Raw genomic sequence first — 267,174 nt, forward strand, 5'->3', positions numbered from 1 at the left:
AATTGTTTTAAAAGCTTATTTTATTCAATATTTATGTTGTTTTTTATTTGTCAGTTGTGGTTAATAATTTTAGGTGTTAAAACTAGTTTGAATACTTACACCAAATTATGACTTGTCAAAAAAAAAAAAAGGTTACATCACAGATTTAATAGTAAAGTATCCTATTCCTTCATTCAGCAATATGTGGATTTTATTACATTCACTAGAGTCCATTATAATGATAATTGTAAATATAACATGTATATAATTATATATGAATATGGACTTAATTGTTTAGTTACTTAATATTGATTCTATTATACTTATCTCATATCTTGATTATATATAACCTGTTTTGAAAAGAGGACCTAATGATAAGTAATTCATATAAGAAAGCATAACATTTGATTAAAGATGAAACATACATCAGTTTTTAGCTATTCAGTCTTCTTTTAATGAAAAAAGTACTTTAACCTGTCTGTTGTTTACTCAGTTTTTTTTCTTCTTATAATTATATATAAGGTCAGAAAGAGTTTGTGATTTTACCATATTATTAAGTGTTACTTAAAGGTTATTTAACTTAAGGGTATTATTTATGAGGGAAATCCTAAAGTTGAAATTATTCAACGTTGTTTTGTTTTCAAAAAATAAATCTCTTGGGTCCTCTCCTATAATTGTCAGATAGAATGGATAACAAAATGTAGAAGATGGGTGTTTATAATTTTTCTGGATTCTTTATCTGAATGCAGTTTCTATTAAAGAAAACCAGAAAATACATATGTAAATGTATATCAGTAGTTTACAAAGTTTTTTAAGTTAATAACATTCTCTGCATTTTATAAACTTCATTTATGAATTATGTACATTCTTGTTATAATAATGATCATCTGAGTTGCATAACTTATTTATGAAAAAAATAATTTTTTTAATTAAAAAAACAATTTTTAAATTAATGTATTTGTAATTGATAATATTATTAAATATAGGGTAAAGATTATTATTAAATATTAAACAAAATCATTTCATCATTTTATAGATAATTTTTATTATTAAGATTGTATTCTTTTTATATTTTCCCTAGTAAATGTATTTTTAGATAATCTGAGTTAAGAAATTAGAAATAAAAGAATTGTTAAAGATAAAGAGGCAAGAAAAATGTAATGTTTTTAGGATACTGACCATTCTGAGACCCAATTTATAGCTAATTTTCATGTTTTAATAGTATGCTCCCTCTTCCCTGAATTATAAAAACAGCTCAGGGCAATAATTCAGACTAACACTGTCCACATAATTTTCTGGAAGTGTGTAATTGTTTATCGCAGACTTCACTGTTTTCTCTGTTATATAGGACACTGTCAGTTTTTCCATTAAGAGAATCAATGGGTAATCTGGAAATTTTATTATCTGTTGAATGTATATGTAGAAGGTCTAAATAAACTCTTAGACTATAAACTCTATCTTAAACATAATTGTTTGACAAATTGTATTGTTTCACAATACATGCAGCATATTAATAAACGGCATCTTGGAAAATTAAATGATTCAAAATAAGGATGAAACACCTCTGATGTAAACTGGAGTTAGTAAATCTGTTCTCACTGATCGCTGAAGGTAAATTATGTTCTATGGATTTTATTTATAGATTAATTTTTCTCAATGACCAATGCCGCTTCAGTAAAATTGTTGTTTTAATTATAAAATGTTAATCCTTTTATCAGCACTTGGTTATTGTAAAGACTATAAGTTAGATTTGTTAAAGATTTTATAAGCAGACATTTTTTCTTTTTTTTAATTGTTTGGTTATTAAACAGATTACAATCATCCTGCTATGCGACATCAACATAACAAAGCCCACATTTTCTTTTTTTTTGCATTCTTATTATTATTATTATTTGGAGCTCAAATTCTTTGATTTAAACATTTCTGAATTAATGTGATTATCACATAAAAAACCCAAAGAACCACAAAAATTATTCACATCAATCGCTATGTTACAAATATAATGTTCCATTATATTTGATAATGTTCCATTATCTGGTGAGTTATATTTGAACGTTACAAACTATAGAACATACACTACTATAATTGTATATTTCCTTATATTTCATTTTTAAAGTTAATAAAAGTAGTAAAAATTGTGTAGGATAATATGATAATATGGTTTTTTTAATGTAATATTAATTTATTATTTTGACCAAAAATGGTTAGATGATTTTGTGTATAGAGTTCTTTTTTTCAACGTTGGGTAGTATGTAGCAGTAAGTTGATTTAGATCAGTAATATGTAGTCGAGGCTTAAGGACTGGAGAAATTCTTTGAATTCGGGAAAATTCTCCGAATGATTCACTAGCAGACGTTGAAAGTTGTAGCCTCTAATGTGGGAATGATATCATAAGGTTTTCGTTTGTCAGATATATTCAGTGAAGCTTTTTCAACACAAGCTTTAATAGAATCAAGCAGTGTCCTTTTTCTGATCTGGAACAGCTTACATAAAATTTCTTGTTTCTCTGCACATACCACTGAAAATCCACTGATTCGGTAAAATTCTTCTATTATATTTTTATTTGGAAAAACAGCATTCATCAATTTCTACAATCATGTTGGCATCTATTTTCTTCAGATTCTTCAAACAAATCATCAGCATAAACTTTACGCAAATAGTTTTTCCAGTCGTTATACTTTCGGTTTGCATGTTCTTTTAGACAGAATTTGCTTGTCGTATATTCATTAACCAACAATAAATGAACAGTGTTACTTTTTCAAGAGTCAAATTACTATTCTCTAACCATGTATTTTTTTCAAAGAGATTGCTGTGCAACAACTTTGCTTATGACACATCCAATAAATTTGCTTTGAATGGAAATTTAATATTATATATATATATATATATATATATATATATATATATATATACATTTTTTCTTTTACAAACACTTGTTGGATGAAGCATTTCTTTTTTTGTTAAAAAACTCAACAGCCTTTTCAGTACTGTTGTTAATATTGTGAACGAGCAAAGCAAAAGTGTATCGTTCCATAATTATTACAACTGTAAAATTATTTTTAAAAAATTATCTTAATTAATTATGCAGTAAACCTGGAAAAGTAAAATTAATTTCTTATGTACATCATTATTGCTGTCTGAATTGCAAATATACTGATTTCTGGAAAAAATTATCTACATTTCTACTTTCCCTATCCACTCATTTTTTCAGGGAGGAGGTAAAAATACATTTTTCCAACTGAATTTCACTTGATAACCAAATTAATATGTTAAGTATAATGATTTGTGTTAAAAAGGTGAAAGGTTTTGTCTGAAATTCCGAAGATGTACCTTAAAACCTATATTTTAAAGCATTGCCTGTATTTTTAATAAGAATTATGGTCAGACTGCTCAATCTAGACTTCTAGAATTTGGTATGCTAATACAACATCCCGTTGGTTATTTACCCATATCTCATTTGTGTTGTGATTTTAACATTTTTTGTGGTTCAAAAAATATATAACAGTATGATTTTGAATAAAAAACTATTGTCAATTAACACCATGCATCTGCTTATCATTAATTTTTAGATACATTACAGTTTCTTGCGGCCAGATCCAAAATTATATTTTACAAAGTCATTCATTATTTTCTACATCTACAAATTATAAACATAAAAGTTTCATGATAAAATTCCTTTTAATTACCAAAACCAGTTGTACTGCAGGAACTTTTCATTCCAGTGGTAAATTATTGAATTTTTTTATTTACCACCACAAGTCTAGACTGTGTGATTTTTTTGGAATTTCATTTTAGGATTGCATATTATTTGTTAATCTACATATGAAATTTTTTTTACGAATTGTACTGATACCAGAGATAATTTTTTTCATCTAGTTTTAGTTATGGGTCAAATTAACATCATGTTTTATCTATTTAACTGTGTTCAGTTAATAGTAAAGATGCAAAATAATATCTACTTTTGGTTATTGATGTTAGTTACACAACATCTGGGATCACCTCAAAGTATAGCACAGTAGAAAATTAAAGGATCTGAAAGTAAAGTTACCTTCATTTTTATAAAATGGTTCCCATGGATTATCAAAGTTAAACAGTGTTAGTGGATGCATTTTTCTTTGAAACAGTCATCTAAAAAGAAAACTGTACCCGACTACTTACATTTAATATGTAATTAGCAATTACTGTAGTATTTAATTTCCCTTGAAATGAATAAAAATTTCATTTAACTAATAAATAATTTTTTAATCAAATTGTTGTAACCGTTTATAAATTTGTTTATATCTGTAGCATATCAGCTAATATCGATCATTTTGTAAATATTTACTTGTATTTTGCATAAATCTGTGTTCTTTTATTTATTTTTAATGTATTTCTAAATTATTTCAATCCTAATTGGATTGTAAGAAATAATGCTTGAATTCTATTCATAAATCTTATCAAACAAAGAAACCTTAATGTTTCAATTTCATATTTATTTTTAAAGTATACTTTTCAAAATGTTGTGTAAACTTTGAAAAATTGTATGCTCTGTTTGAGATTCTGTTATCCAGCAGAATTATTCCTTTACAGAAATGTTTTTGGATGTATATATATTTTTAAATATATAAAAATGAGAACGATCACAAAACATGACTTTTTTTCCTATTAGGTTGTTTTAGTATGCCGTAGTAGCACAATTGTTTTAAACCTATTAAATTATTGAATAAAAAAAAAAAAAAATATTAAAGTAAAATTATTAATTATTGTAATATAATCCAGTATTTATATTAAAATGGTCAAAAAAAAAATTGTGAATAAAAATAGCGATCGTAAGTTCCAAATTTAAGCTATTAATTTAAGCTGTGTAAACTATTTCTGTTTCAAAGTGGGCAATTTGGTCCACAGTGTGCTATTATTCAGACAGTTATCAAATGAGGCAAAGAGGTGTTCTTCAGATACAAACCTGTATCAGGATGCTTCAACAGGAATTTTGGAAGTGCACATGTTCTCCACAACCGATTAAACTGTTTTGGATTCGAGTGGAAGTCAGTGTTTATGATGTCTTTTCTATCAGTCATTTTCATAATAAAAAAGTGTCTTTTAAAAAGATATAATAATAATTTAAGATTTAAGAAAATTTTGGCAGATCTAAAAGTATTATGTTTTTGTTTTTAATGTCTTTATTAGAGAGAAGACTATTTATAAAGATATTAACTTTTAATTAATGGAATTTTTATGCCAAATATTATGTGCACCTTCTTTTAAACAGAATATTACTGAATTGTTTTAAATATAGATTAAAAAAAAAAACAATGTTTGTGCTTTTAATAACGTCTGTTTATCTTATCATACAGAATGAGGCCTGCAAAAAGAGATAGTTCTTGTTAACTTCCAACTAAAATTTTACTCACGGTTGTACTTGAATTTATAAATTCTTTTATGGGGTTTATTTTAATTTTATTATTGTTAATTTGGGGGGGATCAGCAGTCATCGCATAAAATGTGATATTAATTATACCACGTTTTATTATTACCAGTTCTTTTCCTACACCGTTCATTTATTTTGCTTTTGTAATTTCAAATGTCATTGCTGCCATGTTATGTTCCTTTTATTTAAATATATATTTATTGAGTGTATCACGTTTAAGCAATTCACAATTTAAATTTGTGCATTAAGCTCATAATAATAAAAAAATATTAATTATTTTATTTATTCTGTAATAGTTTTAAGTACTGTATTGTATTTTGTGATCATGTAAACTCAAATGTACTTCAGCGACTTATTCTGGTTATGTTCAGATAATTTCTTTATTATTCTTATTGTTTATTATGTTTTTTTAATTTTATATTGAATATGTGTAATGTTTATCAAATGTATTGGTTAAAATTTTATTATATGCAGTTATGCAATTGCCATGATTTGTCTAATGGGATGTATGTTTATATGTATGTATGTATGTAAGTGTGAATGTGCATATAAATATATGTGTGATTATGTACACTTGTATGTGTATATACGTACACAATTACATATTATTTTGCACATATTTGTAATTATATATAAAGAGAAAAAATTAAAAAAATTAGGTCTGGGGAGATAATCGGGGAGTTTGCACAGCGATTAAAATTACTGCATTCTGGGAATGGTGTGCAAAGTTGTGATAGGTGTTTATTTGTTCAGTTCCCAATATTTTTATTTAATGTCGGTGCAGTTGTTTTTAATTTCTGTTTTATATACATAAACATATATTGTGTAAGTAGTTAATATAAAGTATTATTATTGATTATGTAAGAATTATATGTAGCAAATTTTCAGTAAATCAAGGCTGGTGCAAAAAAATAGTTCCATTAGTATTTATGTTTTATAATACCTTGTTTATCTTTCGTTTGATTTTTAAAAAATTCCTTTTCCTGCACACTGATCGATATGAATACGGTTCTTTGCTTTAATTCTAGGTTTACAGAAATCTTTTGAACAGAATTATGGTTTTAGTCTTGGTTCATTAATTTTATTATTTAAATCTTGGCAGTACAGCTATTTCAGTCGTGGAAACAAAACTTAACGTACTTGAATATATTCAGTGCTAGTTAATTTTGTGTGTTTGAAATAAGATTCTTTTTTTTATAAGGCATCTTGTTTGCTCTCTATTATAACTTCAGTTAAAAAGTAAAAAATAATATTGATAATAATCCATAAAAGTACTGGATGTGTTCAAATTATTAAAATAACATTCTCGTTGGTCGACATATTCCATCTTAACCTTGGGGAAAGATATATTAAAAAAGATTGCTTATAACCAATTCTGACTTAGAATAGTGCAATTTCTTAGCTCACTACAAAAAATAGCAGTCAGTCAGCTTAAGAAGATAACAACCCATAGAGTGTTATGTATGACTTAGGTTACAGACTTTTGCACCTCAGTAATTTGATACTGCAAACTTTTAGGACCAGGCAACAAACTAGTGTTCCGTGTTTTACAGGACAATTTATTTTTCTGTAGCTGATTGTGGAGTTATGTTATTCTGTGGCTATGGACCTCATGGTAGTTTGTTATCCACAGTTACATGTAATTAATAAATGATTTGTAGAATGCAATTCTCAAGTTCTCACAAACAGGTGAATAACTTAAGCTTAATATTTTAAAATACTACTGATAGATTAAGGTGATTTTATTGCCCTGACTTTTCAACCAGACTATGATTTTAGTCATGAAAAAGAAGATTGAACTTAGATATACGAATGGAGGAAAAGTAAGTGAAATATACTTTTATATTGTAACTGTTGATCAGTCATCACCTTGTGAGATATAAAAGACAGAAGAGAATCGTCTGCAAGATCTCTCTTTAAGATTGATCTGGTCTGAAAATAAGTTGTGTTCATTTGTAAAGTTTGGAATCAAGTTGGGCTGTTTACTCGAGTGGAGTAATACTATTTAAAATGGGAAGAGACAGTACAGATTTTTGTTATTGGTTATCCAGTTGTTCAGTTTCGCTTTTCTTAATGTTGTGAAGACAAAAGTACATTATTGTGATGTAAAACTATATAGTACAAAAGTATTTTACAGACTTTTTTTTTTACTGTTCGAAAGCAATCGGAGGTTAACTTTTTTTATGCAGCTTCTCTGAAATAAATTTGTTATTCTACATCTCATTATTCCTGATAATGATACAAAGCCTAAATTTGTTTTTATAAACTGAAAAATTCATTATGTAGCAAAAACCATTTTTAAATAAGGGAAGTTTGTAGAATACTATTAACTAGTAGGCGGTAGATTAAAGGGATTTGAGTGGCGGTAAAGTAACTTTCTTTACCGCTTGCTTTTTCCCAGCACCATATTTTTCACTTGGTGGTGTGCTCTACTGTCTTCTTGGTTTTTATAAACTTCTGATTCAGCAAAGTAGGAATGTGTTAAAAAGTTTTCTTGATGTGTAAACAGATGAATTATGGAACTTGTCATGTGAAGAGTTAGTTAATTTTTAAGCCAGATATGTATTATTAATTAATAACTTAAAATTAAAAACATCCATTAAAATAGTTGGCATAAAAACTATTTATTCTTATATTATCAAACCAAAAAAATATATTGTTAATATTAAAATATTTAAAACAAGTAAAGAATGAACAGTAAAAATTTGTAAAATAAAATACTATATGATTTTTATAAATTGCAAAACCTTTTCGGCATAGTATTTCCAAACTGGACACTGGTTCAAGACCATTAATCTGTGTTTAATTTCAGTTCTATCAACTACTTTCACTGGTGTTTTAAGGGTCTTTTTAATACAGTTGAACTGAACCCTTGTTAACCAAATTAGTTGATGCTAGTAGTAATTCGGGTTACATGAATTTCATTGAAATCACATATTTTTACTTTTACTGCAGTAAAAGTAACTTGGTATCTATGTAATTTAACAATTTATTATAGACAAAATAAAATTTCTGTCTAGGTATTTGTTGAAGTAATTGCTTTATGAAATTTAATTATTATGTAATACATAATTGAAAATTCCTGTTTGCAAGCATTATGAGCGTTTCTTTTTTTACAAAGAGGTTGACACTAAAATACTGTACTTTTTAAAGTACTTAAATGATTATCTAGTTAATTTGAACTCTTGCCATTCTCATTTCTTTTTAAATTTTGTGTTTCTTCAACAACGGGCTAGAAATTGGAGTACCCTTTTTTTCCTTTTCTGTACAAGACTTTCATAAACCTCTATTTTCATGTTTTCTCATTTGCATTTCACTCACAAGCAGTATTTGTTCTACCCCTAATTTTGTAGTGATTTACCTGATTCATGTTTTACTGGTATAATAAAAACAACGTTTCTTAGTACCTGATGTTTAGTCAATAATAATCTAGTAGATGTCAACTAAAATTTATCATGTAAATGTTACAAAACTTAAACATTGTAGAATAAGAAACTTAATAAATAAAACGATGGTTATTGCTCACTTTTCGCAAACAAATTTATTTATAACACTGTAAGCCTATATATAGTTTACTTTTGTAGATGTGATTTTATTCTACTGCACAGAATAATTTGGATTTGGAAAACAGGGGGCCTTACTATAAAGAGATTATAAAGTTTAATAGATGTTGATTTCGCTTAAGACTGTGCGGGTTAGTGAAGACATTATTCATGAAACATGCCTACCTACCTAGTTTAACTTCTTAAATTAGAATCTAAATTAAGAATCACTTGAGTACAGTTGGTACATTCTCCAAACCTAAAAAAAATATATATTTAAAACTGGGATGCATACTGTTTAAGAGACCTCTCGACAAGGTAATTGTTATAAACCGATATCATTTAAAAATAGGAATTTTACAATTCGTTTTTAACCAGTTGTAATATAAACTGGCAAAGTAAATCAACTACAAAGAAAGTAATGCTTTCTTTATATCTAAAGGTTCTAGTAATTAAGGTGCTTTACATATGTGCTACTTTTCATAAAGAGCCCAGTAGACATTTTGAAGCAATTATTTGATATGTAGTTTTCTGTTAATACTCTGCCTCGTCACTGTAGAGAAGTTATTATCATCGATCTTTGACATTATAATTTATTTCTGGTGTCTTGGCTTGCCTTTTACTTGGCTATATTCATGTTCACATGATTACTGCAGTGAATTATAAAATTTTATTTTATAGTTATTGGATTAAGTATGTGTACTCACTGAGACTGTCCAAGACTGCTTTATTTAATTGTGAGGTGATCTGGATGTTCTAATGTGAAAATGAAAAGTTATTAAAAGACCTTTACGTAAGAACTATTCCTCAAAAATATTACATCAATTCTTAAATAAGCCATTAATAACAATTATTAGTTATTAAATCGAATGATGCTACAAAAAGACTCCTACTGATTTACTTTCTTACCCGTATCTTTGCTCTCTTCTAAACTTCACCCAACAATTTCATGGTTGGTTAATAAACAAATATAAAAATATATTATGTAAACCAAGTGACCTTGGTGTACTGAAATGGGCAATTGACACTGTGACAAAATTTGTTGATTTTTTTAGGTTTCCTCTTAAAATTAATTGAAATAACATGAATGTAAAATGTTCTTTGGTCCATTGCCTGTTTTGATAGACCTAACACTGAGTAGAAGACATGAGGTTATTAAATGAAATTTACTGCTATTGTTTAAAACCTATTGTTTACCGTTAGTGAATTTACAAAAACTAAGTATATAGAGGGCTTTCTTATTTAGGTCTTAGGTTTTCTTTTAACTGCATACCTACTGGATTGTATAAATGGAACAATAAAAATTGTTAACTTATGAAGTGCTTGATCAGCTAAAATTATTGATAGAGCAAAGTGAGGTTGCTCTATTTTTCTTTGATTTAGTATTTTTTTCTTGTAATTTGTTACGCCCAAATGTATTGTCTAATTTTTATAAAGTTTTGGAATAAGGTTCCTTGCTGCTAGATGGAATGGTGTATTTGTAGATTTTTCTTAAGTTTCTTTTGCTACTGTCTGTTCTTAAAGTAGTGGCAACTGTCATTCTTAGACAAGGATGATGAAAAAAGTGCACTGGAAGGGAAGTTTCAGTTACCAACCTGCTACTGTCAAAGACTGAACACATGGTCACCATATGTAGCATACTAGTCTCCACGTGGTTGCATACTGTTTTCGATGCATCTTAGCAGCTGTGGATTAAATATACTCTAAAGCTGCTTTACAGTAGAATATAAAATAAGTAATTTTTTGCCCTGTTACCCACAGATTTGGAAAAAAATGTGAATGAAAATCATATACCATAAAAAAACCTATTTCATTTTTTTCCTATATTTTATTACATTTTAATAAAATAAAAGATGAATTAACATTTGTAAGGTTTTATAAAAAAAATATGCATAATTTTTTAATTTTCTGGACTGTATAAGTCCAATTGTCACAATTTTTTTTTGTTGTGTTGGTACACTTGTTCCTAGTGTGTATTTACATTGCTAGTCATATTGGATGCTTAGTTTATTGTTGGCTGTCAAAAAGGTTACACTGTTTTGGTATGGTGGGCAATTTTTAACTTGTGAAAAATGGAACAAAGAATTTGCATTAAATTTCACTTTAAGAATGGAATAAAAGTGCAGGATTACATTGGAAATGTTGAATGTTGCTTTTGGCGATTCTTTTATGAATAAAACAAGAATTTACGAGTAGTACAAATGTTTCCAAAAGGGCTGTGAAGACATTGAAGATGACAAGCGCCCTGGATGTCCCAGCACATCTACAATCGACGGCAATGTCGAAAGAGTGAAGAAAATGATTATGGACAATCACTGAATCACTATTAGAGAGATTAATGATGATGACATAATATCTGGCTCGTGCCAAGCAATTTTTTTGGATGTTTTGTACATGAAACGTGTGGCAACAAAATTGTTGAATTTTTACCAAAAGCAGTGCCAAATGAACATTATTCAGGGTTTTTCTGAATGAAGTGAAGTGAACGACGATCCAGAACTCAAACGAGTCATAATTGTTGATGAAATGTAGGTGTATGGGTATAATGCCAAAACTGAAGCCCAATCATCCTGAATATTCAAGACCGAGAAAAGCTCGTCAGGATCGATTGAATGTAAATGTTCTGATCACTATGTTCTTCAATTTCAACGGCCTAGTGTATCATGAGGTCTTGCCATCAGGTCGTACGGTCAATAAGGAGTATTATGTGGAAGTTCTATGCTGTTTGTGTGAAACAGTTAGAAGAAAACGCCTAGATTTGTGGCAAAACAATTCATGGCATATGCACCTGCTCACAGTTCACTGCATGTTTGTGAATTTTTGGCCGATAACAAACACCATTATGATACCTCAGCCTCCATATTTGCCAGACATGTCCCCCTGTGACTTCTTCTTATTCCCCAAGTTGAAAAGAACCATGAAAGGACAAGTTTTGCAAACATTGAAGAGGTAAAGCAGAATCGCTGAAAGAGCTAAACGCTATACCAAAAGTTACGTTTCAGTGGTGCTTCAAAAATTGGAAAAAGCGCTGGCATAAATTAATTATTTCTGAAGGGGAGTACTTTGAAGGTGACAAAATCAATATTGATGTATAAATAAACATTTTTTTGAGAAAAACTAAAATTCTGCGTACTTTTTTTTATTAATCATTGTGTATATGTGTTTAAATAAAATGTAATTTCAGAAAAAAATTTGATATTGTTCTGATGTACTTATTGTTCACAACAATTTCAATTTTACTGTTAACAAAAGTATTAAAAATGTTATATATAAAGAAATTGAACTGCTTCAGAATTTGCTTGACACGTGAAACAGTGGAAAAACCCTGATCAGAGTAGAATCTCAAAATTAATACATAATAATCGCATGTAATAATAGTTTTTGAAAATAATATTTGAGTAAATATTTACACTTAATTTACTAAGCATTTGGCACTGTTATTATTAATACAATTGTGTAAAATAAAGTTCCACTTGTCAACAATTTTAAAAGTATATATCCGAGCACTTTCAGAGCCGTTACTCCATCAGGGATTTCCCAAAAGATGCAAATTCAAATGTATAATTGTATTTAAATTAAAATTGTTACGTTCGTAATAGTCGGTCGTCAAGAAATAATAAATTCTTGGAGTCAAAAAATGGCAATCTTTAATTCATTAATTTACAGAGCGTTAAAATACTTAAGTATGATAATATAAAATTGAGTAATGAAATGAATAATATTAAATACATAGCTTTAAGTAACGGATATGATACTAAATTAATAAATAAGTTATACACCGGAATAAAAAATAAAATGCCCGTAAAGGACAAAATAAAGCTAATGAACAATAATATGATAAATGAATACGCTAAAATTGAATACAATATGAATTAAATAAAATACATAAATAATGAAAAAACCCTTCTATTACAGTAAATCGAGATAATATAATTTAGAGAAACAAGGAATATATAGTCTTAATTGCAAAAATTGTGACTTAAAATATATTGAAATGACAAATCATTCATTCGCCATTAGAATTATAGAACATTTGTTTTATTAAAAATAATAAAGAAAAATGTAATTTCGCTAAACACATTTTACAAACTGGGTCATAATTATTACCCTAATTATTGTATTAAAATACAATAATTATAAAACCAGTATTTTAGAAAAATTTTATATATGACTAATAATAAATAGATGGATGAACAGTTAGATTCAATAATAATATCCTTTATAAACAAATTATATAATTATTAATAGGTTGGTAATGTTTTATTTAATATTAACTCAGTTTCATAATAGTCGCAAACATGAACATGACGTTACGGTCTTATTGATAAACAATTTAATTTTATTTCTTGACGACCGACTATTATGAATGTAACAATTTTAATTTAAATACAATTATAAATTTGAATTAACATCTTTTGGGAAATCCCTGATGATGGAGTAACAGCTCTGAAAGTACTCCGATATATACTTTTAAAATTGTCGGTAAATGGAACTTTATTTTATACAAATATTTACACATCAAACAAGATGCAGAAAATTCAAACATATATAAATATTTAAAACTGTAATAACGTCAAATGAAAATTGATGAACCAGTTTAAAATAAAAACAAACATTAACAAACCAGTTAGAAACAAAGCTTAATCAAAAATAGAACACACCAACATCTGTAAACTAAGACTGAGAAAATAAAAATAGTTAATAAAATAAAAAACTATAAATGTGACTTTCAGAACAGCAATAAAAATAAACCATTACACACAGAACATAAATAAAAAACAAAAAACGCTGTGATTTATGTTTCTGTGACAGCTTTTAATGTTTTTAAATTAGTGATGTTTTTTCACATGTAATATATTCGTTAATCCAATTGATTAAAAAAAATATATAAAAAGAGTTATATGACCATGTAATTTGATCTTTAAAACTTTAAGAGCAACTGTATTATTAGAAGTATTATTTTATGACTGGTAAGAATCAAATTGATGAAAAATATGATTAACAGGTAATAAATAGTTATGTTGTGCCTGTTTTTCATTATTTTTAATTTGTATTTGACATGGAAGTGAACAATTTATTACATATATACATAAATTTGTTTAACCTAAATTATTATCTTGACCTAATAAATTCTGTTACGACAACGTTATCTGTAATGTTTTGTGAATTTTTAATATAGCCAATCTTAACATTGTTTCGCGATACCTTGTCAAGAAGAAAAAAGTTACAATTAACAAATGCTAACTCTTAGGTACATATTTCAAAGAAATACTTATCACAGTTGTTAAGTTATAAATTGATAAATGTTTTTAAAAAATGACATGGGATTTATTTTATTGTAGTTACATTTCGGTAATTAATTGTGAAATGCAACCTTTGAAGTATAATAGTTATTCTGGCTATTTCATTGAAACTTGACCGTTGGTTTTACGCACAGTTTAATCTTAAACAATATTGTGAGTTTTGATTTGTTGTATTTATGGAAGTTTTAATTGTTGATCGAATGTGTGTACATGCTCATGGGTGCAGTGCATATATACTGTCTTTGGTGTAGTAATGAATTTTGGTGAAAAAAAAATTAAAATCTGCCCGCCCCTTCGCTCGGTAGGTGCGAAAAACCATTTTGGGTAGTACTTTTTTTTTATTTCAGTCAAACAAAAATAACTATAAAATTACGTGAAATAATCGTAATATGTGCATTAAAACTGTGAAAATTATTTTTAAAAATTTATTAACAAAATTTCACCATTAAATATTTTCTAAATTTTCAAGGGTTGAAAATTTATTTTTTAAAATAAGACGATGTAGCTTGTGACACTTCATTGGAAGGCTCTTTGAATGACAGGTAATTTGGTACAAGTAAAATAAAAATTGGTGTGCTGGTATTGAAATTATGATTAAAAATTTGTTTTTTTTTAGGTTATGTTTGTATACAGTCTTACTGACCCATTAGGTCTTAAATCGTCCGTTCTTCTTAAAAAATATGGGTTTTTCGTTTCTCCAGCATTGAAATAACGTACCTATAAATACAGCATTATAACATATGAAAAACCAATAATAAGGTACCTTCTTTGCTGGTAACATGTTGAAAAATAATTACCAGATAAACAATAATTAAATAAAAATTAATTCATAAATGAATAATTTTTAATCAAAAAATAATTAATGCTTAAATTCGAATGACTGTTTATTATACTATCATTAATGAAGTAAAATTTCCATTATTACAAAACAAACAATTAAATTTAATTCAATTAACAATTGGATATTTTGAGTTCAAAAGTTGGCAACTGCATTCTACAATTTAAAAAAGCTAAAGATCCCATTATTGGTGTTTGCTTGTTATAACAGGTTATAATTTTCTGCCAATTATTGAAATCTTAGTTTCTATGGTAAATCTTTGCAAATTGTTTTCTTTCATATTGTATGTAATTAGTGGCAATAAGTATTTGTTGTATTTAATTCAACGTATTTTATTTAAATTGTGCTCTAGTTAAAATTGGTATTTGGTTTGTGTTATTGTTCTACTGTTTGGCCTTTCATTTTTTTTTGTTTCGCTAAAATGACTTACTATCTGGAAGAAAGGACTGAACTAATTTTTACATACGGAGAACAAAATAAATGTGTTAGAACTGCCCAAGCGTTTAATGAACGGCATCTAAATGAAAATTGTTTCACACTTATATTGTAAAACTTGTAAAAAAATTCCAAGAAACGGGATGTCATGAATTAAAAACCTGCGGGGCCAAAGGATTTAGACGAATTAACTATGGTTGAAATTTTAGCAAATCCTCAGAGCTCAGTTTGTAAAATATCTCGTACAACTGGGGTTTCTTATGTGTCACTACATTAAAATACAGTAACACTGTATGCAATATAAGCTAAAAAACATATTAATATAATCTAAAAAAGCACATTTTTAATCATAACTTCAATACCAGCAAACCAATCTTTATTTTATTTGTACCAAATTATTTGTCATTCAAAGGGCCTTCCAATGAGTCACAAGGTATATAGTCTTATTTTTAAAAAAATAGTTTTCAACCCTTGAAAATTTAGAAAACATTGAAGGCGGAATATTCTGTTAGTAATTTCAAAAATAATTTGTACTGTTTTAATTCACAGATTATGATTATTATAAACGGTTTAAGAAGTTATATCATGTAATTCTACAGTTATTTTTGTTTCATTGAAATTAAAAAAAGTACTACCCCAAATGATTTTTCGCACCTACCGAATGAAGGGATGGGCGGATTTTAATTTTCTTTTCACCAAAATTCATTAATTTTTTCGGATTGCTATGTAATGTAATCAAATGTTACCATTGCCATTTAAGATTTTTTTTAGTTGGGGTAGGTTTAGCGGAGTAGGTGGGGGTTCTACTCCTTTGAAAATCATTTTAAAAAAGTTCCCTTCAAGAATGGTATACATGCCTGCAAACAGAAATACGATGAGACTGATAGCTGTTGAATAATAAATGTGGTAATTTTTCAAACGATCACCCGGTGTAGACAAATACAACACAAACAAATATGCCACTGTACAACTGGCTGTGAATTTTTATTGCCATATTATGCAGTATCGGCTTACGCATTGGTCACGATGAGAAAATTATGAAATGGGTAGTAAGTACCATTTATCATTTATTTCTTAATTTAGAGAAGTGTTCTTTTTTACAGTTTGACTGCTTTCACTGCTATAAGATCGTTCCTGCTGTGTTTTTATTCTGTATTAATGAACTGGAAAAAAATAATTTAGTACATATTCTACAGTTGAGTGTATGTAAAATTTCGATTTGTTGATTTAAAATTGCAATCGATTTACATTTGTTAGCCTATTTATAATATAATATATTTTGAGTTACATAAATAATAAAGACAAGCTTTATTGATTTTTATATTTGATATTTAATAAATTGTAGCTCATCTAAATATGATACGAGTGTATACATACAATTTATTGTTTAATGGTTGTAATGATTCTAGTTCGAATCTGTTAGATGCCGCAAACGATTATAAATGATTCGACACGAAATATAAGTTAATTCTGAAAATGGCAGAACCGTACTCGAAAATAATGAACATCCCACGCTAGGCTTACTAAGTAAAACAAGAACCGGACTGGTTTTCTATTAACGTTTTTGCCGATTCGAGTATTCATTTACACTATTTCATTTAGCAGATGAAATAAGAACTCTGAAATGGAGGTATATTCAGCCATATAAATAGTACCTTCACTCTGTTTACTGTACGGAGCTGTGAAGTGAACATTGTTGTTCTGGGAAGTGACTTTTGTATTTCATTGGGTGCTTGACTTCCAGGCTTAAAAAAGAATGCGGTGGAGAATTTAAAACGGTGAATTAATTTATCACTTTCTGTTATGAATTACCGCATCATATACGTGACTTCAACTCTGTACGAATTCAGTAAAAAGTAGTCTTTTTCCTCACCATTTGGAGTTCTATGATCATAGATTTAATTTTACGTAGATGAGCGTGACATTTTAAAAATTTTACATGTATTTTTCTGTGGAGAATCTGGATTCTATGTTTATTGTTTTGAATGTACAATATGTTTAAAACCTTCAACTATACAGAAACTTGACAAATTAACTCTTGTAAAGTGAATGAATAGTCCTGCATATTAGTATCCAATAATAGTGTCTTTTTATCTATTTAACAACAAGGATGCTGACCCACCGGGTTGGTCTAGTGATGAACGTGTCATCGCAAATCAGCTGATTTGCGATGACATTTGCTGATTTGGGTTCAAGTCCAAGTAAAGGCAGTTACTTTTATACGGATTTGTATATTAGATCTTGGATACCGGTGTTATTTGACGGTTGGGTTTCAATTAACCACACATCTCAGAAATGGTCGACCTGAGACTGTACAAGACTATACTTCACTTACACTCGTACATATCATCCTCTGAAGTAATACCTGACTGTGATTTCCGGAGGCTAAACAGGAAAATAAAAACAAGGATGCTATTACAGGTAATCAAAAGAAAGCTTCCCAGGGCTAATGTAAAAAAAACTTGAAAAAATATTAAACATAACATAATAAATAAAACTGAAACTTACGAGTTTCTGTTTTACTGTGCTTAACAGCTATTGAAGAAATAATTCTGTATTGAAGAAATAATTCTGTTTAACTAAGTTTAATCATTATTTTCGCGGTCACCACTGCTACTACTTTACTCATCGGAATTTAAATTTATGATAAAATTTTCAGTTTGAGCAGCATTTTAACTGATTTCAGGTCCTTGCATTTTAACTGATCTTCAGTTATTTTTTGTATAAAAAAACAAACTACAGCTTGTTCGATTCAAATTGACGAATGGCATTTAGCAAGTTGTACACTCTCATTTAGAACACAATATACTGTATAATCTACGCTTAAGCATAGATATCTTATCGCCGCATTACAGTACGCCTACGAACAAAATTCTCTCCTACTAATAATGCGTATTCCTGGTTAAAAAATGATAATTTTGAAAATAATGTTTCGTAAAATCAAAAATAATAATTCGCTTAAAATAACAAAGAGAATGTTCAGTTTTAGAACAGTGAAATACGGTATTACCTGTTACTTTTGTAGAAGCTCTAACTTTGTAGATCCTCTCGCTGAATATTTATTTCATACAAACGTGATTTATAAAAGTTAGTCAGCCATTAAAATAAAATTAATTGCAATTAAATATTCATGTATTTAACTAAGTTTTAATCATTATTTTCGCGGTCACCACTGCTACTACTATACTCATCTGAATTTAAATTTATGATAAAATTTTCAGTTTGAGCAGCAGGTCCTTGCATTTTAACTGATCTTCAGTTATTTTTTGTATAAAAAAACAATTTCTTCAGTCATCTACAGTAATTCTTTCATAGCGTCAACTGTCTGAAATGTAACATAATAACGTGCGACCAACGCTTTCTGATTTAATCCCATATTAGTTCTACGGATTTAAGTCCAGATGGTAAGGTTACAGAGCATAACACAGCATGTTGTCCTCCGATTATTTGAATTTTTTATCTTTCTAATTAAGTTTTATTAATTTGTGAAGTTTCACTTTTAATCTATCTTCCCTAAAATTGATTTTATTTTGGCGAGTATACCGTAAATGTTTTGTTTGATGAGAAGCTTCGCCTAATCTTGGGTACTGTACGGTGCATTGTCTACTTTTACATTCATATTTTTGGGCATATTAAAAATAACCTTTCTGTCTCCCGCCAAGAAAACATAGTACGATTCATCTATGAACGATAATCACCTGAGGATGAAGATGATTTGCATAAATCAAGACGATTAGGAATGAAGCCGGTATCACCTCCAGCATGGATAATTATTAGTACCTTCCGAAGTGGAATCTATACATACCTTCTTAGTTACGAAATTGCCGTGCTTTTTGTCAGCAATGTGAACTCGAAACCTACATCTCGTAAATAAATATAAGGTATTTTCTTTTAGCGCGATTTCTTTTTTTTAATGGAAATTGTTTTGTATTGTATGAAAAATCTTTTAAAAGAATTTATGTATTCTCTTCCACCTAAAACCAATCGGTGCCGACAGAATAGCTAAGGTAGGTTTGCCACTACTAACCCACCGGGTTGGTCTAGTGGTGAACGCGTCTTCCCAAATCAGCTGATTTGGAAGCCGAGAGTTCCAGCGTTCAAGTCCTTGTAAAGCCAGTTATTTTTACACGGATTTGAATACTAGATCATGGATACCGGTGTTCTTTGGTGGTTGGGTTTCAATTAACCACACATCTCAGGAATGGTTGAACTGAGAATGTACAAGACTACACTTCATTTACACTCATACATATCATCCTCATTCATCCTCTGAAGTATTATCTAAACGGTAGTTACCGGAGGCTAAACAGAAAAAAAAAAAAGAGAGAGAGGTTTGCCACTACTAAAAATTTTCTATGTTAAGTAGATTTCATAAGAAAGCTACCTATTGTAATGGGTATCATGACTTCCGGAAAATTTCGACATATCTTCGTGTTTCACATCCCCCAGACCCCAAAACCACCATCAGCTCAAAAGTTTATATATGTATATAAACATATCATTTATCATTTTCTTGTGGACACTATAACTGCCATAATTTTGTGCTAATCACTTTCAAATTGTTCCTTAAAAATAACTTATCCTAAAATCTCGGTCGAGTTCGTTAACGGCCAAAATCGCACCATGGGGGTGGAAATGGGAGGCTTTTAAAAAAAAAAAATATCGCTAAAACTTTCTTATTAAGTAAAATATCGAATTCGTTTAAAGTTCCTACTATTCTTTGGATAAGGGTCTAAAACTAAGTAAATTTTTTTGATCTCACCAACCGTTGGCCCAGGGGGTGGAAAAAATGGGGTTTTGAAGACAAAAAAATCATACCTCCCTTAATAGGCACAGTATCGAATTTGTTTAAAGTGGTCGTTAGTGTTCTAAACATTACCTAAAACCTTTGTCGGAAATAATTTTTGATATGGCCAACCCTCATGGCAAGGGATGACCAAAACGTTGCTGGAATTGTAAGAAGATGGGACTTGTCGAATGCTAAAAATTTGAAATTTTTTCACGTGTAGCCATTGTCGTATCGAGTAAATTTGAAGTTTTTTTTAACTTTAAGACGGAAATATTTTTTATCTCCTATTTAGCACCGGTGAAATCTACTTTCGCCTTCGGGTGTGCCGAAAGGGATTTTTTTTAATTTGAGATTAATCAAAATTAATTACTGCCAGACAAATGAGATTATCAAAACTGTCTTCTGTAAATAGCTTTTAATGGAATGTTTTTCTGTTTGCGAGGTGACGCTAGCGGTTACGAAACCAGCGATTCTCCTTTAATTCGCTCGACATTTCTTTCATAACCTAGTAGCACTTGCCGGCGTTTTAAATCTTTTTTTAGTGATCTATTATAAAAGTACCGTCTTTGGCTTTACCAGTCGTCAATCTCCTAACATTAAAATAATTTATTTCGTTTACGATGAACGTCTTTATCATCTAATCTTAACTTTATATCGACTTATAAAGTAAAAATTAAAAAGTTAAACGAGATGAGAAAAATGAATAAGTACTTAAACGCTAATAGAAGCATCCGTAAAAGTAACAGAACTGATATTTAGTGTGAATTCACGCGATTACCACAGATAAAATTAGAACACAGTATTATTTCTGTACGTAAAAAAAATGAAGTAAAACTTCTTTATGATATTTTAAGACAGATAATTAGTCATTTCGATTTTGGAATATTGTGCTGGTAACTAAGGTGAACAACGGCGATTGATCGTGAAATTTATTATTATTATTACATTAGAGTTTTGTTTTTATAGTTGAATGGTATAAACTGTTGAGCGGAGCAGACTGATGTGACGTTTACACAAATGTATTCAACCATCCGCCAGTTTGAATTAAATGGACAGACTATTTACATTTTAAACTCGTATGTTTCCCCCTAATTATAAGGGCTATATAGGCGTCGCCATGGAATTCGATGGTTGTTCCTCGATAGTGTTACGCTATATATAAGTCGCTAAAAACATTTCTTCCTATCATTTTGCACAATTTAAAAATAATAAACGCTGCAAATCTAAACGCAAGACAAAATCTATTATTTAAAGAAATTTATTTATAAACCGACACACGGACAATTAATGACCCGTAATCTATGAACGTGTCCTGTCGAGCGATGCAATTAATCGTAACAAACTAATCACCTCCTTTTTAAACGATCTGACAAATAGTAGGCGTATATCGATAGAAAGCATCGTATACAAAATAAATAATTTTCTTAAACTAAGTGTAAGTTGACAGCTACAACACTAAAATAACTTTGTCGCTGTTTGTGTGTAGATTGCGTTTCAGCCGGTGTTGTTTTTTTACTTTTCTCGATTTGTAACCGTGTTTTGCGTGTATGGTAAATTATAAAAGGTGTCTCAACAAGAACCGGTACCTTAAATAACGCACCATTTTCGTACTACAAAATTCTATGCCACCATATTTGATACCTATCTTAGTGAGACTGAGAGGTTATAAGAAATGCCACGTTACGCGTTAGAGCAACTGCTATTTGTTGTAAAAACCATTACAAAAATGACGATTGTTTGGCGAAAGCGATGAGAAAATTACGTATTCATTTCACTAGACATAATGCTTCATGTCGGTCTACTGCTGAAGAATTGATTAAAAACTTTGAGGATACGTATTCCCTCAAAGATGGTACACAGCGTGTGCATCAAAGTTCTGGTCGGTCTGGACAAAATAATCGCTGCAGTGAGTGAGATTGTAACTAACAATTAATCCTAAAACATCTAGCACAACAATTAAACATTTCACGGGCTACATTATAATGAATTTTGACAAAAGACCTTCTTCACGCATACAAAATTCAACCGGCGCAATATCTGCTTCCTAGAAACCATCAACAAAGAAGAAATTTCGTCAATTGCGTGTTGGAACATAAGAAATGAAGAATTTCAACGAAACATAATCTTTAGTGACGAAATTCATTATGAATTTATTAACGGTTTCGTGAATAAATTGTCGAATTTGGAGCAGTGAGAACCCAAGCGTAGTTCACACACATTCCATCCATTCATTTACAAAAAGTGACGGTAATGTGCCCAATTTGAGCTGGGGAAGTGATCGGGCCCTATTTCTTTGAGAATGAAGCTAGTATTATTGTTACGGTGCAATTGTTTAACGTGCGACGCTCGAAGTTTTTTCGTCAGAATTAGAAGATGTGAACGTGAAAGTTATACGGTTCTAGCAGGACGGTGCGACTTCCACATAGTATATGAAAACATTCAGTTATTGCGTAAAAAATTTCCAGGTCGTGCGATCTAACACTTTGCGATTACGTTTTGTATCTGAGCAATAATTACTTGATCGACTTCAGTTTTTTTTCATATTTAAGATATCAGTTCATACTTAAGATTCAGTTTTTTCATCGCCGTAGATATGCTTAGGATCGGGAAAACACAAAATCTAAATGTTTGAAAGAAGGTTTGACACCGGGGGACCGTGCAAAGTCAAAGTCAGCATCGCGTTTTCAGTACTTTAGTAAATTAGCAATCAGAGTTCTGTGAGTTATGGCGACCTCGTAAACATTATCTCATTGGACGCTTGGCCGAATTTATATTTAAACGAAGTACGAGTATAGTTAAAAAGAGAGACTGCGTTACATACATGTTCTATCCTATTCGTCTCCTTTACGACGGAGAATTGCCTTACAAAGAGCGCCGTCAGTTATCTTCAACGGCTGACGACTACTATTAAGATTAGTTTATAGTTTATTTTGTATTTCCGATACTTAATTTACGTTGATCATCCCTTTTTCTCTCGTTAACATAATATATATCAGTATGCAAAAATTTGGCGTTTCTCGAATTATTATTCAATATTACCGCCGTTAAAAATTAAAACCATATTAATTCAGCTTAATGTTTCTGTAATTTTGACACGAATAAATAAAATAACTCGTATTTTGCTAGGAAAATTATCTATTGATAGAACGTTTTGCATTATCCTAAGCTGTTTGAGGGATGGAATTCTATCAATTTTGATTGAAATTGTTACAATAGATTAGAAAATATTAATGAAATTCGATTTATTTGAGTCTGACTTTCTTTTTCTTTTTTTTTAAGTGGACTGGATTTTTTCCATTTTATGATTAAATATGATGTTATTTATACAATTAATAGGCTAGTTTAAATCAACAAACAATAACGTATCGAAATAATTTTGGAAACTTACCGATAGGCATAAGCCCCAATAAATAAATGGCTCCCCTGCCAGTTTCTGATAGGTACTACCGCAGAAGAACTGTAGGTGATAGAGATAATTGACAAAATTTCCACGGTTCATCCGAAGGAGAATGGATAAAAACAAAAGGAGGGTAGAGTGAGGGGACGATCGATTTACCAAGGGACTGCCTCTGATTGAGGTATTTTACCAACTTATCCAGTATCATAGTTAATATTAAGAAATAGTTTTATGAATAGAATATCTTGCTCATTTTGAACTAAATTTAACGGATTGAGCTCTGCAACCTAATTTAATTAATGTAGTGAAAACTAAAATAAAGTAAAAAACAGAATTGTCTATCGTACTTGACTATGAGAGCTGTAGCTAGCAGATAGATAATCTCAACTAAAAATATAATAATGGCGGAAATAACTGACAGATAACAATTGAGGAGGTACTTCATTGAATCTTCTTGTTTAAATGGTTTTTTGTATTTCCTTTTTATTTATTTTTATGAAATGTCAGAGGAGACAACGATAAAAAAATAAATTTATCAAAAACCGAGATCATTGGGAAAGGTATAATGCTTTAAAGTAATAGGAAAACGGTCTCGAAAACAAAGTTTTTCTTAAGAATAAAGTAAAATGTGAAAGAGTGGACATCCAACGTGCAATCACAGAGAAACAGAATAGAAATGGTAGGTGATGTCAAGAGTGGAGAGGAGATTGGTGACTTGGCGATGGAAACTTCCCATAAAATGTAAAGAGTGTCCCATATAAAACGCAACCCAACCTTATATTGGTAGGTATTGAAATAATAAAAAGGCATGTGTAAATGTAAATTTAATTTTTATTATTACCATCCATTACCTTACATTTAGAGTAAATGTTGGAAGTGGCCGCCATCTTCTTGAATACAAGCTTCAATTCTTTTTACAGCGTTTCTTGCAACTTTTTTCAAAGTTTGTGGCTGGATATTTAATACAGCTTGTTCAATATTGACTTTCAATTGTTCACGTATTCGAGGTTTGTTGCTGTAGGCTTTTTCTTTGAGGTAACCCCGTAGAAAAAAATCCGCCGCAGTCAAATCTGGAGATCTTGGTGGCCACAAGCCTCGACCGATAACACGATTACCAAAGAATTCCTCGACGAAATCAGAAGTTGAACCTGCGTAGTGCGATGTCGCACCGTCATGTTGTAGCCAGCAGTGTCTGTCTTCCTCTTCCAAGAGTGCGATGAACTGAAATAAAATATCCTGATATCGTTCTGCATTAATGGTGTACTCGAAAAAAATAGGACCGATTATTTTCTTCCGCGATATCGCGCACCACACGCCCTACTTCTGCGAGTGTAATTGTTTTTCGTGATAAACGTGGGGATCTTCAGCACTCCAAATTCTACTGTTTTGGCTGTTTACGTAGCCATCCAAATGAAACCGTGCTTCATCTGTGAAAAATAACGAATCCATAACATTAATTCCCTCACGCAGAAATCGACGGAACCATCGGCAATATTGTAGCCGTTTTTCTTTGTCGGGTTCAAGAAGTCGATGAACCGTTTGAATACGATAAGGTCGTAATTGTAATTGTTTGGTCGCCCAATGAACAGTCGATTTAGACAAATTAATTTCAGCAGACAAACGTCTGATCGATTTATTTGGCGAGGCGAGTAATCGGTCTTTGATTTCAGTGACTGTATCTGTATTCAACACTGACGCTGATCTTTTGTGTTCCTTGTTATTAACAGAACCGGTCTCTCTAAATTTTGCAACTAACCTTAATACTGATGTTTTGTTAGGGGCTGGTTTATCTGGGTACTTATGGCGAAACAAATCTTGCACTGCAACCGCTGATTTCGAACTGATGTACGACTCGACAATGAAAACACGTTCATCTAGCGAAAACACCACCTTGTCTCTAGCAATACACTGAACGTTATGATTGAATTGTTGTTACTATCGGTAGTGTTCTACTGTGTCGCCAAGATGCTCAGATGTTGGACGAGTCCATTTCAGTAACGAGTAGGGGAGTAAGCTTGACTTTTGAAATTTCATGGATGAGTGATTGATGGGTTGCGTTTTATATGGGACACTCTGTATATTCCACCCACACTGCATAAGAAAAAAAGAGGCTGCAATTTCTAAATGGAAAATCATTGCACTACGTCGTTCCGCTCAGTTATAAGAACCCTTGTGAAAAATTTTGTAAAAATCATAAAACCTGATTTGTAACCACATCAAAATCAGACAAAAAGAAACAAAATGCCCTAAAGAATCGAGTTAAAATAGAAAATTTCGTTTGATGGTGGTTTAATATTTAATTTTTTATTCTATTTTATAACTAAACCGCGATTCAATCCACACAAACTAAAGTTGACGGGACACTGACGTTTTACAGTATTTTATTTAATTGCTAATTCAACAACCGATAGAAATACGTAACTAACATTTGGTATAGCTGTAAACAACCATTAATTACATAAAAGCTAATTTAATTATCTAGATGTGCTTAAACGAATAACAAAAATTCTTTCTCCAATTCATATTTGTAATAAAAAATCTCTGTTTTAGTGTATCTTTAAAAAACATAAATATCCTAAAAAAACGATTAGAAATAAAAGAATATAAAACTCTTTTTTATTACCTAAGGGAAAATTAAACCTGGACTTATCTTATTATAATATCTTTAAAAATAAATATTTTTAGCATTTATAAAATAATTTCCCTAATTCGCGGTATTTTTTGGGAAAAATATTGCAGTTATGTTGTAAGTTGTTAGACGATGTTTAATCATACTGTCGCGTGTTCGCGGCTCGACCAGGATATTGAGAGACTAACAGATACAAATGTTTTTATAAATACAATTTATTAACTTTAAGAAAATAGTAAATGAAATAAATAAATAATAATGACAATAATAATAGTAATAATTATAAACAGAAATAATAAACTACAAAAACAATAATAATAGTGAATAAATTACATAAAAAATAATATTTCAAATAAGGGCGATATTCGTTTAAAGGTAGTTAAATCATAAAAACCAGAACACAGTTCAATTGACTTAAGAGATAATGACCGCTAATCTTAACACCTAATATTGCATTAACAACAAGATGAGTCTAGACAATTGTAAAGTTTATTCCATTCGCTTTTCTGCATTTGTATTCCATTTTATTCTCTTACCTTTGTTATTTACAATTAAACTACCCTAAACTTATGAATGAATTTAATACTGTCACTTTCACTATTTTTTTCCTGTTTAGCCTCCGGGAATCACCGTCAAGTATTACATCAGAGATGAGTGTATGAGTGTAAGTGTAGTCTTGTTTAGTCTCAGTTCGACCATTCCTGAGATGTGTGGTTAATTGAAACCCAACCACCAAAGAACACCGGTATCCAAGATCTAGTATTCAAATCCGTATAAAAGTAACTTCCTTTACTAGGATTTGGACGTTGGAACTCTCGACTTCTAAATCAGCTGATTTGGGAAGACGCGTTCACCACCAGACCAACCCGGTTGGTTCACTTTCACTATCGTCTAGCAATAACTCACCACCCACCAGGTTGGTCTACTGGTGAACGCGTCTTCCCAAATCAGCTGATTTAGAAGTCGAAAGTTTCAGTGTTCGAGTCCTAGTAAAGACAGTTACTTTTATAGGGATTTAAATAGTAGTTCGTGGATACCGATGTTCTTTGGTGGTTGGGTTTCAATTAACCACACATCTCAGGAATGGTCGAAGTGAGACTGTACAAGACTACACTACATTTACACTCACACATATCATCCTCTGAAGTAATACCTGAACGGTAATTCCCGAAGGCTAAACAGGAAAAAGAAAGAAAGAAAAAGCAATAACTCACCATAAAACTTCCCGCATTCACCCACTGTTTAAGATGTGCAAGAAAATGATTCATATAAAATACAAGAGGTTTAATTTTTTCTTAGATAACAAAAAAGAGTTTTATATTGTTTTTATTTCTACTTAGATAATTTTGAAATAGATTAACTTTTCCTCGCTTCATTTACGAGTCCAATAAGTTTTCTGTTTTCACGGTAGACGGTGCAATATTCATACTTTCGTTAACTTTATTTGGGTCTTATTTTGAAAGCGGATACTCTTAAACTATAATAGCAAAAAAAGTTATAGTAAGTAGTATTGAAATGTCTATAATAGTAAAAAGTAAGTCTCACTCATATTCACTGTTCTGAAGGGAAGGCCAAAAATAAGCCGATATCCTGCAGAATTTGATCGAACGGGTCTCTGTCGATGTTACATTGGAGCCACATGTACTCGCATAAATAGGAGCCTATAGATCTCGATGAACCACGCTCCTTGCGATTGCGTCTTTTCTCTGTTTTCCGAAAAACTCTTCACTGTGCTGTTTGTATGCGTTCCTAAGACTAGGACAGTTATCTTTTTTTGGGAATTCCGTGTACCGGACAGCTGACGGTTTAATTTTTTTTATATCGCCCACTGTGATATTGATGTATTAAATTTGTTTTATTTATATTTTCTTGTATCTTTATTCTAAATGTCCCTTAACGTATTTAATCGTTATTTGGTGTACTGTAAAATGATGTTAAATCTAGTATCAGTTTTTTTCTCATACATCCTCATAAAATTATTTTTCATTCCACAGTATTTTAAAATGAAGATGAATTCTGTCTTTTTATCTGTTTTAAGAAGGACACTTACTTTTCACTACGTATTGTATACTTCGGTGCTGTTTTTTTGAATAGTGATTTTGAAAAGTGAGAAAAGAAAAATCTGCACATCGTTTCTGCATTCTGCTTTTTGAAGGTAAGTTATTTGAAAATGTTTCATGTTTACTCTTCACTGTGCTCATTATTTGGAAAGTATTTTGTATTTGCAAGAGTCAAGTGATCCTCTTATATAAAATTTTTCTTAAAGCGCTTAAAATGATTTTAGAGTGGTTGGTTGTTTTATAATACATTTTTTAAATGATTTATCATCAGAAGCAAGTCGACTTAAATTTGTGCTAACTAATTATTATTATTATTACTATTATTATTATTATTATTATTATGATCTACACATAAAGTAATAGAATTTAATAGATTTATTATTTGTAGGATTTAGTTCCACAGAATTCCAGTTGCTGAAACAATTCATATAATTTTGTTAATTTGAAAAAAAATGATATTACGTTAGAATCTGTTATAGACAAGTCTACCGAAATTTTTAAATAACTTATTAAAAAAACATAATTGTTTTCCACGGAAAATACAGAAACATAATTGTTTTCCACGGAAAATACAGAAACATAATTGTTTTCCACGGAAAATACAGAAACATAATTGTTTTCCACGGAAAATACAGAAACATAATTGTTTTCCACGGAAAATACAGAAACATAATTGTTTTCCACGGAAAATACAGTGTCCCACGAAGAAACAGAGAAATTTTCAGGATTCAGGATATGTTCTACTGGTGGAAATAATGCATATAAACATAGATCTAGAAACGCTTTGTTTTCGAGTTACGGCTAGCGAAAGATTTCGCCCGGATTTCAGCTCTTTTAATAAAAAGCAGCCCTACTGCAATTTTACAACCTTTGCAACCTTTACAAAATAGATTTTACAAACCTAAAAAAAAACTTGTTTTCAGACACCGAATTTTGTGTTTTACGTCGGATATCTTAAATATTACTGGAGTTACAGTTTTTGGACCTATTTTATCCTATTTCCCAGCTCAAATTGCATAAGAAACCACCAAATTTATTCCTTAATTTGGGTCCAATAAATTACAGTAGGGCTTCTCGTTATTGTAAGAGTTGATCCAGGGTAAATCTTTCGCTAGCCGTAACTTAAAAAGAAGCGTTTTCAGACCTATGTTTATATGAACTTTCTTCATTATTTTCACCAGTGAAACATGTCCTGAAAGTTTCTTTGTTTCTTCGTGGGGGATTCTTTATATAATTCAGTAGTGATATTTTTAACCAGCCGAATCCTCATGCGGCATCAGCCCGGATTTATATTTTATGGATTTATATTCTTTAGAATGACTGTTTTCTAATTGATTATACTTTTGCATTGTACTATTGCATTCATTGAATTTTGGTAGCCCATTTCTGGATCAGTTATATTTTATTAAGTTGAAATAACTCAAGAAATACTTTTTACATTATCAGATTATCGAAAAATCGAGATTTGATGTAGTTTTTGGCTCAATATTTTTCTTTGATCGGGTCATCGATTAAAAACAATCAAATTTGTCGGTTCAGCAACACTAACCGATCACTTTATACATTGAACGTATAAATAATCATACACGTGACGTATATGATACTTGTATAAATAAAATTAAAGGAAATTAAAATGAATCGGATGTATCATAAGTTAAAGATTTTAGTGCAAAATCGAAAGAATTGATTAAGAAATGCATGTAACCAGTAAAATGATTAATAAGAAAATATAAACACGAAATCATGTACTCTTTTTTTTGTTGCGATTAAAGATCAACAAGACCGTAAATGGAAATTAGGTCTCTACATAAAAGCCATTTTCCCTATTTGGAATCAGACCTTTTGTTTCAAACAACTTTTCTACCGATTGAATCATCAAGGTAATTCCATTAAACCGATACAGTACATAAAGAATGAATTGGTTGAATTATCATGGCCTTTTTGTAAATTTAACTGTGATAAAATTATGATTTTTTAAGGAATCTTAATAGCTTACGCGTCATTTAAAGCATTCTTAGGTAGATAGTTGAACAAAGGATACTATTTTAATACCGATTTAATGCGCTTAATCACTACAGAATTATTCTCGTATATACAATGAGAAAAGAGTTATCAATTTCTATAATTTTTTTTTGTTTGTTTTTATGTATATATTTTTTACGATATGAGCTAAACAATATCTTAAATTAACTGAACCGTGAATCAGTACATGAATTAATGGATTTAATAATACTGTTTTGCTGAACTATTAGGTTGTTTAAAATATATTGAGCCTTCGGACGCCAAAATTGAGAATATATTTATTGTTATTGGACAAAAATATTAAAAGACTACATACGCACCATTTTTTTATGACCTGCATTTTGCCGGCAACAACATAATCCTGTCGCTGTAGAACTTCTGTAGCCCGTCAAAGAGTTGTGACACGTGGTTTTTACGGGCCTCTTTTGAAACTAACTTAACACCATTCAGGGAATTCTGCAGAGACCAAAATAAATGATAGTCTGATGGTGCCAGGTGCGGGCTATACGTTGGGTACATTAAAACCTCCCGGTCAAGTTCTCTCGATTGATGACTGGTCGTTATATATGTATGCGGTCTGGCGTTGTCAGCACAGTATACGACACCCTTTGTGTTGATCATTTCAGGTCGTTTCTTTTGAATCGCTAGGTGCAATCGCGGGCTAATTGTTGACAGTACATGTCTGAGTCTATCGTTCGCGTGGCAGCAGCAGCTCTTGATGAGCGATGCCCTTCCGATTCCACAACAGCATAACTTCCTGGGCGTCAGTATGGGCTTTGATGTAGACTATGGGGCTTCTACACGTTTCGGCCACGATCTTTTTCGCACATTGTTGTCGTAGGTTATCCGCTTTTCATCACTTGTGATCAACCGCTTCAGAAACGGCTCGATTTCTTTACGTTTCAGAAGAGACAGTTAGAAATTCGATCGAGTAAAGTTTTCTGAGTAGTCGGATCATCTGGCACCCAATCAAGCTTATTTCTGTAGCCGGCTTTCTCCAAACGGTTTAACGCTGTTTGGTAATGGATGTTTAGGTCATCGGCGATGTCATGCTGCTTACATGTCGGTTTTCCTCGACTTTTGCCAGAGTACGCTAACGCTATCTCGTGCTCAAAAGTCTCAATAACTTTTACACTACCTATAATTAAGTACAGAAATCTGCTACAACATACCGTTAGAATATTTTAACGCGGTAAAATTCTTCGTCGTTTCTGTTGTAACGTAACGGATAATTTGTGTTCTAATTTATCTCTGTACTGGCTTTCCGTCACAGCTTCACCCGCGCTATATGGTTATTTGCGTTTCCCGTAGCAATCAATCTTTTCATGTTTTTTGGTCAAGTAACCGGAGGAAAATGCAGCCAGTCACATATACAGCAACTGTGGCAGCGGTTGTGTTGGTTGAGCCACAGCGCACTCTTTAAAAAAAACAGAATTCAAAAAAATTCCAAAAATGGTTTTTAAATATTTATCTGAAGAGTATTTGCAAGCCTAAATCTACTGAATATCTCGTTTAGTATTGTCGGGATTGGGAAAATTTACAATCATTGTTCAAAATTTCTTTTACCTTTCTTCACCCCCTTTCAAAGTCGAATTTCAAAAATTTAGAAATTAGTTTATTCACATGAAGATTACACTCATCAAAAATCAAGCTGATATCTTCATTTGTTACCGAGGAATTAGAAAAAAATAGTAAATTTTATTGTTACTCAATTTTACCCCTTTAAACTCGAAATCTAAAATCCTTCCTTAGTGTGCAGTTACACCGTAAGAAGAACATGTATACAAATTTTCATCACTTTATTTTCAGTAGTTTTTGCTTGGCGTTCAAGCATTATGAATCACTCACGATATGTTGTCTTCAGTTTCAGTAAGACTTCTATTGAAAATAATGCTAATGAAAAATATATTGGAAGCGGCTCGCTGTAAGAAAGAAGCATGAGAATTTAGCAGGTCGTTTATTCACACGTTTTAATAAATAATTTTTCAATTAAAAGATTTTTGATTTTTGAAAACATTTCCGAATAACCGTGATCTGTTAGATCAAGAAAGTAGCTGACGCATACAAAAGTTAGCCTTTAACTTACTAACAAATACCCCCTTTGAGTTTTGAAAATCGGACGATTGTTTGCAGAGGCATTATAAGAGGGCCCCATTGCATCTCCCAAAACAGCTCCCCAGGGGTTTCTGTTTGTTACCAGTTGATGGTGATGAGCCTCGCACTAGGTACTCGCATAACCTCATCAGTCTAGCCTCAAACGCAGTCTCCACAGGAAGCCATTATTGTTAGAGATTTTTGAAATTTATTTAATGTAAATTTAGTTCTATTATTTTTGTAATATTATTCATCGATTGATTCGAATCATTCAGTTCAAACCCATACAGTGATAGAACTCACAGTTCACAGGTCATTAATTCAGTTCATTAAACTTTGCGCTTCAACCGGAAAATCTCCACTAGTACATATATTTTTTTCGAGATGAAATATACAGAAAACCTTCTCAGATATGCCAAGAAACTGGGTTAAAAGTTTGGTTGCGATTGATGGAGTAGTATATTTTGTTTATCCCGAACAAACAAAAACTCTCTTCCTCTTTGTATAATAGTATCGATATTCTGTTGTTAAGTGTTTTGTAGTTTCCCAAAAATATTTTTTGTAACAATTAGGAGACTTTAAAAACGGGACTTGACAAACAGAGCTTTGTAGATTTTACAGACTCAAAGATATTCTGTGGTTTCGCTTGTCAATGGATTAATAAAAGAGGATTTTCAACAGCTGTCAAAGGAAAGAAAAGATGAAACAGTTCTGTCTGAAAGGACTGTTACATTAAGTATGATTATAGCTTTTTGCCTCATCGGTGATACAACGTATGTTTTGACCTAAGAAGATCCTAGTCGATGAAGCAGTAAATAAAGCTCAAGCTGCTGGTATGAGCTTAATAAAGTAAAACACCTTCCTAGTCGATGAAGCAGTAAATAAAGCTCAAGCTGCTGGTATGAGCTTAATAAAGTAAAACATAATAAATAAAGTAAAACTCTTTCGCTGTGTACTGAATTTTATAAATTGAACTTTCCGATGAAACTGAGTTAATCCCAAAAAATCCTAGTATATTACTTAAATTAATATCCAACACAGTTTCCACAAACTAAGGACATCATTACTAGTGACATTCAAGAAGGCGTTTCCACTGTATCTCATAGCTTTTTTCAGTTTTGTATAGTTGACGGTAACGAATCTTGACTTGATACGATTTGATTCTACGAATTACAGTTGTCTTTTTTTATGACTGCTTAGCTGCCCGCTAAGAGTGATATTAAATATTTAATTACATCTGTGTAAGTAATTTTTGTATATCGCACAACTGTAAAATTGTTTAAGGTTATTTAAAGGTCATTATTATTATTATCCTATTCTGATAAGAGATAATAATATTGATCTATTGAGTAAATCTAATAAAACACAGGAATATTTTTTCTGTTGAGTTCGAATGGATTTGAATCTTATTTAAATAATGTCACGCATCTTCCTCCGAAGCTTGTTTGGATCATATATTTTGTATACCTAAAAGTAATGAAAGTGTAAGTTCAAAAATATTAGTAATATCAGTAACCGATCGTTTTTCATTAGCGCTTAATGCGCCACTAAATTTGATAATCCTAATTACCCAGAAAGCATCTGTGAGAAGAGTATGATAAATAATGTTTCTAGCGGAATATTAAGTACGCCATATGATAGCTATTTAACGTTATGCCCGGTGTCTGGTTGAAGGAGAAATCATTTACTGTAAATCTGCTGTTCAGTTTTGGGTGAGGGAACACTTCTATGATTCAATCGACCTAGTCGTTTCAAGTAACTTTTTGTTTTCAGTATTTTCTTTTGAACACAGTATTTTTTTTTAAATTAAATTTGCATTGTTATGTGTTTTAAAAATGTATTTCATACATTTCGTAATGATTTGATTGTACGGATTATCAAACCGTACAAGAGCATTAACTTAGCGTTTATTTTGTTATGAATTTATAATTAGAATATCAGCTTAGAGGGACCAAGGGTTAATCTTACTCAAGATAACAGCTGAGGGAACTACAGCTGAGGGCACAATCTTATCTTTTGCCGGCCCATACCAAAGAAAAGTTTATTTGATTTGTGTAGGTTTACTAATATCTTATTGAAAGCAGATATAAACAGATTAGTCCTCGTAATGATTGTTTTATCGAAAAATTATTTATTTATTAATTATTTATTTACTTTTTTATTTTATTTATGTATATAATTTTTTTCTTTAGGTAGAAATATGATTTTACGTTCTTTTATGAAAGAAAAACAAAAAATGTTTGGAAGTTTTCTTTTTTATTTCGAATGGATAACGTATGTTCCACCCTTTGCCTTTTGATAAAACCATAATTATTATTTGATAGCTGAGGAAGAAATGTATGAGAATTTCAAGGAATAAAAATTGAAGCGACCTGAACAACTTTTTTATTAGCTGTTTTGAAATTCAAATTGAGGTGGTGATATATTTTAGTAAACGATTTTGGCGGATAATAATTAAAGCCAATAAAATTTGAAACTATTCTCATGCGAAATATCGTTTGGAATTTTGACAGGTTTTTTTATAGGTAATAAATAAAACTGTTACCCGGTATTTTACCGGAATATTCAGAGAGTATAGGTATATCCGTACATTTTTGAGCTATATCACTTTTATTGGCTGTGGATAAAACCTTAATTCTATTAAAATTTAAATAAACCCGCAAAAAATTAAAATGATCATTTTAAATCGTAAAAAACTTATATGAAAATTATTTTAAGGCAAAAACAATTTGCCTTGTATTGTGTAATTCTTGCTTGATTTAGACCCTGGATACTTTAGTCAGAGCAAGTTTTATGTTGCCAGTCGCTGACGGCCAGCAACTGACCGCGTAACACGTCAGTCGAGCCGACTAGATACTTGAAATACCATTGTCTCTACTAACCACTGGCCGTCCTCCGCCAGCTCTTGACATCAGAGGATGAGTTTTATAACCGTCTTTTTGTTATTTTGATGCATATTTTACGCAATATTTCTTTAAAATTTAAATATAAATCAATTATAAAATATTTTTTTATTACTTCCAAAATAAAAAAAAAGAAGATTTTTCTAACGTTCTTTAAACAGTAATTAATATTTATTTTCTAGTTATATATTACATCAATCTCTAGTAAACTGCACGATAAATTTCAGGGCAAATTTTTTGAGATGAATAATCAAGAAATTCAAAGCGTTATTGACATTCTGAAATTAGTAAAAAGCAAATATAATTACAAAGAGAATGCTCAATAAACGTTTTACAATTAGTAAAAATCTATAACTAGATGCACATTTCGATTGTTAAACAATCATCATCAGTAGACAATGAGAAAATATTGTATAATAAAATTAATTGTTAGATAAACAGTACAATAAAATTGATTTTTTTTAACGGCGTTTTTAGATTTAAGAGTAAAAAATATACTAGTACTAACAACTATTATCGTTTTAGGTAATTTCAATTGAAACAGTAAATTTAATTTAAAAACATCAAAACTAGCGAAACCTTCAATTCAGATTATTGAATCGCGGTTGGTAATTTATTTAATGTTGTACACACACACGCGCGCGCGCGCGCGCGCACACACACACACACACAAATATATAAATATATATATGTAATTTCAGTCATTAGAATTCAAAATAAACATTTCAGGAAAAAATACATATATATTAGATTTTTTAAAGTTGATAATTATGAAAAAAAATATTGAAATAATTTTAAGAGTTAATGTTTAGTGTTGATAATATTAATACTTAATAGATAATTTTAACACTTGAATTATTATTATCTACTAGAATATATTTACTAAAAATTAACGTTTTCAAAATTATTTAGAAAAACTAATTTAAAAGTAAACTTTTCTTTTTTAATATTTATTAAAAATATGAAATTATTAATATCTTAGCGTAGAAATATTGCTACAGTAATCGTTTATATAACTTTTTATTATGTCTGTAAATAATTTAAGAAATTATTTACATAAGAAATTATTACACGTATATGTTTATATTTAATTATTTATTTTTTACTAGAAGGAAAAAATTAGATGTTCAGGGTCAGAGATATTAACCATTTAATTATTTAAATTTCCAGGTTCAGATATATCAACTATTTAATTATTTAAATCTTTAAAGTGGTGTCTTTAAACATTAAAATGATGTAGAAAAAATTAGAGTAATATATTTTACAATATAAGTAGAAGATAATAAAGATGTTAAGAAGATTTCATGTGAAAACCAAAATGTTGCATTTATTTTCATGTTCTTTTTGTTCTCCTTTTAAAAATATTCTCTCGACAATGAAATCTCTTTTTCAGAATCGGATGCAATATTTTCTTCAACAACTTAAACCGATTCAAATGTTTCAACTTTTTTGTACTAAATATTAAAACAGTGCTTTTATGTTTCTAAATATGTTCATGTTTTCTGCATAAAAAGTGCTTCTAGGTCGATCTTGCAGTTTTGAAGAACTTAAAACAGCAATTTCCGGCGTTAATGAAAATAGCTGTTCAGTAAACAAATATGAATGCATCATATTAATATATTCTCGTTACTGGATCCCAGAAACTGATTAGAAAAGGGAAATTTTCTTGAAATCATAAGAAACGTTGGTCGATACTGATTACAGTATGAAACGTTAGTAAAAATTATTTAACAGATTTCTTGTTTGCTTATATTATCCATGTAATTTAAAATTTCTAATCAAATATAAAGTAATTGTTATTTACTTATTTATAATCACATTATACATCGTACCAGTACTTTGCTTGTACAATAGTTAAATAGAGAGTGGTTTATGCTGTATTGTATTTTTAAATGAAGTGACCTCACTCTTTTCTAATATACAGCCGAGTTTCTCAGCAATTTTAATCGATTTATCACTTCTGGCATCATAGCCCTAGAACTCTGCTGCAACAAGAGAAGTATGGTAATCAGTCAAAAATGAGGTAAGGTTTTTTTGCACATCTTAACGTTTCATGACCCAGGGACCCCACCAAAAAAGTGGGGTAATTGTTCGTATGTACGTATGCTGGTGTGCTTGAAGGTTAATAACTTTTGAATGGATAAACCGATTTCGATGAAATTTTGTACAGCGATTTGTATATATGGGGCAATTTATTGGTAAAATTTTGGGATCAATAATCCCAAAATGGGATCAATTTTTTCAAAATTTTTCAATCATAATCCCACTTTATATTGAGCTCAGTACATGCGTAAATGCTTGTTTTCTTATCATTTTTAAAAAAAACATTTATCCAAAAATTCCCTCTTCCTCAAAAATCGAAAAAGCTATCTTTTTATTTATTGCGTATTTTTGAAATGATATTTTTAAAACATCTTCCTAGGCATGTTGGTAGTGCAACCGACCCCCTAAAATACTTCGGGGGGAATATTGTGAGTGGGGGAGGCAAAGTTTAAAAATATAGAATTTTTTAATTTTTCAAAACGTTTTTAGGTATTCAAAATTTTAATAGTATTAAAAGTCTAAAAATAATACATTTTTTACTTTTTATCATAATTCACCCCTCCACTCCCAAAAAAAGAAAACGTTTTACTGGCTGTACATTTTTCAGTGGAATTTTTTTTTTTATTTCTTTCGTTTAATGAAGTAGACGTAAAAAATATAAAAAAAAATCTTGTAAGATTATTTTGGAGGTGGGGGAGCAAAAAAATACCGATTTTTTTAATTAAAATTTTTTTTTGGTTTATTTAAACATATAATGATAATTTTACAATAAAATTAAAACGCCCCAAAAAAAAAACTTAGGTAACATTTTCTATGCATCATTATTTTTCCACTATATAAGAACAAATAGCCAATACCAGGAAAGTATTACAACTTTGTTATCAGATTTTTTTAATATACAATAGCACACTCGATGGATTCAAAGCACTTAATAGAAAATGGATTTTTTATCGGTTTGTTATTGTGTTGATGTAATTTCTTTAAATCAACAAATACAAGGATGCTAAATTCAGTTGTTTCAAAACATGATGTCATACATAAAATTATTGAAACAAAACTATATCACGATGAAAAAAAATCCCTTTCGGCACGCCCGAAGGCGGAGATAGATTTCACCTGTGCTAAGTAGGGATAAAAAATATTTCCACCCTAAAGTTAAGAAAAACTTTTAATTTACTCGTACGACAATGGTTGCATGCGAATAAAGTTTCACATGTTTAGCATACGACAAGCCCCATCTTACAATTCCAGCAACATTTTGAGCATCCCTTGCCGTAAGGGTCGGTCATATCAAAAATTGTTTCAGACAAAAGTTTTAGGTAATGTTTAGATGACTAATGACCTCTTTAAAAAGATTCGATACGGTGCCTGTTAAGGGAGGTATGATTTTTTTTATCTTCGAAACCCTATTTTTTCCACCCCCTGGGCAATGGTTGGTGATATAAAAAAAACTTTACTTAGATAAGTTTTATACCCTTATCCAAAGATTAGTAGGAACTTTAAACGATTCGATATTTTACTTAATAAGAAAGTTATAACGATATTTTTTATTTTTATTTTTTTAAAAAGCCCCCCATTTCCACCCCCATGGTCCGATTTTCCCCATTAACGAACTCGACCGAGATTTTGAATCGTTATATTTTGTGTATCAATTTGAAAGTGATTGGCGTAAAATTACGGCAGTTATCGTGTCCACAATTAAGTGAATTATATATATAAACTTTTGAACTGATGGTGGTTTTGAAGTCTGGGGGATGTGAAACTCGAAGATATGTCAAAAATTTCCGGAAGTGGAATCGTGGTACCCATTACAATAGGTAGCTTTCTTATGAAATCTACCAATATTGAAGATTTAAAAAAAAATCGTTTTATTAAATTCTTTTACGGTGGGTTTTTCTGATTAATGCCGGTGTTATAGAAGAAAAATTAGGTTTGTTAATTTCTGGCTTTTATTTCCCAATATAGAATCGACGAATATTTTTCACGATTCAGATTTACGCGTTTATTGATAATAAAAATATTTGATCGTACTTTATCATTCAAATAACTTCGTGAATTTATCATGTAAAAATAAACTTACTCGTGTGTAAAAATAATTAAATTTAAAAAAAAAATTATAAAATGGAAATTAAAATGTAAACCCTGTAAATAAATTTTAATCCTGATAATTAACGCTGACTAAATCTACTAGAAAATTAAGTTGTATGAAATTGTCGCTGTGAACACACTACTCACGATACGGATGACAAAGACCTGTCTTATCGATGAGAATTTTTATGTAAGATCTGAGTTTTGACAGGTTAAGTCAGCATGCTTCCTCAGTAGTAATTCGCCCTCTGTGTAATTCTAGTTTTAATCTTGGTAATTTGAATTAATTCAGTAGCAATGTTTTAATAGGGCATTTAATATTTCTTTTTATCCCCTTGTACTAACAATCTGGAATATGAGTTCTTGTAGTATGTTCCTCTAAACAGTTAGATGTGACTAATCTAATAAAATAGTAATAATGGATTTACAGAGTACGGTATGAGGGTAAGTCTCATGACCGTAACAATCGAGGTGATTTGATGTGAATCTCAAGTCACTCTTGAAAACGACAGGATCAAGCTTAAGAAGCATTCTGTGTCAAGATTAAGTGGAAAGAATGAGGAGTGAAGTGGTTTTCTTGCTATCTTTGTCGAATAGTATGCCGCCTTGGTTCAATACCTTGGTTAGGTTTAATTATTATAAATATTTTATTATTCTCTGGTTCAATCAAATAAATAAAATTCATTATTTCATTTATAATATAAATTATTTTTATTGTACTTTGAACTTGTAATTCATATATATATGTATATAAATATATCATTATTGTATCAATTAATTATACATTCGATACAAACATAAGTTGAATCTTTGAAGGATGGCACTAGACTGACTAAAAATAGGGCATTAGACCAATTTAGTTAACAAGAGTAACAAAAAAAAGTGAGAATTTATAAAGAGTAAGAAAAAAAGTGAAAATTTTTATTTTAAAATTTAAAAGTCTTCCGTTAATAAAATTTAAGTTCCTCCTTTTAATAAAAGGAGCAAATGAAACCTGTCTTAACAATCTTCTTCTAGTGTACTGTTGCGTACGAGCACGCCACGGTCGCTAAAATGTAAATGATCTTCAGCTCTACAAGTTATCACTGACTTCAATAAAATAAACTGAAGTCGGTGTCTCGTACATTTTATTGCGTCATCGTCATAAGAAAAACTGTGATAGTGTAAAGAACAGATTAATATACCGCTTTCTCCTATAACACTATATATTACGCTGCTTCAAATCATTAAGGGAAGAACTTTCGAATGTATTAGTATTTCAAACCTTCAAAAATCTTAACGGTTTATCTATCGTCTAAGTATTAAAAACGTATTTCTGGTTTTCGTAAAAAAAATAACCCAAACCTTTCTTTAAGAAAGACATGACAAAAGTGAAATTATGTTTACATTTTAATATATCAACGCATTATATTTTACAACGCTTAATTTACATAGTTGCAAAATAAAAGCTGTAGTATTTTGAATAAGGAAACACAAACTTATTAGATGAAGCATAGTCTTAACACAAACTTATTAGATATTACTGAAGCATAGTTTTAAATTAAATGACTTTTTCGTTCGACTCCTGGGTGTAAGGTGTGGTGAGGAAATGAGGAAAATTCTGAAGAATGGCTAGAAAATGACGTTCCCGGGGCCGAAACGTAAATGAAAGTATAACGCTGTTAAAGATTTCGGTATCTAGGTACGAGGGTCATTAAACCGTTCCCTACGCAACTGTTTTTGATAAAAAAAAAACAATGAGAAATTTTGTAGCACTGAGGTGTTATATATAAAATTCAATATAGTTCCATAATCAGAAAACAAAAATATAATTTTTAGACCTTTGTTTTAGACCATGTTTTTGGGCCTAATACTGCATAAAATTTGTAAAACTTTCTTTTACGAATTATCGTGTTATACTGATGCTAGTTCTATTATAATTTAAATTGTGACATATTCTTTTATTTTATTAACTTCATATTCTTGTCAAAAAAAACTGTTCGAAAAATTAGGTCATTTGAGTTTGAACTATTCTTGTTCGACTGTATTATAAAAATATTCAGACTAAAAAGTTTTCTAAAGAAACCGCAAACTTTCGGAAAAGTTGTGTTGGACCTTCCCTGTAGAGAAATTAAAACCAAAATTTCTTATATGTTAGCCTATAACTCGCAAATGAAAAGAAATAGATATTCAATTGAAACAAATATGGCACGAAAGTAATTTTATTTTCTACAACCTAAATTTATTTTTCCACGTTGTCACTATTTACCGCTACACATTTTTTCGAACGGTTAACCGGTTTTCTCAATCCATCGATTAAGAATCCTGGAGATCTTTCCTTGATCCATGACCTTATTGCATCTCCCAGTTCATCATCAGGGGTGAAATGAATACCTTTAACACCCCTCTTTAATTGAGGAAAGTAATGAAACTTACACCGTATGTGGTGAGTGGTGTGGTCAAATTTCAACTTCATAAGAGCCACGGCGGTTGAACGTGATGTGTGGGGAGGCCATCGTTACCGTTTTGAAAAATTATCGGTTCCGTGGATTGTTGAACACGGCACAAACGTTTCCTGAGATGTTCTATAGGCACCAAAATAAGCTGCTTCCACCTCCTTGGGTGCTTCTTATCAGACACAGAAACCGGCCGACCGCTGAGAGGTTCATCCTCGCAGCGGTCGGATATTTACTTTAAAAGCTTAAGATACTTTAACATTTACTTTAACAGCGGTAAAGATATTTACTTTAGCAACTTATAATGCACGAAGTTTTATCGCTCGCCTACTCATAGTACTTCGATCGACAGTTTTCATCACCGTAGATGGATTTTAGACGACGATGAATGTCACTAGCGTTCAGTTTTTCTTCGCTGGTAAAAATTCAATCGCAGCCCGTTGTTTTAGACGCGTTGGCATAGCGCGGATGTACTCGACTACATAACATCGGGGACCGATTAAGAGGCGTAGGTCAACGAGTTTTGGAATATTAATCGTAGGGGATGAAAGTAAAAGATTGCAGCGCCTGACGCTTCGTGCGATATTTTTTCTCCTGATACGTTCCAGTGCGCATTACATTTCAGTCGCCCTTCGTGTTCGTGATACTGACTGCGGGAAGGAAAATAGATTCTTTTTGTTAACAATTTATACATATTTCTGAGTTAGTTTTCCTCCTCTAGATTCTAAACGGTTAAATCAAATTTTGATATATTTGGTGCCAAAATGTTTATAAAAGCATCAAGAATTATAAACAGAAACATACTCTGTTATTTATATGTACGGTATTTTAATTTAAAAGTAAAAGTTTCCAGCAAGAGACTGACCGGCACTCTGCCAGGAAACACTTTTTTTTAATAGGTTTTCGTTACTTTTTTCTGTAGGTTTGTTGACCTAGTAATTCAATAAAACTCAGCTAGCGTGCCGGCTGTTTTAAGCAACTGTTTTTTGTTTTTTTTACCGATAGATGAAAATGCTACCATCCTATTAGATGGTAACAGTAGAAAAACGTTTTTAATACAACTTTTCTTTACCTCGAGAAAGTCCTGTAAGATCCGGAAACTTTATATCAATTACGACATCAAAATGAATGTTTTTATAAATTTGCAATACTTTCCGGAGCTTTAGTAAATAAATATCAAATATTGTTTTAGAAAAAGTTCTGAAGAAATTTATAACTGTTTCGATATTTTTAGCGAACGTTTTTTTTCTACATCTGATTTTTTACTTATCATTTCAGATAAGTTAAATTTGTCGATTAACTGAAGTCGTACAATCGGCTTTTTGTAATTATTTTTTATTTAGATGGTTTAAACAATCATTTTTAAGTTCATGAATCTATTACTTATAAATTCCGAACGATTTAATTAGTCATTGAATTAATGTACATTTTACAAAATTGTTAATAATATATACTTTTCTAAAGAAAAGGTTCTTTTATTCAGACTATCATCGGATTATTATTATAATTATTATTGCTATTATTATTACATTGCACGGTATTATATCTTATCTCAGTTTTAACGAATGTATTGTATGAATGAGGTGAGTCAAGTGTAATGCATGATTTTTAAAGGTGTAACCAAGTGCCGGTATTTTACACTTAAAGAGTTGTAATTAGACGGTAAGGTGTTTCTAGACTGTGTACGAGCGTGTGGGGTTTTACTGTTTGTGTGAAAAAAGTTAATAATAGTTAAAATAATGGGTAAGTTTTATTTTAATAATATATTTTATTTATATAGTTTTTTTTTTTTTAGTTTTACATTTATGATTACGTAGTAGATAGGACTTAAGTAACTAATTAAATATCTTATGTTCATAAGTAGTCTTTATTTTTAACAACTGGTATAGTAATAGTTAATTATGCTACACGTAAAATTAATGAAATTAAGAAAAACTGTGTGTTCTAATATGTCGCTTTCTTTTTTTTCGAATTATAAATAATTATAAAGAAATTGTTTTGTTATGTTTGTACTTTACCTTAGATAATCGGTTACAACATCTTACTTGTGAAGCTTTACGATGCTATTTTTTATAAAACGTTAAATAATTTACTAAATATCTTAATTATTTTATTAAATTGGAATTATTGTTATACGTATAAATGTATATTATTAAAAATAAAAAATATGAATAATATTTAGCGACACAGTTTTTTTCTACCGTTGGTATTACTATCTATTAGTAAAAAATAATTTGTTTATTAATGCTTTACTGTACGTGTTCGGTAATCCTCCAGGACTATCTTCGGCGCGGCACAGAGAATTTTGAAAGAGATATTTTTTATTGTCTACACTTTTCAGCCGATCGTTAACAGGTTCTGAACTTGTAACGTGTATTTAATGACTCTTGTATTCGCTAATTTTATAGCTTTAATTTTAAACGATCGTTTATCGCACGTTTTACAATACTTTTAGTCAATGAGATTTGATGCACCGTATGAAAAAATATATTAAACTTATGAATAAATAGAATTAAAATAAACAGCAGCTTCGATCTACAAAGTCGGACTTTAAAGGCTGGTCCCGCGTAAGAAAGCATACGAATGTGACGTGTACAACCTTGAAACCGCCCTTGAAAGTGAACTTGGAACATCCCCCGATGTAAATTAGCCGGTTCACGTCATTCGAGTTCGTTTGTCCAATATAAATCGATATTAAAGATAAATTTATGTAAGTTCTCAAAAATATATACCGCGGGTCGGTCGTATGAAATGACTTTTTTGCTAAATGTTGTTACATTTCTTAAGTAATTAATGAGTATATTTATCGACAGAACTTTTTCTGTGTAATGGAAATTTATTTGTTTAAAATGGTAGATCTTTTTAATTCTTTTAAATGTTTTCAAAGTTAAGATCGACTTATATGCCTCAATTTACGGTATATTGTCAGCTTAACGGTAAAAATCTAGTTTGTATAAAGTTAATATCATCAAAAAAGTAATTATATCGACACTGGATGAGTTCCTATATGTTAGTAATTTTTTTTATTAATTAGAAATAAATTAAAAATACTTATGTAGAAAATTACAATTTCTTTTTGGTATACCAGTATTTTTTATAGCAGACGTTACGCAAAAGCGATAGGAAGCAGTCTGTTAATAAATTCAACGTGTCGTTTTATTTTTATCAAACAAGATTATTCTTTAACTTTAACAATATATTCATAATTTATTTTTTACTACGATCTAAATAAAAAAGCACATCTAAATAAAAAGCACCTTAACTTCGGAAAGATGTGTGAATTCATAAATCTGTCGCTTGGAGAAGATAAAGCAGACCAAGTAGACGTTGTTATTTTAAAAAAAAATAGTATGTTTTACAATATTTTTCGTAGTTTATTACACGACTGCCAAAAAGGAGTGCAAAGTATTTAGGGTGTATGCAAGTATGTTCCACCGTAGCAGCTCAACGGTTGAACCGATTTAGATGTATGACCCCGCCCGCGTTGGAATCCTTACTTTACCGGGAATGTCATGCCTGTATAAATATATTAGTGGAGATTTGCAGGTTGAAGCGCAAACTTTAATGAATTGAATTAATGAACTGTGAGCTACTATCACTGTGTGAGCTGGGTTTGAATTGAATGATTCGAATCAATCGAATGAATAATATTAAAAATTATAGAATTAAATTTACGTTAAAATAAAATAATATTAAATAAATTTAAAAAAATTATGTTTAATAATAATTAATTTCAATGGGGACTGCGTGTGAGGCTAGAGTGGTGAAGTGATACGAGCACCTCGTACGAGGCCAGACCGATCATCACCATCAACCGATAACAAACGGGGTTTCCCGGATCGCTGTTTTGGGTGGTACAGTGGGTGCTTTTATAATATCTCTCCAAACAATCGTTCGATTCTCAAAATTCAAACGGGGTATTTGTTAGCAGGTTGAAGGCTAATTTTTGCACACATCAGGTACACTCTCGATCTAACAAATCACGGTAATTCGGAAGTGTTGTTATATCTTCGCAACTGATCTTCCGATTTTCAAAATTCAAACGGGGTATTTGCTGATATAATACAAAATCTAGTTGGAACCAAACCGCAACAAAAAGAGCAATGTCTTTTTTGGAAGTCGTGTTTATATTATGCTTTTGATTTTAATATCTGTTGTCCATGCTGAAAGTAACTGGATGTCGCAAAATATTGAAATGAGTATGAATTTAGATTTATTAAATCCCGGCATTAAATCGATTCAGTGTCGAGCTTCATCTTAATGAAAATTTTGGAAGATTAGCGAGTAATTTCCCGTTTAAGGCTAATTTAAATTATTATTGTTTTACAGTAAGAATATAATTACTGCTTACTTCAGGACTGCGGTAGCAATTTCTTCACGTTAAACTAACAAAGAATAATATCAATGTTTGAATATCACCTCAAAAAATTGGTATAGATAAGAATATATAAACCGTAACGTGAAGATTTGGTATTAGAATGCTTGTTTATTATCTTTTTAACAATTGATGTTATAAGTGTACGAAATTCAATTCTTCAATCGAGTTACAACAAAGTAGTAGTGAAAAAGAACTTAAATATATGTTACTTGAAAAAAGCTCATCATCGTTAAAAATGCACGTCATCAAGCAAAGCGTTCTAGTTCAATTAAAGAATTGTATGACAAACAGTGAGGAACAAAAATACAAATGCGAGAAGGACGCTTCGACTCGATGCAGATAAAACGATTTTCAGATAAAGAAACGTGTGACGAATTTTTTTAAAATACTATTATTTTAAATGAAAAAAAAACATCGATTGAGAACTAATAAAAATGGAAATGTTTTTCCGTATTATCAATGAATCAATGAAAGTAAAGTTGTATTGTTTAAGTAGCTTAACATTTTTATGTAACAATTACAAAATAACTTTGGTTTTATATATATATATATATATATATATATATATATCTTTTTTTTAATTTGAAACACAAACTAAAACATATATTAAAATTAATGGTGAAAGTAAATCTTGGTCCCAAAAGAAAATCCGTAACAACAGAACCTTAATCAACACCGATGTAATTACAAAGGATTTCACGCCTGCATTACATCATAGTAATCTGTAACCACTAGTATATAATGAACGCTTCTACTCCATTTATACGTCATTGCATAGATGTAATATTGCAGTTTTCGACTGGAGATGTGTAATTTATACTTTTGTTGTAGTTCCTTTTTAATATTTATTTGTGTTTTCGTCCTCCGTTGTTACTGGTTTTAGCGCTTTTTCCCCCACCTGTACAAAATGGATAAATGAAAACTGACCGTACAGCTAAATTTTATCATAAAGTATTGTTTTATCTATTTATCTATTTTCAACGTGTGTGAAGTAAACTATAATACTAACCATCATCTGATAAACTATCACATTCAACTCGATTCTCAATTGACTTTTTGTAAACAAAATACAAAACCAAGGTTTTTTTCTAGATCTTCTAGACAGATAATTAGTTTTTTACCAGTAGATATTCTGCTCATCTTAACATTTTATTTTCGTTTTCTGAAAGGAATAGATATGATTTGATGCCGTGAAACCTTTTACTTTATCAGTTCATATCTAAAATATAGCTGTTAAAAATTAAAGACGTTACTTTAACTTTATATTGACGTAATTTCGTCATCTATTATTTTAAATTTTCCGTATTTCGTTAAGAGCATTACTTGTTGATAGTACGTTTTTATTTTCTTAAACTGTTTGAGGAATTGAATCCATTTAATTTTGTTTTAAATTATTTCACCAGATTTGAGAGTATTAGTGAAATTTAACTTGATTAAATCAGAGTTTTCCAATTATTTTTCTTAATAAATAGACTGGAATCTTCTCCATTTTATTCTTTTTCCGAAATTTACTTTTCTAAAATTGCTACAATTATTGGGAAGAAAATTCTTCTCTTCTCAAAAGAAAATATTTTTTTTATATATCTTTTTTTTTGTTTTGGTAAGGAGGGGGAATACCAGTCGTACGCCCCATAAAGGGCAGTGTCGGACTCGCCACAGGTTCCGCAAGGTAATTAAAGTGCATATGTGCTCCTGCGCCCTACCGACTAAACCTAAACCCCCCACCACCAACTCGAAAGGAGTGAAGGACAGCTCAGCAGGGAGCTGTCCTTCGTCCTCCGGTCGTGCTGTTCTGCCTCTCTCAGAGGACTTTTCCCAGGAACTCTCATTCCGCTGGCGGCACTGTAGAAATCCTACCGAGTACCCAGCTCAGTCAGCCAGTATTCCAGTTCTCTCTTCTATTTCCTTTGTACTGAGAATATTTGCTACCGTACTTGATACCAGTTCCCATTATCTAGTTTCTTTCAACATAAATTCTATCGCATTTTCCGGTGTCAAGCTGGCTAGTTCAGGCGAGACCCTAAAAGCATTCCATCTGTCACAAACAAAGAACACATATTCCGGAGTATCTTCCACTCCACAATATATACAATCAGATGAGGATCTTCTTTTGAATCTGTTTAGGTATGCTCCAAATCCCCCGTGGCCCGAGAGGAACTGCGTGAGAAAGTATGACACCCCCCCCCCACCCACTTCGGACACAGGCTCAAGTCGGGGAATCAAACGCCTGGTCCACGCTTCTTTAGTTGAGACTTCCCAGGACGCCTGACATTCTTTCATCATTATTTGGTTACCTGTTTCCTGGGAACCCCATCGTGAATTCGTCAAATCAAATTAATTCTGAGACTGATCGGTGGGACACCGGCTATTACTCCGACCGCTGCCCCGGATACTGTTCGGTATGCCATAGTTGACGCGATCGCCAGTCTACGCTAGAATGACTGTAAAAGCCCACAGCTTCTCTTAATTTCTCCAGGCTGGGACCGCTTATAACAGTACAGATGTTGCTACTGATAAAATAAGCTTCCTTATACCGTAAAATATTAGTTTATTTAAAAGAAAAGACAATTAATTCGGTAATATTTTTATAATCTTGTTTGTTCATTTCACACAGGTGAAAATTTGAGTTCATTAAAAAAGAATATTTTTCTTCCGTTTTTTTACATTCTTTTTTCGTTTCTATTTAGCGTACAATTTTCCTCCAATAGGGATCTGACTGAACAATTTATGTACTCCAGTCGAATACAATTCTAGGGAATGTTTTCTATAAGGAAGTTTGAACGACTCCTTAGGTGGCTCTTTAACATTTGGAGGAAATGACATTCGATAAATACACGCGTATATTCAAGCCGGCCTATTTCTAGATTTCCTCGATAAACACTTTTTTTTAATTCACTTTAAAATTCATAAACGTTAGATGTTTTGGCAATCGTTAAGACTAATTGTTCTTTATATTTTGTGAAGAGTCTAGATCTTCTTAGTTAAACAAATTATTGTTATTACCGATAACTGCTCAAGGTGAAGATAATAAAATATGTTGTTAATCGTCAAAGTCTAGAAAGCTCAGTCGACGTACAAGAAGGGGATTGATTGTTGGATCGGCAACCTGTTTCTTGCTGTCAACGACGTCTTGTACTCTGTCCCCTCTGCTGTAATATTCGCAGTGCCATTACTACTTAAGATGCCCCAGACAGAGCTACTGAGCATCTTTGAGTTTATGTTTTTGCTAAACTTTGACGAGTAATAAATAAATAAATAAATAATTATATAGATAATCAATAAAGATCTGTGGATAAAAACACACAGATTATTCCCGGGATGTACACTAGCCGATGAGTTTGAGATTTAATAACTCGCTTCATAATAAAAGGTAGAAAATCTGAGGTTATCCCAGTAATTTTTGTTAACGAAAGGAATTTCATTTCATCGCTGAACGTTGTCTTTAAAAACATGTAGAAAACATTCGAGAAGTATCCTTTTTTTACTAACTTTCATCTTGACTAGAATTTCTTTACTCGTATGAAAAGACCCAAACAAAATTCTAAAAATATACCCGTATTAACTTCATAATAAGTAATCTTTTCCCTAAATCGGGCGTTTTTAGATGTACTGTTTTTCAGCTATTGGAAATTATTCAAAGAATAGTTATTTCATCAAGAACTTTTGTTTGTAAAAATTAAAAAAATAAAGCTTGTTTGTTCGGTTTGCTTGTTTCTCTTCACGAAAATGAACGTAACACTCATCTAAAAAGAAGTTTCTTGTAAAAAATCTTACCGTTTAAAAAAAAAAATTAAATCGTTTTAAAAAGGTTTAAATTCGGAAAAAGAACAAAAAGCAGTGAATCTTGGTAAATACAATATAAAGTACGATATAATCTTGAATCGCTTTTTAAAATATAAAATAATGCCCGAAATGAGAGAACGAATTGAAGAAAATTCTTATTCATTTATGAAAAAAAATTGATTTAAATAGATCACACACCAGTTATTAACACGCGAGTGTAACAATTTCACCAAAAATTCGGTAGGATTCTATCATATATCTTAGAAAATTTCTAAATGTTCTATCAACAAAAATACTCAGCGGAAAACGGGAATTTTAAATGATCTATACGAAAACATTATTATCTAAGACATAAGGCTAAATCGATACGTCCGATTTTTCATGGTTAAATTCTAGAAGTGAACTTACGTTATTTTAACTGAAACGTGATTATATAGCTCGATAATACACGGTTGACAAGGTATCATCTGAAAGTGTATTTGACGATGTACCTCATTTCATCGACAATAATGGGCCCGCGTATATAAATCTTACTTAGCGTACTTCATTACCGTGGATCGTTGAGCGTCTAGCAAAAATCTAGTGAATCTACTCGCTGAAGAATTGAGAATACGAGACAAATAACCCGACCGAAAGGAGTTTCTCTGGCTTTCTATAAGTATTTATAACTTTCGTTAGTCTGAATGAAAATTCAGTTAATTTGAAATGTTTTTGAACATTTTAACAAAAATTTTATAAATTTTAGGCCGTCTGTAACTAAAGTGCTGTTACTAATGTGCTTTAAATATTGTGCCTTATGAATTCTGTCGTGTACATTTTGTATCTAAAGTAGACCAAAAAATTATTTTTAAATCGGCTAAATATTATAACTAAGTCATTCAAATAAGCTCGTTTATAAATGAACTTAGGGGGCAAGAACCTCTTCTTTAAAGATACAAATAAATAAGTACGCGCTAAAGTAAATATCCTAGAAAAATATTATTTAAACAAAATAAAAAAATAATATTTTTACAGGCTTCAGTTTTCATATTTAAGACAAATCAGTTAATATAAAATCTTAACCTGAATAAGTAATTTTTCAACTATTCATTTTTTTAAACTTACAATATTAATGATATATTGTAATTATATCTATATCTATTAATTTGCTATAGTTTTTGTGTTAGACGTTTAGTATTTGCCAAAATAAAACACCGATAAACAAATTGCGAATAAATAAAAATTAGATACCTGTCAAATAAATAATTTCAATAGTTTATAAAATAAAATAGATATTTTATTTGTAATAATTAAATTTATATTAGGGCTAAATTACGGATAAAAAACGAACATCGACTAGTAAAGGAAATAAAAATGAAACAAATTTTTTTTAGGAGATCTTTAAGATCTTTTTTGTTCAGTTAATAGAGTTCGTTGGTGTTTTTTATTATTTTCTTGTGATAATCAGTAAAGTTAAACGATTGAATTCACAGTAAATCATAGTCACAGCACGGGAAATTATGCGACAATCAAAATATTAATAATTATAATTAATATAATATTTCGTATATTGATATAATAATATTAATAATTACTTAAGAAATAAAAACAATGTTTTTAAATTCATTTGCTAAGTGAATTTTCTTGTCCCAGTTTCTTTCATGATAAAACATAAAAAAATATTATTCCCAAACAAATGTATATTTGAAATTTAATGCTTCCTTACTTTTTGATATAAATTTGTTAAAAATATATAGAATAGGTCCTACAGTGTTCCCTTGAAGCACTCAATTTGTCCATTGTTTAGTCGTGGACTGTTACACTAATAAAAAGTTTAATTTTTTATACTTTAAATTTCATAATCACGAATATAATTTCACGGTATTTGATGCAAATAATATTATCAATAAGTAAATAAAGAATTAAAATAACCAGCTATTGTTTTTTTTTTAAATCACAATCTTATCAATTATTTTACAGGCTACTAAGTGGGCTTGTATTTTACATCGATTTAAAATTAATTTATAAGAAATTATTTTAAAATAAGCTTTTTTTTGTATTACGTAGTATTAATGTTATATTTGTTGGTACTACTCAATTTTATGCATTAACAAGCAAAACTGCTTTAATTAAGATTACTGCTTTAAAACGGCTTATTAGATTTAATACAGCTGTGCATTTCAGTAAGTAGTGTTTGTGTATTGAGCAATAAATTATTTTTTTAATATTTAAATTAATTTATTCGTCATTATCTATTAAATTACATATTTCATCAGAGTTTGAGAAATATATATTTATTACTTGCTTTTCTTTAACTCGCAATGTTTTTTTTCTTCATGTTTGTCCTCAAATCTTCCATCCTTAATTTAACACACTTCTTGACATTGCCGATTGATGAAATTTTGCACAGTTACTAAGGTCGGGTGACAATACAATATTCCACCATTACTTTTGCAAACATCCCCCTGTACGGGAGTAAATTAAGGGAGCGGGTGTAAAAAATTGCAAAATCTGCAAAACGGCTATGCGGGCTTTTTGGGGTCGCAGATGACAAATCCGATAGCCGTTTGACATAAAAAAATGACAAAAACTTGGTACGGAAATGATTAAAATATGACTAAAAAGTATAAAGTAAGTTTTTAAAAATTTTGAAAAATGTTTGTAATATTATTTGAGTTCCGTACAGATATTTTATAGAATTTCTTTGTAATTCGTTAATCTGTGTTTTATAACAGCATTTTTTTTTAAAGAAGTTTTCTGGGTTTTACAAATCCGCTTTTAATATTTTGTTTGTAATTTTACTACCCAGGTAACAAAATCTTTTTCAAATTTTTGTATATCTTTTCCAATATTTTAATATATTATCTTCTTATTCTCCGTTTTCTCCTTTACCATCACGTTTGATTTACTTTCAAATTGATTGCCTTTCCTGGTAATGGATCTATACCTTCCGTTATTTTTTGTGTTTAATTACTTTTTTCTTTTTCCTGTTTAGCCTCCGGAAATTACCCTTCAGGTATTACTTCAGAGGATGATATGTATAAATGTAAATGAAGTGTAGTCTTGTACATTCTCAGTTCGACCCTTCCTGAGATGTGTGGTTAATTGAAAGCCGACCACCAAAGAACACCGGTATCCATGATCTAGTATTCAAGTCCGTGTAAAAATAGCTGGCTTTACTAGGATTTGAACGCTGGAACTCTCGACTTCCAAATCAGCTGATTTGGGAAGACGCGTTCATCACTAGATCAACCCGGTGGGTTTGTATTTAATTACTAGCTTTAGCCAAAATAACATTATCATCAGCCATTTTTTTCTTATAGTTTCAGTCTTACCGCTCTTTTTTTTTTCGGAATTGCTGTGATGCTCTCAATTTTTTATTTTTTTAAATTAGTTCTTTTATTGATCTTTCACGTGCAAATTAAAAAATATAACGGACAAGCTACAGCCTTGTCTCGGTCTTTTTTGTATTGTAGCTTACTTTCTTGATTTTTTTTTAATTTCATCTTGCATTATTAAATGCTTTTTCGGTTTCTATATAGCCTACAGAATCGAATGATTTTTTAATTTATCCGTATAGGAATTTTATTAAAACGTTTTCATCGATATATATATTAGTCGGAGAAGAAAACTTTTAAAGAGATTTATTTCATTAGTCGATGAGGATACCGATTATAAAGTTTAAGCCGTGACTATTACAAAGGTTTTTACGTGTTCGTGATTTTATCCTCTTGTTAACGTTATCGTTTAGTCTTTCGTTTCAGCCTTATTGTTAATAATCGTTTTGAAATATAAAACTATATCGATTTTTGTTTATCGCAAAGAAAAGAGAAATAGCCTTTAAGGAGCTGACCGTCACAAAGTCACGTATGCAGACGGACACACACGTCGATATAGTGATGCAGTGCTTTAATTTTTCTTTAATGCCAAACAAAGAAGCGTGCTACTAGTTTAATGTAGCTTATGCGTTTGATATTTTACCCGCATAAAAATGATTGATGTGCTGTTGTACGTAAAATTTCTTAATAACGGATATCGATGGCGGTTACTACATAGTAAATCGACCGTTAATGACAGGTTTTCATAAATTAACGATAACGGAACACAGCGATCGTTTTAATAGTAAATACGGCAAGTATTCCGTCGTGCTATATCAGGTATTTTTGATCTACCTTTAAGTTAAATCTTTTATTAATTAAAATTATACTTACTATCGTGACCGCTTCTATTTATCGAATCGACGTAAAAAGAGGTTAAGAGCGACGTAAACGGTATTCCGAGGACGCTACGACTGACTGATTATTAATTATCGATTGGTACTTATTGGAGGTAGACCTATACAAATTTGGAATTTAGTCTTGTAATCGCGTCAAATATTAATTGGCGGTGTATGTTTCTGTTTAGAGGAAAGTAATCTGTATTCTCGTGCTTTAACTCGGTTGTTTAAAATCTTATTTGTTTAAACGAAGAGTTATTTTGCTCAAAATGAAATGCTTCATATTTTTCCTCAATAGTACATTATTTGATCGGTCTAATAGTTACCTAAATGTAAACGATTGAAATGACCTTCATTTTGGAAATATAAAAACAAGAAATTTATTTTTTATTTTTTTTATAAAATTTTGGATTAATTATAAATTTCAAATTTTAGTAGAATATTTTATTCCGTTCTGAGATGTGAATTCCTGTTATTATAAAAACCCAGACACAAAGCTTTTTCGGATGTATGTTTATAGAAAATATTTTGTTTATATTTTTACACAAAGTACTCGAATAGACCGTAAATTGCGGACTGTAAGCTGTAAACTACTGACTTCGCTTAACTTCCAAATTTTTGTAACCGCGCCGTAGGCTTTGTATAAGAGTTCACGATAGTATTAATATATATCGAGCCAGACAGGTGATTACTTATATGTTTAAAAAAAAAATTGGCAATGGTGATGCTGACTTTACCGTAATTTTCAAAGAGATTCATTTTCCCAGAGATAAACTTATTATTATTTTTATGACCGACCTTATTTATTTTATCATAAGAAAAAAGATCTATATTAAGTTGAACCGGTGAAATGTTTTATAAATAGGCATATAAGTGGTGTTTTTTTTTTTTTTTTAGTGATAGAACTTTGAATTGAAATAAAACACATAAAAAGGTAAGTTTGAAGCCAGATTTGTTTTTATTTGAAAGGTAACTTTCTGGCATTTAATTTTTGAAAATAATTTCCGGCATATGTTCACCACGACTAGCTTTGATGAAACGGATTCGATCATTCCAATTTTGAACTACGTTTTCAAGTAATTGGGAACGTATTTCGTTCGTAACATATGTTGACTTCCAAAGCGTCAATTGTTGCTGGTTTATCAGCATAAACCAGAGATTTTACATATCTCCAAAGAAAATAATCCAGTGGAGTCAGGTCTCATGATCTTGGAGGCCAATTCACTTGACTATTTCGTGAAATAGTTTTTTCGCTAAATTGTACTTTCAATAAATCGATTGTTTCGGTACCAGAATGAGGTGTTACACTATGTTGTTGAAACCAAAACTGTTACAGGTCGGTGTCATGTAAATTTGGAAACAAATAATCACTGATCATTGATCTGTAACGATCACCATTGACAGTAACATGCGCTCCGGTCTCATTTTAAAAACATAAGGACCGACGATGCCTCCGCATGTAAACCTTACCGTACAGTGCATTTTTCAGGATGAAATGGAGCCTCGTAAATTTCCTGAGGATTGGTCTCATTCCATATACGGCAACTGTTCTTGAAATAACTATTTAACCAGAAATGTGCTTCGTCACTAAACACAATTTTTCGATAAAAAAATGGATCAGCTTCCAATTGATTTAGGCACCATTCACCGAACAAACGACGCTTATTATGGTCGTTCGGCTTCAGCTCTTGTACAAATTGCATTTTGTATGGGTGTAGACCAAGATCTTTACGTAAAGTTTTCCATGTAGTTGATGGACAAAGTACAAGTTGTTAAGAACGGCGGCGAATAGACACATTCAGATCTTTTTCAACACTATCACTGACAGCACCGATATTTTCTTTTGTACATACAGTTCTTTGTCTTGTTGGATTTTCATCGAGTAGAATAAATGTTTGAAATTTATCAATAGTTCGACGAATAAGTTGCTCTGATGGACAATTATGTGCACCATAAAAATAACGAAGCGCTCTATACGTTTGGCGAACTGAACATTAATTTTGGAAATATATTTCCACAATTTGTAAAGACTGTTGCGGCGTCAATCTTTCCATGATCATTTGCCAGTGCTCGCTGATCTGAAATGACAAAACAAAATGTCATAAAAACAAACAAATGACAGCTACACCTATTGAAAGTTTTATCACTCCAAAATAAAAAAAAACACCTAAATATTTTATTCTGTGCTTAATGACTTTGTCTAAAAGTATAATGTAACGTAAATCAAAACAATATCCTGGGTGTTTGTTCAAAAAACCGATTTAAAAAAAGGAAATAATAATTAAATGAGTTCGCATAGATTAACAGTAAAGTCAACCCGTCAGGTCGGTTAGCGGTTAGACTCATCGTAAATCAGCTGATTTCGAAATCGAGAGTTGTAAGGTTCAAATCCTAGTAAAGACAGTCGCTTTTATACAGATTTGGATACTAGATCGTGAATACCGATGTTTTTTCGTGGTTGGGTTCCAATTAACCACAGGAACGGTCAGCCTGAGTTTGTACTAGACTGGACATTTATTGGTACATTTAGATAACAGACTGCATACAGATGTCTCAGCATCTCTGCAGATTATTGTTGACATCATGTCATTGTGCTGTGTTACTCTGTAACCTGGTATTTCGTAAGTAAATAAATAAGCAAACAAAAAAGTAGTGATTAGGGAACAAACAAGAGGAGCCTAATTATCGTTATTATGAATCGAATTATTAAAGCATTTAGTCGGCAATGGTGTAGCGCAACTAGTACAGGCGTTACGCTTGTTATCGATAATTATTACTATTATTTTTATTATACTACAAAATAAGTATTAAAAAATATTTATTTTCTTATTCATTAATTTATAAAAGGATAAACAATTTGTCAGAGTTTAAAAAAAAAATGGTGGAAATGTTTAAGAGAAAAAATATACAAACAAAAACAGGAAAGATAAAAACATCTACATGTCGTTTTAAGAATAACTCTTAAGGTAAGCTTTAAACAGAATTCCAAAGAGAGATGACTGGGATAAGAGGTCGGTACCGGTGCCGTGCTGCTCTCTTCTCGGGGTAAGCCGCAAAGTAAACATTCGTCGCTGATAAAACAATCAAGTATAATCGTATATTCAGTAGCTATAAAATACAAGAAGAAAAACATACTTCCTCTATTTTCTTGTTTCTTGTTGGTCTATTAAATTCGTTTCTTTTTTAAAATTTCAACCGTAAACGTCATGCTGTTTAACGTGATTTAGTTTTACGACACCGATCCAGTAGTTTATGACTGCAGAATTTTTCATAACGTTTGTAGTATTTATAATTTTTTTTATTGTAGCGTTTGGTAGACAAGTACGCGCTTACTTCAATTTAATATCGCAAATAAAAGTAAATAAATATTAACCTCCTTTCGAATGCAAGAAATTTACCGATGAATTTTTTATTTTATAGATTTTTACTCTCTTAAACATTTCTATAATGTAAATAAGCGTTTGACTTTTTCGACAATTTATCCCGTTTCCTGTTGATATGAAGTCAACTATCGAAGATAGTTAACTGAAAAATTGGATCAGGAGAACCCGTAACTGAATTAAGATTCTGGGTTAACTCAGTTTTCTCGTTAGAGTTAATATCCTACCGATTAGGTTTGAGTACGATTTCCATGTTTCATTGTTGATAATGCTTTTTATTTCTATTACCATTGAAGCTTTTGTTTACTCTTTTGTTTCCAGCATTTACAACGGTTGTTAACACTTGAAGATTGCATATTTTTGGTTAAAAATGTGGGTTGTGGTAGTAAGTACATAGAATACGTGAAAGAAATGTTTCATCAAAGGCTTCCAGACATCGATGTTTGACATCGCAAAGCTGTGCGATAATTAATCGAGAAGCTGAGTTTGTCAAAGACACGTCCGAATCCAGAAGACCATCTGTCATGAGAGAGGAAAATTTGAATGATATTTCTGAACACATATTGCAAAGTCTAACAAAAAAATCTATCAGAAAATTGATATAAAAAGAAGATCTTAAGGAGTAACAGAGGACTGAGTATATGTTTAAAATTATTCATTCAAATACCCGCGTGTTTTTATGTACCTACTACTTATATATCTAAAATGTCACGCCTGTGACAAGTAAAAACAAACTTTTTTTGAAAAACAGCGCTATCTGTTGGACGTAAAGGCAACACACGCTATACTAAATATTTTACGATTCCATTTCAATGTCTCCGATATGTTAGTCCGCTACAGAATAAAAAACTCTTGGACTGATTTACGCGCTGGTAAAAGGGAAAAATTGGAAAAGGGAGAAATCGAAAAAGGTAAAAGGGAAGAAGATAAAAAGGGTAGAAGGGGGAAATGGAAAAGGGGAAAAGGGGGAAAAGGAAATGGAAAGGGAAAAAGAAAAAGTACCTTACCTTTTTCTTTTCCCCCTTCCCGTAAATTCATCGTAAAGGGGGAAAGACGAAGGGGAAAGAGAAAGGGAGAAAGGGAAATAAGGGAAAGCTAAATGGGGGAAAGAAAGGGAAAGGGTGAGGAGAAGGGGAAGTGGGGAAAAGAAAAGGTAAAAATGAAAATAGGGAAAGGAAATATGAAAGGGAAATGTGGAAAGTGGGGAAAAGGAAAGAGGAAAGGAAAGGGGGAAGAGGAAAGGGAGAAGGGAAAGGGTAAAAGGGAAATGTGAAAAAGGATAGGTTAAATTTTGTTAAGTTCCGTAATGTTCATTTTGTTAATGTTTTATCAAACTTTCAATTGTGTTCATTTAATTTATATATATGTATATATTCTCAAATCTAGCAATAGCGAAGCATTGTCGGTTCTGCTAGTAATAAATAATCAAGAAAATCTAATACAATTAGCTAAATATTTTGAAAACCTGCTGACCTGCTCCGACCCTAAAGAAACTTTTAATTTCAGAAACATAATCGAAGCTCCTAAATTTCCCAACCACCAAACGCGGGGGAAATAAAATAAATAATAAAATCACTTAAAAAAAATAAAACAAGGGAAGACAGTATAGTTGCAGAAATGCTGAAATGTGCTAACGATTAACTGAGCGAAAAACTGTAAAGAATCTTTAAAGGAATCTGGGAAACAGAAAGAATTCCAGAAGATTGGGAAAAAGCTTTAATACATGTCTTCCACAAAAAGGGAAATAAAACAAATATCAGCAACTACAGAGAAATTTCTCTGTTGTCAGTCCCGTACAATGCTTTGTCCAAAATATTAAGTACAAGCGACAACAAAAAGAAAAATCGGAGAATATGAAGGCGGATTTAGACTTGGAAAAAGTTGTGCAGAGAAAATCTTTGATCTAAAACAAATTTTACTATTCAAAGAGATTAAAAACTCAAAATTAGTTACAATTTTTACAGATTTTAAGAAAGCCTACGAATCCATTCACAGGAGATCTCTACTTAAAATCTTTGAAGAATTTAAAAAAGATCCCAAGACAATAAACATTATTAAAGAGGCAAGAAATAAAACTCAAAACCTAAGCGAATGTTCCTAAACCTAAGCAAAATCGGTTTCAAATTTCTTACGATAAAACTTGGTTTTCCAATGACAAAGAGAACAGAACTCAAACCCTTGAAATTTTCGACAAAGAAATAAGTAGAGTTCAAAAATTTTAATATTTGGGAGAAATCATGACACCGAATATAATTGAAAAAAAAAATGGGATGAAGAATAGAGTACGAAAATGGAAACCGCCTATCATCTCACAAAAAAAATTTAAAATAAAAAATCCGTCATATAACTCCACATTGAGGCTCTTTAAAACTATACTCCTACTAAAAGCACTGTATGAGGCAGAAAGTCTACAGTTTTTTTTTAGAACAAGAAGTAGCAGGAGTAGAAAAAAAGGATTCTAAGAAATATTTGTGGACCAAAATATGAAGATGGAATTTAGAAATTGAAAAGTGAAAAAGAAATTTACAAATAAACATAAAAAAATAGGGGACCTTATCCGGAAAAGATGATAACAGTTTTATAGACATTTATTTGCAATGAACAGTCAAAGATTGACAAAACAAATATTTCATTTCTACAGAATCAGAGCCACAAAGACCGACCGAGGTTGAAAGAAATAGAAACAGTTCTAAAATAATTAAACTTTTCTAAGGATCTGTATAAAGACAGAGGTAAATTTAGAAAAGCGATTCCAGGATTTAAGTTTCCAGAGAGAAAGAAAAAGAAGGGTATAAACCTGAATAGATAGGGACGGAAGAAAGGCGACAACAACAGAGCAAAAGAATGAAAACCTTTTGAGAAAAGAAAAAGAAATCAGAACTACGCAATCGTGATCCGTATCGGTCGGAACGAAAAGAAAAAATTATAACTTTGTTACCTTTAGTCAATTTTAATATTTTTCTCGGTTTCCTAGTTAAAAATAAAAGTTTACGCGCGTTGTGTGAGTAAATGTGGTACGTTTGGCGCTGTCAAAGAACGATGAACACAATTTATTTGTCGGTTGGAATATCAGTCAAAGTTCTAACGTCTGTAAGACCAGTTGTCATAACAGCCGACCGATCGACGAATCACTTATTCATTCGGTGAGTTATTTTCTTGATCGAGGGTGGACATTTTGTTAAGAAAATTACGGTAATAAAAAAATATAAATTTGTATCAGGCCGTAAATAATTTCTTTAACGTAGTTCATTTAATCTTTCGTATGGAAAAATTATGAAATTCAAAGGAAAACGGAGATTTAAAAAAAATTTCTTTATGATATATTTTTTCCGATTTAACTCATTTTTAGGGAGGAGGTTAAAATAAATTATTTTCTTATCATGATGTACGTTGATGTTTTTCGAATATATCACCTACTGCGAATTACAGGGTAAAATTTGTTTTGATGAGCGCTGAAAATTAAAGGAAATATCTTGAAGCCGTTATCTTTATGAAGGTATCGTTTACGGTTTTGTGTAAGTTTCAAAACGTCAATGGTATATAATCACTCGGTTAAAGCTACCTATAATAGAATGGTTTAATTATACGTACCTTAATAGAATGCAGTTCGATAAACCGTGAGATTTTTAGGAAAAAAATATCGAATTTTAATAAAATGCTACAAAGATTCCTCTCGTTCGCAGTTTAATAATTACTTCCCGATTAACTTTTCAAATTATATTTTTAGAGAAAAATAAAAAAATGTATATATAAAATTGAAACGATAATAACTTATTATAAAAAATTATTGTAAAAATTTTAATCTTTTAAATGTTTCGAGAAAATGATCGTGGGTTGAATATAAAAAAAAATTTATCTTATAAGGGTTCGTGCTAATACAATGAAATCACCATTACTATCAGCTATTCTCCCGGAAAGAGAAATTTATAATTAAATAAAAAAATGAGAACGTCTAAAAAACTAAGATCTTCAAAATTGTGAACACTTAATTTAAAAATTATATTACTAAAATAAATAATAAATTTGAAAAATCAATTTTTTTTTATACGATCTCGATGAAAACATTTTTATTTTTAAAACGCGATATGATAAAAAAATGCAATAGTTAACAAAATATTATCACCGATAATAAATTAACATAAAAACTACAATCTTTTATTTACGATAACATTTCCACGTTGCAAATTGAAAACCTTTTCCTTTTTACAAAACCTAGATGAATTTTATCGTTTAATATTTTATTTATTTTCTATAAATTACGAAATTGCTTTAATTTTAAAGCCGTTTATATGTGTTGATTCATATTAAGTAATCTATAAACAAGTGATCAAATTAAAAATTTTTCAAAAGCCACGAAGCCGTTTTATAGAAACATATTTACTGAAGCTCTCCATGGCGATCTATAACCGTAAAACTAATCTAAGAACCTGCTCTGAGGTGATACCTATGTAATGCAAAAAACCGCATCAAAATCGGTCCAGTAGTTTTTGAGGAAAATGGTAACACACACACCCTCTTACCCCAAACACATATACCGTCTCCGTTCCGCCGTGGATAAAGAATTATCGTATAGTGTGTCACCGAATTTTAAACTTTTTCAAAAATATGAAGTTTAGTTCGCTAATACGAGTACTTAGATCCTTTAGGAAATTTCAACCATTAAAAATTAGTTTGATACCTTCCCTTTTTGGAATCGTTTTTAGAAATTAATTAATAACATTTTTATTAACCGGTAACAAAAATAGTTCTTAAAATGAAAACAAAAAAAGATTAAGAAATTTTAAGAACTTTAAGTGAAGGATTTTAGATTAAAAAAAGGGAGAAGAGAGTGGACTATTGACGCAGCGTTGTTTGTGTTTAAATGTGAGCGGACGTGCGCGGGTATTAACATGTGCTTAAAAACACGGACGGACATTTGATCTTATTGAATAACTACTGCGCTCCGTTCCGTTTGACTGAATAAAATACTGTATGTAAAAATGTTAACATTGGTACATAGATAAATACGGCCTTGACCTGAATTCTAACAGTTAATTTATTATTTAGCGATACATATTGCAGTATTTCTTTTCTATTTTACCGTAAAACAAATAAAGAAATTCTTGTTACGTAATAAAATGGACACGAATTATTATTAATAAATCATTAACTTTGTCCTAAATATAAACGTCAACCGAATAAATTATCGTTACTTAACGATATAAAAGAATAAAAAGGTTTTGTTTTCGTATAATTAATTATTAAAAAGAAGATTTGTTGTAAGATTAAAATTTACGTTATACTTTATTTATCAGGATCTAGCAGCAGAAATAAAGAAATAAAAATTTCTTTGTTAGGTCGAATTAGCAAAAACAAACCCGCCGTTAACTCGGCTCTTAGTGAAATTTTTTCTTTTTATATCGTTCAAAGGTCCAAATTCTGGGAAAAAGCAGCTTATTTGAAAAAAATCTTTATCGTTAATCTTTTTTTTTCCTTTTAAGCTTTCGGGAATCACCGTCAGGTGTTACGTCAGAGGATGAATGAGGATGATATGTATAAGTGTAAATGAAGTGTAGTCTTGTACAGTCTCAGGTCGACCATTTCTGAGATGCGTGGTTAATTGAAAGCCAGCCCCAAAGAACACCGGTATCCAAGATCTAGTATTCAAATCCGTATAAAAGTAACTGCCTTTATTAGGATTTCAATGTCGGAACTCTCGACTTCGAAATCAGCTGATTTGCGAAGACGCGTTCACCACTAGACCAACCCGGTGGGTATATTTATCGTTATTCTCTCTCGAGTTCTTGTCCAACGGACAAGATGTGACAAGGAATGGATATTTCAGAGGTGCAACTGTTACCTTTTACCATTGAAGATATCAGCAGAGATAGAAAGGCTACAAAATCGATTCGGTATTAACACGAATTGTAATAAATGTTATTAGATGCGTACCCACCGAGTTGGTCTGGTGGTGAACTTGTCATCGCAAATCAGTTGTTTTCGAAGTCGAGCGTTCTGAGGTTCAAATCCTAGTAAAGGTAGTTAATTTTATACGGATTTGAGTACTAGATTGTGGATACCGGTGTTCTTTGGTGATTGGGTTTCAATTAACCACACATCTCAGGAACGGTCGACCTGAGACTGTACAAGACTAAACTTCATTTACATTCATACATATCATCCTCTGAAGTAATTCCGGTGGTTCTGGAAGGTAAACAGAAAAAGAAAGAAAGATGAGCACCGAGTACGGGCAGACAAATGAATCGATTCACGCGCTTTCGCCGTCGAAAAAATGCAAGCGTTTCAAAAATTCATAACTTCAGAATTATTGGTTAATTTCAATCGGTTAGAGTGCTGGAATGTAAAAAAATAATATAACAATTTTTTTTCTATGATTACTGGCGATAGTAATAATCTAAAAGTCAAAATTTTTTCTATGATAAAACGAACAAAATTTTATTATAAAACGTTTCGAGTCTTTTTGCGACCATCCTTAGCGAGTGATAATGGTGTTTTTACACGGCGTCAGCTGATGTTAGTGCTGGCGGTTTTTTTTTGCATATACTGCTTTTAGGTCTGTAATAAATTCATTAACTACTCAACAAGCCAGTCACTTAAAGATGGCAAAGAAAAATTCAAAGCTATAAATTACCTCACACATCACATAAATACACATAGAAGAGAAGAGAAGAGTCACTGACAAACTTCTACAAAAATAAATAAAAACAAAGATAAGAAATAAGTTCATCTCATTAACAATAATAAACAAAGACTTGGAGAAAATAGTTATCAGTTTAAAAAAAAACTGTTTAAAGTTTAGTCTTCTGAACAACAAACAAAACAAAATAAATTATTACATACAGAACACAATCGTCAAATAAATACCGTGCCCCTGAAATAGTACCATCAGTTTCAAAATGAATATCGGGGTCTTAAAGCTGTATCATATTTCTCAGGTTTCACGTACATTGATTAATTATACGTGAAATAAAAGAGCAATTCAAACAGTTTTAGCTGTGCGCAAGCTAATAAACTGTTTCCTGTAACTTTTGCTTGAAAACACTAGCAGCCAAAGATGGCGACCCCTCTAACAGAAAGCGTTATGTTACGCAGTTTATAAAATATGAGTGTGTAATTACCGTTCCACATGCGTTCCGTTTGAAGTTCCGTTGTGATCCCCGGAATGACAATAACATTCGTAGATGGTATAAACAATTTGAAACCGCTGGCTGTATTTGTAAAGGGAAGAGTACAGCACAACTGAGTGTGACCGAAAACAATTTTGAACGTGTAAAGAGTCTTTTGTGCGTAGTCCTAGGAAATCTTTCCTCAACTGCAATACGAACCGCAGAACTTTATTTGGCAGCAAGATGGTGCGCCCCCTCGCTGGCATAACGCTGTACGTGATCGGTCGAATGAAATTCTCCCCGACCGCTGGATCGGTCGCCAGGGACCAAATGACGGCTTGTTTGCTTTGGCCTCCACGTTCGCCCGGTCTGACCCCGTGTGAATTTTTTCTTTGGGAGTTTATAAAGGATCAAGTGTATGTGCCACCGTTACCGGCTGACCTACTCGATTTGAGACACAGGATTGAAGCAGCTGTCGTATCAATTACTCCAAACTTTCTGATCAAAGTATGGGATGAACTGCCCTATCGGCTGGATATTTGCGGTGTTCACACATCGTGTGTGGTGCTCACATTGAATACTTATTGGAAAACCTGCTTGATTTACTCTATCGTTTCACGTTTAATTTATCAATGTAAGTAAAGGTTAATAAATATTACATAAATCTAAAACCCCAGATATTCATTTTGAAACACACGGTATAGTAACCGAACTATCCTGACTACAAAATTGTCAACATAGGTCAAACGGCACGTTGTTTCAAACAAAGAACACCTTATACTGGTACGGACATCAACACAAATTTTCCTAGATCCAGATTTTCCTACCTCACCACAGATACAAATCCACAAACATTGACGTCAACCTGGTATACTAAATATACTCGAAGAAGGACCGCACTTGAACATTATGAATTATATGTACATATAAAAAGATACGACGAAATAAAAAATGAACAGACACATTTTAAATCGCAAACACTTTCCGACCACATTTTAAATACGTTTCTGCTTAATTAAAAGAAAACCGCTGGTAATACCATCAGAATACATACAATATCAGCAGAATACAATACAACAACAATATACATACAACATCAGAATACAATATCAGCAGCACCAGTCGTTTTGGGTGATTATAAAGACGACTGAAAAGTTCTGAAGTCATTTTTTACGAACTTTTTATAAGAAAATTTGGTTTGTTTTGTGTTCGCAATAGTTTATATATTTAAATTAATCTTTTTTCACGTACCCGGGAAATGGACGCACCATGAAATTGCAATCCGCAGCGAATGCGGTTCGATAGTTCACTGGTCGTTGACTCACCAAGCGTCAGTAAGATGTGGACCGTGAAACACAAAACACACTACGTTTCACGATTTACAGAATTAAAAACATTTCTATTTGTTTAACGTAAGTCATCGCAAATCAGCCGATTTCGAATTCGAGAGTTTTAAGGTTCAAATGTTAGTAAAGGCAGTTACTTTTAGACGGATTTGAATTCTAGATCGCGGATACCGTTGTTCTTTGGTGGTTGGGTTTCAATTAAACACATCTCTGGAATGGTGGACCTGAGACTGTACAAGACTACACTTCATTTACACTCATACATATCATCCTCTGAAGTAATACCTTACGGTGGTTCCGGAGGCAAAACAGGAAAAAGAAAAAAAAGAAAGGTACACATGACGGACAAGGCTGTTCATTCGTAGGTTTAAAAAGTTTCGTGAAACGAAAATGTAAACCAGAAGGAATCTCCATGCCAAATATCTGATGATAATACCGAGTACAATAGAGTGTCCGATGTTATTAATCAAAAATAAATATGTAAATAAAATATCCTTTTCGAAGTACGGATTTGTATAATTAAAAATCTACAATTCATAACATTCACTGGTATAGTTGGCTCAAATATGCATGTCAGTTCACTTTAGGCAAAAGAATAAATCGGTTCGATCAGTCGAGTTCGGCCTAAATCTTGGCCTCTTAAACGATCCGACCTAACCGTAATTTATTTTTCTGTGAATATATAAAGAACATTGTAAAAGATTCTTATGACAACTGTTAAAAGTGGAGGCTTCAACTTCGATCCATGTACAGGCACACATCACTATAAGGAATTTTGAATCCATATACGAAGATCCCTCCTTGCAGAAGCTTAAGTGTTTGTACATCTCTTTTGAATTCTATAATGCTACTCTCATATGTCTGGCACTTTATCTCGTTTACGATTCCCGTAAGTTATCGTTGAATCATTCCTGTCACTTTCACTAGACTGTATTTTTATACTTAATTCTATAATTAAATTCCTTATTTACAACAATAGTAAATGTTTTTGGTTAATTTATTTATAAGCATTTTTTTTCATAGAGTATAAATAAAACTAGCTAAAATTCTCTTTCTTTCCGTTTCATAATTGAAACTTCGAGGTATTAAAATTAATTTCTATTATTCTATAACTATATTCTGTATTCTCGTGCTCTAACTCGGTTGTTTAAAAAATCTTATTTGATTAAATGAAGAGTTATTTTGCTCAAAATGAAATGCTTCATATTTTTACTTAATAGAACATTATTTGATCTGTCTAATAGTTACCTAAATGTAAACGATTAAACAATTGAACTGGTCTTAGTTTTGAAAACATAAAAACAAGAAATTTATTATTTTATTTTTAGAAAATTTCGGATTAATTGTGAATTCCAAATTTTAGTAGAATATTTTATTCCGTTCTGAGATATGAATTTCTGTTATTATAAAAACCCAGATACAAAGCGTTTTCGAATTTATATTTTTACACAAAGTACTCGAATAGTCCGTAAATTGCGGACTATCTCAACTACTGACTTCACTAAACTTCCAAATTTTTTAACCGCAAAATGTCGTACGACCTTGTTAATAACTATGACGCAATAGGGAATTAATCTCTCCAGTTCCTTGACATTAATTTTGATCTCAATAATTTAAAAAAAAAATGAATTTCGTGCTGTGCCCTTTTTTATTTTGTTACATCAGTTCAGAATACAATTTATGCATATTTACTGATAAGGCGTTTATAGAATTACAAGATATACAAGCAAATTATCTATATTAATACACACTTATTTCTGTTTACACCATTTATTAATTCAGTTATATTCTCTTGTTTTTATTATTATTTTTTTTTTTTACTATTAAAGCCTATTTCAATGTTAACATGATTAGGAGTAGGTTAGAACGAGTAAGTAAGAGACTTAATATTGAATTATTTAGGGAACATTTAAAATATATGAAACGGAATCTAAATTCTTGTAATGCCAGTACAACTATGAACATTTTTTGAAAACTTTTTTATCTTTCAATCAATCCACAATTAAAAGTATGCCAACTATCCCGACCCAAAACAAACTCGGTTAATTGGGTACATATGGTATTTCTAAGTCAAACGAAAAGGAAAGTGCATAACAGTGTAACATTTATCTGGGACCCGTCTATCGTAATTATTGTATTAGTTTTAAAAGAATATATTAAACAGAATAAGAAAATTGTATAAAAAAATACATTGATAATTCATAAAATAAAACCAAAAGGTATTATTAAAAGTGAGTTAAAAGCTCAAAGTAAATGTGAAAGATAAGACTAAAAATAAAAAAATTATTAACGGCGAATAAATCTATGATAAAAATGAAATAGCCGTAAAGGTTTTCCGTCATAACTGTGATGAGTTAAACCCACCGGGTTGGTCTAGCGGTGAACGCGTCTTCCCAAATCAGCTGATTTGGAAGTCGAGAGTTCTAGCGTTCAACTCCTAGTAAAGTCAGTTATTTTTACACGGATTTAAATAATAGATCGTGGATACCAGTGTTCTTTGGTAGTTGGGTTTCAATTAACCACACATCTCAGGAACGGTCGACTTTAGACTGTACATGACTACACTTCATTTACACTCATACATATCATCCTAATTCATCCTCTGAAGTATTACCTGAAAGGTAGTTACCGGAGGCTAAACAGGAAAAAGAAAGAACTGTGATGAGTTAAATGAGAACTATTTTTTTGACTGTTTAAACAAGTCAAATAATTGTAATTTAAGACTGTGTTTAAGTTTTTTTATGTTTGCTTCAGAATTGGGAAAAAATTAATAAAATCAATAATGAAGGATCTTCGGACGGAATGATATACCTCCATTTTTAATCAAAGAAGTTAAGCCGCTTTATAAAACTTATAAAACCAGTCTTTTGAAAGCGATGGTTTTCGGGACAGGTTAAAATATGGTGTCATTAGGTCGGCCTATAAAAGTGCTAGAACTGAATAGCTGTATTGGAAATCCTTTATCGCCAACTTTTTCAAAAGTTTTTGAAAAGATTTATGAATCGTCACCTTAACATGAATTTGGAGGGATCAGATTTAATAACTTATTCTCAAGATGACTTCAGGAAAACCCGCTCTTTAAATATAGCTGTCATTAATTTCAGTGCATTAATAATGTATCTGAGGATACATTATTAATGTATTTATCAATAGGGTTTGATTTGATGTGATCTATCTTAAGCCTTTTTTCGATTGCGTGCCTAATATTTTAATTAAATAATTAGAACTTTATTATATTAAAAATATAAGCTTAATACGATTTAAATCCAGTTTTTGCAATCGTAAACAAAAAAATATTTTTCAGTGTAAAAATCCTAAGGTAGAGTGTAATTGAGGTGACATTATCACAGGTGCTACCTCAGAGGTCCATTTTAGGACTTCGTTTATTTTATAAATGACTTGCCTAGTAAAATAAAATCTGCGATGTTGCTTTATGATGATGATGATGATGATAATAAAGCAATTTTGAGGTGTAAAAGTATAGAATACAAAGAAGAGCATAAAACTCTTTTGGATTATGTTAATACGTAGAACACTATGCATATTTCCAGTTAATTTTGGCTTATGAGAATAATTGTAATAATAATTAGAATAATTGTGCGAGCTGGAAAATAATATTTAAAATTCAGGAAAAGAATGTTACGAATTATTACGCATTCTAATTTTAGAGATTGTAGTAAGCCAATCTTTATAAAATATAACATTATAACTGTTCCATTTCTTTGCTCGTATGAGTTGCTTCGCGATACTGTAACTTGTACCTTTCAAGCCGATCAAATAAACTAGATTTACAACACTAGAGGAAAGAATACATTAGAAAATATGCTGAAATTATACAAAGACAGCCCCTGTTATGCGGGAATAAATGTATTTAATATGCTTTACAGCTACGGATTATATCGCAGAATAATCCGGGAGTCTTTCAGTCGTCTTGAAAAATGTTTTTAGTAGGAAATGCTTTTTATTTCGTCGAGAAGGTTTTGCGTTAACCATCTGATTCCGTAGTTTTTCTCCCCCCCCCCACAGTAAAAATACTGGGCGATTTATGTGATGCGGAATACAGTGTTACTATGTATTTATCATTTAGGTGTGTATATTTAAACGCATAAATTTGTGTAAAACATTTGACATAATTACTTATATTGTAAATGTAAATATAATGTTTGTTATTTGAATACAATTATAAAAACACTCCCGTTTACAATCTAAATATTTGAATAAATAAAATGATAATGGTATTACTTATATATGTGTGGTTTTTTGATCCGTTTTCCGCCCATCTTCCCACAAGAAATTGTAATATAAAATAAACGTAGTTTTAACACAGTATTTCTACCTCGTGGCATTTACATTAAAATAAAATATAACAAAACTTAAAATAAATTAACTGAATATTCCGGTAACCCAGACCAACGTAGTTTTATCTTGGGTGATCTGTTTTATGGCAGAGTTAAACTAAAAATCCCCAGATTTGTTCAGAGCGAAGGGAAACTGAGCAAATATTTGGGATGAAATTTTAAAATATTTAGTTAAAAAGATTTATAAAAAGTGTTACGTTAAAAATGCTTTAGATGTTAATAAATATGTTTTGTGACGAAAAAAAATAATAATGGCATTATATCTTTGACTGTAATTTTGAAGATTAATAACTCGTTTCACAATGACTGTAAAAAAGGAGATTGGACTTATTCTATTCTTAAACCATTTTTCTGTTAACCTATAAGTTTCATTCCTTTATTAAAATATTTTTTTCAAAAAAACAAATAAAGATTAAAATAATTTTTTTTTTTTTTTTCAACTAACTTGATTTAACGCCCATGTGAAACGCCTAAATAATTCAGAAAACCCTTTTTTATTCTTCGTACGCAACTGACATTATTATAGAGATAAAGCAATGTAGAATATCCGGGCTAAATGTACCCAAAAGTAATGACCTGTTTTTAGAAAACCAGTCGTCGTAATCTCTTAAACGTAGATTCAATCGACAGGAAATATATCCAAGATTTGTTTTCTATACTCTCAAGGTCAACGGAATTCGCATGCGCAGGCAGCTGATTCGCAATTCAATTGTAGTCAGTAATAGTCAGTCGAGATGTGGATCCTACAGCAGAAGGTTCAGTGCGTGCTTTGGTTAGCAGAGTTTCAATCAGTTAAGTGTCTTCAGCGGCGTGTACGAACCGAATGGAATATCGATCCTCATACATAAAAGTCTATTCATCAGTGAAATACGACTTTAAGAGAGACTGGAAGCTTGGTTTCACAAACTGCATATCGTCCAAAAGTTCCAGTTAGTTATGAGACTGTGGATCGTGTACGCGATCGATCACTGCCAGTCCTGGAAAATCAATTAGGCGGGCTAGTTACGAACTGCAAATTCCTCGTTCCACTGTTCACGACGTTTGCGAGCGTACAATTTACAACTCTTTCATTACATTAAACCAAATGATCGCCGCCTACGATTTCAGTTTGCTACAAAGGTATTGCACCGAGTCGAAATCAATTCTAATTATTTTGATACGTTACTATTTACTGACCTTTCATGTGTGTGGGAAAGTTAACAGACACAGTTGTCGAATTTGGGGTTCTGTAAATCCTCATAGTAATCGAGAATGAAAGTGCACACCGAAGTCAATATCTGGTTAGGAAGACAAAAATGGCGTCATCGGTCCGTTTTTTTTTCATGGGGCCCATTGTTACAGGACACACGAATCTTGATACGCTTGAGAACTTTCCACTGCACTTTTTTCGAGATGTTACCATGTTCTTGAACAACACTTTCCCCGAATGTTGTATCAGAGGTGATCTTCAATTGCACGGCAACTTAGATCTCCAGATATCACTCCTTTGGACTCTTTTGCTTACGAATTTATTAAACGTTGTGTGTAATAAAGAAAAGTTCGAGATTTGGACGATTTAAAACAGAATCGTTGAAGCTGTTGGTTTAATAACGTCGCAAATGCTCCTAAACACCTGACAAAGTTAGATTATCATCTAGATGTCCGCCGATTTACAAAAGGTGCACACATTGAACTTGTCTAACCTACATTAAAATTTGGTGAATGGCTGTGTTTGTTAAGAAAAAATTATTACATTATATTAACTGGTTCTTTTAATATGAGCTGTTACTTTTTAATAACTTTAGCCCAGACACTCTGTATATGGAAAAAAACGTTTTTCTATAACTACTACGTAGAGGTATAAGTGTACAATAAACTTCATGAAATAACGTTCATAGCTAGTATTTTGAAAAGTTATTCACAGAAGGAAACGCCAAATAGTTATGTTCTCACTAAAATTAGTACACATTCTCCGATACTGGTTTGAAATAAATATTTTTATTTAAAAATTTTAAATAAATTAATTATCCTTTTCAGTGTAACAATAGTCTTTAATTTTTCATTCAAAAGGTTTTAGTCACTTTATATACACGAACATAGTCATAATGAAGGCTGGCTAATAGGAAAATATAATATATTTTTATACTTTTTACACGGTTTTTTTTTTTAGAAAAAATATTTTCTTTAGTTGAAAAGGTGTTATTTAAATATAAATTTCAGTCACGTAATGGAATTGCGTTGCTTGACAGAAAAATGCGAATAAAATAAATTCCCATCAATTTTTTTTTAAAACTAAAAAAAAAAATTAAGTTTGTTATTTAGCTTTAAATTCATTGGAGAAGATTTAGCCTATGTAATATAGTGCAGATAAGATTTGTGAGATTTAGCTCTTTAGTATAACAAACAATACTATACGTAGGTATTCTAATTTCATGTTTGAATAACACTAAGTAAAATAGAATGTTTCTAAAATGGTGGACTAACTATACTTTTTTGGAATCTACTTGTAAAACTAAACAAAAAATATCCTTAGGAAAAATGGCAATCTCTCCCTCGTTCACCACCTGTCCGCCATTTTCTTATTTTTATCTGAAAATTTATATCTAAAGTTCGGATAGAGGAGAATCACATTAATATTTGGTAACCGCCTTTGTAATAAAGCTTTAAAATTAGCAAAAATCAGGACTGTAATTTGCGAATGTATTTAACCTTCGCAAATTACAAAATGGCGGTCATGTTTATTTTTCAAACCGATATATCTGTAGAAATATAAGTTATATTTAAACTGTTATTGTCTAAATTATTAAGGCTTTTATTTTGAACAAAATGATATTTTGTTTTTTAAAATTGGTTAACAAATAGCCCAGTTATGGCAGAAAATTGATGATGTAATTTTGTGTCTGTTTTCATGTCCTCCACTTTTCGTTCAATTCGATTAAATATTAATTTTTTTATTTATTTTTAATTCTAGTATTGTAAATTAGTATCAAATTAAATAATAATTTTCACACAATAATAGACCTAGTAATTAAAAAAATAAATCAACTACCGTTGGTAATCTTACGTTAATTGTTGTAAAACATTAGATATACTTGTTTTAAATAAACAGTTAACAATTGTTAAAAGTCGTAAGAGATATTCAGAGTATCCACCATTTGAAATTACACAAGTCTCCAGTCTTTTTCTAAGAGATTGTCTTAACCGTTCAAAAATTCTGGGAGTATTCCTAATTTCTTGAAATCCATTTTGCATCCTTTGTTGAATATTCTCAGTGTTGAGTATTGGAGTTGAATAAACAATATGTTTCAAATGGTCCCACAGGTAGAAGGCAAAAGAGTTAAGTCAGGTGATCGGGTAGGCCAGAGAACTGGCTGTCCGCGGCCTATCCATTTTTCATGAAAATTTCATGCAGGAAATCTGATAACAACTGACTGAAATGTGCTGGAACTCCATCGTGGTGAAACCACATATTTCCGTTAATTGTAGAGAGAACCACATATTTCCGTTAATCTTCCAAAAAAATGTGGAAGATTTTCGGTCAAATGAGGAAGATAATTTTCTCCATTTAAATGATTTGGTAGAATGACAGGACCCAAAAGACAGTAGTTAAAAATAACTGCCCATATGTTGAGGGAAAATCTTTGTTGATGGCTAGTTTGGAAGGAACCATGAAGATTCTCGTCGTTCCGGATACGCTAGTTGATAGTTTTGAACACTATTCTGTTGAAAGAAGTTTCATTTTTACATTGTTAACATGATCAGCAATAATAGTCGCCGAGTAAAATTATTCAAAACTGAAAAATTAATATCAATTGTTTTATTACGTAATATTAAATTCTATTATGAGAAAATTATTTCTTAATTGAATACTAGTTTCTAGAACTAGAATTAACAATAAATAAAAACAACTAATATTTAATTGATTTGAACGAAAAGAGGAGGAAATGAAAACAGACATAAAGTTATAACATCAATTTTCTGCCATAGGTCGGCTATTTGTTAAACCATTTTAAAAAATAAATTGTCATTTTGTTCAAAATAAAAGGCTTGATATTTTAGACATAACATACATTTGAATATAACTTATATTTATGGAGATATAATGGATTGAAAGATAAACATGATCGCCATTTTGTAATTTGCGAAGGTATTTAAGTCCTGATTTTTTAGTAATTTTAAAACTTTCTTACAAAGACGTTTACCAAATATTAATATGATTCCTCTATTCGAACTTGAGATAAATTTTTATATAAAAATAACAAAATGGCGGACAGTGGGAGAACGAAGGAGAAATTGCCATTTTTCCTAAGGATATTTTTTATTTAGTTTTACAAGTAGAATCCAAAAAAATATAGCCAGCTCACTATTATAGAGACATTTTGTATCTACACAGTGATTCCAAATTTGAAGGAAATCTCTTGGGAGATGATTATATAGTTAAAAATAAGAAAAAAATTTCATACAAACATAGGTTAGAAAACTGTTCGTTAGCGAGTTTCGGCTCGCGAAACATTTAGCCTTTATGCTCCCTTTGTGAAATTAAACCGCACTAAAATTCTTTGGGTACAAATCGAGGGGTAAATTTGGAACTTTCTTATGGTTTTTAATCTAAGAAATTGAATAAAAGTGGTCCCAGAACTCTATCTCACTTAGGCTTGTAAGAAAAACGGGGTAAAATACGAAAACGTTTTGTCGGAAAATACACTTTTTTAGATTTGGAATAAAATAAGTTTGTTAATTTACTGATAAACAAAAAAAGTTCTAGATAACATTGTAAAGAATTTAATTCTGAGAAAATTGATGTAAATGAGGCCTATTAAAATTAAACACAAATTTGAGTAGTTCAACTTTAATTTAAAAAAAAACACACAAATTGGATAGAAAAAGTTATACGATTTTAAACAAACGAATTTTCAGCAGCGTTTGAACTATAAAATGTTAATGAAAAAAAAAAAAAAAAAAAAAAATAGAACAGTATCAATAACAAAAAAAAAAAATGAATAAAAATAAATTTAACAAATTTAATTTACTTTTTGGGTCTTTTTTAAAAATTATTAAACATCAAAATGGTTACTTGATAAAGTTGCAGACATTTCTTCAAAGTAGTTGCTCAATGTAGCCGCCATTGTGTTCAATGCGTAGTTCAGCTTAGCGAATTCAAGCTAGCCACATCTAAGAGCACCATTATTAATCCTAATAGTAGCTTCAGCTTCTATTATACCATGTCTCAATTCTTCTTGTGTGCCAATACGAGCAGAATAGACAAGCGACTTCATCCAACCCCAAAGGAAAAAGTCCTTTGGCGTGAGATCGGGAGATCCTGGTGGTCATTTTACTGGTTTCGAGCAATCCATCGTTTTCTAAATGTGTTATTTAAATGATTCATCACACCATGACAGTAATGAGCAGGTGCGCCATCATTGAAAAACCGTATCTGCGCCCTATCTGCAAGTGGAATTCAGTTTGTTTGCAAAAAAATGCAAGTACCGCTCTTCATTGACCCTTGGCGGTAAAAAAAGGGCCTATGAGATTATCACCAAGAAAACCAAACCACACATTAAACGAAAAAGTATAAATTCTTTCTTTTCTTTTTTCTTTTAGAAAAAGTGTATATTTCTTATAAAAGAGGATTCATCAGTAATTAGTATATTACTTAGAATATCGTGATGATGTTCACATTTTCTAATTAACCATCGACAGAATTTCATCCGTTCATCAAAATCATGTGGTAATAACTCTTGTTTACGTGTTGTATGGAATGGGTTTAATTGTTGCTCCCGTAACCATACACTTGATTACGAAACATGAAAGCGATGTGATAACCTTCTGGTGGTTGAGGTGGGAGATAATTGTACCGTATTCAATATTGCTTCTTCAGCGTTGGCATTTGTCACAAAACGTTCATGGCTAGCATCGAATCGTTGCGGTGTAAGCATACCTGTTTCTCGAACTTGCCTCTCCAAAGACTCAAATGTTTTAAGTACTCTTTGATTTGGATGATATTCACGCACAGCAGCCGGTCCATTTTTATTTACTTTACCGTAAATTAACATGTCCGTTAACTTTTCAAATAAAAAAAAAGTTATCACCCGCTGTGAATGACTGACCAAACAATAAAAGTACAAACACCGCTCAAATGAATTGTAGAAATGCTAGACACTAAACCTAATTGTTGATCAGCTGTTATTGCCAACCTATGAAAAAAAAAATTAATATGTTTTAGAAGGATGTCTTCCAATTATATTTTTTTAATTTTTAACATTTGTATGTAAATTGTTCTGTTTAAAATCACGTCACTGTTCCGATCCATTTGGTTTGTTTTGTTTCTAATTAAAGTTGAAATTATTTTATTCCAAACCTAAAAAAGTATATTTTCCGACAAAACGTTTTCGTATTTTACCCTGCTTTTCTAAAAACTTAAGTGAGATAGTGGTGTAGGACGACTTTTATTCAATTTCTTAGATTAAAACCCATAAAAAAGCACCAAATTTATCCCTCGATTTGTATCCCGAGAATTTTAGTACGGTTTAATTTTACAGAGGGGGCAGAAAACAAGGCTAAATGTTTCCCGAGCCAAAACTCGTTACGAACCGTTTTCTGAATGTTTATTGAAATTTGTTTACTTATTTTTGCTATAGAATCATCTCCCGAGAGATTGCCGTGCAATTTGGAATTACCTATATATATATATATGTATATATATATATATATATATATATATATATTTAACAATACTATTTTCGGTTGTAATTATTAACATATAGCCTATCTATTAAAACGTTATTCTCAAGTGATTATAAAACAATTTAAAATTGTTTCCCTGTTTCTAGTCTTAAAAGCAGATTGTGCGCATAACTCAAGGAACCGCTTCAGTGTATTATTTAAATTCGTCTATGTCTGTTCTGAAATATCTTACTAGATTCATACTATTTATGTTAACTAGTACTTGTAACAAAAACTATTTTGGAAAATTTTTTCGGTTCTTCCCACCTAATGTAATACAAATAAATAAAACTGTACTGTAATACGAACTACTATAATTATTGTGTATTCATTTAATTAATCGTAATCTGTCTACTAGATGTTTTACATTTTTATTTTATTGTATATATCAGCGCGTACGCACAATAGTTTTGTTTTCCAGTATTTAAAAAAAAAATTTAAAGCAAGGATTTTGTAACGTAAAGTTACCGATCATTTGGTGCAAAGGAGAGATATTTGTTTCCCTACCGACGAACCTCTCTTAGCCTACTTTGTTTCTTTTTTTCTTGCATCTTCGCGTAAAGATTACTGTTCAAACAAAGCACAACCGAATTATATGCAAATTTTATTTACGCGTAAAAATATGTATAAGATAATTTTAAATTCTGTAATTAAAAATTATTTCGTTTTATAAAAGAAAGGATTTTCAAAAATGTTTGCGGAAAGAAATCGAATAAGCAAAAGAAAAAAACGATAAACTTGTTTATTTAGTCGACGTGGAATTTTTTAGTATTCAATCGGATCGCGTTTTAGACAAGTGCGAAGTAGTAAATTTCTGTTCTTAACGGTTTTCTTCCCGAATCAGAATTTATAACGCGGGTGCTGTACGCAGTAGACGCTAAAGATTTACCGCAAAAGTTATTTTAATAGATGTTAATCGTGCGCGGTGAGAAATAACTGTTACGATCGCTAAAAACAAGGGACATTTTGCTTTACAGGTGAGTGAATTCTGTAGTGGCAAGACTGGTACAGGTCAGTCATACCTTGTTTCTCCAGTCGTAGTCGTCGAGTCGTTTTGTTTTATATAAGTCAGGATGTAAAAACGCACTGGTGAATAGGTAAATCGGTAAATTATACGGTCGAGTGTACGATCGCTTAAATTAATTAAATTTTCTTTGCGCCGTTAACATATAATTTTAATTAATTAAAAATTAAATAAAGAAACATAAACAAATATATATGTATTATAAAGTTTACAAACAGGTGCGTCAAATATTAGTCGGTGTTTTAAGATGATTAATGATTCGATTTCTGTCCTCGGATCAACGGTATCGTTTTTCATCTCGGTAGATTTCGTTTCATAGGTTACAATTTCTGCTGCTTCATTTAAGTGATTGTTATAAGTGACGTCTTCACGGCATACATCAAAAAATGAAGCTAGGTAACCGTTTATACTATTTATATATGTATATTATAATAAGTACAGGTTAATCACCCTTATATTTACGTGTATTTTTGATATACCGTTTCGCCTTATAATAAAGTTTATTAACACGTCGGCCTTAATTAATTAAATTTTATTATTGTAAAATATTATTTCAGAAAGGTTATTCTATAGGGCCGGTTATTAGATAATAACATTTATTAGAAGACGAATTGACAAAAGTTTTTAAGATGACAGACGACAATAGAAGTGGCAACAATGTATCATACCGGTCAAAGCGACAGGTGGTAGGTGTGTGGATACCACACCAGTGTATATATAATACAACGGAAAGAAGAGGGTAGAAGTCAAAAAAAGAAAAAAATGAAGTCGTTCACTGTAACACTAAGAATAGGTATGGTTTCTTGTTTGTTCCTGTGATATTATAAAATATTGTATTATGATTTTACGTTCGATCCTAATAGAGGCCTGTATTGTATCAAACGGACAAGATAAAGGGCTTTATAAAACCGGTAAGATGTGTTATTTTGATTAACATATAAGAATAATTGAAATTGCTATAAACCTAACTTATCACTCGGTTATTTGCTTAAACAAAAGACGCACGTACTTTACAACTTACGATCTCGAAACTTAACTATTTTTAATTTAATTTAAAAAAAACTATCCAACGGAATTTTGTTTATATCCATTAATTATTTTTATGAGATCGTAGAATATTCAAAAACAAATTATCTAAGAAAAAGACGAGCGATCGGAAATAATATTCTGCATTTCAGATTATTCAAAATAACAACATGAAAGTGTAGATTAGAGTATTTCTCCTTTTTTTTTATTTAAGTTGCAAAAATAAAATAATATATATTGTATTTTAATACTATAATTTAATACAATAATTTGAAACTAATTCGATTTTTATCTGCTGTTACTTCTATATCCATTAGAAATTTCTTTAACGTGGTTTGACGTGCCGAATTAAAACTGATTTTACGTTTTTGTACTTTTCAAATAAGTAGAGATTCGGTAATTCGACGAAAAAGAAATGCGTATAAGTAAGTAATTGTATTTTTAGTTTTTCAATAGTAGTATTGTGTTGTAAGTGTTATCGAGTACGTTATATCGAATTTTAACATTTTTTGAGTCGCTAATATTTAAACAATATTATCTGTTTTATATACTTGTCTTCGTTTCTTCGACGGCTTTTAACCGTGGAATATCCCTTTATTTCGAGAGTAACAAAAAGTAGGTGCTATAATTTATATCCGACCGACCGGTTCATCTTTTATACAAAATTCTGTAATAGATTTCTCGTCTCATGTTTATTCACTTAAAGACCTCTTCATTTCAGACTCTATTAACCCGCCTGTAAAAATTTTTCTACGTTCTCATGTAACGCTACGTTTTCAAAGGCCTTTGTTCTTTTCATTTTTGTTTTTCTCATCGTCCATGTTTCACCGCAATAATTCTCTACACTCCAAACAAATATTTTTAAGAATATCTTTTCAATTATAAAATCCATATTCCATTTTTTGCAGCAAAAAATTCTCCTTGTTTGTGTCTGCCTACTTTTGATCCCGAAGTTACTTCGGTCGACTTTTCTATTAACTTTACTTAATCGATACCTTATTGATTAAATAATCTTTTGCGACTTCTTATTTATTTTCTACTCCTATTTCAATGTTTTAACTCATCATCGTCAATCTTTCTGTTACCTCTTATTTTTATTTATTTTTTAACAATAAGTTCATCCCGATTTTGCGCATTATACTATGTATATGACCTATTATACTCTGTATAACTCATTACAGTGTACGAGTTATACTCTGTATAATTTTGTATAATCCATTAACAGTGTAATATACCCGTTATAGCACGGTATAACCCATTAAACTCTGTATGCATTGCTTTATTTTTTTGTGTTGTTCTGGATTTGGGGTTTATTTTATTATGTCACCCGAAGTAAAGTAAATCAGTATTTTTATCGTACCGTAATCATAAAGACTGTCGACAACCTGACGTAAACACAAGCCGCTTGTAAAATTAGTACAGTCGTTCTCAACAATTATTATATATTATTATTATATTATTATCCTATTTCAGACTTATTCGGAAAAGTGAGAAGTGAAATGGTTTTTTTAACAGAGTTATATACCGGCATGAAAAGTTCTACGGTGCTGGAGATATCAGCCAAACAAATGAAACCTTCTCTATATAATTAGCATCGTTACTCTCAGTAAAAGCAACTATTCCTGGTGCCTATGGTATTTCTGATGTTTGAATATATCAGTCATCAGAAAAATTGGGAGATAAAATTAAAAAAAATCGGGTCTCATGGGTTATACAACCACCACTATAAATATCTGTCCATGCTCGGTTATGAGATAACCAAATAAATAAATGAATATATATATATATATATATGTATATTACAAGACCCACCAAACTTAACCTACGCTTGCTTCTAGCGAGCGAAGGTTAAGTTTGATTAGATTATTATAAATATAATCTTTTAGATTTATTTATTATATAAATTTATATATATATTTGGTTATCTCATTACCGAACATGCGTAGATATTTATAGTGGTGGTCGTATAACCCTAGACCCAAAAAATCCATTATTGCGCCCATTTGTATAGAGAAACATTACGTTTAGTACGCCGCCTTTACTCAGATTAGAAATTATATTTTTAATAATCTAACCAATCATTAGAAATTTCCGTTCTTTAGTTATTTCACAGTTTCAGAATTCTACTCCATATAAGTGCATGTAGCTTTAACTTAAACAAGAATGGTCAATTTTAATTTTTTTTCGAAAAAATTTTGAAAATTTGCTATAATAATTTCACAGTTAGATGTTATCAGTATTTATTTATTAAAATATACACTTTCCTGTATTTAAAATTTTTTGTGCATGTGTAAATTGAATGAGATATACAAGCGTTAAGATTTCAAGAGCTCTGTATTCATAAAATTAATACAAAATTCTAGGCAGGATTTTATTTAATTATTATTAATTCCTTTTTACTTTTGAGATAAGACTGCGTGGGTTCACTCCCTCCAAATTTTACTGTTTTGCAGAATACATTGCAAGATTAAAGGCATTTAACGTAGTATATAGAGTTATGCAAACTTATAAATAATAATAAGGTTAAACACCATTAAAAGATATTCATTTATTTAATAAAATGGTTTCTCTTTTAAAACTGATTTTTGTTTTTACGATCTTTTTAGAGTTTGTTTTTTGTAAGTTGTTATTCTAAATTTACGAAGGTATGCTTGAAATACATCATTTTTTCAATATATATATATTAAGTCTACTTTATGATTAAGAATATATATATATATATATATATATATATATATATATATATATAGAGAGAGAGAGAGAGAGAGTGAGAGAGTGACTAAGTTTGTCAACAAAACAGTACTAGCTGTTGTACAAAACCTTACCAGCACTAGTGAGATGCAGTTTATATAAAGTTATGGGAAAGAACGATCATTCTTTCTCCTTAACTCAGAAACGAATTCTATCAAATAGTTATTGATACAGTATATACTTTTACCTAGGATTTTTTAAGCGGGAAAGCACTTTTTTTTTGTCATAATCTTTGTAATTTTTTCTATTTTCTTTATAAGTCTAGGACTTAAAAACCGAAATCTCCCCTCGATATCCGCGACTTAAATTCTACCTCGAGTCGCTAATCGGTATGTATATGGTACATAAATTATAATTTAAATATACCTTTGAGAAGAAAAGGAACTGACCGTTACCTCCATAGCTCTATTAATCGATAAATATTTTATTTAGATCAGTATATTTATTAATATAGATGATATAAACACCGTCACGAACGGTAGGGCACCAATGTACAAATAATAAAAAGGAATTTCCCAGAAATTATTCTTAAAAAGATGAAGGAAAAATGCGGAGAAGCGTTGATAAGAGCAGTATCAAGAAATAAAAAAAATTACGTATTTATAGTTAATCTAAATAATATTTATATGAAATAATAGCAGTGGTACTACGTAAAGAAATTAAATAAGTTTTGCACAGAATAAAATAGTAATCTTCGCAAGGCGTTTATTGATAAATATTTTTACATATATAATTAAGTACACTTTAAATGAGTACATGAAAAAAATCAGATTTATCTAATTACTATGTAATAATTATAAAAAATTCGTTTTTAGAATTACAGAAGATTCATTTTTTGTAAAAATCTTTCGAACTGATGAAATAAGTCGGTCGGAAAATTTTTTATAAATATAGATATGTATATATCTATATTATTTATAAATTTGACAACTTGTATGCTGAAACTGGAAGTATACTCGAATTTTCTAAATAGATACAACTCGTCGGTAAAGACATCACGTAATAGTGATAACCGGAGAGGTTCAAAGCAGAAATCGTTGATAAGATAGTTTATAATTTATAGTGTATGTGTGGTTATTTATTTTTAATAAAAAAAAAATTTGGAATTATAATTTTATACATGTTTTTACACGACTTATTTATAAAATTCCTAGTCCGTATCAAATAATACTCTTTTAGAATTTTTAAACGGTTTGTAAATTATTCGTAACTCGAGTAGATGTTTAGGATATTAGGTTTTTTATTTTTATTTAATTAATTACGGAGTGGATTCTGTATCTCATACGCGATATAATGAACCGCATATATCTTATATGTCGTGTATGATTGAAAGAGACGTTATATTTAATTCTAGATAAACCTGAATTTTAATTTGATATATACACGTACCTCAATTAAATATAGATATTTATATCCAGATATATTCAATAAACATAGCATCTGATTATTATTACGTAGACGTGATTATCGTTTATAAAGAATAGAGGTTATTTAGTTTTGTACTCTGATAATAAAAACGTTTTTGTTATTTACTGATCGAAAGAAGGTATTTTCAGAATTTTTCTGTTCTTTCCAAACATGTTAGTGCCTTTATCCGTTGATGATCTCTACAGCTGAAAACGTTGACTACTTCTTTGTAGCGATACGCTTTTGAACGTATGGAACCACCAAGAACGGTCGACCGTGGTGATTTCAAGTTCTTTAGTAGGAGTCAGTAACACCGGCTGCTAACAGCGCTACCGATAGTCTGATATAATTTGTCCATAATATAAATTTTTATGTAAATTTTCAGTCGTTAATCCATTACGTAAACGTCTAAGATTATAAAATACTGTAACAATTTTTTATCTATTAAAAAACGAAATTATCTGTCGGCTGTTCGATCAATAGTTTTTGAAGCGAATAGATTACGATAACGAATCTAAATATTAGAACGGTAGGATTTAGTCCGTCGTATTATTCTTTCAAACGATATAAAACCTTTTTTACGTTTCAAATATATAAAGTTGGTTACGATGATGCTGAGTTTTTCTAATATTTCAAAATAATAATAATGAAGTTTATAATTATGTTTAAATTTTTGTTCTTACTAGTATTTTTTGTCCGATATAAATGTCAAAAAAATTTTAGAATGATCTTTTTAAAAGTTATACAAATTATAAATAATTCAGTCTTACGATAAGGTAGTTCTATTGTCGAAAATGTGTTATTAAAAGCATCTCAAATAATTATATTTTTCGAGTATGTGGACAAAACGTTGTTAAAAGAAAAAAGTTAAAAATGAATATTTTTCTTTGGCGTTGAAGGTTGAAAACTAATCGCCACCTTGATAAAGCTTCATATAAAAAGTATAACAAAAATGTATTCGGTTCGATAAATTCGAATAAACATAATGAATTCTCTTCGATAAACGGTAAACTTGTTTACAAATATAATTATTTTTAATTTTTGGAGTGCAGTACCTCTCCAAAGATTATTTTATGGTAATACGAATATTTCTAGCAGTCTTCCTTTTAGCATTATTATTATATTATTAAAAACTATATACGAATATAATTTTTATAAATTCTCTTCTCTTTTGAGTTATAGCTCCCCGATCCTTTATTTGATTTTTTCAAAAATTTAATTAACGATCCCCCTGATACAAAATTTTATACGAAACCGTTTCTCAAATGCAAAGCCAAATGGAGATGCTGTTACACGTACATTTTGTAATCAAAATTTTAGTATTTTAGGTCTTAAAACTTTGAAAAATTCAAATCACAGACGGCTAATTTTTTTACCTATAGTAGTACTTTCTATAAATTTCTCTCATATTATGACAGCTGGAAAGTAAAAATAAAAATTTTGTCGGCTAATTAATAAAAATTATCATGAGATGTTTTTTTTATGAAAAAAATGTATTTTCTGCAAATAAATATATAACTGTATAGTGATTTTAAATATTTCATGGGACAAGTTTATGTATTTATTTCGATCCAACTTGTAAGGTAACATTTTAACTCTAAATAACTTAAAACAACATGAACCTGTTTAAAATGTATACAATATACATACTTTTTTTTTGTCGTATAAGCGGCATTTATTTATCCAAAAAAGGAAAAAAATGAAGTGCGTAAATTTGTTAAATGACCCATTTTCATTCATTATTTTGGTAAATTGTCCGATAATACTCGTAAAAATATTTTAGTATATAATTATAAATTAGTTTTAAATGAGTAACATAAAGTTAGATGAAACAAGGTTTAAATATTTCTCAATAATAAATTCTTTATTAGGATTTAAGTAGTTCACTGGAAAATAATTTATTATTTTTTTTTTTAAAGAAGGTTATACAGAAACTTATGATAGATCATTGTGTTAATTTTTATTTTTTATGGAATATTTCGTTAATACATATATGCCGTAATTTTTCTTTAAAAAAAGTTAATTTCCAACAGCGACAGTGCCTGTAAAATTACCTAAGCATACTACCTACAGTATTTTACTGGGTAATTCGAAAAACAAATGTCGAAGGTGTAATAAAAGTCCAAGGAGTAGTCTTCGAGAAAAATTTGTCTTTAGATTTTTACCGGGATAGTAGATTCAGAGAAATTTTATCGGTCTACGAGTACGTTAATTATTTTTGAGAGATAGGAATAGCGGCTCAAGTTCTTAAATACTTAAATTCAGACTACTGACACTTACTTATAGCGATCCGATATTCTGAACTTACGGACTCCTAAAACTTTAAGATTGCCGTAATCTGGAAATCGAGTTTTCTTAGATTGTTTACTTTCTTTTTTATTTACTTTTTACATAAATTAAAGAAAAGCGTTATAAAATTTACTCTGCATAAAATACTGGAATCGATGTTTATCCGTTTCATTGAAATTGTCAGCACGATTTATCCGATATTTTCGAGACAACATTACTTTGCTTTCATCGTCTATTTTTTTAAAAATAACATTGGTTACGATCATTTTCAACTACACCAGAAAGTGTGGATTGTTACTTGTTTTTTAGATAGCAACTAAAGAAGACTGGAAGAGTAAAGTAGATCTTGGTGGTCAACATTAGAAATTGTTTATATACATATGTGTACACCTTTTTTTGTAATATTTTCATAATATAGCCGCCAGTAAGACAGTTTGCGTTGTCTTACTGGAAAGGGGCATCACGTATATCTGTTGAAGTAAGGTTTTGTTGGATAAATCTCTAGATAGGCTTCAATATTAAGATTAAGAATCAACCTGTTTAACCACCTTCTTCTCCATTGCCCTCGATATTAAAATGTTTTAGTAAATTTTCATCTATAATAAACGTATAAATTTGTCTCGGCATAATTTTACACGATACATGTGCGTTCTTCAGATGTTGAAACGGTATTGTAATCTAACAGTACCATGTCCGACAACCAGTCCTCTGTATCGCTTATAAATGTTACTCGTGTAAGTGAGATCCTGTGCTCCGATTCCAGTTTCAGTCTTTTCAATCCTTTACACCGACAGAACCATCGTAAAGAAAGTCTGGAATCAAGTATTCATCGTTAAAAAGTTGATTCATTTTAAGTTAACGCTATGACAATGTAACTTTAAAAAAAACGTAGAAAAAAAATGGGTGGTGCTAAGTCAGAGATATTTGTCTGTAAAATACAAATTGTTTTTTATCATGTAGTTATTTATAATTTCAAAGTCAAAAATATAAAAAAATTTTTGTTTCTTTTGTATCGATATCTCAAAAATTTTGAAAAAAGTCCATGATGTCTATTCTTATTACTAAACAAAATAATAAAACATCAAATTTTAATTAGAAAAATATAACGGTCAAATTATTTATTAATTTTTACAACTGATTTTGCAAAACTAGTTGTTTTTTAATTACTAATAAGTTTTAATTTTGAAATTATTTTACATTTTACTTTGTTTTTTCATGAAATAATCGTTCTGATTATTTCAAAAGAAATATATTTTTTTAATAATAAAATTTTTGTCAAAAATTATGATTTATATAAAGGTGTAATAATATATTTCTACTTAAATAACGAATATTATTTTAATATTCAATTAACACAAATAGTTCTCGCTTTGTTGATCGATACAGAGGGATAAATTTAAAACATGAAAAATATATTCCGAAATTTAAAAAAAATGCCCAAAAAATAAAAAACTGTTCATTGAAATTATAAATCTATTTGTTGTTTACAATTTCTGGGTACAGAATTCAAGTACTATTTTAAATTTTAATCATTTTCCTTCCATTTGACAAAAAAAACGAATTTATTTTTTAGTACCGTATTTTTAAATAATACATAATAATTGTTTTGCTAATTTTTTATAATTGATTTTCTATTTTGTTTTAATACAATAAAAATTATTGTTTTTGAAGCAAACAGTCACTGAAGGCCTAAAAAGGGGTTAAATGCATATATTTTACGGTTTTTACTGTTATATAATTTACAGCGTAATTAAGAGATCATTCGATATTTATAGAAAATACTGTACTTTAGTTGTTACAATCTTGAAACCCTGTAATTATTGTTTAATTTTATTAGTAAATTAAATATTTATTACAGTAATTTGTAATTAATACTGGTCTTTATAGTTACCACTGATAATTAATCAATTATTTTTATCTCATCGCTACATAGACATCCTTATCGTTTAATAATAATACAGATATTTACGTATATTGTAGAGATTTTCTTTTTTTGTTACGATATTTTATCGCTCAAACATTTATTACTTAAAAACGCCAAACACATTATTCAGTTCCTGAATAGGTCTAATTGTATATGTAATTTTATACCAATAAACGTCCGGATAACAACATTTAAAAAACCTAAGAAATTTTTGTATTTTAGAAACTCTTAAACCATTTATTTACTACTGGTAATGTCAAAGCGAAATGGATCTGTAAGTCAAACAAAATTATGTCGTAATTTCCAGAGAATAATTACAATAAGCTATTATAGAGTAATAAACATAACTTTTTTTAATCTGTTCAGTTTATTTATCTATTACAAGGTCATGAGATTATGGAAAAGAAATGGTTACAATAAAATTTAATGAAATATTTAATATAACTGTTCATCAATTACAAAAAAATATATATATAAATAAATAATTTACAACTTGACAATAAATAAAGGTTGAGCGCTTTCAAGTATACGATGTAGCTTTAATTTATAAGCTTTTAAATACACGAACGCGTTTTTAGGACATTAAATTTTCTTTGGAAATAATTTTCAAAGTCCCAGTATTTAATTAAGGGCTCGGTAAGAACTTAACATTCAAAATGCAGTAATTTGTTGTCTTCCGTACTACTGCAAATAGATGTAAAATCGAAAACTTAATATTATTCTCGACTAGATTACTCGAGAGACTTTCCCCATTGTAACTTGAGACAGAAGATAAACTAATTGAACACATAAGCATTTCCTTCATCTTTAAGAAATCCCTCTTTTGGAGAAAATGTGAAATTTTGTTCTATGATACCAGGCGATTGATTCTTTTTATTCTGTTTATCTTAAGTTTATTGATCGCTTTCTTGTGAGTATTTCCGGTTGTTTATGCTACCAGAGATTATTTGATAACTTCCACGACTACCTTACATCAAATTGTTCTCATCAGTTCCCTAGTTGACTTTTTTTTCTCGATGAGTCGGAGAAATACCATTTACGTACCCCGCACAAGTGGTGGAGTGTCGGACTCGCACGAATTCGATTGGATGTTGTTAAATGCCTATGTGTACCCGCACCTACCGATACAATAATTTTTTATCTAAAACGTTTCACCATTTGAAAGTACAAGTCTTGAAGAATAGATAGCACTTAAAATGGACACGAAAAAGTTCTTAAACGCCAAAATAATTACAATGCCTGAAGAGTCTTTTTATAAACTAATTACAATATCTCAGCAATAGAACCAATTTTCTTGTGTAACTACCCTTGTGGAATTTCAAGAGCTAACCTTTAAAATAATAAAAATAGTAAAGTTATTTTTTGCAATAAATATTGGCTTTGCAAAAAACGGCCACTTTTAACGGTTTTTTGGGATTTTTCAGTTACTTAACAAAATTTAACGTTTAAGGGCTTAAATTGTAGATAATGCAAATGCCCACAACCTTCATTCAGACCTTTTTCGCCTAGGAAGTTTACCTTGGCCAACAAAATTAAAAAACCGATTTTCACAATCTTTGAACGGCCGCCATTTTGTCTAGCCGCATAGAAAGAAGTTATACTTACCGTAATCTACGACCACACGTACTTCCCTAAACTCTACTAATTTTTTAGCAAAAAAAAAATCCCTATTGACTGGACTATAAAGTAGTCGCCCCACCAGCTACGTTTATTGCTTCTTCTGGTTTTTTAGATGGTACCATTGAAGCAGCTAACGTTTACTTTTTATATTTTTCTAAAAGCATGTTATATACAATTTTCTATTGTGTCTTTATTATAATCTTCGTAAGAACCATTAATTATAAATAAATGTATACACATTTAATTTTATGAAGGTATTTTCACAGTTGTACAATTTGGTAAATAATTCTTCACATTTTTAAAATTTCATCCTAATGTTGCAGTATGCATTTGTCATTCTTACTTACTATTTAGTAGTTCTGTCTTTCAATATAAGACTTTTCGTGATAAACTTAATGAAATTCAGCTTAGTGTTTTTATTTTAGTAAAATTTAACCCTCATAATTTCAGGGTACCGCTTTATCGGTGACTTGTTTAATGCTGAAATTGTAAGGGCGCTGATCTTTCAGATGTCTATTTATTAATAGATTTGTTTCTAGTACGCCGGTAGATAGTCCTGTAATGTATTACTCTAATCGTCTATATGCGTGTATGTATGCCAAATTATATGCCGATTCCACGATGCACCGAGTATACGTTAAGTAGTGGACTTAACGAAAGAAATTTTATCCAGAAATAACAAAAATGTTTATCCTGATACATCATCAACCGGTTTAAAATTTATAAACTCTTTTTTCAAAATACGGATAATTTAATTATACATTTAGAGTTAGTATTTTACAAACGTAACTCAAGAAATTTATATCATGTTGTGTTCGTAGAAATTTAAGAACTACATAGATAGCGATATCCCTACGCGATCTGTTCGTGACCGTGATCACGTTTATGATCGTTATGCGTTTGCGAGTAGTTGATATAAAGACATGCATGTACGCTTAGCTTATTCGAACTATAATGTAATCGAAGGAAGTTCTTATAACTGCTAGTATAATTAATTTTTTTTTAGTCTTCAATCATCATTATTACTTCCTTGTATTTTTATAAGACTTATAATAATAATCACTTTAGCTTTGCGGATGAGTTATGAATGTGCAGTTGCGCATAGACATGTCTGTATTTATATATACCTACGTGCCTGTAGATAATATATTCATAAGTTATTAGGTGTGTTTACGCGTATGTCTGTTTATTTGTGCGACTGAGTTTGTGTGTGTGTGTGTGTGTGTGTGTGTGTGTGTGTGTGTGTGTGTGTGTGTAAAGCCGCTTCATTCATACTTATTAATTTTATCAAGCGTTAAATACCAACAGACTGTGTTTAACATACTAAACTTATGCTGTTTTCTTGATGTAATGTCGATTAGAAATTAGTCACGGTCAAGGATGCGTGAATCATAATGGGACCTGTACTTGCTGCATCAGTTTATGAGCTTTAATAAAACCGTTAAAAATTTATACGTGAATCTATTTTACGTTGTTAATTTTCAGTCTCTGTGTATGGAAGCGCGCGGATAGATTAATCTTTCGAGACAAAAATTAGTAAGAAGTAATCTAGAGTCAGCGGATTTAAATTCAGAATTAAATTTAAAAAATTTGATGAGCTTTTCCTGTAATGTTTTTCTCTGATGATATTACACATTAATCCGTAATGAGAAATAATTAAATATCTCCAGTAATCACTCTTTGCAACGAGTGCTGGAAATTATAAATTAAAAAAAAAAAACAAATTATTCGACTCTACACTATCGCCGTTATTTTTTCTTTTCTTTCCAACCACTACGATCACGTTTACATAGTTCTGACTTCTTTTTCTTTTCCCAAAAGGATTTCATTCTTTTCCTCTGTTGTTTTCGGAATTCTTCCGATCTATTCAGCTTTATACCCTTCGTTTTCTTTCTCTTTGGAAACTTAAATCCTGGAATCGCTTTTCTAAATTTATCTTAGATCCTTAGAAAGGTTTAATGTTTTTAGATGTGTTTTGTATTTCTTTAAACCGGTCGGTCTTTGTGTCTTTTTATTTTAAATGTTTTTCATGAGATGATAGGCGGTTTCCATTTTTCGTACTCTATTCTTCATCCCATTTTTTTTTTAAGTTCGGTGTCATGATTTCTTCCAAATATTTAAATTTTCGAGCTCTACTTATTTCTTTGTTGTCGGAAATTTTAAGGGTTTGGTTCTGTTCTCTTTGTCATAGGAAAACCATTTAGTTTTTCTTAAGAAATTTGAAGACCGATCTTGCTTCCACATTCGCTTAGGTTTTGAGTTTTAGTTTTAGCCTCTTTCATAATGTTTGTTGTCTTGGGATCTATTTTAAATTCTTCAAAGATTTTAAGTAGAAATCACCTGTGAATGGAGTCGTAGGTTTTCTTAAAATTTATAAAAATTGTAACTAATTTTGGGTTTTTAATTTGTTGATGTAGTAAAATTTCTTTTAGATCAAAGATTTGCTCTGCACAGGTCTAAATCCCACCTTGATATTCTCGGATTTCTTTTTTTTTGTCGGTTGTACTTTACTTAATATTTTGAACAAAGCATTGTATGGAACTGGCAACAGAGAAATTCCACTGTAGATGCTGATATTTGTTTTATTTCCCCTTTTCTGGAGGAGATGTATTAAAGCGATTTTTCCAATCTTCTGGGAATTCTTTCTGTTTCCCAGATTCCTTTAACAATTCTTTCCAGTTTTCCACTCAGTTCATCGCTGGCATATTTCAGCATTTCTTCACTTATACTGTCTTCTCCAAATATTTTATTATATTTAAGTGATTTTATTATTTCTTTATTATTTCTCTGCGTTTGGTGGTTGAGAAATTTGGAAGTTTCGTTTTGTAGAAGTTAACGGTTTCTTTACGGTCAGAGAAATATTGGCGTTATATTTTTACTGATTACTTTAATCTTAATTACTCGCTTCGTATTAATGGTAAAAAACATCGAACGTAATTTTATCTTATTATCTCACTCATTTTTTTTAGCTAATCAATGGAATATCATTAAATTATTGAAGTTTTTTGAGTTTATAATACAGTATATCGGTGTGAAACGCGCCAGAGATTTCTAAATCTATGCCTGATTAATATTTTTTTTAAGACTGCTGATAACTAATATTTTCTAATCGTCCTAGCATGGTATGGGTATTTTAAAACCGAGTCTTTTTTTTTTACCTCGTAAAAATTATTATGATGGGTACGAAATAGTATTAAAAAAAATCTTATAAAATACTTGTAATTGTTACATTAACGCCTGCCGGGAGTAAATTGTGTAGCCTACATGATTCCGTTACTGTTGTGCTAGTTTTTTTTTTCCTTTTGCGAAGGTTATACTATACATTTCCAGTATTACACAGTATTTTTAATCGGATTCTTATTTATATGTATAATTTCATCCGCGATGAAATGATTATTGTTTTTAATTACTGTATACGTTTCAGCTTATCTGTGATTTCTTACTATGCTTATATGATTGAATACCGGTTTTTTAGCCGACTTAAAAAGAAGGTTGAGATTGCTGATTCGATTCGATCCTACATATTTTTTTAATGTATAATCAAGACTTATTTTTAATCAAAAAACTACTTTTCGGTGATTCATTTTATTCCTAGAGGAGTTCTTGTTGTATTTTTCTCTTTACTCAAGCGGAAAATTTTGAAATGAAAAATTATATCGTTTAAATGGACGATTTAAAAATATAATCAATTTTTTTTTTAATTGCTTAGCGTTCGACCGGTTGTACCATAATAATATACGAATATAACCTACTGTCATTCTGATATTAAAAGTATGTCCTTGTAAAAATAAAAGAAAATTAATTGGAAAATTTTAGATAAAAATGTATTACATGTTACTTCATCCTTGGATTATCTTTGGCAGCAGTCTTTTAACATCGTTTCTCTATTCATTTTTTCTTATTTTTATCAAACCGAAGGTATTCTTGCAAACGTTTCCTTTTACACGAGCTCTTTTTCTTGTACGGTTTCTAAATGGGCTCTTTTTAAATAGACTTCAATGTGTTCAATAAAAATAAGACGTAAAAATGTGAAAGTAAAAAAAGCTTAAAAGAAAAAAACAATATTTCATCAGTTGATTGTAACGGTTTTTGGGGAATGGTTTTTTTGTATTTCTCGACGTTTCATGAGCTGGTTACCCCAAAAATAAAAAAGTGGACTATAATGTCTGTACGTAAGTATGTACGAGCATACATGCTTACAGAGAGATAACAAGAACAATAATGTTCTCGTATGTACTTGCGTTGATGTGTTTGTCGCTTAATAACGTTTGACTGAATAAACCGATTTTGATGAAGATTTGTAGAGACTCGTATACATGAGGCAACTTGGAAAATTTCGGGGTCAGTATCTCCATAAGATGGTGGGATTTACGGGGTTTAATTTTCTCAAAATTTTGCAAACATAACTTCACTTTATACTAAGGACAGCACATATGTGCATGCTTATCTTACGATTAAAAAAGGTTTTCCCCAAAATTCCTCCTCCCACAAAAATTGAAAAGAAATATCATTTTATTTAAGCATACTTTTTAAGCGAATTTTAATGGCTTCCTAGGCATAGCAGTAGTGCAAGCGACCAAAAAAAAGTACTGTGGGGGCAATGTTGGTGATGGGGGAGCCGATCAAAGTTTAGTAATATCGATTTTTTTGAATTTTTCAAAAGTTTTTGGGTTTATTTAAACTTTTAATACTATTAAAAGTTTACATAATAATCTTTAGTAATAATATTACAATAAAATTTCATCTTAATTGAACCCCCACCCCTAAAGAAAAATCTTAGGTAACTTTTTTTTAGTTGTCCATTTTTTATTGAATTTTTTTTAGGTTCTTCCATTTAACATAGCAAACGTAGAAAAATCAAAAAAAATTTCTTGAGAGGTGATTTTGGAGGTGGGGACAGATAAGAAAAAAAAATAGCGATTTATTTTAATCTTTAAACTTTTTTTTTTGTTTATTTAAACAAATAATAATTTTACAATAAAACTTCAGATCACTCCACCTCAAAAAAGAAATCTTTCATGAAAAAAAATTTTTCATGTTCGATTAAAATTATTTTTCCACATATAATAATAAATAACCAATGACAGGTATGTATTATAACTTGGTTGTCAGATTGTTACTTTGGGAATTGTTTTAAAAAAAGTCAAAATTTAAAAAAAAAAATTATTTTATCTAGCTGTTTTTCGGTTTTACTTTCACGTCTAGATAGCGCTATAGCTCTAGAAGGGAAAGTATTATCATCGGTTTAATTTGGGCAAATGCGGTTTTCACCGGATCTTGATGTATTTGACACCTAAGGAACCAAAAAAACCGGATAGAAATTTTCGTATGTACGTGTGTTCGGTGTTGGCCTCTAAATAGCCTTATATCTCCAGAACTACGAGACCGATTTTGACCAAACTTGGTTAGATTATGTCTATACATGAGGCACTGATGCCATTAGATTTTCAACTAAAAGATCAAGGGAATGAGGTTGTAGAGCGAGGTCACCCTCAGTATTTCGAGATTTCGCCTAATTAAGGTCATATTTTTCTTAGGCACATTTGTTAACGATTAAAAAATAACAATATTTGCAAAATATTTTTCTTGCAAAATCGCACCCCTACCCCAAAAAATGCTCTAAACTACTACTATGTTGTGACGTCACAGGTGAGTAGTAGAATTAAATAAATGAATAATATTTAAAGTGTAAAAAAATAACTCGGTCTGGCCGGATCTCGAACTTCATCGACCGTTCGACTCGGTACTCAATGCGTTAAGCCTCGCGGCTACAGCGGTCTTTCGACCGTACAAGCGAAATTAGTTCTGTGTAAGTTGTGAAATTACATTAGTTTATAGTTAGTGCCGATCGTCGCTGCTAGTACCGCCGCACCTGCGCGAGTTAAATACGGTATGCGCGCGCGCGCTTTAGTTAAAATCATTGAATTAAATAAACGAAAATGTATTATATTTAAATAAAATTATAAATATTTTAAATTAAGTTGTGTGTGTAAGCCGTGCATCAAAATCAACCCACAGTTGCCAGCTTTCTTTTTTTTAAAGTTTGTTTTATTAGTTTTTTTTTTTTGTTTTTTATTAGTGAAGTAGCATTACTTGATAAAATTTTCGCTAACTCTGGAAAACTATTAATCTAAAATCACTCAAATCGATCAAGGACAAAAAAAAATTGGTAACTAGTAGAAAATGTTTTTAAAATTTATATTTCGTGTTTTAAATCGAATTAAAAGTAGCCAAAAAAATGTAATTATTTTTTAAGAAATATTGTCCTTAATAAAATTAATATTACATAAACAGAAAATTAAATTCAGAATAAAATAAAAACCGTCCTCGATTTGTTAAGTCATTATGAAACGAGTTGTTAAAATTAAATTTTATTGGTAAAAAAGTATTGCGGCTGGTATAGAAAAATTAATTTTTAAAGAAGTTCATCTGTAAATACACGTATTTTTATAAATATAATTAACCTGCGTTAGTTTTATTCATTTATTAGGTACATAAACATCCTTCTTTATGCGTGCAATACTGAATATTATTTAAACAAGTGATTAATTAAGCGTATAATTTATGGATTACAAAAAAAAAATCGTTGTTGTTCATCCTGGTAATATTTGTACAGGTAAAATATTTCGTACGATTTCTTTGTAGATTTTGTCACATAGAAAATCTTACATTGTAGATAAATATATAGTACTACCGGTTAAATGATTTATTAAACTACGTTAGTGTTCTCGGTTTTCATTTTATAGCGCAGAATTTCTCGTTTTTATTATGATTATTAAATTTTATTATCCCAGTGTATTTCATTTATAATAATAAAGTTCTACAAAATAATTAATTATATAAATAATTTTTATTATTTTGTTGTGATTATAAAGTAAATTATGATTCGATAGGTATTGGAACGTCCTAAAATGGGAAATAAAATTCTTTAGAATTTATTGGTTTGTATTTGCTTGATAAAGTGAAATAGAAATCTGTATTTATCACAACCGTTCATCTGTTAAACCGGTCATTATTAATCGACCGTTAATCGTAAACGGTGATGATTATTCAAAATGTTTTTTTTTAAAACTATTTGAATTTTTCATCGAAGATGATTTTAAATAATCGTTTTGTTTTATCATTATGTTTTTTATACAAAATTAATTACCAATTTGATATCTTAGGAACTATACAGGCAAAATATTTTAATCTTATTTTTATCGATAAATATATTTATTTACTTTTTTATTTTAGTGAAAGTTAGGATTGTACAGTTCTTTCTGTAATTTAACTGCAGCGTGCTACTTTTCTTTAAATTACATATATATATGTTTTTTCTTTTATATTAAATATTATATTAATAATACTATTACTGAGATGTTTTGTTTGGGTCCGATTCGCGTGAAAATCAACAGCGGTCTTATATTTCACACGCAGAAAAAAATTATATACTTTCAATTTTCCTCAGTTATTATTATTATTATTTTTTCTCTCAATTCAACCAGTTTCATACTAGATTTTTATGAAATGTATTATTAGTTATGAATCTTTAAATTTTCACTTTTTTCGTACTGAGTATTTGACAAAAGTGACAATTATTGTAGTGCGATTAAAAAGTCGTGTTGTTGCTTGTTTCCTGTTCATCCAGTTCTCGGTTTGTCAATAAAACTTTTGTTATTGTTTAACGTGTTATAACGGTTACGTCGTATGTATTTTTTACGTACAAAAAAATTGATGTTTTATCTGGTAAAATAATTAGCACATTATATCTGTTTCAATCTTATCTGTTCGGGCATCACACAAGAACGATAAAATCGATTTTAACAAAACTTATAGGTTGAACTTACGATAAGTGTTTCTGAGCTTAATTATGTACAAGGATACTCTTGATGAAAATAAATCGTATTATAGAAGATAATTAAAACTGAAAAAAATTATAATAATAAAATTAAAAAAAGAAACTGTTGTAGAGAGGATTTTACTTCCTTGTACGAAGTAAAGGAAGTATTGTAATCGCGAAATATTTCGGTTTTCAGATTTCAACGGAAATATCCATTTTGACCATCCCTGAATCCATTTTAACTAGTTTCGCCGTGGTGTCTGTACGTACTTACGTAAGTATGTGCCTATGTATCTCGCATAACACAAACGATTAACCGTAGAATGCTGAAATTTTGTATTTAGGACTGTTGTAATATCTAATTGTGCACATCTCCTTTTGACTGCAATCGACCGGGCCAAAAAAGCCCAAAATCCAAAACATTTGGATTTTGAAATTTTTCTTAACTGCAGTAATAAGCAGCCCTCGATGAGAGCTTTTCAACGATATGTCATAAATGATACTTATTTTCATTGCTTCCAGAGTTAAAGCCAAATAAAATTTTAATTAATGACATTTTTGGATCTTACAAGGGGATGGCACATCGGTTCGAATTCGACTTCATACACATATATTTTTTTAAACTTTTTTATTTTTAATTCAAATATATTGATTTATTAATCATTATTAACGTCTGATTGTAAAAAAAAACTTTTAACAATAAATAATAATTCAATAATAATACAAAAAAATAATATAAAAAAATCAGAAGTTATTAGTGAAATAATATGTTATGTACTTTTCATTTTAATTCAAAAATTTTTACAATCAGAGGTTAATAATTATTAATAAATCAATATATTTAAATTAAAAAAAAATATATATGTATATGAAGACGGATTCGAACCGAGTGTGCATGGTTACGAATCCAACACGTCCTCACTTACACCACATATATACTTGAGCGACGTGAAACAAGATTAATATATAAAGTAATAATTAAACTATTCCATTTAGTGAACTCCTGTATACCGGTTAAATAAAGTTTAACCAGTATAAGTTTAAATGAAGTGCAACAAAAAATGTGTATATGTAATTTAATAGGCGTACAAGGAAGTCAAACAAAAGATTTAACAAAAAAATTAATTAAATAAATTTTAAATAATCTACGGAAAAGAATTATTCCAACGATTCCAAGCTCTAAAAATTTATTTTTATCAGGCGGACGTTTATGTACCTACTTATCTACGTACGTACATATGTTGGTCTATATTTGGTCTTATAACTCTGGATCCCGTCGATCGATTTTCTTCAGATTTAGTAGACAGGTGCTACTTTCGGGGAGGGGAAAATATATTAAATTTTTGAAAAACGAGGTGAGGTGTTTTGCTCATCCCGCTCCAGTGGTCTGTGGTAATAAAAATAATTATCTTAAATTTAAATCCATCTCGCAAGTTACCTATTGCATTTAAAATGTAAAAATCTAATTTTTTGATAGCTCTTATTCGTTCATATTTCTTGGAAAAAAAAATAGTCAAAGATTTTCAACCCCTTCCTAGAAATTACAACTTTTTGTACTTTTTAAACAGTTCTAAAAAGTTCTTGTTTTAAATTTATAATCGCCGCTTAATAGTTATTTTCTTAAAAAAGTATTTTAACCGAAAGGTTTCCCTTGAGTACGGGAGCCCACAAAAGGAAAAAGCTTTTTTTCGCAATTTAAGATTTTTAATGCTCGTATTCTGTTAAAAAGTCACTGAAATTATTAACACCTCTCCACTGATACTTCTAAATTAAAGAAAAAGAAGAAAAAAGTTTTTTTTTTAATTTTGATTTTTAATGTATTTAAAATCAGTTTTAGTGAATACTTTAATCATAAAAAAAGCCCTCTCATGTCATAGTCCCCAGATTTTCAAAAAGTCGAAAACATATTTTTCGAAATTTAAAAATAAAATTTCTAGTAAAATTAGATATAAATATTTTTATATAAAAATATGGAAAAAAATTCATCATTATGGTTATCGTTTTTCAATAAAAAGGCATTATTTTATCATGAAAATATAAATAGAGTTTAACATGATTAAACTGAAAACTTTTTTTAAAAATGAACTTTTGTGAATTAATTATGGGCATATTTTTCCTTGTGTTTTTAAATATATTTGGTTATAATGTTTAATAGCTTACGTAGCCGTAGCATTTATTAAAATAAAATATGAAAACTTTTTTTATAAAGATATATTTTAAACATTTAAAAAAAGTATATTAAAGATAATTTTAAAAGAAATTGTATAAAGCTTAGATTTAGATATTTAATATCAAAATATTACAAAATCATTGAGCATCAAAAGGTTTTATGAATTAGTGATAAAATTATTTATATGGGTATAGTTCTTTAAAAATTTAAGATGGACAACAGGAAAGCAAGAAAATAAAATAATGAAGGTTTTTTGAGTCAAGAGTTCAAAAGTAGTAGACTTGTTTGATTTTAAACTGAAGAGACTTTAAGATTAACCGCGGATAAAAGCTTACGTTACTGCTCTCATTATAAGATTAATTAAATCTGTGAGTTGTACCTTTAAGGGATCACTGTAATTTAGAAGTTAAGGTATTTTTTGATAACTGAACGAAAACAAAACAAGAGGTAAATATTGAAAATTAAAAAAACACCACTGCTGAAAAAAAAATATTGCTGACAAATATTGCTCTTTTATTTAGGAAAATTTAAAAGCGTGGGGGTAACAGTTTTTTAAATATTTTTTTCAAATTCTTTAAATATATTTAATATATTAAATATAAAATATAAAAATATATTAAATTATGAATACACACACACACACACACACACACACACACGCACGCGCACACACACACATATATATATTTATATAGCCTATGACAATCCCCGTAACGTAAAGATTCCAACGCGGGGTCATATATCTAAATCGGTTCAACCGTTGAGCTGCTACGGTGGAACAAACATACATACACCCTAAAAACAATTTACTCATTTTTGGATAGTTGTGTAAAAATAAAAACTCTTTGGAGAAACTAAGATTAAAATATAATTATTATTTCTTAATTTTTTTTTTTTAATGTGAAATAAATAAAAATTAAGCCCGTAAGCTTGAAAATGAACGATAACATAAATTAAAAAAAAAACCTCATGAACTAGATTATGTTTAGGAGTAAATTCCTAGATATTAATAATCATAAAAAAAAACCATCATGTAATATATAATTATAATACCACATTAAAGAGAATATTTCCTAATTGTATTTTATGAAACGTATTTTTTTTTCCATTTATTAAACCTTCAAATAAAAGAACAAACAAATCATTTTAAAATAAAAACTTCAGTTTAGGATATCGCTTTTTTTTAATTACGGAAAAAATAAATAATAGATTTTACAAATGAATTAAGAAAAATCCGTTGAATACATTTCACCTTTTTTTGTAAATAAAAAAAGAATTTATTCACATATAAATATTTCAATGTTTTATATTTCCTTTTGTTTTTAACAAAAAAAAAAAAGAAGGAAATTAAGAATAATAAAGAAAAATAGAGAAAGTACGAACAAAAACTCGGCATCATACATACATAGGTAATACGCAGGACATATATATATATATATATATATATAATTTTTTTTTTGTTATTGCTATTCATATATATATATATATATATATATATATATATATATACATTCACGATAGGTTAGAACTTGTGTTTTTTTTTTTTCATGAATATGAATGTTTGAAATAGAAATATCGTAATCTCTATGAATTCATAAGATAAATTAATCACTTGTGTTTAATGTAAATTTCGGTCGTACAAATCGAGTTTTTTGGAACCGAAATTAAAATTGGGCGTATACTTATAAAATTGAGATTAAATTGAAATGTACAAATTTTTTTAATCGGATTTTTCTATTCTGTGTGTAATATAAAATAGTAATATAAATATATATATTTATATTTTTTGTTTTAGATACAAGTAAAAGAACAATAATTTAGGTGTAATTTTTATTATTAAAATTGTAAAATTTAATACCTTTTTTTAAGTATTGAGAATTATCTCTTTTCTACATTTCATTACTTTCAGACGAATAGCACAACTTGTTTAACCGGATTGTTTATCTTTGTCCCTTACAGAATTAGATTTTTTTTACCTAGTGAATTTTGCGTTCTCAATAGTAATTACATTGTATGTGTGCGAAACGCGGGAATCACCGGTGTAGACACTCACAACATCATAATAATAGCCTTGACCTAGGCCACCGATGTGCTAAGAATGAAAAAATATCTTGCTTTAATAAGTACTTGCTAAGTCCGTTTTTATGTATCCATTTGACTATATGCTTCTTTAATTAAGGTCAACTCGCTTTACCTGATCGTCTAGCGGATCTTGAACGAGGATGTTTATTTTATTTTTTTGTTGTTTTTTTTTAATACTATCCTCATTTTTCAACTGATCACGAACAAGTTTTTCATTTAAATCAATGAAAAATATAATTACGGTGAGGAAGTACACAGTAATGAAATTCCCACATTAATGTATGTACTTTTTTAAATCTACAAATTTTGAAATATATATATATATATAAACGTATGTACGTACGTTCGTACGTATATAAACGTACATTAAAAATGATTCATCGTTAAAATCATAACACATGTACAAACTGTAAAAAAGAAAATAAGGTAGAAAATTAATAAATGAAGTAAAAATTTAACTGCAATATTACCGGTTTAAGAAACATTAGCTAAAATGACAATAATCTCAGGAACGTTTAATATATATTGTAAAACAAACACTCGTGCGTCTTTTATACTACTGTGGTATCCCAAAAGTAAGCTATAAATAGGTTCAACTACTCTTACATCTTAACGGCGAATCTTCCATTAATTATCAACAACCACCCTTCATCAAAATGATGTCCAAATTATTTCCCAATATTTACGACATAAATTTTAATATGAATATATAAAATAAATAAAACAATTATAAAAATTAAAAAACATGGCTGCCAAAATATAAAAAATAAAAAAAATTAATGAACAATAAATCCGACAATAAATCGAACTAAAAAAGGAAAACAAGGTATGGAAATAAAGTACCAAATATCGTTATGCAATAGTTGATTAAATAAAATAACGGATGACCAATCAATTTGCAAACAGTTTTAATTTGTTTAAATATATTTTTCGGGTTGTAAAAATAACAGGCATTTACGGTTATCTAATGATTAAGTTCTCACCAGATCTTACTTCGATAAGAACCTTTTGTTCTTCAACGAAAATATTTCAATGCAGTCGGGGGGCTCTTTAATATAGGACAATTACTACTCGGAGCCCCCCGATTGCATTTAAATATTTTCGTTGAAAGACAAAATTTTCTTATCGATGTAATACCTGCGAACTTGAACCTTACATGTCTACTATTTCTACACCATGAAAAATATATTTAAACAGATTAAAACTGTCTGAAGCTGATCGGATCGTAGCGCAGGCCACTCGAGTTTTCTGAGTATATCAGTTAATTTTTGTTCCCGTCCGGTTCCATCGTGATTTTGTATTATATTAGAAAATAGCCTGTTTGAATTTTGAAAATCGGAAGATCGATTGCGAAGATATAACATTTGCGAATAACCGTGATCTGTTAGATCGAGAGTGTACTTGATGGACCAGAAATTAGCCTTCAACCTATTAACAAATATCCCATTTGAATTTTGAAAGTCGGATGATTGTTTCCAGAAATATTACAAGAGCGCCCCATTGCACCACCCAAAACAGCGCTCCAGGGCACTCCGTTTTTTACCTTTTGATGGTGATGATTGTCAAGCCTCGCACTAGGTGCTCGCATCACCTCACCATTCTAGTCTCACTCACAGTCCCCACGAGAAGCCCATTATTATTAAACAGAAATTTTTATTAATTTATTTAACGTAAATTTAATTCTATTATCTTTGTAATATTATTCATTCGATTGATTTGAATCATTCAGTTCAAACCCAGCTAACACAGTGATAGAGGCTTACAGTTCACAGTTCATTAAAGTTGTGCTTCAACCGGGAAATCTCCATTACTACATATATATACATATTTATATGCCTATAAGACTCCCGGTAACGTAAGAATTCCAACGCGGGGTCATACATCTAAATCGGTTCGGCCTTTGGGCTGCTGCGGTGGAATAAACATACACGCATACATTCTAAATACATTACACTCCTTTTTGGGCAGTCGTGTAATAAGAGTTATTTTAGTGTCCCATGGTACTGCTAAATATTGATTAAATTTGTTTCAATTTTTTTTAACAATGAGCATTATGCGATATGAGAAGTTAAAACATTAGATTAAAATAAAACATGAATTTTCGTAAATATTTTTTGATATTTCATTATAATTCACGACTAGTTTAAGGCACGGCACGTATCTATAGATGCAAAATTAAATTTTTCTCAAACGTTTTAAATAATGCGTTTTCCAAATAACTAATAAAAGTTTTTAATTATTGAACGAGAAAAGTCAGTGATTTATTTTTGTTATGTGGTAATTTAATAAACAGCTTATTTAACCGTTGTTGGAAGGAAGATAATAGGAAAATACTTTCTTTTTTTTTATAAATTAACTTTTGATATTGTACATGTGTGAGTGTCTCAAATGAAACAAGTGAAACTGTTGACCAATGTTTATAAATATTTAATTTAATATGTTCAAATAACAGTAAAAGAAACATGAACTTGTTTCCTGAATGCTTGAACGCGTTTCAACATATTTGAAAATTTACTCTGAAGCCCTAAAGGAGTGATTTCATTTACAAATCAGTTATGTTACAATTCATTTCGTTCAGAGTAAAAGGATTGGAATAAACATCTATTGGTGTAAGATCTCAGAATCAAGATGTGCTATGAAATGAACCTATCCCCGAAAACATCACATAATAGATTTAGCGAAATATCGACGGTGTGTGTGCCGTTGCTCCATCTTATGGAAGTACGCTCCAGCAATTTTTTCCTCATTCAACTGACGATTAAAGAATAAATGATTCCATTGCAATAACGTTCTGAGTTTACTATGTTTTGGAAAAATTGAATTATTATCGGCTTACCAAACGTTAATTTTTTTTCTGTTATGTAATGATTTTTCCAAAATTTCATGAGGAAACATCGCACAGCATTGCGATGGAACATCGATGTCTGGAAAACTTTGATGAAGCATTCCCTTCACGTATTTTTTGTACTCATACCACAACCTAAACACATTTTTAACCAAAAATATACAAAATTCAAGAGCTAATAACTGATGTCACAAAACAAAAGAGTTAACAAAGGTTTCAATGATTAGGGAAATTCTGGCCTCCGTGGAGCGAGTGGAAGCGTCTCGGCCTTTCATCCGGAGGTTCCGGGTTCGAATCCTGGTCAGGCATGCCATTTTCATACATACTTCCAGTCATTCACCTCATCCTCTGAAGCAATACCTAACGGTGGTCCCGGAGGTTAAAAAAAAATATTAGGGAAATAAAAAGTATTGCCAACAATGAAACGTGGAAATCAGTTTTGAACAGACAGATTTTAGTCTCGCTGGTAATAGCACCAAAAAAAGGAGTTAAATCGAATATTATTGATCGAGATCCAGATGATTTTGTTCAGGTGCACAGTTACATTTGGAACTATATATAATACAGATGGGCCACGAAAAAGTATGCTCGCCAGAATATGGAATATTGATTAGAAAAGTAAGATCATAAGTTCGCGCGCAAGACATCGGGATGGAAAATTTGAACAAAGGAAGGGGACGTACATTCCTCTCTAAGAACTCCCCTCTGAAGATTAGTACAAGCATTTTAGTTCTTAATATCGATCTTACATAGGCTCCTGTAGACGTTGGCGGGGCTACTTTTTCGTGACCCATCTGTACTATATGTACTTTCGTCGGAGAAAATTTCAGAATTTTATAGATTTTACAATAATCATAGATCATTTTTTCTTTAAATCGGTTTCTCTAGTACCCCTTCATATGAACCTTCTTGAAGTAAAGAGTAGAATAACACAAGTCGAATATTGTTCTTCTTCATGTCAAAAATTATAATTTAAGTTAATGTTGAAGATGAACAATGGAGAAATCAGAAATAATAATAAAAATTTAAAAAAAAATGTTAGAGCTTTTTTTTGTATTCCAGTTAAAGAAATTTGACTCATTTTTTTACGTTAATATAAATTGTAAGGAAGTTGACTTTCTTTTAACATTGCAGAATAATGAACCCGGTCGGTTTTCTTAAATCAGTAGTAGTAACTTAAGAATGTTTTGTTAATAACTTGTTTTCAATTAAGATAGACAGAAGTAATAATAGATCGACTAGTTATATCTTAAGGATATAAAACTAACTAGTACAGTTAAAACATTTAGGCTGATTATATTTTAATGACTAGTTTTCATTTCCTTCCTGTTTTTAATGAAATTTAAGTATTTTTGATTGATAAATATTAAGAGTTAAAAAAATGAAAGTAGTATTTAATTTTTAAACGAGTTTATATATATAGTGTATTTTAAGAAATTGTAATTTTTGGTATATATGTGGGTGTATTTTGGATAGTGAGGGGGCGGGGAAAGTTTTACGTTCACGTTTCTGCTAGTGCAAGTAATTTTTATTTTTCAACTATGAAGTAAAAATGTTTTTTTTTAAATTTTGTAGTTATTATACAGGTCAAAATTTAGAAAGATCAATTGACGTACAAGGAAAGGACGGATACTGGACCGGAGAATAGCACTTCTAGCTACTTACGACGTCCTGTTACGGTATATTATCTCTTCCATCTACTATTAGTAATAACAACACTACTTGATACACCCTTAGCTAAAATTACTGGTAATCCATGCGAAAACGTATGGATTACCAGTCATTTTACGTTCTAAATTTTTATGTTTTCTAAACTTTTATTTTAAATTTTGTTTTTCTAAATTTTTTTTGTAATAGCGTTATGAAGATGTGCAAATTTTATGCAAGTCCCTGATATATTCGATCATTTGCGATAAGGCAGAATTAACAAATTAGAAAAAAAACGGGTTGATAAGAAACACTTTCAGTACTTTATTTTTCTTTTTAAAACGTCAATCGATTTTATTATTTTTTTTACGTTCCCTGTTATGTTTGAAGGATTATTCTCGAATTTTATAGGACTGAATTTCTATAAATTTATCTGGATATGAATTCAGCAGTAGAGTATTATTTAGTATATACGATGATTAATGACGCCTTTTTCCCTAACTAATGGAATTTATCAACTCGGATATCAAATTAAAGCGCCAGAAAACCCGATTTAAATTATAATGTGTCACTGAATTTAAGTAATGTCGGAAAATGTTAAAAAATACACCAGTAAGTTTGGTTTTTCCCGATAGACATATTTAATTTTTTAAAGGTATATTCAAAAATGGAAATTTTTTATAATCGGATTTTTGTTGTAAATTTTTGCAAGATACTTTGTAAAACTATTTCAACACATAAACTAATCGATTCATTTTTTCCTCTGAATAATGCAAATTATAAACGGTTTCAACTTTTTAAAATGTGATTTTTCTACTCGACATTAATGTTTATATAACGAACATTTCCTTTGTTTTCTAATAGTATTCTTATTACTGAAACAAAAACAACTTACGATCACAAAAATCTTAATTTTTTATAATATAATAAAGTGTTATAGCATTTTACTGAAATGTAAAATTATCAACCGATAGTTATGATGTAATTTAATACATTAGAAACAAAGATTAGATGATCGCATGTATTTAAAATTAAGTTAGGCATGATTCACGTGTACTCACGCGATTCACACAATCAGAGGCAATCATGTCGTACCGGCTATTGTCTCTTTTCATTCATTCTTACTAGAAATTATATTCACCTACATACTTTTCCTAGTTTGTTATATCTTGGTCGCGGTGATAATTTTATCTTTTCTAAATTACTTAATCTTTTTCATTAACATAAAGATTTTATGAGATATGATTCCGTTTTAAGAAAATTAGGTTTCAAAAAGAAAATAAAACAAAATATGTTTTTTTGATTTTCACAAAATTAATTACGATCTCATTTAATCTCATAATCAGCTCCTTTTTGTTTAATATCTATTTTTCTTCTGTTTTTTATTTTTTTTTGTGAGCGAATGTATTTCTGATATTTGTAGGTTATTGTTTCAGTAGCTGAATCTTCTCTGTTTTAGTTAAAAATGAACTTCAATCGAAGAAATAATTTTTATAATTAATCTAAAATTAAAAAAATATTTTCTTTCTCGTAAAGTAAAAAATAAAAACGAGCTAAAATTTGGTCTGATTTTTCCTCCGTTTTAGAATTGAAGAGTTCGTGCTATAATGATTTTTGATTAACTAATTAGAATAAGTAATATGTAGCTTTTTTTCAAAATAAGGTGCTTCAGAATTTACATAATATGACTGGATTAATTAATAAAAAAACCTGGACATTTATAAAAATAAATTTTGCTCCTCTTTTTAGTTCTTCAGGGCAGCTCTTAAAGTTGCTCAGTCGCATCCATAATGCGGACAATTAATTCCTCACGAGAATGCATTTTTGTTTTGTATACTATATTTTTTATTATATCCCCAGACGCAAAAATCTAAGAGGTGTTAGATCAGACGATCATCGTGGTCAGGAATGTGGACCTCCACGACCGATCCATTTCTCAGGGAAATGATGATTTAAGTTAGTGAAAAGTTAGAGATGTGTTGAGCCGCGCCATCGAGCTGGAACAATACTTCGCAGAAAACTAAATAAATTGTACTTTGCGTCTCAGCGCTAGTGTAACAACTTACAGCAGCTGCCGCAGTTATTCTTGAAGAAAGTGGAAGTAGATTTCAGCATTTAAGCAGTCAGGTAATGTAAACGGTCCAAACAGCTGATTGTGAAGAAGCCACCGTACATTGACGCTAAATGGGTGTTGGAAATTGCTTTCCACCGTTTCATGAGCGTTTATTTCTTTCCATGTATCCTCACTGCATAAGTTTTTGACTCCATCTCGACTGAAATTTGCCTCGTCGGTAAGTAAAACATACTTGTAGAGTTGTCGAGTTTTATTTCACCAGTTGCAGAACTCCAAGCAAAGCGGACCGTCTCCTAGACAAGGTGTAGATATTGAACTGGCTGTTTATGAAAAGAATAAAACATGTTGACAAATGTCTTCCAAATCATCGAATGCGAAACGTCGTGTACTGATGCATGGACTGCGCTGAACTGCATCGATAATAACTTCATCTAACAACGTCGTGTTGGACAGATTGTTCGTAGCTGGTACGAATACTAGGTAGTGAACCTGTTTCTCAAAGAATGCAAGAAGTTGCACTAATTGTTTTGGGATCTGGAATCCTGTGATTCGGAAAACGTATTTCATATATTCTACTGCAGCAGCGTTCCATTACCATTAGACACACCCAAGATAAATACTATGTTAGAGCGTATTTCTCTGTTGTAAATAAGTACGGCATTACTTCATCGGCAAACCGATCACGTTCAAATTCACAGAAAACCATTCCTAATAACAGCACAGTTCACGTACCCGATGTGTTTAATGTACTTTACAGAATGATTTAAACACTAATACAGTATTGCGCATTGTTGATCAGCTGTTGTTATTCTATTTCCAACTTTGAAACAGTATTTTTTCGAATAATTTATTGTATTTCTGTGATTAATAGAAAAAAATATTATCTACGTAATCTTAATTTATTTATTTTTATTTTACGATTGTTGTGTAATTTCCTGTTTTTTTTTTTTAATTTTTAACAGCAATATTTAACGGAAAATTTTGTTTTTACAAATGTTTCACATCACCAAACACTAACTTCATATCTGTTTACATTAAATAACTTTTCTTACAAATGTAGTGTACTTGTACTAGTGACGGTAATGTACTATTTATAAGTAAAATTTGAATTCTTATTTTTATGAAAATTCAATTTATAAAAATAAAATTTGATGGATTTTTATTTTTTTCATTTTTATTCAACTTATTTTGCACCATTTTTTTTTGGAATTAAATTGTGTAAAAGTTTTGTTTAAAAGTTTTATATGTTTATTATCCTTTTATTAATGTAATTGTTCGTCAAACATAAAAAACAGGGTTTTTTTTACAACAAATTTATTTATTTTCACCCCAGATTTCTCAAAAACTACTGCAGCTATGGTTCTGGAACATATTTTATTCGACTTTGCAGGTCAAAAACCATAAAGAAATCACTTGTTCTGTCCCTTAATTAACGTCCTAAAAATTTCACCGGGATAGCTGAAATCCGAGCGGAATCTTTCACTAGCCATAACTCGCAAACGAAGCATTTTAAGACATGTGTTTATATGAACTCTTTCCATTATTTTCGCAAGTAGAGTAGGTTATGAAAGTTCCGGGAGAATTTCGTGATACACTAGGTATATGTACTCGGTGTATGTATATACACTATTTCCTCAATATATAATTATAGCGAATTTTCATTAATCGATATGACCATCTAGTTTTAGATTTTATGTAAATCTGTTAACTAACATCCCATACCAGGCTTACTAGAAAAAGCAGAGAATGAAGTAGTAGTTTCCTGTTGCTTTCTTTCTAGTCGCACATCAGCATAACAAATCCATCGAAGTACAACGGTTATTTATCTCTACAAGCGACACCACTATTTTCATCACTGAATCTAACTGTGTTTAACATCGTTATTCTCAGAGAAAGAAGTTATCACTGCTTCCTTTCCTACCTCAGGTATTTTACATGCGTCTCTACACCAGTCTTTATTTTGTGATGGATTTTATAGAGAAGCATTTACCATTGACGAGAATATTTACTTGTAAAAATATTAATAACAGTAAAAATCTAACTCTTGCTAATAAAAACCCAAAGTACAGCTCAGGCGGTTTCAGTTTTTTTACGTCATCAACTTTACATATAGAAAACTAATCGAAAACGGATTTATAAAATTTAAACTAATGTTAAACGCAAAAACATTACGTTAAAATGTTATGTTTTTGTTAAAGATAAATATCGAAACGGTTTTTCTTAGCATTTTAATGATTGCAGACTAATACGTTTGGTAATGTCAACATAAACTTTATTTCTGTTAGTTTTTATTTGAATCTTCTGGTAATGCATGTTATCTTTCAAAACGTCGTACCGTTAAGATTCAGTCACGGTTAGTGAGCGTTGTTTCAGGTGCACTTAATTCTTATAGACGAAGAAAATTAAAAAATTAACACGACCGCGTTTTATTTAGAAAGTATTATTTTTTATTCTTATAGATCTACGTATGTGGTAATAAATTTAAATAATGATATCTGATTACAATAAATTAACATTAAAAATGTTTCCTCCCTGTTTTACTGTCCCTAATATTTTATCTGTCTCAGATTTATCTTTATAATATTATAATACTTCAGTTTGGTGGTAAACAATGTCGAAAATATCTACAAGATATCACGGTCATAGTACTCTTTAAATAACGTTTATTAGAATCTTGCATCGTTGTCCGTTAGCTTTACGTTTCAAAAATGGGTGTGACTTCTTCTGCAGGGTCAGATAGGATTATTAAAGAGATGAGAGGCCACTGCTTGCGTTGGCGGAGCCGGATAATGTTATTCAATCCTGTCTTTTGTTTATATGTAAGCGTCTAAGTTTTAAATTTATGATACGTTTTAGTTTTTATTTCGATTTAAAATTGTTTTACACGCAGCTAATTTTTTGAATTTGTATTACAACTCTATATTTTTACATCCCTCTCGACAGGTCGGAATAGATAAGTAAATTTAATACGCGATATATTTCTTGGATTATTTATAATTTTTTAACTTGAAAATGATTAACCGATATCGGTGCGGTTTTCCTTAAATGTCAGAAGGTTTTTTTGGAAAGGTTCTAAATGTTTTATTACGATGTCGCTTAGGCGCTTTAAGAAAACGAACAGCGGGATAAAAATTTACGTATTTCCATTTTTTAAGCTCCGCTAGAGGGAGTTGTAACGGAAGGTATTTGAATGAAAAATAATTAAAATAGACGTTATACCTCCTTTCTTTGACGATTGTTTAGTAAACATTTTGAAGAAAATATAGATGTATAAATCATTATTTATGTAGCCAGAAGGAACTGCAACACCGACTGAACTATATTGAGGTGGATGTTTTCGTATAAATATTCGGAAAAAATATTTAATTTCCTCCACGAAACTTATCTTTGTTGAGTTTTTTACTTTAAGTTTCTTTGCATCATATTTTCGACAAGTGTGGTTCATTATTTTGTTTGAATACTCTTTGACGTATCACTGAACGTTCTCGTGCTACCACATAATTGTACACCAAATGTACCGAAGGTTATCTCAATCCCATAAACAATGGTGTAAATAAAAAAAAACAAAATTGTTAATTAAAAAGCAGTAAAAATAATCTAGTAGTCTGAAATGAAAAACTACTTGTTTTAGCATAGTTCTTATAAAATATTAATTTTTTTGGGGGACAATCTTTACCAATGAAATACGGAAATAGTATCCTCAATTTGCTTTAGCATCGGCGGCTATTTTCTTTCCTCGTTTGATTCAGTGGTTTGTGCCTCGTTTTCGCAGTCGCTTCGTTTCAGTTAATCTATTCCTTCAAAATTTAAACTTTAATTCTATCAAACACAATCGGTTGATGCGCATCGAATCACTAAAATATTCGATTCGTATCGGTCGACTTAAAAGAAAATAAAAAACATATTTTTTTTTTAATGTAGTCTTCTTCGTCTGGTAAATGAAGATACATTTGCAACTTTGACGTGGAATATAAAAATTTTCAACTTTTTTTTCAAGAACTCAAGGTTTTCTACGGTAAATTTGACTCGTGTTTAGGACAAGAGATCGAAAAGATAAAAACTGTGGTTTATTATTCGATTCTCAACCGTCGTACATCAGTATGAAACAAATGTGAGACTTTCTTAACGATATATTTAATAAAAATAAGAATAATTAGATATAAAAATAAAAATTTTAAAACCAATCTCTATTCATCGAAGATTTAACTAATTACAGATTCCCAAAAATTTCTCATTTAAAATATTTTCTAATTATTAAGTGGTTTTTCATGTAGATTAAATGGATTTTCTGTTGAAATGAGTTGATTTTTATATTTTTTTTCTTCGAAAAAAACTATTTCAATTTTTATTTATCTTTATATTGTACGAGGTAACCAATTATTTTAAATGAATTAAAAAAAACTAAAAAAAAAAACCAAGAATTTTCTACATCCCGTTCAACGTGTACACAAATACAAGCTTGAAATAAGTTTCAACCACGCCTTTTGAATTGCGAAGTTTCTTGTATTTCTTTTTTTATCTTTAATATTTTCATGTATGTATCTTAACATTGCAATGTTTTTATTTTTTATTCTATAATACGTAATCTATGTAATCTGTAATTATGTACTGGTCAAAGTAAAAGCTTTATTTAATCAATTTTTTTAATTTTGAATGGGGATTTTACTCCTGAACTTCTTTTCCAGGCATTTTTCCTGGGTTGATGACGTCTATTACATAAATTACACTGTCTTAGGAAATCACTGTTGTTTAAACGAGTAAGTTCGGTTACGGTGAAATAATGTTTTATTCAGTTTTACTTAATAATTGAAACATAATTTTAAATTATTTTCCCCGTTTCACTGTTAAAAATTAAGTCGCTTTTAGAAGTTGTAAGCTATTTAAAATTTCCAGTTTGAATTTAATCGTAGAACGTCGATCGAGTCTTCCACTATATAGCTAACTACTTGCTTTAGATTATGTTATAATATCCTATTAGTTAATTAACTAACAATAATCGTGATTACTATTAATCAGAGTAAACTACGACGAGTTTACTTGACTAAGGTATCAACTAAGTATAGCTATTATTTCATTAAATTCTTATCTGTGTATAATTAACATAAACGATTAAGTAATATACATCTTTAAAACTAAACCTTATTTAAACCGGGTTTTAAATTTATTAACGTTAATTTGTATAACAGAAAATTACGCTTTATGATTGTATATGCATAATTTTTTCTTATATTTTATAAATAAATTAATCAATAATAAAATTATTAAAAACTTTTTCTGCAATGATTTAAGCATACAACTATGTTTTTCCGATAACTTAATTACATTAGGCTTGTTTCACACATGCACAGCGGCCGTGAGCGCGGTGCCGTTTTCACCATTCGTTCTCAAACTGGGTGATAACACCCTCTTGTAGGCGCTGGAGGTCTTTAGAAGGGGCAGTAGAAGGCCAATAGAAAATTGGGAGCGTTCAGGCGGTCTAGGAAGGCGATGGCTGATAAAAAAAAAGGCAAAAATTATGTTTTCCTGATATTTCAAAGTAAAATGTAAGCTATTGTTTAAAAACAATTGCAATTGCAATTGCTGTTTTTTTAAATTATTTTTTTTTAACAGATGGTAATTTTAAAAATTTTGGGGCGTGCTAGAAAATCTTTGATTCTCAATGTGGGTGATGAGCGAAAAAGTTTGAGAATCAATGGTTTACACGATACGCCGTGTAAACGCGCTCTTCCACACATGAACATCCCAACCCCGTAGGGCAAGACACCCGCCCAGTGACTTTCCGGTCGCCATCCCCCCACCGTTCCTTGCCCTGATGGGCTTTAACGGGAGTCATCTTTCGCCCTCTAACCTTTTACATCTCATAGTAATAAGCCAGGCATCGTTGGGATGCCACCGACGTAAATGCCTCGGTAGACATTTACATCGGTGATTTATTAACTCAGCTTTTGCCTTCGCTGTAGGCCTCATCCAGACATCTTGAATGTCCCACACCATATATGAACAGTTCGTACTAGGTTTAGTCAAATTTTATTATGTACATATTAGTCATATTACGTAAATGGATTGCGAATACAAGTTGTTATTTCAGCGATTAAAAAAAAAAAATCCCTTTCGGCGTGCCGGAAGGCGGAGGTAGATTTCACCGGCGCTAAGTAGGGGAAAAAAAAGATTTCCACCTTAAAGTTAAGAAAAACTTCAAATTTACTCAGTACGATAATGATTGAATGCGAAAAAATGTTTCACATGTTTAGCATACGACAAGCCCCATCTTACAATTCCAGCAATATTTTTATCATCGCTTGCCGTAAGGGTTGGTCATATCAAAAATTGTTTCAGACAACAATTTTAGGTAATGTTTAGAGGACTAATGACTACTTAGGAGCGATTCGATACTTTGTCTATTAGGGAACATATGATTTTTTTTTGTTTTCGAGACCCCATTTTTCCATCCCCTGGGTCAGTGGTTGGTGATATCAAAAAGCTTTACTTATATAAGTTTTAGGCCCTTATCCAAAGAATAGTAGGAACTTTAAACGAATTCGATATTTTATTTAATAAGAAAGTTATAACGATATTTTGTTTTTTCGAAATAGCCCCCCCCATTTCCACCCCCATGGTCCTATTTTTCCCATTAACAAACTCGACCAAGATTTTGGGTCGTTATATTTTATGTATCAATTTGAAAGTGATTTGCCCAAAATTACGGCAGTTATCGTGTCCACAATAAAGTGAAAAATATATATACACATTTGAACTGACGGTGGTTTAAGGGTCTGGGGAATGTGAAACGCAAAGATATGTCGAAATTTTCCGGAAGTCGAATCATGGTACCCATTACAATAGGTAGCTTTCTTATGAAATCTAACTAAAATGAAGGAGGAATAGACTGCAACGGGTTGACCCGATAAATATAAGGACATTTTTGAGAACTCCTGTAAAAGTCAATAAAAAATAAACACTTACAATTTTCTGAAGAAAGGTGGCTTTCAAGGACGTCAAGTCCTAAGATACCTTATTTTCTGGTTTTCATAAATACCAATTTTTTATTTTTCAGGTCAAAAACCATAAGAAATCACTGGTTCTGTTTCTTAATTAACGTTCTAAAGATTTCAGTACGCCTTCACCGGGTAGCTGAAATCCGAGCGAAATCTTTCACAAGCTATAACTCGCAAACGAAGCATTTTAGGACATATGTTTAATGAACTTTTTCCATTATTTTCCCGAGGAAAACAGGTTATGAAAGTTCTAGAAGAAGTTCGTGATACATTTTGTATAAACATATGTGACAGAACAGTTCTGTACAAAAAGATATTATTCATAGTATATCATTCATTTCTGTATATCTTTAAAAGTTAAAAGAATACGACTTGACAAAATTTTCTTTTCATCATTTTCCAGTTTCTCAAATTCACTGCGGGGCAGTAAAAAAAAACTCTTCTTTCCTAGTATTCTCGGATTCAATCTATATTTATATAATGATAATGTCTATTTTGTATAACTGCTCCTTCTTGAATTAACATTATTAAATAATCCGTGTCTAAATCATAACTTTTTCTTTGTGCACCAGACATTCGTTTATAAGTTACTACTGAAAATAAACACTTATAATATACTGTGTAACGCGTAGACCGACTAAATATTTTAGAATTCTTGGCGCCGTTTAGACGATCATGGTACCATCTACGGTCCTCTGCAGGACGGCAACACTACTGTAGTCTGCCGTAGAAACGGTGCCGTTAGTGTATGGAGGGCTCTGTTTATTCTTTCATCCTTTTACCGTGAAAACGGCGCTGTATTTACGGTTGCCATGAGTGCGTAAAACAAGCCTTACTAACATCATCTTATCGGCTCCTAGATTCGTCGTTAAAGACCGTTTGTATTGTGCGTTCCTGTGTCTATAGCGCGTACGTTTACTTGTCGCCTTGTTGCGGTCTATTCATTATTGTCTGCCCATCATTGACTGCGCATGCGTGACCTTGTCTCTCTGTTGAAATCTCGGTCAGTCATTGGCTGCCCATGGCTAAATGCCGTTCGTTCGCTCATCAGGAGTTTCTTTGCTCTTGTACTTATTTGCCTCGTTTTTTCTCCGTATTATTCTTACTGTTTTCTTGTTTATTGTTTTCATTTTGTTTATTATCTCAATATTTTAATTTTAATTCTCGACTGATTACAATTAGATCTTTAATCGTCTTAAATGATTAGATCTTAAATTACGATTTAAAGTAATTTGACTACACCATCTGATTTTATAACTCTGTGAAACATCGCAGAGTTTTAAAAAACATAAGTGGCTAAAGCTACCAATCTTCCTATTGCTACGAATGTAATTAATTAATCGAATTTGGAAAATCAGTTTTGTTTACCTATTTTTCCGTTAGATGACTGATGTAAATTTTGAAGCATCGATTAGTTGTAGCTAATTTTGTAGATAAGAGTATTCTTGAAGATTTGTGAAGGAAATATGTCGTTCAGTATTTTGTAAATTTTTCAGCGCACGCAGTTCAATTCTTTCTACTCGTTTCTCATTGAATTAGCCCTCCTACTTTTTTTTTTAAGAAAATATATTTCTCATCTATTTTTTGGTAAGTGATTTACTGATTTTTTAAAAAATGTACTGTTCACAGAAATACTTGGAGTCTTTTAAACTTGCAACCGAAAGTGTTTGACCGAGGCAGACTTATACGGTACAGCATAAAAATGTAACTTACCTTCTTTCACACAGCACTAAACACTCAATGTTGTAGATAGACAAGGCCAACTTCGTGATTTCTGTGAGAGAAACAGGACTCATAAATTATAGAATAAAGAATGAGCACAAATTTTCTATGAATCAGAATTCGTTCTTGGAAAATTTTATACTGTTTCTTTCAACCGTATGAAGACGATAAAGTTACTGTATCCGGTGATAATTTGAGATTTTCAAGCCAGATATGTTTGGGTAACGCTACACGAAAGCGTTGAATATTATTTTATTGAATTGTCATTACCTTTTCTTAGACAAATTGAATGTGGTAGCATGACCGCAATCATAAATCGATGAATATTTTATTACTGTATAAATATTCTACAGCATACATCTTATCACGTAATTTTAGACTAACTGCAGGCGCGGCATGTTAACGAATTAATAAAACAAAACAGCACTTCCTGATTAGACTGAATATATTAATGAACAACAATAATAATAATAATAATAATAAGCGATAACGTTTATTAACCGAGTTATTTGTAGATAAGCAACACACTTACTATTTAAATGACTTTAGACCATTTCATGTAAGTAAATAAGAACCATACTTAACTAGTTTGTTTTAAAATGTATCAACAGCTGTTGAACAATGCGAGTTAGAATTTTAATAAAAGGTTTTAAGGAAATGCAGTAGTTAAATAATAAAAGGCTTGTACTAAAATCTGAATTTTGAAAGAACAAAGAGTAGCAGGAGGTTCACACAGTCGGAGAGATTCAACGTTGGTACTACCCTTATCAAACATTCGTTTACTAATGCTTACCAGGGGATAGCTGTCGTAAGTTGTCCGAATAACATAAGGATAAGGGCTGGTTTTCATTAAAGCTTCAAAAAATTTCAATATAATTTTAAAAATTACTAGAAAGAAAACGAGAGGCAGTTTCTTGGGTAGTTATTTTATAAGTTAAATCGTGTTTCTAATATTCTGTGGTTGGTTAGATTAAATTAATAAAAGATACAGCAGTTAGTTTAAGAGAAGTTATTAAGTAAGAAAAATAAATTCATATAATATAATATAATAATTTTATTTGTCATCAGTCATTTGACTGGTTTGATGCAGCTGTCCAAGATTTCCATCTAGTGCTAGTCGTTTCATTTCGGTATACCCCCTACATCCCCTACATCCTACATCCCTAACAATTTGTTTTACACATTCCAAATGTTGCCTGCATGTACAATTTTTCCCTTCTACCTGTTCCCCCAATATTAAAGCGACTATTCCAGGATGCCTTAATATGTGGCCTATAAGTCTGTCTCTTCTTTTAACTATATTTTTCCAAATGCTTATTTCTTCATCCATTTGCCGTAAGCCTCTTCATTTGTCACTTTATCCACCCATCTGATTTTTAACATTCTCTTACAGCATCGCATTTCAAAAGCTTTTAATATTTTCTTCTCAGGTACTCCGATCGTCCAAGTTTCACTTCCATATAAAGCTACATTCCGAACATATACTTTTAAAAATGTTTTCATGACGTTTAAATAAAATTTTTTATGTAAACAAATTATATTTCTGACTGAAGGCTCGTTTCACCTGTGCTATTTGGCATTTTATATCGCTCCTGCTTCGTCCATATTTAGTAAATCTACTTCCCAAATAACAAAATTCTTCTGCCTCCATAATCTTTTCTCTTCCTATTTTTATATTCAGTGGTCCATCTACATTATTTCATTACTTTCGTTTTGTTCTTGTTTATTTTCATTCGGTAGTTCTTGCGTAGGACTTCATCCGTGCCGTTCATTGTTTCTTCTAAACCTTTTTTACTCTCAGGTAGAATTACTATATCATCAGCAAATCGTAGTATCTTTATCTTTTCACCTTGTACTGTTACTCCGGGTCTAAGTTGTTCTTTAACATTATTAACTGCTAGTTCTATGTAAAAATTAAAAAGTAACAGGGATAGGGAATATCCTTGTCGGACTCTATTCTTTATTACGCCTTCTTTCTTATGTTCTTCAATTATTACTGTTGCCGTTTGGTTCCTGTAAATGTTAGCAATTGTTCTTCTATTTCTGTACTTGAACTCTAATTTTTTTAAAATGCTGAACATTTCAGTCTACGTTGTCGAATGCCTTTTCTAGGTCTATAAATGTATGTATATAAACTTATGTAGATTTATTTTTCTTTAATCTTCCTTCTACTATTAATCTGATGTGTATGGAATCTGATATATATGTATATAAACGTATGTTGGTTTGTTTTTCTTTAATCTTTCTTCTACTATTAATCTGAGCGCTAAAATTGCTTCCCTTGTTCCTATACTTTTTCTGAAACCAAATTGGTCTTCTTCTAACACTTCTTCCACTCTCCTCTCAATTCTTCTGCACAGAATTCTAGTTAAGATTTTTGATGCATGAATAGTTAAGCTAATTGTTCTATATTCTTCACATTTATCTGCTCCTGCTTTCTTTGGTATCATGACTATAACACTCTTTTTGAAATCTGACGGAACTTCCCCTTTTTCGTAATTATTACACACCACTTTGTATAATCTATCTATCGCTTCCTCACCTGCACTGCGCAGTAATTCTGCAGCTATTCCGTCTATAATTAATTAATAAATAGATTAAATTGAACAATTTATAAATAATGTGATATGCTATTTTATCTGATTTTTTTCGGTTATAAAATATAAAGGATGGTATCAAAGTATTGGTATCTGTGAAAAGTTATTCTATTTCTGGAACTCAATATATAAAAATTACTGATCCGTTTTTTTTTTCAATTCGGTTTCAAAATCATTGTAATTGTTCTGATGTATGGAAATACACTTTTACTTATACTAGTAACAAAAAAAGAATTATTATGTAATGGAGTAATAGCTATTTTTGCTAAGATACGAATAGTTTTTGTGTAGGATAATTTCTCTAAATAACCACGATACACCAAGTCCATCATTTCAACCACGAAAATTATTATTATTATTATTGTTTTTTACAACGAAATAATTGTAAAAGTAGAAAACAATCGAGTGTAAAAAAATGTCTGATTGAGACAAATGAAAGTGCTTTATATTTTTCATTCTTTTTTAGCTACAACTATATAAACGGAATTTCACTTGGCTAATAGCCTATTCCAAATTCTGACAAGTAGATTTTAAATTGTTATTATGTTGTTTAAATACATTTCTCATCTATATTTACTACTATATATTCTTTTAAAATTCCCATAAGCTGTGTAGGATTCATTTCTATTTATTTTCTTATAGAAATAACTTTTATAATCATCTAAATGATTTTACATTTTTCGTAAAGTAATTTTAATAATCTTTAAAAAAAAAATCAAAATTAATTTCTATTTTTTTAAATTTAATATATTTTTTGCAGATCTTTTTGGAGAAATATCTACCTTTCTTTCGGAAGATTTTTAATCCCTTCAGGCAAGGATTCTTTCAAATATTACAAATTTCATGTAGGCATATCATGCTGACACGCAGAAACCTTAGGTATTCACTTGGCGATCATTTATTGAATAACTATTTCCCCTCAAAAAAAAAAAAACATTATTCTTTTAAACATTGTTCTGGATCAGATTTATTCTGAATTTAATTTTCTTGTGGCATTTTTAAGTGTAAATTTTACAGCTTACTTCTAAAATTGAAAACTTAAGCGTTAAGACTTAAGAAATTTTACCGGTACAACAAGCGATTTTTTTCTTACAATGGAAAATAAATTCCAGCTATTATCCTGTACAAATTTAATGGAATCATTTTTGTTCGTATAAAACTTTGTTGACACGTATTATTAGTTAGGTATTAAAAAAAATCTTTTATTTAAATAGTGCACCAGACCGAAATTTTACGAAAAGGTTCGTAATTAAATTTTTTAACTTCGAATGGAATGCAGTGACAGATAAAGTTTTTACAAAACGATATGACTTGTATTTAAACTGAAAAAGATGAATATGTTGGTGAAAATTGTATAAAAAATCTGTCCGTATGTTTTTCGCTTTTAAATAGGTAATTTTTATATGTATAAAATATAAAAAAAAGTTTTCTATTTTAATTGTATAGAAAAAAGTGATTTATATGTGTACGAATAACGTCAAATTTGAATTACGATCGGGTTTAGCTGAACATTAGAGTGATTTTCTCAAACAGGATTCCGACACAGTGGAATAAGAGTATAGGTGAAAAATAACTTATCAATAAATATCTTATATAAGATGAATAATCCGAGTTTCCTCCAGATATAATTTTTGATCTACTACATGGAAGAAATTCCCCGTCAAAACTCCAAAACATTTCAAAGTTTATATCTTTTTAAATTCTTACCATCCTGATATATTTAAAAAAAATACATTCCTAATCAGAAAAGTCATAAAATAATTCTTTCCGCAACATAAGCGAAAGAAGCCCGCTTAAAATTCCAATTTTTATGGTAGTTGTTAGGTATTAGATTTGCATTAATTTTCATCGCTTAAAATTTTATCTCGCTGAAATTGATTCAATGTTTAAATAAATAAAAAAATTCACCAAAAAAAGGAGTGCGTTTGATTTTTTTTCATATTTATTATTATTTTTTGTAAATTGCCTTCTGATGGGATCATTGTCAAACATAATTTTTCGTTAAGAGTTGGATGTTTACTGGTATTTGAAATGAACACGTGTATGGAATAATTAACTCATATAAACTATACGAGTATCTCTGGTTAAAAAGAATCCTTTTTACATTAAACAATTTTCATTAAACCAGGTTCTACCATTTACACGTAATCATGTACAAACAGAAAAAAGAAAAACAAATCGAGATAACCGAGATAAATTTAAGTACTGAACTTTTGCTTCACCACCATATCATAAAATAATCTGCCCTAAGGCGGGTCCCTTTCACCATGTCTCCGTTCTCTTCTACTTCCAGTCAAACTTCTGAGTTCCTGATAACTCTCATTTCCTTTTAGATCGCCAATAATTTTTAATGTTTTCCGGCTTCTCTTCTTGCAGGGTTTTAGCTTTATTTTTAAATAGAATTTATATAAATTTAAATTCCATTTCACTAATATTGTAATTATGAATCTACATTTTAATTAAGTAACTTATAAAACTAATTACGTTAAAAACTTTCAAAATTTCTAAAATTTATTGCAAATAAATATGGAAATTAGTGAAAATTTATGGAATTGGAAAAACAAATACGTATATTACGACTTAAAAATTTAATTAGATTTATTATTTTAATTTATTGTTAACTAATCACTGTTATAAAATACTTAATATTTTATTTCCACTTAATATTAACATATGTATTCTTGTTGATTAATGAAGCCTCCTTACATAGGAGGCTCCTATCGGCTACGCCTATCAGTTAAGCCTCCTATCAGTTACGTAACATTAAGTCGTATTAAAATAACAGCGAGTTATACAAACCCGATAGACGTTTTTTTCTTGCATACTGCTTACTGTCCCATAATTCTATCTTTCTTCACAGTTAATCAAAATAATACTGCTTTTAACAGAATTCATAGCCGCAGTTTAATATTTAAAAATATGTAATCACAAATTAATATCGGTCGATGATGGATTCAAAAACATTTTTATAATAGAAATATTAAAAATATACGAATACTTGATAGCTTTTTAATTTACAGTGTATCTTTATAGGTGCTATCCATATATAAAAAAAAGTTATATTTTTATAATTTTAACTTAACTTAAACTTGTTTCACAAAAACGTATCATATTCTTAAGAGTTATTTGCTAGCAAATATACGTTGAAAAGTAAGTATAAAATAAATAAATATAATATAACGATATAAATATTTTTTTAACAGTTTAAAAATTTCGAATAGGTAATGTGCGTTTTGCTCATGCTTTATTGTAAAATATGACATCAAGCGCAGTAGTTTACTTGAGAAGGCGTGTATCTAATATGTTTGTTCACCGCGCTTTCAATGTGCAAATCCTTAGTTCACGTTTCGATAAGCCGTTGAGACTTTCCGTGTTCGGTTAACCTATTTATTTCATATCATTCACTCGACTGATTCGATGCATTTCTTATTTCTTTTCGATACAGAATGTAATTTTTTTTTACTTCTATACACTTATTCCAACTTAAAATTGAATTATTTGTTTCGTGATATATTTCGGTACATTTCTGTTTTTCGTTATACATTAAAATATCAGTTCATTTTATTATAATATTTTTTAGCATTCTAACAAGATTTCTTTCAACAGTTTTATTTTTTCTTGGTTTATGAAAGAAAGGATATAAATATATATATTTTTTTGTTGCTTATCTCAAGTAAAAACCTATCAGCCAATGAAGTACACATTATATCTCGCGCTGGTATTATGAATTCCTTTACTTTATTAGTTTATTAAAAAGTGAATATTTAGACAGATCTTAGCTGTATGGAACTGAGCAGTCAACAGAATTTTAACTTGCAAATTTCTTACAACAACCAACCAGATCAGCGAATTTTCAATGTTTTTTTTTGTTTTTTATTTACTGTAGACTCATTAGAAAAATTTTTGTTTCCTCCTGTTATGATTAGAGCATCATTTTCACAATTCTGATGTAATTAAAGTACAATTTATAATATTTAGAAGAGACGTTCCACGGTAAATACATCTATGAGAATTTATATTATCGGTTGTGTCAGTGATTCCCAAACTGTGTGCCGCGAACAGAGCTCCGTGTGCTCTTCACAGGGTCGCCGCGAAAAATTGCAAAAGCTTCATAATTAATTGAACCAAGATATTTATAATTATTAATTTAATGTTAACAAAGTAAAAAAATAATGAAGATACACGAGTTTTATTTATTTTTATCTCTTACTTACGAGTAGTCATACTTTTACTTAGGGTAGGACGCCATGGAAAATTTTTAATTGAAAAAGGGCGCTGCGACTCGGAAAAGTTTGGGAACCACTGAGTTATACGATTAACAAACTACATAACCCGTGTTTTTCTACAGTACGAAAATTTATCTGAGTTTGATATTTTTTAATCTTTCATGAGTTTATGACAGCAGTTTTCAGTTTAAAGATAAAATTCTCGTCGGCAGCGTTATTCATAAATCTTTGTTCTTTGAATCGTTTAATAAATCCATTATGTTGGCGATTAGAGTATTTTTGAAATTCCAAATTTGGTGACCGAAGGGTTACGGGGAGGTGAAGTAAAATTAATATTTCTGTAGAAAAAGTTTTCAAATTCTTAACTTCATAAATTTTTTAAAACGTTTTTATTTTAATACTTGAAGATTCATAATTTCAAACTGATTTTACGTCGAGTGGTTGCCGTAGGATTCATTTAATAGATTTTTTTTAATTTAATTTTTCGTATTCATCTATTCTGTGGCCCGATTCAAAAGATAAAACTCTTAAACTGAAGTTAATCGTTCTTAGCATTTAAACTTTAAATCCGTCTCAGAATGTATTTTAATTCTTCTTCTCAAGATAAATTTCTTGGACAAGTGATGTAAGCTCATCATTCAATTATTTAAATGACTTGAGAATAAAAGAATTTAAAAAAATGAAAAATAATAATAAAAAATTTGTTCTTGTAGAGACAAACTAGGTTGGCATATGATGACATCCATGTTTAGCAAATTTACTGATTGGAATATATTAAACAGATATTTTTGAGGCTGTAGGATGTAGTAAATATGTTGAAGTTATAAGATTAACAAAGAACAGAAAGGAATGGAGAATTGCATCAAACCAGTCGACTATACGATGTTTAAAAGTAAAAGAAAAATAAGTTGTGCGTTTTTTGTATTCATTATGTATAATAATAACGTCTTTTATTCTAATGAATTTCATTTTTCTTACCTTCGTGTCGGAAACCGATTGCTAATAAGTTTTAGGAAGTAAAAAAAATCACATCATTTACTTCAAAAAAGATGGCCACTATTGAAGTTTCTACAGTCCTACGTTATACTAATAAAACAGTTAAGGAATCTGAGAAATTGGAAACTTCATTTGAAAAAGTAAACTTTTTAAATTTCATGGAGAAAGTCTTCCGTTTTTTTTTTTTTTTGCTTAATTTCTGTATTATTTATTACCGTGAAAAATAATGATGATTTTCCAAGATCCTCGCCTCTCTGCATCCTTCCGTTCATCACCCGTGGTTAAAAGTGAACATTGCAGGGCGCCAAATTTGGTGGATATGGAGGGGGTGAAATAAGTTGATATAAGATATGAAAGGGGCGATGTAAGATCGATTAGTTATTATATTTGCATAAATAAGAATATTAACAACGTAGGAGACTAAATAATTTAGTTACTACTTCGAATCGAATTGATTCGAACAACCAGTCTTATCCGTTAATTTTAGGTGATAATGGAGGTTGTAATTAGTTGTAATTTTACGTGCTTTAAATAAATAAACTAAGTTTAATTTATCTTTTTAAGTTTTGTGATTTTGTAAATAAAGTACACTTAATACAATTGTATACCACGATTCTATCAAATAAAGCGTGGAAACTTTACGGTTTGTTTGTCGTTCGTATAAAAACAAGATGAGATATCGGCTAAACGCTATGAAAAAAGGTTTTTCAACTGATTTTTTCTCTCTTTACGACATCGCTTCTATCGATCGCGTTAATATATACGAATGTTTTATTTTAAAATAACACCCGAAGATACTGTTAACATATCACAACGAAAGAATTTAGTAACGTAATGTTTATTTATCTTGTTCGTTCTTAAAATAAAGGTAGGCGATAGAGTAATGCTCGTATAAAAATACTGTGGTGTCTACGCGTACACGTGTGAACCGAAAGAACAGAATCCCTCGGTATTCAGGAAATATCAAGTATCGGGCCATCAGAAAACTCGTTCCTTATTTCCCCTTATAACCGATACTTTACAGTCAGTGACTCGGTATAAATTGTAACAGTAAAACTTGACTAGATGTCATAAATAAGTTGTTCGTGTTTATAAAATAGCTTATATTTTATTCTTATCGTTATAAAATATACCGGCAATAATAATCATGTAAATTTTAATCGGCGTATAGATCACGTCAGGAATGGATAGGTGCGTTACTCCACGGATAAAAAAAAAATTGCTCCTCCATTAGACCATATTTGACTGGATATACTAAGGGCTTCGATCGGAGTAGCAACAAAAATACATCTAATAAATAAAAATGTAAATGTTCGTTTGTTCAAAATCTTAAATTTCCGAAAGTTCTGCACCAGTTGCTTTGAAATTTTGACACAACGTTGCATTCGAGTACGCGCGTATTTTTATATAGCTATTATCTATATACCTAAGATGTCACACCTGTGACAGGTAAAAACAAGCCTTTTTTAAAAACAGTGCTATCTGTTGAACGCTATACCAAATAATTTACGATTCCATTTCAATGTTTCCGATATGTGTGTCCGCTAAAGACTAAAAAATTACTGGACCGATTTACGCGAGGGGAAAAAGGGAAGAATCGAAAAAGGTAAAAGGAAGAAGGTAAAAAGGGAAGAAGGGGAAAATGGAAAAAGAAAAAGGGGGAAACGGGGAAAAGTAAATTGTTAGGAAAGGGGAAGTGGAAAGTATAAAAAAGGGGGATAGGAAGGAGAAAGTGAAATAATGTGAGGGGAAATGGAAGAAGGGAAGGGGAAACGGAAGTATGAAAGGGAAAGGGGGAATAATGAGGAAAATTGGGAAGGGGATATGGTAAATATGAAACTGGGAAAAGGAAATTGGAGAAAGGGAAGGGGGAACAGGGATAAAGGGGAAAGGTTAAATTTTGTGAAGGTCCGTAATGCTCATTTTGTTAATGTTTTATCAAACTTTCAATTGTGTTCATTTAATCCGTATAAATATATACTCAAATCTAGCAATAGGGAAGCATCGCCAAGTCTGCTAGTTAATAATAGAATAAAAAATTGAAATCGATATTTAATAATTAGTCGATGATAAATAATAATTATGTGAAATAATATTAAAGCGGATACGTGGAAATACGAAATAAATAACTTAAAAATAAAGTAAATAACAATTTAGAAGGCGTTAACGATATTATTTAAATACATTTTATTTTTAGAGGTCAAACTGAGATGCAGAAAATTCAGATTTTCTGGAATTAGTATTATTTAAAAACTTATCGACAGAATAACATTGTTTCTGTAAAAGGAAATCTGGAATTTTATATTAAACATATAATTTATAAATGGGCCTACGCGCAAACACACACATACACATGCAGAATGTAGGTAATACCTATAAATAAACCCATTGATTTTCAGTTACTTAGACTTTTTTCTGATTCTGTATTGTATCGCTTCATTTTTCCCATAACGACATTAACCAGTCTTATGTGGTATCAATCCAAATAAAGGAAGTTTTAGTGAAGGAATTATCCACCGGTAGAATTCTTGATTTTCAAAGAAACACTTTAAAAGTTGTTTAATGTTTATTCTTAAATTTTAATATCGGTATTTGTTATTCTTGTGCTGAGTTTTACGATCTGGTATTAGAGTAACGTGATAAACACCCTATAGGTTGGATATTAGTTACATATATGAAGAGCAAATAATAATTATTACATACGATCGTATTACTAGTAAAATATCTAAAGAATGATTACAAATATATAAGAAGAAAGAATTCAACAGTTCTGATCCCGGGCAAAATAGAAATTATTACTCTTAAAATAATAGATTTTGAGGTGTAATAAATATTTTGTCGGAAAATTGAAATTGTTAATTGTAATTGTCGCATAGATACAATTAAATATTTTTATAATTAAAAAATATATCTATCGTGTAAATTTCGTTGTTAAACAACTAAATTCTTTAATCTAATCAGTAAATCAAACGATTCTATTAAATTTCTAATATTTTAGGTTGATTTCGGAAGGAAATATGTATAGGTGATATTTTTTTTTTTGAGCACGTTGTATGTAATGCTGAGTTTGTTTACTTTCAATGTTTCTGAACATTGTTTGTATATCTTATTTCAAGTGGACAAAAATTAAAAGAACTGACAATTACACCTTTTGTTACGGTTGTGTGTATGTTTTTTAAAAATATTTATGAAGTAGAAAAAATAATTAAAACTGTAATTTATTTCATGTCCTTTTAATGTTTCTTCTGAGTCGCAGTACATCTAGGTATCGGTCCATTGTTTTCTATTGTTAACGTGCTACATCGGAGGTATAATAACAATAGTAAAACCCTCCGGCGGTATGTGTTACATTTCTATAATAACTATTCAGATATTTTTTTTATTTTTTATTTTAACTGTTATTAATCGTTCAATTACCTCGTTATAACCTAGTATTCGACTCGCAATCAGTCATTGCGAGTCGAACTATTAACTTGTCATCAGTCATCGAGTCGTAGTTTTAATTAAAACAACATTTTCGTTATTTTTCAGTCCGAGTAGCTCAAGGTTTTTTAGTGTTTTACAATTGCCTTTTGAATCCGTGCGCCAGATGTCTTTGTGTGTTTCTATGTTTCGCGGATAATCCCTAGAAATGAAATGCGATCTTTATCTGGAAAAAAGTTAAATCTTTCGTGGGAGAAATTTCCGAAACTTTCTTCTCTTAAACGACACACATTTACGTCTAGTTATAAATATTTCACTTCATTTACGTAGACGACGTTCATTCAGCTGCATGCATCGTACTTCTTATCCGAATTATAAAATAATTATTACAGATATAGACACTCATATTAGTGTACGTATAAAAATAAATACGATAGAAACAGAAACTCTTTAGTAAGAAATTATGGAAAGATGAATGAGACTATGCGAGCTGCAAGTTAAATTCCATTAAGTTATATGAAGCATTTTTTTGGTTATGCTTCAGTCAAGATTTATTTTAACGTTTGTGTGCGTGTTTGACGTCTATAAGATAGACTATACGCTATAGAAAAAGAAAAAAACCGGTTTTTTTTTGTTAATATATGTGTGTTTTATTTTACATTTCAAACTGGTCTTGTGCTATCACGTACGAAATCCCATTTATAAATGCAAATTTTTACTACTATCTTCTAAATGGGTTTTATCGAACGGTTTATAAGAGACATCGGGCTTGAATCGTTGTTTTAACATAAAAGAAGGTTATATAATTTTAATTGATGCCCATATTTATCAATCGACAAAATTATTTTTCATGAAAACTGTAAACAATTGCATACACGTACAACGGGCCTTAGAAAATACTAAAACATAATATCGTAGTATATTGAAACATAGCGGTAACAGCTATCGTAAGGACTTCATGTTGTAACATATAGCTTGTATACGAGAACATATGAGTATATGTGTATCTATAGCTTGACCTCGTCGGTTTCACCGACACATATTTATGTACAGAAAAAAAACCTGAATTATTTAACTTATGATTTTAAAACGTATGAATCATAGGGCGTTGTCTATTAACCTAAACCTTATTATTTCCAATTTTATGGGACTTAAATATTAATATTAAGCGTCTAATTTTTCTTTCTCTGTTTTTCTGTTACAGTATTCAACTATTTTACCTTAAACTCTTCTAATTACATAGTAAGATTTATCCTTAGTAATCTCTTTTATTAAGCATACTCCAAATTTAGCTTTATTGTTTGTGTCTAGCGATTTGATATTTTCCTTTGTTATCTTTAATCTATATTTTGCTTTGTGTTTATACCTTAACGCATTATCTTTCCCTTATTTAAATCGTTTACGGTTCTAAGGTATAATTTAGTATATGTTCAAGTAATTGAATTAATTTTGTAAAAAATTATTGTAGTAAAATATTTCAACATTTTTTTTACATAAATCAAATGGCATGCGCGAAATTTTTTATAAGTCGCGCATGCATTTTTTAAATATTATTTTACTCGGCTTTTGTTTTAAACGACGCATGTTATATAATTTTATCATAACAATAACATATGGTATTGCGTTGTTTTAATGTATACAAAAAGCTTTTTTATAATTTTATTGGTTAATCTTTATTACTTATCTTTTTTTAAAATGCTTTTTAAGTGTTTTATTTTAATCTAACTCGCTTATTTTTTTCTTCTTATAGTTTAGTTAGTAGGTTTTTTATAATGTATGCTATGCATTTATGCCTAATGTGGTTGTAACAACGCATAACAATTGCAGACTGATAATTAGCATAAGATAACATGAAGAAGAGTTGTTAGTCTCCGTTTTCATAGTATTTTATTATTCATCATAGCGTTATCATCGTTTCCATAGCGCTACTGTTAATTAATCTTATCAGTGAAGAATAAAGTCAAAAACAATTTGTAGACTAATAATTTCAATGATTTTGTGCTTTGGTTTTTCGCAGTGAAAGAAGTTAAAGCGTTTTTCTGTTCTAATAACTCTCCAATCTATTCTATTTTATAGGTTAGAATATGTCGCAGGCATTTTTAGGGTAATTTTTTTTTTTTATGTACTTAATCCCCTTGAAGAAGTACTCGTGAGGCCTGACAGTTTTTTTTTTTTAATTAGAACATCGAGTCGCCTCGATCATCAACTCATTTTAGTCTAGCGTGTAATCTCAATAAGATATGGAAGATGCATTTTGTTATCGGTTAATTATATCTTCCTTTTTTCTCATTTTCAGTCGGAGATAAAGTTAGAAGAGTGACTGTTGTATTCCTATTAAACTGTTACGTTAAATTTTATTTATCTCTAAGGAGTAGGAGTCTGCCAATAGATCGTGCTTTAACTCGCATCAAATGATTACTTAAGGAAAATTACGAACGAATCGTTTTAGAAATTTTATTTATTGAGATAACGGTGTTCTAAAATGATGATACTTCGGTACACATGTATGTATTGGATTGTGATTCGTAACCAAACATAAAACGGTTTATTTTCATCGATCTTATTTACTATAAAAAAAAAATCTTGAAATACTGCTTATTCGATTTTTAAAAAATTTAATGTATATATATTTCAAAAAACTTTCATTTTAATTTCATTTTAAATCTAAGTATAAAATTCATGAAATTATTAAATTAGCAACTTCATATTGAATTATATGAAAAACTATTTAAACTACTTAAAAGGTATGAATTCTTTTCGGTTGCAGTGATTCATTTCTTGCCTGTAAATAAATAATATAAATTCAAGAAAATCGATTAAATTAAATTCAATCGTGTATGACATCTTCATATAATGTTTAAATCAAATTTTACCTGACCATGTCATATCGTTTATTAATTTTTTTTTTCGTTCGTATCAACAAACTCGGCGCGTAGGTTTGCTTGTTGTACGTGTTCACATTTTTATATTGAATTAAACGAGGTTTCCGGATCGTTCAGAATGCAGCTTTGAGATGCGAATTATTTAAAAACGATTCGTTCATCTGATAGATTTTTCAAATTTTTACTTCCTTGTACAAAGAAAAAATTTGAAAAATGTTCCAAATAAAAGCAGATTTTTCTTAATTCAAGGTAATCGTGAAAAATTTCGGTTTCCAGATTTCAACGGAAATATCCATTTTTACTAGTTTCGGCGTGACGTCTGTACGTACGTATGTATCTCGCATAACTCAAAAACGATTAGCGATAGGATACTGAAATCTTGGATATAGGACTGTTGTAACATCTAGTTGTAAATTTCCCCTTTTTATTGCAATCGACTGGACCAAAATTGTCCAAAAAAGCCCAAAATAAAAAAAAAAATTGGATTTTGGCTTTTTTCTTAACTGCAGCAATAAGCCCTCATAAGTGGTACTTATTTTCATTGCTTTGAGAGTTAGAGCCAAATAAACTTTTAATTAATGAAATATTTGGATCTTACAAGGGGAAGACACATCGGTTCAAATCCGACTTCATCACCATTTTTTTAACTCTTTCTTTTTTTAATTTAAATATATTGATTTATTAATAATTTTTAACCTCTGATTGTAAAAAAAAAAAATACAATAAATAATAATTCAATAATAACAATAAAAGAAAAGAAAAATACCAGAAGTTATTAATGAAGTAAAATTTTATGTACGTTTCATTTAAAAAAAAAATGTATATATAATGAATAGGCGTCATTTGGTGTCCACATCAGATTTTTTAAATTATCTAAACGTATCGTTCGTTTCAAGAAGCACGGTGCTTCGGTTTGTTTGCTTAGGTGCTCGCATTTTGAAGCGCTTCTTGGAAAAATGCAACAAAGTAGCAAACTGCATTTGCTTGTTTTATTTTTTTGGAAAATTTCCTTTTTCGTATTGTAAAAACACAGAAAATATTATGCAATTCTTTTTATTATTTTTTCATTACTACTGCAATTAAAAAAAAAAATATTTTGAAGCTTTTTCTTTGTAAAAGTTTTTGTTAGTACGCTAAATTCATGAACGTTATTTAGTTAAAATCGGCAAAAACATTTAACAAAATCGTGTGTAATGTAACATAAACCGTGTAATATTTTCGCGCAGGGCCGTAGGCCCGCCTTTTCTCTAGTTTCTTAATAATCCTACTTTTATTTGCATTATTAATATTAATAATTATTTTTATACATATGTCAGTTAACTTACACGTATGCCCGTGTATATTTACAGTGGTTTCCAGTTAAATAGTATATCCCTTCGTGTTTACCATCTAACATAGTGTTATCTGGAATCTTATGGGATTTTTCTCCAGGCCGGCACATGATAAATGTGCTTTAAAGGATTTTATTCTGCATGATATAGAATTTTTCTGAGTAAGTAAATACCTAAAAAAAATTAATTTAGCCATAATCTGGTACATTTACCAAAAATAACTTCATCGAAATCGTTTTCCCTCCCGTCGTTTTTACGTATATAAGTACACTTTTGACTATATTCCTAAAAGGCTTTTATAATCGTTTCAGTACTAAGAATAATTGTGTAACTCGGTAACAAGTATATACGTATATAAAACTCGAGAAACGACAACCCGTAGGCGTGGTTTCTCGTATTATTTTTTCTCGATGATTCGACATCGTGTTAAAGAATACAGTATATATATATATAACTCATACGTACGCTTAAAATAGATTAATTGTAATGAATTTACATTTAATAAGTTATTGCTGTGAGACAATTTATTATGCCCTTTCTAAATTATACTTCATTCTGCGTTATGTTAAAGTTGACATTTACGGGTGAGAGGAGATTTTCTTCTTATATTTATTATTCTCAGTAATTCAAGAGGACGATGCAGTAAATTTTTATATTAATTTTTTTTAGGTTAAGGTAATTAATTCAACTCGATCTCTTTTTTTAAATGAAATGTTTTTAATGAATATTTTTAATAATTGTTAATGTTGAATATATGTGAAAGTTACTTTAAATACAATAAATATAATTAAATTATTAAACGATTCGAATTATTTAGTTCGACTTCGCCACTTACAGCCTTATATATAGGTTAGTTATATATATAGGCCTTACATTAAGCTACAGTATTTTTCAACCTGGTTTGTACTATATGATATTTTTAAAACTTTTACTGAAGATTAAAATTGTTTTTAATCAGTTTATAGAAAGGTAATGTTATTTTTATGTCACATTATATGGACTGAAAAATAAACTTAAAAAAAATTTATCCTGTTTTATTAAATAATTTCATTTATAAAATAAATTGAAAAAGAAAAACACATATACTCGTAAAACGCTAGATATCACTATTATTTTGTTTTATCTTTTTGTCAAATTTATAATAGAGTGCAGTATTGAACGCCACAAAACCGAATTTAGTGAACACATAGCAAAAAGAGTGTTCTTAGCTAAACGGGTGTATCAAAGTTTTCGTCTTAAAAAAAACTTTTTAAATAAATAGTATAAATAATGTTAATCATAAATTATCGCATAAGAAAGAATTTAATTATTATTACATATAAAATTATTTAGTAAAAGTTGGTAATCTACCGTAACTCAAAAGTAGTTTATATTGAGATACGCTCTTTCAGCTTAGGACGGTAGTACCGGCTATAAAAGTAACATAAATAATTGTATATTTGATTAAAATATCGTTTGTACTGGATTGTGTGGCCCTCAAGCCAGTACAAGTTAAAAAATATTGGCTCGAGCCTGAAAAAGGTTGAAGATCCCTGGCTTAATTCATTTTGATATTTATCATCACGATTTGAATTATTTATTATCTATTTTAATTCTGTGATTTAATTGATATAAACATTTTGAAACTTTATTCCTTTTTTTATCTGGACTCATTTATCTAATACAATTCCACTTTCTCGGTAACATCTCTCTAATATGCTCATTTCTTCTACTACACAGTGTCTAAAAGTCAATAGAATCTGGATTCAAATAAAAAACGTAATTATATTTAAAAAAAATTAAATACAGGATAGTTTAAATAAATTACAGAGATCTTTTAAATTTAAATTCAATTGCTGAATCAATTTTCTTATAAAATTAGTTATTGTTATTTACGATATGACATTAGAGTAATATAATTAAACATTTTTATATTTTGAAATTCTTCCTGTGGTTCTATGACGTCACTGAATTTCCCTAGGAAAAATTGTTTTATTAAACAAACAAAACTCAAGCTGTATCAATGAAAGAAGAATTGTATTTCTAATCATTTCCTTTATAAAGAAATCGAATACTTCATTAAAATAAAGGAAGTCTACTTAATTTGTATATATATATATTTTTTTTTTCCTCTTACTTGAATTTATTTAGAATTATTTACTTTATTATTTTCATTTATTATTATTCAATTACGAAGTTATTGTTAATTCATATTGTGTGTTGCTAAACAATAGACTGAATTATTACTAGATGCTGGCTGAAAGCCATTTGAGGTCGGATTGTGTATTTATATGTATTGTTAAACACTGTTTTGAAATAATTGTTTTCCGGAGAAAGATATCTAATTGTGTATATATAAATATATATACACATAAAAAAGAGAAATTTCCAAATCAAGTCGCCTTCCTTTTCGTTTATTTCATTAGTATAAAATTGTATTTTACCTATATATATATATATATATACTCGTGTGTGTGTGTGTGTGTTCCTTTGTAAGTTTATGCATTTTACTTGTTTGTTCAAAGTTTTCACTACAGAACTTAAAACTTTAGTTATTTCTAACTATACTTTATCTTGTTTGTTTAACAATAAGGAATAAAGTGATAAAACTTTATTAAAAATTATAAAAGACTCGCTTTCAGTTTCTTTGTAATTTGAAAGCGTGTCTTACATAGTTAATAATATTTTTAAAGCTTTATCTTGTACAGGCTACCGCCATTACTTCATTTTCGACTATTGTTAGGACAACGGTCGAAATTAATCTTGTTTATATGTTATTTAAATAATTTATGAGGTAAATGGCCGACTTGATTTTAAAAGAGCAACGATTTAACAACACAGACAATAAAATTAAAAAAAAAAAAAAACATCGGTAAAATATGGTGGTATATAATGGCATACCGCGTTCCTCTCATTCTTAACATTTAGGTAAATTAAAAAATTGTTATGGATCTCGTGTAAGTCATTTACTATAACGTAACGCTTGACCTTGATAGTTGACTGGTATAATTCGTTGTAACTAATTTTTTGCCGAACTAGTTACAGTATTATTTCACATTATATAGCGTATTAATGTTATCTTTTTTTCGAACTGGGCCTTTTTTATTTTAGTCCTAACCAGCGTTTATTAATAGAAATACATAGTTTATTTACAGGATTTACTAATGTACATCCATTTTAATTAGATTATCTCTAAGCAATATTCATTTAAATAATATTATTGTATTTTAAAGGTAACACCTTATTTCACATATTTGAATAATAAAGCAAGGTCAAACACTTCAAAAAGAAATGTCAACGTATTAACTGCATGCAATCGTCATTTTGGACTATTGTCGGCTTCTATATATTCACGAAACAAAGTTTTTCTATTGCAGAAAATATCCATTTACTGAATTTAAAAAAATAAAACAAATCTTCATAAAACATTAAATTAATCAAATCTATATCTTTATTAATCTCATAAATCTCTAAATTTCATAATCTATAAAAATGATTAAAGACTACGTTACTAATTGTGGTCTATAAAATCTCTGGTAATAAAGTTTACCCTAGGCAATTTTTTTTAATTGTATTTAAGGAAGGATTGTATTTTGGTAAACATGAAGGGAGATGGAGATTTAACAAAAAATTACTTCATATTATTTTCTGCTATACCGAAAGGCACTAGCACCGAAAGGTCTTCAGAGGACGGACCGAAGGAGAATCGCGCCGAAAGAAAGATGCAAATATCTCGCTAATCTCTCAAGGAATAACCCGAGTAAAATTAATATTTCAAAACCCCATCTACAAAGAACCGGAACGCAATAGCCCGACTCCATCCATCTTAAAATAAAAAAAAAAAACTGTAATATCACCTTAAAATACCCTAATAACCACCTTTAAATACCTGCCCGACAATTAGAAAGAACGGGCAGCAAGAGTCCGATGTTAGGCTCTGCGATTCATAGGGGGATAGAATATTCCCGGATATCCTTGCCTTCTTCCGTACTTCAACTTAAATGCGTAGGGGGAGGGGGTCTAAAATAATTTTATATATAAAGTGTCCCGTAAGTTTCCATATGTTGGAAAAATGAACATTTTTTATGAAGGCCATTTGTATCAGGAAAAGATACAAAATATAAATCATCTCGAAGAAAGTATCACCAACGTCATTACAGCAATTACAAGCATATTGGAGTTATGCTTGTAAAATGGCGTTGATGATACGTTCCTTGAGATGCTTTATGCATTGTATTGTTTTCTGATACACAATGACCTTCCTAAAAAAAAGGTAATTTTGCCTGTTTGGAAAATAATGGGATTACGTGTTCTTCAGCAGCGGAGGACACGCATAAAAATGTGTTTTCACTACAAAGGTAGTTATGTAGAATATATTATATAAATAAAAATGGTTTCCATAAAGAAATATTTATTTTTCTGTGTATGGACAATTTTGGGATTTGCTGTACGATGCCTCTTATTAATTTGCAGATCATTAATTTTGTTATAAAATAAAATCAAAATAAAACGATTTAATTTGTAAATATTTTCTGATTAAAAAAATAAATTTGGTAAGATGCAGCAAAAACTTGCTGCATCCAACCAAAGTAAGCACAGATTCGTTTCTCTAGGTTATATATATATTATAAAAAGTAGATATATTCACTTTCTATCCGGGATGTGTTTCCTTACGTATAATACTAAAAAAACAAAAATCCAATATCACTGTTATTTGCTTTAACAGCAGTTATTTTAAAATAACTTTGTTATTTTAAAAATATATTCTTTATATTAAGTAAAACCACTGCCAGTATACTGGCACCCATCTTCCTTTAATTTTTCAATTTTTTTATACAGGGGAAACATTTTTAAAAGTAAATTTTTGCGTGTTATATTATTATTTCTTGTTAGTAGAAAAAATTAAATTATAAATAATGTTAAAGATTTAACTAATTTAAAAATGAAAGCTTGTTTTACATTTAACCCCTTTGAAAATGTATTTTTTTTTTTTTTTGTAAATTCGCTACTTTTTTCTGTGAATTTTATCACATTTACATATTGTAGAAATAAAACAAAATATAAGTTAATAATAGATATAAAATATAGATGATTAAAATAAATAAACCATAATTATATGTTTTATGTACATTTCTATATAAAACGTACAACAAATTCTACCCGATCATTAGTGTCTTAAATAGTGCTGTTAAGATTTTAAAACATTTTCCCTTTTTCATAGACTTTGACGATTTAATTCGTGACTTTTAATTATACATTCGACAAACATGCGCCGGTTTCAAATTGACGGTTTGTCAGTTAATACTCGTACTTTGTTTAAGAAAAAAGAGTTATCGTCTCCTATTTTAAATAATGAGGCTTCTTCAAAGCGTAGACTCTTTTGCAATAATGGTATTTGAATTGCTAATTTTTTAACAAGAAAAAGAAAAAAAGCCTAGATTTACTTCACTAGTAGCGTTATATTTTTTAAAATTATTTTTTGAAGCTTATTTCAAGTTTCAGAATAAAATTAAAAAAATTCCAGAATGGTCTATTTTATTAGTGATTTTTTTCTAATTTTATTTATAACTGAAATATTTGGTAAAAAAAACCCGTGATTTCGTTTTAAATTTACCTCGATTTTACATCAGCGTGAAACGTAAAAAAAAAATCTTATTAACCTAATAAATAGCCTATTCTCATTTTCTTCGCCGAGTTTGGGTATTTCGACTAGTTTTTTTTTATTGCTACGTAATAGCTATTTCAACCAAGAATGATTATTTTTTAAAATAGAAAAAAAAACTGGCACGTTCGTTTTGATAAGCTGAATAAGAAGATATATATATATAAGAATGGAAAAAAACTAATCGTTATTTCATCGCGGATAAATTTTTATTTAAAAATATGAACAAATTTTTGCGAAAATACGGGGATGTACAAGTAACTCTCGCAAGAAAATTTATTAATCAAAGCATTATCTCGTAAACACTCGTCTTTTATACGATTTATTTTTAATAAAAGAAAAAAAATAGTTCACATAAATAGTATCATATTTCCATGGTTTCGTATGTCATTAAATGATCGTTACAGTATATTTTCCTCACCGTTTCAGTTATTTTGAAAGGTTTTTTTTTATATCCGTTATGTAACGATTACTAAATTCCTTTACACAATGTCTTATTTAGTTTATCAAAACGAGGACATTGATTTTATTTATTCGTTTTTTTAATTAAAAAAAAAAAAATATCAATCTTAACTGAAATAATATTACTTCAAAAGCAGCTGATGATAACTGGAATAATGTTGGTCGAAAGATTCCCAAATTTGGCGATGACGATAAAAAAAAATTAATCATCAGGTATTTTATGGAAATATTTTTAGTATTTTTTCGTTTTTTATGTGAGGTGTAAATGTTAAAAAGTTGTAAAAAAAACGATAAGTTTTTTAATTTTACTTTATTTTTCGAAGAGAAATATCAGTAATGAATTGAGATTTTGTAAATTGATGTAAAATCAGAAATAAACCAAATTCACTCTCAAAACGTTTACCGTCTCATGTTGAAGCGTGTTGAATTAAGTTTCTTATTAATTGTTTATAAAACGGTAACCCTATTAATACAATTTTTTTCATTTTTAGATGAGTATGGAAGGATTAAGTTGAGTTAAGCGTATTTGGAAAATTTTGATTTTTCTTTAGAGACTTTTTCATAACTAATGTATTATTAAGAAAATGATATTTGTATGATAGAGGAATAAAAAAAAATCAAATTTTGGAATAATAAGATGGATAGAGGAATAATAAGTAGATTTGAATTACATATCTTTAAATGTAACGAGTGTTCAAAAAGTGACGCAACCTTATGGGAAAACGAGTGAGTTACAAAAGTTGTTGAAAGTAACCTCCATTATGGGATTCACAAAATTGAATACGGCGTTGCATGCTCTTAAGCACGTTGTAACATTTGTTGACAAATTGCAGCTACACATCGTTGGATTTCGATCTGAAATTCGAGAACGGTATGAGGATGAGTTTTTTAAGTGGCATCCTTAAAGTATCCGTACAATAAAAAGTCAGGAGGGGATAAATCAGGAGGTCGAGGGGGTCACAACCACTTTCGAAATCACTTTTCCGTGAAAACACTGATCCAAGAAAGTCATAGAGTTGTTGTCTACACGAGCCGTAGCATTGTCTTACTAAAATCGCGTGTACTCTAGCCCATCTCCAGGTATAGTGTTTACAAATTGTTGCACCACCAATATATAGCGCTCACTGTTCACTGTGACATGAAAGAATGTCTACGTGATTGCACATCAAACACACACGTTTTGTCCGCGCACTTGATGTGGATTTTCCGTACACCAAATTCGTGAATTCTGTGCATTCACATACCCATCAAGGTGGAACCACGCCTCGTCACACCGAAACCAGTCATCGAGTTCTTCCCCATCTGAAGTTACAGATGACACGAAACGCTGACAGAAAGCTACACGTTTTTAAGTGTCTACAGGTAAAAACTCGCGAACAACACAAATAATTCTGTACGGATGCATCTTTAAACACTTGCGCGATGCCGTGCGGTCACTATCGACAGAGAGACCAGAGTGGCTAGGTAGGTGTTGTATAGACTTCTTGGGACTAACAGAATATGGAGCTTGCACATCGATTAACTTTTCTAGTGTTAGCGCTTTCGGTCGACCGCTTTTGGCTGCGCCTGTCGCATTCTCTGTCTGTTGGAACTTGTACAGTCGCTTGATGAGGACTTGTTTGGTGCATCCACACCGTACTTTTTTGTGAAGGCATTCTGGGTCCGGGCATAACTGGCATATCTAATGTATTGGGAGACAATGAATATTCTCTGCTGCATTCTGTAACCCATTTTTCCTCAATTAAACATGCAACAAAAGAAGGAAACATTATTTAAGGTTGCGTCACTTTCTGAAAACTCTGTGTTATTATTATTGGCTGAGTATGTTGGCGCGCGCGTGTAAATTTACAATGAAGATATAAAATAACTTTGTAACGTATTTTATTTTGAATTTGAATTTAATAATATTTAAAATAAAACATTAATACTGTTTATTAACATTTTAAACAAAAATATTAAATTACGCTAACTTTTAACCTACTTTAATGTATAATTTTTAAAATTTAATTTGTATTACAAAGAAAAACTATAAATTAATTAATTATGTTTTTAAGTATTGATTTCTTTATCAGTATTTATTCTGTTTGTTTTTCACTGAACTTTATTCATTATCTAGGCGTGCTAGTTAATCTTTCGTCATAGAACTATGCAGAACAATGGATAATTATTATGTTATTACTTTAAATCCGTATCAATTAAATTCATATTAACTAAATTAATTAAAATAATTGTTTTAATTCATTTTCTTTATTATTTTTATTATTATTACAAATTATTTTCCATATTTAATGTAATAGTCTTCTTCCACATTAATAATATTGATTTTTCTTTCGTTATCTTTCTGATTGTAAATTGTATTTTTTTCTATGAAAGCGGTTTTTAAATGTTAAAAAAATGATTGATTTCGCGTTTTGTCATTTTCTAGGAAATTTGTTGTTTATGGGCATTGTTTAATGACGTATACAAAAGTAGCCTATATTTTTTATTATAATGAAATAATGACCGTTACTGCAACTCTATTTTAAATTCATAATTTATATGTCTTTATATTAAGTATTCATGTGTTCGTGTTCACGCGTGCGCGTAGGTAAGTCTATTGTAATAATATATCCGTGAAATTTCACTTTTCCACTAGATTAAACATTAATATCCCTATTTAATTAACATCTAATTGTAAAATTAGTCCTTTTTTTTAGAATTTAATTAGTTTTTAAATAACCAGGATATTATCTTTTTTAATAATTTCATGAATTTTGTTACCGTTCGATCAAAAATACTTTGCTCAATTTGTAAAAAGAGTATGCTTACTTATATATCTTAGGAGATGAATTAAAAATTTAATAATTTCCTTTGAATGGGTGTAAAAATCTGATGTTCATCTTTTATGCTTCAGTCACTTTTATATTAATTCAGGCAATTTCAGTGAAATCTATTTTCTAAATAAGGAAAAACATTTTTTTTTTTACTAATTTTTAACATTATTTGTCTATAAAATACTTGTTCTACCACAGAAAAAGTATTTTACATAGAAATTTATGTAAAATTAGAACTCTTAATTATTAACTCTTCTTGTTATAGAAAATGCGTTTTTAAAACTCTTACGTTTTTCACACTTTACGATAGTGTCCAATTAAGTGATCTTTTTTCATCGTCTCTATATGCGTACACACAGTTTGGTCGATTTCATACTCATTCATTTCAACTTAATTCAGAAGTTTTTCAAGTTATGACAGTTTCAGTTGGGAATGATTTTTGGAAATTTTGTAAAAAATAAATAAAAGAATAAATTTAATGTTAATAAGGTGAATAAGAAAATATATATTTATTAATAAAAAAAAAACTGTTACGATAGGAACGAATTGTATTTCATAAAAGGATAACGGCTACACGAACTGTAACAGAAAGGAAAGTACTGTAGCGATCATGTAACGACATACATAATATATCTGCTACTGAGTACTGCTGGTTCTAAGACAAGGTTCTGGTCAATCATTTTCTTGTGAACGTATTATTCGCCCGCGAAATAATTAATTAATCATATTTTTATTTTAAAATTACTGCATTAGTGATTACTACCATAAATCTATCTTACAAACATGTGTTTTCTTTTTTCTAATACACTACCCGAATTTATATAGTCTAGTCTGGACCCCCGAGGGCCAGGTCGGCCAAGATAAATCCCGGAGCCGACCTAGGGGCTCCGCGGGACCATGGAGCCTACCCCAGGGCCGCAGAGTTCGTTTCGATCGCTGTTCCCTTTTTGCCAGGGGTCCCGCCCTGTAGACCTTCTGCATAGCTCGAGCTCGTTTCACTCGCCATTCCCGTCTAGTTCAAGGCTCCGCCCCCTGGGCCCCCGCAGTGTTCAATCTGTGGCCCCCTCATGATAAATATAATACTAATAAATAATAATTAAAATATAGTAGAAGCTTTGCAGAAACCCGAAAAATAAACTAAATTACAAAAGACAGAATAGTAGTACACACACCTTTGACGACAAAAAATTCATAACTTATTTCTGTCGCTATCGTAACAGAAATATAATAATGAAAAGAAGGGATTAATCTTTTTTCCTTTAATGAATTTCTTTAATTCACAACTTCACCCTCAAGCGGGTTAGACCTCGGTCTGTGGCTTAAAATCTTCCATGGGTAACACAAATGTATCTTACAAATTTGAAAGCAATCGCTCGGTTGGTTCTAACGTGGTGCGAGAACAAACATACAAACAAACAGACAAATTTTGGCTCTATATAAAAGATATAAATAGACTACAATAACTTAGTTTAAAAACAATCAACTGGAAAAATTCATCTGAAAAAACGCCCAAATTGGGTGAGGACAAATAAGAAAAAATCTGTTACTGTGCAATAGTGTAAATCTTTAGAATTTCTATTGCGCGTTTCATTTCGAACTAAAGTGAATTAGGAAAAAATTAGACAAAAAGGATAGTTTGGTTTAATTCTATTTTTGTTTATTTGAGTAATTAAATGAAATCGCTTAGGAATTAACAGAAAAAACATTGGGGAATGAAATATGATCACCTTTGATTTTTTACCCTCGATGTAAAGGAATTATTAAACTTTAAACACATCTGCAAAAATATAACGCTACTAGTATATTTTATATTTTATAATCTATTTTTTCCGAATTTACTCAAAGATTTTTCCATATTTCAAAATCCAAAAATGTTTGGAAAATTCTAGGTAAGATGTTAATTTAAGGTATTAACTTACTGTTTTTGCTTCCTGAAGGCCAGGATTTTGGTTTCAGGGATATTGAATTTGTGAGAAGTAGCATGGTTACTGTCTTTTCTTTGTTATTTTTAGTTTAAATTTACCGGTAGAGTGATTCATTTTATAAATTTATCAGTTTTTAGAGAGACTGTTAATAGATGTTAATAATTGATTGGAGAGTCGTTCGTTTAACTATACGGACTTTTCCTTGACATTTGTGAAAAAGTAAATTTGTCACGATTCGCTTCTTTTTCAATATTGTATTTTCTCAGGATAACATATTAAATTTATAGTAAGTCCATATACCGATAAAATATAAATCGATTCCGTAAGAGATAATTTTACTATCTTTAACATCGGATGATCCTTTAGAAGACACAACCTTAAAACGTTTTTTAATTTATACAGTAACTTACTTTTTTTCTGTAAATTTTAATATGGTTTCTTTATTTTGCTTCGTTCCACGTTCTCTTCGTTTTAACCTGAACAATTTAATAGTCCCGTATAGAATTATAATTACACAGTCAAATTAATGTAGAAAACTTTCCATTCATGATAGGGGTTTCCGATGTCAAACGATGGGAAATGTTGATTGGAGAGGCCCGCTTAATTATTATTTTATACGCTAAATGCACTACGTTATTTTGCGGGCTGTAATACTTAAAAAATTGTTCCTTGTAATTATAGATAATTATACAAATATTTTTACTCCGATTAGACCGTTTCGTGCAAAGGATATGGATGTCTTGTTATCTAGTAGCTGATCTATGTATGTAAATAAAATTAAACTTTTGTTTGTACATCGCCCAATATAGCCTCTTTTTATGTTACATACATCTTTAGTTCATAAGTTAAGCTAATAAGCTGATTACTTTGATTTATATCTATTTATGTTATTAACATATCATACAAGTGTGGTTAAATAGATCATTACCATACTTTCCAGTTGATTTTTTTTTTCAGTAATTCTGTTGAAATATATATATTTATTAGTTTATTGAGATTTTTCGCTCAGGATGTGTTTTACCATGGCAAAAAAATAAAAACAGGTAAAATTAATTTTTATAAGAAATCTTTTTTTGAAACTACCTTTTTTGACATTTATCCGTTTAGCTGTTTAGCCCGATCATTACAGATCTATTAAGAGTCGTTATAGATGTCATATACAGAATATTTCTAAATTAGTTATACAGAAGTAACCTTTAATAATATAAAAAAAGGAAATAACTTACAGAATTGTTTGATACATCTCTGAATACAGTATATTTTCAAGTTTCATTCCAGCTTAACACCGTTAGTTCCCGACGTTCTCACTAGATGGCATGCGCGAAATAGTATCTCTATTAGTCGTCATAATGTATGTCTATAAATTTGATATCTATTAGATGTTATTTATATATCTATATTGACCTAATTATAGATGTATTAGTTTAATGTTCGGAATTTCTCCGTGTGAATCCACGGTTTATCTATTACCTTAAAGGAATTGTCAGTCAAAATTTTGATAATTCTTTTTTTGTCTTCAGTCATTTGACTGTACGATGCAGCTCTTCAAGATTCCCTATCCAGCGCTAGTCGTTTCATTTCGGTATACCCCCTACATCATACATCCCTAACAATTTGTTTTACATATTCCAAACGTTGCCTACCTGCACAGTTTTCCCCATCTACCTGTCCCTCCAACAGCAAAGCGACCATTCCAGGATGCTTAAGATGTGGCCTATAAGTCTGTCTCTTCTTTTAGCTATATTTTTCCAAATGCTTATTTCTTCATCCATTTGCCGCGATACCTCTTCATTTGTCACTTTATCCACCGGTCTAATTTTTAACATTCTCCTACACACTGCATTTCAAAAACTTCTGATCTTTTCTTCTAAGCTACTCCGATCGTCCAAGTTTCATTTCCATATAAAGCTACGCTCTGAACATATACTTCGAAAAATGTTATCTTGATGTTTAAATTAATTTTTGATGTAAGCAAATTATATATCTGACTGAGAGCTTGTTTCGTCTGTGCTATGCGGCATTTTATATCGCTCCTTATTCGTCCATCTTTAGTAATTATACTTCCCAAATAACAAAACTTTTCTACCTCCATAACTTTTTCTCCTCCTATTTTCACATTCAGTGGACCATCTTTGTTATTTCTACTACATTTCATTACTTTCGGTTTGTTCTTGTTTATTTTCATGCGGTAGTTCTTGCGTAGGACTTCATCCCTGCCATTTATTGTTTCTTCTAAATATTTTTTATTCTCGGATAGAATTACTATATCATCGGCAAATAGTAGCATCTTTATCTTTTCACCTTGCACGGTTACTCTGGATCTAAACTGTTCTTTAACATCATTAACTACTAGATCTATGTAAAGATTAAAAAGTAACTGGAATAGGGAACATCCTTTTCGAACCCACTTTTTTATTACGGCTTCTTTCTTGTGTTCTTCAATTATTACTATTAAAGTTCGATTCCTGTAAATGTAACATCCAAAAATTAATTAAAAATCAATTTTTTAAATTCGTGCCTGTTATCATGTCAGCCTATTATCTTGATTGTTGTGTATTTTTTCTTTTAGTTTGCACAGGATTACGCAAGGTCTGTATAACCTTCGTTAATGAAACTTACAGAACCTATTACAAAGGTACATAGTTTAACTGTCTTTTAAGTTTTTACTTTAAATATTTACCAATGGACCGCAACTTCTTAACGAAAAATGTATTTTTGTTAATTTACACGCTGAGAATGTACTTTACAAAAAAAATCAACAGCACAAAGTTAAACTCACTTTTGTTGTGAATCTTTTCTTCAACATGACCAGTATGCATGTCGAACGAAGAAAGGATGATTTAGAAAAAAATTTAAGCGGTGAAAATTAAGCAAATATATACTCCACAACTAATGGAAACTTTTCTGGAATTTTAATCACGTATTTCTTCCTCACATCTCTCTGTAAAAACTTTTTATTTATTCACTGGGGGTTTAATTTAGCAAAAAATTCGAAGGACATGAATTGAACTAAATAAAACTTTCGACTACAATTTTTTTTACAAGTTTTATTGAGGGTTCCTTTCCAGATAATAGATAAGAACTTGTATCCGGAGGAACACCGCCTATTATTCACCTTGTAATTAAAAACATATTGACATAAAATAAATTCTTATATAATTAACTTCAATAACATTTAAACATCAGCTTTCAGAAATTACAAATGATAAGCGAAATATCAAAAACCTACAAGATAGTGGTAAAAAGAAATTTATAGAAATTTTATAAATTTGAGCAAACCTAAATATTTTTCCCGATATGATTTATTTTCTGAAAGAAAAGAAATTAGAACTCTGATGTGCATCTGTAACTTAAGTATCTGTTCCTATTAGAGATAATTAAAAAATTCAAAAAGGTACGGATTCATAAGGCCCAAGGTTATATATTAGTCAAATTTTCAAAATATTTTTAATACTACTACTGTTAATCCGGATCTACTGCGAAAATTTGCAAGTTGTTGATAAAACGCCTATAACAATAAACAAATTGCAAAAAACGAAAAAGACAATATAACATTCTGTTGAGCTTACTAGTTCTATAAGGGATACCCCTATACCTTATTTAATTGTTTATTTATCAATACTTGAGAATTGCATTATTAAAAAAGCGTGTTTTGGTACTTCGGCTAACGCTCAAAACCTATCGTTATTAATTCTGGTTTTTTTTTCAAATATAAAAATATTTTAACCATTATGTGTAAGATAAAACATGCACTTCAAGATGGCAGAGGTGGTTTTTCAAAAACATTAATTTTTCAATGAGTTTTAGGAAGTACAGGTTAGTATACTTCGTAAACACGTGAAAATGACGCTATAAACAAATTGTTACGAAAAATTAATGAAAACAGATATATTTATGCAACTTCGTAGATTTTTTTTGAGGTTAAGGCCTATTTTGAGTCCGTGCTGACTCAGCTGAAAATTTGAAAACTCGGACTTAGTAACCCGCTAAATGTTATTACATTATTTTACAAAATTTTCGAAATTAAAGAGTGAAATATCAACTTTTATTCGTTGACGTCCTTGAAGAAGTATGGTGATCCAGTTATTTAAATGTATCGAAAGATAGACTACACAATTTAAATTTGACATGTTTCAAAGCTATGAAACTTAAGTTTCATAACAAAGTTATGAAAGTTAAGAAAATAATAAACAAAAAAGTATAATATTTGGTAAAAATTAAGACGATAATACGCATGATTGCCTATCAAAACAGAATAGATAATTGTTTATTTAAGATGAACTAATTTTGCCAAATGTCAGTAATCTGTATCATTTTACCTCAGCTAACAAGCGATGTTTTTAGAAAAATTCAAAACTAGATTTAATTTTACCTGAAGTTATAAGTTTACCACATTTTATTTTTCAAAATCCGCCACAAAATCAAAATAACAAAAAGGACTGTGAAATCGTTAAACCTTGATCGGTTTTATTTATTTATTTTACTAAGGTTAGTTTAACTAGTCATGCATCAAAAATCTTAACTAGAATTCTATACTGAAGAATTGAGAGGAGAGTGGAAGAAGTGTTAGGAGAAGACCAATTTGGTTTCAGGAAACGTATAGGGACAAGGGAAGCAATTTTAGGCCTCAGATTAATAGTAGAAGGAAGATTAAAGAAAAACAAACCAACATCCTTGGCGTTTATAGACCTAGAAAAGGCATTCGATAACGTAGACTGGAATAAAATGTTCAGCATTTAAAAAAAATTAGGTTTCAAATACAGAGATAGAAGAACAATTGCTAACATGTACAGGAACCAAACAGCAACAGTAATAATTGAAGAACATAAGAAAGAAGCCGTAATAAAAAAGGGAGTCCGACAAGGATGTTCCCTGTCTCCGTTACTTTTTAATCTTTACATGGAACTAGCAGTTAATGATGTTAAAGAACAATTTAGATTCGGAGTAACAGTACAAGGTGAAAAGATAAAGATGCTACGATTTGCTGATGATATAGTAATTCTAGCCGAGAGTATAAAGGATTTAGAAGAAACAATGAACGGCATGGAAGAAGTCCTACGCAAGAACTATTGCATGAAAATAAACAAGAAAAATCAAAAGTAATGAAATGTAGTAGAAATAACAAAGCTGGACCACTGAATGTGAAAATAGGAGGAGAAATGATTATGGAGGTAGAAGAATTTTGTTATTTGGGAAGTAGAATTACTAAAGATGGACGAAGCAGGAGCGATATAAAATGCCGAATAACATAAGCGAAACGAGCCTTCAGTAAGAAATATAATTTGTTTACATCAAAAATTAATTTAAATGTCAGGAAAAAATTTTTGAAAGTATATGTTTGGAGTGTCGCTTTATATGGAAGTGAAACTTGGACGATCGGAGTATCTGAGAAGAAAAGATTAGAAGCTTTTGAAATGCGGTGCTATAGGAGAATGTTAAAAATCAGTTGGGTGGATAAAGTGACAAATGAAGAGGTATTGCGGCAAATAGATGAAGAAAGAAGCATTTGGAAAAATATAGTTAAAAGAAGAGACAGACTTATAGGCCACATACTAAGGCATCCTGGAATAGTCGCTTTAATATTGGAAGGACAGGTAGAAGGAAAAAATTGTGTAGGCAGGCCACGTTTGGAATATGTAAAATAAATTGTTAGGGATGTAGGATGTAGAGGGTATACTGAAATGAAACGACTAGCACTAGATAGGGAATCTTGGAGAGCTGCACCAAACCAGTCAAATGATTGACGACAAAACAAAAAATTTTACTAAGGAAGGAGATAACATAACGATCCATCTACAAAACGTGATTATGGTTTCGCAGATTCGGCTTTTGAGATTAATCTTTTCCGGGTATTTTTCTTTAAGGATTTTTCAATGGCAATGTATAAAAATTTGTCGCTTGACAAGTTATAAAATTAATTGACTCACAGGCATAAAAAGATTACATTTACTGAAACTTGACGTTATCAGGGAGCGTTTTTACACATCGATGAATAATATTGCTATTTAATATCCAGAACTATTCAACACATATATAAAAAAAAAGAATCAGGAACTTGTGAAAAGCTTTTTTTAGGTACAATAGATGAAATACAATACAAAGCTGATATTACAACAATGAATATTATAAAAGAAGTAAAAAAATAAAATTATAATAAAAAAAAAAATAAAAAGAAATAGAGAAGAAAAGCATTTATTATTTTATGTTAGATCGATAAAAGGTGTCTTATTAAAAGAAAAAATCACAAAACTATAAGGAACAAGGTCAAACAATGTTAAGTTTTTCATCTCAAACTGTTTTATTTCTTTCGTCCGTAAATTCATAATAGGCAACGGATTAGATTTTTATCTTTTTATGGAATACATTGCCGCAGTAAAACATTCATTACGTATTATTTGTATTTATAAATCTCAATTTAAACTACGGTTTGTCGGTTATGCTCACATGGAGCACTCTCGTTCCGATACACTCGCTTTCCACATAGAGATGAAAAAGTTTTAATAATTTTATATAACCGAAAGGATTTTATATTCTGTAATATGATACAAGAAGTGTGCCCTAGTGGACATTTGCGAATTTAATTTGATTTGTTTATTAACAAATTAAGGAAGAATTTTATTTTTTCGCCAATAGCGGCTTTATTTTTAATCGTATGTAAAAATAAGAAGCACCAGTAAGTAGCTGAGGAAACTTTTCATCAAAAACCCCCGAAGTACTTTTTTCTACGAGTAAAACTAAGGGCGCTAGCGAATTTTACATTAAGTACCAAATTCGCGCTGTGGTAGTGTACTTGGAAACCGGGTACTATACCTACTACTTGTATACTTTAAAACTAAATGGATAAATTAATAATTTATCCGTAATTTCTTAATTTTGCTCGTAGAAAAAAGTGTTTGGGAACCTTTATATGCAAAAACTTTTATATGCTTAGTTTTCTAATGATGGTATTTATTTTTTTATAAGATCAAAATAAACAAAATATTGACAAAAAACTAGATGTTTTTTTTTTAAAAAAACCACAATTTTATCCACAAGCAGCAAAAAATTGCAAAATCAATCTAATCTAAGGTTAAATATTGATAAAGGACGTATTTTTACATAAATCTATCTGTTTTCATTAATTTTTTGCAACAATTTGTTTATAGCATCATTTTCATGTATTTACAAAGTATACTAACATTTACTTCCTAAAACTCATTGAAAAATTAATGTTTTTGAAAAACCACCTCTGCCATCTTGAAGTGCATGTTTTATCTTACACATAATGGTTAAAATATTTTCATATTTGAAAAAAAAAACAGAATTGATAACGATAGGTTTTGAGCGTTAGCCGAAGTACCAAAACACGCTTTTTTTAATAATGCAATTCTCAAGTATTGATAAATAAACAATTAAATAAGGTATAGGGGTATCCCTTATAGAACTAGTAAGCTCAACAGAATGTTATATTGTCTTTTTCGTTTTTTGCAATTTGTTTATTGTTATAGGCGTTTTATCAACAACTTGCAAATTTTCGCAGTAGATCCGGATTAACAGTAGTAGTATTAAAAATATTTTGAAAATTTGACTAATATATAACCTTGGGCCTTATGAATCCGTACCTTTTTGAATTTTTTAATTATCTCTAATAGGAACAGATACTTAAGTTACAGATGCACATCAGAGTTCTAATTTCTTTTCTTTCAGAAAATAAATCATATCGGGAAAAATATTTAGGTTTGCTCAAATTTATAAAATTTCTATAAATTTCTTTTTACCACTATCTTGTAGGTTTTTGATATTTCGCTTATCATTTGTAATTTCTGAAAGCTGATGTTTAAATGTTATTGAAGTTAATTATATAAGAATTTATTTTATGTCAATATGTTTTTAATTACAAGGTGAATAATAGGCGGTGTTCCTCCGGATACAAGTTCTTATCTATTATCTGGAAAGGAACCCTCAATAAAACTTGTAAAAAAAATTGTAGTCGAAAGTTTTATTTAGTTCAATTCATGTCCTTCGAATTTTTTGCTAAATTAAACCCCCAGTGAATAAATAAAAAGTTTTTACAGAGAGATGTGAGGAAGAAATACGTGATTAAAATTCCAGAAAAGTTTCCATTAGTTGTGGAGTATATATTTGCTTAATTTTCACCGCTTAAATTTTTTTCTAAATCATCCTTTCTTCGTTCGACATGCATACTGGTCATGTTGAAGAAAAGATTCACAACAAAAGTAAGTTTAACTTTGTGCTGTTGATTTTTTTTGTAAAGTACATTCTCAGCGTGTAAATTAACAAAAATACATTTTTCGTTAAGAAGTTGCGGTCCATTGGTAAATATTTAAAGTAAAAACTTAAAAGACAGTTAAACTATGTACCTTTGTAATAGGTTCTGTAAGTTTCATTAACGAAGGTTATACAGACCTTGCGTAATCCTGTGCAAACTAAAAGAAAAAATACACAACAATCAAGATAATAGGCTGACATGATAACAGGCACGAATTTAAAAAACTGGATTTTAATTAATTTTTTGATGAAATAAAAAAATAGCATGAATAAAATGCTTCTTTTTTTAATTATGTAAACATGTACGACAATATACATAGTGTTTATTACGAAAAATTACGTCAATCGCCTACATACGGAAATTACACCTAGTACAATAAAATTCTCTGTTAGTTAGCTGATATCTCAAGAACAAATTACCTCATTTTTATTAAATTAAATATCATAATAAATTTCAGTTTATTTTTCATTTGCGTTAAAACGTAACTACACTTCACGTTTTGTTACAGAACGTGTTTTAGTCAGAAGCTCAAATTATTTTTACTATGATAAATTACTAAAATACGACGTTTTTTTTCGATTTAAACCTTACTGTTTACCCAGTAATCAAGTTATATAGGTTAAAAATCAGTTAAATATATGCATAAAATAATAATAATAGAAATTAACATAAAATACAGTGGTAAAATAATAATTAATCACTCGGATCGGTGCAGTGCAGCGGTTAGAATGTTGAAATTGCACTAAATAGGCAAAAAAGGGGGATTTGTAATTTTCTGTGATTCTACAATTTTTATTCTAATTAATTGAAGATTTTAAGAATAACTGAAAAAATTACAAAACTTTATATACATATATAGCTCAATTTTTTCGATGAATTGATTCATAAGATGTAACTTCCATATATAAACATTGTTTCAAAACGAGTTCTGCAACTGAATGATGTTGTCGCAACAATGCGTTGTTACTTCATCAGTTGCAGTTTTAAAAGTGTAATTTCGCTAAATTTCTTGACACGAATTGCAAGTAAAAAGAGAATCGATTTTTTGGAATTTCGAGGTAAGAAATTGAATTTTTTATTATTTGGGCAGGAAATTTCAAAACGTTTAATCGTTATTAAAAATGTAATTTTATAATATTATAAGGTTAAAATATTACATATATTATATTACTTTCCAAATCATAAAATATCTAAAAATTTACAGCTCTGTGTTCTATAAATTAAAAAATCTTTTTCTCATATGCGGGTTAATAAATTTTACGTTCTACAAATCGGAGTACTGATGTTTACACTTTTTAGTTAAAACGTAGTAGACTATTTGTATTGTAGAAACATCTATTGTTGTTCGAGACATAAAAATAGAGGTGTCGTCATCGACAATTATTTTTGTTTCGGTTATCTACAAGATACTGTGGAATCCTGATTATTGGACCTACAGTTGCCCGACATTCTGTTTCATCCGACGTCGTCGCGATGAATTAACGAGTTATTTTACCCATTATTTCTGATTGGGTATTAAGCGTGTGACGTGACAGACCATCGGTCTGACATTTCATGTCCGAGAGAATTTTTTCTTTTGTTTGTGCATTATATATTTATTTTGCTGATTAGTATCAAAGTCTGGGCGATCGAATATTTTATCCGATTCAATTTTTTTATTCTGCCCGTAAAATTTCGAATAGATTTATCACAGTTATTTATAAACGTAACATAAATAGTTAGCAGTTATAATGAATAATTAACAGTAAAAAAAAATTAAGCCAGTAAAATTACATAAACAATAACACTTATATTAACGATTGAAACACGATTACAATTAAATTAGTATAGGTTAATTAGGAATCTCACAAACTAATATCCAAATTAATGTTATTAAGTGCAAAAAACGAAAGAAAAAACTAAAGAAACCGTAAGCCTTTTTACAGTTGAAAATTAAAGAATAAATAAAAAAATGGAGTTTCAATACCAGAATTATATTTAGATAAAATATTTTAGAAAACATATAATAAAGTTATAAAATTAATTTTTGAGTTTTTATTTTCACTTATGTACTTTTTTAGTAAATAATGTAAATTTTTTGTTCGAATTGTAAAAGATCAATTACCAATCCGTAATTGTGCTTATTACCTGTTTTTTAGGTGATGTAATTTACAAAGTAACAACATGGAACAGAATAACAAGAGAATAGGAGTTTATTCACAGAGAACTTCGATTATCCGAAGGAATTATGAAAAAATATTCGTCAGAACAGTGGTTAGTTAAGAAAGACTTCTGTTAAGTGAGGCTCGGTTAACCGAAATGATGCTGTAATTACTCGTAATAATTTTCACCCGACCTCTGATAATTTTTACTCCGGTTACTTGATGACGTCTTGGTCAAACAATCGTTTCAAACGAACAATTCATTTTGGGTGAACGATCGGGAGCATACTATTGCTGTGTTGCAATAGAAGTAATTTTTGTGTCTGAACAAACCTTTAAAGAATAAAGATAACAGACACAATAGCTTTTTTTCTGTAACACAGTAAATGCTATCGACGGGGAACTTAACAGCGTACTCTGTTATTTCCGTTGATATATAACCTTCCGACCTGAACCGATCCATTCGTATCGCTTTTAGTTTTAAATCGCATTAAAATGCCGTGTATATAAGCTCTACTAGAAGTGTAATTTTTACGTGTTCCTCCTATCTAAGTTGTACGTGATCGGTTTCGATTTAGATAGATCGAAATTAAACGTCTAGAAGTTCGAGTTATAAGATTATAAATGTTTACTATATCTATAAGTGTTATAAAGGCTATACGAATAACCGTGGTAATCGTTAGATCGCATTGAATCTTTTAACAAGCAACTTTACTTATGCAGTAAAATTATATCTCTCTTTTTCTAGTATTCATCGTCTTGTGAAAAAGACAGGAAATGCTCTCACCGTTTCACCGCGGTGTGCTGACTAAGCAACAGCTAGTGTTAGTCCCGTTGTCCAACTGTTACCCGTTACAGATACACAATATTGTTGAGGTAATGTGCGCGCGTGAACTCGCCCATCTTATATCCGTTGTTTAGTTTAATATACAATGTCACTTAGAAAAATATTTGTGTCATTGTTATTCCTTCACTTACATCTTGTTCTCTGTGTGTGTGTGTGTACGTATATATCAAACATATACTATCAATGTATGTATATATATAAATGTATATTATATACAAATGTTTGTGTATACAAATACATTAATATAAAATGTGTATGTGTATGTTTGTGCGCGTGCGCGCGTGTGTGGTGTGAGCTAGATTACATATACATCTTTCACTGAATTGTGAGGGTGAGCAACATTGCTATCTGTGTGTTCAGTATAAGCGCGAAGAATCGGTTTCTTTTATTACATCGTTACTTATCGTGAAGTTTTTAAACAAAAAACATTCCGGTATGTTTTCATGTGAATGCTTAATACACTGGATTATTAAAAAAACATAAAAAGGATGAATGTATGAGTGTGCGTGCGCGTATATATATATATATATATATATATATATATATCTGTGAATGAAATTTCCCTTTTCATTGACCCGAACTTTGTTTTGTGCTGTTGACATTATTCCACATACATTGTGTTTCTATCGATAACTTTGTAGCTAGATAACTTCTTTCATAATTGCAGTAAAAAAAATCCAGAAATGCCCTTTTTATTGTGCAATCAATTTTCTATTAATTTTTTTATCAGAATAATCTATCTAATATATATATATATATATATATATACACACATACTAAACAAAAACCAAAGAAAGGTTTTTTTTTATTATTTACCAATACGGAGGTCGCCTTTTAAGTTTTTACAAACGACCACTAGATGGCGCAATTGAGATGTGACATTACTATTGTCGAAAACTTGGACTTTTTTTATTGTTGCAACAGCGACAGCTCAGAAATTGGCCGAACAGTTTGTTTACAGTGAGCGTTTAAAAAATATAGTTCTGTGAAAAAAATGGAAATTTAACTTGAAGGTTTTCGTCGGATGATTTTTTTATGATTTTGGTAAGAGCCTAACTAAACAATAATGCCTCAAATCGCTTCGTTCAACTTTTTGTAACAAATAACCATCAGAAAAGACTATTTACAATCGGTTTGCAGAATTTCGTCGTGATCCTGCTTCTGTAAGCGATGAATTTCGTGAAGATCGACCAAAATCGGTTGTTCCAAAATACAACGATGCTGTGCGCAAAGTGACTGAAGAGGATCGACATGCGACTTACCGTGAGATAGAGGCATCCTTACGGAGATTTCACCAGCTAAGTAGAGGATAAAAGAGATTTTCACCTTAAAGTTAAGAAAAACTTCAAATATATTCAATACGTCAATGGTTGCATGTGAAAAAAGTTTAACATGTTTAGCATACGACAAGCCCCATCTTCTTACAATTCCAGCAACATTTTGGTCATCCCTTGCCGTAAGGGTTAATCATATCAAAAATTGTTGCAGACAAAAGTTTTAGATAATGTTTAGAGGACTAACGACCACTTTAAACCGATTCGATACTGTGCCTATTAAAACGGAGGTATGATTCTTTGTTTCTTCAAACGCCATTTTTTCAAACCTCTGGGTCAATGGTTGGTGATATAAAAAAAAATGTACTTAGTTAAGTTTTAGGCCCTTATCCAAAGAACAGTAGGGGCTTTTTCGAGTATAATGAGGGGCTTTTTCGAAAAAAAAAAAATATCGCTATAACTTTCTTATTAAGTAAAATATCGAATTCGTTTAAACGAATTTGGTATTTTTCGTAATAAGAAAGTTATAGCAATATTTTGTTTTTTTGATAAAACTTCCATTCCATCTTCACGGTCCGATTTTGGGCGTTAACGAACTCGACCGAGGTTTTGGGACAATTATTTTTAAGAAACAACTTTAAAGTGGTTGGCGCAAAATGACGGCAGTTATCGTGTCCACAAGAAAGTGAAATATATATATATATATATATATAAATGTATATATAAACTTTTGAGCTGACGGTGGTTTTGGGGTCTGGGGGATGTGAAAAGTGAAGTTATGTTGAAATTTTCCAAAAGTCGAATCATGGTACCCATGACTTCAAAGAATTAAAATTTAAAGAAATGAAAAATAATCACTTTTTAATTTACTGCACTTTTTGACGTCATTTTTGAATATTACTATTATTTTTAAACATTTAATTTATATAATTTTTTTCTTTTAGCTTTGTTTAAAATATTTCTCCACAAAAAATATCCAGTTTAAAAAAAGCTGTTTGGAAGAAACGTAAAAGGGAGAAATCCGTATTTGCAAAAAAAAGAAAAGGAATGTAGAGAAACTTCGTATTTAGACTATCTGTCTAAGAAGTGCGAGGATATGTAATATTTAAAAAAATTTTTTTAGTCTAAGTATTGTAATTAATTATTTTTAAGGTTTACGTGAAAATACTTTGATATTAAATATTAAAAAAACTGTAATAAATTTTTAAGCGGATATTTTTTTATTGTGAAAATATAATTTACAATGGAACATTTAGAAAAAAGAATAGAAAGTAACTAAAGGATTAAATGCCAACAAATAAAAATTATGATTAACGTATTTTATTATGTTTAAATCCATTTACTAAATCGGGTATTACTGTTTTGCAGGTAGGTGACCTTCCATAGTAGAAATAGTGGGGTTCGGACACCTTGTTCCAATTACTTATTTTTATTAAGTTATATTTCATTTAAATTTATAATCTTTACTGGTAAACTATTATAAATTTTTTTACTTTTATTATTTCATATTTTATTGTAAAACAGTTCCTGTTTGATAATTTTTTGTACTGTTACTTTACGTAATAATTTTTCAAGTTGTAACTTCTAATTCTTACACGACTGCCCAAAAAGCAGTGTAATGTGTTTAGGGTGTATATATGTCTGTTCTACTGTAGCAGCTCAACGGCCGAACCGATTTAGATGTATGACCCCGCGTCATACATCTAAATCGGCAATTATCAAGTATTAGATAATTGCCGGTTAAAGCACAAACTTTAATGAATTGAAATAATGAACTGCGAACTGTGAGCCTTTATCACTGTGTGAGCTGAGTTTGAACTGAATGATACGAATCAATGGAATGAATAATATAAAAATAATATAATAAATTTACGTTTAATGAAATAAAATAAAATTAAAGAAATTTAAAGAAATTTTCCATGAGGAGTGCTAGTGAGGCTAGAGTGGTGAAGTGATGCGACCACATCGTGCAAGGCTAGACCAATCATCATCATCAACTGGTAACAAATGGGGTGCCTCTGGAGGGCTGTTTTGGGTGGTGCAATGGGGCGCTCTTATAATATCTCTGCAAATAATCATTCGATTTTCAAACTTCAAAAGGAATATTTGCTAGTAGGTTGAAGGCTAACTTTTGCACGCATCCGGTACGCTCTCGATGTAACAGATCACGGTTATTCGGAAGTGTTGTTATATTTTCGCAACTGATCTTTCGATTTTCAAAATTGAAACGGGGTATTTGCTAGTATAATACAAAATCACGATGGAACCTAACCGGAACAAAAATTAACTGATATACTCAGAAATGGACCTTATTTAATGCTGTATAGCATACAAATGTACTGTTTACAAAGCATCACTTTATATTTACTAGAAATTAATGTGAAAGTAGTATTTAATTAAATAAAATAATGGGTGACCAATCAACTTTCATACAGTTTTAATTTGTTTAAATATATTTTTATGTTGTAGAAATAGCATGCATTTAAGTTTGTCAAATAAGTTCTCATCAGGTCTTACATCGATAAAAAAATTTTGTCCTTCCATGAAAATTTTTAAATTCAGTCTAGGGGCTCTGAATAGTAATTATCCTATATTAAAGTGCGAGAGTGTCATAGGCTACATGAATACAGAGTGTCCCATATAAAACGCAACCCATCAATCACTCATCCATGAAATTTCAAAAGTCAAGCTTACTCCCCAACTCGTTACTGAAATGGACTCATCCAACATATCAACATCGCGGCGACGCAGTAGAACACTACCGATAGTAACAGCAATGCAATCATAACGTTCAGTGTATTGCTAGAGACAAGATGGTGTCTTCGCTACATGAACGTGTTTTCATTGTTGAGTCGTACTTCAGTATATCAGCGGTTGCCGTGCAAGATTTGTTTCGCCATAAGTACCCAGATAAACCAGCTCCTAACAAAACCTCAGTATTAAGGTTAGTTAGCAAAATTTAGAGAGACCGGTTCTGTTAATAACAAGGAACACAAAAGATCTGCGTCAGTGTTGAATACAGATACAGTCACTGAAATCAAAGACCGATTACTCGTCTCGCCAAATAAATCGATCAGACGATTGTCTGCTGAAATTAATTTGTCTAAATCAACTGTTCATCGGGCGACCAAACGATTACAATTACGACCTTATCGTATTCAAACGGTTCATCGACTTCTTGAACCCGACAAAGAAAAACGGCTACAATATTGCCGATGGTTCCGTCGATTTCTGCGTGAGGGAATTAATGTTATGGATTCGTTATTTTTCACAGATGAAGCACGGTTTCATTTGGATGGCTACGTAAACAGCCAAAACTTTAGAATTTGGAGTGCTGAAGATCCCCACGTTTATCACGAAAAACAATTACACTCGCAGAAGTTGGGCGTGTGGTGCGCGATATCGCGGAAGAAAATAATCGGTCCTATTTTTTTCGAGTACACCATTAATGCAGAACGATATCAGGATATTTTATTTCAGTTCATCGCACTCTTGGAAGAGGAAGACAGACACTGCTGGCTACAACATGACGGTGCGACATCGCACTACGCAGGTTCAACTTCTGATTTCGTCGAGGAATTCTTTGGTAATCGTGTTATCGGTCGAGGCTTGTGGCCACCAAGATCTCCAGATTTGACTGCTGCGGATTTTTTTCTACGGGGTTACCTCAAAGAAAAAGCCTACAGCAACAAACCTCGAATACGTGAACAATTGAAAGTCAATATTGAACAAGCTGTATTAAATATCCAGCCACAAACTTTGAAAAAAAGTTGCAAGAAACGCTGTAAAAAGAATTGAAGCTTGTATTCAAGAAGATAGCAGCTACATCCAACATTTACTCTAAATGTAAGGTAATGGATGGTAATAATAAAAATTACATTTACATTTACATTTACACATGCCTTTTTATTATTTCAATACTTACCAATATAAGGTTGGGTTGCGTTTTATATGGGACACTCTGTATATGTGTGTGTGTATGTATATATATATATACATATATGTATATATCAAATCTGTCGCCCGCACGCTCCTTAATTATCCTATATTAGTAATTATTCTGTATTAAAGAGCAATGTTTTTTTTGAAGTTGTAATTTTTAATATTTATTTTTTATTTTTTCCAGTTACTATGGTATGAATACATAGACGCCTTTTATACGGATATTTATTACACGGAATTTTTTTTATGAACGAAAAATATCATCTGCTTCGTTATTTGTATACTATTTGATTATTATGAGATACATTATATTTTAAGAGCCGTCGGAACCAATCTTTAACTTCCAAACTGAAACGGAACGAATGGATATAAATGTTATATGTGTTTTTTAAACTGTTCCTTCATAAATTTGTAGCTAACGATCTAATTTTAATGCGATTTTTTGCGAACGATCAATTATTTTACGTAGTAGTTTTTAGATACTTAAGCGGCTAATATAATTTCAACCACCATTGCATTATTAACCTTCATAAAATATGGTCAGATTATAACGTTAATTTTTGTTTCTTTGTATGGTTGGATTTTTTTGTAATATATAGTTGCAATTCTGTTTTGCCTTACAGTATTTTTTTTTCTTAATGTATCGTAAAGGAGGGCAACCGGTTTATACAATCACATTGAATATATATATATATATATATATATATATATGTTATTTTGTTCCTTCGTTCAGTGTTAACAGTTAAATCGAATTTAATGACATAGGTATGATCTGATTTTATCGTACGAGTTTGCATAGGATTATAAAAAATAAAATTTGTGATTGTTGTTAATACATTCGGCATAAAAAAAAAAGTTGTTCGATACAAAATAAGGATGAATCGCAAAATTAAAAATATCTTCCTCAAATTTTGCTGCTCGTGTAAATTTATATTAATAAGATAACCAAAATCGTTAAAAAGTGGTAAAAAGTTAAATCGTTAAATCAGTGGTTAAAAAATGGTAATCATTATAGTGTTGAAAAAAATCATGTGTACAGTTTGTAACATTGGTTAATGACTTAATAATTAAAACTTTCCAATAAAAGTATACGTCCAGAAACAAAATTCATTTTCGGTTTTTCAATCTACATATGCATATTTAAAACAGAATTCTTATCTCAAGAATCGTGTATTATACCGTTTACTTATACGGTATATTTTGAAGTTCTTTCAGAATTTCTTTTATAGTAGTCTTTAAAAAATATTTGACATGGCCAATTTTTTTTAATGATTTTTCTTTTACCGTTTTATATATCTTTCTAAAACCTCACATGATATATGTTACATCACATCTTGCGTAGATTACTTATTTTTCTTTGATTTTGAAAGAAACATTTTTTCTATTTTTTTTAAAAATGATAAAAAAAGGTATTAGAGATATTCCTTTATAGAATTTATTAAATACCATTTTCACTTTACAACTTGTTAATAATAATATATAGTCTAGAGAAAACGGAGCGCACCGGGGTGTCGTTCCTGTTGTACTTTTAATTGCCAGGAACTCAGGTTCGGCAGCAGTCGTGCGCAAAAATTTGTTTTACCACAATTATTTCTTTTTTTCTAATAAATTTCAATCGATATTAGTTCGTATTTGCGTAATAAATGAAAGAAAAAAATATTACGATAATAGATCGTTACATAATTATTTACTTTCTCAAGACGGAGGAAGATAAAGAATTATTATTACAGATCGAGGCTTTTAAATTGAATACACTCGAAATAAAGGACTGATCCGTATCACTGTAAATACTGATTAAACGGATCCTGTTTAACAAAGTTAATTGCTCGAGTTTATTAATTTTTGAAGTAATCTTTATAACCTTGTTCATAAATAAGTATGTATTTCGTACGGTGAAAGCATAAAAAATTCATGAAAGATATGAAATTAAATTCTTTTGATGTAAATAAATGTGTTCTAGCTAGATATATGATAGCCTTCCTTCTAAGTATCACGTATAAATTTGAAGAATAGCTTGACCAATTTTTTTCATTGAAATCTTTTCCTTGTACGTTTCGTTTTAAAACATTAGGGTTAAAATCCTTTTGATTTAATTTAAAATTAAGCATAGATGTTAATGGATAACTGAATTTTTGATAGGAGTTGCCTAGTAAATGGCAAGCAATATAAAAATAAATGAAACTTTTATTCTGAGAAATACATAAGAATACATTATATACATCGCATCAGGAATGAATAGATACGGTGATACTCCACGGATAAAAAACGAACTGTCCCGGCGCATATATTGGCCTGAACGGATCAAAAGAGAAATCGTTGGTCGTAAAAGAATCGGAGAAGAATCACAAAATACATGATTAATTATAACATAAAAATGTATAAAGTCCATATAAATTATTTAAAATATAAACAAAGACGTGAAATATTATTAAGATAAATAAGTGAAAAAACTATATATAAAAATTAAATCACAGAAGGGGTTAATGTAAATTATTTAATACATATTTACGTTCACGCTAAACGGAATGCAAAAAATTTAGGGTTTTCTAAAAACATTTTAGACTTTTGCATTAAGCGAGTACATAAATATTTACATTAACTTATTAAAAACGTTAAATATCAATTTACATTGATTCCTGAATTGTGATTTATTTCCGAAAGGCCGATTATATTTCTGAAAGAATTGATACATGGCTTGTTACGACACGGTATTTTACTTTATCGATATTTTTACTTTACTGAATTAAAAAAAAAAAGTTAAGATAATTAAAGGACAGAACTTCAAAAGGTTAAGATCCATTTATAAATAGATTAATTTGACTTAAATTGGAATTAGTCCGAAGATTTTGATTTTAGTTAAAGAAAGATAATTAAAAATATGAAAAAGGAAGATATTGAGCAGTAGATATTAAAGAAAGAAAAAAATACATGTAATTAATTTAATCAAACGTTGCTGAATCTTATTTCTAGGCAGTAAAATTACAAATGTTGAAGAGGTAACGAGCACGTTGACAACAAACTAAGGGGCTTTCATCTTAAAAAAGAACTCTTCTGTTTTCAAATATAAAATTAGAGATTACAAAAGGAATTTAAAAAAATATATATATTATGTGGAGTTTAACAACAGCGACACGTGAACCATCATGAAACCTAGTAAGATAAAGCTGACGTGTTTAATCGAGAACTGGTGACAGAAAAATGATTATAAATTAGATCTTGTACAAATATTTATTATTCTTATACATTTGTGAGACATTTATTTAAGTAATTTGAAGAATGTTATTGTTGTTAATCGAGCCGTTTAAACAAAGAGAAAAAAATCGTTCACATTTATTATGGTATTATATACATGCTCTTGGTAACACTTCCTTTCTAACTTGCAGACCTTCGTTGTGGAGCGGTAGCGTTTATAGGGTTTAAATGCTGGTGAAGCATAAGGTTTTTCACACGCTGCAAAATTTCCATATTACATTCCCACACATAATTTAAGCTTATTTAGTTATATTACTCATTATTACTAGTTAAAAAATTCCATTTTTATTGTTTATATCGATAGACCGAGATAATATTTTTAACTAGTAGCATTATTCTTTAATCGGCTTTATTAAAACGTTAATTGAAAACTTATTTTAAAATCATTCATTTTTATAAAAATAAATATGGTGCATATATTGGAAACGAATACTAATGGAAACTTATTTTAATTATTTGAATTTTGTCATGTTGAGACAGGTTTCACAAGAATAACTCTCGGTCGATAACTGCTGAATACTTGTAACACATAACGAATATTTGGATAACAAATGAACTTTCCCGTGTTTTTTAACTGTCATTTTGTTAAACTAGTGTGATGAAATTAACGCTAAATTCAAATCGGGCTTCTGCCTTAATCGATTGCGTTTTACTTTTACTCGACAACGAACAAATAACTAATCGTTTAGTAATTAGTCATATAGTCAGTAAATTCTGTGGAAATATTCCCCTGATGATGTTTCCACTTTTATTCAAGTATGTTTTTTTCATTTTTGTTATCAAAGGATGTACAAATATCGGCGCTAGAATCGCCACAAAGGTAACTACTCTAATCGCAAGGTTTTTTTTTTTAAATATTGGATGCAGTAAAGAGCAAACCGAACAGTACATTATTAGTCGCGTGTCTATTACAGTACTTTGTACTGGCAATTAATGTTTTCAATCGACCTATTATCGAATCTGATATTTGCAGAATATTACTAGCAATTTTACCGATCGAACCTTCTCCAGTGTATTTATGATTTATATGAAACGAATTTATTATTAATGACGACAATCCTGTTTATAGAAGTAAAATTAGTAGGTCCGAGCAAAAATATATGTTCGTCGGGTACATATATTTGTAGTTTTTAACAGTTGTAAGGTGTAATTGTTAAAAAGGCTGATCCTTACTGATTTAAAAACTTCATACTTTTCAAAATTTTCTATTCATCGGGTATTTTCATTATTCCGTCTTTGTTAAAATATTTTATTATCCGTTATTTGTCCACTAGGGCGATGTATTTCTATAATAATGGTACTACTACTTCGCTTAGATCACGGTTCACTTCGTTCAGTCCAGCGTTATGATTTTATATTGTGTACTAGCTTGCTGAAATAAGCGAAGCGTGCCACGGTCTATCTAAAATAGCGATCGATATAAAATAGCTAAAAGTTTTTTAAATAATGTAACGTGTATCAAGCTCGTACGGCAAAACGTATACTGCTACTAAAGATTTATGCTAATTTTATTTTTACGATAGGCGTCATTAACAACTGTGTCACCTCTGCCGAAGAGGATCTGCGTAATTATTAATTCTGAAAGAACAATCTTCATGAAATTGTAAAAGTGAGTCGTTTATTATTTTAAAATATTTTAAGTATGTAATATAATTATATATTTAGTCACGTTTTTAGGATATTAAGGCATAATGGTTTTATGAATAACAAGTAAGAAAAATTAACGTAAGTTAGGTTATATGGTAATTTAGTAAATATGCATATAAAAGAATACATTAATTTTGTTTTTAATTGTTTTATATTATTACAGTCGGTAGATCCATCGGTAGGTTCAATAGAAAAAAATTAACGATGGTAGTAGGGGAATAATGAAATTACTCATATTTTTATAACAACTGAAAAATAAATATAATAATATGAGAAAATCGTACTTCGTGTAGTATTCGGGTTTCATAAAAAAATTAATTTTTTCGCTGTACAATGACATTAAATTAAATGATTATAAAAATAAGACAACCCTGCGGCCTATTATTATTATTCATTCGTGTAGTAGTATTTTGTCTGATATCATTTATTATTGGATACCGCTCCCGATCTGGTAATTTGATTGTTGTTATTTGAGTTTCACTGTACGGCTTAATAAATATTTGGATATGTGTCTATTGTAATATTATTTCTGTACGCATTAAATTTAATAATATTAAAACATACAAGTACGTTTCAGGGGTTTCTTTTTGTAGTGAAATGTACTTCAAAATTCCAGTACTTTTTAAAAGTATAAATTTTCATTATCTTATCGTACGTATAATCTTATACAGAATGACAATTAGATATATTCATTAGTTTAAACGGGGTTAAGTAACGGTACTGAAGGAATACATAAGGCAGATTAATGATTATCATTAAATATAATTAATATTTAATTAAATTGAATTATGTACGTACGTGTATAACTTAGAATGAATTTAAAAGAAACAACAGTCTGTATTTTATCTGAATGTAAATGTAAGGTGATTAAATTCGCGGTTTTCAGCAGTAGTAATATTAAATTTAACCACTCCTAATTGAAACATTAACAACCTGTCTGTAATAAATATACTTTGAAACAGAAAATGATATTTGTTACGGCGATGTATCGATGAATAGTGTAAAATATTATTTGTTTATTTATTATTATATAAATTATATATAAACATATATATATATGTATTTATTTTCTCACGCCTTTTTTCTTTTGATGTTTGTACTCCTGTTTTATAAATTTCCGGTTGGAATTCAATAATTAGTCGTTTAAATCGGTGTATTTATAAAAACTGCAAATTCTCAGTCGTTGCTCGATTAAGGTTACCAGTATTTCAGAATTGCAGTCATAAAAAATTTATGCGAATAATAAAAACGTGCGCAAGAATAAAGTAAATTATTTGTATAATGGTTAAAACTTCGTACTTCGCATCAATGTAATGATAAATAACCTAAATCCGTAACAATATATTTTGAATTTTAATTTTAGACATAACGTAATTATAATTAAAAATCTTTTTTACGTGTATAGATTTAGAAAAAAGTGGTTAGTAAGTTACAAAAGTTCACTTTTTGTGTTACCTCATAGGCTGTTTAAAATTAATATATATATATATATTTAACATTTATATGTATATTATTTCTTTTATAACTTGTACTTGATTTTTAATAGCCACCAATAATTTAGGCTGTAGCTAGTGAAAGCTTTGAGGACAAAATTCCTAATATAGATTAATTAAAAAACGTGTTTTATGTAGTTAAGTACACACTCAAAACTGATAAACTGATAAAATAATGTTTTATACGTTGCAAATAAACAGTTGTACGAAGCACGAAAATTAATAGCCGATACAAAGTGGCCGACATAATTTGAAAAATCTTTCCAAAGATCGCGATTTCTAGATTTTTGAATGTTAGGTAATAAATAACATTTATGAAAGTAGTAGGAAGCTTTTTTGTATTAATATAAAATTTGTAAAGTATTTTTCATAGTACTGTGACAGATTAAATATATTAATGTTTTTAATATAAAACACGTTTTTTTATGCAAAAGTTTTACCTTAAAATTTTTAGAGTACCTATATCCATCATAATCAGAGGTTGCAGATTAATGGTTGTACTAATTATTTTTACAAATAAAATTTAGATATCGTCTGATGATAAAAGGTACTCTTCGAAAGCGTTAAGATAAAGATATATTTACCTTATGTACAAAGATGAAGTTTTTGCTAAACACATATTTAAATAAAATTACAAACCGAAATATTCAACAACCGTTTACGAAAAATACAAATCTATAGTTGTTAAGCAGTGATTATAAATAAAATAAAGGGATTAATCAAAATTAATATGAATACAAAAGTAAAACATAAAATAAATAAAATTCGTAAGTAAAAAAAAAAAAAACAAATTGAATGGTTTTTGTTCGATTTTTAATAACCGTTTAGCATTAGTTATTTCTATGTGTATAAAATAAATTAAAACTGATATAAAAAACACCATAACTTACAAAGCACTAAACAAAATTTTCGACTTTATAAAAAACGAAAAAAATTTGGAAACCAAAAATTAACAGTCTACTCGGACTTTTTTACAGTAAGGTAGTATTATTTATAATTAACTCCTTTTCGGCTATGGATGATGACTATTAAAAACTCCACATTCGTATGCATTTATCGAGTTTTACTAATCTATATCTTTTTCTTTTTGTAAAAGTTTTTCAAACTTTTCCTTTTTACTATTTTATTTTGCGTAATTTATAACTTTAACGTGTATTCATGTAATACCCATACCCCTACTGTCTGTGAAACAGGAGAAAAAATCAAAGAATAGTAGAAACCGATAGTGAGTTATCGGTTTCTAATATTCATTGATTTTTACGACCCAAACGGCGCAAAACGTTTTGGTAATATTCTGGGCTACTGGCTTTCTATATAATTTATATTGTAACACGGATTCTAGGTAATGTTTTCAGAGGCCGAAAAAATATTTTGATATTACTGAAGACGCCATTACGTTATCTCCGTAATGCAGGTATGATACAATCAAACCTATTCAACAGAGTATTTTATTAATAGAATTATTCTTCGTAATAACTATTGCGTTATTTTGCACTAAGAAGAAGATTTGTTCGAGGAATAGAGGTAATCAAGTTAATTCTGTCTTCTAGTAAAACGAATGTATTTGACCTTGAAAACAGCAATAGGTTTTCGGGTTTACCGACAAGGTTCTTTTCCACTTCTCAGTTCGTCGTCGACTCTACATTCCCTCCATTTTTCAGATATCTTATTAAACTTGATCCAACGTTGTCTTGGCTCCTCGCCCCGAAGGTATTTTACCAGTCGGTTTACTGTTCGATGGGCTCTTAATTAGCCGGTTTTTCCTCCTGCTTACTAAATGTAATGCGACCGAACTACTTGTTTCTTTTTGATTTTTATTTTTGCTTTAATATTTATTCTATGTTTTCTGGCATTTTTCAACTTCTTTTTCATCCAGTTTCTTATACTGCCCTAAAATTTCTTAATATTATTTTCAATTCTTGTAGATTGTATTCTGCGCATTTTCTTGACGATAACTACGTTTAAATCATTTATATCCATTAGTATTTATTTTTGATACTAAACTGGTTATGAGTATAAAAAATATTTTATACTATTTTAAAGGAAATAAAACTTCGGGATAATTCATAAACGTCTGTGTAAAGAAAAATAATTTTTTTATCCGTCTTTTTTAAACATTATTTTAAGTAATATGTAGGTATTGCAAATCCCTGAGTATTCTTATAAAACTAGCTGCACAAAAAATTATTGCTTAAACTTTAGTTAAAATGTTTTAAAATATTATTTTGTTGTAGATGGTTGTTATTAAACTTTTAAGGATGCTTTCACTGCACTCCAAAGTCATTTAGAGTTAAAATTCCCAGTTACCATTAAAAAAATGTCCGGCTAGAAAAAATTTATGGGAAAATTATTTTATAAAGGAAATCTGCAGGTAAATGTTCATAATATTAGAAAGTAACATGAATTCTTACAGGAATATAGTTTTTATGAAGCTGGTATAGCCGAACGGGTTAAGGAATATAGTTTTGCGTGTCGATAAAGAAATATTAACGATAAATTTAATTAGTTTTAATATAATAGAAACTTTTAATAAATTTCCGAATGTAAATTAAAAGGTATTATATCGTAAATAACCCATTCCATTTGGAATAGGACGGAAGGTTTAAGAAGTATAAAAATATCTTCTTCCCTTCCTTTAAATTTAATCAGTTATCGCTAAATACCACAAATAAAAAAAAATCTTTGAAAATAATATTTCTTCAAAATTTTATCAGAATTATAAATTATAAAAATCATATCATTTCAAAAATCACATGATTATTTTCAGAACATTGAAAATTATCTCGATAAAAAATTAAAATAAAATTAAATACGCGTTGATTATTTATAATTATTACCTTGCAAATTTGCCATTCTTTATTACCCGTACTTTTACTATCCTTCGAAAAGCATAAACAGTAATTTATTATATGAAGGTTACTCGTGATTTTGAATTATACGTTTTTATTTTAGGTTAATTTTTAGTTTCTATAAAATGACGAAGTAATATAAAAACTGTATAGAATAATACAAAGCATTATATTCATATAATTATACGTCTAATGTTTACGTTTATTAATCCTTCTGAGTTACCATTATCGCTTGCATTGATATGGATAACGCTTAAGCAAATTACGTATCAGCTATTGTCCGTTGCAACTAAGGACGAACAATAGATAAACGCGTGATGCTTGATTATAGATCTAGGATACTGTCCGTTAGTTTATTGTTTAGTCTGTTTACAATATCTTTTACGTACACGGACACTGTATTTTTATAGTATTATGGATGACAGTAGCAGAATTCCACTCTTGAATTATTTCTTTCACATGCTGATTTGACTTAACTTCAATAACTGGTAATAGGCTCTTATATGGAATATCTTTCAAGCGCTGTTCAAATAAAATAATTTAAAACATTTATTTACTTGTAATGAAATCTTTCAGCGTGTAGTCACAAAGAAGACTTGTTTCTTGATTACATGAATAACTAGATGTTCGAAAATAATTCCGGAATTTTAAGAACGAATATTGTTTTTATTTTGCAACACTCAATATTTATTACTTTCATGTAAAAAAAAAAAAAAAAATAACACTTAAGTTTGTAATAAAGTAGATTAATTTAAAACCGTGGAGTTATTTTTCGGACACCCGGTAATAAAAAACTTTACTATGTACCTAACTGAATTGCTTTGATTAAGGGGACCGAAAGTTTTATTTTTTTTTGCGGTTTACACTTATTCTACAGTTCTAAGTTGCGGCTTAATACTTGACTATAAAAATATATTACGCTTATTTAATATTCTATCCTGTCTACAAAGTCACTTATGATTATCTATGGCAAAAACATGCCGAAACGTAGATTCAAATCTTCTATTGAAATTTAAATTCTATTCGGTTATTTCATACACATTTTTAGCAAATATTGGACAAAATTCGAAAATAATTTTTTAATTTTGCACGCTTGCTCGTAGAGCATATAGTTATTAACATTCTGGGTGTTCTCGATTTCCTCATGGATGTTCAATCTGTGGATTTTTCTGTTTACTTTCTTCCAGTTTTTTCAAAATACATTTCGTCCTGAACATTTTCATTATCTTATATATTTCGGAAGCAGGGTCTTCGTGTTTCCTTTTCCTTTCCACCGATCCCTTCCGTATAATTTTAAAGTTCTCATATCTTAGAATGAGCCTTATTAATTTGTACTTTTTTTATACTCCTCAAGATAGCAGCATATTTATTATTGTCTCTTGTCCTCTAAAACACTCATTTCTTATTCCCCATCTTTTTATCCAACAAATCCGTTAATTTTTCTATATAGTACCGTTGTGGAATCGAGGTTAGCCTCCTTTACGCCTCTGTCGCCCAGGTTTCATATCCGCGCTGGCCAAATCTCCAACAATTTTTTTAATAATCTTTTCCTTGTCACCCGACTGATATTTTTTGTGAGGAAATGGACGTTTTGATAAAATACTTAATCCGTTTTACCAATTCTGCTTCTTATTTCCTTTCTGGTTCTCATATATTTTTTTATTTTGTTTTTCAATCGATCATATTCACTTATATCTTTTACTGTTTCAGTGTATCAGAAAAATGACACCGAAAATTTGATTGTAGGAACGCTTTTCTTGTGAATCATGGATTTTAAGAATCGATTTATCGGAATATAGCAAAATAAAATTACATGTTTTATAGATTTTAAGAGGATTTAAAAATCGATAAAAATAAATAAATTTTCAACTGTATAAAACAAAAATCATTTTTCTTTCAATATCGGAAGTTGTACGATGGGAAGTTCAAAAACGTATCAGGGACGATATATTTTACATCTTCTAGTAAAGAGAAAATAGGTACCGTGTTTAAATACTTGCTAGCAGTGTATATAAGTTTCCTAGACAGAGTTTAAAAAATATTGAGTAATTTTTTCACAAGTTATTATTTTAAATTATATCATTAAGTTAATTTATCCTAAAGCATATTATGGATGGTCATGGAAACAAATTATTTTTTCAGGCGGTATATTTAACGTAATCGGAACTCTAGTACATGTACGCTAACGGGTCCAGTTTTAATGTGATATGCACCTCGACCTGAGGATGACCTTTTCGTACTGTTATTGAAAAAAAAAAAAATATTGGATGTCTCAATAGCCAGAGGTGCCTCCATTAAATTACACAAATACCAAAAAAAAATAACCTTTAAAGTTACCGATATCTTTGGTCAAAATTTGCAGGATATCATCGGGAATAAATGCGGAGGATTAAGCATAACGGAAAAAGATGAATACTGAGAAAGGGGTAGTAGGATTCCGTTCGAAGTATTGCTTCAAGGCAGTCCTTCAGCCAATGGGCGTATAAAAATCGGGCATCATATGAAATTACTCGGGAGAACGGTGCATCTTAATTCAGGACGGGAACAGTAAGTTACGTTTAATAGATTAAAGAAACCCATTGACCATTCCCAGTGTTGTATAGCATGTGGAAGTATCCGACTGATGTACTCGTATGTAAACCGTTTAGCCGGATCTCCCCCCCCCCCGTTAGGGGACAGAACGTTTGTAAGTTGTGGTATATTAACCATAAATAACAGTAATAATTGAGATTGATTTTTTTTTCAGTTTGACAGCACATAAAAGAAACATTCTGTCTGCCTGTTGCAAATTTTTTGATAAATTAAGTACTAGTTACTATTTATTTTACACTTATTTAATGTTAAACGAATATAAAAGTTGTCGACACCTAACCTAACATAAAATTTGAAATAAATTATATAAGTTTACTAATAAAGTTACCGTCTTTAAATGTTAATTAATTGCTACAGGCCCGATGTCGGAGTGGAATGGTCCATACAAACATCGGGATCTTACGCTTTTGTAGTCATCCTCCCGTGTTTGTGGCAGCGCCCAAGATTGCGGTTTTTATAGCGATAGAAATTTTAGTCGGCATAATTACTATTAAAGTTCGGCACACATCGGTTAATTTAATTAAAGAGAATTAAAAATTCGATGGCTGAGCCCGATTACTAAACAACGTTTTAAGTTTGCCAGCTACCATACCTTATTTAGTTGTTAGATTCGTTTCTGTATGCCAACTCTTGCCTTATTATCTTAGTTTATATTAATGAAACTTAGGTCCATATTATTACGACTGTTACTGTGTTCTCTTGATAAATTCATTATTAAATTGCGTAATACTTATACAGGATCAGGTTCCGGATATTCTAGTTAAACGAGAAACATAATTTTGTGTAGGTAGAGTAAGTTGCAAATCTTTGTTTCTATCGCACTAGTAAGGCCAATCAAACTAGTAGGTAGCTTTAAGTGGGTTTTTTTTTTAACGGATATTGTAAAATATTTTACAATTCTTCTCTGAATAAACAGGTTATTTGTCACAGTACATTTTATGTTATTTTTTCTTGTCTTTATAGTTTGATTTTCTTTTTACAAAATATTTGTTACTTCTTCATAGTATCACATTAATTGTAATGGTAAGACTTATTTTTACGGCTTAAATTTAATTTTTTTTTTTTAATTCTAAATCTGTTATTAATTTTACAGCTGATTTATATCTTAACTGTTAGGATAATGAACAATAAACAAATTTAACAGTGAAACAAAAAACTACAAAATGTACGGTACGTCTCGACTTATGAACGATAATTTACGTATATTACAGGTAGTCAGCTGTGCTGTGAAGTCTAAATAATATAAAGTATTATGGCCATTCACAGTCGTACAGAATTATAATGCGTTTTGTTTTTTTTTATTTTTGTGTTATGTAGTCGTACCAGTATTTAGTCGCGTATTGAAATTTATGAACTTTCATAATCTCATAAAATAAATGAACACCGCATATTGATAAATTATTTATTTTAAAACATTTTAGCGTAAAAATGCAACAAAATTAAAAAATGTAAAAATTGCGTAAATGATTCTCCATTCCTTTTGTGTTTTTGCCAACCTTTTAACTTACACATGTTTACTACATCCTCAGTTACTTATTTTACGTATTTAAATCTTTATCTTCCTCTGCGGTTTTTATCTTCCACATGGGCCTTTATTCCTAATTAATTAAATCTGGACTTCTTAATACGTCTTAACAACTTCATTCTTTTCTTTATGAGATTTTGCCGTAAATTTCTCTACTCGCTAATTCGTCTTAAGATATTTTAATTTCGAATTTTACTAACGCGTCCACTTTTCGACATCAAATTTCTTTTTCTTTCTGTTCTCTCTATTGTCCTTAATTATTATGAGACGTATTTTTTAATCAATTTTGTTTTATTAATTATCAGATGTAATTATTTTTTTAGACTTGTTGAGGTCTCAGCAAAATAAAAATGTAATCACTGCGAATGCTAGTACTACAAATAACTTCGCCTGTATTAAACATTTAAGAAAGAATTGATTTACTTCTTTTCAATATTTCATATTCGTTTACAATAAAAACCAATAGAAACAGAGAAAATGAATAATAACGTTTATTTAAGATGGAAAAATTACATTTTTTTGGGGTTTTTTTCTGTTTTTCCCCGCAATGTTTATTTTTACATTATGTATTATTACACATTAGCAATTGCACGTGTTTTAATTATATGCTTATAATTATAATCTAACCAAACTTAACCTAGGTTAGGTTTGGTTTGATTATATTTGTAATTTCGCAGCAAATATCTCCAAATACCACATAATTATAACATTATTGTCAGAGTGTATTTTCAGCAAGTTACGGAAGTTGCGCGCGCCGACGTAACACACTATGAAGATTTGCGCAGGCCCAAGTGGATCAGTTTGCACGCACATGCGTGTAGTGTCTAATTCAGTCAGTCGTTCAACGCAATTAAGTGATTAGCACGTGCTGTAAACACAACAGATATTGAGTCGTAATAAATATATATTTATATACACGGATTTCTGAAGACGGATATTTTAAACTGTGAATATTATTGTTCATTATTTATATTGCAGCGTATATTTATTTATTTTTTTTTTTGTGAAAATTGTGTATCAAGATTTGAGATTATATTTATGTAAGTATTATTTTTTATGAGTAAAATTATAACTTTAATGACACAGAAAATTGAACACATCAGATAAATTCTTGATTTTGCATAAATAATTTTAAATTTACCAAAAACCAAATTTTTTGTAAAATACACTATTATAAAATAAAACTATTTGTATCATATTTTTCATATCATAATACTTGTGCCTATTCAATCGTCATCCGAAGAATTATTGGAACTAAACTAATCGAAATATATTCGATGAACTTTGTTTTATATGACAACGAATACTTCAATACTTTTTAAACCGTATAAAATAAATATTATTTAAGTGTTATTTATTCAAACTTTTATTCATGGTATTTAATGTCGTCTATCAATCGTTTGACTCGGTTCAAATTTGTTTGAGTTTGCCTCAGTTCAAGTTTGTTTGAATGCGTAAAAAAATTCTATTTTTTATTCACGCCAAAGAACTGTAACTTCTTACGTGCGTACATAAGTACATACGAGCTTTTTTTTATAAACTTCTGAATCCCTAAACCAATATGGTTGAAACTTTGGTAACAAACTGATAATATTTTCAAGAATATCTGTTTCGAAGGATAATCCTTTCGATTTTAATTTCACCGATGAAATTATAGTAAAACTTCGACTCGGTGAAATTATAGTAAAGGTCTGGTACTTTTTTCTTTATTAACATCTGGGAACTAACCTTAATGTTTTTACTACAAATTTTACGTATTATTTAATTAAGAAAAGAACAAGCTTTAAACTTAGTCACGAATCCAATATTTATTACTTCTTACTGATGAGATGAAGTCTTTATCTTTGAAAACAGTATGATGGACGTTTCTGCGTGAAAGCTCCCTTAGCTTATATTAATCTGGTTTTATGTCTGATTTTTGTAATTTTTCAACATATTATTTTAATAGCAAATTAAAGTGAACTCTATCGTTTTAAATGTAGAATGGGTTTCATTGTTTTTCACTCAACCTGTAGTTACTTGATTCGAATTGCATGTAGTAAGTAAATATCATTCCTCTTAACACAGTAAGAAATATTTTTTTGCTGGATGTGTAGAAAATGCAATTCCATTGAAGAAAGTAATGAATAAAAGTAACATTTTCTATTCTGGCCAGCGCAAGAGTCGAAAAAAATAGACGAATTTTTCACAGCCGGATCCAAAATCACCTCAATAAATGATTTAACATTCATATTAAATCGTATTTTTTATACGGTTTGATCATACGAATAAAAAATGTACTTCCATTAGATAGTATAGTAATGTTGAACATGTAAAATTGCAACTGTCGTTTATAATAGACAACTTGGGTGGTAATAATTGGTAGAGGTAGGTTTTCTGAAGTCCATTGTTATTGCTTCGTAAGCAATCTGTTTGTTTGAATTTTTTTTAGCTAACCGCTTTATTGCATAAAACGAGTCAGCTTTAAGCAGATGAAGTTTACGTTGTGTTGTCGTACATTTGTTCAGTTCAACATTTGTTTCACGCAGATTTTCAACCCGAGATATGTTACTTTTTTCAGCTCTAAAAATTCCTGAGGTTTTGTATTTTCATCGCAAAAACTAAGTTTTGAGGGTAACCGAACGCTATGCTAAATATTTTTCAGAATCTCTCTGAATATTTTATAAGAAAGAGAATACTTCGTATTCTTTTCAGAATACATTTCACGTAAAGTTTTTTATATTAAGACTTTCTGGTTAATAAACTTTTGATGAGTCTTTCAAATGAGACTTCCTACCTTTCAGAGACTTTAAAAACTCAGCAACTGCCCGTATTTTATCTTCAGTCTACGAGATCTATCTTCACGTTTCCCTTTATTATCGACATGAGCTTTACCGGTGTCAATAAGACTTATCTTGAGTGTTTAGACACAACAGGGACTAATGTCAAAAACAGCTAAAAATACTTTGTAGCAGATCGAAATTTCAAAACCTTTTCCATTTGTTAGTAATCTAACCTAATAAGAATACGAGTGATTGTTGTACCGGGCAGAATCGTCGGTTTTAATTGGTCTTCTTCTGTATTCTGGCTTAATAGTAATCAGCCCACTTACGTAGGAACTTTGCTCATCTCTATCTGACAGATTATTGAATGTATTAATTAAATACTTACTATCATCTTTTGTAATAATCTGAAAATATTTTAAGCGATTACATCGACAATCGTCCCTGGTTTCATAACTTCTTCTTTTCCATAACATCTCTTTCTTGACCGTACGATTGATGTTTTTTAGCAGTCTGAACATTTTTTGAACAAATTCCTTCATCAATAGATGAACTCTCATAATTAAGTAAGTTAATAGACTCAAAATACCGTTTTAGTAACAAAAATCAACTCAAATAAGAAATAAAATGTAATCATAAAAAACACAGAAAAGGAATAACTAACTTTTGTATCTACCCGGTAACATCCAGACTATAATTTAATTTAATAACTAAAGCAGAGAAGATAAATAATCAGGTGATACAAAACCGTCCGTCTGTATAATATTGTCCGTTTACTCTCAGACCATCGTATAATACGGATTCTGATCGCTCTTTTATGGTTCTTGTAGAGTATGATCGTTCTTTTCCCATAGCAATTTCGAAAAATTATAGATAAAATGGAGTCCATCTTTATTTCGTTTTTCTTAGTTTATGAATAGAATGTGCATACAAAATGGAACCGTATGGTGCGAAAAAACGAATTTCCGTAATTTTTGTTTGTACAATTCGTTTGTTCTGAAGCTTTCATTTGTTTTATAATAAAATTCAAAATATTTGCTTTGAAATGCTACTGCAAAATATACGTCTGTTTAAAGGAAACCCAGTTAGATTCTATGTGGTTTGCAAATTTGTATGAAATTTTCACGTGCGTATTTAATTTTAGAATGTCGGTATACGATTTTAAAGTCGTTAAATTATAAATTAAAAAATAAACAATACTCCAAGAATATTTATTTAGAATAATAAAGTATCGGTTATAATAAGGAGCGAAAATTAATTTAACCGGTCGCTTGACTTATTTCCTCAAATAACATCAAGAAAAACTTAATATAAACGTAAAATCTGCCACTATCTTGTAAAAGAATATTATGGAGGTTGAAAACTGTTTATACATATGTTCAATGACAATATAAGACCCACATTTTCCAAAGTTCATTAAGTTTTTGGAAACAGTTCTGAAACCTTCGGTTGCTTCCTCGCGTCGGCGAAAAGTCGTCCTTTTGTCACTTTCCCTTTAACGTCGGTTTCAAATGAGGGAATATGTAAAAAACCAACCGGAACTACGTGAGCAGTCATGTTTTGTGCTCCGGAGATGTCACTTGTATCGTGCACGTACTTCTTGATAAGCAAGGTTGATGTACCGCCAGGAAAAACAATTCTTTTTTTATTTTTTAGTTTGTTCCTTTTTGACACCGACCGGTAGAAGACGAAAAGACGTAAGTCGATGTTTGATCTTCCGGAATGAATTCACAGTATTCTAAAATAAAAGAAACCCGTTTTTACATAACTTTCCTGTGCTTTAATTTATATGAACTTCACTATCATTAAAGCTAATATGACTTTCCCGGAAACGCTTCTGCTACTTATGCAGTTCTGTGTTCTATTTTATTACAGTTTTTTAATACAATTTTAAAATCACATAAAATGGCGACCTTTTAAGCAAAATGTAAAATTTAATTTAATTTATATCCTCTAGTAATGGATATTCTAAACTGTGGTAAAATGATACGTCCGTTACACAAACACACAGCTATTGTTGAAAAGGAAACTAGATCGAGAACGCCGGCCATACTGTGACATCATGAACGCTGACAAATTTTTAAATAATAATTCTCTTCTTGCAATATATTTTACAAACGAGGCGTGTTTTGGGAATTTTTTTTAATAAAATGCTGTTCGGCTTCGGTAGTTTTTGCCGTATACAGTTTTAATACATTAGTTAACTGTTTTGGAGTACATAGATAACCCATGATTGTCAGTTACCAAAAAGTGCTAATTAAAAGCTTGCTGTATAGATAGCTTGAGAAATATATTTAAGGAAATAACAACTAGAGTAAGGCTGTCTGTGTTTAGCTCTCACAAAATAAATAAACCAAAAATTTACTAACAATTTAATAAAAATTAATTATATTGTTTTTATGTGGGTAATTATTCACAAAGTTTAAAAATTCGTTATTTGGAAAGTTTTTTTACACGGAATTTTAATATGTAGGTTTGTAAAAAGGAATCTGTGGGATATTTGTAAAGAATCTATTTAGCGATAGATAGATCTGAACGTGTTGATTAGACGAGCTTCATGTTGTGTCACGACTGATAAGTTGAGAACTCGCAGCATAGAACTGAACTAGGTTAATTATTTTCTATTACCTTACTTTTTATAACGGTTTTATAATGGTTCATAGAAGTAAAGAATAGTACATCCATAAAAAATTTCTAACATTTTATATATAGAATAGACTTTATTTATAGTTGTATAATTCCGTTGAAATATATAATAAATATATTACATCGTATTTTATATCTTATAGACCATTTCAATTAAAATTACACACGCGCGCGCGCGCGCGCGCGCGAGCAAACACACACACACATTCATTTGCACGCGCAAGTATTGGCGCTAAGAAATCTGCCACCTGAGGCGAAAATATGATCTCTTGTCGTTCTTTTTTCTTTTCACAGACAGTTATTTTTTCTTTTTTCTTTTTCTTTTGACTGTTCGAAACACAAACAAACATACACACGATATTAAGATATTATTTTATATTACAAAATTAAAATTATTGTCAGTGATGTAATTTTTTTTATAGTAATATCCGTTTATTAAATAAAAATAAAACGAAGTTTAAAAAAATTTAATTTGAAAAACTAATACCATAGGATGTAAAAATAGTACTGAATTAGTAGTACGGTAGTATTACTAGCACACTAATTAATACTGTTAGATTCTTCTTAAAATTTCGACTTTTTTATGGCCACGCAAAATAAGGATCGGTAAATGTTTGATAGTGGTTCGTATTTAATTTGGCCTAACTGTTCTTGAAAAACGGTGTCGTGTTCCCTACAAGCATTTCGGCATGCTAAAAACTTTATACAGAGTGTCCCACGAAGAAACGGAGAAAATTTCAGGACACGTTCTACTGGGGAAAGTAATGAAAAAATACATTTAAAAATAGGTCTGGAAACGCTTTGTTTTCGAGTTACGGCTAGCGAAAGATTTCTCCCGGAATTCCGGAATTGTTCGAAATTCCTCCTTCGCAATGTACACAGCACCAAGTAAAATATTTCCGGTAGCTTTCTGTATCATCTCAGGATCGTTTCGTATAAATTCAATAGCATCTCGTATTTAAATGAGTAACTCTTCTTTAGTATTAACTTTTTGTCGGTATACTATAGTTTTCATATGGCCCAAATGAAGTAATCTAGTGACGTTAAGTCAGGTGATCATGGTGGCCGATCGATTTGTCCACGACGCCCAATCCAGTTTAAGAAATTAGCATTCAAATGATTTCGAGCTAATAAAGAAAAATGTGGCGTTGCACCATCGTGCTGGAAAATCATTCTCAATCTAGTTTGTAATGCTACATCCTCCAAAAAAGCCGGCAAATTATTTTTCAAGAAATGAACGTATGCATCTCCCGTAAGGTTTTCATTGAAAACAACGCCCCCAAAATTTTGTCATAAATAATGCTAATCAAACATTAATGTGAAATCTATGTTGGAAACTAGTTTTCACAGTACCAAGTGGATTGTTTTCGCTCTATAAATGAATTTTGACAATTTTTTAGAATTGAAGACTCCGTTTCTTGGGTTCATCAGTAAATAAAATTAAATTTACCTTATCAGCGATACCTAGAAGCCAATGACACAAATTTAACCGCTGGGGGTAATTTTTGGCTGATAATTTTGAACCTTCTGCAGGCGGGAAGGATAAATATTTTCTTTCCGTTGGGTGCACCAGAATTTTTTTTTCGACAAACCAGTGCAACATGAAATTCTCCTTACCTAGGCTACGCTGAATACGCTGAATCACACGGTGTGTGATTTGGCGTTACTTGGTGTTCAAAAGAAAACGGACTCGTTGGAAGTTACCCTTTAATTTAAATGCTGATGCACCGAAGAATGTTTAAAAAAAATGTTTATTAGGTACAGAAAGAATAATACGATTTTCTGTCTATTTCTCGTCTGTTTTGCTTCAATAAAAGTCAGACTTATAAAAGTTTCTGTTTAATTTTTTTTTAGCTATATTTACATTAATTTTCTCAAAATTAAATTCTCTACAAGTTTTGTTACTAAATCTTCCGCATTTATTAGATTTTTAAGTTATTTTAGTACAAATTTTAAAAAAAACTTGCTTTACGACACCGAATCTTGTGTTTTACGTCGGATATCTTAAAATCTACTGAAATTACAGTTCTAGGACTTGTTTTATCCTATTTCCTAACTTTAATTACATAAGAAACCACCCACTTTACTCCTTAATTTGGGTTCCAAAAATTACAGTAGGGCTTCTTTTTATTAGAAGAGCTGAAATCTGGGCGAAATCTTTCTCTAGCTGTAACTCGAAAATAAAGCGTTTACAGACCTATGCTTATATGTACTTTTTTCGTTACTTTTATTGGTAAAACATGTTCTGAAAGTTTCTTCGTGGGACACTCTGTATATTGGAATCTACTGGTTGTGCTATTTTTCCTAATCGAATAAAAAAGAGCCTTTTATAAAAAACTGCTACAGGAGAAAAGCGTAGAAACGATATATAATAATACAGATTGCGTAGCTACTGTTTTTTTTAAACTGCTGCTTATAAGACAGGGCGCCGGTTAATAATTTTTCTGCGAAAGTTAATTTACGTCATCCGTAGTAAGGCGAAACTTTTATTTACATCTAATTTATAAATATTAAATACCTGCTCTCTTCATCCACGACGAATTTTTTTTTTTTTAAATTCTACTCATATTTTCTTAGTCAGCATATCAAAACGAATGTATCAGCTTTTTTATTTTTAAAAATAACCATTCTTTATTAAATTGAAAAATAAGAAAGTGCTATTAAAAAAAAAGTTCTTATATCTAAAACTAGATAGCCAACAATGTTAAATAATCATATTGTAAATAATAAATGAAAATATTATATTTAAAAATTAATAATAAATAAGTAAAAAATAAATAGTTAAAAAATATTACATAAAGAATATTTTTACCGATGAAAAATACCAGCGGTTGACCAAAAAATAAGTATCTATTAGGTGATCCCAGTCGATAGTAAATTAATTTACTTGATTTATTTACTTGAAAATTCCAAGCAAAAGTATTAACTCGTGATGGACAATTTGTGTTGGAGGTTTCAGTTGTTAAAACATATTTTAAACTTTCGATGGGTATTGCCTTAAACAATGTCGCTTACTTTTGGTCAATAGTTTTATTTTATTTTTACTTGCACTGATAAAAATATCAACTAAGTATTATTAATTAATTAGTTGTTTAATTATTTTTTCATTATCATATTCTATAAAATATAAAAGATCAAATTCGTCCAGGACATGAGAAAAGATGAGTAATTAGGTAGTTAATTCGGCATTATTTATTTTGAGCGCTTTATGCATGCGTAAAATCGAATTTGGCTAAAAATTTTCAAAAAAGAGTATTTTTCTTGTGTTTTCAAGATTAAGCCAGTTTGGTAGATTTTATTTTATAAGGATAATTTTAAAACATTAAAAATGAGTGTCATATATCCATTATTTGTGTGGAAAATTAATGGAAGCTAACTTCTTCAACAGCAAATGAATGGAATCAATATGTCTCAATAAGAGATCGATCGGTAGATAGAAAAGTATTTGAAATGGAAAACTGTGGTTTCTCGGAAACAGTGAACGTACGAATTAATCGACGGAAGCAATTTAGCTGCATATTTTATAATTGGAAATTCCTGTTTCCTTATGCATTCCGAAAAACACAATACCTTATTTCCTAGAAAGTATTAATTTGAACAAAAAATATTAAATTTAAGTATAATAATACAAACCTTCAACAGATTTTTCGATGGGGAATAAAAATTTAATTTCCTCAAATACATAATTTAAAAAAAAAAACATTTCAGAAGATTCAAATTTTTGTTTACGGGGAAAATTTTACTTACGAAAACTGATAAGTGGTTTCCGAAAATTAGCACCTGAGATAAATTTGAAATTAAAGGATTATGGAAAATGTTAAATTTCAAACAACCAGTTGTTTGTTTAATGCAAAGCCTTTTCTTTTCCTATCTTTTTTAAATTTTTAATTATAAATCACAAACAAACTCACACACACACACACACACACACACACACACACACACACACATATATATATATATATATATATATATATATATATATGTATATGTATATTAAATGAAAAATTACTTTATTTAGGCTAAAAAAAGAGATATTCAAATATAGATCGTAATTAAAATGTATCTAATTAAATTACCACAGTATCGATTCGGATCGAATCAATTTAAAATGCTGATAATGGCAACGGCGAAAATAATTTTATAATCGGCCTAAACATGTAGTAAATCATGTTTGTAGACACCTTTACTTCATCCAAACGAATTCAGGTCATATAGTTATGATTAAAATCATCTCTCTAAAGAACTCTTTTAACTTTTGATAAATAGCAACTATTTGATAAATAACTATTGATAAATAATTTTTTATGAAATATAAATTTTCTTTCACAGTTTATAATGAAATATAATTATGTTTAATAATATTTTGGTATGTGTGTTTTATTATTAATTTATTAACATTTTATTAATTTTCAACTTTATCATTTCCACTTCGTAATTTTACTATTAAAGTTATTAAAATACAATTATCAGAATAAATCGATTAATAAAAAAATTATACAGGTTTTATATTATTCATTTAAATGCGTATTCTCATAACGAAGTCACCAATCAATTTTTATAAATTTAAGAAATTACATTTTTGAAATTCAATACATATTACGGTCAATTGTTAAAACATTTTTGGGTCTTGTAAAACTCCAATAATTTTTAATTATTTACAGTTTTGAATGAACTTTATGTATTATAGTCCAGTATCAAAGATAACCGTTCTAAAACTGTTGTAAAAGATTTTTTAAGATACCTCCTGTCTAGCTGAAGGGAAAACAAATAGTTGTAAACTCTCGTTCCAACCAATTGATGAGTAAAAAAAAGATGCTTCTGCTTGCATTCCCGTAGCAACAGCAACTGAATTAATTCTTCATAATCCCGCCTATGTATGAATGGTCCTTTTGAAGTAATTATCTCACGTTAAAGTTTAGATAGCGTAATCACGTAGGTGCGCAATAGTTCTGTCTGTGTTGGCACTCTTATTAGTGTGGCAGAGGAGATAGTATGCTGCAAAAAGCTAACCGCCGGCACACCAATCCATACTCATCTTGCACATTTTCTTAGCTTTCTAAACATTGACGAGTAATGGCTTACTATAGTTTACTATAATAGTAAATGGCGTATTATGTATTAAAAACTAATTCTTTTTTTTTAAACGATGAATATCTGAGGACCGCCTTTTTAGTTTTTACAAAGACGACGAAAGAAAGAACTTTTTTGGTACAAATCTTTTATTGTTTCTCAAAATATTCACCTTTAAGATTTGTACACTTTTGCATACGTTCGAACCGATTCTCGAAACATTTTTTCCACTCTGAAGTTGGTACCTCAAAAACATGGTTTTGGAAGGCTTCAACAGCTTCTTGAGGTGATGAAAATCGCTGTCCACACATTTTTTTCTGACATTCGGGAACAAACAGAAGTCGTTAGGCGATCAATCAAGTGAATACGAGCAATGAGACATTTAATTCAATGTTTTTCTCCGTCAAATAATCAATTGTTTGACGTGCTGTGTGAGTGCTGGTTTTGTCACAATGAAGAATGATGTGACGTTTTCGGTGGTTTTTCCTGATTTCATTGATGACTTCTGGCAAATAAATTATTGTATACCGTTCAGCATTAACTGTTCTTCGATCCTCTATAGCGATGGTTGCTTCATGTTTACTATAACCGAAGAAACAAGCGATCATTTTCTTTGAAGTGCTTCGCGAACGAACCAATTTTGTTGGATTCGGTTCATCTTGGAATACCCAAATAGTTGATTGTTACTTAGTTTCTGGCTCGTACGAATATAACCAAGTTTTTTCTCCTATTACAATGTTGTATACGGATTTTGCATTTCTTCGGTATAATGTTTTGAACATTTCCGTACATCGAATAACACGAGCCTGTTTTTGAGCGTCGGTCAAATAAAGCGGAATCCATCGAGAATAGATCTTTTTCACAGCTAAATGTTCATGCAAAATCGAATGTACTGTAGTTTTTGATACGTCTAAAGATGTCTGTATCTCACGGTAAGTTGCATGTCGAACTCTTCAAGCACAGCATCGATGATTTTGGAAAAACTAGCGATTTTGGTCGACCTTCATGAAATTCATCGCTGACGGTAACACGATCACGACGAAATTCTGCAAACCGATTGTAAATGGTCTCTTCTGATGATTCATTACCAAAAGTTAAACGAAGCGATTCGAGGCATTGTTGTTGAGTTAGGCTCTTAACTAAATTCGTAAAAATTCATCCGATGAAAACCTTTACGTGAAATTTCCATTTATTTCACAAAACTGTTTTTTTAAACGCTCACCGTAAACAAATTACTCGGCCGATTTCTGAGCTGTCACTGCTGTAATAATAAAAAAAGTCAAATTTTACAATAGTAACGTCAGATCTCAATAGCGCTATCTAGTGGCCGTTTGCAAAAACTTAAAAGGCAACCTCCGTATTGGTTATCGCAAATAACATGTAATAATTGTATACGGTAGATAAGCTTCCATTAAAAATATTTAGGAATAATAGATTTATAACATTTTGATTCGGGTGTGTCCGCGCGTGTTTATCTTAAGTAAGCTCTACTCAAGTAGCTGTATAGAAAATTATACTCCTTCAAGTTTTTAATTATTTTTTATACGCATGTTCAATCAATTTTAGTGATTTAAACTTTACTAAGGGCAACCGCTAAAATTTTTACGAAGGTATAAAAGGATCTAAAACTTCTTTGTTTGTTTATAATCTATTCTTGGTGCTTGTATCGATATTTAGCATAACACAGGCAGTATTGAGTGATAAATCGATGACACCGATGTGTATTGTCGATTCATTTCTTACCTTTTACGCTGTTTTCCAGAATTCCGTTGTTTAAGAATGGTTTTGAATAAAGAATCCTCAAACTTCCAAAGGATTGTCGTAGGACGGGCGTCCAATGCCTGGAGAGGGTCTTAAGTTTTCCTCTGGACAGGATTTTTGTCTCGCACTTCGGTTCCTCCAAGGGTATATCGTCTTTTCTCACTACCCATCCCTGTTTCTTATGCTTGATCCCTTCTTTCCCGTTATCGGTTCTTTGGGTATAGATCAGATTCTGATAGGTCTTTCATCTTGAGGATACCGGACTTAAAGAGTTCGTGCATATTTGTTCTTACCTGATAGGAGGGCAATCTACAACCCTGTTTCTTGCCCGGTAATCGAACAATAAACCGTATTGTCGAAGCGCTTATCGGATAATCATGGGCCTCCAGTTCCTACAAATACATGCGTTATCGCACAAACGGGCAGAATAAGGTATTTTTTTAAGATGGCTATACCTGATATTCCTGAGGTGTTAATTTTTGGTTAAGTTTCATTTTTTCAAATGTCTTCAGGTATATGGGCAACAAATTAATGAAGGATTTTTTTTAAATCACATAATATGCTTATATATTTTTAATTAAATCGTTTTTTATGGCTTTTGTTACGTGTTGCATTTAATTCGTTAATTTTTTAATAAAAAATGTTTAATTTTTATGACTATGTTTAATTTTTATAAAATTATCACAGTATGCAATTTTTAGATGGGTTAACGAGTACCTATCTTATTTCATATACTGTTACGAAACTATATTAGCCTGGCAATTAGCAATTGTAATTTTTATCTTATCGTAGAGCTGTTTACTATTCGAGACATTTCACAGTTAAAATTATCATTACTCATAGCAGTAATCAAGTCTTAATGAGAACTAAATGTAAAATACTCAGTTTATAATGTTTTGTCTCTAATTTTGTTTCTTTGTAATTTTTTGAAAATATTTTAGGATTAATTTTTTTTTTACCTTTAAAATAATTCTTCGTTACTAATTTTAATGTGTGAAGAGATACTTTAATAATAAGTTAAAATACTAACAGACATATTTTCTTTAACAAACTCGGATTCGATTAAAAGTTTTAAAAAAATAATCTTCTTTACATCGGCTTTGTTTATACGTAAAATCCTAAGCCGTTTTTATGTTGTTATTAAAACACTTGTAGCTTACGCTTATGTCTATCTACCTCCTCAGAAATTCGACACTCATTTAGAATGAATACAAAAATCGATGTGATTACAACATTTTACTGTTTTCAAAAAATTTATTTGTAAGTTCCAGGCTGTCAAAGTCAAAAATAGTTACATTAATTGGCTTTCCATCTCGTCAGCCTTAAAAAAATTAGATAAGCTTACAGTACACTGTTATCTATTAGTACCATCAAAAGTAGTGAAACTGAAAGTTTTAAGCAGAAAAGACAATTAGTAAATATATATTTGATTTTGTATTTAGCTATTCGTTTATAGTGAAACGTAACTTCTCAAGTGACCGAATCGAAATGTTGTTTAATGTTTAAGGGTTCTAATCGATAAATATTTGAATATACAATTCAGTTTACATGATAATGTGCAAAACATACGTATAAAAATTGTAGGGGGGGGGGGTAATTACGGATTATAGAAACACTTTGTTATGTGACTTTCACACTTTTCAAGCACTTTGGTGACGTTAAAATGTAGTTCATCTATGACAAACGCAGTAGAAAGTTAATATTCTAAATCTAATAGTATTTTGATTCATATTTATTATATTTCACCGTATACTGAAGAATCAAGACGATTCTTTGTAACTGGTTCATCAGTGAATCTGAAACGGAAATTTTTCATTCGATTGCAACTCGGGAATTTCCTAACGGATCATGAGTAATCAGATATCTGTACGCATTACAAAACCCGTGGAATGTTTGATCGAAATATCCTGCTCTCCTTTGTGTTTTATTTTCATTTAATATTACCATTACATCCGTTTTTCTCTAATGGTATAATCTTAGTTCTATTCTGGATTCTAGGATGTAAAATTATCTGCCGTTTAAAAATAGTCAGAAAAACAAATTGCATTTCTTATGATTTTTTAACAGAAAAAAAATGAATGATAATCAAAAAGCTCTGCTATATGAAAAAGCTCATTATAAACAATGCTTATTATTTAGTTTAATTCGATGTATAAACTTTCTTAGGGAAAATTTTCTAATTAAAATAAAAACATTTTTACAATTAAAGTATAATAATTAAAATAGTTATTGCTTTAAAATTATTTTTAAAATATCCCGTTAAATGATGAAAAACATTATGTTAATTTATTTACATACTAACTCGTTGGAGAGACAGATAACCTAATCATCGTCTTCTTAATGGAACGATCGATCCGGTTCGGGAGCCAGTCCCTTCGCCTCATTTATTTTTCTGAACTTCGAAAATCCTACTAAATAATATCCAACTACTAAATCCTGGTAAAAGTTTAATTTTTAACTTTTTTAGTTCGTTTAACTAAGGAACAATCTACTAAAGATTCATGAAATTTTATTGTTTTTTTACGTTTACGTCAACCGTCCTATTGTAGACATTAAAAGTATACAGAATAATATTTATAAAAAAATGTAATAGTTACAAAACAACAAAAACGAAACATTTATTAAAATATAAAGGATGAAAAATAAAGTGCATACATTGCTTTTACGTTTATTTTATATTCGTAATTATCAGATATTGATTATACTTTATGATTTATTATAATTTAATATACTTTATGTAGTTATTCGCATAACATATTATCATATCTAATTGCTTGCGTTCATCGACTTTTAACCCTGTTTGAAACTATTAATTACAGGCATTGAATTACGTTTATTGCTGGATATAGAAACAGCTGATACATAATCGATAATTATTTTGTCCTTGTCGATCCATTAATGTACATTTTCGAATCGGTTGTCAACCTTGTGTTACATGTAATTTATATACGCAATTCTATCGGCTAACAATAATTTTATTTGGTTTAATATCTATAGGCTTTTATTCTGTTTGTTTATGTCTATATGTTTATTGAGAGATTCTTTACGATCGATTCCCGGTCACGACCTCATTTTTCTTAGATTCTCTTATATCATTGTAGTTTAGGAGAAATATGATACTGATCGTGATAATTATCTTGAAACGAGAAAAAAACGCCAGAACAGAAAGAAAAGAATTAATATAATGTAAATTGTAACTCACCTTTCTCTCGGTGCACTTTTGTCAAAATTTGAGAATAATTTCTTTCTTTTATATTAAGCAATAGATAGGGTGTTATAAAAATAAGTAAACTATTATTAAAGATATACATCTACGTAAAAACTTATTTGTATCGGATACTGTGAAGTGTCCTCGCTACCGTAGGTTTTTTCTCTACTTTTCAGTTCGTTTGTGATCATCAGTCGCTAATCATTGAGAAGTTCTGAATGTCATAAAATCATCACACTTTAGCCAAGTTCATCATTTTATCCGCGATAAAAATTATTTACTTACGTATATAATTACTTTCTGTGAACCTAATTTTACATTAAAATTTACAGGAAATAACTCGTTAGGAATTACGTGAAATCGATGTAAAAATTGTGTCGTGCTGCCGATTTTAAATATGGCATTCGGGTTCCTTATTCGACTTCTCTTAGAGTTATCTTTTTCTTACGTTAAACGATAAAAGAATATTCCCTCTCGATTATTGGAATTCAATAATTCGTTATGTTTACTAAATAAATAAATATACTCTGCCCGGTTCCTCCCACATAATAAGAAAGTGAGAAACACGAAAATGCCGAAAAATATAAATATTATAGTCGTGTCGTCAGATGCGTTTCAATAAATTCTCGGTGGAAGTGGACTTAATTTGTCTTTAATGAAATTCCTGACCGTAGTTTTAATTTTCAGTAAAACAATTCTCTAAACACATGTTGTGGTTTGAATACAAAGCGACTGAAAATTAAGTAATGTAGCTGGGACGTTGCCGCCTTTTTTGACTTTAACTTGGACACTGTTAACTTGATCGACCGGTCGGGTGGACTGTTCTTGAATTTTTACACGTACTTGATTAATATTGTTGTTTCCAAGGTTCAACCTGTTTTTATATTAAAAAGTCGCTTTTTGGTATCGAGTATCGTTTAAGATTTTTTGCCATCTTACAGTTAGATTAAAAATTTGTATTGTACTTCACAATTTTACTTTCCCTGAATTTGATGGAATTAACTTGCTTACCTTGCAACGGAAGGTCACTTCTTGAATTTTGATTCTACTATTAAGTTAAAATTGGGAACTTCACTTTTATAGATTAATATTGTGTAAATGAAGTAAATTCCTTGGTATTTTCAACAATTTTATACCAAAAGAAATAAAACATTCAACCCAATTCAATTTTTTTACAATGAAAATTCTTTTACGCGATATATTTGTCGATATTTTCTATATTTATTCTATTTTAGATATGTATAGAATAACGACTATTAATTTTCTTTTTAATTTAATTTTAAAAAAAACTAGGCGGTTTTCATTTTCACCGGTATATACATTTAAAAAATTATATTCGTCAAAGCCTTACGCTACACCAACTGCCCCAATTTTGAAGATTCTGTTTTTTTTTGTAAGGAAGTTCCTCCATTGGTTCCGTAGTACTCCTAATTTTTTCCAGATCAGTGAAGATAAAGTTTTTTTTAAATAAAAAATTACGTTACATACATAGATGATTTGAAGATTTTTTATCGTTCAACCTCTTACTATTGGTCATTTATGCGTAGTAATATACAGAGTGGGACACGAAATAATCCAATATATTGTTTTGTTAAAAATTATTTATTTGAATCACAATACAGAAAAGGAAAATACAAACCGTTTACAACATATCTGGAGATTATGTCCTGCTTATCACATGTTCAGTGTGATCACCATCACGTCTAGTAACTTCTTCAACATGAACTCCTATGGTTTTAATAACTCGAGGACACATATCCTCGCTTATCTCGTTGCACGCTTCAATGCAACTCGAAGTTCATCATTGTACGAGGATGTTTAGAGAAAATCTTTTCCTTTAGAAATCCCCAAAGAAAATAATCATACAGATTCAAATCAGGACTGTTCGGGGGCCAGTTCTGTCCAAACGCAAAACGATTAGGAAATCGGTTTGAAATGGCATTTGCGTTAAAAGTTTCATGCGGAAAGTCTAAAGTAATATCAGCCGTGTGCGGACTGGCTTTACCCTGCATGAACCATTCGTTTTCTAATTGAAATCCTTTCGCAAGAAGCTGAGGAACAAAATGATTACGAAGCATGTTTAGATAACGTTCATTGTTCGCTGTCTGTTCAAAAAAGAATACCTTATGACTTGAGATAGCGGCCCATGACGTAATTCTTGGAGCGTGATACACCTTTTCATGAAGCACGTCTGGATTCTCGGAAGCCCAAAAACGCACATTTTGTTTATTAACAACCCCGTCTAGGTGAAAATGTGCCTCCATCTGAAAACCAAACATCGTTCAAGAAAACGTCTTGGTTCATAGCCCGTTAAGCGAATGCCATTCTTTGATGTTTGTTGTCAACCGTTAATTTAGGCAACACTATTACTTTTTACGGATACAAATGCAAGTCCGTTTTAAAAAGTCGCTGCACAGATCGTCTAGAAATCCCAGGTTGTGATGATGCTTTTCTTGTTGATTTTCCCGGGTTCCTCAGCAACGCTGCTCTGACAGCTTCGAAATTCTGCGGAGAACGAACATCGGTAGGTCGTTCGCGCTTACTTTCAAATAGTGAACCGTCACTATTAAATTTTTCGTAAAGTCTACGTATTGTTTTAAATGTTGGTGACCACCGAGTTTGAAAATTTGCACGAAACCATCTTTGTGTAAGTATCACACTTTTCGGTTTATTAATACACAATACAGTCAATACGCGCTGTTCAACAGTCTTCCTTTATCAGCCATCTTGGAAAGATAGACAAACAGCGCACTCGAAAAGAGAAAAAACTAATATTCATGGACTGCTGTCACTTCTGCTAGCGTAAAATACATTAATAATTATTAATCTAAACAATTATTGCCAAAACAAATGTTGGATCATTTTGTGTGCCACTCTGTATGATCCGATAACATTCTAAAATTAAAAACATTTTCGCGCAAAATTCAAGAAAATTAACTGGGAATCTGAAGTAAAAAATCATACACATTCCCACCTTTCAAAGAAATTTAACTCACAGTCACTAGCAAACTTTTTAGTGCTGAATTTCTTTTCTTATTTTTATCAAGACGCAGGTTTCTCGGGGATTTTTTTTTTAATTTACGAGTGGCAGTTTTAAAAGTTTATTCAAGTAAAAATAAAACTAAGATATAAATAATTTTAATCTTAAAATCTATATAAGAAAAAAAACTATTAAATATTAAAAAATAATATTTTTCAAAATTTAAACATTTTTAAACCAGCATCAAATTAAGGGTTAGTAAATTGTAGGTAAGTTTTTAATTTGACACTAAATTCTTAGTCAAAATTTAAAAAAGGAATTTAAAAACTGCTTAGGTCTTCTTTTTAAAATTCCTTATCGTACCTCACATTAAAGAATCTTATACTCTTGTCCCGTGAAACACACTGATAATTTCATATAGTTCTAACATGAAAAATATAAAAATGTTATGTAAGTCTGTTAAAAAAAAAAAAAAAAAATTGTAACTATCTTATAAAATGACTAAAATTAAAAAAATATATATATTACTTAAATTTTGTACATGCAGAAGTTTTTCGTCATTGTAAAGGTAAACAATTTAAAGATATCATATGTAAAAGAACATATGTTAACATAACTAATATTTTATTTGATTTCCACAAAATATTTATATAATCATAGCAGCTGTTTCGATACACATTACCTTTCTCAAACAGAATTTTGTGAAAATCAAATAACATTTTGTTTATTTTCTTTTTTTAATATGGATCTTCATCAAGTAACTTTTTCATCCATCTTAAAGAATTCATTCAGTTTGAAAACATGGATGTAGAAAGTGACGGCTTTTGAAAGTAAAATTCAAATTATAAAATGGTATAATCCCCGCTGTGAATTTTTAAAAAATGTTGATAAAAATGTTTGGCAGTCGGGAATATTTTATCACATAATTTTTCTAAAAATCATTTATAGTTAGAAATTGTTAAAATAAAACTGTTTTTCACAAATAAATAAAAAACTAATGTTTATCTTTCTTTTATTCGTCCCTCTTTAAACAACGATTGAGATTTTTTTTATCTCAAACCGAACCGTATTAATTTTTATGTAACAAAGAAACATTGTTAAGAATCTTAATCGAAATTCTTCATTTAACTGTATAAATTATTTTTTTTACGATTTCAAACACTCTGTTAGTTAAAACATATGAATATTATAACTTGAAAAAATAACATACTCTCAACATACATTTTATGACTGCAGTTTTGAAGTTTCCGCGTTTGTACATCATTTACAATGCATTTATACACGATTGCCCAAAGAGGAGTGTAATGTATTTAGAGTGTATGTTTGTTCTACCATAGAAGCTCAACGACCGAACCGATTTACATGTATGACCCCGTGTTGGAATCCTTACAATACTGGGAGTGTCACAGGCTATATATACATGTACAGGGTCATTCACGGAAACCGGATGTTTTTAAAATAATCATAAAAAATTGAATATTTACTTTAAAAAAGTTTTATTGGTACTGAAACACTTGTTAAATCAAAGCATTTGTTACTTACTCATGAACGAAAAATTATGTCCGGCAAGTGATGTCCATTTTGGGCAATACATTGTTGTAGCCTTTCTCGGTAACTGGCCTCAATTCTTTGCAGCATGTCTACATCAATCTGGGTGACGTGATGACGAATTGCGATCTTTAGATCCTCCAATGTACGCGGTTTACTGCCGTACACACGCGATTTGAGAAACCCCCACAGAAAAAATCACAACTACTCAAATCGGGGAACCGAGGGGGCCAAGGAATGTCGCCGAATCTGGAAACGATCCGTCCCGGAAACAAGTTACGGAGAACAGCCATCGTTGCCCTCGCTGTGTGCGCTGTAGCTCCATCCTGCTGGAATAACACATTTTGAAAATCGATTTCCTGGTTTCGTAACTCAGGGATGAAAAACGTATTCAACATCCCAATGTAACGATCAGCTGTTACAGTTACGGCAGCGTCATTTCTTCAAAAAAATATGGTCCAATAACACCGACCTTTCCTTAACACCTTTATTGCACACCAGACAGTCACCTTTGGGCTAAGAAGTGGTCTCTCGTGAAGCTGATGTGGGTTTCTTTCTGCCCGATACCGGAAATTCTGTTTGTTGACGAAGCCATTCAGATGAAAATGGGCTTCGTCACTCATTAACAATAACAAATTTTCATTTTCTTCAAAAACGGTAAGCATTTGTCGACAAAATTGTAATCGCTGCGTGAGATCTTGCTCGTTTAACTGCTGCACGACGGCTATCTTGTAAGGATGGAAATGCAGGTCTGTATGCAGAATTCATCTTACCGTACTTGTGCTCATTTGAAGCGCTGCTGAATGCCTCTGAATAGAGTGGCATGGGCTTCTGACAATGGCTTCCCTTACTCGTTCGATGTTCTCCGGAGTGCTAGCAGTTCCTCGAGGACCCGGTGGTTTTTTCTTCAATATTGAACCGCTTGTTCGAAAGGTTGTTTACCCATCGCAATATTGTGTTACAAGAAGGGACACTTGCATTACGATGGATATTAAACTGACGGCGGAAATCTCGCTGAACAGCAGTTACGGATTCGTCATTTCGCACAAAACTGTCATACGCGTACAGGCGTTGGTCTAGCGTCCACGGCTCCATCTCAACGACTAAAATGTAAATGCTATGAACGCAGAAAACGTCAGACACCAGCCACGTGCCCCTCGCACCACGAACGCCCGAGTACAACCCACTTCAAAAACATCCGGTTCCCGTGAATGACTCTGTTTATGCAGGTGATTAAAATGGAAAGGAAAATAATCTGAAAACTTATTCTAGAGCTTGAAATAAGGAAAAAAATTTCACACAAGCATATGTCCGAAAACGCTTTGTTACGGATAATGACATCTAGTATCTAGTTACGGATAGCGAAAAATTTCGCGCGGATTTCAGTTCCCCCGGTTAAATTTCAGTATATTTGGGGTAAACGTAAGGGTTTTTATATGTTTTTTTACCTGAAAAATCGAATAAAACAGGTCCCAGAACTCTCCCATATTTTTCATGATATCCAACGTAAAACAGAAAAATTGGGTGACGAAAAACATGTTTTTTTTATAGGTTTGAAGTACAATAACTTGGTTAAATGACTAATAAATGCGTAAATTTTGTTATCAGAACGTGTAGAGAATTTTATTCTGAGAAAATTGATTTAATAGTCTATGAAAAAAAAATCAGCTTTATTTATAACAAACTTAACAAAGAAATGTTATGAATTTGTTAAAATTAAAAACATCTGTTTTTAATGCAATAAACTGAGACCTTTGAAAATTTAAAATATATTTATCTCACTTTTAAAAAATACTCACCGTGGTTTTTACTCTAATAATTTATTATTAAATAAAATTTGGTTATATATTCATATAACTCTTGAATTCATCATCTGTTTGACTACCGATAAAGATCTGGATGAAAATATTAAGGTAAATTTGAATCCATCACAAAATTCTAGGGCTGAAGTATTCCTTCAAACGATTGAGCTTTTATCATGCGTGGCATTTAATTTAGGAAGAAAATAAATTTTGTATCGACCAGTACGTTCTATCAGCGTAATATCGTTTATCAATAAGCCACTATCCGTCGACGTTTACTATGACGGAGATTCGAAGTTACCAGTTTGATTATTTGTCTCTTTATTTCCTTTCTGGGTAGATCTTTTTATCCTGTCTTTTAGTTTCCCTTATCCTTAATATCTTTTTCTCCGGGTTTGAGTTTTATAGATCTGGCTGAGATTAATACCACCTGTCGTATAGAAGGAAGTTTTTTCTGATGTTAAATGAATATTTTGCTGATCGGTTCAATTGATATTGTAGTTCTTTTGTTACTTAAAAAAAATATATGGATAACTTAAAATTTTGCTATCGTTATCTAAAAAAGGTGCATTTAAACTCTGTTTTTTTTTTTATTAAAAAATATCGAAATTAGTGATAGTTTTTCCTTATCTGAAATATATTTTCTAATACTGAATTACAGCCTTCTCAAATAAATTATGAAAAACTTTTACAGCGTTTTAGTTTTACTTTTTTTCTGAAGGAAAAGGGTACTTTAGCAAATACCACATTGATTTTAATAGAAAAATATTAATAAAATTAGATACTTCAATATATTTATATAATCTATATACCTATTAAGTTTTTGAGAGGAAAGGAAGTTGTCTGGTTTTTTTTCTGTTAGAAGGGTTGTCTGTTAATTGGATGTTTTTTTTTTTAAGACGAACGAACAACACGTTGCATCTAGGATTAATTTAACTGTGTGAAAATAAAACAATGCTAACTGGTGTTACAATCTACATTCTGAATACTATATTTGAAGTAGACAGGAAGTTGTGAAGTCGAGAGAATTCGGTTTGGCCTCATTTGTTATATTTTACATAACTTATAAAATTTATTTTTATTTTCTTATATATAAAAATAATGTAAAATGGAAATAAATCTGTAATTATTTTTGTAACTTATATTTATTTCATTATTAATTAGAGGTAATATAGTAATAATTCCTTGCGTATATGTGTGTTTTTTTTTTAATTTTGTTTAATTTAAAGAAACTAATGCGGTTAATTATTTATTGTGTTTTTCTAAGTGATTAGCAAGTATTTTCCTCTTTTTTAATAAGTACATATAATTAAGGTTATGTTTTTTAATTAAACAGATTATTAATACCTTATATTCTCATCGTAAAAGAATACACGTTACAATAACATATATTTTTCTATATATTTAGCTAATATCCGGTTCGATTAAATTATTCGTATTCACCGACTAGTACGTCAGAAGAAAACATCGTAATTTTAATCTACTGATTTTTATGCCAGGTCATGTTGAATGCTTTTTTATGCGGTTTACTACGTGCTTTAAGTTTGTAGAGTGAAAACAGTGCATAATTATAGATTGGGTCCTGCGTTTACTTGTACAATTTTTTTTACGATATATTATTGTTATTGAAATATACAGTTTTAAATTTTTAATTTGTTTAGAATTTTATATTTTATAGCTAATTTTTATGCATAATTTAAACAACACGACCGTAAAATCTGTATAAAACTAATAGTTTTGTGAACTGAAAAGCCTTACACAGATATAAATAGAATAAAATATAGTTTATAGTTTTACGGTAAAATATCCGCAAGTTTATGTTACTCATGCAGGTAATGGCCTTTTTTTATCTTGCTGCCTTTAATGTGACATGATTATGAACGTTCCATTTCTATTCATGGTAGCGCTTAGTATCGTGCTATCCTAATATCGCGTTAAAAAAGATATAAATTATCACAACGTAGAAGTAGTATCGGAAAAAGTTGTAGTAAATAAATACATTATTCAGATCTCAACATATTTCGTTGGTCGTATCAAAAACGATAGATGTTATACTCAGCGGATAATAAAAAGGAAACGCCCCAGAATTTACTTGGAAGGATCAAGGAAAATCGTAGGTAAAGAGAAGCGATTAAAGTTCATATTAATAATGGTATAGGAAATACGTAAAGAATTAACAGATTAAGTGAATACAAAATAAAATAACTATTTGCAAGGCGTTAATTAAAATTATTTACGTAAGACGAGGAAACCCTTTTAAAACTTTCAATATTATAAAATCTTCTTCAGAATAATAATGGTTTTGTATTTAACTTAATTTAGAATAAATTGGTTGGAGGATCTTCTAAATAGGTACATTATTTTAAAAAAACGTCAGAAGCCTATTGAGGTTTTTTTCATAGGCCGAAGTATTACGCAATTCTACACAAAAACAGTTCTGTTATCCGGTTTGATTAAAATGAATGTTGTTGTTATCATTTAACAATTTTTTTTAAAAGGCTAACTAGAAATCATAAACGGTACAGAAATTTGTAAATATGGAACGGTTAGCGTTTTTGATTTATTTGGAAAAAATTAAAGATCGGTCTTTTCATGATTCATAATTTCCGGCACCGATCAAAAACATGATAATCTATCTATTTTTTTATTCTGAAAACTGGTTCTGACATTTTGAATAATTTCCAAGATATATTATACTTCAGAATAAATATATATAGCCTAAGCAATAAGCCTTTATAATATAGGCGTGAAGAATATTTAATAACGATGACAAGATTAACATTTACTTCGAAACAAACGATTTGATTTGGTCGGAGACGAAAGCGATTTGGTCGTTACAAAAGAATTTATCATCTAGCAAGATACCTAAACGTAAAGAAATGTAAAAATATTTAGCCGGTTTTACAGTTATTACAGTAAATAATAGAAGTATGGTTTTAGTCAAAATCATATTATTGATTTTTCCATTTAATGGAAAAATCGGTTTTCAAACGATTCGTTTTTTTTAATGTTTGTGTATTATTACGACTTTGTTTTATGTACTTTTTGTGCCTTTCTTCCAGTTTGTCGCATAATAATATTAAAAATGTTAAGAAGACGAAATAATTGGTTATTTCATATAGAATATTGAATTTTACAACTAAATTCGTGCACCGTAATCGAGTTCCACTCTGTCATTCCATCTCGTATACTTATTGTTTTAACGCAACTTAATTTAGAGTGTTTCTCGTTATTTGCTCCATTACTTTTGATTCAATAAAAGATTATTTAACCAGAATTTTATCGAGACTTAATAAAAGTTTACTTTAAATAAAAATCTCATACGCACAACTAATTGTAGATCTAAATTTGGTAGCCAAAATGTTATTCATATCTTATTACAGTTATCAAATAATTTTTTTTTTGTTCTTACGTTACAAGCCGAAAAAATATTCAATGTAATTCAACATTTGACCGAGCATCCAGAATTTCTATTTTGGTACCACGCTATGTAGTTTCTGATATAAATTCCATATGCTACTTACGCGAATCTATTGGGGGATTAACGAAGTTCTGCGTGTTTATGATTCTGAATGAGGTGTTTAAAATGTATGTCAGGTATTTCGGATATAAAGTTCCACTTATAAAATTTTTATAATTCTAGCTGCCTTAATACATTCTTAAACTATTTGCGGATGGAATTCAGCTAACGGTCCGGAACAGCGTAAAAAATAAAGTATTTATTCTCCCAACAGATGCCATCGAAGACCTGTTGTTGCAGATAATTCTGCTTAGATTTTAATTCCCGTTCAGAAAAAAACCATTAATGAATTTCTGCGATAAGATCAAATCTCATAATTTTCCTTAAATTATTAATAAGGTCTCGTAAACTTTGAAAACATAAATTATCCGATTCTGTGAAACGTAAGGAAATCATCAAAACGTTTCATTTTCTTCATACTAAGATTATAGGTACTCCTCTTACATACGTAGTGGTCGTGTCTTAAAATGTATTACTAAAAGTTGGGCCTTTTTTATCTGTAGGTTTGACTTTAACCATAAAATTATCAGGATAAAGATGTACCTAAAAAACTTAAAATTAGAGCATAATATTCCAGTATGGTGGTTCAACATCTTTGATAACTTTCTCTTCTTAAGAATTCGCTTCCTTTTATTGTTCAAGGAAGAATCCTTAAAATTATTAGGAATTATTTCAGACGTTATAAAAGACTTTTCGTTGGTAATTCTACCGACATTATATCTCAAACCGGTTTAGAGGTACATAATCAAATCCTTTTTTAAGTCTGATTAATTCTTAATCATATGTAATTTAACCTTTCAACGCAGATTTCAAAATGATTGTTAAATATTCATGTACCCATTGTTTTTAATCTATTAAATAAACAATGACAAATGTTAACGGTCTTGGCAAGATTTAAGATAGTCAGCATTTTATCACCTCATTAACCCCCTTTGTAGGTGGTTTAGAACAAAAATGATTTTTTTTTTTTTTTAAATTAATTTAGCGATGAAACAATAAAAGAAAGAACAAAAGCTAAACTTTTGTAATATATTTTTACGGTTTACCCCGGTTGGAAGGAGGTATACGGTTTTGTGATTGGTAAGAACCACGAATGATTGCGATTGGATGTTCGGTATTCACCAGTAGTAGCAGACAGGTGTTGCTCTTACACGAGCAGAAACAAATGATGAACGACTGCGATTGGTAGTTGAGGGGAGAAAATCCGACTATACTGATATCTGATGTCGCAGATCATTTCATAAAATATTCCTGTAAAATTCTATAAAGTTAGAAAAACGTGTTATGAACACTTTTACGACAGTTGCTTTACGAGCAGCCGTTTCAAAGTCGTACATTTGTCTAAAGATCGTGATTATATCGTAAGCACGAAGGGATTGTTATAACGAGGTAGGTTTAGAAATGTTATTTCAGGCTTCCGCTCAAGCGGTTAGTTTAAATGCTTTTCTTCTTTATTTAAGTAACTTGACTAATTTTTTTATTGTACTTCCCGTGTGACGTATCGTTATGATTTCTGTTTATTAATTTTTAAAATTGTAATTTTATTTTATTCCGAATTTTTATTGAAGTGTGTACGGGAAAATTTAAGAAGAAAATTCTTCTGGCCCCTACAATATTGGTTGTTTTTAAATGAATATTCTTTTTGCGGTCGTAATGTTTTACCGTAAAAGTATAATTTTATACAAAACGTCTAATTCGTATCTAAACTACGCTAAAAAATCGTATCGAAATTAAATTTTCTGATCGTTTTTGAATTACATAAATAATAATTATATATTTTTTTTTATTCAATTTTTAACAAAAGGTTTCAGACTTTATTCTTTGCAGCTGATACTTCTGACAGTTAGGTTTCATGCCACTAAATTTTTCAAAAATTATAAATTTAATTCTTCGTATTATTTTATCTTTCATTTTTTCTATACACCTTTACATTATAAATAAAAAAATCATTGTTTACTTTGCACGATTTGCAGTTTGCACATCTGAGCCTGACATTAAAGTAAACTGTAAAAAATTAATGCGTATAGTTAAAAAAATCGTAAATTTGCTCGTCAATACTCTTTTATAAATACTATTATTTTTTTTTGTAAATTAATGAACAAAAATAATGATGGACGTAACTTGAAATAAGGGTGTCATTATTAACGCCCACGAAAATTGAAACTAGTAGGGATAGTCATGTAGACGCAATTTTTACGCTTAAAAAAAATCGGTAACAAAAGTAAGGAATAACGAACGAATATTATATAAGTATCTATTACATTATTTTTAATGGACTTCAAAAAAGGACCTAGGTTTTCTGTTCAATGTGTATATTTAAATGTATGCTCAAGAGTTTAGTCACAGCTAAATGAAAAAAATTTCAATATTTTTTAAAAATTTTTTTGTAAAAAATGCCATTGGTGATCCAGTAAGTTTTTGCCCGATAAAATCAGTGAAAAATATTTTAAAAGAATATTATATTTTTCTTAATAATTTAAAGATGTTATTTTTTGTCATTACTATTAATTAATATATAAATTAATTAATGTGATATTAATTAATAATAGTGTAATGATATTATTATTGGATAAACAAATTTTAATAATATTAAAAATATCTTCACGCGAAAGTCTAAGAAAACTTGCTGTAAACCGATTAAAAAAATAATCATTAAATGATTATTTAAAAAATCATTTATTTTTTTTTTAGAACGTGCTTTTAAATTCATTTTTTTTTTAATTTATTATTATTTTTTTTAATTATAAATTTAACGCCTTGAATGTTATATAATTTATATCTCTTAAGTCCTTATAAATCTCAAATAAAATTTTAGACTTTTCAAATTTCAAAATAGCAAGAAAATTATCACTCTCGAATGATAAAATTTACGCTTTATAAATAGGGAGGACAAGCTAGTACTAGCTTCCTTAACAGATTATCTTCCGATAAGGTATTGCAGGCATGTACAATAGTGCGTACAGTGAAAATAAAAGCTTGTGTTGGGAGAAGGTCGAAATTGCATTACTACCGAACATGAAAACATTTACCACACCCATCTAACTGGACAGTAACAATAGTCGTTTTATTTATGCACGTTTAATTTATTACCGTTTTCATGTTTTATTAGTAATAATTCATTATCACGTAATCATTAATAATAATTCAATAAATAAAGATTGAAAAAGCGAGAATTTTAATTTAGGTTTATTTTTAAATTAAAAAAATCTTAAATAGTACTTGAATGTATAATGTATTGTATCCGTAATTTTACACTAAATTAGATGTACAATTATTACTTTACATTTCTTATTTGTACAATGTTTTATTATTTAAAATTTTCAAATTCTTTTTTTGTACGATTGTTTTCATTGTTGATTACACTTACTTGAAATTTGCATTTATGTCCAGTTCCTGTGCAAGTTCACCATCTTCTCCGTCTTCATCGGAACAGTCACTTTCACTACCACTGTTTAGATGTATATATCGATAATTTATCCGTCATTTCGTCGATTAGCGGTTCCATTTTCTTATACTTTCTTTTTCCTGTTTAGCCTCCGGTAACTACCGTTTAGATAATACTTCAGAGGATGAATGAGGATGATATGTATGAGTGTAAATGAAGTGTAGTCTTGTACATTCTCAGTTCGACCATTTCTGAGATGTGTGGCTAATTGAAACCCAACCACCAAAGAACACCGGTATCCACGATCTAGTATTCAAATCCGTGTAAAAATAACTGGCTTTACTAGGACTTGAACGCTGGAACTCTCGACTTCCAAATCAGCTGATTTGGGAAGACGCGTTCACCACTAGACCAACCCGGTAGGTATTTTCTTATACTTAGTTTCAGTTTTTCTTACATGTTCGCAATATGGTTTGTAATCATCCTTATTCAGTTCTTTAATTTTTTCCTCAGCTAATTTTTTTAATATCTGACTTTAAAAGTGTTGTGTTATTACTACCGACATATCCTTTGTTTCGTTAAAGAGACCTTGACAAAATAAAGCTTGCGAAGAAAATAAATCGGTTTAAGCTAAAGTAATAACATTCATTGAACATTTTATTGTACCTCGCCTCCTAGGTACAAATTTATTTATGTTATATTCGCAACTGTTTTATAAATTTGTACGATATATTTTTAAGGTAAATTCACGACGCGGAAAGAGTTTCCGGATTAACTTAGACCGTTAATTTATTGAAAAATGTATGGATTAACGGATTTTACTCATCTTACTTGTAGGATAGTTTACAGGAATCAGATTTAAGTGCAAATAAATTTATTATTTTTTTTCCATTAACTATCGACTCGTATTTCTAAAGCGATACTAATTCATATAATCGTTAAAAATTAATTCTGGATGAAGTTTTTACTCCTACGATTATAACAAATAAAATATTAAAACGCGTATAAAAAAGCAAGTTTTTAAATCAGGAATAAACAGAAATCTGTTTCGAAGTCGTATCGTTTAGGAAACCAGATGGAACTCAGGAAATGCAACCCACAGATCGTACCAAGAATGCTGTCCTGTATTAAACTAAATTATTGTAAACGGAGGTTTTATATACTTTATGTAGCGTAAACACCACAATAACATATTTTATCGCGTTGCCTTTTGTCAACTGACACGCTAACTTGAAAGACAGGCAAGATTATTACAAGGTTACACCTACATATTAGTACGGTACTTTTTAAGTAGGCTTAACAAAATAAATCGATGTAACCTTAACATAAAACCCGATCGTGTTGAAATACGGTGCGTAAAAAAATTTATTTAACATTTTTACTTAATTTAAAGATCCATCCTTTTTTAGTAGAAGTAATACAGCCTTTCACGATTATTGTCGACGTAAACTTTAAATCTCTTCGATTACAAGGTTTAGGATTTACTTTTCACTCGCCTGCGGTGAGCGGTGACATCGTATAAATAAATTTATTAATATATTACACACAGTATTTTATAGGGTGAACTAAAATTAAACATATATACTGTAAAACCTCGCTTAATCGAATCTCTCCCTTAACCGAAATCTGGATAGACTGAAAAATTAATAGACGGTTTTAGTTTTTGATAAATTTGTAAATGATTAATAGTTTATAATTAAACAGTGGACAATAAAATTGTAAATATTACTTTAATGTTCATCACCGGGAGAAGTTTTATTAAATGTAATTATAGTATGAATAATGAATCGTATTTCATTTCGTGAAAACGGATTTCAGTAAGAAAGATTACGGTTGAAAACGAAATTTTGTTATTATTTAACGCAAGACATAAAAAATTGAGGCCATTCGATGAATACGTAATGGTGACGAGATATATTTAACGTATAAGATAAATGTTAAAATTTTTCAGCTAATTGAAACGTAAGGGGACTTCTACGGCTTTAAGATTCGATGTAATCAAAATATAAATCGGTTCTTTATTCGATAAAAACTTTTAATAAATCAAAACATAAACGGAAAAAATGAATTATTATACAGATATTCTGTATAATATCTCATTCATCGTTAGATTATTATTTTATTTAAGCCAGTAAAGTATTTTAGTATTTGTATTGTAGGTAGTAAAGAAATTCTTTGCTTGAAATCTATCGGTTCAATATAAAATTGAATTTTTAATCGATTAATTAATTTTAATCAAAATTCCACCGCAAATTATTGAAACGGGTAGAATGACAAGTGAAATTTTTGAAACGGTACTGTAAGTTACCTCTTGTTTGTTTACATCATTCTTTCTACTATTAGAAATTTTAAAAAAATTATTCCTGTTCGACTTGTTACTTAACGTATTTAAAAATGTTAGTAATAATAATAATAATAATTATTATTATTATTATTAGTAATAAAAAAATTAGCAACTCGTTGGCGTTATTTTTAACTTTTTTTTTAACCCGTTACTTTATATAAACTATATTTGATATATATTATTTTTATTTATACAATTTTCCCCGTTATTCATACATAAAAACATCATACGCGCATCTGCACACATCCACACATTAAAATATTCGTACGTGTATATCTTTTTTTCTGTTTAATATTAATTATCGTTAGATATTTTTATGAAAAAAAAGAAAACATTTATTCTTAAATACTTAATTCATGAAGGACGATGTTTGAGAAAGGATGGGTTAGAAACAGCAGGATATTCCAGTTTTTTTAATTGAGTAACGGCATTATGAAAAATGTCTGAATTTCACAACAAACAGGAAATTAAAAAATATTATATCTACTGCTGTAGTCTATATATATTGATACTCCTATCAAAAGCAACCGTATCTGTGACCTAACAGAATTTTGTATTTTTTATAATAATTTATTTATTTATTGTAGACTACGTATACGTCATATTAAAAGTAAAAAAATATTTGTAATTACATTAATTGCGTATTATTGAATTTAATTATATTATTTATCTAGATTTATTATATTAGTTAAAGATTACAGTATTTTAATTCTTTTATTACACGATCTAGTTGTCCTGTTGTCTCCTACTGTTGTTCACCCGAATACTGCGAGCTGAACGCATTACTATTAGGAAAATGTAATTGAATTATGAAGTTAATTCTCATCAAATAACTTTGTTCAGTTTCCCTAATTTTTGGATATAATCGTGAATATCTTCTCTATTTTAAAGTTAAAGATTTTATACGTAAGTATATTCTCAAGTATAAACTTGGAACTGGTAATAGATAAATTATAGTAAAAATTCAATTATGCAAAAAATCAATTACTGAAATCAACTTTTCAGAATAATAAAGTTATATCTTTAATATTTAGTATTATTAAGAGTAAAATTTAGGTCGGTCTAAAATAGTTCTACTAGTATAACGGTAAACAAAAAGAGAGAAAAGCTTTTAGAGATTAGGAAGAAAATGCCGAGAAACAGCAGTAAGAGACAACTCTTGAGTGTGAGCTAAGGGTTTCTTGAATTGAGGAATATATATTTTTACCATCAGCTTTTCTATTGATTTTTTTTAAGTTTCACGTAAAAATCGTTCCTCCATTACAGCCCAAAATTAAGCAATGACAAACAAAAATATTCGCAAATTTTAAACGTGACCATTTTGCTTCAAAAATCATCTGGTACTTGTTTGTTATCGCACCGGCACTTTTTTTTATGCAACTTCTTCAGATTTCATGAAAAAATTAATAATAAGTTTATAACGTTAATAATAATAACGTACTGACGAATCATACGCATATCAATATAACCTAACCAAATATAACCTACCCTCGCTAACTTCGTCTAATTAACGTTAAATATGCATATTATTTACAACTTATTAATAGCATAACCTTATGTTATTAATTCGAAAAATATGTTTTTCAAATAATATTACCTAGGAATTTCATGATTTTTGTACGTTCCCCGGAGTAAATATAATCTGAACAAACGTAAGTTACGCTCGCTAACAGACATATTTTTTTTGTTTAATACATTGTAATAATAGGTTTAATATGTTGTTTTTTGACAAAGAAATTCCATAAAAATAGTGAAAAAAAAGGCGGTGCGATAACAAACAAGTACCAATCGTCTGCTTAATTTATGTCGAATACAGAATCACCACTGAAACTTCTATAAAATTTTTAAAAAATACTCGAAAATTTGGTAAAAAATAAGGCTTCAATTTATATTAAAAAATAGTTACGCTAAAACTGAGAACTCCTGTTCAATCATTTGTTCAAATCGATTGACAACCGGTTGAGATTTGGCTGAAATTGTTAAAGTGGATCGCAACAGTTATGCAGCCTGACAATTTCGTGGCTGTTCACTTCCTTCACTAATAATTGAATTAAAAATATTTTCTATTATTATTAATAATATAAGGGAACAGAAAAAATTCTTCATTTTGTAGATGTTGTTTGGTACATGTACACCAAATTTTATTTTAAAAAATCGGAACCTGTTCTTTGTGTTTTTGTAAAAAAAAAACAAAAAACAAAGTTGTGAACAGAGGGAGAATGAAGTAAGATATGGCATTTGTTTGCAACGTTTTTGTTTATTTTTATGTTCTGAATCAATCTCCCTTAATTTTGGCTAATATCTCCTGGCACACTATATCCTACACAAAAATACAAGAATTAGAATATAAAATGTAAATAATGATTGTAGAATGCAGGATAAGATTAGGTACTCCTGAAAAAGAAAACTGGATTTGAGTTTATCATTATTAAAGTAATATAAACTGATTGACCGGTAAGCAGGATAATAAATAGATCTGTACATATTTATATGTAGGATAATTATACAAACATTTATTTTATGTTATGTTATGTTATGAAATGTTACGTAATTATATGAAAATGTAGAAATCCTCCTGACATAATATTAAGTACTGAAACAAATAAATAAGCTAGAGCATATACAAAAATGGAACTAATTACTCGTAATTTACGGTCTTAAATTTGACCCTGATTGCAAACAACTGATAAAACTTATTATCTTTTTAAAATAATTTATTTAAAAAAAAAATATTTTATATTATTTGAAATCGGTTTGTTTGAGATAAGTATGTTAGTTGTTAGGTTTTCTTTTTGATTTATTAAAATTATTTACTTTTGAAAACAAAAAACTAAAAACCTTAGTGTTGATCACTTTTGGCCATTTTTCATAAGAGAAGTAAAAAAATTCCCATTTTTCAGATATCAATATATTTTTCAAGAGTTCTTTTTATGATTTATATGTGTGAAATATATTGCTAGCAAAATTTTAGATTTTATTTAAGAAGTTTGAATCTGTAAGATTTTCAAATTTGTTAACGGCAAACTATCTGTTAAAATTAATTTTTTTTTTAATATTAGAAAATATAATTTTCCTTTTATAGAGATAGGAGATTGAGGAACTGTTAATTAAACATGTTTATTTTTGTTAGAAATCTTATTAATTTAGTGGTTTTTTGTTATCAGAAACCAATAAATACCAAATGCATCAAATAACTCATATGCAAGACGACTGTAATAACAATTTTTGTATTTCAGCACCTACAAAAACTGATCAATTAAATACCACTTTTCTTTCTTTAGGTAAACATTAATATTTTAATTTATTAAATATCAAATGATTTGCTTTCAAAATAATGGAATTATTTCTGCCAAAGAATATTCATGAGCTGTTTTAACAACAGTTTCTTCAGGGGAATTATCTGCTACTGGTAACCCCGTTGAATTTTTAAACGTTATACTTTTCATATGCTGTAAAATGAAATTAGTATTTATCATGATCTTTCTTTTTTTTGCAAAGTGTATCCAGGATATTATTTCAAGGGGGCAGTGGAACTACTCGGGTTGGAAGGAATGCTGTTTACCGCTTTACTCAGAGCTCATATGATTTTAGAGAAAATTTTGTTCAAAAAAAGAATTATCTATGATTTTCTCAGTTTTATTTTTGTCTCTTTTGAGCTGTTAAATGATCATCAAGAATTTTTTTATATTTTGCTTTTAATTATTATCATATACAATATATGCTTATGTGATGAAAGAGAGTAAGTTATTGACCAATCACTTACTTTGAATAATGGTTATATTTGAACATGAATATGCAGACATACATGACCATAAATAGTTGTGTATGTGTGCATATTCATTGTGTATGTTTAGTCACTATCAATTTATCTCATTTGAATTTTATTTTACTATAAATAAAAAAATTATTTATAATGTTTACTAAAAAGACAGCCTTTACATTTTATTATGTTTTTACCCCGGTTTAATTACTATCCACAGTTTCTTTTTGAAAATTTTTCAAGTTTTAGCAATCACTGTTAAAACGGCTTTTTGCACGCTTTAAGTAAATTAACACCATTAATGAATGAAATGAGTTCAAAAAATTTATTGAGGTTATGTCTGTTTATCTCACTTTATTTGCTGAGTTGATTATTTATTCACTACTTTTTACTAAATTTGGAAAGTAATTTTTTTTTAGGAATTTAAATAATAATAAAATTCAGTTTAAGAAATTTTAATTTCATTTTACATCAGGTTGATTATGAAACAATATAAAAAGGAGAAAGTAATATTTTGTAGAGAATTTAATATTTTTAACTGTTGAAAACTGAATGTTCAAAAGCATCAGTAAATCATAATTACTCTCATTGTATTATAGAAAACAACAAGTTACACAGAAAACTGGACAATAGCAAGAGAGATTTTTTTTTTATGACTTTTTAATGCAGTATGAAGCAAGAAACACGGAAATCATAATTAATTGTTATAGAGCGAAATTTTACTACCATCTGATCACAGTGAAATTATTTCCTGTCCTGTGAGAAAATTTTTTAAAATTACTTTTCTTTTGAATTAATTTCTTTAATGTATCTCATTATAGAAATTAAGTTGTTTTGAGACGTATCTTACATTCTGTTCGTTTAATTTTACATAAGTTACTTAAATACAGTATAATTTTTTTTTTTTTTTTTGATTTAGCACTAATTATTTTATATCACATTGGTTATCACCTGCTTAAAAATAACACTTTAACTGAAAAAAATCTATTTTTCTACTTCATCAAATGGAAAATAAAATTTCTTGTAAAATTTAATTTAATTGTTTGTGGACTGGCAAAACTTATTAAGATTTTAAAATTATGTATATCCACTGAACATTTCATAAGTTTCTCACTCGCTGTCAGTTGTTTAAAATATAATTGTTTTTTGTTTTTTTTAATCTCCATATGAATGAACATTTCCTCTGTAGAATGATATAAAATTTGATTTCTGATTGAAAGCAATTTTGAAAAAAAAATCCTAAATGGTTTTTCACTATATTTAATTTACCTACAACAAGAAAACTTGAACAAAAAAAATAATTATTAAAATGTTAACATGAAGTAGAGATTCTGAAATGACTTTTTACTTAATTTTAGTGATATAATTCCCATTCAGCCATGAACTGAGCATTTTACAAAGCATATTGTAGTCAAAACTACTACTCATGAGTGTGTACTATGAATGGAGGTTATTTTTACATCTTGGAGCCAACTACAGATTGGCTTCAATATCTTGGGTTTGAAGCCAATAATTTTAACCCATCTCATCTTCCTTGTAAAAATAATTGTGCCTCAACTTAGAAAGTGTAATAATAAGTATAAAATAAAGTGCTTGTAACCCTTTAAATAATCTATGACTTACTGCTGTCTGATAAGATAAATAATAATTAGGAAATAAACAGTTTTTTCCCCATAAGAACTAATTACTGTGTGTAGAACACATTGGACATTTACATATTAATAATCTAATATTATTGTTGAGTACAGCCAATGCAAGCATCAAGTATAACCTGCTTTTTGTCTCATTACTAACATTACAGCAGTCACATATGTTAACTAAATTTTTAATCTAGCAACAGTTCCAAAAATCATGAATTCATAATATTCAGATAATAGCTAATTTAAAAGTATTTGTCATCACTAAAAAACAGTAAACTGCATCTGCCTAACCTCTCTTACACAACTCCTGAGTAACTCAGTTGGTGGTAGTTGGCTATAGAAGAACTGAAAGTGATAAAACCATCATCAGTTTACCACTTTCTGAAGAACATAGAATTGAACAGCATTAGTTCCCTGATGGTTAGATGGTTTATGTTTCAGTATATATTGGCTATTTTCACCAATGAACTTAGAATTTAGTTGAAGTGGAAAATTTTTGAAATATGTATATATTGATTTTAAAGCACTCTTTTATATATTTTGTAGAATTGTAACAAAATATTTAGGGGTTATGCTTGTGTATGTTACTAATACTTAAGGTTATGTTTAATATATTTTGGTTTTTTTACTTTAATTTTATGTTTTGTTTCATTAATTAATTTCATAGTTCAGCAGAAATAATTTACCAATACAGTAAATCGATGAAATCACTTAGTACTGAATTAGTAATGGCTGTGTGATATTTTGTTGGTTGGATTCCAGAATATTATTATGTTTAGTCTACAACTTAGTGAAAGTACACAATATTAATAATGTTTTAGCCAGTAATTGGTTTTTAGAAGGAAGCTAATCTTAATGAGAGGGTTATTTAATGCTGAAATAATAAAAATTGAATCTAAATTGTTGAAAATTACTTTCAAGAAAACTTTTAAGACTTTTTGACTGATGACTTAAGAAAAGCAAATCAACCCTTTCAGTTACTATGATAAAAAATATGACTTTTTCTTCTACGTTATTCTCTTCTGCTAAATTTATGGGCACTTTATCTCTTAATTTTCGAACTTCAAAGGCTCATTATCAATGATTATCATTCTCCCAGTTTTTGTAAACTTTTTTCATGCATTCTTTTGTTATATTTCATCTTAACCTGATTTTTTCTATATTTATGTAAATGTTGTTTTATAATCCATGGTTAATTATGCATTATGTATTTTGAAGAAGATAAAAAAAATTCTTGAATTATTTTTAGGTGAATTGTTAATATTACTGTATTATCTGAAACAATCTATGAAATTATGCTATTTTTCATTTGCAGGAGAAATAGTCCACGATTCAATAATTGAAAATAAAGAAAAGACTAAGAGTTATTGGGAGCAATTAATGTTAGCAGCTAATAAAAGTCCTTCAACTTCCCCGGAGTTGAAGCAGTCAAACGGTCAATCATCACCTAGTCAATTAAACCATCAAATGGCAAATAATCAGAGACTGAGCGAAACAGAAATGTCAGGGGGCCCTAAAATAGTCGAAACAGTAACAAAAAAAACTATATCGGATAAAGATGAACCTAATCTGAAATTTAATGATAATGTTGGTAAAAGAGGGAGTGTAATTGAAAGAGAAATACAAATGCAAATGGAGAGAGAGGCAGCATTTGCCCAAGAACGAGAGGAAGCATTGCATAAAGTAAATAAAACTACAAATTCTGAATCGAGAACAATAATTGATCAAGAAGAGATAATGAATTATAGTATACCGACTACTGATGATGGTAATTTTTCAGAATATGGAAGTGAAGACAAAGAGGAGCACAGCTTTGATGAAACAAGGTAAACTAATTAATTATTTTTTTATTAGATTACTGTCCAGTTGAATTTATATATATATGTAATTTTATTTTTGTGCATGTGTGTGTGTGTGTATATATATATATATATAGACAGCTATGTGTTGGCAGTTGTGTGTGTGTTTCCATTTCCATTGTATGTGCTTCATCTGATTGATATTCTGCTTTTAGTTATTGAGCTACTAATATACCTCTGTGAATAAGTTATTTCCCATAATGTGCTATTCCCATTATTTGCATAATTATTGTCAATGTATATGGTATACTTATGTGTTAATTTTGTGTTTAGTTGTAGGTCATCTTCCACAGTCTCATTTATTTCTGTTGTTTACATAATTCCTTTTGTAATTGTGTAGAAAAATAAATTGGTGTTGATTAATTGTTTGAGGCCTTTTTTAACTTACATGTTGTATATTATTATAATAAAGCAGTTATTATATAGATCTGCGTTTCTCATGTGCACATAATTTTTTACTACTTCTGTGAACAATTGATATCATTTGGAATTAGTAGAAATAACAATTTAACCACAAATATTGACAAACAAGCTACGTAATAGCTTCAAAAACAATTCCCTAGAAGCACATTTTTGTATATTTAGAGAATCTTTTTTTTAAATTTGTTTATTTAAAAAAAGAGATTAATCACATTTTAATAACATGATATTTTGAAAATAGTACAAAAGACATGTTATGTCATGTATGATGCGTTACTTTATGTTTCTGGTCTATATGAATGGTAGTGTTAAAAATATTGAGGCAGTTGGGTCCTTTACTCATAGTAGTGTGCAAAATTAAATATGTACAGGTGCTTTAAATGCAGAATTTTTTCACAAATATTATTTTCCTTTTGTATCAATTTAGAGAGAGGTAATTTATGTTACATATAATGTTAAAATGTATTCTGCATTCATAATGGCACATTAAATAGCGTGTGATTTATTTTTTCACATGTAGTAATTTTTTCAAAAGTCTTTTTCATTTCTGGCCTGCTTAAAAGAGAACAGTTAGAAAATATGAGAAAAATATTGAGTGATGCATAAAATAATAAGCTCCACTAATCCAAATCAATTTATAATGGTGGCTGCAAAATACAAGATTTTTAAAACCTAAGTTGCTAGGAGTTATTTTAACTGTACAAGTATGATATTTATTGTCTTGATAATTTTGTGTGTGCACATGTGTTTTTGTGCATGCGTGTATGTCTGGAATGATCTTTTTAAAAATTATCGTATACAAATTTTTCAATGAAAATTGGAATTGAGTAATGCAGTTGAGGCTATAACATACAATGCCTTTATTTTTAGGACTTTTTTTTTGTACAGTATTACATTGCTTTTTACTTCTGGTCAATGGGTATAGAGCAAATTCTGAAAAAAAAAATACATTTTATCATTCTATAGGATCTCTTTTTTTAATTTGTGTCAAGTGCAGCCAAATAGGAGGTAATTAAAAAAAAAGAAAATAAATTTTTCTTCCATTAATCACAACCAGTTAGTGGAGAATACTATAGAATTTCCATTTAATATGTTTACGAGATTTTTTGTTTCAATTAACAATCAAGTTATTGTAAAACAAATAAAGGGACAGTTAGATCTTAAATCTAGCAACCAAATAGTTTTAAAAAATAAATCTGTTGCAGTTCGTGCATCAGAAGGGTGAATTTCCGGTTTTAGTTAACCTTAAAAATGTATCCAAAAACCCAGTTTTTTGACTCTAACTCTGGTTCCTGTGAACTAATTCAATAAAATCAATAAGGCTCTGTTTCTACTAGGTTTAAATCATCCTACCAAGTTTCATCAAAATTAAATTAATTAAAATGAATTAATTTTGGTTAAAAGCTGTGCCCAGTAGAATGAAGAAAAGCTGAGAATGTACCCAAAACCCCTGTTTTTTTTTGGCTCTAACTCCAGTATCTGTGAACCAGTTCACTTGAACCAATTTGCTGCAAACCAATTCGCCTTATAAAATCTGACCAGATGTAGTAGCAATTCCAAACAAATTCTTTGGAAATCCACTAAAAATCACTAGGCAATATAGGTAAAAAATATATATTTTATATTATTTATAAAATGGCAAAGTAATTTTATTTCTCTACATTTTAGAAAAGAACATTACAAAAATATTACGATCAATTAGAATCTAAAATGTAATTTTTCTTCTCATCCATAGCAAGATTTGATTTATTTAGAATGAATTGAAATTAATAATTTCACTTCCAGTATTAATTAAAGTGAAGATTTTTCAAAAGTACTGTTCATTTTTTCTTCAGTATAAGGATGGTGATTCAAACAACATTTACTGCTTATTTCTATTTATAATAATAAAAAACTCAGCTTATCCTGTTCACAAGTGGGCTTTTAGTTAAAACTAGATCTGAGGTAATTAGGAAAGCAGTTCAGTATGTCCAAGTCGGTATCTTACAAGAATAAAAAACCAATTGATGGATCATCAGAACTGTGTGACAGTTTCAAAAAAATCCTCTCATCCAATAACAAAAAATTGGACCACTACTGGGTGCTTGGCTAATCAGTGTATATTTCGGCTAGATACTTTCATATGTCTCATAATTCTGAAGATATGATTTTCCTTCAGGATGACTTAGCCTGTTCTCAGGTAATTCTTTAATATCTAGCAAAAAGCAGTTTGTCACTGCTTATATTTAATCTAGCCAGTACAATCTGTCAGTGAATGGTAACAAATAACATTGTGAATATTGGTGGGTTGAAAAGCCTGTTAGTAAGTCATCAGTAACAACTGTAGCAGCCAGGCATCAACTTGCCAAGTTTAATGATTTGACTGTGAGCTCCTGGAGTTGACAGGAACAACAGCTATATGCCTGGGAATCTTGAACTGACTTTTAAAAGAACTATTTTCGCTTATCATCAGAATTGGAAGACTGATTGGGGTGGTCAGTCTCAGTATTAAAATGGTTCTGAAAAGAATCATTTGTGCTTGTCACAAAGCAGCAAGAATCACTGCAGTGTTAAAGCGGTTGTGCTTCTCAAAATGGAGTACCTACTCCATTATTTTCTTCTTCACATGATGTCATCTGAATCTCCATTGACAGCGCTTTGGCCTGACAGTGCAAGCATACTCATTTTATAACTGCCAAACTGCAGTAATAGGAGAGAAGTAACTGGTCAGATCAGCACATGGCATTGGTTAAAATAACAATCATTCTGACTGGTTACTGTGTTCTAATCTCTGCACATAACTGATCAACATAACAAATCTCCTAATTGGTTGCTTAAATCAGCTGTTCATGCCATAATTTAAACTGTTAGAAATCATTCACCAGTAATGTGCTTACCTTGAATAAAGATACCCTGATCTCCCAAGGAATTTTAGGTTGAATAGATACCCAGTGCCTGAAAGAGACTTCTGTCTGTGAAAAGTTCCTTTCAGACAGATTGTTTGTTTCCTTTGATAGCAATCTCTTTCCGTGGGCAGATCTACATTTTTCACTACCAATTCTTTTCACTTTTGCTTGAGCCTGGTGGTATTTAGTGGGCTTTGACTATATGCTCACTGGAACTATATTATGGATATGAAGACCTTTGGATTAACTGTGCCATCAGCATTTACAGTTTCACAGGTTAGTTTTACCTGTGAAGCTACTGTTTCCTACCTAGGTGGCTGCAAAAAATCTCAGTCTGGGACTAAAGTGTTTATCAGATAAAGTTGGACCTCATAATTTTTTCCAATACAACACCAAGATTTTGTCATAAAGATTGTATTCATTTTTTAACTTGTCATTTATTACCTTATTAACCAACCTTTAATTATACTTCATTCTATTAAAATTATAACAGCTATGAGCACAGTAACTTGGCTTTGAATTATGGAAAGATTTTATACCAAATTATTTGTTAAATTTAAATAATGAAACCAGAGCTCATTATTCTGTAACATTATATTGTTATATGATGTGTGTTTTTCATATAGAATGATGGAAATGAGTCCTGAGATGAATGTTGTGCGATCAGGTCTTCATCATCGCACACAATCACTTGACTCAATGAGTTCTGGACACAGCTCAGGTTCTATAGGTTCTGTCGGTTCAGGACTTCCTGCTGGAGAATCATTTGTACGTCGACGCCAAGTCACTGTGAAACCTATTGTTCAACCTGAAGAAGAAAATTTGTTGGCATTTGTTCGGTATGACTTTTAAATTGAAACAGAACTCAGTATTTATGGCATTTAATTGCATGTTTATTACACAACTCTTTGTATTTATTTCGCAATATTTGATATGTATAAATTATTGAATACCTGTTAACGGATTACTTTTAAGTTATAATTTGCTACTTGCTCTTGTTTGCTTAAACTTCAACATCTGCTTTCTGTATTGTTATATGATTAGGACAACTTTACATAGTACTTTTACTGAAGAAAATTAATCAAAATATCCAGCAGTATATAAGTGACATAAGCTAATGTCTTGCATATGTGTTACATGTTGGTGGTTGTGTTATATTAGAGATATTAACTATCATTTTTGTATAGCTACTTTTGCATATATTTCACTTTATTGTCAAATGATTTTTACAAGGAGATATTTTCTTGTAACTATAAAGATAAATAAATATGTAGTTTTTTCTTAAATGTTAGTTAGGTTTTTGAGAATGATTAATGTTCAAATTAAAAACACATCTGGATAGGTGAAAAGAAATAGTTGTAACAGAACACTCCTATTTTGAAGAAAAATTAGAAAAATGAATCATTTTAATTTTTAGGTAAATTTTCATCTAAAAGATATGCCCACAATTTGTTTTTATATTTACTGTGTGGCTGTCTTAACAATTTAATTGCATTCAATGTCTGTCAAATTGAAAATATACATTTTAGTGGAGACAAGACAAAAGTCAGACCCATTGATCGCTTAGCCATGGTGAAAACAAGTTTCTCACCCGCTATCTATAAATATTACAAGTCCAACATTTATCAATCCCAATCCATCTATTAACAATCTGTAATGCTGTAAGTAATGTGCACCCAATCAAACTGGTTCTGAGTTTATGGTCATGAGTTGTAGAAAATGCCAACTGAACAGATTGTTTTCTTCATTATGGTGCAAATTTATACTTTCACTAGGAATATATGGAAGGTTATCATTCCTTATAAATCAGTTAAAATGATAGTGATGATGAATGTAAAATATTGTCACTTTTAAATCTGTACTTGCAGAAACAATAGTTTTTGCAATAACCTATCTAAAGGTAGATTCATAATAAATATTTAATTTTATCTTTAAAATAGGGTAAACTATTCCTATAGAAACAAATTTGATGTTAGAAAACATAAAAAATATTCCATAAATATTCTGTTACTTCATTGTCATTGACAATGTTAACTGCATTATTGTGTAGAAAGAAGTAATGGTAAAAAAGAAATATATTGATATGCCAAGAAAACAATTACTATAATTCATTTTGAGATAATCTTTATTAATGTTGTAAATGATACCATGAGAAAATAAAATAATATGAACGAGTGAAACTTCATCACTGTTGCATAGAGTGTCTGATTGTAGTTTAATGTTCTGATGAACTAACAACCTGCAATGAACTATAATGTAAAGATTCTATATTTTAACAAAATTCACCGTTGGTTTTCATCTGCTTCTGAATGTTTTATTAACTATTGAACTTTTTTTATGTTATTTTTAATTTTTAGCATGAATATTAAATTATCATTTCAAGAAAGTTTTAAATTGAATATGCATTTTTATTGTAAATATAATAATATTATTATTATTATATTCTTACAACAGAATACACATTAGAAAAGAATAAATTAATTCATTTATTATTTTTTTTTATAATTAATTTTTTTGTGTGCATATAAGTTTGCATTCATTTTGGATTTTGTATTTTTTTTTTTGATACTCTCATTAAGAGTATGCACACCAGAAATAAATTTAAAAAGGTAATGCCATTGTTTCAGATATAGTGAAGTAGAACCAAATATCAAAATATAATAAATTCAGTACTGCAATGGTGAGAGTTTCTATCACTTAAATGATTACATATTTTCTATAATGTGCTACTAGGTAGATATGCTAATCATATGGATAGTATTCCCACTGCTGATAATAGAAATATTTCTGTTGCCCTAATGTATCATTTTTGGGTTCTTAGATGATAAGTGTTCAATAGATGAAATATTCACTTTATCAAATCACAGCATAATATTTTGATGGCCTACAGAAATATATTATGTTTCAGTTTCTATTTCTAATAAATAATCTAAAAATGTAAAATCATTCAGGTGATAAAAAAAATTAAAAAACATTACCTTTTTCAGAAACAATATTATTCTTTTGATGAGTTTTTTAAAATATTAGCTACTAATTAGGCAAGACGAGTGATTTTTTTGTATACTTTGTTTAGTGTTTGTAGTGTTATGTAGGAATTTACCTACATAACAACTTGATTACATAAAAACTTATCTCATACACTTTATCTGTGTTTGATTAGCCAAATAAACCTGCATTTCACAATCCAAGAATAAGCATGTAGAACAAATATTTTGCAATTAATGCTTTTAAAATTATTTTACTATGCATTTATCTATTATTTTCATGTAGTTTCATCAGTATTTCATAAAATAATTACTTTAATATGGGCTATAAAAACTTTCCTTTTTTATTTATATTTTTTACTTTGTAATGTTGCCCTTATAAAGGGATTTTCATGGATTCCCTCAATACTTCCAGGCAATTGGTAAAAAATTCCTTTTTGATATCTGAGCAATTGTAAACTTACAATTTCAAGGTCTATATAAACGTATAATTATGTTATGATCTGATTAAAGTATGTATTTAATTATTATGTAATAAACACATTTATTTTGTTTTGTTTCACATTTGTTTTGTTCTATGTAGTCTTACAATCCAAGAAACCCATTACAGTGTTCAATCATGTGATATCAACCAACCATGCCTTGGCTATTAACAAATGAATCAATTGGTTGTAAAATAAAGACCAGTTCAATAAAATTTAACTGTTTTGTTTTGTGCTGAAATTTAAACAAAAATTTAAAGATTCCTTTATCAGTTTAATCATGCAGAGTTTTTGCCCAAACGTTTTTCCAATTCTTATTTAATTGTCTGTTTGTTTGTTGCTTTATAACTTAAGAACCATTTACCTGATTTTAATGAAATTATCACTATTGGAAGGAAATCTTGATATCAGAAGGAGTGAAAAGCAGTAAAACTTTAAAAAAATCAAGATTATGCCTTCTCCTAATCAAATATTGTTTACTTCCATTGTCTTGGCTTATTTGAATTGTATCAAATAATTTTCAAGGAACAAAACTTTAAGCATATAGAATTGTATAACCATCTACTAAACTGTCTATAACCATTTACTAAGTTTTAACTTTGGATACCATCAGTCTCATAGAAAAATAGTCTTATTTTTAATAATCTCTTTCCTGATTTTGCATTCTACCAACAGTTTCGTAGGAATGTAAAGCTCAATTTTTTTTACATGGGCTCCATTAGTATTTTGATAATTTGTTTTTTACATTTACTGTCTGTGTTCTTCAAATTCTCAAATAAAATTAATTCCCACACAATTAAAAATAAAATAAAATATTGGTGAAAAATACTGATCTAGAAAATTACTCTGACTAAAATTGTTGACTAATTTAAATCTATTACCTTCCTCATGCTATTTAATAACAGTTACTTACACCTACTGTCAATCTTTTTGACTGATTGTCTGCCCTGTATTAATATATATCACTTTCAATATATTTTGTCACATACCTGATGCATTTTTACTAAAAGATTGACTTACACTAAACTGCTGAGGTAGTTGTTCAACTACTGTTTTGTACATTGTGGATAGATACATTAATTCTAAACTAGGCTTAAATTTAGAAAGCATTTTTATTTGTTATTTTGTTCCACATTTCAGCCTCTATACAATAATAATGATTTAAAGTGGATTTTTTTCCTGTGTAAAGCTTAATGGAGTGAAATGTCAACCCAGTCATTCTTTTGATCTCAGCTATTGATTGGCTGGAATGTATTATCGTATAGCAAATAAGAAAACATTTTGTTATTTGAAATAAAAATGTTATACATAAGGTATCACTTCAAGACAATAAAATTACAGAATGGATCCAGTTATTAAAAATCAGATTTTGGCAGTAATGTATTCATAGAATAGGTTAAATCGTTAGGAAATATAGCTAATATATAAATAAAAATTGATTATAGTTAAAGAAAGCAGTGGTTTCATTCATATTTTTTGTTCTTTCAAAATTATTTCTTTTATTATAATCTTCTGGTGATGAGTTTACAGAAAACATTTTGTGTAACTCTTTTTAACTTTTATAATGTTAAATAGATTAATGCTCTTAGTGACTAAGAAATTCAGCATTACGGTTATTATGCAGGCCCTTAAATATAAACTCTTCTAATATTGATCTATTGTTTTGTGATATGCTTTTTATGTTGAAGTGTCTATAGAATTATTAATCATGCTGTTAACATTAACTGCCGAGGTAACTTATCGTAATAAAATATGGGTGATTTGAGTATCTACTTGTTAAGGACTAGGGAAAGTCATATGGAAGCCATATGGAAAATGTTGTAATAACATTACATTATAAAATCTTTTGTTCTTTTTTAAATTTTAAATTTTTAATTGTATTTTTATTCTTAACAGTAATGAAAAAGAGACACCAATCGAAAGGGAGATTCGATTGAGCAGAGAACGAGAAGAAGAACTTCGCAGAGAGAAGCAACTGACTCCAATGAATTTCACTAACACATTGAAAGGAAGATCAAAATCAGTAAGTAATTATTTTTTGGTTTCAATTTTTGACAATACTTTCTAAATAAAATTAATCATCATTTTTTAATGACCATTGATCATGAAAGAAATTAACAGATGTAGTTTCCAAACAATATATACACAAAATTATTCTTTCTAATCTTTGTTATTCTTTATTAAGTTTTCTCTTATTTTTTAAAAATATTATTTAATTTTTTGAGCCATATGGAAAAGACTTAAGATGTTATTTTTGGTCTTCAAATGTATAAAGTTTTCTGACTTAGTTGTAACTTAATTTGAAGACAGCTTTGATGTTCAGTTCAGATTCATTTTTAAAACACTCATTGTATTTACGTCTTATTAAATTTATCTCCCAGAAAAACTGGAAATTTTGTTATATTTTAAATACTATAAGCATCAGTTGTTGAGCAAATCTGTTACTAATAAATAATAACAGTAAGCAGAGAACTAGATCCTATATGGTGTTGTCATTTATACATTTAAAAATGATTCACTTTAAGTACTTAGAAATCAGAAGATCTTTTCATAACTATGGTATGGTTTCTACCTTAGTGATAGTCCTGTTGTACACGGTGATGATCTTGAATCTGTTAAGAAACCTCTTAAAATATGTTTAAATAACATATTTTATCTAAATTGTATTGTATTTGTTTATTTGTCATTTATTGTTTTGATCAAATTTTGTATATTTGTAAATTTCAAACTCTTCAAGAGTTTTTTTTTGTTTTGTAACTTACATCTTGTTTGTCCAACGTACTATTTATTGTTGTCAGTAAAATTTAATTTGGATGAATCTAGGTTAATAGTTGAATGTTAATATGATAATGTTGTATACTTTTTGTGGGTTTAGAAGGTAAAGAATACTTTCCTGAAAGTATTGACAAGTTTTTTATTTCAAACAGTTTACATAAATAGGCCATCAAACAACTACTCGTAAAGAAAGGTCTACTGAATAAACAGTTAAATGATTTGTATAATTACATTTTTGATACATATAAATTTACAAACTTTTATATGAATATATGTACTTATGAGTATGTAACAAAGATATAAAAATCATAAAAACTAAGGAATTTACCTACATAACAACTCGATTACATAAAAGCTTATCTCATACACTTTATCTGTGTTTGATTAGCCAAATAAACCTGCATTTCACAATCCAAGAATAAGCATGTAGAACAAACATGTTAAACACAATTTAAATTATCCAGTTATCAACAAAACACATATGAAACTAGTCCTTGAAAAAACACTCCACATTGAAAACATTTTTCAAAAAGTTGGGTCCATAGCCATGATCAAATACAGCTCAAATTTGAAATTTTTCCTCATCAAACAACAAAATGCACAATCTCATAGTATCTGTACTAAAAAATCTACAAAGAATATATATCTATCTTTTTTGTAGATTTGAGTTATTTGACACTTGTATAAACAATATCACAACCCCTGCCCATAAATTAGACAGTTATATGGATAAAATTCACATAAATAATTTCATAAAGAACATAAAAAATTCAGTGAAAAAATTAAGGATGTACATATACCACATAACTTAACACTTGTATCCTTCTACATAAGTAATTTCTACACTGATTCCTGTACAAGAAAAAATCAACATATGACAAAGAAACACTGAAAAAGAATATAATATTAAAACACATTAGTGACATTATAATCTTAATGCAAGTCATAATAGAGCAAAGATGTTGAACATACAATGATAGGCTCAACCAGGTATACAAATCGTTCATCCGTTTCTGACCTCTTCATTGAAATAAATTGTTTTCTATTTTTGAAAGTAATATTTCAAAAAAACATGTATACTAAGGTGTAAATTATTTTACTGGTACTGCAATATTGATTACATCATAATTCTGTATAAGGTATCTTGTATAGGGCATTAAAGATGATATCATACATCCTTATTTTCAACACATTCCAGTAAATACCTGTAAGAATGAAATTGAGAAACGATCTGCAGAAACAGCCAGTCAACTGTAAAATTTTATCTCTTGCAATCATTTATTTAAATTTAGTCTTAAATTGTTGTGGATATCTGTTACTAATAAATATTAACAGTAAGCAGGGAACTAGATCCTATATGGTGTCGTCATTTATACATTTAAAAATGATTCACTTTTAAGTACTTAGAAATCAGAAGATCTTTTCATAACCACAGTATAGTTCCTTCCTTAGTGATAGCTCTGTTGTACATGGTGACAATCCTGAATCGGTTAAGAAACCTCTTAGAAATGAACCTAATTAAATTATAGAAAAAGTTTTCAAAAATGATTTATTGTTTTTATATATTTCATAAAATATTATAAAAAGTTTGGCACAATTATTTTAGCACTTTATAGAAAAAGGAAATAAAGAAATAGAGTCTGTTGATCTTGACTGTTGAGTACTAGTTTCATATATTATCCCATAGATCAATGAAATTATCTTGAAGAAAATCTCGAGTGTAAATGCTATAAATTAAATTTAGCTCTAAATTTTGAGCTAAATTATAAGCACATAATAATGTGCTTATAATTTAATATATTAAGATATAAAATTATTTTTTGGGTGTGATTTTTGTAGCTTTACAAATGTTTCTAAAATTCATAAATGTTACATTTGATGTAGTGAGAAAGGAGCTGTAAGTAATCAGTATATTGTCTGTATTGCATTTACATGAAACTGTTAGCGATAGAAAATCTGTATGCTTAAAAAATAAGTAGATTTATATAATTAAAATGCCAGATATTAGCGTAATAAATGTAATTTGTGGTTGTTTCACAAGAACGTATCATTTATAAGAAACAAAATACCTCAGAAAATGCCACATAATAGTCAGGTTTTAATAAGAGAATAATCAGATTAAAACATTGTCAAAGATATGTTCTATTTGTTAAATGAATTCATTTATTTTTACAAGATAAGTAAAATATGTGATATTTGGATAAGTTTATATAAGATTTAATTGACTTTTTAAGTTTTTATATAATTTAGTGAAGTCTGTATGGTCTGTAGAAAATGTTTCATGAACTACGATTTAGAAACTAAGTAAATATTTTTTTTGCTGAAAGCGTTAATTGAATAAATGATTATTCATTTAAATTATCATTTAAAAATTAATTAGCTTAATTGTTGTAGTCACTCTCAAGAATTAAAAGAGAATGAAAAACATTTAACTAGCAAATTGTTTGAAATATTGTTTGCCCAGGTAAAAATTGTACTCTGTAGGATTTGATTTGTCAATTATAAAGTGATCAAAAGAAAAAAAAATATTACTAGATCATTAATAGCAATCTTAAAATATTTTTAATACAGTTTTATGCATAGATAGTATATTAATTTTTATCTTGAAAAATATTTGAAGATTGTTATTAATAATTCTTAAATATTTTTAATATTGATCGTTATTTACTTTTTCAATTTTTTAATTTTTTCATTACTAAAAAATAAAAATAAATTATAAAGAACAAAAACTAAAATAAATTTTTTTCTTATAGTTGACTCCTGATTCATCAACTACACCTGTTACACCGGATACACAAGATAAATCTTCAACAAAGGAAAATATGCCCGAACAAAGTGCAATATCACCACCTAGAGGTGTTATCAAAAAAGTTATTTTAAAAAATCGGAATCTAAGTTATTCAAGTCCTCTAGAATCAGAATCTCCAAAGAGTCCACCTCAGCAAACCATAGATAAAAGTTTTTCAACCGGTCAATTAAATTCAACTCCAGCTATTTCTAGTTCGACTAAGGGAGCAGTTCCAAAGCTGTTTTCTCGTAATCCAAACCAAAAAGGTTTGATGAAAAGATTTATTGCTTCCAGAGGAAAACTTACTTCTACATTCACTTTTTCTTCTCCTCCATCTCAAAACACAACCACTAGCAAAATTAGCACTCCTTCTTCGGTTCAGTTGCTTTCAAAAGTGCAAAACTGGAATGCTGCAGTTATCAACAAAGATAAGGTAAGCTTTTTAAAATAGGTTTTTAAGCAGAATTTTGAATTAGGAAAAAATTATATCAACATTACAAGGTACTTTTCTTCTATTAAAAACCACTGCTACTTTATGACTTCTTTTTGCATTATTCTGCAACTGTTGACTATTTACTTGTCAGCAGTGTGTAGGTCACACATAATGAAAGAAAATTTCTTATAGCTCTTTTTAAAAATAAAGGATTCTTTTAAGTCTCTTAAAAAATAAAATTTTCTTATAACTTCAATTTGATTGAGCTCTGCCAAATTAATGTACATTTTTTTATTTAGATTTCATTTTTTACTAGTCCAGTCTGCAAGTTCTAGAAATAATGTAAAATAAGCTTCATATTTTATTCATGTGAATGATTTGTACTTCATTTTTTTAAGCCAGTCATAAATGTATCATCAGTATCTATTATTATTAAGCTAGAATGAATATCAATTTTTTCACTTTAAATGATTTTCTTTAATGAAGTTTAAAAATTTATTATTTGGGTTTTTTATTTGTTATCTAATTAGTTAAATGAATAGTAGATGTTTTCCATACTCTTCATGAGATGTAAATAAAATATTAATATTTTAGCTGCTTACATGCAAACTTCTGGAAGTATATGTAAGAAAATGAAAGCTTTGACAGTGTAATTTAATTTTCGCATTATCTTTACTATAAAATGAGCAGGATGGAAAATTTTGTTAAAATAACACTGATATTAATGAAGGGACCGGACCGCATCAATTAAATATTGCAAATACACATTTAATCACTATTAGTTTTCTTTCTGAAGTTATAGAAGTGTGAGGCCTTTTTTCTTATTATTACATTTTTTATGCTTAACTTTGTTTTACATCAGTTTATAATGTAAATAACCTGAATCTAGAAAGTGTATTATAATAGTGATTATAAATATAATTATTCTTTTTAACATAATATATGTTCGTAATTAAGATTAAGATCTAATTTAAGATTAAATTAGATTATAATCTATTTTTTAAATATTCTTTAATTATTATAAATTACATTACAATAATAAGTTTAAAAAATAATTTATGATAAATTAAAAAAAGTAAGTTATAGCTACAGTAACTTTGAGCATGTAGAGACATATAATATTTACAAATGTAAAAAGAAATATGATTAATGAGCAAATCAGTAAGATGATATTTTTTAAACTGGCTGGTTGGTATAACTACTCAGTGATGGTGGTATTTTATCAAAGATGAGAACTCCCATGCATCAATCTTGGTTAGCATAAGGAGTTGTTTTACAAGTGACAAGGTCACATACCAATACAAATTATATTAAAACTGAAGATCAAGCCCAGAAATTCAAAGTGCTATTTTGATTTAAAAAAAAACATACATGCTATTCTACTGTATTTTTTAACCAAATAATGTTTGTTTATTCTTATAGTATTATTAACATTACAGTTACAAATGTGTACACTAAAGAAGAGTGTTTGCAGGTTTATAAATTAACAGAAGAATATTAAAAAAAAATTTGCTAATCTTTGAGTTAAATTAGATAATTAAAAAAAATAATTAAAATGACCTCATAACTAATTGTGAGGAATGAGTTTTAAGAAGATCTTTTCAAAGGTGTTATACAGGTTCTTCAATGGTGGTTGTAATCAGCAATACTGTTGACATGCCATTTCTAAAAAAAATATTTTTTCTTTATTAAATAGGAAACTACTTTGGTGGGTACAAGACCTGGTTATGTATCAGCAGAAGATAAAATACAAGTTGAACTGCAAGAAATGAGGAAACGTGAACAAGAACTGAAGTAAGTAATGCTGTTAACACACATCGCTATATCCGGTGGTAAAATTAGGTATAATTAGTTTACAGTTGATAGTGATTTTTTTTTTTGTGATTCAGTAATATATATATATTAAATAACAAAAAAAAAGTAATTGCTAAACGCAGTAACAGAACCTAAATAACTAATACTAAAAGTTGACTTTCACAGGATTCCACATCATCAGTCGGTACAAAATTACATCAAACAATAACAAAAAAAAAAATTAATTAAAACTTAAAAATTTAGAAAACATAAACCCTAACAACCACAAAACTTGAACAACATAACTCAGTACAAACTGGAATGATAATAAATTTAAAAGTCACTTAATTATATTTGTAAACACTGTTACCAACTCTACAAACAACTGTCTTCAAAAACAATCTGTTGATTAATCATTTCATACTTTTGTGTAAATTTATAAATATAATATTTTTCAAGTATACCCATTCTTTTATTGTTGTTACAAATTTTCAAACTCTCTAAATTATTTTTATAATCAGTAGTACTATGCCTACACAATAACAAATGGTTGGCCAAATTAGATAATTTATTGAACATTTATTAAATAATTTTAACTGTAACTCTGGACAATATAGTGAAATGGTAATAAAAATTGATCATTGTACAAGCTAATAAAAATTATCTTTGCCATGAATCTAGTAATATTTTAACATATTTTTTTCTTGCAATCATGTTCAATTTTTTGACTGATCAGTCAATTGACTGACTTGATGCTGTTCTCCATTCCTTTCTGCTATGTGCTCATCTTTTAATCTCGACTTATTTACTATATCCTCTGTGTACATTCAGATCTTTGTCTTCTATGTATCTTTCTGTCAACAAATTAATTAAACCTTAATTATCTAATACATGACCCACCAACCTAGTTTATCTCTTTAAAAGATTCTGTAACAAATTTTTTTCATTCCCAGTTCATCTTAGACTTCTTTATTCCAAAGTTTATTGATCCATCTAGTTTTCAACATCCTTTTGTAACATTAAGTTTCAAAGAGCTCCATTCTTTTCTTTTCAGATTTCCAATTATCCATGTTTTGTATTTTACTATCTCTCAAAAACTTTATTTCTGTATCATTTCTTTTAACTTCCATCTACCATATTATGTATATTTCTTTTGACTATCAATATTTTATCTATTTGATGCACTTCTTTTTTCCCTTCTTTCCTGTGTTAGTATTTTAACCTCGCCATATTTTTTTTTGTATCTTATAAACTCGCTTTTTGATTTTTTTATACTGTTGTCCATTTCATATTCATATGCATTATCATATTCATACATAAATAGGGTACATCTTTTGTATAGTGTTGTGACACCTTCTGTCATAAAGCAACTAATATATTTTACAAATAATATTTGTATAAAATATTATATTAAGAATATGTTATACAAAAAATATATTGTAAAATTTTAGTACAGTATATTAATTTTTAATATATTATACAAATTAAAAGAGAAAAATAACAAAAAAAAGTTTTTTCTAATTATGAAAAACCAGTCAGAAAAGTATCAAGGTTAGTATAAAACATTAGGTACAGAAATAATGTAAAATCTACATTGCTATTCCATTGTCTCATAATTTTTTTTCAGAGAACAGAGAGCAAGGTCCTTTGTAAGATCCCAGCCAGATCTCTTAAGCCTTCTGAATGAAGATGAAGAACAAGAACAAAAATTCCAATCACAGCCAATAAATTTACGTTCCGCAGTCAGCATTCCAAATCTTATTGACGTGGATGATAATATAAAGGTATTCAAGGTCAGATGATATCTACTGCTTAGTATGTTTGGCTCCATTAATTATGCACTATTAGTGCATTATTAAACTGTAATTCATCTCTTTTTGCATGCCTAAGTGTGTTGACCGGTTTTTTATTTCTTCATTATAAATAAATTAGCATAATAATTGTTAAAGCACATTATTTGACTCCAGTGTAAGCTTCCTGATGCTAATAATGAATTATTAAATACATAATGTACTTAATTTTTCTACAGAAATAATCCTGTTCTGGTTTATTTCTTTATTGTTATGAAAACAAACTCAGATAGCATTTATAAGTTAATCTTTTTATTTCTCAAAGCAACTGATGCATAAATAACATCATCAGCACTCTATGTTAATATATCTTGTGTAATGGCACTACAAATATAATGAAAATTTTTATTTTTTTTATAGTACTGTAGTTAGAATAATAAATAAACATATTCCCTCCAGATACGAGATATTATCTATTATCTAGAAGAAAATCTCAGTTAAAATTTCAAAAAAAGTTTTATAGAAACTTGTTTAAAATTTTATTAGTTTTAGTTCTTTTAAATATTTTAATAAAGCACTTCTCCAGTAAATAAATTATTTAAAAAAAGACTCTTATAAGATGAGGGAAGAAATCCTGTTTCAATTTTTTTTAAATATATGTATATATATATTTTTACGAAAGAAGTTTTAAATTTTCTATTTACTGTAATTTTCCTTACTTTAATTTTTTGCCTTACCTAACACTCATACTTAATTAGTAACCATAAAAACACAGTTTTATCCAAAAGAGTAGAAAATTTCCAATTTGAAGTGAAAAACTTCCAAATTTGTTTTAAGTTTTATTTTCAACTGCTGGAATATTTTTCTAATATGCATCCTGAGATGGTAAATAAAAAAATTTCTTAAAAATCTTAGTTTTGTTTATTAATGATGATTAGTTCCTATAGAAAAATCTAAAATTTTAGGGTGAATATATTGTGTGTGCCAGCATATAATCTTTACTGTTTTTAAGCATTTTTTGTTGTATTTACACCTGCAATAGATCATGTCTTCAGTTTATTGCTATGTTTAATAGCAATAAATAAATTTCCTTAATCCTTTTATAATAGATGAATATTTTTCTACATATATGTACATGATGACTATTTTTGAAGATGTATATTTGACTGTTTGATACAGCACAATGAATTACTGTTTGGGCACAAATGCACTACAGTGGGTATATGTGTATTTGTGTGTGTGCGCGCACCTATTTAATATAATAGGTCTTATAGAATTAAAGTTAAAAACTGTGTTTCAATGCATTCATCATCAATTGTAAATAAAAAACGAATTAAAATAATGCTTAAAACAAATGTCGGTAACATGTTTATTTGTAAAATTATTTTAAACAATTTAATGTAAGTGTAAATGTAATTAATGGTAGCTAGTACAGGATATTCTGGATTATTAGGATTACAGGATTGATAGTATTAGATAACACAATTGTTAAAATTTATCTTATTATTATTTAAATTGTTGCCGAATGGCTTCGACGATTCGTATTTCATAACCTTGTGGTGGCCCTTAAAAGGGCCGTTTTTTTTTTGTGTTAGCTCTGAGAAGAGCTGTTGGGTTCGGAAGCTGGTCTCCGGTGAAGTCGGGGAGTTCCGATCGGGCTTTCCCTCAGCGGCAGTTGGGTCCCCACTACAGCGCGAAGTGGTGGCCCCCAGAACCCCACAGTGTCGGGTCGGCGTCGGTCGTCCTTGGCCGACGCGGACGAAGCGGTTCTCCCCGAGCGATTTCACGCTGGGCTGGCTCCTGTTGCTGAGTCCATCGCGGCCAGGGCGATTGAAGTTCGGCGAGCTGAAGCTGGAGCGGGAAGCGTCCAGCGGGGATGTTGGCATCCGCCGGGAGGTCTCACGTTCAGCCGGCCAGTTGACTTTTTCTTCCAACTTCTTCAGGTGGTGGTCGATAATGAATTGCAAATTCGGGAATGGAATGGAATGCAAAGTTGGCGGGAGTTTATAGATTCTCCCTACGGATCGCAGAACCTGGACAGTGTCCCTTGCTGCTGGATGATTCTATCGGGCGTGTTTTTAAAGGTTTATTTTAGGTGACGGGTCTAATTTTTCAATTTTTGTCTTAATTAATATTTTGTGTTTTTAAGGACGGATTTAATTGCATTCCAATTCGTTGTTAAACCAGCGTTATCGAACCCATTTTATGGGCCGACCGCGGAAGGCTAGGCTTATGAAACCTGTCCTCCCGACGTAATTCCCCTTCAGACCGTCCACTGAAGTCCTTTCAGTTGTGGCGTAGCCACAACGGGGCACTGTATGGAGTGAGCAATGCGCCCCCTTCTCCGGAGGAGTCGCAATTGCTGTTTAAGTTAATTTAAATGTAAATTTTAAAAGGAGAGGTTGAGTAGAAGCTCTTCATCCATTTCTGTGATGGCTGCCTTTCGGGACGCATCTCTGCTGGGCTCTTTTCCGGACTCCTGTCCGTGATGTTGGGTCGAGTAGAGGGTCTTCCTTCTTCTTCATCTTCTTCCTCTTCTTCTTCCGATGACCTCTTCATTCTTCTTTGGCCTACACCTTCAGAGAATTGGCAGTAACCGAGGTTACATACCATTAACTTTAGTGTTCCCGTGGCCTCGAAGGGCTGAACGGGGGAAAGTGCAGGTTTCTTCTTTCTTCCATGCTGTCAGTGGCTGCTGGGAAGGTGACTGCAGGGTTGGTGACTGCTGGGCTGATGGCTGCTGGGCTCGTTCCCTCATTCTTCTTTCTTGAAAGGAAAGGGAATAGGGAACTTACAAATTTAGTGATACCTATTCGCGATCGCGGTTTTGGGCGGGGATCGCCTTTTCAGAAGAAGTAAATAGAAGTTCTTTACGCTACATAATATTAATCTCCAGACACACGTGTGTCCGGGAAGGGTTTGGGGGGACCGCATGGCAGCAGTGAAGAAACCATGTTTGTTTGTTGTGGTGGCTGCTGTGAGTATCTGTAACAAAAGAAACAGAACACACACACACGAAAAAAAAGTGATTTATATTTTCTTTCTATTTTGGGATGACGGGATTAAAGTAAGGGCGTTTCCCTCTCTATTTCGGCGGGTGCTTAGCCAAAGACCAAGACGGCACGACGAGTCGCTCCACACCCACACCTCTCACGTTTCTGAAACAAGGAAACAAAACACACGCACGAAAAAAAAGGCGTCTTTGCTCTTACCCTCAATACTGTTTGGCAGAGTTCCACGTTTGCAGAGCGGAAGTTGTGTCTGAAAAAAAAAAACAACACCGCATTTTGTTGTCCTGAGACCGTATAACTCGTTGACTTGTACAGTTTACACTCGAAAACCATTCACTCACGACCCCGGAAACACTCTGACGCGTTTTTCCGTTTGTGGCTCATGCGATATGGAGGCCCCTAAGCCTGGTTTGTCGATTCTCGGCTCCCGCACCGCACCATCACGGTGGTTCCTCCAGTACGGCGTGAGGCCGCTTCCTTACAACTGTCGGGGTTGGGTCCTCTCGGCAGATGTCCCGAAGATGACTGTGTTCGGACACAGCCGCTCTCCCGAACAGTCTGCGCGCCTGCGCTACCCCCACCTCGGACACGGATTGCAATCTCGCATCGGATCGGAGAGTGGGGTTCCTGACGAACCACGGAGCTCCAAATATCGTCCGCAACGCAATGTTTTGGACGGCCTCAATCTTCTTTTGAAGCGAGGAGCTCAACACTGCCCCCCATGACGGGTAAGCATATGTCAGAATCGGCAGTACGTACAGCCGAAAAATAAGTAACTTAGTTGCCAGTGGGTACGGGCTGGCACTGTTCAGCACTGGGTATAGTGAGGCTCTGGCGGCCTTAGCCCTCCGGGTCACATAATTAACATGTTCGCCGAAGGTAAGCCGCCTGTCCAAGACCACCCCCAGGTACTTAACCGTTTTCTCAAAAGGGATTTTCTCCCCTGAGATTTCCAGCTGCCTGGCCGGTTTGCGTGTCTTGTATGTGAACATCACGGCCACCGATTTTTCACCGTTGACTCTGATTCTCCACATATCGAGCCACGGTTCCACTAAGTCCAGTTGCCTTTGGAGCCTCCGGACCGCGTAATCCACATTTGCGGATTTGTAGAAATATGCCGTATCGTCTGCATAAAGAGCCGTTTTAACCCCTTCCGACAGCGGCATATCGTTTATGTACAAAGTGTACAGGAAAGGAGAAAGCACTGCTCCTTGGGGAACCCCAGCGGCTATTTCGCTGGTGGAGGAAATTGTTTCCCCTACGCGCACGACAAAACGTCGGTCTAGCAAATATGACCGCATCAGTCTGACATAGCGGTATGGAATCGCCGTTTGTGCTAATTTATAAAGCAGCCCGCTATGCCAAACTTTGTCAAAGGCCTTGGCCACATCCAGAAAAACGGCTGGTCACCGCTTTCCTGTTCAGGCCTCCGACAAGGTCATTTATTATTTTTACCAGTTGGAGGGTCGTTGTGACCCTCCCTGAACCCAAATTGCTCCGGCCGCACTTCTCCCTTCATGTATCGCCTCAGTTTTTCGAGGAAAATTCTCTCGAACAACTTAGACAATACCGGTTACAGGGAGATTGGCCTATAATTCCGTGGGGAAAGTAAACTTTTCCCCGGTTTAGGTAAACATACGACTTTGGCCGTTTTCCAACAATTCGGGAAATATCCAACGTACAAAATGGACGTGAATTTCACAGAAATAGTTGTAATCACGGAGGCCGGTATGTTCCGGAATGCACGGGCGCTGATCCCGTCGACACCCGGGGCCTTGTGGCCTTAATGGCTGCGGAAACTTCCGCTTCAGTGACTTGGTCAATCTCTAGAGGGGCGTCCTCGGTTGTGTGCTCGTCGTTCGGGGTGGGAGGGGGATTTGGAGTAAATTGCTCCTCCAAGGTGTCGGCGAAAACCTCGGCCCTCTCCGCCTCCGAATATGCAAGAAAAACTCGCTGCTCCACAACCGGATGGCGAGCCTTCTTCCCTTCTCGTAGTCTCCTGTTCAACCTGAACACCGAGGAGATGTCGTCAGAGATCGAGGCGAGGTATTCGTTCCACGAATCCTCTCGATGTCTTGTCAGCAGTTGTTTCACCCTGTCCGTTTGATTATAAAAGGCCCGTTTATCAACGGGGGACAGGGTGATTCGATATCTCCTCCTCAGTCGTCGTTTCTCCGCTATGGCGTCGGAGATATGAGGAGGGAGGTCGTTTCGAACAACTGTGCGAGCTTTGGCCGATGAACTGCCTGACAGGGCCTCGGTCATTGACAAATTGCAAATTCACTCTCGTGTACGCTCTTTTATTGGAGCCTGAGAGTGGTGGGGCTGCAGTGCTGCTATGGTGAGAGAACTGCGCGGTGAGATTGATGCTTGTATCAGCGCGTGCGTATACTATGCGCCCCGCTCACATCGTTGTTACCGTTATCGCCCGCCGATATTAAATTAGGAATATATCTGGTAACAAAATATACAGTTAAATAATCTGTATCTGACTGGATTATTTTATTTATTAATTTTTTAACATAAAATTCTTCCCCAATTATTCATGCCTTCCTCTTTATTTAAACATTTTAATACTGTCATAGAGTTTTTGATTTCATTACCTATACCATACTTTTATCAAGTGTAATCAGAATATACTGTACTTTATGTATAAAAAATATAAAAACTTTTATCAGCAGATAATTAAGTAACTGATTAAATTCATTATAAAAATTGTTTTAATTATTCAAGAATTCATGATTATAATAGAAAAAAAGCAAATAATTTATCTTTATTTAGTAGAATAATTTTTACAAACCATTTACCTATCACTTAAATGTCTGTTCACATTTACTGCTTAATTTTTATTAATTAGCACAGCATGAACTAATTAGAGTAATAGTATTGTAAATGAAAAATAATGGTTGGTGTTTGTGATTTTTCATGGTCTCTGTTTACCTGAACCCATCTATCAAATATATAAGTATTGATGGTTTTATGAAATATAATTTTTATTTATGGTCCTACTAAATATCACATCAGTACATTAAAATAATAAAATGAAAACCCAAGTAAAATTGTAGGGGAACCTAACAGGTAGATGAGAAGAAATGTGTTTAAAGCTTTTATGTTGTTTCCTGAACTTAAAAAACTCTTTTTTGAACCCTCCATAAAAAATTTTAAACTGGTCCTTTCACTTTGCTCAGACTATGTACCTGTTGTATAATTTATTAAGTAACTGTTCAGTATTTTATTTTTAGATGGTTATGTTTTTAACTAATTTAATCTAGACATTAGAAATACAGTAGAATTTATAGAATGTCTTTCAAGATAACACAAGACAACAATATCAGGCAGATACTGAAATGCTGCCCTACAACTAATTTTAATGCATTTATCTCATCTGTTTATATTATTGATGAAAAATTTAGTTATATATTATTTACATTTAATCATAAAATAGTTAAAGATTTTGAAGTAAAATAAAACATCAAAGCAAGGAAAAGAATTCTTTTAAACTGGTGTGATAAGTTTAATTACAACTTTCATTAAAAAACTTATCAACAGTAAAGTGGTAATGGCAACAATACCACTTATATCTTGTTTAAGAGAGGTTGATAGTTTATTATGAGCATGGCATGAAATCTTCCTTCAATATGTATTAGACTGTCTGAAGACAATTTATTAAAAATAATAGTTCAGTGCCAAGAACCCGCACAATAAATTTGCCATCAAAATATGTGTTTAATTAAAACTTTGTCATAGTACTCCACTACTTCTTAATTGTAATGAGTTAAACATTGAATCAATTGTCCAAATACTTTAATGACTGTATTGCTTTCTTATCTCGGCTAGAAGTACAATGATATTACATAACATATTCTGGGTCATAACTACATAGCAACAAAAGAGCATCATGTTTATTATAACAACTAAGTTTACTACCATTGCATTTATGCTGTCATAGAAAAAAAAAATTAAATTGACTGTTGGACATAAGCGTTAAAACGTCATAATAGCTGATGGAATATAATACTGGAAAAGATATTGAAAATTCACATTTTAGAATTTCATTATTAACTGATAATATAGTATTGACTACTTAAAAACTTTTGTTTTTTTTCTATTATCCTATGTTTTATAATTATACATTAACAATAATAACGTAGATATTCTGCGTACAATACAAAAAAGGACTACACAGCTTAACTCACTTGAACTTCATGAAGTATACAAATAATGTATAAATATGTAATATATGCACATAACACTGATATAATAATATAGACAAACTCAGTCTAAAGCTAATATACTTCAAAATAACAATTAACTTCACAATTGGAAGTTTCCAAAACTTCACATTACAGTATCTTATAGAAAATATTTTGTCATAAGATAAAAATTTCTATTACATTACATTGAGTTTCATTAAAATAAATTTCATTTAGTGCATTGCAGAAATAATTATTTTGTGGTATTTTTAAATCTGATATTTTTTTATATGGCTTAATATTACCTGGAGCAGTTCATTAATTAATAACTTGAACACATTCACCTATGCATACATATGTAAATACACGTTAATACTGCCTTGATAGTGAACATCTAGTACGTGTTATTTCATGAAATATCTTTGTTAAGATTTTTTTCAACTGTACTTATTAAGACATTTTCATAAACATTATAGAAATTTATATAATTAAGATATTTATCAATTTTTCAGAGTCCAAATGAAACAAAGCCACAAATAAAACGTAGTGCCTTGATTGATGTGTGGGAAAGCATGATAAAGAAGAATTAATAACATCTGTATAATGGCAGGTAATGCCTTTTGTACGAAATTTTAAGAAAATTTTAGTTTTATTACAGAATAATATTACACTGAAATAAAATGAAAAGAAATATAAGAAAAAGAAAGTAAATATTATAAATTACAGACTACATGTGTTTGCATGGTATTTCTGTTAATATACAAGCGTAAGCTGTTGTCACATTAGCGCAATGAACAAATCTCCTTTGAAGAGATGTGAGGAATGTTGTGAATATCATATATCCTATATTTGTTGATTTTTTTCTGTTCTCTAATTTGAAAGTATTTTCTTCATAATCTTATTGTAAATAAAATTTGAATTTATTAATAATGTTAAAAAAGATTTCATTTAAGTTTTTGTATTTTAAACTTCATACTTATTTTGATTTCAATAGACTGTACGATTTTCATTCATCTGAACAGCATCTGGTTCGATGTAATCAAAATGAACATGGCTATACTTTACAGAGTTTTTTACAGGATATAACCATAATAGTGTAGGCAAGCTGTCAAGTGTTACAGTAGAGCCGTTTCCAAAAATATTAACCTTCCCTTATAAGGATACTAGGAAAGTGAGTGGTGAAATGGTTCCCCATTGTTTTCTTCACTGAGCTGTATATATCCTGTGACATATCATCATCTCAAGCTATCAAAATACAGTTGATTTTCAAACCTTTTAAGTGACATCTTTCACTCTGTTCACGAAAAGAATTGGCTACACAGCAAACACCATCATAACTCGCAGAGATCATAATTCTGACCAGTAGGTCTGTACCTCAGATATTTTACATGTACTATAATTGTAAAAAATTCTGCGATAACTAGTGTAAAACAACAAATTAATGTAACCTTTTCAGTAATGAAGCAATTCATTATATACACAGCACTTTTGGACAAATATTTACAAGATGATTTATGACTAAACTTTCATAAAATTAATTGATTTAGCCAAAAAACTAATTGCATTTGTAGTTTAAGTTTACCTGCGGTATCAGCGAAGTAAGAGTGTAATTTTTTTTCTTTTTTTTACAGGTACTTTTGTCATGCTTTGAAATTGCTTAGATGAGCTTTTAAGTATAAATAAGAATTCATAAAGGAATTAGTATGCTAAAAAAAATGTTTTTCGAAGCTTAATGAGTTAAGAAAAAAAATAGCTTTTAAATCAAAATAGAAAAGTAGGTTTATTAGTTAGTTATTTAACTACATATGGTGCATCACTCTTTTTTAGCAGTTACTTTTAGGTATGCTTACATAATTGATATAAAATATTTACAATAATGTGTTTTTAACTGCCCTTGTCTAAAATTATAAAACAAAATAAATTAAAAGATAATAAATTATAACATTTGGTATTTTAAACAGAATTGCTGAAAAATAATATTTTTAAAAATACCCTTTTAAATGGTTTCTGTTATGTTTTAAATATTTTTCATTATTTTTTTTAAAGAAGTTTTTGTGGCTAAAATGTTTAGAGATTTTATGCCATGAATTTGTGTGAATATGTTTGTGTGGAAGGCTATGCATGTAAAAATAAAGCATGATTATTTTAATATTTATTCTGTTCATAAAAGTTCATGAATTCAATTACAGATGTATTACAGCATTTTTATTAATAGTTATCAGATTAATACTTAGTGTTGTATGATGTTAAAAATTTTACATTTTAGTTCTTTACAAAGAACTAAAATATAAAGAACTAGAATTTTACATTTTAGTTCTTTATTTATTTATTATATATTCATGACTGTTATAGGTGATACAGTAATAAAAATACTAGTAACGATGTAGTACCTAAAAATTGCCATCAAAACAATTGTTACAGAGGTTAACTATAGTTACTTATGATTGTAACAAAAAATTATAAAAAAACATCAAACTAATTTCTCATAATTTATAGAATGTAGAATATTTTTTATTGATTATAAATTAAAAATGTCAACTAATATTTATTTTTGTCAATAAAATCCTTAAGTTAATTTATAACTGTACTATTTATTTTATTTTATTCATAAATTATAAATAAACTAAAAAGTATGAATAATAATTGAGAGCTAACATTAAACAAGATGGAGCTAACCTTTTTGTTTAATATCCTGCATTTCCTTCAATTTTTTTTTTTTTATTCAGTTAATTGTGTTCTGAGAACCGATTGATATTAATGAACTTTGATGCTAAGTGATTTAGAAATACATAGAGTAGATGTGAGTGGGAAGTTGAAGATCACAGGAATCAGAGTTTGGTTTACAGTAAGAGTTTTTCTGAGATGTAGTAAATTTATTTTTAAATTATATATTAAATGATTCGTTTTCAAAAAACAAGAATTTTTTTTCCAAAGGACCTTTGGAGCTAATTAGCATCAGTGATTAATGGAGTTTAACTTAAAAAGGTTAAAAAAACCCCTTAAGTATGTAACTGAATAATATACTCAATCTGTGTTATATTTGTTTGTATAAAATGTAGTTTATGTTAAAAACTAAATTTCATATCGTTCAAGTGTGTTGAGATGTTGGTTTTTATATGTAATGTGTAAGATTTACATGCTGTGTTAATGTGTATGACCTGTTTCTATGATGAGACTTGCACAATTTGATGTGGATGTCACCTATTCTTTGTATATGTGACTGAATCTGTGTATTCAGTCTTTCCAGCATAGGACAAATAAAATACAAAAATAAGTTAAAATACACCTAGTTGAAGAAATTAAACAATACTAACATAATCAACTAAGAGTCATACAAAATTCACCACATATTCAAGAAAAAAGGTTATTGTGTAATTTTTTAAACAATAAACAAATTGCACAAAATCATACAGAATACCAACAAAACACACAGTACGAGTAACAAAACACCAGCCAAGGAGTACACAAACTAAACAATTATTGCACAAAATACTACATTCATCAAAATGGACACTCACTCATTTATGTAAAAAGAATACTTACAAACATTATACTCAACATCATTAAATATTCCAGGTCACACATACAAAGACTAACTACAACATTCAAATGTTACATATGGCACATAAAAACAAAGATCTTGACACACTTGAATAATGTTCAATTTTCAACTTAAAAAATTTGACAAAAGCAACATAATAAATAAATACAGTAAAAATTGAATATATTTTTAGATTACATACTTAATTGTTACTTAACCGTTGTAAGCCAGGTACTTTTATTAGCATTGAAGAAAGTGCTGATAATTAGCAACAAAAGATCCCAAGGAAGAAAAGGTTCAAGGTTTTTGAAAGTCAGACATTAAAAATTTATAAATAAATTTACCGCTGAAGAGAAAAAAATCTTCTACTCTATATGTTGATAGAAGGGATGAGGATAGAGGGGTTGATAGAGAGATAATGAGGATTTTATTATACATCCCCATTATTATTGGGGTTCATATATTAGTAACGATGTCCCCTATATTTGGGCTACTCCTAAAGCAGTATATTTTACTGGTTATTATGGTATGTATTATGTTATCATAATGTAGATCAACCAAGGATTAAGTAAATACCTCAACAAACGTTTAAATAACTTGAACAAGACAATTAATTAAATTGGCTAAAACTGTGTCTTTCTGATAAATTTATTAAAAACAAAAATATTTGCTTTTGAGAATGTATTCTCTATAGAGTGAATCTGAAGTTAACATAAACTTACTTTTTACTGTATAACTACATATTAATAGGGAGAGAAAAGAATTCTATGGAGATAAGACTACTTTTTGAAATTGTATTACCTTAGCTCTGGTATTTGATTGATTCTTTCAAATGATTTAAAATACTACAGTCTTCACAACAACTTAGGTGGTGATGTGCTTATCTCCTAAATTAGAGCCAAAACTTGATTTGTAGGTAGATTATACATTTTCTTATAAGCATTACTTTCTAAATATAATGTTAAATTTACATAGGCTTAAAATAAAAAGTTGTTTATTGCTCTTACTTTATAGTGTTACGATCATGGACATCTTTGTTTAATCTGTCTTTCAGATTAAATTATTTTCACATTTTAAAATTTATTAGATATAGTTTTGTCAATCAGATTATCTCTACAGATAATTAATTTAATGTCAGAATAAGGGATACAAACTAAAACTACTAATTGGGTAAATACAGAATGCGTCTGTAAATAAAAAGCATCGTATCATATAACATTTAAATTTTGTGTCTGGAAAACAATTATTATTGAAATATTATAATGAAATTATTAAATAATTAGCTGGTTGGGGCTCGCTTTGCTCACCCAACCATCTGGTAAGGGGGTAAAATTCCCTGGACCTCCAGGGCCAAGTCAGCCCAGGTAAACCCCGGAGCCGAGCCTGGGGTCTACCATAGGGCTGCAGAGCTCACTTCACTTGTCACTACTATCTTACCAGAGGGCTTCACTCCCTGGTCCCCTGCAGTGTTTGTTACCCTCATGGTTGAGAGAATAATGCTGATAAATAGCAATTAAAGTATTCAGGCTTTACAGAAACCTGAAAAATAAACCAAATTACAAAAGACAGAATAGTAGTAGATATGGTAACTAAAGTACACACACCTTTGACGGCAAAAAATTCATAACTTATTTCTGTTGCCAAGGTGACAGAAATACAATAATAAAGTAAAAGGACTAATCTTTTATTTCATTAATTAATATCTTTAATTTACAACTTCACCCCAAGGGGGCTTGGGCCTTGGTCTATGGCTTAAAACTTTCCCTGAGATAACATGAATGCATTCTGATAATTTGAAAGCAATTGGTCGATTGGTTCTCGCATGATGTGAGAACAAAAAGGCAAACTTTCGCCTTTATGTATAAGAAGATTCATTTTTATAATACTGTAACTTTTTCCATACATAAGATCATCTTCTTCAGTGGATTTACTAGTAATGTTGTTGTCATGGGTGCTTGCCTTAAAGATATAGAAATCCCTGTTAGCAAGTAATTAAATAATATATCCAAAATATCAATGTCCTATTATGTAAGAATTAATGAAGTCTTATGTTCTTGTCAATTCGTCGTCGTCAGTTTCATCCGAGTCGAATCATTTGCGTCACTGTGGTTCCAAAGTATATCGTCTTCAGAATCATCCAATGCATTCGACAAGCAGCACATCAAGAATGACATTTTAACTATTTCCGATGGCAAATTATTCCAAGCTTACGAAATCCATTCTACAATCGTAGCTGCTGGTGCTCGTTTAATTTTGCCGCTCGGTGTAAACCACCGTTTTCAGTCAACCACTGATTGTATTGTGCACGAATACGATCTTTAAAGATTTATTAACCTCGACATCCAGTGGTTGTAATTGACTCGTCATACTTCCAGGAATTACAACTAAATCACATTTTCCATTTATCACTTTTGTTTTAATGTTGTCAGACAAATGAGCACGAAAACATCCCACATTAACGTACTGTTTCGTTTTAGAAGTCCACCCGGTCTACGTTCCCATACACATCTTAACCAATCTTGCATTAGATCGCTCGTCATCCAGGCACTCTGTTCAGCTCAAACAATTACACCACCAAGGAATCTTTCTTTTGAAGAGTTTTCCTGTTCAGAATTACATATGGCGATAATTCATTTCCGCCGGCAGTAGCACCCAACATAACAGTTATCTTATTTACTCATATCCAGTTGTTACCATTACTTGTTTTTGTCCCCTTCTCACTTACGGTGTAATTTTGTGGCATATCAAAGAACACAGCAACTTCATCAGAATTACCGATTTGACTCTGAGACAGTATTGTTTCTTTTATCGTAGATCGATTACGTAACGTTGATATTGCACTAATTTTTGTTCGTAATCTGATGGTAGCTTCTGGCAAATGGAGGTTCTGCGACGTTATAACAGACATTGCCTTGAATTTCTCACACCATCCACGGCTAGCTTTAAATTGAATACCATTATTCCTGGGATTTTCCCTGGACTTTAACATCAGTCCATCTCTTGGAAGACCTCTTGTGGGGAGTTCCTTGAAATAGGCCAGAACAACAGCATCGATTTCCGGATATTTTCCATGTTTTGTCCCGAAAAAGATTTCTTCGTTCGTCTACACGCAAATAATTTCTGTTTCGTACTGTGCCACTGACGCACATTCATTTCGTTTACTGAGAACTGTTTACCAGTGGCACGATTTCTGATCTGTTCCATCGCGTAAAATAATGTTGCGTTTAAAGTCTGCGTCGTATGTGAAACTCTTTTCCATGTTGATGAAATGGTTAGAAAAACACAAAAAATTAGTAGAAAGGAACGGTTATGAAAAAATTGACTGATTTACAACTACAGTAGTATACCGTATTCCTGTTCAACATCGAATGGAGATAGAAAGGAATCATGAATGAACGTTTGTCATCATGCAAAGAGCACATGAACAAATTCCAGAATGACTCATCACTAAATTATGATGTCAACTGTTGAGATGAGTCGTCTAGAAATTTGTGTATGTTCTATACACTATGACAAATGTGCTTTCACATTTCTTATCTAACCTCCATTCGATGTTGAACAGGCGTACAGATTCAAAAACTTCAACTTTACACCTATTCGTTTATGTAAAATGGTATTAGACCTCCAATTGAAGACGCACCTATTTTCACCCTTTAATCCGTAAAAAAAAGTGTGTCTTAAATTAGAACCAATACGGTATATATATATACCGTATTGGTTATATATATATATATATATATATATATATATATATATATATATATATTAATTATGTAAATTTTATGAAAGAATCTAAGTTAATTGTACTAATGTATTGATGTAGGTAGAAAAAACTGAATACTCGAGTTTAAATATTTTGTCTATCACAGAATAGTAGATGTAATTTAATATCGGTTTAATTATTTATCTAAAGATGTTATCAGATCATGACACATGATTTGATAACATCTTTAGATAAAGGTACCATTGCATGATGATACATGCAATGGTATCCCATTGACATGTACACCACTTACTAAGTTACAAATAAATAATAATGTTAAAAAGACCTGTTTGATAAATGTTAATATATTATAAATTTTAAATCTTGTGATTATTGGTCACAGTAGCAGCAGGATAATAGGGTAAACAGATTAATTTACTACTTATTATCTGGCTCTTTTTATGGAAAAAAAAGCTACAATAATGTTTAATTTTTAAATCTAAGGTTTTCATTACTTCAACATGCTTAACTGAAACATCCTAGCTCAACCTGCATATATTATTATTACATATTATGAATAGACAGAAGTGAATTTGTCTTAGGTTATGTGTACAAATAGTTAACTGATGGTAAGAGAAAGGCACAATGCACCTAAATAATAAGCTAAAAAGGGTCTTGTGACATGGCAAGTGTCAGTGCCAGTAAATAAGTCAACATCTCCCTCAAGTACAGTGACAAGGATATAAAATCAGAGGTAGTGTATAAAAGTACCTGACAGTAGGTTTAAAATGTCTTGTTGAGTGTGGCAACCTCATTGTATATGAGCCTAAAATGAAGGTTGGTAAAGTAGATAGGAAAACGCTAGGGCATTCCCTGCAGGCGACGCATGATCTTGGATTTACCAAGAAGAGTGTGAAAATCGAGTTACTGGGTACAAAGAAAAGGGGGAAAAATGATATGTGGGTAGGAACAGAAAATATTATATTTCTTACTGGGCGCCCAGTGGAACTGGTATATTGTATGAGGGAATAAAGAATGAGGATTTTGGATTTAAGTGAAACTAAATGGAGGGGAAAATGTAGAAAGGATCTTAGAGAAGGATATGCTCTGTATTGGAGTGGTGGGGAAAAGGCAAAAAATGAAGTTGTAGTTTATTGTGGGTAAGCAGATAAAGGAGTGCATAGAGAGGGTGGAGGCAATTGATGATAGAATTAAAGACTAAAGATTGTTGGTAACACTTGGGATATCATACAAGTGTCTGTACCATAGGTGGGATGTATTGAAGAAAATATAGGGCAGTTCTTAAAGAAACTGGAAAGCTGCATAGAAGATAAGGAGACAGTAATAATAGGAGACGTGAACGTGCAGGTGGAAAAAGAAGAAATGGATTAGAGAAGGTACTGGGACCACATGGATATGGAGGAAGAAATGGGGAGGGTGAAATGATAGAGGTTTGTGAACAGAATAACTTCACAGTGGATAACTCATGCTTTGATAAGAATAGAAAAAAAGATTACAAGGTACAGATGGGGAGAGAGAAAAACAAAATCAGTAACTGATTACATTTAGTGGAGAGAGAGAGAGAGAGAGAGAGAGTTAAGGATGGAACTGATGGATGTAAGGGTGGTGAGTGAAGAAATAATGGTTGGAGGAGACCATAGGTTGGTAATGGCTAAGCCTAGATTTGAGAAAATTCCCAGTATGAAGGCTATGAGGGAAATAAAAATAAAAATGTGGAAGTTGGATGAAACCAAGATAAGGGAAGAGTTTGAAGGAGGAATAAAGAAATTCTTACCTAAAGGAGAAATAAAAGAGGTGGTGGAAGAGTGGGGGTGCTTCAGGAAGGCCGTGGTAGGTATAGCAGAGCAGGTATGTGATAGAACCAGTGGGAAAAGAAAAGGAAAGGAAGTGTTGAAATGATGATATAAGGATGGCAGTTGAACAGAAGAAGATAGCAATGAAGACATGGAGACAAAGCCAGAAGGATGAAGACAGGGATAAATACAGGGAAGCAAAAAGGGGATGTAAGAAATTTGTAAGCAGAGAGAAGAGCAAATATTCAAAATAGTTCACAGAAGAGCTGGAAAGGGACTCAATAGGGAATAAGAAAATGCTTTTTGGTGTCATTAAAAGTAAAAGAATAAAGAGAGAAGATACAAAGTTTATTACGAACAATCTAGGACATGTGATAGTAAAGGAGGAAGAAGTACTTTGTAGATGGAAAGAATATTTTAATAAACTCCTGAACCCAAATCGATTGAAAGAAAAAGGAGAGGAAAAGGATAGAACAGTGATGACGGAAGTGGGGACAGAAGGAGTGTTACATAACGATGAAGGAGATAGAGGATCCTTTAAGAAAAATGAAAGGAGACAAAGCACCATGAATTGATCAGGTAAGCATTGAGATGGTGAAGGTAGAGTTTTTGGTTTACAATGGCTGTACAGACAGTTCAGATATGTATGGAAAATGAGGGTGATTCTAGAAGACGGGAAAAAGGGAATAATAATCCCCACACTTATAAAGGAGGATACAATGTTTTTATATTAGTAATTACAGATGTATTACACTATTTCCACACATGGCAAAGCTGTTTAAGAGGGTATTGGAAAACCACAACAGAAGGAAGATGGAAGAGGAACAGATGGGATTCAGATGTGATAGATACAGTACAGATGCAGTATTTGCATTGGACAAGTAAGTAAGAAGTGAAATTATAATAAGAAATTATTAATGGCATTTCTGGACATAATAAAGGCGTATGTTAGCATGGATAAGGAAGTTGTGGTGGTAGGTACTAGAAGAAAAAAAATCTGGATAAAGTGGACATCTAGATGGTTAAAATTATATACGATGGGAGCCGGAACAATATCAGGACAAGGCTGGAGAAGTCAAATTTGTTTGAGATAAAGAATGGGTTAAGACAAGGAAGTGTGATATCTCTACTTTTGTTTATAATAACTATGGATGGAATCTTCAAAAATTTAAAAGGAAATAACAGGAGTGAGCAACTTGTTATTTTTAGACAACCTAGTTATATGGGGGAGGAAGATTCTGAAAGGGATGTAGAGTGTGTAATAAACGTGCAGGGTGAAGAGATTGAGAAATATGGAATGCAGTTTAGTGTTGAAAAGAGTAAAGTGATTGTGCAAGACAGAAAAAGGGAAATTCAATGGACATAATTATGAATGACAGAAAAATAGAAAGGGTAAAAGAGTTTACTTTTCTGAGGATGGGAGACTGGTTAAAGAAATAAGTACTTGCCTTCTGGAGTACAGAGGCAAGTGGATTTTATCAGAGTGTAAGAAGTCTGGTCTGGAACAAGAAGGTACCTTTGCAGTGCAAGAGAGTTATGTATAAAGCCTACTTTGTGCCAGTCCTTATCTATGCAGCAGAAACCTGAACAGCTGGCAGAAAGATGGAAGGTCGAGTACAAGCAAAAGAAATGAAATTCAAAGAAGCATGCTGGGAAAGACAAGAAGGTATAGTATAAGTATAATTAGAGTGGAAAGAAATTGGGAAGCCTTGTCAAGTCACTGGAAGATCAAAGCTCAGGTGATTTGGACATATTGAAAGGATGGATGAGGAAAGATTACCAAACAGGACGCTGTATGCAAGGAAACAGGTGAAGACCAAGAATGAAATGGATAAATACAGGACAAGAGCACAGTTTCTTCATGGAAGAAGTGCACAAGAAAGGAGATGTGATGAGTGTAATAGAAGAGAGATGGTTCATGGGTCAAGGCAGGTGAAGAAATTTTGTAGAAGGCTCAACCCACGGAAACTTGGATTAAAGGGAACTGAAGATGATAATAATTAGAATACTGTATTGTGAGGAATGTAAAACTGAACTAGTTTTAAATGAAAAGAATTATCCATTTCCTTTTGTGTGCGTTTACCTGTATAACTATTTATTTATTATTAAAAACCATATATTATTGGTGTTGAAATAGTGAAATCTGTGGGAGCAGTTCTTCAAAAAATAAATAACATTAGACAGCATTATAAAGGTAAAATTTTAATTTATTTATTAGCTTCCTTTGCTTATAGCTTATAAATGTCAGTTATAAATATTTTTCAATATTGTTCATTTTATACCAGCTATAATTCCACCAAATTTTTCACAACTGATAGTTTCTGGGAGCAAGGAGGTTCAGACAGATCCCATCTGCAAGTTGAGTTTTTACTTGCCTCTAAAAACAGAAGTTTTAAAAAAGTTATAACGTCAAATTTCTTAATTTTCATTAATTTAATGGGGAAATTATTAATTCTCCTACCCAAGAGGACTACTTTTTGAGAACATTGTTTCAGATTTTTTTTTACTATTGTTCATAGATGTATGTATGTGTACATTGGCAATTTTAAAAGTCTTTTGTATGAAAAGTTATCACTAAAGTAAAGATTTTTTCACTGTAAGAAAATTTATTCTGAAAACTTTATAAATATTTTTATTTCTCATACACTGCATACCTTATACTACTTCTCTATATAATCACCACATGAATTAAGACAGTTATCGTAGCAATACACCAGATTCAATATATCCTCATCGTATTCTTTTGCCGCCAGTCCACTTAGGCACTGATTAACAGCATTTTTAAATTCATCGTCATCCGTGAATCGCTTACCACTCAAAAATTCTTTCAATTTCCCAAACAAATGGTAATCAGAAGGAGCTGAGTCTGGACTATATGGTGGGTGATTGTAAATTTCCCATCCAAATGTTCTCAGTAAATCACATGTCGGACCCGCATTATCATGCAGCAGGACTACGCCGTCGGTTAGCTGCCCACTTTGCCGATTTTGAATGGCGGACCGTAAATTACGTAGTTTCGCAGTAGGCTTCTGCATTTATAGTCATTCCACGTGGTATGAAATCAATCAACAGTATATCACACCCATTCCAAAAGACTGTGGCCATCAGTTTGCGTCCAAATGGCTGTGGCTTGACCTTTGTCGGTCTGGTTGGTGATTGAGGATGACGGCATTCACTTGATTGCTGTTTTCTCTCTCGCATGTAATACGAAATCCATCTTTCATCGCCGCTAACAATTGATTTAAGGAATTCACCTCTTTTTTCTGTATAGCGCATCAAAAATTCCAAAGCAGATCCCATTTGAATTTTTTTGTGATGTTCTGTTAAGACGTGCATGAACCTTTCAGAAGCTTAAATGGTCATAACAATACGACCGATAACAGCTCTTGAAACATCAGGAAAAGGAAGAGCAAGGTCTGAAATCGTTGAGTGACGATTTTTTCTGATTTCATCATCGATGCGTTTCAACAATCCCTCAGTGATTATCGAGGGCCTCCCTGAACGTTCTTCATCATGCACATTAATTCTGTTATTTCTAAACTTTCATACCACTTTTTCACCAGTGCAACTGAAAATAGATAATTAAGAACATCAAAGAATGAAGCTAAATAAAAAATAAATAAAGATATACATTCCTACTGAAAACATATTAAACTACAACCACGTCCAGCTAAGAGTGAGTTGGGAATTTATACGAGGTAGTCTGGCAAAATAACTATACATTACACTACCTAGACAGAAAAACAAATTATAAGAATAACACTGGACCCGGAGGAATTTTAGCAACAAACATGTTTGAAGAAAAACTTTAATTGGAGAAGTTGCAAACATGGTTTATGAAGGATGTTTTTTGTACATGTATACATGATGTGAATCTTTGGCAAAAACTATACTTTTCCAATATACTATATTAAGGTAACTTAACATTTTGTACTAAATGAAACTTTTTTTTTATTAAATTTGTATAAAACAATTATTTTAGTACAGAAAATAGAATATTTTGAAAAAAATATTTATTTACAGTTTTTTCTATACTTAGATTATAAAAGCCTAAATTATAGATATTAATTTACCAAAAATAAAAACAGCTTAAGTTGACACCTGAGTTAAGAAAAACATGCCTCAACTTTCTACTGAAATTTAACAATTATAACAAAGAAAATTTTTTAATGTCTTTACTACAAACAATTACTGCAGCCAACCTCAAATAACTAATATTTACTTGTTTTTTTTTCCTACTAATTATTCACAATCGTATAAAAATGAATTTTTAATAGATGGAAAAAATTAACATGTTCCCTTTTAAGGAAAATAGCAAGTTCTCTACTTTATGCCTGTTTTTTGTTTCCCCTTTGAACCAAAATGAAACTTGCAGTTTTATTGTGAATGGTATCTGAATTAAGAATATATTAACTGCAAACATGGTAAAAGCTATGAAATAATATTTTACAATTCGGAGTTTTGAAGTATATCTTAAAATTGAATGTAAAATTTACTAGTTCAGAAGTTTTTTAATTTTTCAAAGCTAGAGGTCTAAAATTATTGCAATAAAATAACAAATATTGCTACATTGTTGTGATAAACAATTTTTTTCCTTGCCCTCAAAGGAGATCTTCTCTTTTTCAATAAAGAAATCGATTTAAAATACATATATCAATTTTTTTGAATTGAAGGAAAAAAAAGTTTTTAACTCCTGAACAGTTTCAAATTTTAGTGAGCTTTTTCTTACAAGGTTACATAATTGATTACAGTGCAGTTAAATTTATATTTATGTAAGTTCAAGCCATGCTTTTCACCAAATGGATAAATTTTTTATTTTGCAAGAAGGAATTTTTTATTGATCTGCAATAAGTTTCTTCTTCATGGAGGCTTGGGAATGTGGTCTCATACCGAAAAATACATTATTTTGAGGCAAGAGTATTTGCTGAACTTCATTTTTCTATATTTAACAACTGAAAAGTTGTTTAAGTATTGTCTTACTTTATGGAACACTCTGTACATAGAGTACATAAAAAGATTGTTACAATACTGTAAATGTTATACATTTTTCTTAAAATACTTCATATTTGTTTGAAATATTATATCAGGTCATCCAATACCATTTCAATAAAATAACAGTGGCAATAGCTTATTGCTCTACACACATTACTCAAAAAACATATTTGTAATAAACATTTCACTAATTATGTTGTGAGTGTATTTGAGGCACAATAAATATATGAGTATATGATTGTGTAAACACAGAAACAAACACGGTATTTTGGTTAAAATAAACTCCAAAATAAACATAATTTAAAAGCAAGGATTTTATTGTTAGACCTTAAAAACTGTTCTTTAATATTACTTTTATTCTAATTTCATCTTTTATTAAGGATTTGTAATTCTTTGCTTGTCAGATTATTTTTTTTTAATTTTAATTAACTTATCAGTAATTTTTAATAATGGTTCCTATCTACATAAAATTAATCTTAAGAAATTTTAGTGTTACGCATCTTAAAAACAGGTTCTATAATGTAAAATTATTTTCATTTTTTTTTTAACAAGGATTAATGATTTTTTGTCCATTGTCTAAGATTATGAATTTTACCTTTTCCAATGGTTTTCTTATGTTCGAAATCCTGTGTAGGTCAAATTTAGTAACTGAAATTTGATAAACTTCCCATTATCCAATCAAGCTAAAATTTTGCACACATCTTTGGTTCTAATGACAATATAATATAGCATATTTAACATCATTCTAAATCCAATGTGGCGGACATTATCTAATATTGTTCTAAATCTAATATGGCAGACATTGTGAAAACATGTTTCTTTGCTTACATGCAGATACGAAATCAAATGTTTTGGTAACTAAGGGTTTGTTGTGGTAGCAAAACAATTTGTTATGATAACAAAATGAATTTGTTACTACAACCTATCATTACTTACTGATTTGTTACTGTAAGTTATCTGATTTTGTTATAACGACAAACCCATTTGTTATTGTAAATAAATGAATTCTGTTACTCTAACAAAATTATTTGTCATCCCGTCTTCTGTTATGTTAACAAAATCATTTTTCTTCGTGTGAGGATAGAAAGATTCTTGTGGGAACAAAAACTGAAACCAAAGAATACAAAAGAAAAGAAAAACTGCAACATAATGTAAAAAAACAGTTGGAGAAAGCGTGTCAAAAATACCATGTAAAGCGAGCGAATGAAAGTGAAAAGGCGAAGCAGGCGACAGCTGATTTTTAGCAGGTGAGAGTTGATTTTTTACTTTATTTTTTACACAGCGCTAGTAGAGTTAGATAGAATGAAAAAAAATTATAAACCAATGTAAATGAATTTATTACATTTGAATGATCAAGTACGGGTGGGAAACTAAAAAGTAAAATATAAATAAATTTTTAAAAAAGTATTAAGATAATGGTTTTCTTTTAAAATGAAATTGCTCTCCAAAGTAGAAAATAATTTTTTGGTGATTATAAGATAATAAAAATAACATTTGTAAAAAGAAAATTTGCTAATTAAATATTACTGAAGAATTCAAATAGGTGTTCTGTGAGAATTAATAAAGGTAAAAATGTGAACATAAATTTTTATTTATTACTTAATATTAGCAGTATATGTTTTAAAAATAATAATGGTTTTATAACTAATAAATTTTTGTCTGGATATAATAAATCGTATGAGACTTTACGGTAAAATATCCTTAAGACTACTATTAAGTTCAGTTTTATTCTAACGTCATTTCATATAAAAAGTTTATGGGTTACTTTTCTGTTTTCAAATTAAATGAATTACTAAGATTAATTTATAAATAAAAAAATTTATTACAATCATTTCAGTAAAATATCTTCAGCATTTTAACAGCTATCTGCAATGGAGTACACATTAAAAGCAGAATGCCTAAACTTTTTTTCTTAAAACAAGTAATAAGAGTAATAGATTATAATAAAATTACAGTATATTAACCAGATCAAAATACATGACTGTGACTGGTTAGTAATTGTTGTTCCTTGGAATTAACAAAAAAATGTTTCTCAAAATTGTAATTAAGTGGATCATAGTGCACGTTTTGCATTTTACTTCCTAACATTTTGGAAATGTCAGAAATAGGAAGTTTATATTGGGTTATCGATTTAAAAATGACATAAATCTTCATTTATTTACAGCGTAAAAATGGATTTATTAATTAATTTTCTAAACTATACGTATTAACAAGTAATAATAATATCTTATTATTAATTGATCAAAGTTAATCAAAGTTAATATAATGCTAACTGCTTTCCTGTAGTTTAAAAGGATTATTTTCATAGTTTTCTATCTGTAAAGATTTAGTTCTCCTCATCCGTACATATATTGTTTCTTCTTCTTCATCAGCTTTAGCAGAAATAATTTCTACACGAGCTACATTTAGAAAATCTGGGTTCAGGTTACTCACTCCTTTTATAAGATCAATTTCATCACCAACATTTGCCTGAAAAATAAATAGGCTACTCAGAAAGCAATACTGAACAGAAAAGAATTTTTTATTATGATTAGTATAATACATTATATAGATCATATGAGAAATGGTTGGATAACTCCACAGATAAAAATAGAAACTGCTTCATTTATTCCACGATTTCTGAAGGGAAATCGTGGTAAAACCTTGATCTGAGAAGCATCACAAAATACAAAATTAAAAATAAAATAAAAGATAGATATGATAAAAATCCATATTAATTTTTAAAAATACAAACACATGAAATAACGTTGAGATAAATACATGAAGATACAAAGTATTAAAAAAACTATAAAATAATTCACAATTTTGAAGATGTTAATGAGAAATATTTGAGCAAAGATTTATGTACACATTGAATGGGATGCAGAAAATCCAGAAGCTTTTTTTTAATTTTTAATTGTATTATTTTGAAAAAAATTCATAGTCAGATTAATATTGTTTCCATAAAAGAAAATCTTTTAACTGCATTTTAAACAGATTGATAGGAAGATTTTTTTAACTGTCAGAAACATATTAAAAATGGCAATAGAAGTGTAAATAAGATTCTTTCTCATATACCAAAAAATTTTGTTGAGTTATATGAAGACAGTTCTGTTGTCTGATTTGGTAAAAGTGGGATATTGTTACTTTTAAGAATAAGTGACTTCTTTTTAAACTATATATTCATAAATACAAACCCAAAAAATAAGTTAACAACATTAATTTTTTAAACATCAGTTTATATAATTCATACTTAGTGCGCCAAACAATGATCTGACACTCCATTTTTGTATCTTGAAAACTTGTGACTTTTGGGGAAGCTCTCTAAGAGATATTATACTTCAGAAGAGAATGTAGGTAAGCATATTAAATAATGATGTCAAGCTTAATGTTTTAATAAGGCGCTTTAAAGTAAAACAGTATGGGGTGATTTTGCTGCGAATGAAATAATTTTAACATACTAAGAAAATATGACATCAAATAAAATTAATGGGAATTCTATTCACATGATCAACAATGTTACATTCTACTTGAAAAGCACAGATATCAAGACTAAGATAATTCCATGCAAAATATTCGTGTTATTTAACAAACGTTTTTTTCTACATGAAGTTGTATAGGTGAAATAAACTTTTATGAATCATTGGTACTTACGTATTAACGCCCCCGCAGCTACAGCTTTATTTAAAAACAAAGTAGTCAATCGGATTTCGGTGGAAAATGGGCAGATTTAGAGTTTAACATAGATTCAAAACGGTCTCTTTATTAATTTTAATAAATATAATTTAACCAATCTTAACCTACGCTCACTAACCTTGACTAATTAACAGGAGTGTTTTGATTATTTAAACAATAAATAATTGCAATAATTACTGAATTTATTAAATAAATACTCAAAAAATTATGGTGTTAATTAGTCAAGGTTAGCGAGCGAAGCGAGCATAGGTTAAGTTTGGTTAAATTATATTTATAAAATAAATAATTATAAATAACCATTTATTAAAATTAATAAAGGGACTGTTCATTTTCCACCGAAATCCGATTGACTCCTTTGTTCTTAAATAAAGCTGTAGCTGCGGTGGCGTTAATACGTAAGTACGGAAGCATCTAATGAATTTTAATAAAAATTTAATGAACAGCACCTGGTAAAAATTTTGTTGAAGGTAAGATTCTGATGAATCCTGTTACTGTCAAAAGAATATATAGATACAGCTATCACATGTACTTTTATGTAGGGATGGTAGGGATGTATGGAGGTTACCACTCTGCTGAACTCCTTTTCATTTTGAAAGCTTAAAGTTTGAATATCTGACAGGCTTTTTCTTTTAATTAATCATAAAAAAAGACACATAACTGGGCACCAGCCAATTGTCATAGTATAAATAGATATTTAATCCTATTGTCCCTATGCTGTAGTGGGGACCCAATTGCCACTGAGGGGAAGCCTGGTTTGACTTCAATGGACGAACTACAATTCCCTGACTTTGTTGGAGACCAACTTCCAAACTCAACAGCTTTTCTCAGAGCTAACGCAAAAAACAGCCCTTTTCAGGGCCAGCACAAGGTTATGAATTATGAGCTGTCTAAGCTATTTGATGACAACAGCCCTTCTCAGGGATACCATAAGGTTAGTGACTATGAGCTGTCGAAGCCAATCGATGACAAAAACGGCCCTTTTCAGGGTTACTATAAGGTTAGTAAGTGCCTGTGTCATCGAAGCTATTCGGCAATAATATATATATATATATATATATATATATATATATATATATATACAAACAAGTATTATCTATAAAGAACTCATGAAACTTAGGACTTCACTAATCCAAAATACTGAAGCATCTTTCCTTTACAATTCCTTTTGTGTGGATTACACAAAGACCTTACTAGAGCAGTTTAAGCAAGACATATTTTACTATTTCCCAAAAACAAGCTGGTTTGAATGGCTATTCAGCTCTTTGAAAACAATAAAGAGCTCATGGAAGGGGTTAGTGGGTAATGTGGGGCCAAAGTACTCAAACAAAGGTCTGGAAAGCTGGTATCAGGATAGTTTCTTAATGTTGAAAGCAACGTAGGTAATTTATGTAAGTAATAAAATCTTATAACTGGTCAAATTGGAAATTAATCCTTCTGAAATAGTTCTCATATAGCAAATGTACTGGATTTTCTTAATGCTTAATAATTTTATTCATCTCAAGTTTCTAATCAAAATGCAGTTATGAAGTCATAATAAATACAACAAAACAATACAAAACTGATTCAAAATTTTTCAGTTAGGTCTAAAATGTTTGTTAATTTCAAATATAATAAATAATCTTATATTAAATCATGACAATAATATTTACAAAGTAAGGAAATAATACTCACTCTCTGGCTTTTCTTCAGCATTTTTTCTCCATTTAATCTAATTCTACTTTCATAAAATGCCAGCTCAAGCTTACTAAAATGAAAAAAGTTATTTTAATAATGTTGGTAAATATAAAAATACAAAGACTCATACAAAGAATAAAAAATCAACAATAAAATCAATTGCAACATTATCAGAAAAATCATAAAATTTGTTTTCCTGTTACAATACTTATCAAAACTAGATCTAGTTCAGACTGCCAAATTAATTTAAATCAACTATGCTACTTTAATAATGAATTAATTTTTCAATTATCATACCTCTGAAAGTGGCATTAAAAAATTATTAAAAGAATTCATAGAAAACACAAAGTGAAAATTTAATATAAGTTCAACAAACATCTAATAATAAAATCAAGGTTTACTTATAATATATATATATATTTATATTATAAAACTCTAAATCACAAATATAATTAAAAAAAAAAAAATATTATAAAACTAAAAAACTAATTCCATCCAAAAATAATTAAATCAAGAACTGTGTAACATCAGATGTCTGAGCAAACCTTTCCTGAAGAAAATACAAAAGGGTGTTAGATGGACCAAAAAGTATTTGCCTTTTAAGATTTTTCATATCCATTTCATGATTATGATTTTGATCAGTCTGAACAATTTAAAAAAAAAAGAGCTTATGGAGGTTGTCTCACTTATGAATTCTATAAGGCACTTCTGCCCTGTACAGGACATATTGAAAATAATATTTTAATGTGCATGATAATTCCAAAAAGTGGTAAAGAACTAAACTATTTCTTCTTCACAAGAAAAGCTATAAAATGATCCCTGTAACTACAGAAGTAGTAGCTATGATTATTGCAAGTTAAAACATTTACAGTATTGTTAATGATTCAATGCTGTGAACAATAATACGAGACTGACTTCAGAAAAAATCAAGGCATCTTGTTGTAAAAATAGCCTTGATTTTATTTATATTTACTCTGCATTTCAGTGTCTAGCATTTTTTGTGGATTTAATTTTTACAAAAATTAAAATGCCTTAATTTGGTTTTACAGGTAATTTTTATTCTACCCATTACTCTGTACTATGACTTAATCTGGATCACTAGCAGTAACTAATGAAATGATAAGGGTTCTTAATATAATTTATAATCAAGCTACTTGAAAACTGGAGGAGGATGATTGACTTCCATTTCTATCTTAAAAGCCAATCAGAGTAACACTCACTCTCTCATCAGCTCTTTTAACATGCCTCAAACTAAGAATTTTTTGGCACATATGGATTGTCTGGACCAAGTTGAGAATAACATGAATATTTAATGTTACTCAATGCCAATAACATGTATCCTGATGGGTAATCCAGTTAAAATAAATAAAAAAAAACTTACTGTATATATTTCAGATAATAAAAAACACAAAAAAATGAAGGCATTCATTCCACTTCCACAAAGATAGAGATAGAATGACTAAATATAGATTTTGCCATAGATAAAATGTACAGGTGAGCAATCAGTTTAATTATTTAAGTTTACAACTTACCTCTTCAAGGAGTTTCATGAGACAAGTATTAATATTTTAAATGAAATGAAAGGAAAGATGGGAGTTACCTTGTATACATTCTGTATTCCCGAATCAGATCAGCAGATCATCATCTACAATGTTCTAATTGGTTTCTGGAGGGAAGTCAATCATAAATCAAGTCCTTAGCATTCCCCAGCCATACTCTTATAGATCCAACTGAAGGAAGATACTCCTTCAATCAATTTTTATAGATAAACTTAAATTACAGCAATTTTTCAAACACTGTAATTAGGCCTCTAATTTTTGATCATGTACATCCATACTGGAATAAATTTCCAGTAGACTTTTTTATTTGATAACTGAGCACAGCTAACACGTTAGGATAGTTTTTAGTGACTGAATCACCTACATGAGGTGTGATAAAATAAATCACAAGAACCTTTTAATTCTGCATGCTATATCTTTTTGACCAAGTTTGTTTTTTCCATGCAATGACAGCACTGTCTAGAATGTATATGAATATTTTCAGCAATATTAGAAGAGTAGTTCAAATATAGTGGCAATTTATTTTGTTTGAAAATGACAGAACAAAGGATTTGGATTAAATTTTACATTGGAAATGGAATAGTGAAGTGATATTGTAAAAGAAATCTTTTGGTAAGGATGTTACATCATCAGCAAATGGTTTAAAAGTGGATAAAAACAGTCTCAAAAAGGTCATAAAGACACTTTGGACTAGAAGTTTTGATGTCCTAATAAATCAACAATCCATAAAAATATCAACAAAATAAAGAATATTGTGATCAATAATTGTCGCATCAGTATTAAAGAAGTTGCTGAAGAGGTGGGAATTGCTTATAGCTCATGTGAAACAATTCTGATTGACTTTTGGGTATGAAACAAGTAGTAGCAAAATCTGTTCCAAAACTGTTGAATTTTAAAAAAGCATCATTGCAGAACAATTGTTAGCCATCGCTGATGACTCAGAATTACTCAAACATATCATAATAGGTGATGAAACATGGTGGTGTACAGTTACAATATTAAAGCAAAGATCATCATAAAATATTAATCATCCCAATAGATTCCTGGAGAACCAAAATCAAAAAAAGCAAACCAAGTTCGACCAAATGTTAAGGTTCTGCTTACCGTGTTTGTTTTCAATTACAATGGCATTATGTATTACGAATTCTTACCACAAGGTTGTACACTCAATCAGCAGTTTTACACTGTTTGTGTGGGGCAAACTGAATAAAATGACCACAAATGTGAGCATACAATTCATGGCTTTTTCATCACGATAACACTCCAGTTTCCACTTCACTAATAATTCGTGATTATTTACCTAAAAATAATGCCAGATGTCATAGTTACAACATTCTCTAAAGATGATACCCTGCAACCTTTTATACCAAATGATTAAGAGACAATAACGATTTGTAACAAATGGTGAATACAGAAAAAAATCACTTAGTGAACTTCAGCTATACCAAAAAATACTTCTTACAAATGTTTTGTGGGTAGGAAGAAATACTGCATAAGTGTGTCACATCACTGGGGAACTACATTGAAGGGAACAGTATCAATATAAAAGAATAAGAAAATTCTTTTTTATAAATATTACAATTCTCTTTATTTTTTAAACACACATCGAACTTGCAACTTCATTCAGAATTATAATATAATCTGACTTGTCTTCTAAATCTATCAAACGATCTTTTGCTGATAAAGAATAATTTCTAAGATTTAAAACTCTAATGAACATCTGAAATACTGACAATGCCTTGACAGAAATAGTCGCCTGATTAAAATCGATATAAACTGATTGCATTTGGTACATAGTCCATTCCATTACAACTTTTTTCTTGTTCCTATGTGATGCTTATTTCTTCAGTAATATTTATACAGTATTTCTTTTAAAATTTCTGTTTTTTATAATGCTACTTAAATATGAATGTGATAATGTACAATTTACTGCTACATCACTTACTTCCATACCTGATTCTTTGTTTAGTAATTTTGTGTTTTTCTTGTAAATAATAAATTTCCCTCTGTATAATACATTTTCTTTTTTTCTGCCATTATGTAATAAAATTTAAGCCTACAAAGAGATATTTATTATACTAATTATGCTAAAATTTTATTACACAATTTTAATAATTACAACAAATATAGAGTAATGTAAAAAAAAATAATCATCGCCTTCATCCTTCAGTTTCCTTCATCATTACATCCTTCATTAGTCCTCACTTTCAATAAATTATTTAATGTTATTTATTTTTGTAACTATGTTTTTATTTAATGTAGAAACACAGTTCTTGCAAATAATAATAACAGTCCTACTTTGGGTGAGGTTGTTATGAAGAACAAGTAATTAAAATATCTAAAAATGACCAAACAGCATAGAAAAATGGGATAAATAATTTAAGAAATACAATAAATACATCCATGTTATATGGAGAGCAAAAACAGGAACTCACTGATATCTAACAAGATGATAATTATACCTGAAGAATTTCTAAACAGCAACATTCTAACTACTCCAACTGACAAAGCTCAGACTCAAAATGTTATTATTCTTGAAACATTTTAAACAATGTTGCAATCTTATGCTTTTATTCAGTATTATAATGACACCGTGCAATATTTTTCAATAATATAAGCAAGTGTGCTGGATAGTTCTTATTCTGATAAAAGTAGAGAAAACAGGTACTAATACAAACGTACTTTCTTGGTAATCCAAGTGCACTTTTTAACACTACATCAACTCTCATTGAAGGCAACTGAGTTTTAATTATTTTAGAAGTTCTATCATATTTATCAATAACATCCATGTCTTCATCTGAGCTCTCAGAATCTGATTCTTCAGCCTGAAAAAAACAACAAAAATAACAAAAAAAGACCATGAATGTTTTCTTTTTTAAAGTATAATTTAACAATAAACAAACATTTAAACGGAAACAGTATTATCTGATTAGTTACAAGCATTGAGCTATTCACAATCAAAACAAATATTTAAGATTGGTGTCAAACATGAAAATTGTGTTCTGCCATGGTTTTTTTTTATTAAAATAGAGATTTTGTTTTAATAAAAAAAAAAACAACAATAATAGTGATCTAGAGTACGCTGCTAAAGAAGCTACATTTTCATACCACACTGCTAGACACGAATTCAGTTTCAAAACGTCAGACTGCACATCTAAACTGGTTAAAAAGTTATATGACCCAAAATTTTCATCTGCTAGAACCAAAATTATTGTTAAAGTTATTTTGCAATTTATACTTGATAATGTGTTGCGCTCTTTGGAAAACATTAATTATGTAACAGTAACGATGGATAGCTCAAACAGAAGTGATGTAAAACTTGTTTTGATTGTTGGTAAGTTATTTCAGTCTGGAAGAGAGAATTCAAAGTTAAACTTTTAAATTTCGATGAAGTGTCAGGTGAAACTTCTTAAATTTTGATTCAGTATCTTTTGCAGTGTGTAAAAAAATACAAACTTGAAGAAAAGTTGGTTTGTTATACTGCTGATAACACTAACAGTAATTTTGGTGGTGTGAAGAGAAAAGGGAATAAAAATGTGTTCAGAAAAATTCAAAGTGATTTAGACAGACCTATTTTAGAACTGGTTGTTCAGCCGACATTGCACACAATTCAGTACAAACAGTATGTGATTCTCCTACTCCTGGACATAGAAGTTATTGTTATAAAAATTTATAAATATTTTCACATATATACAGTAAGAGTAATGAAAATTAAAGTTCTGCGAATTTGTGTAAACAGATTACAAAAAAGTATTACCTCATAGCAGCACAAGGTTCCTTAGTTTGTTACCTGCAATAGAAAGAATTCTTTCCATTTTTGATGGCTTAAAATCATACTTTTTATCTTCTGACAAATGCACAAAATTACTTGATTTTTTTGAAAATCTAAAAACTGAACTGTTTTTGAAATTTTTAGATGGTACTCTACAGTTATTTAATAATGTAGTTCTGAAATTGGAAGCTAATTCTATCACAGCAACAGAAGCATTTCAGACATTCTCAATTAATTTGTCAATTTCAGGAAAGAAAAACCTACAAATTGATACAATCTGCCAAAGAATTGCTATGCACTCTAAAAGAAAATAATGATGTTCAGGAACAAGAATTCTTCTCAAGCATAGATAATTTTTATAATTCTAGTATCCAATACTTAAGAGTTGTGGAGAACCAGTTTTGATAACGTTAGTAAGTTTCAAGGGATAAATTTACAAACTGAAATTGCCTTGTCTGATTTAGAAAAGAGTGCACCAGTTGTTAATGAAATTATAAAAGATTCGATAAATACTGATGACCTATTTGATAAACATATATTGTTGAACCAGGTAATTCAAAACCAAAGGGTAGGTTGTGGTTTATGTTCTGAAAAATTTCCAGATGCTATTGAAGAGAAGTGGAAAGCAACTTTTAAGGTAGACTTTTAGTATCTACTGTTAAATATCTGCTAAATGTTAAAATTAATTCAGAACTTTCTGGTTGTGAATTTTATGATGTAATAAAAACAAACAAACCATTTCTGAAAAAAAGTCATGTCTGGTGAAAAATACAACTGAATAAATAAAGTTTAATGATGTTTCAGTAAACTGTTAAAACTTTTAAGTAACTTCAAAAATATGTCCTCGGTTGAACCAAGAAAAAATGGTAAGCCTAAACATATGTCCTGGGTTGGAGCCAAAAAAATATGGTATGCCGATACGTAATAACAAACATTTTTGGGAAAGGTTAACAAGCACTTTTCAAAAACAATACTAAAATACCAAATCATATGATCTTATGACAAACTAATAAAATGCACAAAATTTTGTGCATTTCTATTTTCCAATAGAAAAATTGGAAATTGACAATTATGATAAAAATAATTACGTGAAAATTTTAAGAAAAAAGGCCACATATTCAACACACTTACAAAATTAACAATCATATTATAAATTTGATAAAAACAACACTAGCAAATTAATGTAACAAAATACTATGTGGCTTCATATTACAGGAATTTTTTACAAACTTTAAGGAAGAACCCACAAACATCGCCCTGCTACACAATTAGAAAAAAAACAGCACTAGGAATAAAGAGCTCCAAAAAATGTCATATTTTAATATTTAGAAAACGAATCGATCTTAATGAGACATACTTTTAGACATAAAAAAATAATGCTAATCGTAAAAGAATGATTTCAACAACACTCGTTTTCTACGTATCACTTTAGAGTTGAACTAATGGTTAAATACTTAAAAGTGAATTAAAATTTAAGAACATACTCTACGTTTCTTTTTTGAGTAATTACGGCATGAATCCTGCGAAACGCTGAATAAGGTTTTAGTAACGTCGGTTGACGAGCAAATGTCTAGAACTGTACTAAATTTACAATTAGGCTTGTTTCGAAAGTCTACATCACACTTGTAGCAGCTAACTGGTTTACACAGTAATGAATATTTATTTCGAAAATTTACTGTTCTACTGTTTTCAATTCTTAAAATACGCGTAACAGCCTCTGTAAAGAGAGTACTCTTTTTACAGAACTGATATAAAATCATAATTCTTCGTTATGCCAAATTGACTAGTAGTAATTAAATCCGGCTTATTAACAGGTTCGGCTACAGCACAGTACAAATGTTACACCTTTCCTCTAAAAGTAGTAAGATTTTTTCTTTTCTGAAAACGTACATACAAACTTTTTACCGCAGCACTACGTTAACCTCAACGCTGACTAAAGGTAGGTTAATTGATAACCGATCATGTATTAGTGTACAGTAGTTAGTTCATCAAAATGAGCCTTTTCTGAACTACTCTAAGTAGCTCTAACAACCGATTCCTTTTCATAGATAGCCCGACAGTAGCACATTCTTGAAAATTGCCATGGATGTTCTACTGAATAGCATCGGAAAAGTACATTTTTTAGAATAAAAACTCTCCAGTTTTTTAAAACAGAAAAGTATACTTATTGATCTAAATTAAACAAGGTATAGAAACATAAATAAATCTTTTACTCTAATCAGTAAAATTGGTCTAGTCTTAGTTACAAGTCCTAGAAAATTTAAATAGGAAACCTTCCCTAGATTTTCCCCTCATTGAAAATGTGATATTACCATTCTTTAAATCTTCGCCCTTTTTCCAAAATGGAGTCCAATTTCATTATTTCAAATGGAAACCTCATGGCTTAATTGCATTTTTGGATAGAAAATAATATTTTTTATTAATATAGAGTTGAACATTGTACATATATTGCCGTTATCTACTTCAAGTTAGCCGGGTGAAATAGAATAGCGAAGATAGTGGGCGTGATGAGTAGCAGCTTAATAACACGAAAATTTAAATATATTTTCGGGTTTTTTTTTGTTTTTTTAATGAAATACATTTTGTTTTATTAGTGGTAGTTTTTAAGTTTCAAACTATTTAAAACTGATTTGTTCGAACTGAAATTTCTATTATATGTTTCCAGAACTAAGTTTTTAAAATAAGAACCAACTAACCGCGTGTCCGTATTTTTTTTCAATTCATAGCCATATTTGAAGTACCACAATAGTCAAAATGATCAAGATATTATTGACGATTATTCACATACTATTAATGAACAATCATTTTATTTTAGATAAAACTGTTTCATCTCTCACAATAAGTTTTAGTTAAATTAGTTTCCAAAACAAATTTACTATTAGAGTGTTTAGAGAGGTACATTTTGATTAGAAAGTATGTTTTAACAGTAATTTTTTCAGATGATCGTTTTTCTGTAAGTTAAAGTAAATGACAACTTTCAATTTAACTAATTTTAGTTACAGCAATTTACATAACTAAAAGTTTCTTTCATTTTAAAATGTGGGAATATCGCAATAATGAATTTGTTTTGCACAGCAATATAAACAAGTCAGTTGAGATTGTGAGGTTGGCTACACTTCGTTTGCATGTTATATTTTAATGTAGTTTTTTATCTAGTTGTGTAGTAGTTAAGGAAGCGGTAACTTCGTTTGTATTAAAGGTAAGCTTATTTTGAATTTCATTAGTGTATTACTGTTTTTTTTTTTCATTCTGATTCGTGTAAGTGAATCTCCTGCGGTTTTGTTTAATAAATGGGGTTTGCCTTTTTAAAATAAAACGAAACGTTTATGTTAAATACTATGTTTTAATAAAAATAATTTCTTTTGCAGTTCAATTCTTGTTGATAATTGATGATTTTGGTTTATAAAATGTTTACGTTTGAATGTGAATCAGGTTATATAAAGCTATTAAGGTGTAAAAGTTTAAACATAGTTTCCACAGGCAGGAAAAATCAGGAAGTATAAACTTATTCAGGCCAGAAATTTTTAGAAAAAAAACAGAAAAAATTTCAGAGAATTGTTTTTTGTTACTGAATTAAATTATGTTATTAATAAAGTATTTTTAATTATGCCAAAATATATTTGATATAATTTTTCAAAATGGTAACGCTGATATGTTAAATAAAAAAATTAACCATTAATATAATCCACCTTACCAGCACGTTGATATATTTTCTAGATCTTTTGGCGTACTTGGAAGCCATCATCAGGAGTTAAAGTTAATGCATTAAAGTCAAAGTTTAAATATGACTGTTTGGTCCTACTTGTAGGAGCAGACAGTCATGACTGTTTTTAAATCTTAACTATGATTTTTTAAACTTTGACTTTAATGCATTAATTTTAACTCCTGATTATGGCTTCCAAGTAAAGAAAGATTCCAAGTAAAGTTTGAAAGATCTAGAGAACATGTCAATGTGCTGGTAAGGTGGATTATATTAATAGTTAATTTATATACAAGATATACTTTCCCAACATTAGGAAGTGGCGACCTCATTGCCCAGCGTATTACAGCTACATGCATCAAACAGCCATTAACATGTACTGTTCTTACTGACATTCCCTAATTCTTTTTTGTTAAAGAAAGAATATTGCAAATTGCAGATAATTTTTTCACTGGTGAAATTTTAACAAAAAGTTACCAATGAAAAATTTAAAGGTTGTTAACTGTTTTCTTGGAATTTCTCTCAAACCATCATAAATGTTTTTTGTATTTTAACTAATTAATTGCTTTCTAAAAAGACTCTGTTTAATGACCAGTTGTTAGATATAAACTTACACCAATCCCAACCCCATAGGGGGAAGACACCTACCTTGTGACGTTACCGATGCCACACCACCCTCTCCGTTCTGAATCCTGAGGGGCTTTACTGGAGGTTCTCTTTAGACCCTCTAAATGATTACATCTCACAGTCATCAGCCAGGCCTTGGTCAGGATGCCTCGGCAAACATTTGCATCAGTAAAATACAAATTAAATTTTGCCTTCATGTAGGTCTCAAATGGACATCTTCACATCCAACCTGACATGATTCCCTCAAACTAACTAACCAAGACCGCAGAAGTATGGATCCCGTGCCTAGTCTAAATATGACAACACCGTTTGTGACTATGAATGCCTCAGAAAACAAACAAGTTGTAAGTCAAGTCAGTGCTACACTCATACCAATCAAAATTATGTTTTACGCAACTTAGAAATTCAGATCTACACCCAAATAAGTCGACCAAATTAAGTCACCTAACAAGGGGAACGTACCTCATTGAGAAGAGGTTGAGATGTGTATCATGCTTTGTTTGATGTGTGTAAAAACATTTTGGACTGAACAATATAGGCCAAAAGGCATTGACTTCACGCAGTAAAGGAAAACAGCATACTGAAATAAAGATACGGAATTCTTAGCCTTCACTGAAAATCTTTTTATCTCGCAGTGGTACTTCAACTCAGCAGACTAAAACTTAGATCAACAGTTGTGATACATCTGTATGTTCTTTGCCTGGATCTTCTGGTCAGAGTAATAGCATTTCAGCAGCAAATGATACATTTGAATCCTTGATTTCATTTATGCAAAATGAGAACACAATTACTTCTTTTTGTTATGAAGACGATGTTTCCAAGACGGAGATTATGTGGGTTCTCAGTATTAAACAAGGTAAGTTATCCTTAAGGTCTTGTGAAGATATTGGAGCAACTTTTAAAATTATGTTTCCTGATATTTGTATAGTGTCAAAATTCCAGCTTGTAGCTACTAAATGCTCTTATGTCATTAGTCATGGCCTTGCACCATACTTTCATGGCATTCTGCAACTACATTAGAATAATGATGACAAAATATTTTTTGTATAATTATTAATAATGTTTGTTTTCTGTACAAAATAAGGCGTTTTGTTCTAGTTTTTTTTTTGTATTACTTGTCACAGTGATCTTAGTTTTTCTTTAAATTGTGATAATACATATATTTTTTATTAAATTGAAATTGTGTTTCATAGCATTTTTATATTTATGCAAACTGAATTATTAAATATTGTTTTTTTGTTTACTTTGCAAAATAATGTAGGCTAGTTTTTGTGAAAATTTTTTAGCAATCTTAGGTGTGAGTCAGATATTTTTAAAAATTGCTTTAGTTAGTTTTTATTTCCCATCAGTGTTACTTTTAGTTACCATGATGTTCATTTTTATGGGAGAAACTTATTAAATATTGTTGTATTTTTTGCACTTTGCACTGTAATTTACTAAAACAGTTTATCACAAAAAATAGCCTAATTTTAAATGTATATTTTAAAAAATAAAGTTTAAAAATTAATGAAATAATAAAAACAAGTGTGATTTGGGCAGCTGCCAAAAATAAAATTTCTATATATTTTGCAGAGTAAACAGCAATAGCATAATGTTAGGGAGTTAGGAAATTTTTACTAAATTGGTCGGGAAATGTCAGGAAAAACGAGTCTTAAAATTTGGTGGAACCCTGTTAAATGTATTTGTAATTATGTCAGCCACTTTATGCAATGTAGAAGGAACTGCACTTTTTGACTTTTCAGATGCTCATTTTTTTTTTACCTAACCACAATGTCGAGAAAATTTTTAGACTACATTAATTAGTCTAAAATTCCTGGGCTACATTTAAATATTCAAATGAATATTTAACATTTAGTGTTAAATGTAATTGATCAATTAATTAATTAATTGTTAGAAATGATCGTCTTTACTGTATTTTTAGTTTTATATTACTTACTACCAAATAACAGATGTAATTTCAATTTTTGATATCCTCAGAACTTGACAGAGAGCATCTCTGGAAGGAGTCTAATTAACATTTTTTTTTTGTATTATAATTGCTATGCATAATTATTAATGACATGCAAAAGCAGAAGAGATCTATTTTTGACCTTATTTTTAAAAACTTATTTTAACACTTAAGTTATATTTTCAACTTTCTTATCTTTAGTGATTAACATAAATGATGACATCATAATTCTTATTTTGTTTATCTATTCTTTTAAACTTATATCGTAACCATTTATTGTTTCTAGTATATCTTAGGTCATGCCGTGCTTCAGGTAATACAATTATATCATCTGGTGTATTGATTTTGGAACATTTTTATTATAGCTGAATATTATTGTGGTAAAATGTTAAACTTTCCCTGAACTGGGATAAAAAATTACTAAAATCTGAGAAACAATTATATATTGTACATATTATTATTTTGATAAATCTTCATCAGAAAAATTAGAATTAAGAATTATATAAGCTAATTAAACAGTAATATTTAACAAATTAGTTAACATAAAAAAACACCAAGTGAACAAAAAAGTAAATAAAATGCAGTACAATTACTCTAATAGTAATCATAATTTTTTTTTATTGTATTTTTAATTTTATCACTTCTCCATTCTGTTTTACAAGCTATACCAAAATGTTTCTTAAATAATAACTTATTGATAAGCATTGTAGCAGTAGAATTATAATAACTGTCAGTAAACTAGAGAAAAACACTTACTACTTTTTTCCTGTTTTTTAAGTTTTCACCTTATGAAACAGTGAGCACTATGAAAATGTTTGTGAAACTTAAAAAAGGAAAAAAGCAGTAAGTGTTCCTTATTTGATTGATGGTTATAATAATTCTACTGCTATAATTTTTATCAATAAGTTTTTCTTTAACATTGAATTAAGAAAATTAGCATTTCAAAACATAAAATTAGTCAGAATGTAAAGAAAATTTTATTTAAATATAAAATTTAACAAAAACTGTATAATAATTTTATTTCAAATTATTTAAAAATCAAAACTAATAGTAAATCAGTAAAAAATTGTATTGTAGAAATAACAAAAATAAACATGCTAAAATTAATTATAAATAATCTATATAAAGATAAATATTTGTAATATAAATTCTAAATTGTAAAATGTTTACTACAATCACTTAAATATTACAGTTATCAAACTTTTGAATTTATAAGAAGTTTATTTAGAGATAATAATGAACAATTTTTATTTAACAAAGCAAATAACATCAGTAAGAAATTTCATAAATTACAAACTGATAATTAAGCAGACCAAATAAGAGTAAAACATGATTTTGGCAAACCTTTAAATATACCATTAAATATAAATGATGATTGTATTTTAAAACTAGGATTAAACCATAATTATCCTAGTAGTTATAAGAAAGACATAAAAACTATTGCAATAGTTGTAGATAATTTATATAATATTCCTCCAAATGAAAAAAAAAGAAGATTATTCATAAGGCAAACAAAATAAAAAGAAATATTAATATTATAAGAAATAAAGATAATGATCATAATAAACTTAATAAAAAATTCAATAATT

At 30.0% G+C, this 267,174-nt stretch overlaps 2 protein-coding genes across 12 annotated transcripts; one reads left to right on the forward strand and one right to left on the reverse strand.

Moving 5' to 3' along the window:
* The first annotated feature begins 43,557 nt into the window (after nt 1-43,557).
* On the forward strand, nt 43,558-237,155 carry mdu (mitotic spindle positioning protein meduse). 7 transcript variants are annotated; one of them, XM_075363525.1, is made up of 10 exons: nt 43,608-43,707; nt 153,314-153,428; nt 210,482-210,992; nt 214,957-215,169; nt 219,693-219,819; nt 223,325-223,792; nt 225,489-225,586; nt 227,214-227,379; nt 235,093-235,190; nt 236,212-237,155. In XM_075363525.1, the coding sequence occupies exons 3-9, from the start codon at nt 210,547-210,549 to the stop codon at nt 235,168-235,170; spliced, it is 1,596 nt and encodes a 531-aa protein (XP_075219640.1). In that variant the 5' UTR covers nt 43,608-43,707; nt 153,314-153,428; nt 210,482-210,546; the 3' UTR covers nt 235,171-235,190; nt 236,212-237,155. The 7 variants fall into 7 exon arrangements, with proteins under 7 accessions (XP_075219639.1, XP_075219640.1, XP_075219638.1 ...); XM_075363524.1 differs by lacking the exon at nt 153,314-153,428 and having other exon boundaries at nt 43,558-43,707; XM_075363523.1 differs by lacking the exons at nt 43,608-43,707; nt 153,314-153,428 and adding an exon at nt 78,256-78,632.
* Nucleotides 237,156-245,878: 8,723 nt separating this feature from the next.
* On the reverse strand, nt 245,879-261,254 carry LOC142323628 (mitochondrial transcription rescue factor 1-like). Of its 5 annotated transcripts, none has more exons than XM_075363530.1 (5): nt 260,442-260,590; nt 258,221-258,363; nt 253,977-254,049; nt 250,904-251,099; nt 245,879-246,015 (listed from the first exon to the last, which is right to left on the reverse strand). In XM_075363530.1, the coding sequence occupies exons 1-5, from the start codon at nt 260,454-260,456 to the stop codon at nt 245,924-245,926; spliced, it is 519 nt and encodes a 172-aa protein (XP_075219645.1). In that variant the 5' UTR covers nt 260,457-260,590; the 3' UTR covers nt 245,879-245,923. The 5 variants fall into 5 exon arrangements, with proteins under 5 accessions (XP_075219645.1, XP_075219646.1, XP_075219642.1 ...); XM_075363531.1 differs by lacking the exon at nt 260,442-260,590 and adding an exon at nt 261,201-261,249 and having other exon boundaries at nt 245,881-246,015; XM_075363527.1 differs by lacking the exon at nt 260,442-260,590 and adding an exon at nt 260,795-261,254 and having other exon boundaries at nt 245,882-246,015.
* Nucleotides 261,255-267,174: the final 5,920 nt, after the last annotated feature.

Source organism: Lycorma delicatula, chromosome 4 (assembly GCF_047948215.1).
Source record: "Lycorma delicatula isolate Av1 chromosome 4, ASM4794821v1, whole genome shotgun sequence".
In the NCBI taxonomy this organism is placed as follows: Eukaryota; Metazoa; Arthropoda; class Insecta; order Hemiptera; family Fulgoridae; genus Lycorma; species Lycorma delicatula.

Coding starts and splice junctions, on each gene's coding strand:
- mdu (XM_075363519.1), top strand. CDS start 78,999: ATGAAGTCGTTCACTGTAACACTAAGAATAG. Junction 215,170..219,692: donor AATTTGTTGGCATTTGTTCG/GTATGACTTTTA, acceptor TATTCTTAACAG/TAATGAAAAAGAGACACCAA. Junction 223,793..225,488: donor CAGTTATCAACAAAGATAAG/GTAAGCTTTTTA, acceptor TTTATTAAATAG/GAAACTACTTTGGTGGGTAC.
- LOC142323628 (XM_075363527.1), bottom strand. CDS start 261,070: ATGATTTTATATCAGTTCTGTAAAAAGAGTACTCTCTTTACAGAGGCT. Junction 251,100..253,976: donor TGCTGAAGAAAAGCCAGAGA/GTGAGTATTATT, acceptor TTTATTTTTCAG/GCAAATGTTGGTGATGAAAT. Junction 246,016..250,903: donor TTTTAAACTACAGGAAAGCA/GTTAGCATTATA, acceptor TTCTGTTTTTAG/AGGCAAGTAAAAACTCAACT.